At 42.7% G+C, this 288358-nt stretch overlaps 1 protein-coding gene and 2 long non-coding RNA genes across 17 annotated transcripts; 1 reads left to right on the top strand and 2 right to left on the bottom strand.

Moving 5' to 3' along the window:
- The first annotated feature begins 56336 nt into the window (after window positions 1-56336).
- On the top strand, window positions 56337-191902 carry LRATD2 (LRAT domain containing 2). 15 transcript variants are annotated; one of them, XM_047842450.1, is made up of 11 exons: window positions 56338-56702; window positions 57296-58530; window positions 81140-81267; window positions 87894-88004; window positions 102243-102385; window positions 126546-126963; window positions 127362-127371; window positions 145678-145762; window positions 183873-183998; window positions 186629-186805; window positions 190223-191902. In XM_047842450.1, exon 2 carries the CDS (start codon window positions 57392-57394, stop codon window positions 58331-58333), a length of 942 nt encoding a protein of 313 aa, XP_047698406.1. In that variant the 5' UTR covers window positions 56338-56702; window positions 57296-57391; the 3' UTR covers window positions 58334-58530; window positions 81140-81267; window positions 87894-88004; window positions 102243-102385; window positions 126546-126963; window positions 127362-127371; window positions 145678-145762; window positions 183873-183998; window positions 186629-186805; window positions 190223-191902. The 15 variants fall into 15 exon arrangements, with proteins under 15 accessions (XP_047698411.1, XP_047698406.1, XP_047698413.1 ...); XM_047842457.1 differs by lacking the exon at window positions 183873-183998 and having other exon boundaries at window positions 126546-127371; window positions 190223-190354; window positions 191386-191902; XM_047842449.1 differs by lacking the exon at window positions 183873-183998 and having other exon boundaries at window positions 126546-127371; window positions 190223-190354; window positions 190600-191902.
- Window positions 77291-85935, bottom strand: LOC125156431 (uncharacterized). The gene is made up of 3 exons (XR_007148608.1): window positions 85608-85935; window positions 79461-79539; window positions 77291-77540 (listed from the first exon to the last, which is right to left on the bottom strand). It is a non-coding gene; the product is annotated as an uncharacterized LOC125156431 (long non-coding RNA).
- On the bottom strand, window positions 99384-101495 carry LOC125156430 (uncharacterized). Its single transcript, XR_007148607.1, has 3 exons — window positions 101426-101495; window positions 99829-100085; window positions 99384-99511 (listed from the first exon to the last, which is right to left on the bottom strand). It is a non-coding gene; the product is annotated as an uncharacterized LOC125156430 (long non-coding RNA).
- Window positions 191903-288358: the final 96456 nt, after the last annotated feature.

Here is a 288358-nt window from a genome sequence, read left to right as displayed (position 1 = left end):
GGGAAAAAAAATTCAATTAGCAACAGAATCATGTAGAGCCACCCGTGGTTATGGAGATTTAGTGACTCATTGCAATCGAAAATTGCCTGTAGTGGTTGGTGGTGATATTTCCCTTTTATTCTAGCTTTGCCAGCCCCCAGCAACCATGCCTGGTTTCCACCCATCACAAAGCAAAATGAAACAAAAATCACCAGGGGTTAAAAGACCTAAATTGGATTACAGTCACACCATTTAGAAAACAAGGTTTTACTGGTAATTGCATTCAGCTGAATAAATATCCTTGCATTAGCTTATGGCCCATTAGTATTCTGATGGTGATTATTTTTGCTTAAATGTGTCTGCCTCTGAATAAATGGGGAATGGGTGGAATGATATGAGGTTTTGAGATGAAATGGATATTCCGTTCAGTAAACTAGAGTTTTTGGCATGGAGCTGGGACTGTGGGTGAGACTGAAATGACACAGACATTGGTTTAACATCAGTTCTTTGCAAAGTTATCTACTGGAAGCATGAACTTATGGTTTCCAAACTCTGCTGCATGCATCAGAGCCAGGGCCTAGAAATCCTGAGGCTGAGGCTCTTCCCCAGACATTCTGCATTAGAATCTCTAAGAGTGAAACTCAAGAACCTGTATTTCTAACACAGCTCCCAAGTATTCCAGCGAACAATCACTTTGAAGAATACTGGTTCCAAATATTTCCCAGTCTTATTCCAAGTTATCAGTAACGATTCAAGTACAGATTGATCTAAAAGGACAAAATCCACCACTGGAGATAGACCAAGGATCAGCAAACTATGGCCCCTGGGCTACATCTGGCCCAACACTTGTTTTTGTATATAAAGTTTTATTGGAACACAGCCACACCCATTTGTTTACAAATTTTCTATGCCAACTTTCTTGCTAAAATGGCAGAGAGAGCAGTTGTGACAAAGACCATATGGCCTGCAAAGCCTAAAATATTTACTACCTGGCCCTTTATAGAAAAAGTTTGCCAACTTCTGGTGTCAATAGATGGGGACTATTGGGGGTCTCAAGGGACTGAGAGACGAAGAACGTGGGCATGCTAAGAGATAGGCTAGCAGAGTAGCTGGCTTCTAGCAAATTGTCCTCTCCCTTCCCTGGACTTTTTTCTAAGTGATCCAGGGTGGGTGAACTCTATTTTTTCCAGCTTTACTGATATATAATTGATGTGTGTGTGTGTGTGTGTGTGTATACACAAAACATTGTATAAGTTTAAGGTATACAACACCTAGATTTGATACATTTATATACTGTGAAATGATTCTCTCAGTAGCATTAGTTAATTCCTCCATCACCTCACATAATTGCCGTGTGTGTGTGTGTGTGTGTGTGTGTGTGTGTGTGTGTGTTGAAAACACTTAACGTCTACTCTTTTAGCAACTTTCAACTATATAAGTATTTAATACAGTACTGTTAACTTAGTCACCCGGCTGTATATTGGATCCCAGAACTTTTTCATCGTATAAGCTTGTGCCCTTTGACCAACATCTCTCCATTTCCCCCTCACCCCAGCCGCTGGCAAACACTATTCCTGCTTCCAGGAGTTTGGCTTTTTTCCATATGTAAAGTAGGATTCCACATATAAATGAGATCAAACAATATTTGTCTTTCTCTATCTGACTCATTTCAGATGAAATGGGCACAACAGCCTTAAGTGTCATCCATGTGGCTGCAAATAGCAGGATTTCCTTCTTTCTCATGGCCAAATAAGATTCCATCATAAATATATATATGGTGGCTCTTCATCAGACATTTTTCATCAGAATCTTTAGGGGTGAGGCTCAGGAGCCTACGTTTCTAACACAGTCCTCCATTCTTAGCTACTGTGAATAATGCTACAAAGCACATGGGGGTGCAGCTAGCCCTTGAAGATAGCGATCTAATTTCCTTTGGACATTTACCCAGAAATAGAAATGCTGGATCATATGGTAGTCCTATTTTTAGTTTAGTTTTTTTTTTTTCCAGTAACCTCCATACTGTTTTTCCATAGTAGCTTCAGTAACCTCCATACTGTTTTCCATTTCCGTGGATTCTAACCTCAGCTCTGCCCCATACTAGAAGAACTTAACCTCCCTGAACTTTAGTTTTCTTTATCTGTAAAACTCAGAAGGTTTAGACTAAATAAAACAACATTTAAAGGACAGGCACTATTGCAGTCTTTGTACTAGATATAAAGAAGAAAGATGAATAAATCATAGTTTGTCTCCTCAGGTTGCTCAAACATGATCTCTGGGTTCTATTTTATCTTTAGCTTAAAAAGCTGAATGGTATAGTTATTTAAGAGTGTGGGTTCAGAGGTCAGATCTAGGATACTGTTTAAAATCTGGTTCTGCCACTTAGTAGCAATGTGACCTTGAGAGAGTTCTTTATGCTCTTTAAGCTGTGCAGAAAAATGGAGACAGTATTTACTGCAAAGTGCCAAGGTGAAGTTAAACTAGACAATGCAGGTAAAGTGCCTTACACAATGCAGGTCTATAATACCTTGTTAGTACTAGCTTTATTCACATTCTAACATTGGTTAATCAAGGGAGACCCCACTGGTTGGGACCAGACAATTCTTCTTTGTGCAAACCTCTCCAGAACATTTAGCAACCCCGATCCCTAAATACTAATAATGTCCTTCAAGTCAATGGGATAACCAAACTGCCCCCAACATGTTCAAACGTGGAGAGAGAAGTGTTGTTGCCTCCTGGTTAAGAACGACTTAGGCAGTGAACTCCTTGAGGACTTGTTTATTTTTGTGTTCTCTATCCAACACTGTGCCTAGCACATAGACAGCTCAATAAACACTCCTAAAAGAAATGAATGGAGGTGAATGAATAAAACAGTATGACTTTGTAAATACGCTTCACATGCCACTATTATATATTTATACCTTTTGTTGTACATGATTCTATTAGGTTTCTAGAATCCCTCATTAAATTGCAAATCATTCTGAGGGAAAGTACTTTCAGCAGTTATTAACTAACATCAAGGTGGCTGAATGCCAGCTGTGACAAAAGCCCTACAAGAGTAGTTTACAGAACAGAAAGGAGATGGACCGGTGTTCAAGTACATGGTCAAAATGGAAAGCTTTGTATGATCTCTAATGATGCCTCTGCATGGGTCCGTGCATAAAAATAAGAAAGTATATGTAATGGGGGCTCCCTGGGAGATACATCTCTTACCCACCTCCCCCTGTATTGTTAAAGAAATTGAAACCAAAGGTCCTTTGTCATTTACCATCATTTTTCTCCTTTTTTTTTTTTTAAAGAAGTGATCAAAATATCCAATAATAAGGATTTTGGAATCATTATGGTATGTCCATATGAAGTAATATTTTAAGACCATTACAAATCATGTTTGCATGAGGTAGTTAATGACATGGGAGAATGCTCATGATATAATCTAAATGCACAGAAAGAGGAAAAGAGAGAAAAACTCAGGGGGAAATATACCAAAATATTAACAATTATAAATCTCTTTGTGTTGGGATTACAAATTATTTTAACATTGTTTTTACCTTATCTTTTATCTTCTAAAATTTCAAGGACCTCAGTCAGTTGAACAACACAGATAAAGAATATAATATTCCTGACTGTATTTTCTCATTACGAGGACCAAACATCTAGGTTATGGCTGGTATATTCATATTGCCTTTTTCTTTCAGTCTTGTTTTCAACTATTATTTTCTAATTAAAAAAATTTTTATTACATTTATTTATTTTTGAAAGACAGAGAGAGACAAAACATGAATGGGGGAGGGGCAGAGAGAGAGGGAGACACAGAATCTGAAGCAGGCTCCAGGCTCCAAGCCATCAGCACAGAGCCCGACGTGGGGCTGGAACCCACGAACCGTGAGATCATGACCTGAGCTGAAGTCAGATGCTTAACCGACTGAGCCACCCAGGTGCCCCTATTTTCCAATTTTAAATTTATACTTTCCTCCAGGATCCCCCAATGGGGTTCAATACCCTGTGGAAAGAAACAAGGGACTAAACGCACTGGCAAATGAGAAAACTGTGATATGTAGGTCACGAGTGACTCCCCTACTCGGTTCTCTTCACTTTGAGTCCAGGTCATGTCCCGAACGTGGCATGGAGCCTCCCTCTCTGACGCTGGACTTGTTCTTAGATGTGTGATGAGCACAGGATGCTCGGGGGCCAGTGACTGGTCAAACTCAGAGCTCCTGGGAGCTGAAGCTCTTCTCATCCGTAGGTCAGCGCTGGGTAAACAGCAGTGGCATTTAAGAGAGAAGGCACAGGGGCTTTTACTACATCTCACTCTCCACTTCCCATGCCTACAGCTGTGCCTGGAATCTTCAAATATACCCAATGTCCTCTTTCTTTCTTAGGAGCATCTATACCCCATATGCCTCTTTCCTCAATAACCAGTCTGCCTGAGATAACGAATCTGAATTCTCTTCTCTCCTGTTTATTTTTTTTTAATTAGCCAAACGATTTTCATACTTCCCTGAAAGCTCCTGGCCCAGCAACTATTTTTCTCCTCAATCCTCTAAAAGTCACTGTTTTCATGACCACCTTGGTTTTCTTTCCAGCTCAAAGTGCTTCCTCTGAAGAAGATATCCATTTTTGTGGCTTTAACAACAACACATTATCTTTACTTGAATGTATAACCTCAGAATCACTGAGGTTTTTTTTTTATATTTGGTCAATATAAAAATATTTACCCAAGAACTGACAATTTATAAAAATTCGTCTCAGGGCGCCTGGGTTGGTCAGTCCGTTTAGCATCCAGCTTTAGCTCAGGTCATGATCTCGTGGTTCATAGGTTCCAGTCCTGCATCGGGGTCTGTGCTGATAGCTCAGAGCCTGGAGCCTGCTTCGGATTCTGTGTCTCCCTCCCTCTCTCTCTGCCCCTCCCCCTGTTCACGCTCTGGCTCTCTCTCTCTCAAAAATGAATAAACTTAAAAAAATGTTTTAAAAATTCGTCTCCACTCAAGCATCCTTCCCTATTTAAAGCAAAAGTCTCCTAGTCCATCAAGACAAGTAAGGCGGTCATTCACTGATTATCACATGTAAACATCTACTAGCACCATGAAATATACAAGAGCAATTCTATTTCACGGTAAAATCGCACATCTTGTAAAAGACGCAGGATTTCAGGGCACCTGGGTGGCACAGTCAGTTAGGCCTCTGACTTTAGCTCAGGTCACAATTTCACTGTTCTTGAGTTCAAGCCCCACAATGGGCTCTGGGCTGACAGTGCAAAGCCTGCTTGGGATTCTCTCTCCCTCTCTCTCTCCGCCCCTCCTCCACCTGTGCTCTCTCTCTCTCTCTCTAAGTGAATAAATAACCTTAAAAATTAAAAAAAAAAAGATGCAGGATTTCATGAGGTCAGAGTATAACTGAAACACTTCCAAAGGCACTCATATAAGAGAACTTGGGAGAGGTACTTCAGTTAATAAATGAAAATCAATGTGTAAGGATGATGACAGAATAGTGACTTCAAAGTCTTCACAGAAAATTATCTGAATATCAAAACATTAAGAGAGTTTCTTAGAAAAAAAACTGGTGAACCCTCAAATATTTTTGCAATCTTGTCCTCTTTATAATGATGCCGTAAATGTAAAACAGAGTACTTGAAGAGCTAAAACGATCTTGAAAAAGAACAAAGTTGAAGGTCTCACACGTCATAATTTCAAGCTTATTACAGAGCTACTATACTCAAAACAGTACGTTACTGGTATAAAGACAGACACAGAGACCAGTGGAATATAGTAGTCCAAAAATAAACCCTCACATATACAGTCAGGTAATTTTTTTTTTAAGTTTATTTATTTTTGAGAGAGAGAGAGTACAAGCAGTGAAGGGGCAGAGACAGAGAGGGAAACAGAGAACCTGAAGCAGGCTCCGTGCTGTCAGCACAAAGCCTGAAATGGGGCTTGAACCCATGAACCATAAGATCATGACCTGAGCTGAAGTCGGACCGCGCAACTGACTGAGCCACCCAGGCGTGCCGTCAAGTAATTTTTGATAAGGATGTCAAGACTATTCAACGGTGAAAGGACAGTCTTTTCGGTAAATAATTTTGGGAAAATTGGATATTCACATGCAAAAGAATGAGGTTGTACCCTTATCTTCTATCACATACAAAAATAAACTCAAAATGGATCAAAGACCTAAATGTAAGATCTAAAATTGTAAAGTTCCCAGAAAAAAAAAAAAAAACCACAGGGGAAAAGCTTCATGACACTGGGTTTGTCAGTAATTTCTCGGACATGTATGACAAGAAAAAACAAATTGCCTCGACCCTCTTGGGATCCCTGGCTGAGGTTGAAAATTAAACTGATAAAGACAGATTTAACAAGAAATGGCTAAACCTGAGTATCATTATGCTGGGTCTGATGAAGAATGGACAGTTGTGGAGAAATATGACAGGGCAGAGAGTGCAGGGTAAGTGTAACAAACCGGGGGAAATTTAGCAAGGCCTGTTTGTAAGAATTCTTCTTTCATTCTTTTCTCTTCACAGGTAAGAATCTCCTTTCCTCCAGTTCCTCCAGTGTGAGAGGACTTCTCACACAGGGTTTTGTGACTGCCATTTTCTCAAACTCCTTCAGCTTAAAATACTGAATATGCCAAGGTGCCATACTTTGGGGGAGCGTCCTCTGATCTACATCAGATATGACATGAAAAGCATAGTCAACAAAGGGAAATGCATATAAGTTGGGACACATAGAAATTGAAATTCTGTGCATGAAAGGACACAACTGACAGAGTAAAAAGGCAAAAGCACACTATGAAATGGGAGAAAATATTTGCAGACCACATATCTGATAAAATGTTAACATCCAGATTATGTAGAGAACCCTGAAGAATCAACAGCAACAAAAACCAAACAACCCAATTCAAAAATGGGCAAAAAACTTGAATAGACATTTCCCTCGGTATAGATGAAATGGACATTTCTCCAAGATATATGGATGACCAATGAGCACATTAAAGGTGTTCATTGGGAAATGCAAATCAAAACCACAATGAGACATCCCTTCACAACAACTGAAACAGCTACAATTTCCTCAAAAAACTGAAAACTGAATTTCTGTATATATTTTACCACAATTAAAAAAAACTATTTTAAAAGTTTAGGGGAAACCATTATAAAAATCTAAAAGGATACTGCATTCAGATTGCTTCCCAAAAGAGTTTAAATTTTCACTCCATGTTGAGGAAGCAAGATTGGCTTCTTTACTAGTGTGAGATCTGTGCATGAGAGACCAGTCAAAACTCTAACCAATATGCCAATGATTTATTTTTAAAAAAAGATTTAAAAATAAAAATGCATTTGCTGGTGGGAATGCAAGCTGGTGCAGCCACTCTGGAAAACAATATGGAGGTTCCTCAAAAAACTAAAAATAGAACTACCCTACGACCCAGCAATTGCGCTACTAGGCATTTATCCAAGGGATACAGGTGTGCCGTTTCAAAGGGACACCCCCTTGTTTATAGCAGCACCATCAACAATAGCCAAAGTATGGAAAGAGCCCAAATGTCCACCGATGGATGAATGGATAAAGAAGATGTGGTGTATACACACACACACACACACACACACACACACACACACACACACACATGGAGTATTACTCGGCAATCAAAAAGAATGAAATCTCGCCATTTGCAACTACGTGGATGCAACTGGAGGGTATTATGCTAAAGTGAAATTAGAGAAAGACAAAAATCATTACGACTTCACTCATATGAGGATGAGAGACAAAACAGATGAACAAAAGGGAAGGGAAACAAAAATACAAACAGGGAGGGAGGCAAAACAGAAGAGACTCATAAATATGGAGAACAAACTGAGGGTTACTGGAGGGGTTGTGGGAGAGGGGATGGGCTAAATGGGTAAGGGGCACTAAGGAATCTACTCCTGAAATCATTGTTGCACTATATGCTAATTTGGATGTAAATTTTAAAGAATAAAAAATAAAATTAAAAAAATAAAAATAAAAATAAACATGCATTTATATGTTTTTTTAAAGTAAAACAGAGTGAAGATTCTCCTAACTAGCGAGTGCACAAGTTTACTGGATGTATGGTAATAACAACAACAAATAAGCAATTAATTATTTGTTCATTCTAAGAATTAGTAACCAGTTGGAATTATAAATCATTTTAAATATAAGATACAGGGGCGCCTGGGTGGCGCAGTCGGTTAAGCGTCCGACTTCAGCCAGGTCACGATCTCGCGGTCCGTGAGTTCGAGCCCCGCGTCGGGCTCTGGGCTGATGGCTCAGAGCCTGGAGCCTGCTTCGGATTCTGTGTCTCCCTCTCTCTCTGCCCCTCCCCCGTTCATGCTCTGTCTCTCTCTGTCTCAAAAATAAATAAAACGTTAAAAAAAAATTTTTTTTTAAATAAAAAAATAAATAAATATAAGATACAAATAATTATTTGTAATTATCTGTTTCTTTTTGAGGTCCCAATTTAACCAGTTTTTCACTATTTATTGTTAAATATCAGTCTTGTCCCATGTGGATTCATTTAAATGATCTCTTTGCAATATAAATCTTCGTTGGATAACAGAGACCTCCTTCAGTTATGTCCTCTGCGCAGATGACTCCCCACTCTATCTGTGGACCTGAGCAATCTTTTCCAAATGCCCCAGGACATTTTTACTTAAAGTGCCTCTCCATTAATTCAAATTCAAAGTAAAAAGTCAAAGCTATCATTGCCCCTCTAAATACCACTTTCCTATTTCACAATGTCATTATATACACCCAACCAAGTGAAATGAGAACACCAGTGTCAGTCTGTCTACTTACGTCCATCTACTCATCATCATTTAATCAGTTTCCAAACCTTGCTGACTTTTCTTTGCGAGGGCATCTGTCCCCGTCCTCTCTTCCATTCCTTCAGTGGTTCCCTAGTTCTCTGGTCCTTTGTACTCATGTTTGGATGACCACAATACACTTCTCTTTTGTCTTCTCACTTCTTGGGTCTTTTCCTATTCTAGTTCTACCTAAATAGCCTGCCCAGGTTAATCTTTCAAAAAGGTAGCTCTGATCTAATCAAAACATTTTACTCACTCTCCCTTGAACACATCTTTCTCTTCCTGTTTCTTGCCATGTGCATCACCCCTTCTCCCTCGAATTCCCTCTTCTGAGTCTCCTGCCTCTCCAAAGCCTACTCAGATCCCAGCGCTCTCTCCTGATGAGCTCAGGCTAAGTGTTTTCTCCCCAAGAACACATTCTGCCTACATCTTTCAGAAGAGAATTAGCCAAGCAGGTAAACTGTAGCTGTTTACAGCATAGAATCCAGAAGTAGGAGACCTGGGTACTTCCCAATTGTATAATCTTGAAGGAATTCTCAATGGGTACGATTACAAACATTTGTTATTTGTTGACCACCTAGTGTAGGTCAAGCACTTTATATTTATTAGAACAGCCATTATTTACTGAGTACTCATTGGGTACCAGATCCTAAATAACATTACATAAATCGCTCCACATAAAAAGCTCTATAAGATAGGTATTATTAGCCCCATTTTTCAGATGAAGAAACTAAGGCAGAGAGAAACTTTATAACTTAACAGAGAAAGCTGCTTCTACTAAGTGGCAGAGCAAGGATTCAAACCCAGAGAGCCCAGCTCCCAAATCTGTATTCTTAACCACTACCCTACAGTACATTAGAACATGCCATTTAATCCTACAGTTATCCTACAAGACATATATTAGTTTGCCCACTTTGAAAATGAGAAAAACTAAATTCAAGAAAGTTAGGAAATACTCTAAGATGTGGTGAGTTGATAATGCTAGACTCTATATCCAAGTCTGTCAGACTCCATTAAATATTATTTTTTGTGTTCTTGAGATTAACATCACTACTTCAAAGGTTATTATGGGAATTAAACAGGATCATGAATGTGCTTTACAAATGCTAATAAACCACACTGAATGTTGGGTTGAGTTCCCTGTGAGCACATTCTTATGGAGCCACCATGCCAATTAGTTTTAGATAGTCTCTGAACTTTACTCCCACGCTTCTGTTGGCCTTTTTATTGGTTTAGAGTTGTAGTAATTTATGCATAAGTTTAATATATGTATTACTATACTAATAAATCTTGATTCTATCTCTTATTAGTTAGTCAGTCTTATGCTAGTTTCTTATCTATGCCTCAGGTTCCTGACCCTTTAAATAAAGGATCCTTGGGGCGCCTGGGTGGCGCAGTCGGTTAAGCGTCCGACTTCAGCCAGGTCACGATCTCACGGTCCGTGAGTTCGAGCCCCGCGTCAGGCTCTGGGCTGATGGCTCGGAGCCTGGAGCCTGTTTCCGATTCTGTGTCTCCCTCTCTCTCTGCCCCTCCCCCGTTCATGCTCTGTCTCTCTCTGTCCCAAAAATAAATAAAAAACATTGAAAAAAAAATTTTTTTAAATAAATAAATAAAGGATCCTTACAACACCCAAATATATCTTAGTATCCTCCCTCTCTCTCTGCCCCTCCCACATTCATGCTCTAGCTCTCTCTCCATCAAAAATAAATAAACATTAAATTTTTTAAAATTAATATATGTAAAGCATTTTAAACAATATCTGGTAGGGTGCCTGGGTGGTTTAGTCAGTTGAGCGTCTGACTTCAGCTCAGGTCATGATCTTTTGGTTTGTGGGTTTGAGCCCCGTGTTGGGGTCTGTGCTGACAGCTCAGAGCCTGGAGCCTGCTTCGGATTCTGCATCTCCCTCTCTCTCTTCCCCTCCCCCCACTCAGGCTCTGTCTCTCTCTCTCTCTCTCTCTCTCTCAAAAATAAATAAACATTAAAAAAAATTTAAAAAAAAACAAAAAACAAAAACAAAAAACAGTACCTGGTACACAGTAGAATGTATAAAATGCCAGATATAATAATTATTATGATTGTACTTCTTGTAAAATACAAAAAAATGAAATGTAAGGAAAATCAAAAATAATAAATTTTACTTTAGTTTACTGATTAACGACATAATCTTCTGTGCTGAAATATTACTGATATTTATTTTACTGAAATATATTACTGAAATATTACTGAAAATATTACTAATTATTGAAAATATTACTGATATTACTAATTACTGAAAATATTACTGAAAATTATTACTGAAAATATTACTGAAAAATATTACTAATATTAATTTTACCAAGAGAAATATGATTAAATATGCTCAGTTGCTTTTGAGAGTCTGGACACCACATTTCATGATGCAGCAATTTCATGGCCTGGTTCAAAATGTATTTTGTTTCCTGAAATTACTAACTGCCTAGTTGCAAAAATATACTTCACAAAGAAACCACACAAGTCCCCATGGAAAAAGCATATTCATATACAAGTAATCATATCAGCTCAAATTATTAAGTCTTGGTCCCTACTTTTGGTCCCATTTATTAATAATTCTAAGTTTAATGTTGATATGTGACCAATAAATTTCCATCTTATATTATGTCAGTCTCTTTGGTTGAAAATTAATGAAAAGTATTTAACATTTATATTTTTACAATTGGTCTTAAAACCTACCAAGAGTCTTCATTGGAAGATTTTCTTTTAAAGCTTATTTATTTTGAGAGAGAGAGAGAGAGAGAGAGCAAGTGAGCATGAGCAGACGAGGGGCAGAGAGAGAGGGAGAGAAAAAGTCCCAAACAGGCTCCACACTGTCAGTTACAGATCCTCATGCGGGACTTGAACCCACAAACCATGAGATCATGACCTGAGCCAAAACCAAGAGCCTGACACTCAACCGACTAAGCCACCGAGGTGCCCCTGGAAGATTTTTGAACAGACTAGAAAATTCAGCTTGAAAGCCTTATTAATATCAAAATACAAGAGTTTTACAGGTAAAATATATCCATATTCATCTCAGGAACAAAAATCACATAATGATGGAAATATTTTTAAACATATATTTTCAAAACTCTTTCTCCAAAGCATGAATTTCTTTCAAAAAGCTGTCATTTCCTCATTTATTGCCAAAAAATTACTTTTACCTCGAAGGGATCAATTAAGTTGACATTATTTTGTCATAAGGTCATTGTCAGATTATCTATCACCAATAGCCATTGTTTTCAATCCCATGGTATGTCTGGAAAAGAGTCCAAAATAGAAGAACGAGGCTTGCTATTCCTTCATTTTCTTGTTGTTATCTCGGGCTTGAATTGTTGGTATCATTTTTTTTTTAAGTACAGCTCTATGCCCAATGTGGGGCTTGAACTCATAACCCTGAGATCAAGAGCCCCGTGCTATCCTGACTGAGCCAGCCAGGTGCCCCTGTTAGTGTCATTTCGACCTGCAGTTTCTTTACAGGAAATAGTTTAAGTCACCTGTATATTTTAAGAGGGTTAGTATATTAAAATCAGTAATACAGGGACGCCTGGGTGGCTCAGTCGGTTGGGCGTCTGACTTCGGCTCAGGTCACGATCTCGCGGTCCGTGAGTTCGAGCCCCGCGTCGGGCTCTGGGCTGACGGCTCAGAGCCTGGAGCCTGCTTCTGATTCTGTGTCTCCCTCTCTCTCTGCCCCTCCCCCGTTCATGCTCTGTCTCTCTCTATCTCAAAAATAAATAAACGTTAAAAAAAAATTTTTTTTTAAATTGGTAATACAGTGTATAAACACATTTCATCAAGAATATGCAAACTGTAATATGTCACCATACCTTCAGAGCAAATTAATGAATGGTGGCTGGCCACCACCAACCTCTAACTTACAGAGTCCCCGTTCTTAGAGTGTCCTTGCAGACTGTGTGACACAGAATCATCTAACTTACTGATTCGGTGATGGAACCAGTACGAGTCCATATATCAAACATTAGTAAAGTTTAGTAGATTTCCATTTTCTGAAGAGAAAATCTAGACAGAAATTGAAGTTGTAATATTTTCTTCAGGGATATTCTTGCACATCCCTAGAATGTATACACCCCTCTTTGGAGAGGACAGCACTAAGCTGTCTCATGCCAACAGCGCCACCACGTGGTCACCAAAGAAAACCAAGATGCCTGCTTTTCCTCCTACCTCTATTCCCATTAAAGGGAGCCAAGCACTCACCCCTTCTTCTGTCCTTCCCCGTCTTTACTGGGAAACTCAATCAAATTAAGACAAACATATCGGGGCGCCTGGGTGGCGCAGTCGGTTAAGCGTCCGACTTCAGCCAGGTCACGATCTCGCGGTCCGTGAGTTCGAGCCCCGCGTCAGGGTCTGGGCTGATGGCTCGGAGCCTGGAGCCTGTTTCCAATTCTGTGTCTCCCTCTCTCTCTCTGCCCCTCCCCCGTTCATGCTCTGTCTCTCTCTGTCCCAAAAATAAATAAATGTTGAAAAAAAAAAAAACTTTAAAAAAAAAAAAAGACAAACATATCATTTTAAACGACATCTCTCTCTTGTTTCATATATATTCCCCGTAAATGTTCCCTCTTCTCACTCTTTTTTTCCTGTGAGCTGAAAACTTATCATCGCTTATAAGCATAAAGATAGTATTAGCTGTATGTCAGCATTCAAGAAAATAGAAACCATCCATTTTTATCTAAAATGAAACAGTAAGTTCCAGTATTCTCAATTTCAAAAGCCTTCACTGATTTTTAGACATCTCCTTCAGAACTCCTATTCTTCACTTAAACTACCCATCTCTTCATCTTCCCCTAATTACATCTGTTTGCCTTAAGCATTAGCATCCTGTCTTTTTCTTACTCAAGTTTAATATTGTTCTGTTTCAGGAGTTTCCAGTTCCTAGGAAGATGAGTGAGCACAATCCGCTCCTTCTCTTTCCCTGGGCACAGCTACAAACGGGCAGAATACACAAAAGAGCTACTCGGAGGCTCTAAGAAGTGAATAGTAGCAGGACGACCGGGAAACAAGGTCAGAATTTGAACTACCACCCATCCATGTTGAGTTTTTTCATTTGTTTTCCCTTAGGTATCCCTCCACCTGGGTACGGTGGAGCCTGAAACCAGGAAGTGAGTATCAGTACAGAGAGCTCCAGAAGAAGCCCTCAATTTGGTGTCGAGACGTGAAAAGAGAACTCTAGTGCCGGAATAAGAGCGTATATAAAGCTCTCACATTTCTTTCCCCTTCTGTTTCGCATCCCGGTCCCCAAGCAACACACCATGGTAGTGGTGGCAGAGACCCTCCACGGGAGCCCACTGAATGGGGAGGGCCTTGGGGTGCCCTACTCCTCTGGTGGAGGTGGAATTCCAACAAGTTCCAACAAGGTTGGAATGCCAACAATTCCATTCTCCCCCTCTCTCTGTCCTCCCAGAAGTTGGCCCAGGCCACGGGCATAGTCACAGAAATGTGTGGCGGGGGGATTAACAAAAACCTCACTTTCCAGCTAAAAGAGCAAAGGGAACAAATAAACACCAGTAGATTGCAAAAAGGAAACACATGAAGAAAATCACCCCCATGAAGTTACTTATAAACTTGTATGCATTCCCTCGACCTGCACATGCATGGAGGTGATCCTGACCTGCATATCAAAGAATTTGAGAACTGAACACACAGGACTCCGCCCACATCTCAGCCTGATCCCTGAATGCCACACACATGGGACTGATCTAATTAGACCTGCAAAAGCTTTTCTTTTTTTTTTTTTTAATTTTTTTAAATGTTTCTTTAATTTATTTTTGAGAGAGGGAGAGAGGAGGGGCAGAGAGAGAGGGAGACACAGAATCCGAAGCTGGTTCCAGGCTCTGAGCCATCAGCACAGAGCCCGACGCGGGACTCAAGACCACAAACCGTGAGATCATGACCTGAGCTGAAGTCGGATGCTCAACTGACTGAGCCCCCCAGGGGCCCCGGACCTGAAAAAAAACTTTAAAAACTGAACTGACACTGGAAAGATAGCCCACAGAATAAAGGTTAGAACCTGTAGCCTGAACCTAACCGGACAATTACCTGATTTAAAAAACAGACAAACAAAAAAAAACAACTCTCAATCCACATAGCAGAACATAATCAACAGACAGCAACCTCAAGATGACACAGTGTTATGGGATGAACTGTGTCCCCACAAAATTCTTATATGGAAGCCTTGACCCCTAGTATCTCAGAATGTGACTGTATTGGGAGATAGGGCCTTTTACATGTGATTAAATTAAAATGAGGCCCTTAGGGTGGGCTCTGATCCAATCTGACTGGTCCTTATAGGAAGAAGAAACGACACACAGAGACACAGGGATACATGTGCACAGAAGAAAGAGTGCCTGAGCTACCATAAGAACACAGCCACATGCAAGCCAGGGAGAGAGGCCTTGGAAGATCCTAAACCTGCCGGCACCTTAGTCTTGGACTTCCAGCTTCCAAAACTGTGACAAAAGTGCGCTGTCCAAGCCCCTAGTCCGTGGTGATTGTTATGGCAGCCTCAGTAGACTAATACACACAGATAGTATAATTTTCTGACTAGAGGCACCTGCGTGGCTCAGTCAGCTGAACGACCGACTTCGGCTCAGGTCATGATCTCGCGGTCCGTGAGTTCGAGCCCCGCGTCGGGCTCTGTGCTGATGGCCCAGAGCCTGGAGCCTGTTTCAGATTCTGTGTCTCCCTCTCTCTGACCCTCCCCCATTCATGTTCTGTCTCTCTCTGTCTCAAAAATAAATAAACGTTAAAAAAAAATTAAAAAAATAAATAAATGCCACAAGCAATAGCAAACATTCTTGAAACAATTGAAAACTAGAAAATCTCAGCCAAGAAATAAAATATCACAAGAATCAAATGGAAATTTTAGGAATAAAAAGTACAATAGCCAAAAACTGTATCAATAAGCTCACTGGATGGGCTCTGAGACGACAGACAAAATATTCGGTGAACCTGATGACAGATCCATAAAAATCACCCAATCTGAACAACAAAGAGAAAGGAGATTGAGCAAAACAGAGTCATAGGGACCTGCAGGGCCATAAAAAACAGGTCACTGGAGTCCCAAGACAGCATGGTGCCGAAAAAATATTTCAGGAAATAATGACTGACTATTTCCTCAATCTGGCAAGAGACTAAAACCTACAGATTTAAGAAAACTAAGCAAAACCCATACAGGATAAGCCCTCAAAAATCCAGGTACTTCGTGGGGGACCTGAGTGGCTCAGTGGTTGAGCATTCCACTTCGGCTCAGGTCATGATCTCGTGGTTTTGGGAGTTCGAGCCCTGAGTCAGGCCCTCTGCTGTCAGCACAGAGCCTGCTTCGGATCCTCTGTCCCTCAATCTCTGCCCCTCCCCCAACTGTTCTCTCTCTCTTTCTGTCTCTCTCTCTCTCAAAAATAAATAAAAATTAAAAAAAAAAACTATAAAAAAAATCCAGGCACATCATCATCGAACTTTGAGAAACTAACATAAAGAAAAAAATATTTAAAGCAGCCAGAGAGAAATAATGCCTTACCTACGGGGGAACAATTTGAATGACAGATTTCTCATCAGAAACCGAAGAAGAGAGAAGAACTGGAGCTCTCAGAAACGAGACCCAAAGCACAACTCATAAAAAAAATTATAAACCAAACTTCATTAAAATTAAAAACTTCTGTTCCACAAAAGACATTGTTAAGTGATTGAAGAGACAAGCTACAGACTAGAAGAAACTAATTAGATATCTGACAAGGGACATGTATATGTAGGTATAGAAAGAACTCTCTCAACACAACAGAAAGAAAACAGAAACCCAATTTTAAAAATGGGCAAAAGGACAGAGGATAGCGGGATGGCAGATACGCATATAAAAAGATGTTCCACATAACTAGCCAGCAGAGAAATATAAATTAACAGCATCAGAAAGATGCCACTACATGTCTATTAGAATGGCTTAAAAAACAATGGTAATTATTTTGAATTATTTTGAATTAATTTTAATTATGTGGAATAACTGAAACGCTCGTTTGGTGCTTGTGGAAGTGTTAAAATGGTACAGCCACTCCGGAAGACAGTTTGGCAGTTTCTTACACACATACGTGCGTCATACGACTCAACAGCAATTTCACTCCTGGGCATTTTCCCTTGAGAAATGAGACCTTGTAATTCCGGCAAAAACCCTGTACCTGAATGTTTACATCAGCTCTATTTCAAATTGCTAAAAACTGGGAAGAAACCAAATGTCCTTCAGTGGTCATGCAGATAAATAGACTGTTGTATGTTCATATAATGGGATATGATGCAACATTCAAAAGAAATAAACCGGGGGTGCCTGGGTGGCTCAGTCGGTTAAGCGGCCGACTTCGGCTCAGGTCATGATCTCGCGGTCCGTGAGTTCGAGCCCCGCGTCGGGCTCTGTGCTGACAGCTCGGAGCCTGGAGCCTGTTTCAGATTCTGTGTCTCCCTCTCTCTGACCCTCCCCCATTCATGCTCTGTCTCTCTCTGTCTCAAAAATAAATAAACGTTTAAAAAAAAAAAGGAATAAACCGTTGAGATACTTAATAACATGGATAGACCTCAGCAGGATTATGCTGAACGGAAAAAAACCAACCTCAAAAGATTCCATTTACACAATATTCTTGAGGTGACAAAATGATGGTAATGCAGTGATTGGTCCTTTGCCAGGATTAGGGGTGGGGGAAGCTATTTGAAAGGAGGGCACAAGATAGTTTTGGGGGCACCATAACTGTTGGGTAACCTGACTGTGGAGATGGCTACATCAATCATACATGTGTTCAAATTCAAAGAACTATGTACCCCCAAACAGTCCATTTTCCTCTGTGATAATTTAAGAAATAAAATTAATACATGAAAAAATATATTCTTCTGTTTTATGTAGTTATTCGTTTGGTAACATCACCACTTTTCCAAAAATGCCCATTGTCAGATAAGACTTACAGTGTTGGAGAAATGAGCCTTTGGCAACTGGCCTGGAAATGTAGATACAACTTACCACAATATTTTCAGCAAATAATAATAATAATAATAATAATAATAATACATTTTGGGTTTCCACCTTTACTTGACAAAGAAGGACGACTTCAATTCAAAGTCAAAGAAGCAAGATGGGGCCAAATTAAGACTAACATGGCAGGGTGGGGCCGAAAAGAAAGCTGTGGGCAGAAAACACGTTCAGCGCCAGTGAGTGGGGGGTGGGTCCTCAGGGAGACAGGAAAGGACAGATGTCCTAAGAGGGAAAACATCGGGCCTGCAGGGAGGTTGAGCTCTTAATCAGTGGCTTATTTACCTTAAAGAGTCTGAAGAAACTGTTTCAAAAAGAAAGAGATTGATATTTTCAGTCACCAAATGTCCGTATGGCTACTCTAGGCCAGCTGTCTCCCTCTGCTGGGGCTGTCTTAACAGACCACCACAGACTGGGGGACTTAGAAACGATGGAAACCCATTTCTCATAGTTCTGGAGGCTGGGAGGTCCAAGATCAAGGCCCCAGCAGATCCCGTGTCTGGGGAGAACCACTTCCTGGTTCATGGACGGCATCTTCTCGCCTGGACTTCACATGGCAGACGGGGCGAGGGGGCTCTCTGGGGTCTGTTTTATAAGGGCACTAATCCATTCCTGATGGTACTACCCTCATGACCGAATCGCCTCCCCAAAGCCCCACCTCCTCCTACCATCACATTGAGGGTTAGGATACGAACACAGGAATTTGGGGGACAACATAAGCATTCAGTCCATTGCACCACCCCTCAGTAGTTAAGGGCTTACCAGAGCAAGATGCAGTAAATTCCAGGTGTAACATCTTTTTATTTTTCTTTTTACCCCAAATACTGACACAGTATGTGTGCCCAGTGGATGAGGACTCCAGGGAAGTACCCAAGCAGCTGCTACCACTGAGGCTTGGTTATGAGCAGAATGTGTCAAGGACAAGGGCAGCCTACCTGTTGTGGTGATCCTTCTGCAGAGACTGTTTCAAGGTGCTTCCTGTCCACAAGGTCAGAGCCAGGCTTGGGAAAACCAGCTGATCTTTCCTGGCAAGAAGTTTCCGCGTGGGGGCCGGGCGCGGAGGTTGGCTTTGTCCAGCTCCGTGAACCCGGAGGCCCTGGAGGGCCTGAGCCAGATTCCGCCAAAAGACTGCACTTTGTGCCGGGGTTAGCCCTGTCCACGAGAGAGCAGCCTGGAGCCAGAGCTGGAGGCCAGAGGGAAAGCCCTGGAGGAAATGAAGCTAATCCTGCAGGCTGCTGGCTTCCCACGCAGGCGCAGGCGTTGTCGGAAGAGGTCATCCGGAGGACACGACTTCCGGTTGACCCTCGAGCAATCAGAGGTTCTTACCCCCTCCTCTGTCCTTGAAATATACACTCAGCCCACCATTGCCACACTAGGAGCCACTCAAGGATGCAGCTGGAGGGAGGGAGGTGCTGGCGGGTACCATGACTGAACCCCGTTAAGGCCTCCGTGTAAACCGCTAAGATTCTGGCTGGCAGGTGCAGAGATCTACGGCTCTTGGCACCTAGGATGGTCCCCTGCCTGCCTCCTAAGTTCCTCTGCTATTTAAACCCGTCACCTACTGATCTGGAGTGGCCTGCCTCTTTCTTCCTTCCCCGTGCCCTCCCTGTGCAGAGTCTAGTTTCGAATTTTACCTGGAGATCTCCTGAAGTTTCAAACCACCCCAAAATCAACACACATTAGAAGAGATGTTTGGCCTGGGGCACCTGGCTGGCTCAGTCAGTTAAGCGTCCAACTTCAGCTCAGGTCATGATCTCACGGCTTGTGGGTTTGAATCCCCAGCTGGGCTCTGTGCGGATAGCTCAGAGCCTGGAGCCTGCTTCGGATTCTGTGTCTCCCTCTCTCTCCGCTGCTCCCCCCGCTCACGCTGTCTCTCTCTCCTTCAAAAATAAATAAACATTAAAAAAATTTAGAAGAGGTGTTTGGCCTGCTGTGGTGTCCTGGTGCTTTGGCCAGGAGCAGGTGGGGACCAAGCGGGCCAACAAGGCACCTGCCTGTGAACTGTTTTCCTCCAGCAGCAGCAGGTGCTGAGGGCAGAGGGGCCAGGGAGAGCCCAGGCCTGGCCCCGACAGAGGAGCTGCTGCCCAGACCGGGACTCTGTCCAGACTATTTGACTCAGTGCAGACACCCACGGACCAGGGTGAGCTTCTGCAGACCCCATGGACACATTTAATTCTGTAAGTGGCCTGGACACTCCTCCATTGAAATAGTAGAGTTTAAATCCCTTCATGTGGGGGCACTGAGTGGCTCAGTCGGTTAAGCCTCTGATTCTTGGTTTTGGATCAGGTCATGATCTCACAGTTTGTATGTTCAAACCCTGTGTTGGGCTGCACGCTGATAGCACAGAGCCTTCTGGGGATTCTCTCTCTCTCTCTGTCTCTGTCCCTCCCTGCCCATCTCTCTCTCAAAAATAAATAAATAAACTGAAAAAATAATAATAATAAATCCCTTAGTCTTGAATGTGAGCTGAAGTTAGTAACTTCGTGACTCCTTTTCAACAAATAGATGTGGTATAGGTGATGGTATATGACTTAAGATCCTAGGTCATAAAAAACATACACCCCTGTGCCTCTCTCTGCTCCCCCCACATCGTTCTGGGGAGGAGACAGCCACCGTGCCATAAGGCTTTTCAAAAGCCCTACAGAGAGGCTTACACAGACACGCATCGAGGCTTTCCATCAACAACCAGCGCCACTGTGAGTGGACTGGACAACGTGGAAGGGCCACTCTCCAAGTGGATTCTCCAGCTACAGCCAAGCCTTCAAATGACCACAGGTCCAGCTAATATCTTATTGCACCCTCATGAGAAACCCCAAGCCAGTGGGGCACCTGGGTGGCTCAGTTAATCATCTGACTCCTGATCTCGGCTCAGGTCACGATCTTACAGTTCATGGGTTCGAGCCCCGCATTGGGGTCTGTGCTGACAGCGTGGAGCCTGCTTAGGATTCTGTCTCTCCCCCTCTCTCTGCCCCTCCCCCCCCAAGGTAAATAAACCTTTTAAAAAAACAAAGGAAAAACAACAACAAAAAAGAAACCCCCAGCCAGAACAACCCAGCCAAGCTGCTGCTGAATTTCTGAGCCACAGAAATGGTGAGGGATAATAAATGAGTATTGCTGCTTTAAGTTCGTAAGTTACACAGCATTAGATAACCAGAGCCTGTCTGCATCAGCCTGCCTATGTGCTACCTTAGTTAACTCTCTTAAAGCGCAACATCTCATTTTACAGATCAGCAACCTGCTGCCTGGAATTATTGAAGAACTTATCACATGGTCGTGGAGCTAATTTACAGCCACGCTGGATTTCACACTCAAGGCGTACCGTACAGGTCATACGACTGAGTGCCAGGCACAGGACAGAAATACAGACACGAAAACAGGTAAGTGGGGCGTCGATCAGAGAAAGAGGGTATGGAACAGGGGGAGAAGGGTCATCGAGCTCAGCTGGAAGAAATGGAAGTGTTAAATGAGCAAATCCAGTAGGGTGAGGAATAAGATCTCAGGAGATCTCAAGAGAAAACCACAGCAAGAGGAGAAAAAGGAGAACAAGGGAATGGTTTGTTTTCTTTTAATGGCAAATGAGGGGACAGCAGAGACCACAGCAGGAACCAAAGTGGAGAAAGAGGCTCTGGCAAAGCTAGCCTGCTTATTTTCTGTTACTCATTTTCTGTCACCCCTGGCAATAGGACCTCCCCCCTGTAGTAATGGCATTTAAATGAGAAAAGTGTATGCAAACGAAGTAACTTGTTATTTTATTGGTGCTAATGTTCACATTCCTCAAGTTAGCTCTACCTTATCCAGAGACAGGAGTAGGAATCTGAGAGTTTTGTCCCAGAAAAAGAATGAAACCAAAAAAGGGAACGTGGAGAATATGACAAGGGCCTCCCAGGAAGGTCTCCATAAGCCACGGATCTGATTCTTTCCCCCATAACCCTGGTAAGGAATCAGGGTTAAGTAATAAATTTTGCAGTTGTCCATGCGTGATCCATTCTGGCGTTAATGCTGAGGGAAATCCTAGAACTCAAGGCCCCGGGCTGGCAGCCAGTCACTCCCAGCGCTCTGTGTAAGGGGTCAGAATCTTGTAGGTGCCCTGCCTGCTTTGGCCATTTCTACAGAGAATTAGGCTGCCCACGAAGAATGTATTAGTTTCCTAGGGCTGCCTTGCCAAGTACCACAAACTGAATGGCTTAAAAGAACAGAAATGTATTATCTTAGTTCTGGAGCCCTGACATCTGAGATCAAGGGGTGATCAGGGCCATGCTGTCTCTGAAGGCTCATGTGGGAGGATCCTTCCTTGACTCTCCCTCGATTCTGGTGGTCCGCTGGAAATACTGGCTTGCAGTTATAGTCCCCTCAGCCTCCATTATCACGTGGCCATCTTCTCCATGTGTGTCTCTGTGTCATCTTATTAGGACGTCAATCGTGTTAGATTTGAGACCACCCTAGTGACCTCACCTGCAGAGATTACATCTGCAGAGATCTTTGTGCATCGTAAAGGTCACATTCGGAGGCGTTGTGGGTTAGGATTTCAATATAAGAATTGGCTGGGGGCTGGGGCGCCTGGGTGGCGCAGTCGGTTAAGCGTCCGACTTCAGCCAGGTCACGATCTCGCGGTCTGTGAGTTCGAGCCCCGCGTCGGGCTCTGGGCTGATGGCTCGGAGCCTGGAGCCTGCTTCCCATTCTGTGTCTCCCTCTCTCTCTGCCCCTCCCCCGTTCATGCTCTGTCTCTCTCTGTCCCAAAAATAAATAAATGTTGAAAAAAAAAATTAAAAAAAAAAAAGAATTGGCTGGGGGGAAGCATTCAACCCATGACAGAAAGGGAGCAGAATCCAGAGTCAATGAAAATAGACCAATGGAGAAATGACCCCAAATGAATAGCCCAAGTTGACTCACACCTTATATGTACCCAACTGCACTCCCGTGACAGTCCTTCCTGTGTCTCTTCACATCACTTGCAGTCCCCACAATATCACAGTTAATCCGCGAGATAAGGTGCCAGGCATCGAATGAAAAGATTTGGCTCAGCATGACTCCGCTGCTGACTGTGTGACTTTTCCAAGCTGCCCACCTGATCAGTGACCTTCAAGTGAGTGTCCCTCAAACACGCAGCAGCTCATGGGTCACTTGAGCTTTGGTGAGGCATTCACACTGGGCAGGAATTTCAACATGGGAGACACCTACTCCTTAAACGGGTGCTGGTTCCAAGATGTATCTCTTAGCTCCCATCATGGCATCTGCCACTCAACCTTACAGAAAAGAACGGGCAAAGGGAGCACCCATCCACAAATAGTTACAGGACAATCTAGAAATGGCACACACCCCTCCTGGGAACATCCCATTGTCCAGAACCCAGCTATATGGTCACACTTGGAAACCAGGAAGGCTGAGAAATGAGGTTTCTAGCTGGGTGGCCATGTATTCAGCTAAAAATCAAGAGCTTTGGGGCACCTGAATGGCTAGGTCAGTTAAGCATCTGACTCTTAATTTTGGTTCAGGTCATGATTTCATGGTTCATGGGAGCCTTCACATAAGGCTCTGTGTTGACAGTGTGGAGCCCGCTTGGGATTCTCTCTCTTTCCCGCACTGTCTTCCAATCCCCCATTCTTGCTCACATGCTCTCTCTCTCTCTCTCTCTCAAAATAAATAAATAAACTCCAAATAAAATTTTTTAATAATAAGGATAAAAATCAGAAGTTTATTATTCAAAGTAAAAAGGCCGAATGGATATTAGTGGAAAACTGTCACATACTTTATATATATTTTTTATATTGTGAACATTTTTTGTGTCGTGATCTTTAAAAATATTATTTTAGGGGTGCCTGGGTGGCTCAGTCGGTTAAGCGTCCAACTTCAACTCAGGTCACGATCTTGCGGTCTGTGAGTTCGAGCCCTGCGTCGGGCTCTGGGCTGATGGCTCAGAGCCTGGAACTTGCTTCTGATTCTATGTCTCCCTCTCTCTCTGCCCCTCCCCCGTTCATGCTCTGTCTCTCTCTGTCTCAAAAATAAATAAACATTAAAAAAAATTAAAAAAAAATAAAAATATTATTTTAATATTTTCATAGTTTCAACCACTGTTACATAGTCGTATAAAAATTTACATCATTATTTCCTTCTTGTTGGACATTTATAATGTTAACTTTTTCACAGTAAAAATACTGTCGGAAAGAACAAACTCACGTATCTTTTTTTAAATTTTTTTAATGTTTATTTATTTTTGAGAGAGAGAGAGAGAGAGAGACTGAGTGCAAATGGGGGATGGGCAGAGACAGAGGGAGACACAGAATCCCAAGAAGGCTGTGCTGCGTCAGCAGTGCTGACCGCTCAGAGCCTGACACAGGGCTCGAACCCACAAACTGGGAGATCATGGCCTGAGCCAAAGCCGGACACTTAACCAACTGAGCCACCCAGGCACCCCCAAATTCACTAATCTTTGTGCAATTGTTTGATCATCTCCTTAGGATGAGCTTCTAAAAGGCTTCCTTGAGGCCCCACGACCCAAGTATTTGTTACAGGGACCAAATTAGCCTGAAAAACTGCTGATCCAAGTTCTAAGAGAAATGAATCTTCCACGTTCTTGGTACACCTCACGCCTCCCCCATGCCGCCTAGCTGTGGCCAGTTCTTCTAGGCCCAGAGCTGGTTAGGAGCACCAAGGTACTTGGGAGATCATTTGTTTGTAGCTGGAGGTGCCATTGCTGGATGTATTGAAGGAGTCTGATGTGAAGGACTTGCTTTGAAATTGTGTGCCAGGCACGTCTAGGCCGTTGGTGTGTGTTCTTTTACTCATCAACTCTATTTGATTTTGTTTAACATTTATTTATTTTTGAGAGACAGAGAGAGACAGAGCGTGAGCGGGGGACAGGCAGAGAGAGAAGGAGACACAGAATCCGCAGCAGGCTCCAGGCTCCAAGCTGTCAGCACAGAGCCCGACGCAGGGCTCGAACCCACAAACCATGAGATCATGACCTGAGCCGAAGTTGGCAGTTAACCAACCGAACCACCCAGGCGCCGCCCCCCCCCACCCCCCACCCCCCCACCCCCCCGTCAACTATATTTGTATACTGCTCTACAATTTGCAAATACTTAACCACACATGATCGTGTTGGCTGGCTCCAACAGTGTTTTTCCTGAGACACAAATCTGATAACTACCACTTCCGTGGCTCACACACTTTGAACTAACCATGGCACTCTCAGATTCAAGTCCAAATTCCTTAACATGATTTATACATCCCTATGACTGCTGTATCAGTTTTTACTAAAGAAAAAAAAAACACTCAAAATTTAGCTGATTAAAATAATAGCCATTTATTTAGCTCATGATTTTATGAGGCAGCCACTCGGGCTGGGCTCAGCTGGGCAATTCTTCTCATGAGCTTTGCTGGGCTCACTCGTGCATCTGTGGGCAACTGTAGGAAGCTTATATGCAGGCATTTTTCAAGCCTCTTCTTTGCATCATATTTATTAATTTCTCATTGGTCAAAGCAAGTCCCATAGGTGATTCAGATTCAAGGGATGAGATGGGAAAGTCGATGACCCCTGTTGATAAGAGGAAAAGAACATGTGGCCATTTTGCCCTCTACCACGACTTCCTTTTCTTTCTTTCTTTTTTTTTAATTTTTTTTTTTAACGTTTATTTATCATTGAGAGACAGAGTATGAGCAGGGGAGGGGAAGAGAGAGAAGGAGACACAAAATCTGAAGCAGGTTCCAGGCTCTGAGCTGGCAGCACAGAGCCCAATGCGGGGCTCGAACTCACAAACCGAGATCATGACCTGAGCCGAAGTCTGACGCTTAACTGACTGAGCCACGCAGGCGCCCCAACTTCCTTTTCTAGTCTCCTCTCTTTGGGTCCCTTTTTTCATCTCCACAGACTGCTCCAGCCAAGCTGACCGGCTTATAGCTCCCCATCCTGCCTTGTTCTTCTAGGCTTCCAGGCTATGGTTCAGGCTAATGCCTTGCCTACTATGCTCCTGCATTATTCACCTAGCTTAGTCCAGCCTGGCCCCATCCCAGATGTCCCTTCCTCCAGGACGCCTTCTCTCATCTCTAGATAAGAGTAGGTCTTCTTTTTTGGCATTCTGTGTGCTTCCTCTTCCAACCCTTACCAGGCTCTGTTACAAACGTCTGTTTTCTTGTCCCTTCCTCCCACAAGACAGTAAGGGACTTGAGAGCAAGGTTTGTTTACTGTTGCATACTTGATACTTAGTACCAGATAGCAGGAGCACAGTAGCTATCCATTGGTCTACTGACTAACTGCATATGAATGAGCAGAAGAAAAACAGATACAGGAAAGCCTTTTGCACATCTGTAAGCACCAGATGTATCATGAGGATAGAATCTTTGAGTTGGAGGGGACCTTAGTTACCTTCTTGTTTCTGCATAAATCCTTGGCACAACATGGTTAAAAACTGCTCCTCAGTCCATTAGACAGCCATAGGGAGGAGAAAGTCTCCTGTTCATCAGAGCTCATTCTATTGCTGAGCTGCTTTCAGGCTTAAAACTCCCTCTTTCGGGTTGAACCCAAATCTAGTGCCTCCTGCCTGTTGCACGAGAGGAGCCTCATGGTAAAGATGAGGCTTCTGTCTGAAGCCTCAAAGGTAAAGATTAATCCATCTCCCACACATCAGGCCTCTTCATCTGAGATCTAGCAACTGTTGCTCTTAGCCCGTTCTTACAGCCCTCACCGTCCTGCCGGCCCCCGCTCTGGACATGCCCAAAGTGTCTCTGCTTCTCTTGGAAAGTGACATCCAGGGCTGGTCAAGATCTTCCCCGGGGATTCAGAGACGCATCTCTCTGTGAAGCAGTCATCAAGACCGTGATGGCAGCAGTGAAGTCTAGGAGTGCTGGGAATTGCAGCTCCCATAGAAACGGAACTCAGGCGCAAATCAAAATATTAAGATGACATTTCTAAAAAGCACGGTTTCATCTGGCACCGGCATGAGGACAACCTGAGTCTTTTTTTTTCCCCCTTTTTTCATGAGTTCTTACCATTTGTATCCAGGTCAACCCCCACCCCCCCACCCCCCAAAACTCAAACTTGCCAGATTTCGAATATGTGTTTCTGGTAGAAAGTGGCAAGGGATATTGAGGTACATTTCATTATGAACAGATTGTAAGCTTTGGAATGAAGCAAACAGGGGATCGGACAACTAGGTCCAAAATGTAGTAGGTGTGTGCATTAAGGAAGGGACTGAAATTTCCTAAGGCTATGCCTTTCCTCATCAACCCCCATAATTGTTAGGACCGCGCGCATATTTAGAGCTCGTCAAGGGTCACGCTGAGTACACTCATGCATTTTATGCATTTTAACATGTACCCCACTCTAGGAAGAAGGCTCCAGTATTCGTAGAATACTCGTAGAATACTCGTAGAATACTCGTAGAATGCTCGATTCGTAGAAGAGGAAATGGAGACTCAGAATGTTCGTAGAAAGTCATTTGCTAGACTCCGCAGAGCTCGTAAGGGCCAGTCCTGGGCCGTAATCCCCCGCGTCTCCAGCTCCAGATCCCCTGCAGCCGTGGAATACTCTAGCAGCCTTCGCACCTGCATCCCCACCTTGAAAGTCAGAGCCGTGGGTGGTTCCTGCCAGTGACGGTGACGGAGAGGAGCTGCCATGGCTCCGTGACCACGGGGCTCCCACGGCAGCTTTGCGCCACCCTCAGTGGTGAAGGCCTGGCAAAGGCTCCGCTCTGCGTAATACTCCGTCCGTCTCTTCAGGGTTTTGCAGCAGTGACCAGCTTTGTTGCTATATTGGCACACTTTCCCAGAAATAGATTAGAAAGCAGGGAAAATTTTAAAAACGGGGGTGGGCGGGGGAGAAAACCCACTCTGATGTGTTAGTTTGCTAACGGCCTTAACTCCGTAATAAATAAAGACTGCAAATGGGAAGCAAATGCATGAACTGAAAATAAGCTGGGTGAATCATGGCGTGCAGTTTGTACAGTGTATAAATATTCATGTTAAATTACCTTTTACTCCGACACCATGGTTCTCCTGTGTGCACTTAGGGCTGAGTGGTTTCCGTAGGCCTTAGTTACTGACACAAATGCGTGTGACTTTTGTGAGAGCTCAAGGAGTAACTAAGGACTATTCGCACAGGCCTGAAGAATGTAGGATCCCGGTGTAAGCCCCAAAGCTCAAGCACCCTCTCTGCTTTTGGCAAGAGAACAGTAATCCATCTCTTGGTCTTTCCTAGTCAACGGAAACTGAGCTGGGGGGAAAAATCCTTAATCTTAGCAACAGCAGGATCTGGTATTTGAGCTGCAGAGCTTAAAGAAAAAAAAAAAAAAAGCCTTGTTGAAAAGTTCAAATCTAGGTAACTAGTTTCTGAAAGAGTCTTTTGTACGAATTGGAGACAGGGTGCATGGGGAAGGAGGAGTGAGGGCCATGCAGGGAGGTCCCCACGCTTTCCTGGCTGCTGGGCCTGTTCCCTTCCTGCGAGGAGAAGCATGGCGACCCCAGGAAGGGCTGGTACCGACTGTCACAGCACTCCGTGGAAAAGCCAACAGGGGGAGTGAGAGTGCCAGAGGTTCGGCTGGCTCAGAGGCCCACATTCCTTCCCTTGTTCTCCTCTGGCCTCCCAGTGACCTTGGGGTTAAACTCCAGTCAAGTCCAATGGCCATGATAACACTTATCTCACTCTGTGCAGCGTGAGCGGCTTCCCACCAAAGGCCACACTCTCCGTGTGAGCTGTTGGAATTTCCTTACAAGGACACAGAGAGATGTGTTGCAGTCTTACCCCCCCCCCCCCCAGCCATCCCCAAGCGTCCCTACCTAGGAAAGGGAAGTGTGCGGCATACGTAGTTCGTGAGTGATGTGTACGTTTATATCATGCTGGGTAAGTGTCTTCGTGGAAAAAGATTCTACACAGATTGTGTTATACGGACCGGCAGGGTGACTTTCACGTGTTAAACCTGCCTTTCTCCTTTGCCTCATGGGTGCAAGTTCATTACATCGGCATTTCCTTCAAATAAGGGTATAGAGTCCATGAAGTTAAAACTTTCTAAGTATAGCTTTGGATGTTTGTTCCAGTTAATTCAACAAGCACTTCCTGAATACCTAGGATGAGGCAGGGATTACATTCAGAGCCAGGAGTGCGAGCATATCTGGTGCGGAGAAGAGAGGAGACTCTCGAGTCAGACCTGATTCACATTCGGGCTCTGCTACTTGGACCTTGGAGACCTGAGGTAAAAATGCTGAAACTTGTGGTGTCTAAAGTTTCTTCACCCATAAAGTGTGTTCACAATGCCCCAGAAGGCAGATGGGAGGATACAACGAGAGAGCGCATCTGGAACCGAAGAGACTTTCTGCGTGTTTGCTGGTATTAAGTCCCAGGTGCTACCTGCACAGAGGGCACAGCCTAACAGGGGGCCTTTTGGGCAGATCGGAGCATCTCAGGGTGCGAGTCTTGAATAGAGCGTGACTGCAGTTCTAGGGAAGGACAGACACAGGGAAACTAAAGAGAGAGACGCTGGTGTGGGGCAGAAGGGCAGCCTTCCAAAGACAGAACCGGCAGGAACAAGCGGAAGGAGGTGGGAACCTGAAGGCTATGTTCAGAGAAGTCGTGTCAATCCGTGACACTTGGATATAGGAGGATTGGGAAATATTTCTATTTCCTGTTGGTGTTAGAGAACCTTCGTGGAGTATCTCTTGCTCCCTATGACTGGAGCATTTATGGATGTTTATAATAAAATATATAATTAATTAATAAAAGTAAATAAGGGGCGCCTGGGTGGCGCAGTCGGTTAAGCGTCCGACTTCAGCCAGGTCACGATCTCGCGGTCCGTGAGTTCGAGCCCCGCGTCAGGCTCTGGGCTGATGGCTCAGAGCCTGGAGCCTGTTTCCCATTCTGTGTCTCCCTCTCTCTCTGCCCTTCCCCCGTTCATGCTCTGTCTCTCTCTGTCCCAAAAATAAATAAATGTTGAAAAAAAAAATTAAAAAAAAAATAAATAAAATAAAAGTAAATAAAACATAAAATAAAATAGATTTCAAGAGACAGAGTCATATATTGAGTACCCACGGGTCTTTTGCATACATGATTTCCTTTCATTCACTCCAAATAACGCATGAGAAAAATATTGTTATCTCACCTTAAAAAATGAGGAAACTGAGGCTCAGAGAGGTGACACAGCTCACCCAAGTTCACACCATCAGTGAGAGGTGGAACTGGGGTGCCAAACCACCTTGACTAATGAACTCTGGCTGTAGGCAGAAGCAGGGTGGGCAACCTTCTCCGTGCAAAAAAAGACTCACCTGTTTTCTGTATGTTTGTTAATCTATAGAATATTCCTGGGAGGTAAGACACAGAATTCACAGAAGTCTAGGCACCACGACTTGTTCATGCTCACACAGAAAGTTAAGGCAGAAGAAGGACCATATGTAGGGTGCCTGGGTGGCTCAGTCATTAAGGGTCCAACATCGGTTGAGGTCATGATATCATGGCTTGTGGGTCTGATCCCCACATCAGGCTCTCTGCAGTCAGCACAGAGCCTGCTTAGGATCCTCTGCCCTCTCTCTCTCTGTCCTTCCCCTGCTTGTGCTCTCTCTCAATCTCTCTCAAGAATAAATAAACACTTAAAAAAAAAAAAAAAAGGACCATGTGGAAGGTCTGTGAATACCCAGACCGGAGATGGATGTATCTCTATGAGTCAGCCTCTTTGATGATAAGAGCTCGTATCATCCTCATACGTTACATTCCACACATTCTGCACCTTGGCAAGTGAAGTCCCCATGTTCTGCCCCTCCAATAACCCAAATAACCCTTATTCTCTTGAGAACCATTGCTTTAGTGATTAGTAGCTTAAATCACATTTTCTCTGCAACAGCACGTTTCCACACAACCTGAAACGGCAGAGAAAAAGACGAGAGAAGCACAGAAAGTGGGGTGGGTTCAAAGAAGTGTTTGAGCATCTCTCAGCACAGGAGACACAACAGTTAAATTTTCCTTTTAGACCCACAGAAGCACAAACTCATCATTCCTTGGGCTTGGGGAGGGACCACATGCCTAACCCCGATTATTCCAGTTGGGCCCTGCTTCGTGCACTTAGCCCTAAAACGTCACCAACTCTTGAACCTTTGATAGAGAAAACAGAAATACTAACAGTCATGGTTAACTGTCCGTAAATACTCAGTGCCAGGAACGGTGCCGAAGGCCTGAAGGTCATTGCATGATGTAATCAGCTCAGCCATGCTGTGAATTGCTTTGTGCTGGACATCTTCCCTTCACCCACCACGGCCACCCTCCCCACCCCCCGCCTCCACTTTGCTCTCCGCCCCGGGAGGCTGGTGGGTACAGCTAGTATCACCTGCCCTCAATGCCCTCAGCTTCTCCTTGGGTTTGGCCAACAGGCAGCCTCAGGAGAACAGGGTTTTGGAGAAAGGAAGGTAAGAAAGGTCAGGTTCTCTTCCTGTGAGGCCATTTCTGGTAGACTAAGGTCTTGGCTTTTCTCAAAGAGGCCTTTTCTAAGCACCTCTTCCTCCTTCTGATTCCTGTCACTTGTCTCTTCCCTCTTTCCTACTAGCTTATGTGTAGCCACAGCTTTATGCAACTAACCTGAGTTACCTCACTAGCTTGTGTGGCTTCCACGTATTTATAGCTTCTCTTTTTGTAAATAAGCCCTGTTTGAATGACCCTAACTTGAGGGTGGCGCCTATTTCCCATCAGGATCCTGATAAAGTTACTATTATTATACCCATTTTATAGACAGGTCTCAGAGGAGTAAAGCAACTTGTCCAAGACCTCACAGAACTGGGTATCAAAACCAGATCTGCCTAAGTCCAGAGCCCACGTTCTTAACTGCTCTACTGGAACAGCAATAAGTGGTTCTGGACAACGCAGGCCAGCTGGGAACCCTGGGGGATGTGGCCTCGAGCACCTCCTCATGGGAAAGTGCGGTGGGCAGAATGGCACAGGGCAGACAGTGCGTACTCGCCAGCCTCCTTACCAGGCAGGGAGAAAAAGAAAGTGGGCAAAAGACAGACATCCTCACTGGGCCTGCTGCCCCCGGAATCCCGGACTCACTCTACGATGCCGGGACAGACCACATCTGCTGGTGCAGAGAGGCTATGAGGGGACAGCAGACACATTTAAATCCTGGTTGGGAATCGTATTCCAGACCCCCATCAGCCTTTCTCTAAGGGTCCTGGCTGAACCAAGAGAGGCTCCCACTGGGGCCCTTGGACGAGGACAGGCTATGGTTGATTCTTTATTCCAAAAGGAAAATCAAGGGCTACATTTGATCCCCAACATCTAATTCATTCACTAGTCCCTGGGAGAATTCATAGCCAGAACTAACTAAAGATGCTGCTTGCATCTGAGCAGGTCTGACCTCAGCGTGCTGGTTTCTGTCTTCCACCCCAGGAAGCCAAATGATCTTTATTTAATTCTGCAACATTGAGCCTCCCTCTGCAGAGTGAGGAATTTATCATCTCAGGCCTCAGATTAAGTGAAAAGAATGTTTTAGCCAAAATAGTTACATATATGCATTTCCATAAATTACTTTACCATAACTTAGGAAGAAGTCTACTTCCTCTGACTAAAGCCAAAAAGATTTTAAGTGAGGATTCTCAACAGTGCCTTCTTCCAAGTAGTTCTGTTACCTCTGACACCTATCTTGGCAGCCGCTGCCCTCAATTACATTGATAGGTCATCTCCTGCGCTAGAAAGTGAGGTACAAATCATGTACCTCCTTCTTCTCTCCATCCCTCGCCCAACACAACGCCTGGCATACAGCAGGCACTCAATACATATTACAGGAGGAACACACACAGATGCCTCAGAACACCCTGCGAGAGCTGCCGTTGGAGTGCGTTCTGCGATTATATGTTGACTCATCAGCCTCATCGACGAAGGGAGACACCATATTCTATTTATTTTTATAACTTCCCTGTTTGGAATACCATGACTGCTCAAAATACATTTTGCAGGAAAAATGGAGACGGAAGACGCAGCACGTAAGAAATAAAGCCTTGTTGTCTTTGACCCTCTTGCATTGCGTGGAGATACTTAGACAGCCCTTGGGGTTGGGGTCAGAGAGTCATATCCACCGTATGCCCCCATCATTCCAAAAAGGGCTACATTTCCATCACGGAGTTGCCTTATAGGGAGGACAGTGGAAAAGAAGAGTCTGATAAGCAGGATTCGAGTGGAGCTGGTCACAAGAGTAGCAGTTTTTTCCCTCACCCAAGTCTACTCCGACTTATTCCTGAGATCTCGGGTCAAGTGCCCCTTCCTATAAGAAACTATCCCTGGCTCTCCAATAGCAGTCGTGTTGCCCTCCTGCAGAACACATCATTCTGTAGGTAACTGTATATTCCCTGGCATGACCTGTTTGGTGAGCGCCTGACTCTCCTGAAAGTTCCATCAGTTGCAACTGTTTTGTTCATTATTCTAGTCCCAGTGTGAAGCGTGACATCTTCCAACAAGGTGTCTAGTAAATAAGTGCTGAATGGATGAATATATGAATGAATGAATGAATGAATGAATGAACAAATTGTCACTCTGTGCTCAACTCCTATTGGACCACATTTTCTCATTCCTGTCCAATGTTCTTCCTCTTAATACCAGCCATTTTAAATATTGTCTTTTATGTGCGTGTAGGAATTGAGGTTTTCTGTGAACCAATCATTCTTGCCCACCCTCACATCTGTTTACATGGGTGGCCTCCCCAACATCTTGGCTGCCTCATAAAACAAAACCATAAAAATCAACAAATCAGGAGACTACAGATGCTGGCAAGGATGTGGAGAAATGGGAACCCTCTTGCACTGTTGGTGGGAATGCAAACTGGTGCAGCCGCTCTGGAAAACTGTGGAGGTTCTTCAAAAAGTTAAAAATAGATCTACCCTATGACCCAGGAATAGCCCTGCTAGGAATTTACCCAAGGGATACAGGAGTGCTGATGCACAGGGGCACTTGTACCCCAATGTTTATAGCAGCACTCTCAACAATAGCCAAATTATGGAAAGAACCTAAATGTCCATTAACTGATGAATGGATAAAGAAGTTGTGGTTTATAGGTACACTGGAATACTACTTGGCAATGAGAAAGAATGAAATATGGCCTTTTGTAGCAACGTGGATGGAACTGGAGAGTGTTATGCTAAGTGAAATAAGTCATACAGAGAAAGACAGATACTATATGTTTTCACTCCTATGCGGATCCTGAGAAACTTAACAGAAGACCATGGGGGAGGGGAAAGGGGGAAAAAATGTTACAGAGAGGGAAGGAGGCAAACCGTAAGAGACCCTTAAATACTGAGAACAAACTGAGGGTTGATGGGGGGTGGGAGGGAGGGGAAAGTGGGTGATGGGCATTGAGGAGGGCACCTGTTGGGGATGAGCACTGGCTGTTGTATGGAAAACAATTTGACCATAAATTATATAAAAAGAAATAAAAAGAAGAAAAGAAAAAATTACAAAATAACAATAAAGAAATAAAAATTCTTATCCTTTAGGGAAAATAAATAAATGAATAAATGGGGGGGGGGGAGGCATAAACTCTAAACTAGTGTTGTTGTTGTTTTCTAAAGCAGTGGTTTTTAAACACGCTTTCCCTAGAAGACCTCTTTTAAAGTCTGCACCCAACAAACTGTGCTATATCCATTCAATGGAATATTATCCAGTGATAACAAGAAATGAGCTATCAAGCCACAAAAAGACATGGCAAAAAACTTAAGTGCATAGTGCTCAGTAAAAGAAGCCGATCGGAAAAGTCTACATGTTGTGTGATTGCCACGGTATGACACAGGGAACGCTATGGGGACAGCAAAAAAGGCGGGGTTTCCAGGAGTTCGGGGAGGGCTGACTAGATGGAGCACAGGGCACTTGCAGGACGGTGAAACTCTTCCCTATGACACTATAATGTGGATACATGACATTATGAGTTTGTCAACACTCATAGAATGTACAATGAGTGAACCCTAATTTAAACCATGGGCTTTAATAATAATGTATCAGTATTAGTTCATCAGTTGTAACCAATGTACCACACTAATGCCGGATGTTAACAATAGAGGAAACTGGGGAGTGGAGAGGAAAGGGATTATGGGAACTCCGATTTCTGCTCAGTGTTTGCGTAAATCTAAAACTGCTCTAAAAAAGTCTACTAATTTTTAAAAATCTGCATCCTGGCTGGTCACTCAATACATAAAATATAAGAACAGGCAGATCCTGGCTGAGGTAGGAGTGCAGTCCTGCCTACTTTCTATCCACAGGCACACCTCAGATCTTACTCTCCTCCTTGTGGGTCCCTGAGATACCACTGTGGAAAAATCCCCAATGTACTAGGCAGTTACGTGAACTCTTCCCTGGCTTTGCCTACCCCCCCCCCCCCCCCGGCTGCCATCCCCATCCCCAGCACCACAAGTGTGCCCTAAATAGTCTGAACTGGCTCCTTGCTCCGTAGCCCAGCCTGGAAACCCAGCTCAGGCCCACGGGGCTGTTTCAGAAAGGCACGTGGTTCTCCTGTGGCTTCTCACAGGCCATAGCACAATTTGCCTGTTTGAAACTCTGTTCTTCTCATTTTGGCTCTTCCATTGCATTGGCTGAGAAATCCCAGTCTGGGCCCAGCCATCTCCCAGAAAAGGTCTATCCAGGACCCGTGGGTATGGGAGACCACGGAGGAGTGTGGAGAGAGGATACGTGGATTGTAAACTGGGTGTGCGTGAAGCCAGATGGTTTTCATGTTCCAAAGTCACCGCCAAGACTCCTCAGCAGTCCTACTTATAAACACACTCTAACTGCTAACAAAGAGTCCAAAAGACTTGAACTCAACAACCCCTTGAAGGCAAACCGGAGCCTGTTAACTAGAAGCGGTGACACCACAATTATTGGCAAATGTTTGCTGGGCAGAAGGGGAGGCCGTGAGATGCCGCAGGGCACCGAGACCGTTAGGGCCCGGTTCCACCCATTAATGGAGTGCTTCTGAGTAGTGGTTGTGTCTGGGAGAGTCTCTGAGATGAGCCCCCGGCTGCACCGGCTAAGGCCCCTGGAAAGAGGAGAGCAAGCTCATGCCGTTCTGCAGCAGGGAAGCAGGCGACACAGCATCTCTATGGCTACCCAGCAGAGCCTGCCACAAAGCCTTTCAGGAATCTCCGCTATTTCTGGAAACTGGATCGCATTCCCCAAAGGCCAGCATTCCTACACTGCATGTGCCCTCAGTGGTTGCTTCTCTTGATTGTCCCTCACTCCAATTAAAAAGGCCAGAGTGGGCCCTGACACTCCGCTCCTGCTGGGGCCCCTCAGTGACACTCACCTGGAAAGCCATGCAAAGCAGAGGCAATCCCAGCAATGTTCATGCCCATATACTCACAGATCATAATGTGAAACGTCATTAGCATACTCTCGAATTCTTGACGGGAATGGAGGGGGAAAAAAATAGACCCTCATTGATATGACCAATGGGCCACTTAAGGACTCAGGTCTTTCTTCCTTTGCTCTTCTGGGTTCTGTTATCCCAACACAATCTCAGGGGCAGGTGAGTGACAAGACAATGTACTTGCTATTGTATATTTGCCACAAAGAACACCCAGTTAGAAAGAAACCTTTCCACTGGGACCAGCAGTGGATGTTGGTCTGCATTTTTTCAAAGAAAATAGGGGATATGTGTAGATTGGTTTAGTGTTTTTGGAAAACGATAGAAACTGCATTTATTACAACCAACCCCCCCTCCTGACCGGCTAACAAAACAAACAAAAAAATATCCACAGAAGAGTCCGTGAGGCTTTCTGTTCAAATGGCCCCTAAAATTGTCTGTGCAACTATAGCGGTCTTTTCTGGACAGCAGACCTCTATTATTCCGGAAGAGACACCACTTTGTTTCTAGGGTAGCGTCTCCAAAATTGCTCTATCGGCACCCCCTGTCCAAATATGCCATTTAGAGGCAACTGCCAGAAATGGTACCCTTATTGCGTAGCCAGAGGAAGGGCATTTCACCGAAAGTAGATCAATCAGAGTTCTTCCCAGTGGCATTCAGAATGGCGCTGAAAGGGGAAAGACCCTTTTCCCTTTGCTGGGAAATTGAGAAAAGTGATTCCTGGAGCTGAGGGCAGGTGTGGCTCCAGGCTGAGGGGAAGGCTTTTGCCTAAAGGAATGAGGAAGACAAGTAGAGAAGAGCAAGAACGTGATAGAGAGAACCCTGTGGATATCCAAGTCTTCGGCTTAAGGTACACGTGGGAGACTTAAATCCTGTCTCCTCGTATACACACCCTGCACAGTCCCCTCCCATGCTGATTCGCATCTTGGCCACAGGACTCGCTGAGGCTGGTGGGACACCAGCAAATGTGATACGATAGAGGCTTGGAACGCATTTACATGTTGGGACCTACTCTCTCCCTTGCTGCTTTTAGAACTTGGTCAGCATGTGAAGAAGCCCGGGCTAGCCTAAGGAGACAAGTGGCTCAGCCAATAGACAGCACCATTTGCTGGACATAAAAGGAAGACCCTCGTGGATCATCTGGCCCCAGTTTTGTCACAGGAGCGATACCAGAGATCAGCAGAAGAAGTTTCAAGTTGAGCCCAGACCAAAATGATGGTTCACGGAGCTATGAGCAAATGAAAGGGTGGTTGTGTATTTCTCCGTGTTTTAGAGCAGTTGTGTTGCTCAACAATAAATAACTTGTGACTCTCTGGGACCTTCCTGCCACCATGTGAAGAAGGTGACAGTAGGACCAGAAACCATGTAGACAAAAGATCGACACCATATGGAGCACAGGTGAGTCTCTCAGATGAGTTGCCAATCTACAGATTCATAAACAAGTAGATGCTTACTTAAACTTTATAGGACAGCAAATTTTGGAGTGGCTTGGTTTTCAGCAAAAGCTAACTCGTATAACTTTCTCGAAGCCACCCATTTTTGCCTTTCTCCTAAAGCTACTGTCTTCTCCATTTTGCCCAATCTGCTGTGCAAGACTGTTCAGTGCATTCTTCATATCCAATCACTCCTCCTCCTTTGTCTGAAAAATTGATTTTGTGTAGGGGAGGCAATGTATCGCCTCTAAATACTCTGTCCATTTCCCTTGCAGCTAGAAGTAGTTATATGACACACAGTTGAAGCCTTTAAGAGGGATATACCAATTGAGGAGGTAGACCATATCCCTTCCACTTTCCCACTTCCTTACTAGAATATAGATGTGATGACTGGAGCCACAGCAGCTCTTTTAAGACCAGGTGTTTTGGGGGCGCCTGGGTGGCGCAGTCGGTTAAGCGTCCGACTTCAGCCAGCTCACGATCTCGCGGTCCGTGAGTTCGAGCCCCGCGTCAGGCTCTGGGCTGATGGCTCAGAGCCTGGAGCCTGTTTCCAATTCTGTGTCTCCCTCTCTCTCTGCCCCTCCCCTGTTCATGCTCTGTCTCTCTCTGTCCCAAAAATAAATAAACGTTGAAAAAAAAAATTAAAAAAAAAAAAAAGACCAGGTGTTTTTACAAAAAGGGAAAAAAATCCCAAAGATACCAGACCTGATATTGTTGAGCCGCTAAAGCAATGACAGTGACCATCTACCTCCAGAATTGTCCGAGAAAAACAGAAAATTGGTTTCAAGACACTGTTCAAAGTGAGCTGCTGTTTCACACAGCCAAATCTGATTGTAAGAGAAAGGAGTTAGATTTCTGTCACTTGTGACCTGACCAGTCCTGATCAGTGATCTGGTCTTTCCCCTACGGAGTCCTGTGGTCGGCTCTCCAGGTACCTTTAAGGTACATTGCTCCCCCTTCTCTCTGGCTCACGTGCCAACACACTCATTTCCCTCTTTCACCTTAAAACAGGAAAAATAGGCAAATATTTTCAGAAAGTACTTCATTAAAACCCAAAGAAAAACACAAATAATTGCAACAAATATAAACAGCATGAAATTGCCCTGTTCCTATCACATCTGATCCTCAACTCAACAGTTAAGCTTTATGAGCCCCCTACTCTAGTCTCTTTATGGCAGTGGTTCTCAAAGAGGAGTCACCAAACTAGAAGCATCAGCATCACCTGAGAACTTGTTAGAGATGCAGATTCCCAGGCCCTACCCCAAACCAACCGAACCCAAAGCTCTGGGGATGGGGCTAGCAACAAGTGTTCAAACAATGCTTGCGGGTGATTGTGATGTAGCCAGGGTTGAGAGCCACGACCTCATGATAAATATTTGCAAATATAATAAGACAATAGCCCGAGCTCCTTTTTTTTCTCTTTTTTAAATTTTTTCAATGTTTATTTACTTTTTGAGAGAGAGAGAGAGGGAGCACAAGCGGGGGAGGGACAGAGGGAGAGGGAGACAGAATCCGAAGCAGGCTCCAGGCTCTGAGCTGTCAGCACAGATCCTAATGTGGGGCCTGGACCCATACAACATCATGACCTGAACGGAAGTCAGACGCTCAACCGACTGAGCCACCCAGGCGCCCCCCCCACCCCCACCCCAAGCTCCTTTTCTTTAGACAGTATCGAATAAAGCCTAGGGTTTGGAATCAAAGAGAATCTGGTGTCAGATTGTGAGTCTGCCATATTAGCTGTGACATCCGGGGCCAGCTGATTAACCCCTAACTTCATTATGGTCTCAAGTTCATCCGCAGGTAAAATTCACTACTTGTTAGGATTGTTTAAGACCTGCAAAATGCCTACCCACCATCCGGCCCAGGGCAGGTATTAAATACAGTCAGGTAACTCTGCCTTTAAAGCCTGCACCTTGGTTCTGTGGCCACAGGTCAGTCCAGCAACAAATGTTCGGTACCTGCAGCCAAATTACTTTCGAAACTAAAAAATAAGTTCCATAAGTCCAGTTCAAATCTCCCAATGCTCCTACTAAATACTCCCCTTCCAGCCACGTGCCAAGACGGAGAGTCCACCTCATTTCTTAACTGATTTTCTGGAATTACCGGCACTCATCACGCCCCAGTGGTCTGGTCTTTCCTGGCTGAGGTTGGAGAAACAGCCCCCCTCTAGGGCATTTCCATCCTCCACACCTCAGGGGCCTTCCTTTAGTCTACTTCTTTCTGATGAACCCTAAACAGCCTTTAACTGTATTATAAATACTTTGCGAATTAATCACATTCAGAAACAATCATCTGCTCGGAGGAACCAATTCAGGAACAGTGGAGTGTAAGAGAGACACTTGACCACAGTTTATTTTTTTTAATTTATTTTTTCTTTAAGTTTACTGTTTTGAATAAGGAATCCATACCCATGATTAAAAGATTCAAAAAATATAAAAGAGGATATTATGCAAAATTATCCTCTTTCGTACCTCTGGCACTCAGATCCCTACCCAGAGGCAACTATGCTTCCCAGCTTTGTGAATGAACTTTCAGAATAGTCTACGTAAGGAAAAATCATGGGGAAAAAATATATAGTGATATATATATATATATATATATATATATGTATATATATATGCGCATATATATATACGTATATATACACACACATATACATTACTCTGTTTTCCAAAAAAGTAATATATTATACATACCGTCTGCACCAAGAATATGGAAAGCATGGACAGAGGAAGACTGAGTAACAGAAGACAGTCGTAATCTTCAAAGTCCTCTATGGGGATGCCGGAGAGTTTGGATGATATCATCTGCAACGTAAAAGAACCTTATCCTATGTCTCTTGTGTCTCTGGCTACACACACTCTCTTGATGATTGTATCTGTGTGTGCATGACTGTGCACGTATGTGTGCCTTACTCTGCAAACCCACAAACACGACCACGCCATCTTTAGGATCAGCGTGGTCAATGACGCCGGCCTGGTCACTCATCCGTCGCAGGTTAGACTTCTAGGCTCCGGGATGAATTGCCTCTTGAAGGCCCTGTGCTACTGACTGGCTCCCTATTCACTTTGCTCACACCCAAGGCTGTGTACTGGGGACTCGCATGTGACGTTGCTCAAGCCTTAAAGCCCAGTCTGCCTGACTGCACACCTCCTCCTCCTGCACCTCTGACGCCACTGAGGAGCAGCTGATGGGATCTTAATCTGTCTCTCCCCATGTTTTACAGTTGGGGAAAATGACAGGCAGGCCCAGGCCCAGGGAAATGCCCAAAGGCACACGGATAGCAATATACCCTGGCTCAGGACACTGGGATCAGCTTGGGCTTTGCTACACAAGAGCTGGGTTTTCTTGGTTCTGGGGCCTCAGTCTGAGTATCTGGGAAGGGGATGATAATAATTACATACAGAATAATTAAGATTATAAAAAATATATATGCAAAACACTAAAGAATGTACACTCTAGAATAATAAGCTTTCCAAATTTTAAGTTGCACCCCGATATTTTTTAAAGAGGTTCAAAAACAAACAGAAAAAAATGGGGTGCTTCGGTGGCTCAATCAATCAGTTAAGCATCAGACTCTTGATTTTGGCTCAGGTCATGACCTCCCGGTCGTGAGATGGAGCCCCGCGTTGGGCTCCATGCCGGACATGGAAGCTGCTTAAGATTCTCTTTCTCCCTCTCCCCAACTCGTGCATCTGAGTGGCTCAGTCGGTTGTGCATCCGACTTCGGCTCGGGTCATGATCTCGCAGTCCATGAGTTCAAGCCCTGCATCGGGCTCTGTGCTGACAGCTCAGAGCCTGGAGCCTGCTTCGGATTCTGTGTCTCCCTCTCTCTCTGCCACTCCCCCGCTCACACTCTGTCTCTCAAAAATAAACTTAAAAAAAAAAAAAAAGAAGAAGTGGAAGGTATGGGAGAGACAGCCAACTAGTTCCTGGAGCCCAGTGAAGGCTTCCTTCCCTGGAGGTGTGATGAGCAACTAGGAACACTGGACACTTACCTACTTGCCGTTGACGGTGTAAAGGGAGAGCCAGGGCGTACGTGACTGCTGCCCCAAGGCCAAGCACGAGGTGAAACAGAAACTCACATTTCCAGGCATGTCTCCTCAATCATGCCCAGGGATCCCACGGAGCTACTCAATGCCACCGCAGCGCTGTGGTCACTTTCATTTCTGGGCTTCCAGATGCACAGGAACACAAGAGTCCCCCTCCTCTGCACCCAGGCCGGTCCTTCCACCTTTCATACTCAGGCCCGGGCATGACCGCTAGATGAAGTCTCCAGAGAAATAAGCCTCTGAGGACAATTTGTCAAGCACGCGATTCGGCGGCAGGGCAGGGAATCTTTCCTGACTTCTGCAGATAGGGGCTTACATCACAGCATGAAATTTGTTTACCCTTATCTTAGCACACAAGAACAAATTATCTCACCCTTGTTATAAATCCAGCAGCACTGCCTCTGTGAGGAGGTTTCCACGTAAATCTCCAGCAAACTCTACTTGGCTGGCTGTTCCCTTTGTCTGCTGCCTTTTCCTGGCCCCAGCTCACAGGAACATTAGCCTCACCAGTGGACACGCTGGTTTTCATCTGTAGAGATAACAGAAGAAAAGAAGGCAATCCAGCCGTGACTCTGAAACCCGACAGAAACCCCACCAGGCAGAGCAGAGCGTGTGTCCTCTCTCCCAGCTGAACTGCCATGGGTCCCTGACCCAGAGAGTCCCAGTGAGATCTGCCCTCAACCTCCTGGGAAACCAGAATTTCCCAGTTTGCAGGGCCCCTTGTAGTCTTACTTGTTCAGGACGGGGGCTAGTATGAACAGATGGTCCTGAGTGGGGTGAAGAACCTGTCCAAGTGGGTTTTAAATGGCCTCAGCGGCCATTTAAATAATGTGGATCAAACAGGGGAAGGGGGCCATACAGCTAAAAAAAAAATGTGACCGGGGGCGCCTGGGTGGCGCAGTCGGTTAAGCGTCCGACTTCAGCCAGCTCACGATCTCGCGGTCCGTGAGTTCGAGCCCCGCGTCAGGCTCTGGGCTGATGGCTCAGAGCCTGGAGCCTGTTTCCGATTCTGTGTCTCCCTCTCTCTCTGCCCCTCCCCTGTTCATGCTCTGTCTCTCTCTGTCCCCAAAATAAAATAAACGTTGAAAAAAAAAAATTTTTTTTAAATTAAAAAAAAAAATGTGACCGTTGACGGGGTTTTGGGGTGATGGTGGGATTCGGGGCCGATGGTCAAGAAAGAATGCTTGAAGATGTCTTTGGTGCAAAAGGTGACTTTATTAAAGCATGGGGACAGGACCTGTGGACAGAAAGAGCTGCTTTCTTTCTTCTATACAGCTTCAGGTCCAGAGGGGGTTAGGGACAGTGTAAGTCTCTAAGGAATTTTGGAAGCAAGGTTTCTAGCACCTTGAGAAGCTAGCTGTTGGTAGGAAAACGTCATTTATTACTGTTTAGTAAAACCTCAGTCATGAGACCCTTCAGATGTATATCAGGGGCCATATGCATGGAGTATAATTGCCAGGATATACTTGGGAGTTAAAGATAAAGGAGGTTTGCAAAGGAATTTTTATGTGTTTGAGGAGACTCACAGGATCCTGGGAGGGGTCAGGATAATGTTAAGCTAAAATTCCCTTTTGCCCCTAGCAAAGTGTCATCATCGAGGCAGCTGAGCTCCTAGAGGAAGGTCACTCTGCCTGTTTCAAGGACTTGTCAATGGGCTGTAGGCAGTAAGGAAATTTAATTTTTCATTTGCCTTTGTTTCTGCATCACCATGGCCAGCACTCAAACCCCCTTACATCTTGATGAGGGTGTTATTAGGGCTCCAGGAAACGGAGTCTATAGGTTGCGGGAGATTAGGCTATGGATAAGATTGCCTTTTTCTTGCCCTTTACTCAATTATCTGTAAACTGAAAGAGACTCCTATCAGTTTAACCATTTATTTTCTGTCCTTTCCTTTGTTCTTAGGCAGCGGGAGTGCCTGAGGAATATCACATATATTTCACCCTCGGGGGGTTGGCGGGGGAGGCGGGTAGGCAGCGGTGCTGGCTTGTGCTTTGCCCTCTGCTTCCCATATGCTCCCTTATCAACCATCAAAGTAAACGTCCTTGGCCTGGACGCTTAGGCCTCAAAGACAATAGGCTGGCTTAGAAAAAAAAATTTTTTTTAATCATTAACAATAACAATAGCTCCAGAGTCATTACCTTACAATGCAGGGCTCAATAGGACTCAGCTCATCTGGCTTTAACTCTCCACGTGTATTACCTGGCAGGGCTCAACAGTAGCCCAGAGAGGGGTGCACTGTTCACACTAGGGAACTGAAGCACAGAGAGGTTAAGTGAGATGCCCAGGGTCACACAGAAGTAAGAGATAAGAGCTTGATGAAAGCAGGTGGTCAGACTTCAGAGCCTATGTTTTGAGACAGTGCTTCCTACATGCTAACGTGCACAACAATCGCCTGGTGACCTTGCTAAACTGCAGGTTCTGATTCAGTAGGTTGACTAGGAAGTGGGGGCCTGGGGGCCTGAGAGCCTGCATTTCCAATGAGCTCAGCTCCCAGGTGAGGACCATGCTGCCAGGTGAAAGACCACACACTGGGAGGAGGGGCAGTCTGACCCAGCACTGATGAGGGAGCAGAGGCAAGCTAGGGGCGAAGCACAAGCTAATAACACCCCACACCCAGGTGTGGTATATGTGATATTCCTCTGGCACTCCTGCTGCCCAAGAACAAAGGAAAGGGGAAAAAACCCAAATGATTAACTGATCCAGATCACAGTCTTGCAAGACAGGAGTCTCCATCAGTTTATAAATATCTTAGTGAATTACAAGAAAAAGACAATCTTATCACTAGCCTAATCTCTAGACACCTGTAGACTCAGTTTCTGGAGCCCCAACACCACCTTCCCCTCCCTAGTGATATGGGGAAAAAGGCAAGAAGGAAGGGTCAGGTAAAATTAAATTTCCTTATAACTGCAGCCCATTGACAAATACTCAAGGCAAGTACAGAGTATAACATTTCTCTGGGAACTCCCTACCGTCATAATGTTAAAGCCTTACTAGAGGAAAAACACACTTAGCTTCACAATAGCTAGGCCTCTGATGTCTTATGAGTCTCCTGTAGCATAAGAAAGTCCCCCTAGGGGCTCCTGGGTGCCTCAGTCGGTTGAGCGTCCGACTTTGGCTCAGGTCATGATCTCACGGTTTGTGAGTTCGAGCCCCACATCGGGCTCTGTGCTGACAGCTCAGAGCCTGGAGCCTCCTTCAGATTCTGTGTCTCCCTCTCCCTCTGCCCCTAACCCGTTCGTACTCTGTCCCCATCTCTCTCAAAAAATTAAATAAACATTAAAAAAACAAAGTCCCTCTGGAGGCCTCCCTTTTGACCTCACCTCCCCCAACTCCATAAGATATAAACAGTGCAGCCCTTCCTGCCCACAGGTCCTGTCCCCTGCTCTAATAAAATCACCTTTTTTGCACCAAAGACGTCTCAAGAATTCTTTCTTGGCCATCAGGTCCGGACCCGCATCACTCCAAAACCCCATCGGCACTCTAAAGTGGAATGGGAGTAGGTCCACCAACTGTTACCTGTCCACAGGGAAAGAACAAAAACTGGGAGTGAACCACTCGAAATTCTCTAACTATTTGACAACTATTGCATATCTATAAATCTAATAATCACTTTTTAAAAATTAGGGCTTGTACTCCTGTTATTATTTTTACTTCATTCTTCTGGTAATTGGTATCTATGTTCTTTTGCAAAGGTACCACGCACAAGAAGTTAGAAATTATAAACAAAGCAAGCCAACAAAACAAACAGCCTGGTCCTTCCCCACAGATAATGGGAAAATTCCTTCTCGCAATTACAAAACTGTACTGACTCCCCAATCGACGGGAAGTCTAGGACCATGGGATAAGTGTCTGTCTTCCCCACCTCAATTTCGCTTCTCATACGTTCCATTTTCTTGTGGTTTTTGGAGCAGTTCCGGCATATCTAGCCTCTCATGCGGAGGAAAACTGCCATCCATAAATAAAACCCCTCATGTAATGTGAATTCTGTTTTGTGCCTTCCTACTAGTTTTAGAACATATGCCCAGTCACTCAACCTCTCTGAGGCTCCTTTTCCTCATCTGTAGAAGAAAGCCCACCCGCCGTGTGGCAAAACGGGGTGAAATGCTGTAAAGCACGCACAGGGCTTAGTGCAACACCTGGAACTACCATTAGCAATCAATAAAGACCAGATACAATTATTATTGGGGGGAGGGGAATCTGCAAGAAATAAATTCATAGCAGGTAGTCAATGACTCCACCAGCATTTTTGAGAAAAATACCCCTGACACTCTGCTAGGCACCGGGAAGGCAAGATGCTGTGTTTCTCTTAATAAAACTAAATTAATTTCTTTTCAACTAAGGAGAGTTGGCACCCAATTTCTCACAAAAGTCTACAACTACATGGAGATTTTAACCCTAACCACGAGGCAAGAAGAGTGCCCCGAGGCACTGCAAGATGTGCAATCACCAAGCAAAAATGTAATTATTTGTATTCTACTCCAGAAACTTAGGCAGATAGGTGAACTAACACAGTTTAGGAAGATTTTCAATAACAAGGAAGGAAACAAAGCAGATTTTATTTAACCTTCGGTTAAGCAGAAATCCAGCTAACTAGAGATGGTCAAGGTGGAGTGTTCCTAGTTAAAGGCTGTCATATTCTGCCAGTAACTCATTTACATAATGACCCAGGAGGGAAGAGCCCCTGGGGCTTGTGGACAATGGAAGGAAAGAGGCTGAGCACAGTATTGGTAAATGTTGATCCAGTCCCTGACCATTTGGGCAGGAATTTGTAAATCACGAGGTGAGGGAAATTTGCAGGCTGGGAATGGGAATCTTTTCGACCTTGCCAAAATGGCAAACTTCTTCACGCTCAGGTTTGGTGTTGTGTTGAAGTGCCTACGGGGATGTAGCGATTCGGTACGGCACACTGAAATCCAATTTATTTATCATAGTTGGCATGTCCCCAAAGCTCTAATGACTCAGACCCTCCCACAGTAATACGTTCATTTGTCAAATTAGTCAGGGTCCCCAGGTTGTTTCTTTTTGCCTCTCCCTGGGCTATCCTGATCTAGAAAGTTCAGGTTCCTTTTCCCAGTGGGGCCATCTTCGATCAGGCTGCTACTGAAATCCGTATGGGTGTGCTAAGTCCTAAGAAACCAGTCTGAAAACCTTGAGCTAGCTGCTCTGGGTAAAGCATGCCCCACTTAGAGGAGGAGGAAGAGGAGAAAGAAACACTTAATGGCTGCATTTTGCCTTACCAAGAAGCTCCTTTCTGTTGTTGTCACATCAGTGGGGCAAATAGTGGTTGGAGCACCGGGGTTCCCGGTCCAGTGAGACTTGTATTCAGACCCGTCTCGGTCCATATTCTGTTGGTTGGCTGCTTTGCCAGCTCTGTGATAGGGACAGGTCCCTTTAGATGGTGCACTTTCCTCAGCTATAAAGTGAGTATTAGACTCCTGATAGAACCTGCCCTGGGAGGTTGTGAGAAGGGTTAACCAGATAATGATTACAAAATTACCACAGTCCCTGGCACAGAATGAATTCTCCTGCTATCTCAGAGACAGGATCTCATCGTTTTGCTAGTTCATAGTAAAGAGCAGTATAACACACCGTCCCAAAAGATGTCACTTTGGCACAAGGATTGAGTTGAAAGCAACTGAGAAGGAGCAGATATAAGAAAAGTTCTCTGCCCTCTACCTCTCTGCCTGAAAACAGAACATAAATCCCCCTTGTTAAGGTGTCCCCTTTCCCCACTTCCTGTACCACTGGAGTTAAGATGGCACTGAGGAAATTTCCATTAGTTTCCCCATATATTTGCCTTCCCACAATTTGCTTTCCCTAGAAGCTCAAAGTCCTTTTTCTTTGTCAAGTCACTTCTCTACAAAATTACTATACTTTGCTAAGATGTTATATAAGCCCAGGTTCCAACCACCCTTTTGATCTACTCATCACAGAGCACTCCTGTGTAGATGCGTGAAGCACACGTTAATAAGCTTTTATTTGTTTTTCTCTTGTTAATCTGTCATTTGCCAGTCTAATTTGAGGACCCCAGCCAATGAACCTAAGACAGGTAGAGCAAAATCGGTTGCTTCCTCCCCTAAAATAGCTATGTACGGAGTGATTATAGCTTCCCCAGTTTGCAAACACTAGGTAAACGTAGCTATATAAGCTTATATAACTTACCCTTTGGGCTCAGTCTCTAAATATACTTCGTCTGGCATCCCCAACTGCGTTTAGGACTCTTAAGACAAAGGCTTAATTCTATGCATTCATTAATCCGTTACTTAAAAAAAAAAAATGTTTACTAAATACCTCCTGAGCTGTTCAGTCGATGCTAGTTGGTGTGATGGAGCCGTGAGCATCCGAAGGGCAAATATTAGATTTTGTTCCCTCTGCATAGCAAGGGAGAACAACGGATGGCATAAAGTAGGCATTCAATATGGATTCCTGGAGCTGCACTGCCAGGCACAGGGGCTCACTGCCATGTGGAGCAGTGCACATTCAGCCCCTGCCACAGGGCCCAGGGCAGAGCTAGCCCGCAGGCAGGTCCTCACCATGTAGAGGGAGAACTCCATCCCATCTTTCGCTCCCATAGTCTAGTCCGAGAACTCAGCCACCAAACTGGCAATCAACCCCAACGCCGTGAACTTTAGCAAAACCCTTTCTTGATATTTGTTCTCCTTCATAGGTCCTTATTGTATTCCTTTCTTTTTTTTTTCTTTTCTTTTCTATTTCTCCTACTTCACCCATTTTACTCCATCTACTTCTTCCTGGTTCCCCTTCATACCTGGGTTTTACGAACTAAGCACACACTTGAAACTCAAAATCATTTTTTGGAAGAAATGCTTCTCCTGAGTCACATCAAATGAGAATAGCAGGCTAATCCAAAGAAGGGTGTGTTTACTCAGCACATATTTGTTAAGCATCTACTGTGTGTAGGACACTATACTGGACCACGAGGGTTCAATAGTGACACATCAGTCTAGATTCCTTGAGACACAGGCAATGATGAAATAAGCAAATATAATCACTACTGTAATAAGTGTTATGTAGGAAACAAACAAGCTGAGGAAGGGTGAGGTGTGTAACAAGCTAGTTAGCAAAACCCCCTCTAAGGACTTGACTTAATTGGAGGCATAAAGAAGACAAAGGATTTAGCTTTGTTTAGAGTGGAATTCTAGAACATTCCAGGCCCAGGGAATGGATCTGTCAAGGCCTGAGGTAATCACAAGCCTGGTGTCGACAGGAAACCAAGGACTGACGTGGCTGGGACATACGTAGTGGGCAAGTGGGAAACTGAGAGGACATGATGTCGGAAGGGTGACCAAGAGTCAGATTCATGAATGAATGCAAAGGTAACAGGTGAGGGCCTCATCACCCACAGGTGGGACCAGGGGGAACGTGGAGTATGAAGACAAAGGAACTCTGCCATACTGGTTACTATCTGGGCCTGCTGGGCAGCTAGCTCGAGGTTACCCCTACTCTGTGGCACTGTTTTATGTCTGACTCTTGACTCCGCAAGGCACTAGCTGTGTTGCCATGGGCAAGATCCTTGAGGATAATGATAACAATGCCTACCTCGTAGGTGAAGGTCTTAGAATGGTGCTGTGCATAGTAAGCATCTCACAGACGTTAGCTGCTATGATCTTATTTATTTGTTTGTTTATTACCACCTCCGTGAATTCTCCATCATTTGAGGTGTATGTAATCATCAAGCTCAAAGGCTCAGAAACCAACTCTGACAACTCACGGAAAGTGGAGGGACTTAGCCCACAGAGTCAGAGGCATAAAGCCAGCCCCTCACCTCTCAGCTCACTGATTGACAAAAGGAAATATAATTATTAAGTCAATTTGTATTCTTTGTAAGCATGCCTTATGTGAGTCCCCAGATGCCTCTCAGAAGGTTGCTTAGCTGGCAGGTAGTAGCACATGCTCAGTATGTTAATGGCTGGTGTCCAGGCTCTGTAAAAAATATCTTTTGTTTAACCCAGGAGATCTAAGATATCACAATTTCAACATGTAATCACTCAGAAAAAAAAAAAAAAAGTAAGATATTTAAATTTTTTGTGTCATAGTGTAAGATTGGTGTGCATTTTACATTTACAACCCATTTCAGTTCAGACCAGTTACATTTCAGGTGCTCAATAGCCACATAGGACAGGTGGCTACCATGTTGAACAGGACAGAGCTGTAATTTCTTGGTGAAATTAGCTGCATTACCTGTGCTTAACTTCTTAATCCCTCTGAAATTCAACTGTCTCGTAGAGTGCCTGGCACACGTAGGTGTTTAGTAAATTTTATAAGTAATTGCTTATCTCTAAATTAAGAACAATCCTTTCCATGTGTCAAACACAGTTCTGGAAGCTGGGGATACCTCAGTGAACAAAACAAGGATCCCTGACTTCATAGAGCTTATGCTCTAATTAGGAGAGATAATAAACAAAAATAATTAATAGAGAAATTAAAGTAGAATCCTAAAAGGTGATAAATGAGTTGAGTGATCAAGAAATTGATCCGGAAAGAATAAGGGGTATGTATGGGAAGACATCTGGAATTTTAAATAGAGTTGCCAGGGAAGGCATACGAAGAAGCTATCATCTGAGTTAAGACCTAGCACACCATGAAGATATCTGGGGGAAAATGTTCCAGGTCGAAGGAACAGCAAATGTTAAGGCTGTGAGAGAGGAGCATGCCCTTCACAGGAGAGGAATAGTAAGGTGCCTGTGTGTCTGGAGGTGTGCGTGAAGAGGTGCCAGAGAGGTAATGGGGAAGGCGGGCCAGGGCTTTGGGGACTATTTTAGGGACTTTGGCCCTTCTCCAAAGGAGATAGGGAGCCACAGGAGGGTTTTGAGCAAAGGAGTGATCTGGTTTGGCTCATAGTCATGGGATTGCTGGGGGCTGCTGGGTTGTGAACAGATTATAGTGGGGTGAGTTCCCCATGGGGTTCCCTTGGTCCCAGGCCTAGAAGTGGCTTGGGGAAAGCAGACAGAAATTGACCAACCAGATCTGTTGAGCCCTATGCCCCAAATCCTGGGTGGGTGGTCCCCCTAATCTGTCCTGAAAAAAGCCAAGCTGAACAAATGCTGCCTTCCTCTCATGTCATATCCCTTTTCCCTGGAAGCATGAAGAATGCCCAAGGAAAGAAAAGGGGGTTGGGTTCGCTGTGCTAAAGCTTTTCTCATTATTGACAGCCTTGTCTCCTCTCTAAATATCTCATCCTCCCCATTTTGCACAAGAAGTGCAAAATAAGATTCTTAGAATTTAGACTTTTTTTGAAATCTCTACATTTGGATTTGCAGAGATGCCAATATTTGGATTTATGGAGCTGTAATTTAAGCCAGTCTCTCCCCTGGAACCGCCTGGTGAAATGCATCTTTCATGAGGCTTCTGCAGGAGCCCAGCTACAAGCTCAGACTCCCGAGCACAAATCAAACTCTCCGGTTCAACATCAACAGTATGTTGTCAGGGGCCTCCCAAAACAGCAAGGATCTGGGGGGGACAGGCCTCCGTGTTTTCCCACTGGTGAGCCCTCTTCTGGAAAAAGGATTCAAAGCTTCCTCGCAGTTTGGCCACAGGATGAATGAATGCACGGAGAGCTGATGGTTTGGGGTGGGTGGGGTGGGTAGCCGCCCCAGAGGCCTTCTCAGGGCATCTGGTCTTCATACCTACCCACAGGGCAGACTAGCTGTGGCCCAGCCTGCTGGGGAGACCCCGCTCTGATTGTCTGGGGGCGGCGTGGGGGGAGGGGACGCAAATAAAATATGGGAGCCGAGGAAAAGGATGCCACTCCCACTAGGCGGCCTCTGTGATTCCTTCCTTAATCTGAAGGTCAAGGAATAATTCAGTTAAAGTGCAAAACTCCTGCAGGTTTTAAAGCCCAAGAGAGCCAGCCTAGGAGGGTGGGAAGAGCAGCTCACAGGGGAAGAGAGACCTAGCCCTTGCCTCCTGCGGGGGAGCCCATTACAAAAAGAGAAAAAAAGAATGAATGCCAAAGCAGGTTATCTGTGTTGTCTTTTTCATGGGCTGGCCCTGCTCATGCAGTTGCTGCTGTGTGTATACAACCTCACCTCTGTGAGGTAGGTCTGGACTAAAACACCTGACTCACCTTGCTCCTGTCCCATCCCTGCTCCACTCCCGGCAACACCCCACGAAAGCCCTTGATTCAGGGAGGGCAATGACATCCATGTAGGGCAGCCAACTGTCCCAGTTTGCCTAGGATACGGGACTTCCCGTGCTAACATAGGGATCGTCTCAGGCACACCTGGACAAGGTGGTCACTCTACATCCAGAGGACATACCAGCCCACACCCTGGCCAATGTCTGAATGAACATATATGCTGGTGTTCCTCAGGCAGCTTGATGCAGCATGAAAAGTAGACTTGGAACCAGCCGGATTTGGATTTGAATCCAGCTTCTCTCACTTACAGTCAGCAAGATTCAGATCCCTGGGCCTTTGAGTGCTCATCTGGGAAATGTGAAAACACAGGATTAGTATGGAAATTTAGGAAGACCATTCCCACGACAAATGGTTATCCTTTTCCTCCCCGTGTTAAAATCATCATCTGGCTCTTACATGATGTGTGGATAATGCCTGGCATCTCCACAGTCTTTAGGGTTTACAAGGTACTTCCACATAAACGGCCTCACTGGAGGATTCATAAGACAAGGAGTAGCATCAGCCCCATTTTAGAGACTGGGAAAGGAGGCCAAATGGAGAACAGAGGCTCCAAGGTCATATACCTGGCAAACAGGACGCCAGCCCAGGTCACCTGTTTCCATTCTGCTACCGCTCACTTCTTACGATCTCAACAAAACCTCAGCAGTGGGTAACAGGTGCAGGTAAGTCTGGGAGTTTCCCCAAATAAGAAGGTGTGGAAGAACCTGTTTTCCAGCAAATTCTCTCAGCTATCTGCTGCCACTGTAAGCCTGGGGCCCAGCCCGGGGGAACAGGCCGAGTTCCAGACTGCCTAATCAGATAATTCTGCCCTCGTGCTCCTGTTTTCTACATTCTTGGAGTGAGCCATTCAAACCACTACACCTGAAGAGTCTGTGCCCATGCCTTGTCAGGTAGAAATGTCAGCTCTCGATTATTCCCTGCTGCTCTGGAAAGGGATACTGTGAGAGTGACTAACTGGCATTCAACACAGCTTGTTTTTATTGAGCGCCTCCTCCAAGAAGGTGTGTGGGATGTGACATTTTGGGTCACTGCCGGGCTGGGGGGATGAAGCTATGGTGTGTCTGAGAATCCAAATCCAACGAACATGTCTTCAGTGAGTGGCTGCTCTTTGGGAAGATGCCTTCACGGGGCTTCATCCTTTGCCTGCCAGGCTCCATTTGCATGGAGTGCCTTTTCTCACGCAGCCTGGCCCCTCTACTGGACGTGCGTCCTCTCCCATACTTTTCCGGTCCATTTTCCAAGGGCCTTCAAACTTCAAAGCCTCCCACCTCTCTGACTGTACCTCCCAACCCAGCCCCTTGCTCACTGGCTCCTTTCTTTCTCCTGAACATCCCAATTCCTTCCCACCTTGGTTAGGAATGTGAAGGGAATGCCAAGGCCAGCTTAAGTTCCCCTTCCGTAGGAGTCCATCTCTGACCATCTTATCCAAAGTAGGTCACCACCCCAACAGCCTCTCTGTAGCCACAGTTAATCCCATTACCCTATTTTAGTTTCTTCATGGCCCTTATCTCTCAGAAATCCTAATTCATTGACTTACTTGCTACCCCTCCCCCTGTCAGTGTATAAACACCATCAGAGAAAGGACTTTGTCTACTGCGTTTTATCTCTGGTGCCCAGTAAAATCAGCAAAACTCAAGAATTTGTCAAATCTTTAAACAAAGTGGTTATGAGCACAAGCCTCGAAGTCAATGGGACCTGTGAAACTGTCCCGCTTGCTGGGAGAAGTCATCTAGCCTATCTAAATTTAGTAGAATAATAGAGTCAAGAGCTCGCCGGTCATTGTCATGATTAATCTAGCGTTGTGTCACCCCCATGAGTCCAACACCCTTGATGGCAGGCATTTTGACACTCATTTTTATACCCACATGCCTTGAAACTTCTCAGCACCCTCTACTTCCTCTTCCTTCAGGACATGTCATACTGTCCTAAGAAGTCTACTTATTTCTCTGTCTCCTCCACTACATTGAGTTCCATGGGGACATGAATATGTATAAAACCTGGTTTGGTGCCTGGTGAACTTGTAGAATGAATATGTGGTGTGTAAGACAAGGAGGTACCTAGTAGGTCTTCAAGAAATATGTTTTCAATCAAGCTCTCCCTAAAAAAGACATTTTAAGTACATGAATTAAAGAATAATACCAGGTGGTAGATGATCCACTGCTGAATTATATATAATGAAGTGATCAAAGGGATAGTGGTAGAATTTGAATGGCAGAGATGGCCAACACAGAGATTCTCGGGGCCGATCAAGGAACCAGGTAGGTGAGGTGGTAGGACAGGATTGGGGCCAACTGGAGTCTACATCTCATCTCCAAGGCAACCATCACTTAGTTCTAGCTCTTTGATGTTATCCTGGAACGTGGGCCTTATGGGCTCATATAGTTCGTTTTTTCAAGTGAAGTTGGAAATCTAAACATGAGATTTCCCAAGTGTAATTAATTAAATGATTATTGGAGATGAGCAAAGTATGTGTGGGAGCCCTATACAACCTCTGACCAAGATGATCAGATGGCAGTTGGGGCCCCCAAACAGGAATTAACAGAAGCTACCCAGGAGGCAGGTGATGGCCAAGGTTCCAGCAATGCATCCATCAAGCATTTATTGAGCACTTACTAAGTACCAAGCATTGGGATATAAAAATGACTCAGCACAAGTTTTCTCTGAGACTTTATAGTTGGTCAGTTGAAGAAACATTGCTGAGCCACTATCACATACCTGAACAGAACTCAAGACAAGGGGACAGACATCTAGACAACGAGGTGTGGTTTCCTAATTATTAGATCTTTGTCCCAAAGTGCTGGCAGCAAACTGTCATACTACTGCATCCTTCTATGGATTCTCCCATCCCTAGCCAACGTACCCAGTAGCAGCTAAGAGCAAAGTGGCCTTATCACTGCTGGTGCCTGTTGAACTTGTAGAATGAACTTGTGGTGTATAAGACAAGTCTCCCAGTCTAATAGACATAGGATGAGTCACCATTGCCTCTAGAAGCCTAACTCCACCCTATAAAATGGGTACCTACATTGACACAAAGCTTTCAGGTAACAGCAACACCTCAGAACATGTGCCTCAGGCTGTTCAGAAAATATTTAAATTTAATCTTCACAGCAGGCACACAGAAGTCTCTTTTTGGTCTAACTTGTACTGTGATTTTAGACTTGCTGAAGGACTAACTTCCATCACAGCCCCACCAATATTGATCGTTCGGGCTCAAAAGGACCTAAGTAGATTGATTTTTTTTTTCCTCTCTCTCTCAAACTAAAAAGGATCGCAGTAGCGTTAGTATATGCCTGTTTCCACTGGTTGGTATGCACACTGAATAAATAATAGTGTTACCTGGAAAAATTTAGTTAAAAGAAACAGTGATGGAAAACAGGGTAGAAGAGGTCTTAAATTGCATTCTTAATTCCACCACGCATTAGTCTGGTGTTCCAGTGACTGCCTGAGCTTGTCTATTAACAATGCCCCACCCCCACTCCAATCTAGACCTATTATTTTTTAAAAGACAAAGAACATTTTGGTAACCTGCATCTTAGGTACAAACAAAACAAAACACAAAACACACATACACAAAGAAACAAAAAGCAAAATCAGCATGGAGGAAGTGTCCCCTTGTAGTGAAGGTTAATAGGCAATGCTCCTCTCCTGTCACTTCCTTCTGTAAACCAGCAAATAGGAAATACATCTAGAAGGGGCCTCTGCTAATTTGTTTTTAATTTAAGGACAATTAGACAATCCCTATGTCCCCTAGCCCCAAGAAAAACAAGGAGAGCTGAATGCTTTCTCTCACTACCGGATGACCTGGTAACATTCGAAACAAAGAGATTATGAAATCAACTTTGTGCTAACTTCCAGGGACATCTAATAAATGGAGCGCAGGGCTTGAAAGCAAGCCAGCAACTTAGTCTTTGTTCTGTTTTATTCTGTTTCCTTTCTGTGAACTTTTTTTTCCCGTTCTAGGAACACCTCTAAACTGAGCTGTCCTAGCAAAACATTCTTTTCTGTGACCTCTGGCAAGAAATACAATCTAGAGAAGAGAAGAGAAGAGAAGAGAAGAGAAGAGAAGAGAAGAGAAGAGAAGAGAAGAGAAGAGAAGAGAAGAGAAGGAAAGAAAAGAAGCAAACGTCTGTCTACTACCTAATGACGATTCCTCCCTCTCCAGGTACTCTAGGAAAGAAGAGAAGAAACACAACAAACACCAAACTCTTATTTCCTCTCTCATCTCTGCACTGGCAGGTGGCGTATGCCTTCCAATTTCTTTTTAAAGCCATCAGCTGGGAAAAATACAAACTGAGCAAGCAGCAGACCCCCACTGCAAGCCTTTGCTCTAAGAAGGCAAGTAGGATTCCCAGTGGCCAGCGCAGACGGCGGCGATCAGTGTCAACCAGGCCGCCCGCCCGCCGGTTGATTGCTTACCAGTTGGATTTAAACCCGCTCCGACGTGGGGGCGTGGTCTAGGCGGAGTCTCGCGGCCCGGGTGGGCGGGGAGGGGGCGGGGATCCCGGAGGCTCTGCGCCGTGTGGGAAAGACCTGGGCTCCGGGAGCAAGCTTCTGTCTCTTTAAATGCCAGGGGCTGCGCTCCCGCCCGGGGAGCCCGGAGCCGGATCTACAATCCCGTCCCTCCCGCTCCGGCGCTTGTTGCTCGCCGGGTCCGGAGCTGCCGCCGCCGGGCAGCCTGGCTGCTTCCTTCTCCGCCTTCCCGCGTCCCACCTACCCCCGAGAGCAGGTTGAGGGGGAACAGCAGTCCCTGCAGGAGGGAGGGGGTCGGTGTAAACAGGTATTGCCCCCCACCTTCATATCTTGGGGCGCTACGTACCCGCGGGGGCAAGACATGCGTCGCTTCCCGCTGCCCAGCCTCGCTGCCACCCGCGCCTGGAGAGGAGGGATTGCGGATCCCACACCTGCAAACTCACCCTAGAAGTCTCAAGGTGCGGTTGGGGGGGAGGGAGGGGTAAACTCCCCAAGGCCTCCACCTCTCTGCGGGTGAGTTTTCACAGGTAACCCGAAGCCCTAGGGCAGGCGCGCGGGGGAGGGGCGGGCGAGACGGGTGGAGAGAGCGCCGCAGGTGAGCCAGGTAGGGTGGCTCACCTGCCCCGGCCGATCTGCGGGATCCTCGCCGGTTTCCCCGAGGATGGAGGCCTGGGGGGCGTCTCAGGGGCTAAGTTAGGGCCCAGGGGTGAAAGGAGGATGAAGAAAAGGGGGATTGGAGTAAAGTTTCTCGTCTTTACTCCCTCCTGCCTGGGCTCGGCAGGTAGGGCGCCGGCGGAAGCTGTTGGAGCTGCTGATGCAATGGGCTTTTGCCCGGGCGAGGTGAAGTGCTGGGGGCGGGGTAGAGCTAGAGTTGCCCGGCCTCCTGTGACCGTGACCCTAGAGGTGGAGAAATGAGGGAAGGCTCGCCGCAACCGAGCCTCCCCGTAAAATGGCTCCAGCTGCTGGGCCCCCAGCCATTCTTCCTTCTCTTAAGAAATCGTCCCTTTCACGGAGGGTCCTACATGGCTTCCTTGCTTTCCTCTTCCAACAGGTGGCCTCAGCCCCTGTCCGGGGACCCGTGCCAATGACCCTAGTGGTGGTTTCGCTTTCTACCCTCTCGGCTGTGTGAACGTGTATCCGCAGCGTGATGGGCAACCAGGTGGAGAAACTGACCCACCTAAGTTATAAGGAAGTTCCCACGGCCGACCCGACTGGCGTGGACCGTGACGACGGGCCTCGCATCGGGGTCTCCTACATTTTCTCCAACGACGATGAGGACGTGGAGCCGCAGCCGCCGCCCCAGGGGCCGGATGGCGGCGGCGGCGACGGCTTCCCCGACGGCGGCGACGGACCACCACTGCCGCCGCCGCAGCCGTACGACCCGCGGCTGCACGAAGTGGAGTGTTCCGTGTTCTACCGCGACGAGTGCATCTACCAGAAGAGCTTCTCGCCGGGCTCCGCGGCGCTGAGCACCTACACGCCCGAGAACCTGCTCAACAAGTGCAGGCCTGGCGACCTGGTGGAGTTCGTGTCGCAGGCGCAGTACCCGCACTGGGCTGTATACGTGGGCAACTTCCAGGTGGTGCACTTGCACCGGCTGGAAGTGAGCAACAGCTTCCTGACCGACGCGAGCCAGGGCCGGCGCGGCCGCGTGGTGAACGACCTGTACCGCTACAAGCCACTAAGCCCGGGCGCCGTGGTGCGCAACGCGCTGGCACACGTGGGCGCCAAGGAGCGCGAGCTGAGCTGGCGCAACTCCGAGAGCTTCGCCGCCTGGTGCCGCTACGGCAAACGCGAGTTCAAGATTGGCGGCGAGCTGCGCATCGGCAAGCAGCCCTACCGGCTGCAGATCCAGCTCTCCGCGCAGCGCAGCCACACTCTCGAGTTCCAGAGCCTGGAGGACCTGATCATGGAGAAACGGCGCAACGACCAGATCGGGCGCGCGGCGGTGCTGCAGGAGCTCGCCATGCACCTACATCCGGCCGAGCCGGACGAGGGCGACAGCGATGCGGCGCGGACTACGCCGCCTCCCGGGCGCCCCCCTGCGCCCGGACGGGAGGAAGAGGCCCGAGAGGCGGCGGTGCACTGAGGCTCGAGCCGAGTGCTAAGCCTTGAGAGGGAGCCGTTCGCCGCGGCCGCCACCCCCTCCCTCCTCTCACTCCCTCCTCCAGCACCTTCGGGGCCCCATCTGGGCTCCTGGGCCCTTTGGGAAAAGGAGAGGTGGCGAATTGCGCAGCCAGCTGTGGCTTGAGCTTTTATCTTGGACGGAGGAGGAAGAGGGAGCAGGTAGGAGCACTTTGCCCGGGGCGGGGGGAGGGGGGCACGTCCTGCCTGCCCGCTGGCTCTTTCTTTCTTTCTGAGGTGGGCCAAAAGGTGGACTTGCCTGACACTTCATCCCTGCTGGCCCGGGCTCCAAAATCGACCCTTAAGCACTCGCCCTCGGGGGTGGAGGGAAGTTCGGAGTACTAGGGCCGGCCGTTGCCTACCCCCCCCCCCCCAGCCCTACTTCCTCCCCTCCTCTGAAGGCCTGAAGGGTGCCCTGTACTGCGGCCCGGGTGGCGGCGCCCCGCCAGCTCGGAGAGCTACAGATCTGCTACCGCCACTCCCCAGGGGTGTGTGTGGTACCTGGGAAGCTGGGGATTCCTGGGGTGTAAGGCCGGAGACCAGGCCCAGGTCAGGGAGCAGCAGACTACAGCAGGGCAGGCCCCGCCCGTGAAGGGTGATAAATAGTTGGGTAAACTTGGGCTACAAAACAAAGACTTTGCTACCTCCCCCCTCACACCCCCGCCCGCAAGTAATTCATCATCTGGCGCTGGCTTCTAGCAGAGTCTCCTGCTCCTTCCTGCTCCAGCCACCACTTCCCAGGTTCCAAGTAAATCATTGTCACCGACCAGCTAGGGGAAGGATTCAATTATGGTTCTGTTTTGCCGCCTTTGTTTCTCACCTGCTATCGTGGGCACTTGCAGCCTCCTTGTTATCAAAGGAAGGAATAGCCCTTTGTGTCTCAGATCTAATTAAACCTGCTTGGCTGTGTTCCTCGGCAGGTCACCCAGGGGCTTGGCTGGTGCCACCCCATAAAGTATCCACTACAGAAGCCGCCAAATGGGGTTGCCCTGGCAGGGATTAGTTAATCTCCCACCCATCACCCTAACCCCCTTCCTGAACAGTGAAGGTAACCTTTTTTAAAATGTAAGGCTTTGGTGGTGGGCCTGTAATTTTTTTTTTTTCCTCCTCACTGTTCCTCCCCCCTCACTTTCGCTTTTATTCTGCCCCGGATAAAATCTTAGGCTTGAAGTGGGTTCAAGGACAAGGTGTTTGTTTCGCTAGCCACACCTGATGCAATTTAATTCAAGATGCAAAGTTTTGTTCTGTTGCAGCAGTGTCTTTGATCCTTGGAGAACACCCCTTCAGAGCGCTTTTGCAATTCAGAGGGGTGACAGCCATCACAAATTAAATGCCACCTGGTGTAGTCAGCACCAAATCTGGTGACAGTCCTAAGGCACGGGTTAGGGTTGTGAGATCTGTCAGCCACAGGCTGGCCTATACCGTTTGGATCTGCTGCTGATCCTGTGTGCTTTACTGTGGGACTTTTAGAGCATTTTTACAACCCATCTCTTATATTCCTGTGAGCTCTTTGGTAGTGTATGCCCTTGATTTCACAGTTCTTCTCTGCTGCACATTGGCATTGCTAATGCCGTCTCAAAAGTTGAGTGAAGTTTTTCTTTCTCTTGGGAATCCTTATAGATGACACTAAACAAGTCCTTTTGTGAATGAATTCTCACAGTTGGATTGGAATTCTGTGTGAACATCCTATAGTGGTCCTTGGGCCTTCTCCCCCGGGGATTTCTAACTCATGGCAACAAGACTTGAAGGATGTCCTGGTATACTTTTTTCAAACTTGGAAGCTGAGGCCATAATTTTTAAAAGCCTAGACCGTCGTAGCACCTCAATATGAAATCATTTAATTTCAGGGACATTAGCTGTGTTCCCTGTTCTCACAAGGATCACCAAACAGGTCCTGTCACTTTGCTAAAGATGAACCACACTCAGCCCTGGTCTGGAACTTTGGAGAGCTACCAGTCACCTGTGGAGATGTAGATCTAGTTTTCCATGCTTAATAATGTCACAGTTTCATGTCTACATTCTTTTGCTCATGGAAAAGCTGAGCAAGGTAAGAGACCTTTAGGAGAGCCTAACATACCTAACAGATCTGGATTTTCTTTTATGCTTAACGCAGTAGTCGAAAGACCAATGTGCGGACAGCCAGAAGGAGAACAGCAGAACAGCACTTCCTAGCAGTTTTGGGCTGGCTAGCCAGCTAGCTCTTTCACTCCCCCATCTCTGTGTCCCTCCTTTGCCCTCAGTTGGAAAGTGAATGTCATTGGTCACATGGAGGTAACAGCAGTGACAGTCTGTTAAAAAGGAACTGCTTTTTTGTTTGTTTTTAAGTTTTTATTTATTTATTTTGAGAGAGCGAGCACGAGCGGGGAGGGGCCGAAAGTGAGGGAGAAAGAATCCCAAGCAGCCTCCGCACTGTCAGCGCGGAGCCTGACACAGGGCTTGAACCCTCGAAGCCATGAAATCATGACCTGAAGTGAAACCAAGAGCCCCCCGGGCGCCCCAAAGGAACTGCTTTCTGTGAGAAGTCTCAACTTGAAGGAAGAACTTGTGAAATCCGCGCCCATTGTATCATTCTGCCTCCAGAGAAGAGGTTTTTGTGAAAATGAACCGGACGAGAAAATCTATCTGTTCCGGATACGGCTTTCCCATGTAACGCATGTGTCTTTACTGGCTACCCGTGAAGTGAGGTGTGTAAATACAAAGAAGGATTTCACTGGAAGTTTTGTTAGGGTTCTCATGCTTTAAAGGAACAACCAACCAACGAAGGCTCCAAGAAAGGGGGACTCCATCGACTCCGCTCTCTCCTCAAGGTGGCAGTGTTGTGGATAAGTGAGTTCTTCATGTCCAGGCTATGGCTACATCTGGCACTTTAAAAAAAAAATAGATATATTTAATAATTTCTGTTTCTCCCTTGTAATAAGACTTCAGAACTATCTGGCGCTGTGAAGTATGTATGTTCTCTGAAAGAAAGAAATATTGATTCTGACGTTCTTGAGAAGCTGTGGCAGGGATGAACAGGGCCGCGGACCGGACCGAATACTAAAAAGTAATGAAACAAATTCTATTTTCTTATTTGAGCAAATATTTTATTGAGACTGCTTCTGTATGTCAGAGAAGCCCACAACTTCAGCTACACGACTTTTTGTATTGAAAGACCTACTTTTTGTAGCTTTTATTCCACATGTGATTTCAAATGACTTTATAGCACTAAAATGCCTAGCAGAAGACTTTACACCAGACCTTTAAGAAAGTTTTTAGTTTTTATGAAAAAAATGACACTTCGGTGGTTAACACTTCTCGTGTCTTTGGTGCTTCTGGCCCTAAGAGCACCACTAGACAACACGACAACCACATGGAAACATATTTTTGGAAGCAAAACTTTAATTTTATATGACATATGCTATGGAGAGTGAAGAAAATTTAATGCTACTTGTTTTCTATTTTTTTTTCTTAAGATGGAATTCACTGTGTCGAAGACTCTTGATATTATGTGATTGTCTAACCATTTTTAAAAATATAAATGAGAATAAAATCTCTTGTGATCATGGTCCTTGAATGGTTTTGTTTGAAAAGTTATGTTTTATTTGTGAATTTTTTTTTTTTCAAATCGTGGTAGCTATGAACTTGACTGGTTTATTCAGATTTTCACTATGTTCTCTTCTTAGCTCTAATTCCTGTGACCCATGGGGAATTCCTTTGACTAATGCGGTAAATTCTCTGTGTGTTTTATTTCCTGGTGAATTGTGTAAACTGTATTTTTGTTGAAGATTGTACGTTAAATCAATGTTACATTCTCATACCACTTCTTGAGAAGGAGGTTCCGATTTGAAAGTGTATCATTTCCTTCAAAATGAAGGGCAGTGTTTAGTTAAATAAAAGACTGATGACCTCTTTTGAACTACTTCCTCTTCACTATCTTATTAAAATAAAATCTGTCAAGTCCTTTTGAAAAGCGCTCTGAGGGTTTCCAATAAACCATCCATTAGTGTTAACTGAATTTATATTTTTTTCCCACTTGTGTACCTTCTTCTGCCATATGCGGTCCAAAATCAAGCTGCAATTTTTCTGAGAATGTTACTGTGTTTCATCGTTACGTTGTTCGGTAAACATTTTGATGAATTCATTTAGTGACAAAGCCCTCCCATTGCTTCTAGGTTATCAGTGTTCATGAAAAATGTCTCATAAACATAAATTTTCTGAGCGCATTGATTTTCAGAATCAATGGGAACATTGCTGATCACTACGCTCCCTTGTTGGAGTCTACACTGGGGCATTTTGGTATTAAGATCAGTTGCATCTTAAGTAGTTTCAGAGTCTCAGACAAAGGGAGTGGCTCATTGGGTAGCTGAATTACAGAAAATGGGCAAATGTGACCATATGGCCCTGTTGGCATAGTAAGGAGGCAGGTGCCAGCAGTTGGTAGAGGAGCAGATGTGGCATCTGGGACTGGTGTGTGGGAGGTGGCCAGCACCTGAAACCATTGCCACAGACCTGTGAGATTCAAAAGCCTGGGCTTTGTCAACAGGCTCCTATGAAAAATGTAAATAGGAAGAAAGGTGAATGCAGAAGGGAGTAGGAAGCTCCATGGCGGGGAGCCCATTTATCCCCAGAGTGGGAGTCCTTAATTTATCATGGTTCTCACTGCACAAAGTAAAGGGAGGGGACCCTAATACAGGATGTGCATTTATACTTGGGTGATCTTGGTGTAGGCTGCTGTTCTCATTTCCTCTAAGTGGACTGAGCCTGCCTAATGTAGGAAAATGACATGTTTGGAGGCATTTAAAAGGACCTCCAAAATGAACAGGCCCAGAATATGTGCAGAAGGGCTTTTATTTCCTTTTACTGAATTAACTGGGAAAACTGCTTATTGAACGAATGTAGCAATTTTATCTGCAGAGTAGATGCAAGAGTGATTAGGGTATATTTGCGAGCACAACAAGATACTACTAGCTATTTATGAAGGGCTGGAGGATGTTGAGCTCTAGTCTAGGTACTAGAACACAGGTTACAAGCAACACCTTGAGAGATAGTCCCTGCCCTGGAGTTTGTTTCTCAGGGCAAATCAATTTCACACCTATGTTTAGGACAGATTCTAATCAAAGATAGCCCTGGAAAGTGCTGATGGTTGGTAGGTCTTCAAAGAAAGCAGATGGGTGTAGGGTTTGGTTTTTTTTTGTTTTTTTTTTTTAATTTTATTTTTTTTAATTTACATCCAAATTAGTTAGCATTTAGTGCAACAATGATTTCAGGAGTAGATTCCTTAGGGCCCCTTACCCATTTAGCCCATCCACCTTCCCACAACCCCTCCAATAACCCTCAGTTTGTTCTTCATATTTATGAGTCTCTTCTGTTTTGTCCCCCTCCCTGTTTTTGTATTATTTTTGTTTCCCTTCCCTTATGTTCATCTGTTTTGTCTCTTAAAGTCCTCATATGAGTGAAGTCATGATTTTTGTCTTTCTCTGAGTAATTTCACTTAGCATAATACCCTCCAGTTCCATCCACATAGTTACAAATGGCAAGATTTTCATTCTTTTTGATTGCCGGGTAATACTCCATTGTATATATATACCACATCTTCTTTATCCATTCATCCATCGATGGACTCTTTCCATTAATTTCTACTTGGGCTCTTTGCATGCTTTGGCTATTGTTGATAGTGCTGCTATAAACATGGGGGTGCATGTGTCCCTTCGAAACAGCACACCTGTATCCCGTGGATAAATGCCTACTAGTGCAATTGCTGGGTCCTAGGGTAGTTCTATTTTTAGTTTTTTGAGGAACCTCCATATTGTTTTCCAGAGTGGCTGCACCAGCTGGCATTCCCATGGGTGTAGGTTTAGTTGAAGTACTCCCTTCGGAGAATTCAGACCAAAATTGTACAAATGATGGCAAAAAGGAGGTAACTAATAAAATACTCTCAAAGTACTTAACCGGGAGGCTTCTAAATTCCCAGTGCCTAACCTACAAAGATAAACCAGATCCATAGTTTCTGTCCTCAATGTAACTTACATTCTGACAGGTAAGGCAGGTAACTACTTGCCAAAAAGGAATTCACAGTAAGGAATTTCATTTCAGTCAATGGGAATGTACAGGGTATATAAAAGAGGATCTCTCCATCAATGAGTCAGTGGAGGCTTCCATGAAGAAGCATTTATGCTGAACTCTGGAAGAGGTGCAGGAGAGAGCCAGGGGCTTCAGAGTGTGCACAGGTTACATTAATTCGGTGGGGGGTGGGGAAGTCTGGGGAGTGAACAAAAGAATGTTGAGTGCTCTCAGAATGGCTTTGCTTCATACTCCAGTAGGACAAAGCAGAGAGAGTTTGAGTGAGTGAATGAATTTGGGGATTGGGTTTGCTAGAGTAGAAAGCCTTCCTATCATCTAAAGGTACTGTCATAGCTCTGGTTTGAATAGGGTCAGGCAGCAGTGGGTTTAGGATGGAATGAAAAGTGGGAGCAAGTGAGTGATACTGTCTTTCCCTCTCCCAGAACTCAATTGCCAGCCAGGTTATGAAGTAGAGTGAATTTCGGTCTTTTCCCTGATGCTATAATAAGTCTTTGATGCCTTGCTTGTGAAGTGTGGCCATAAATGACTCAGAAGATGAGCTCTGCTACTTTTGGGGAGAAACTTGTACAATAATGTAATTAACCCCCAAGATTTGATTGTCTTGATAGGTGCATTTTTTTTTTTTAAACCTCATAACTGAGGATTCTCAGTAGTTGGGCTAAACTGGAGGTAGAGGGGCGCCTGGGTGGCTCAGTCGGTTGAGCATCCGACTTCAGCTCAGGTCATGATCTCACAGTTCGTGAGTTCGAGCCCCGCATCGGCCTCTGTGCTGACAGCTCAGAGCCTGGAGCCTGCTTCAGATTCTGTGTCTCCCTCTCTCTCTGCCCCTTCCCTGCTCATGCTCTGTCTCTCTCTGTCTCAAAAATAAATAAACATTAAAAAAAAATTTTAAATAAAAAATAAACTGGAGGTAGAGAGTCTGACCTAGGTAACAAAGAACTGAATAGTGGTTAAGGCCTGACTGTCAAACTACCTGGGTTTCTCTCCTCTGCGCTCTGCTTACTATGAAGCTCGTAATCTTAAGCTTCGTGGGAGAAGTTACATACTTGCTTGGAAGCTTTAGTTTATCTTCTGTACAGTGTGGCTTACAACGGTGGTCAATTCATTTCAGTCATTCTTGGAAAATAAATATATAGTGTGTATAATAACATAATCGGACTAAAATAATAGTATCTACTTCAAATGGCTGTAAGCACAAAATGAAACATGCACATAAAAGTGCAGATCAATAGCTATTATGATTGACTGGAGAAAATCTAGGATATTGTATGTGTTGAAAACCTTATTCAGAATGAAGTGACTCTCTGGGAGAGAGATCTTCCCTTTAGTTCTGGAGAATTTCTCAGCTAGATACAAGAAATTGGTAAGGTAAAGAGATAACTAATTAATACTTTAGTTGTCTCACTACTGCTATAGCATTTGAAATGTTTTCTTGAGCTTTGATTTTTAGTAGATGAACCGTTTAACTTGTTAATACGTTTTATTACGTTTACTCATTAATTCAACAAATATTTCCAAAGAACTTTTAAGGTACTAAGGTGTTGGAGAGCTGAGGAGGAATTAGAAGTGATTGTGTGGTGAGAATATTAACACTGATGAGGTCACCTTGTCCACAATGTCCAGTTTGAATCATCACAACAGCCTTTCTGGACAGATGCTCAGATCTCCATTTTATAGTTGAGGAAACAGGTTTAGAGAAATGAGGCGATTTATCCGTGGTCACATAGCTAATAAGCTACAGCTTCTGGCCTGGAACAGGAATGCTGGTCTCCAAAGCCCCAGGCTAGGACTCCCCCACTAGAAGATCATCTGGTCACTCCCCACTTTTGGCTGCCCCTCCCTCCTTACCCAAAAAGAATACATAGAACATTCTTCTGCTCCCACATTTGGCTTGTTGCGTTATCTGAGTAGCAGGTAGATTTTCATCCTGTTGTAGCAACTCTGAGGGCAGTGTGACCCTGGAAGCCAGAAGAGTCAGGAAGAGGGGAAGCAGCTCTCACAAGAGAGATTTTAAATCCTTATAGTGAGTAACGATCACCAGCCCTGGGTGAATGTTGACCATCCCCTAATTACCTCCACACTCCCTGTGGCTGAGCATTGTGACAGTCCTACTGAAACTGTCCCTCTCTGTGCTTCTGTGACTCCCTTTCCCCCTTAAGGCCAAAGTCAGGTCACACAGGCCGACTTCATATCATGGCTCCAGCCCCTGGCTTGCTATGTGGCCAGTGGGCAAGTGAATAACTTCTTGAAGCCACTTTGACGGACCTAAAAATTGGAGCTAGTAGGACGCTGTACTCCATAGGTCTGTTTACCGGCTTACATGAGATAACGTAAATCAAGTGAGTGCATCATGGAGCATGTAGGTATGGAGTGGTGGCCATATTGGCTCTGCCACAAATGGTGTGGCTACAAGCATGATATATGACCTTGAACAAGTCCCTTTACCACACCAGGACCCTGAATTTAGGACTCCCAACAGCAGTCCATGACAAGATTCCAAGTACAACTTTATCCTTTGAGATGGTTCTAGAAGTTGCTAGTTGCTTTAATTGATTATAATTAATGAATACTTATTCCTTGGCCATAGCCCTAAACCTCATTCATGTAAAAAATTAATATGTAAAAAAATTACTATGTAAATGTAAAAAAGTAATACTAGGATGACTGAACTTCAGGGAGTACTTTTATTATGAAAAGTAGAGACTATATAATGTTTTTATGAACCAGCAAATTTTGTTACAATATTTAATGTTAGAAACCAAATCTGGGCCATTGATGAGGTAAAAGGCAATGATAAGAGTAAATCTGTATCTCCTTTAGAAATAGTATTTCCTAGAGTAAGTTTTTTGTTGCTGTTCCATTTTTAATTTTTTTTAATTTTGCTCTTTGAACACTGATTTTTTTTTTCTTTTTTTTTTGCACGCTAGGGTACACTTCGCTATCTGGCTCTACTGTTGGTGGATACATCAAAGCCCACGGAGAGAGAATTCTCTTGTATCTCGATGGATACACATGATTTATTCTACTTTATTCTAATGGGGTCTATTTCTTTTTATATTTCAGTAAGAGCAAGGTTGTTCATAAAGCCATAAAGCATCAAACGGTGGCAGTTCTTTGTGCTGACATCTCTTTTAGTACTTTAAAAAAAAAACTTAATAGACTTTATTTTTTAGAGCAAAATTTATTTTTTAGGTTCACAGCGAAATTGGGTGGAAAGCACAGAGTTCCCGTATCCCTCCTCTCCCAACCACAAAGCCTCCCCCAGGGTCAGCATGACTATCAGTTTCGCACATTGTTCCACTGGATGAGCCAACGTTGACACATCATTAGCAACCATAGTTATGTTAGGTCTCACTCTTTGTGTTGTGCATTCTATGGTTTTGAAAAGTATATCCACCATTCTAGTATCTGGGAATAGTTTTATGCAAGACATGTCTCCTTCCTTTCTTTCTGTCCCAAGCTAAGAATTGGACTATTTTCAGCTCTTTATCAAGCCTTAAGGGACACTTCTCTGCAGGACCCTTCTGTTTTCTTTGCCATTCCGAATGATGCCTCTGGCTAGCATTGTGTTCATTCATTCTTTACGTATTGAGGCTGACCAGGCAACCTGCTACCCACTGGGGCTAGAAAGAGGAATACCACGAGGTCCCCGTGTCCAGGTGCCTACCCGCATTCCGCTGAGCAAGACAGGCACATAGTAAATAGGACGGAGAACGGGCAGGCTCCAGGCATTATAGCAGCACTGGCAAGGGGTGGGGGTGTTAGCAGCTAACCCCATGTGGTGGGGGTAGGGAAGGGGGGCCAGAATGAGCTTCCTAGGCAAAGTTAAGTAGATAGGAGGAAGTCTTATCAGAGGAAGGTTCTGACATAATCCTGCTCCCATCTCATCAACCCTTTATTTTGGGAGCAAAACACACATCTGTCTCTGTACGAGGTTGGGGGAGTGGGGGGACATGAGAACAAATACTATAAATTGCTTAGTAATTCCTTTTTTTCTTTTTTGTAGCGCGGATACAGATTTCAGCCAACCAGGGCACATTATTGAAAGCATAATTGCACGGCGTTAAAAGTGTTCTGTTCTCTTTAGCCCCATCCTCCAGCTACCTTTAGGCATAACCAAGCAGTTCCAACACAGTTGAGGTTGAGGCTGCTTTCTCTGTGTTTCAAGGGAGCTGAGAGGCTCTCATTGGAAAGGGAGTGGAGAGCATTGCCCGGCGCTGGAGTCAGGCCTGGGTTGTCAGCCCAGCACCTCCCTTTTCTGTGCCACTTGGGCAGATGGCCTCGCCTGGCTTGGGAGACCGGGGTGTATTCATTTGTAAAGGGGGAATGATGTGTTACCCACCACGCGGGGTTATGGAGTACCTGGTAATAGACAGAAATCACTGGGAAGTAGTCCTGGGAGAAAGCTTGATGATCAGGGATTGGTGGCTGTCATTACCCATTTTCCCCTTTTCCCTTTTGCCCTGTGTGCACGACTCACCCGAAACCCACAGATGAATTTAGGATTGGAGCAAGTTGAGCCAAAGAAACTTAACCAGAGTTAAGATGGTCAGAGATGATGTGACATTTAGTTTTGTAATGGTTAAAACTCTCTGGCTCCAGGTGTTTGAAGAAAATCATAAATAGATGTGCACATACATGTATGCTCACATGCACACACACCCCAACGAGCCAAGGCATCATTTCATCGGAATCTTTAGTTTCTCCCCAACCCGACAACGTAGGAGGTGAAGCTCAGGCTTTGACATCATCATATCCTCATAAAGCTGTAACTGTTTTATTACCTCCCGGGTTAGTGCCTCTCTCTGCCTGCCCTTTAAGCCTATGAATATTTTTTTATTAATATAATTTTATTACTTTTTTTTTACAGTTCAAAAATAATATGTGCTTAAAAGAAGTTCAAATAGCAAAGTCTATAAAGTAAAAGAAAGGACATCTTCCATTGCCTTTTTTCACCTTGTTCCACGTGTGACCAGGGGTTATCAATATTACATGTGTTGTGTATTCCTTCTAGAATTTTTTCTATGAATATTCAGATATGCTTAGCTGCCCAGTTTTTTTAATTAGCTCATGCTACCCATATTACTGTGATAGTTCTATTTTTCACTCGTTAATAAATCCAAACCTTCATATTAGTACATAAAGTTTCTAGAATGTTCTTTTTAAATAGCTCTTTAATATTTCATAGTAAAAAGTTTCTGTTTCTTATTTATGCGTTTTTTCCTTAATGTGCATTTCAACTATATCCATTTTTTCTTAATTATAAATGATACAAACATTTTTGCTATACATGTTCTTGGCATGTATGGGAGTGTTTCTTTAAGGAATTTTTTTAAGTGTTTATTTTTTGAGAGAGAGAGAGAGAGAGAGAGAGTGAGCGGGGTAGGGGCAGAGAGCGACCCAGAATCCAAAGCAGGCTTCAGGCTCTGAGCTGTCAGCACAGAGCCTGATGTGGGGCTTGAACCCACAAGCTATGAGATCATGACCTGAGCCAAAGTCAGACGCTTAACTGACTGAGCCACCCAGGCACCCCCGTATGGGAGTATTTCTGAAGGACATAATCATTGAAGTGAAATTTCTGGATTAAAGGTTATGCAAAATGTAAATTTTGATAGGAATGACCACGTGACCCTCTAAAAAAGATTGTGCCAATTACAGTAAAGCTGTTTGAAAAATGTTCGCTTACTTACAGGTGAAAAATAGTACATTGTTGTTTGAGTTTCTATGGGAGTTTTATTTTTTACCGCCCCAGCTAATCTCATTGGTATCTCCAAGAATTCAAATCAGCGGTTTACAGTGTTATTCCATTACAGTGTTATTCTCTCCAAAGCACTTGGTTATTGAGTGGGCCTGACAAATTCCAGAGTTTACTATGTGAACTTGAGCAAACCAAAACTGTGCTTTTAAAAATGTTAATCGGAGTGTGCAACATGCTGCTTTACACACTTTAGTGGCTTCCAGTGGTGCTTAGAATAAAATCTAAGTTCTTTACCGTGACCTGTTGGCCTGCACAATCCGGCCTCTGCTTAGCTGCCAACTTCACTTCTTATCACTCCTTCTTGCAACTGTATTCCAGCCTCACAGTCCTATATTTTTTTCCCTAAACACACCAAGGTCTTTCTAACTTGCTTTAGAACAGTATTTTCAGACACTCTATCGACCTGCAATAAGAAATGAACTGTGTCATAACTAAATGCCTACATATATGTATGTGTGTGCCTGTGTGTGTATATATGTGTGTGTGTGTACATATCTGAAACTAAATTTGACCAAACAATTCCTAACTGCACTGTGATACCATGTCGCAAGAGGGTGCAGAATCATGGCTCCCCAAAGCTGTCTGCACCCTAATGTTTTCTGACTCATTGAAATCCTGAAATTGAAGATTCACTCGTAAGGGGAAAAAATATCCAGAGCCTCATAGTTTCACCTCTTTACAGATCACTTTAGACAAACGTTTCATTTGAATGCCTGTCACCTCCTTAGCCTTTCCTTCAGAAGTGCACGTGTTCACTACACGTTTGGAGCTTACAGACCTGGGCGAGGCATGATAGGGAGATGTGAATTGTGTTATGAGGCATGTATAATGCTTCAATAGTCATGTTGGAAGAATCAGATTAAAGAGTTGAAAGACACTTGAAAGTAATAAGGATAAAATGAGACATTCAACTGTGAGATGTAGCTAGGGACAAGAGGACATTTGAGCCACCTTCATCATCTCCCTCTAGCAATGAAAACACTAATTTAATGTGTTGATAATGTTATGCATTGCTAAAGCATGTTTCACAGGTTATTGAATTAAATCTCTGCACCCTCTCTTTAAGATACGATTACCATCCTCCTTGAATAGGTGTAGAAATTGAGCTTCTGAGAAAAGGAAATAAAATGCTCACTGAGCACATACTATGCTCCAGACCCCATGGTTGCAGCCTTACAAGTGGTATTTCATTTAATCTCCAGTATAACCTGGGAGGTTGCCACGGTGATTCTTATTTTAATATGAAGTCATGATTTGTCCAAGATGGCTGACCTGTGAAATGGGCCAAACAAGATTCAGCCCACAGTTATCTGACTGGAAATGCAAGCATTTCCAGGTCACACAATCACAAAAGCTTGTCTTCAGATTTCCTCGGTGCTGCTGAAAGTTGGCGAGGTGGAACATTCCACCTATACCTTCTTCAGTGGCCCCTGGTACTCTGAAAACGGAGTCAATGAAGGCAAGAAACTGAACAATCCAACTGACAGATGACCAAGAGCTGAGAGAGGACAAAGCCCTCTGTACAAAGGGCTATGATTTTTTTTTTTTTACTTGAACTTATTATTTGGGCAGAATTTCAAAGTTGCTTCAATACGCATAATGCAAAAGAAACTCTTATCTACCCTTGATGCAGATTCATCTTTTGTCAGCATTTTGTTCCATTTGCAAAATGGGAGTGGGATACATGTTTTTAATGTCATTCTTGCCAAGGACTCCGTGAGTCTAGCAGCTCTGTTATTCCTCATAAGAAGTGTCCTGCCGCCCATCTCTCTTACTCGTCCTTTCCCACCCATGTTCTCAGCTTCAGTTTTGCACTATTGCCCAGGATTTCCTGCTCTCACCCATCGGAGGTGCATGGCTGGCTCTGGCATGGGCCAGCAAGAATCCAGATCGCTGGTCTACCACTTACTACTATTGTAAGTTTCAGAGAGGCAGTTTCCTCGTCGAAAGAAGGGGCCTGAGGTGGCCCCTTCCAGAGTGTTTGTGAAGATTATGTGGAATCATGTGAGAGAAACAAAGTTTCGCCACAGCACCAAGCAGAGTAAATTCCCCTATAAATGCAAAACTCACATTGCCAAGGACCCCTATTTCATCCTGTAGCCATTTGAACAGCCTAGCAGATGTTAAAATCTTAAAACACTTCCATAGCAGTTGATAAATATCTGCTTCCCCAAAACCTGCCCCTCATCCCCTCAGCACTCCCACCTTCCTGGCTACCTTGCCGCTGCCCTGGGACCCCCCCCCCCCCCACCACAACATCCCCAAAGACTAACAGGTACACGCCTGCAGAGTTGGGGCCTCCAGCACTCGGCTGAAGTTCTATGTGCACCACTTTGATTGGTTGATGACTGCTGAAAAATGTTAATATCACTGCAGAATATTAGCTTAAGTACCTATAAATACTACCACCCCCATTTACAAATGACGAAGGAAGTTGAGGGAAGGAGGGAGTAACTTTGCCCAATGTCACACAACTGATAATGACTTCAGCCTGAGACTATTTAATTTCCAAAACCTTATCCAGTCCCCACAGAGTAGAGTCCCAGCCTCCAGGCTGGGTTCAGCACCTGTGACCTTGAGCAGGGGACTTCATCTCCTAGAGGGGCAACAGAGTGAGAATGATTCTCTGGCTTCCCTACTTCTCCAGGCATGGAAAAAGTGCTGATCTAGGGAAATTTTCCTTGTCTTTTTGTTCATGGCAAATATTAAGTTCAGTGGTCAGTTTTAGTCCAGAGATCAAACTCAACTTGTTAATTATTCACAGAGTTGATGATAATTCTGCTCTTCTCTTGAAACTGTTGAACCAGTTGGAACAAGCCAGAACTACAAAGCTGGTAAAACTAACTTTTTAAAAATAACTCGTTGAGGCAGAACATAGGAATATTTTTAGAGACAGAATGTGAGCCAATGAAAGCAAAGACACAATGAGAGGAGCATGTCCTTGGGAGCCAGAGAGACACTTATTAGTGGTGTGCTATTGGGCCAGTTATATAATAAGTAATCTGTATTTCATCACTGGGAAAGTAAGAATAAGTCCCTTGAAGACTTATTTAGAGTCGAATACAATGGGTGCAAAGCCCTGAGCTCAATGCCTAGCACCAAGAGTGAGTCAAAATATTTACTAACTTGGATTACAGGCACCTAAAGAAACCAGTCATGGTGAATCAGCATCCCAGAGGCTCTCAGGGGCCCCCCAGCAGGCAAGGGGTTAATGCTTCCTTACTGGATAATGGGGGCAAGGAGGCCATGTACCAAGTAGAACGGAGATCTTTTAGCTACTGTACTCATGTGTCCTGACTGAACAACAGCCTTGGCTGGCAGTAAAAGAAAGTGCTCACCTACCATTCAGTCTAGCCTTCATTATGTGAGAAAGAGGGAAGGGGTAGAGCTAATGATTCGGGGGTGGTTTTTCCCAATGGCACCCGAGGGGTAAAGGGAAGGTTGAAGCCCTTCTCTCTTTCACTTCCCACTCTTACTTCCCACTCTCACTCCCCAGAAACAACAGCTAATAGCAGATTCTTATATCTTTTCCCAGAAATTAATCAATTAGCCTTCTTCCTTCCACACAAATCGAATTATAATATAATAATGGATAATATTTATCACATACTTGCTATGTGCCTGGAAAGATTTTAAGCATCTTGTATGGACTATATGCCATGTAACCCTCATGACAACTCGGTGAAAAAGGTCCTGCTTTTATTTTCATATTTTAGATAGGAAAACAGACCCAGAGGGGTTAAATCACTTGCCTAAAGTCACACAACACTTAGGGATGGGAAGAGAACCCAGGAGGTTAAAAAAAAATCTATCTTATTCTGTTTTGTGCCTGAATAGTATCCATGGGAATGAACCGGAGTTTGTGTGACTTATTGTTGGATATGGAAGTCGTCCAAATCTGTTCTAACAATCACACGGGCATCAAACAAGTTTGTATATGTATCTTTGATGTCTGAACTCTTAATTGATGTCTGCTTTGTGCCATGCACTCTGGGACACTCTTTATTTGTCATTTAGTGCCCACAACTACTCCATGAAATTAGGAATTCTCCCCTTTGCAGGTAACGGACATTGAGACTCCGAACAGTTAAGTAACTTCTCCAAGACCCCAAAGTTCATGATTGGCAGAAAGTGGAATTGAACTCAGGCTCTGAGTTCAGGACCTGTAACATGACTGTTACTATGGAATATACATGGTTGTATATGTATGGATGGCTGTGTATGAAAGTGCCCATGAGGAATTCACGTGTCTACAAGAATATTCTCCTCTTAATACCATTGTCCTTTTATAGTTTTTCATGTACTAATTTCACTGAGACTCCATTTTCATGGAGTTAATAATACCTACTGCTATGGACTGAATTGTGCTCCCCAAAATTCATATGTTGAAGCCCTAACCCCCAGTGTGATGGTGTCTGGAGGTTGGGCGTTTAAGAGGTAATTAGGTTTATGGGGTGCCCAGGTGGCTCCGTCGATTAAGCGTATGACTCTTGATTTCTGCTCAGGTCATGGTCTCACAGTTTGTGAGTTCAAGCCCCACGTTGGGTCCTGTGCTGACAGCATGGAGCCTGCTTGGGATTCTCTGTCTCTCCCTCTCTCTCTCTCTCTCTCTGCCCCTCCCTGCTGTGCTCTCTCTCTCTCTCAAAATAAACATTAAAAAAAAAGAGGCAATTAAGTTTAGATGAGGTCATGATGAGATGAGTGTCCTTATAAAAAGAGACACCAGAGACCCTGCTTCCTGTCTCCACCACGTGAGCACACAGCAAGAAGTCCTTGCAGAGACCCGACCACACTGGCACCCTGATCTTGGACTTCCAGCTTTCAGAACTGTAAGAAGTTTCTGTTGTTTAAGCCACCCAGTCTGCGGTATTTTGATATGGTAGCCAGAATAGACTAATTACCTAACTTATGAAATTGTTTTAAAATTAATACAAACAACTATGGAGTTATCCTATGCCTGGCATTGTTCTCAGAGCATCGCACGTACATTAGTTTCCTAGGGCTTCCATAACAAAATGCCACAAACTAGGTGGATTAAAACAATGGAAATTCATCGTTTCACAGTTTTGAAGGTTAGAAGGTCCAAAGTGTTGACAGGAGCAAACTCCTTTTGAAAGTCTCTGAGGGATGTTCTTCCTTGCCTTTTCCTAGTTTCTGGAAGCCACAGGCATCCCTTGGCTTACGGTAGCATAACTCCAATCTCCATCTCTGTTGTGACATGGCATTCTCCCCCATGTGTCTGTGTCATCACTTAGTTACCTTTTTATAAGGACACTGGTCATATTAGGGGAAGAGCCTACCTTACTCACGTCTTACTGTCATCTTAACTAATCACATCTACGATGTCTCCATTTCCAAATAAAGTCCCATTCTGGGATATTGAGGGTTAGGACTTCAGCATATCTTTTTTGGAGACAACAATTCAACCTATCGTAATACATATTTTCTCATTCAATCTTCATAACAACCCAATGAAGCAGATATTAGTATTATTCCCATTTTATAGATGAGGACATTGAGGCTCAGAGAGGTCACATAACTTGTCCAAAGTCACATAGCAATTAAACAAGTGCATGTGCTTATGCTTCGTGGACAGAATAGACACTCGGGAAAAACTGTGGGTTTGCTTTATTTTGAAATGCCTCCCAAATAGCAAAAACCTTTAGACTGATATTCCTCATCAAGATAAATGCAAAAATTCTTCACAAAACATAAGCAAATCAAATGCAGGCATATATAAAAAAGGATAACACATCATGACCAAGTGGAATGGAATATATCAGTGATAATTGATTTAAGTCTTTGCCTAGTGAGTCCAGTGTCTTGGGCTTTCTCAGGGACAGTTTCTGTAAACTATTTTTTTTCCCTGTGTGTGGGCCATACTTTCCTATTTCATTTCATGTCTTGTATTTGTTGCTATTGTTACTGAAAACTGGACATTTAAAATAATATGGCGTGTCAGTTCTGAAACTCAGATTCCTTCTCTTCTCTGAGCTTTGTTATTGTTGCCACTGTTTGCTAATTTAGTGACATTCCTGGACTATTTGTGTAAAATATGTATTCTATGTCATGTGTAACTTACTGAAGTTTCTATTCATTTAGCCTAGTGGTTAACTGATGACTGGACAAGAGGTTTCCATAAAATTACTCAAACTAATAATCTTCCAGCCTTGTTAAGGGGTGTGTGTGTGTGTGTGTGTGTGTGTGTAATGTTTTCAGTGCTCTGGCAGGCAATTTACAACTCTAGTTTGTACTCAACTCCTTGCTCACACAGAGACTCAAGATAACCAGAGGTGAGAGTAGGACATTCTCAAGGCTTTCCTGGGCATACTCAACAGTCCAGAATATGCACATGGGCTTCTAGACTCCCGGGAATATGCTGGAGCTTTTCAAAGATGCCTATGATATCTCATTACCCAGTTTTGCTTTTCTTTTTAATGCTTTTGGTTTGCCACTTGTTAGCTCCAACTGTTAACACATCCTCAGGCAGCTGTGATATTAAACAATTGCCACTGATTATATTTGACAAATACTCTGTGGGTGGGGCTCCTCAGAAAGCACGCTCTGATTAGATCAGATAAAGGCATCCTTGAAAGTGGAGCTTTTCCGCGAACTGCCAGACAGATCACACGGCGACAGTTTCTAGGAATGGGACTTCCTAGAAGCTCCAAAGCCATTTTGCTTTCTTCAGGAGCTGCTAATCCGCTATTTTTCACAGCTACTGTAATTGTGAGGCTATTGGCTTTCGGTGCTACTGAAGTGCTGGGGAGAGGGTGATGGGCTTAAGTCCCGTTAAAATGCCACGATACTCCCTGTCCTTGTTGAGATTCGGCCATTTTTCTTGAGTAAATGCTGCTGGTGTTGTTGCAAGCCACTGGTGATTTTTCAGTTATGAAACAGTTAATTTTGACAGTTTTCACTAGGGTTCTCATTGCCGTTATGGAGAAGCGGGTTTCAGAGGTCCTCCATCAACCATTTCAGAACAACCAGTTGTATATCCACTTTCTATAGTTACGTAACAAATTAGCACAAACTTGGAGGCTAAACCAACACCCATTTATTATGTCATAGTTTTCATAGGTCAGAAGTTTTGGCACAGAACAACTGGATTTTCCGCTCAGGGTCTTATGAGGCTAAAATCAACGTGTTGGCTGGACCGAGTTCTTTCTGAGTCTGGGCTGTCCTTTCATCCTCCTTGAGGTTGTTGGTAGATTTTGAGTTTTGGTTGCGGTACTGAGGTCCCTGTTTCTTCGCTGGCTGACAGTCCATGCATCTCCTCAAGGCCACCCTCAGGTCCTAACATGGCCTAGAAACTTACTTTCTTTGAAGCCAGCAGGAAAAGCCTCTCCTCGGTCTGTTAAGATAGAGACTTAAGCTACATAGTCTAATCATGGGAGTGACTAGCCTATCATATTCACAGGACATATTCACACTCAAGGAGGAGGGATAATATAAGGTACATACACCAGGGGATGGGATTCTTGGGGGCTGTCTTAGAATTTTGCCTACCACAGTCTTAATTGTAGGGTTTTGTGTAGCACTGTTTTATATAAATCATACCTATAAATTAACCTAATGTAATCATCACAACAGTTCTTTGAGATAGCAAAGAAGGTGTCCCAAAATGCATTTCAGAGATGGGAACTTAAAGGCTCAGAGAGACCATATGACTTTCTCATGGGTGTACAACTAATGAGAGGCAGATTAAATCCTCTGATTCCTGTAGAACACCCGCTGTCCTGCACACCTGTCCGCCATGTTAAAGCTCAGACCTTTCTAAGTTTTGTTTGTTACACGGCAGTAAGGATGTTAGTATCTGAGGCTCCTTAAAGGAACTTTGTTCCCGGCACAGTCTCCCCCGGGCTCCTGCATCTCCTGCCTGTGTATCTGGGGAGAATACTTGAGCATGGAAAATAGTATTAACCAGGAGTTTTGATAAAATGGAGTTTTCAGGGGTGAATTGCAATTTAAATAGCTGAGAAATTCCATTTACTCCCAGCAATGTATTCTGAATGCTCCCTCCGGCCCAGCTCTAAAGGAGCAGTCATCTCCCGCAGAAAGTAATGGAATTTTTATTTTTGTCTTAGAAGTGCCTTGAAATCAGCAATCTCAAGGCTGGCAACGGGGCCTTCCGTGAAGGCCTCATCACAAAGAATAGCAGAAGGTTCTGAAGGTAGTCAGCCATGGACCAAACTCATTCTCACTTCACTTCAGTTGAATGGTTTTGCAAGTGGTAGAGGAAATTAACCATTTAGGGCCAGCTTTCCCACCTCCCTCTACTTAATCTCCTTATTCAGCGTGTCCAATCATCTAAAAGGTAGCAGGTTTTCTTTAGTTCCAATTCGATCTTTTTAATGATGCTGCGGCTTTCCATTGTAATGCAAATGGACACTTGTGGCCCTCATCAATCAGTCCTTCAAATGTTAGAGGACAGTGGAGCTAGGATGTTGGTTCCCTTTCCAGATTCCCTTTACTTGGTCCCCACACAAATTCCCCTACAGCTGTGAGAAGGTATCTCTCGTCTTTCCACACTGCCTCAAAGCAGCAATGACTAAGCAGGTGTGTTTCATGCTCCAGAGCTCCCTTTTTGATCAGGTGAAGGCTGGATCCTGCCGAGACCAGAGACCACATCCTTGCTTAGAATCCTCCTCTGCCCACCCTGCTCCCTGCATTTCTTCTCTCTCCAGGGCCTTCTGCAGGCATTGAATCTACATTCACCCAAATCACCGTTGCAAGGGCTGCTTTGATGTCACTGACCTAAGGCAGATAGTAACGAAATTCTGCTGGATCTTTCCTCTAAGTCCAAAATAATATCATAGCCAGGAATTAAAGGTCTTGCTATAAAAAACCATCGGCTGGTCCCCCTTGTCCTTACGAACGTGGAGGTCATTTACCTTTCAGCGTCGATTACCTTGAATGTAGCCACACACCTAGAAAAGGCTTATGAGTAACAGATCTAGATATTGTAAGATAAAAGGCAACCTGTACCTTCGTCATTAAAAACAAAGTGCAGGTGTTGGGGCGCCTGGATGGCTCAGTCGGTTGAGTGTCCTACTTCTGCTCAGGTCACGATCTCATGGTTGGTGAGTTCGAGCCCCACTTTGGGCTCTCTGTTGTCAGCTCGAAGCCTGCTTCTGGGTCCTCTTTACCCCCCTCCCTCTGCCCCTCCCCTGCTGGTGCTCTCTCTTTCTCTCAAAATAAATAAACATAAGAAAGAAAGAAAGAAAGAAAGAAAGTGCAGGCTTTGATGCCTGACAGATATACATTTGTATACCTGGGTAAGCTGGTGACCTTTCCCGTTCTCTGGGTCCCGTCTGTCATGCAGGGCTCACCCCATCCATCTCACAGTGTTGCTGGAAAGACAAATGGAACAATTCGTTAAATGAGTTAGTACAAATCAGCTTCAAAAACCAAGAGTTTTGTGTTTTTTTTTTTTTTTTTTTTAACATTAAGGTCTTTGTGTGACAGGAAGCATGCTATTTTAGGCCAGGTACAGGCCAGCTTCTGTTTCAAAGCTGAGGCTCAGAGAAGATCCTTTTGCTTACACATGAAAACAAAAACTCACCAGCTCCAAGAGAAACAAAAATGAACTTTGATGTTCTGCCTCACCACACTGAGTTCCATTTGGAGAGGAAGGGGGTGGATTGCTAGAACCGGAGGAGAACACGGGCTGCAGTTGTCCAGGCATGGTGCGGTGGGCGTGGGCAGTAAGATGGGGTAGGCATTGTCCCAGAAGTCTGCTGAACCCAAGGAGCTGGGGCGGCCGTGTTTAAACACAGGAGGGGTGGCCAACGTGGAAGGTGACATATATCCTCATTGGTTAAACCTGGGGAGCGGGAGCTCTGTCGATGTCTATACTCTCTGTCATCTTACGTAAGTTGGAAATATTTAAAAATAAAATGTAAAATTGGGGCACCTGGGTGGCTCAGTCGGTTGAGCGTCCGACTTTGGCTCAGGTCATGATCTCGTGGTTCGTGAGTTCGAGGCCCACGTCGGGCTCTGTGCTGACAGCTCAGAGCCTGGAACCTGCTTCGGATTCTGTGTCTCTCTCTCTGCCCCTCCCCTGCTTGTGCTCTTTCTTTCTCAAAAATAAATAAATAAACATTTAAAAAATTAGATGAGTAAAATGTAAAATAAGAGTACAGGTAACAACGGGCTGAATGAGAATGATTAAACCCACGTTGTGAAATGAACCGGGCATGGTATAATTTACAGTACCCTAAACTCAAATTAATGCTTACCCACCATATGTTTGCATCAGTGAATTTATATACATGTGTGTGTTTATCTCTATGTATTTTTCACATAACACATATAACCACACATGAGTTTAACTGAATCTTCTTACCTGGCATCGGCCCCGGGGTAGTAAATGAGCAAAATTGTTGGATCCCGTGTCTCCTTTACAAATGCCTGCTTCTCCCAGATTCCAGGACAGCCCTGTGCCCTCCCCTCTTCTCCCTCTTTGTCCTTTCCGGTTCTCTACATCTCTGAGCTGACACCAGAAGTCTTTTCATTAAACCTGTGAATCTAAAACTGTGTCCTGGCTTAGAAAGCATTCTTCATTTCTTTAAAACCATTATTGCTATTTAATTTCCTTTCTTCGGTTACCAGTGAAGTTGAACATCTGTTCTGCTCTTCGTCAGTCGTTCCCAGCCCCGCCCTGCCCCAGAGCCAGTGTGGTCCCAGATCTGCTCTCAGGAGTCCTGGGGGGTGGCAGGGGAGGGAGCCTGGAGGTGCTAGACAGGGAGGAAGATGTGGTAGGGGGATTTGGGGAGGTATGAGAACTGAGGTAGGTGGTTCCTGATTCCGTTTGTCAGCTCTTCCCTTAGGATTTGTTCATCTCTAGGGCTAAAATCTCCTTGCAACATTTCCCTTTATTCCTTCAGGACCTATCGTCCCCAGGGTAATTTATTTTAACTAGTACTTTGTTCTCAATTATCCTACCAACAGAAATTCCAACCAGAAGACAAGAACTTCAAAGCTGGACTCCGGCCCTCTTTTGGAGCAAGCAGCAGCATCTCAGGCAAAGTGAAGGGAGTGGCTTCAGTCTTGTTCCTGAGAGCAGACATGCCCTTCAGGTTAGTCACAGTCAAGGCGAGTTTCATGGAGAGACTCCTGATGTCACATGTGGGTATAAGGAAACCCTGAGGGCCAGTACCAGGGCTGATAAGAACAAGGTTCCTTTGGGGCGCCTGGGTGGCGCAGTCGGTTAAGCGTCCGACTTCAGCCAGGTCACGATCTTGCGGTCCGTGAGTTCAAGCCCCGCGTCAGGCTCTGGGCTGATGGCTGGGAGCCTGGAGCCTGTTTCCGATTCTGTGTCTCCCTCTCTCTCTGCCCCTACCCCGTTCATGCTCTGTCTCTCTCTGTCCCAAAATAAAAAAAAAAAAAAAGTTGAAAAAAAAAAAAAAGAACAAGGTTCCTTTGCATCTCCAGGTCCAAGGGAAAGAGGGGCAGAGTGGCATATCGAACAGAAACAGAGAGGGCCTGACCAGTATGGAGAAAGCTGCCTGACATGAGACAGACCCAAAGAGGAAGGAGATGGCCGTCTCCAGGTGTGACTCAGAATAAACACCCCACCTCACATTCCTCCCTCTTCTGACTGGTGTTGATAATTAGCCAAAGCCTACAAGAAGCCGAATGGCAAGAGGACCCATTAATGGGTTCCTCCAGGCGGCCTCCTGGGGCACAGAGAAGAATGGAGAGTGGATCTGGGCCAGTCACTTGCACATGCCCAGCACAAAGGCCACGGGGACCACATGTCATCGAGTGTTCATACGGCAATCTAAGACTTTTTCAATTAAATGGCAAAGTACCGTACAACGATAATTACTTTGCTCTGATAATTCAGTCACTACTTTGAGTCACCCTGTAAGGGATTTATTATTATTAACTCCCCAGAAACCAAGGCAGACAGCGATTAATTACTGCTCCAATATAGCTAGAAAGACTTCTGAGAAAAAGTTTGTAAGGCGCCCCTGTTCAGTCCTTGCTTATAACCACTACATTCTACAAACTTATTCTACCCTCTCCTTGGGCACTTCCTCAGAGCCAGAGGCTTCTTCAGCACCCTAAGGAGCCTTTATGACCTGGTTCCTTGACTTCCCCTCCTCTCCAAAAGTTGTCTGAATCACTGGTCACAAGATTCAGAAATCGGGTCCAGGCGCTAACAGGCAAGACCGGACCCGGTGAAGGCCCGCGGCTGAGCAGCTCGTGGTGGACAGACAGGGCCACAGAACAGTGACCAGGGAACCAGCAGAAAGGAACATAGAGACCAGATGCAGACTTTCACCTGGAGCCTGGAGGTCGGGCCCAGAGGAAAAGCGATAAGGAACATAAAGGTTATACATGAGGTTGGCACCATTCCTCAAGAAATGGGTGAAAGAGGAGAGTGACACATTGCTTTAGTGCAACCACGGCAGCCACGATTTGTATAGTGCTTTAGTGGTTAAGACAGATTCCCAAATATTTCAGCAGCCGATAGTTTCCTTTACTAGACTGGGGGCTTCCTGAGGATGGTGGCTTGTCATTTTGGTGTCCCTACAACCCAGCAAGGCATCTGACACTTAGTAGCTACCATCCGCAAATCCATTTGTTAAATCAGTCTTTGGAAACAGAGCAAATAATGGAACCCTGAGGGTTTTGGTAGCCAATGACATCAGGAACATCATTCTGGTGCTATTGATCTTTGAGTGAAGTGAGAGTCCCTGGGGAGGCCATCGAGTCTTTGGACGCCTGAGTGTGCTCACACATGAAAGGACAACTAAACGTCTCTACATTTGCAGGATTTCTGGGAAGTTGTACACACACACACACACACACACGCACACGCGCACTCTCAATACTGTTTTTGCATCTGGCAAGGTAACCATGATGATATGATGACAGTGACCGTGATAACGAGGACGCAACCTCCCTTGGGGAAACGTTTCGCTACCTCCATTATTTGAACGAATTTGCTTCCAGACAGTCCCGTCTAAACAACAAACAGGTCTTAAGCTTCCCACTTGAGAAAAAAGCCGACGAAGAAAGCTGTGCAGGTAGCAAGGTGACCTCTGTTATTAAATCAACACAACGGAGCAGGCTTCTCACCCCACGTGTAAGGGTTACGAAGGAAGGCTTAAAAGCCACCCCTCCTCGTCCTCTCTGAGGTAAAAGCTCTTGCTGCAGGGGTTTGCTGAGCCTTCCTAAGCCCGGGGTGACACCAGGTCACGAGATGGTGCTTAAGTAGTTCGTCTCTGGGTTAGTTGTGATTTTTTTTTTATCTTTTTGTTTTGTTTTGTTTTTCCAGTCAGCTTTCTCAGCCTGTAAAAGTTCGAGTCTTTTTGCCTCCATCATTCTCACCACGAGAGTCTCATGCCTTGCTCTCGTTCCCATGCTTCCCGCCCCTCATTCCACCAAAAGCAGTGTGTTTAGTGGTAATATCGGTGAAGACAGCATTTAACAGACAAAATGGCGGACCGACTCCCCCTGGCTCTCTGTATCAGCTCCCTCGCGGACACCCACCTGAGGTCTGACAAGGAGGGACTCTCTCTACAGGGACTCTCCCTACTCTGTGTTCACTGTGTTTCTAACATGAGCTCATCAGTCTCCTCTGCAACCTGGGTGCTGGAGGAGGAGAGAGGAGGCAGGAATGAGGGGCCACAAAATATGAGGCATTTGGCAGCTTTCTTTCAAGGTGTTATTAGCTAAACATTAAAGCAAAATGTTCTCATTAAATTCAGCAGCTGAGGATGGTACTTGGTTCCTGTGCATTATGGCGATCCATATAACATGAATCACAGTCAGGAATGCAAGCTGGACTTGAAGCAAACTTCCCTGAAATGTGTAGCACTGGTAAACATTGCTGTTTGCTGCATGAAAGTGCCTGGGGAAGGCTCAGCCGAGGACTTCCCGTAGGGCACATTTCAGTAGCATTGATCCAAGTGACCTTGTCCTCTCTTCTCCTGCACTACTTGGAAGGGGAACCATGTTGGATTCATCGATCCTCTGGTTCTCTCCCACTTGAATGAGCGCAGGAATCTCAGCCTGGAGTTCACTGATGTGCAAAGATCTATACATAGTGTTCATGAACCTTCTGATACTTAGACCAATTTTGTATCTCTGTCTTCCATGGGCTTCTCTTTCTGAGAAAAATTTCCAAGTCTTTCAGGAGAATCCCATGGTTGTGCACATCCTCCAAAACATTAAGAACCACTAACGTGGAGGGTTAGTTGAAACATTCTGTAAACTGTACAAAGTATATTTTAGGCAAAAAAGAGAGGGGAAGAAACTCCCTTTTTCCTTGGCTTACAGGAGTCTTACTCTCGTCGAAAGACCCATGCACAGGGACAGTGGTGGGCGTGGCAAAGGAGTAGTGGGAGTTGAAGCTCAGTTGTAGCCCCCACTCGGATACCAGCTGGCTTTCTGAATCTGTGTGGTCTCCAAAATACTAGCCATGAAGTGGTTAAAGATGGGCACTCACCCTCCGTGCCTGCCACACGGGTACAGCCAGGAAGGGATATGTTGATTACACAGAAGCTTTGATGGCTTTTGTGTATTGCCACAGATGTGCTCTTACAAGAACAGCCACTCGACATTCGCTGAGTGTGCAAAACCACGGAGTGAGTCTTCTCAAAGTCTCAAGGTCTGTGTCCTACATGTGAATTTTGACGAATTTCTTAATGCCCCAGCCTGCGTTCCGTCACCTGTTCAATCCAGGCAAGCCTGCTCACCTAACTTGCCTTTAAAGGATGTAATAGTTAAATGATAGAGTTAGTGAATTACTAAAGGGAGGTGAAAAAGAAGCCGAAAAGAACATAGACACCTAGGTATTCTATTCTTAACGGAAAGAATTTGAGTGTTCTGAAAGGGCAACCAGGTCTAAAAAGCAGGACAGGCCGCTTCCAGGAGGAAACTGGGATCCCCTAAAAACAGATCCCTGGAGCAAAGCTCACTGTGGGCAACCAGTCTTCTACATTAACTGTTGGGATGTGACTACTTCGTGTGTTGTTCACTCGCACTGTAACATATCCACTGGAATCTTAATACTGTTGCTTTTCACAAGGATGCACTGTTCCAGGCACGACTTCATGTCATTTCATTTATTTTTGACAAATACTCTGCACGGTAAATACAATAGGTTTGTTGGAAATAGGTTGGACCTGGTTGATAGTGTCAGGAAATAGCTTTTTTTTTCTCCCTATGGCCTTCACACTCATTTGCCTCTTCCTTCCCCTGATGGCATATTGGGGACAGTCTATAGCTTCCTGGTCACTTGTAAGTATTAAAATGTCCAGTCCAATCGAAATCAAAATAGAATCTCATATCCAGTTCAGAGCTTCTCCCTTCTGCCCGGCTCAGGTGTATCCAGATGCTCAGGTACCAGAAAAGACATAGAGCCTTTGATCTGTTCTTCAACAATCTTTGCTCCACCTCTTACCTGACTCGCCTAATTGCCAATGGATATTCCAAGGTTAGAGTAGTGAGAAGGATGGGAGATCTCGTGGCAGATGCTGTTCTTGGTGTCCTTTTAGCTGTTGAAGGCCCTACAAATAGTAGGATCCAAATGGTGGCTTTCATTAGAGACCCTGACTTGGCAAGGCACTCTACTAACCTCTTGTGACTTCTCTCAGTGTCTGTACCTCGTGGTACCCCAGTCCATTTGAGCAGATAAGTTAAGCTGGCTGCTTTCCATGGCATTCGCCTGGCCCTAGTAAAATGCTTACATACCTGCTTTGCCATCGTGGGCAGCTTTCACGAGCCCCAGCCCCAGCCTTCTCCAGGCAAGCACTAGGCACCAGTCTCTTAGCAACCAATGCCAACAGAACATATTTGAAGATCTCCCAAGAATTCCACTATGCTCCAAGACTGGACAGCTTGGGACCAGTCCCTGCATCTCCATGTCCTACAAGCATCCAGCCTGCCCTCTTCCAACGAATCCTCTCTCCAAGATCAATTATCCTAGATGTCCTCATCTTGTTGTGGGTGAATGGAAGCAATGCCATACCCAATACTACTAGGCTCCTTGGAAGAATTCCTTTTCTCTAAGGAAGCTTCTAGCCTTCCTATAAACAAGCTATTGGGAATGTTGATTTGGATACAGACCAGGCATTCTTGTGGAGAGGGGTCGAGGTCCTGTCTTTAGGACACACGGCTACTTAGCTTTGCCCCCATCTTTGAGGTTTCAGCCAAAACTTTGTCTTAGTAAACACTGGCTATTATCCTTTTACCCACAAGGAACTGAACTGCAAAGAAATTTGTTGCCAAATGCCAGTAGTCACTCAACTTGTGAGAGCAGAAATCAGATCTGAACCCTGATCTGTCCTTCTCCCTGCTCAGTCTTCCCTGTAGTCCAAATCCTTCTCCTAACCGAAGTGGCCTAGGACCAAGAAGAAGAGATTACACTTAATCCTATTTTACAGATGAGCCAACAAAGTCTCCAGAAGTTTAAGAGTCCACCTTGTAGACTAGTCAAAGTCCATCTTGTGGTCGAGTCCAAGTTCCAGCAGGAAACAGGTGGCTCACACAAAGGAAGCAGCTCGAAAACAGTTTAATAGAGAATCATTTAGAAAGATGTGGGCAGCATTAGGAAGCCACAGGGGATAGTGCAGTTTTTCGGGACTAGTTAGCAGCAGGGCTATTACCCCAGGACGAGAAGGAGGAGGGAAGGAGAAAACGGTCTTGAGGGCCACTTTGAGAGGAGCAGAGAGCTCAGGTTGTAGGAGACAACAGGTCCTAAGTCATGGCTCAGGAAGGAAGCCAGCCTGCCTGCCTCTACTCTCTGTCTCCAAGCTCCTCTGGGAGTCAAACCCAGTAAGGAGCCAGCAGGCACTACCTGTGCCTGTTAAAACTGTCCCTATATATGGGTCTCCCAGAGCCATGAGCAAGGGGATTTGGGGTGGAGAGTGGATCTGACCCACTCAGCCAGTAATGGCGGAGCTGAGGTTTGAAACCGTGTCTGCCTACCCCAACCCCTATGTCACATTTGGTTGCCTCTGCCTTTATTTCATGATGCACCTGTGACAGTTTGACTGCAGTGGAAATCCTCTCGGGGCAGGGACTTTTTCTTACTGTGTTTATAATTGCTGCCATCCTGAGCACACACAGATATTCAGTAAGAGTTTGTTGACAGCATTAATGGGTGGAGGGGCAGGTTACAGATAAGCTTGAAACACATGAGGACAGTATGAGCAAACGGAGAGAAATGATAAGCATTGCAGGAACTTAGTGTATAGGCATTTATGTGAGACAGGGTAAACAAAGTTATGTATACATACGATCTCACATGACTTAGTTCGTAGACATTGTCTCTTTTGAAGCTCACCTCAGCTCTTAGATTATCATCCCTTGACGAATCACACAAGCTTATTTGTGTAATTACTATAGCTGATAGGGATACGTGCTCAGGTCACCTCATAAAATCAGCACTCTTTCCAGTACCTCCCAAATGAGTATAACATGGTGAGATAACAGCATAATCACGGTTTGTTCTCAGTCTCTGTCTCTGTCGGTATGTTTGTCTTTCTTTTTTTTCCTCCTGCCATTGACTCCTTGAAGAAATCAAGTTATCTGTCTTTTACGATGCCCCACATTCTGCATGTGTGTTTGTTTCCTTAGAGTTTTACGTAACTTGTTATTCTTTCTCATGCCCCTTTCCTATAAATGAGCCCTTGAGGATTGATTTGATTCAGATTCAGAATCGGATTTTTGTTTTGTTTTTGGCAAGAATACTTCATGAGTGGCGCTTCGTGTGTGTCTCATACTACAGCACATCAAGCTAGACGCAAAGTCCGACTACTCCACCTTTCCTGTGGCTGAGATGAATTGGTGGATTCAGGTGATTTACACAGTTTTATCATTATCAATGACTGGTATTGTAAAGTTAAGTATCAGCAATGTAGCAGGCACTAAGCTTGGCATCACATGTATGTTATCTTATTGAACCCACACAAAAACTGCATAAAAAGGTCTCCTTGTGCTCCTCTATTAACGAAGCGAAACAGGCTCAGAGGTTAAGTGGGTTGCCTGAAGTCATACAACTAGTGAGTGACAGAGGCAGGGTATGGAGTAAGGTCTGATGGACTCTGGAGTCTATGTTCTGAACAATTAGCTGACATTATGTGTAGTTTATTTCTTTTCAGTGCATTCTCACAGACTTGCTCCTAGAGATTTCGATTCTTGTCCCTTTAGTGGATGGTCCGTGTCAGAGTAATTTAGACTTTTAACGTTAGAGCCAGTTTTGGGCAAAGGGCCAAAGAGGGAGGCCACTTCGGTACCAACCAGTCCACAGGAGGGGGAAAGGAAAGATAACAGGTTATAGGGCAAGGTGCTTAGAACAGGTGGCATAGGCAGCGAAGTTCAGAAAAGCAATCTATTCAGATGCTTTTAATTTGCACTTTATAAAATCGCAATCCAAAAATAACTTAAGAAAAAAGGATCTTTGATTTAATCAGGTCACCAAACTATGGAAAGGCCAGAGATAGGCTGTCCTCAGGAATCTCCGGAGCCAAGTACTAGAGTTCCATTGAATGCTCTCTCCAACTCTCAGCTCAGCTTCTTCATGCATGCTGGTTTCCTGCCGTCAGGCTGGCTGTCTCCACACGGCAGTAAGCAAAGCTACAAGCAGCTTATCCTTACAGCTAACTGCATGAACAGAGAGGAAAGAGAACTTTTTCTTCTTAACTCTAGTGGAAAAAATTCCAGGGAAAAACTCTGATTGCCTGAGCTTGGACCAATCACTATGGCCAGGGAAGGGGAGCCCTACCATTGGGTGACTTGGATCACATGTCCCTTCTATGACCAGTAAGGCAGGTCCATTACTGTAAGAAAGGAATTAATCACACAGGTAATGGCACTACGAGGGGGATTGTGAGCTGGATTGTCACTCCAGTCTCCATTTTCCTCCTTCCTTCTTTTCTTTTCTTTTCTTTTCTTTTCTCTTTTTTCTTTTTTATTCTCTATTCTTTTCTTTCTTTCTTTCTTTCTTTCTTTCTTTCTTTCTTTCTTTTCCTTTCTTCCTTTCTTCCTTGCTTTCTTCCTTTCATCCTTTCTCTCTTTCAGGTGTAATCAACATATAACATTATATTAGTTTCAGGTGTATGACACGATGATTTAATATTTGTGTACAATGCAAAATGATCACCAATGTCTAGTTGTCATCTGTCCCCATTCAAAGCTAGAATTTTTTTCCTTGTGATAAGCTCATTTTCCATATATTCTTATTAAGAAACAAATGACAACAGATGATACTTAGAGGCAGGCTCTTTTGACTAAAAAGAACAAATGTAAGGGGGAGATAACAGAAGTTAATTAAATACCCACATGTGCTACGTAATATTCCAAATGCTACATTGTAGCTCGTTTAATCTTAAGCAACACTACCAGAAACTCAGCATTTGATTCTCTCTCTTTCTCTTTTGTTTTTAAAGACTAAACTGAGGCTCACACAAGTTAAGCGACTTGCCCAAGATCAAAGTTAGTAAATGTGAAGTCAAGATTTAAATCCAAGTTTTTATGATCCTAATGCCTATGCTCTTTCCTCTGGGTCAGACATCTTTCAGTGCCAGAGGCACTGAGGACAGAGGGATAATACTTAGCTACAGAAATTCTGCATGTAAAAGAGATGCTTCTTCCCCAAAATGAGTCAGGGCCCTATTAATGTTATAGGTCATCTGGCCAAAGCAAAATCAAACTCATGGCAGATATGTCATAGAATAAAAACCGTTTTTCATCACTTAAACCCAAATTGAGGGACATTCTACAAAATATCTGATCCATATTCCTCAAAGCTGGTTAAGGTCATCAAAAACTAGGAAAGGCTGAGATGCTGTCACAGACCAGTGGAGATTAAAGAGGCATGGCAGCTAAATTCAATCCCAGATTGAGTCTTGGAACAGAAAAAGAAAAAGACATTAATGGAAAAATTGGTGAAATCCAAATAAAGTCTGGAGTTTCACTAAAAATAATGTACCTGTGTCAGTTTCTTAGCTTTGACAAATATTACCATGATAATGTAAGATGTTAATGATAGCGGACGCTGGGCGAAGGACATACAGGTGCTCTTCGCACTATCTTTACAGTTATTCTGTGAATTTAAAGTTATTCCAAAATTAAGTGTTTGTTAAAACAAAATTGTGTGTGTGTGTGTATGTGTGTGTTCATTTTCCCCTGACTAAATACATGATCAATTGTAGAGCCTGGGGCAAACCTGTAGGTGGGGGGAGCTCCTGACACAAGGTGTTATAGACTGAATGTTGTATCCCCCCCAGATCCATATGTTGAAGACTTATTCCTCAATGTGCTGGTATCTGGAGGTAGTGCCTTGGGGAGGTAATTAGGTTTAGACAAGGTCATGAGGATGAGGCCCCTGTGATGAGATTAGTGTCCTGATAAAAAGAGGAAGAGATCCAGAGCTCACTCACCCCCCAGCATGTGAGGACACAGAGAAAAGGCAGCCATCTGCAAGCTAGGAAGAGAGCTCTCACCAAGAACCGAATCCACCGGCACCTTGATCTTGGACTTCACAGCCTCTGGACCTGTAAGAAATCAGTGTTTGTTGTTTAAGCTACACAGTCTGTGGTATGTTGTTATAGCAGCCCGGGAAAGACCAAGACAGAGGATGACATCCTTTGTTAAGGGTGGCAAGCTAAAGAAACGATACTTTAAAATGAAATTGCAGTAACGTGGGGGAATTGGTAATGGTTAATTTTGACTCGCATCTCACATTCCACCCAGGCAAACTTCTCTTCTGTGGTTGCTCGCAGTGCAGACTAGGATGTCGCTAAAGCTCACTTACTTCTGTGCCATGTTTGAGTCACCAATCCAGGGTTGGACCCCAAACGGTGTTGAAACATGTGCCGCCCCTATCGAAGTTGTGCCAGCACCCCCCCTTCCCCAGTGCTCCATGTCTCAGCTTCTGTCCATGGCTTCATTAATTTTCCGGGTTTGCAAACAGCACAGACCAAAGAGAGACTTGCTAATTTCTAATGGTGCCTGATCTCAAATGTACCATTTGGATGGCTTACTAAAAATGAAGAATGTTCTCCCCATTAGAGTCTTCGCAGATGATAAAACTGCATGATCCACTGAGAATATTATGGCTCCTCATTCCTTGTAATGGTGTCTCATTTTTCACATGTTTTCCTTAACCAGCTATAGGAGGTGGGTTAAAAAGAGAAAACAGTGTGGGTGACTTGGCTCTTGAGAGAAGAGTTAGGGTTCTAAGCATGCGCCCAGGTGACCCTCTTCTTTTCGGGGTAGGACAAAAGGTCTTGTGTAAAGTTTATAAATACACAGATTTCAGAGTTGAAAGTAGGGTGACTGACATTCCTGGTTTGTCCATGACGGAGGAGTTTCCAGGCATGTAAGACTTTCAGAGTGAAATTGGGACAGTTCCAGGCAAGCTGGGATGGTTGATCATCCAGATGGAAGGGACCATAAAGCAATCTTCTCAGACATAAGGCTCCAAAATATATTCTCTCCTCTGGGGGTTCTGACTAGATAAATATTCAAAGGGGTCTGTACATGGTAGATGTGTTGTCAGGAAGCAATGGGTGTCATTGACAGAGATGGATTTGGGCTGGTCATGGGGGTGGTAGGAAGCTAGTCTGGCAGAGTCACAGTCAGAACACCTGGGTGCAGGTACCAGCCCTGTTGCAAAACAGCTGAGGAAAGTTGTATACGTGATTCGTCTGTGCTACTCCAGCTTCTTCATCTGCAAAGTGGGAATATAGTACCTCCCTCATATGTTTGCCTTGAGATTAAAATTCAATAACTCAGGTAAAGTTCTTAAAATTCCGCTTCGCGTATACGATGTGCTAGCCAAATCCCCACCTTTTATTATTGCTGTTGATACCATTAGCAGTCTGGATTTTTATTCCTAGCTCTGCCGGTTACCAGTCACGTGGCCCTGGTGATCGCAGCTTCCTCATCTGTAAATGGAGAAAATGACACCACCTGACGAGGGATCAGGTGGATTTAGTGATAAAGCAAATGCACAGTCCTCGTATAGATCGTGGAGGCTGCTTTCTCAGTTCCCGAGTGGTCCAAGGCTCACGTCTTCTTGTCTCATATTTAGCTCCGTTAGTGGAGTAGAGAGACAACAGGATTTGTAGACTGGGGCTTAGTCTTGGCTATGCCATGACTAAAGTGTTCATTTAGTGACTTTTCCTTAAAACAAAAAACCAAACAAAATGCTCTGCTTTTCTTGAAAGCCTGGAAATTGGCTGTGGAGGCAGTTACCCAAAAAGAGTGTCAGTCATGCTTTGATAGAGGGAATCATCATGGGAAGAAGCATGTAATCTCTGTAATTATTCATGCTATAACCCACATGTTACCTTTGGCCTCGTTCTTCAGGTCTCGTCCCTTTCCAGATATATCCACTCAGGCACAATCATGACTAAGCAGTGTCATACACTGATGATTCTTTTTTAAGGGACGGTGGAGTTGAGGCTGTAACTGTAACTATAACACAATTCACCACGATCTCCTTCTAGTTCTCCTTTGCCATTTCCTTCTTCTCTCCTTTCCTTTTCCGTTTTCCTTCTTCATTGCCCCCATCTGCCCTTTCTCTGCCTTCTGTCTTGCCAGAACACTTCCTCATTCTTGATCCTCTCCATCTCTCAGCCCTCGAAGGTGGTTTTCTCTTGCGCTTGGACCCATGGTGAGAGTGCATTTCCCAGGGTCCTTTGCAGTGAGGTGTAACCATATGACGGAGTTGATCCACTGACATATGAGTAAAAATGGGGAGCACCGCTTCCTGATGACCTGGCCCGTAAAAACCTCGCATGGACGGTCCACTCTCTCTTCCCGGCACTACCGGCTCAGTGTTGAAATCCAGGGACTGTTGATGGTGTTGAAGCCTCCAGCAACCTGTCTACATGTGGGGCTGAACTACTTCTAACTCTGGTCTACACCTCTACCCCTTGCCATCACAATCATCTCTTACGTAAGTGAGAAAGTTCTTGTAAATGAAAATTAAACTTTATGTCTAAATAGCCCGAGAAGACTCCTTTCCCACTGTTTCGGATCTTGTGCTTTTCCAAGTCACTCTCTTTTTCTTTTTGCCATTGGTCAATTTTATTAGGAAGTGGATATTACAGCAATATGAAAAGGGCTGTTACACAGGAAAAAAAGCCACAAAGGGCAAAATTCAATCTCTTGGAGGTTGGCGGGGGGGGGGGGGGGACAAAAATGGAAGGGACAACACTATTGCTTTACTTTAGTGACACTTTATGAGCTAACCTCCCCGAGACCCGGGACCACAGCACTTTTGCTCTCTCTTTCATCTTTACTGCCTGGCACAGAGTAGGTGTTCAATAAAAATGTGTTCAGTGGGGGTGCCTGAGCGGCTCAGTCAGTTGAGTGTCTGATTCTTGATTTTAGCTCAGGTCATGAACCCAGGGTCATGGGATGGAGCCTCACATCTGGCTTTGTGCTAAGGGTGGAACCTGCTTAACATTCTCTCTCTCTCTCTCTCTCTCTCTCTCTCTCTCTTTCTCTCTCTCTGCCTCCTCCCCTTCTCGTGTGTGCTCTCTTTCTCTCTAAAATTATTTAAAAAATGTGTTCAGTTGATGTGCATGTATGGCCTCAGATCCTCTAGGTACCTGCTGGAAGAACATTTCTTCTTCTTTTCTTTTTTTTAAAGTTTTATTTAAATTCCATTTATTTAACATACAGTGTAATATTAGTTTCAGGTGTGCAATACAAGGATTCAACACTTCCATACATCACCCAATGCTCATCACAAGTGCACTCCTTAATCCTCATCACCTATTTAACCCATCCTCTCACCCACCTCCTTCTTTCTTTTTTTAAATCATTTTATTTTATTTCACTTTTTTCTTCATGGTTAAGTATACTCTTTAACCCCCATCCCCTATTTTCCCATCCCCTCACCCACCTTTGCTCTGGCAACCATCAATCTGTTCTTTATAGTTAAGAGTCTGTCTCTTCATTTGTCTCTCTCTGTTTTGTTTTCCTTTGCTTGTCTGTTTTGTTTCTTAAATTCCATATATGAGTGAAATCATGTGGTATTTGTCCTTCTCTGACTGACTTATTTTGCTTGGGATTGTCTTCTCTAGCTCTGTCCATGTCCTTGCAAATGGCAAGATTTCATTCTTTTTTATGGCTGAATAATACTCCAGTATGTACATATGTATATATATACACACCACATCTTCTTTATCCATTTATCTATCAGTGGGCACTTGAGCTAATTCCATAGCCTGGCTATTGTAAATAATGCTGCTATAAACATAGGGGTATATGTATCCCTTTGAATTAGTGTTTTCATATTTTTTGATCAGAGTAGTTTTATTTTTAATTTTTTGAGAAACCTCCATACGATTTCCCACAATGGCTGCACCAATCTGCATTCCTACTAACATTGCAAGAGGGTTCCTTTCTCTCCACATCCTCACCAACACCTGTTGTTTCTTGTGTGTGTGTGTGTGTGTGTGTGTGTGTGTGTGTGGTGTATGTGTGTGTGTGTGTGTGGTGTGCGTGTGTGTGTGTGTGTAACCATTCTGACAGGAGTAAAGTGACATCTCACTGTAGTTTTGATTTGTGTTTCCCTGATAAAGAGTGATGTCGAACATCTTTTCATGTGTCTGTTGGCCATCTGGATGTCTTCTTTGGAGGAATGTCTCTTCATGTCTTCTGCCTATTTTTTAATTATATTATTTGTTTTTTAGGTATTGCATTGTATCTGCTCTTTATATATTTTGGATACTAACCCTTTATCAGATATATCATTTGCAAATATCTTCTCCCACTCAATAGGTTACCTTTTAGTTTTGTTGATTGGTTCCTTCACTGCACAGAAACTTTTCATTTTGATATAGTCCCAAAGGTTTATTTTTGCTTTTATTTCTATTGATTCAGGAGACCTATCTAGAAAAATGTTGCTACAGTTGATGTCAGAGAGATTACTACCTGCACTCTTTTCAAGAATTTTTATGGTTTCAGGTCTCACATTTAGGGCTTTAATCTATTTTGAGTTTATTTTTGTGTATGGTGAAAAAAAGTGGTCCAGTTTCATTCTGTTGCATGTGGCCGTTCAGTTTTTCCAACACTATTTGTTGAATAGACTGTATTTTTCCCATTGTATATTCATTCCTCCTTTGTCAAAGTTAACTGACCATATAACTGTGGCTTATTTATGAGTCTACTATTCTATTCTACATATCTATGTGTCCATTTTTATGCCAGCACCACACTGTTTTAAAAGCTACCACATTGTAATATAACTTGAACTCTGTAATGTATCTTGAAAACCTCCAGTTTTGTTTTTATTTTTCAAGATTGCTTTGGCTATATGAAGTCTCTCATGGTTCTGTGCAATTTTTTTAGGATTGTTTATTCTACTTCTGTGAAAAATGCTGTTGGTATTTTGACAGAGATTGAATTAAGTCTATCGATTGCTTTGGGTAGTATGGACATTTTAACAATATTTGTTCTTCTCCAAGTCTCTCTTTTCTTGATTATGTAGATCTCAGGCAGCTGTTTCCATGCTGGCACCCTCACAATCCGTGCAGTGCTCAGCAAAGAAGCCTTCAATTACAAAGGAAGAGTACATTCAATAATATTTATTTTTGGTGATATACTATCTTACATTCAACATATAATCACAATACACTATGTTCTCTCCCATTCTCTAGAAATGAGATAGAGCAAGGAAAGTCAACAGCTGCCTTCAGTGTTCTAAAATGGATAATACAATATAGTTTGGAAGTCAGAGAGCCTTATGGAAGTCAAAGCAGGGATAACTAATTCAAAGTGGACCTGGGGTGCCTAGGTGACTCAGTTGGTTGGGTGTCTGCCTTTGACCCAGATCATGATCTCATGGTTTGTGAACTGAAGCCCCACATCGGGCTTTCTGCTGTCCACACAGAGCCCTCTTTGTAACCTCCGTGTCCCCCTCTCTCTGCCCCTCCCCTGCTTGCATCTCTCCCCCTCTCTCTCTCTCTCAAAAAAAAAAAATTTTTTAAAGCAACACAAAACAAACACAAAAACAAAGTGGACCTAAGTCAGGCAAGTCTTCCTAAGGAAGGACCTGACTTGAATCTTAAAGAATGAGTAAGAACCAAGCAAAGGGTGAAGGAAGGGCGAGCTCACATGAGAATTATAAACAAGACGGCAGTGAGATGGCATGACTTCCCCAGAAACTTCATTTTACGTCAGGCCAGAATGAAAGGTATAGACGACTTGGGTTTGGATGATAAACCTGGAGATCCCAGCTGGGACCGGATCCTGAAGGACATCACATTGAAGGTTAATGTGCATTTGACACCATCTGTTCTTGTCTCCTTATTAATATACCATGTCATGATTCCCCAGTCACCACATCGAGAATAATCCCTGTTCCCCATACATGGCTGCCCCTGTGTGCTAAGCACAGTCCCTGAGGTGGGAGAGATACCAGTGCAATGACCGAGCTTTTCCACAGTCACTCAGAAATGTCACTGTCTTGGGTGTTCTTAGGGTCGGCCTCACTCTGTGTGAATTTGCTGAGGAGCTCTCATGAAGAAAAAACCATGTGGCGTGGGAGAACGTGACACAATACCTTAAAACTCTTCTTTGTGTGTGGGTCGTGAGCCTTTTCATCTTCGACCACAATATCATCACCGTTGCTGCCTTTTTTCCTTTTTGCTTATACAGCCCTTTACTGATTATAATGGTTTTACTTAAATTTGATCTTCCCTACTCTCCTCTACAATGTGCAAAATGGATTCTGTGATCTCATCGTGTAGGCCTGAGGTCTAGAGATTTGAGATATTTTGCCTCTCATCATTTGTAGGTGGTTGAGCCAGGATCAGAATTTCGATTCAACAAGTGTTTTCTAACGCTTCATCTCCTTGAGACCAACCATCACATCTCTTAAAATATTGGCACCTTACCAGTGCTTTAAATAGCCACTTAACCTCGATTTGAGATTTAACTTAAAATAGTGATTCAGCACATGAGCTTTGAAACAGAGGCTAACCTGGATTCAGAACCTGGTTCTCGGCATATTTGGGTGAAACCTAACCCTAGCAGAGCAGCGGGTTCTTATGTGTAAGTGGGACTGTGAATGTTTTCCTCATAGGGCTGTTGTGAGAGTCAGATGAGGCATTTAGCATACTGCCTGGCACACAGAATTGCTTAGTTTATGCTATTGTCTCTTGGTCCCTGGGTCTCTATTTGCAGTCATTATCTTTACCTTACACGAAATTTTAAATGTATTCGAGTGTAGGCAGAATTGCACAGTGACCACCCCATACCAAACACACAGCATCTACGGGGCTCAGCTCATGGCCAGTTTGACCCCCGTCCCCATCTTCTTTTCCCCGTTATTACTTTGAAGGAGATGTCAAGCATCCTATCCTTTCATCTGTAAGTTATGCAACATGTACCCTTGAAAGATAAAGATTAAAAAGTAGTAATAACCATGGGGCACCTGGGTGGCTCAGTTGGTTAAGCATCCGACTCTTGATTTCAGCTCAGGTCACAATCTCATGGTTCGTGGGTTTGAGCCCTGCGTGGAGCTCTGTGCTGACAGTGCAGAGCCTGCTTGGGATTTTCTCTGTTTTTCTCTCTCTCTGCCCCTCCCCTGCTCACACTTGCACTCTCTCTCTCTCAAAATAAATACATAAACTTAAAAAAATAGTCATAACTACAGTACAATTATCACTTGGCCCTGAAAAACACAAAACCAAAGAAAACCAATAGTCGTAGCAGACTGAATAGTAACTCCCCAGAGATGTTCATGTCCTGATCCCTGAACCTGTGAATAAGTTATATGGCAGAGGAGAATTAAGGTTACATATGGGTTTACGATTGCTAATTGGCTGACCTTAAAATAGGGAGATTATCCTGGATTATCCAGGTGGGCCCAAGGAAATCGTAAGTCCTTAAAGGGAAGAGGAAAGCAGGGAGGGAGAACCCTAGAGATGGCAGCAGAGGAAGAACATAGTTGTTTTTTTTTTTAATTTTTTAATGTTTATTTATTTTTGAGAGACAGAGTGTGAGCAGGGGAGGGACAGAGAGAGAGGGAGACACAGAATCTGATGCAGGCTCCAGGCTCTGAGCTGTCAGCACAGAACCTGATGCGGGGCTTGAACTCACAAACTATGAGATCATGACCTGAGTCGAAGTTGGACACTTAACTGACTGAGCCACCCGGGCACCCCAAAAAGGACATAGTTTGGTACTGCTAGCCTTGAAGGTAGAGGAAGGGGGCCAAGGAATGGGGGTGACCTATAGAAGTTGGAAAAGGTAAGGAAACAGTTTTTCCCTCAAAGCCTCTAGAAAGAATGACACCTTTTATTAACTCAGTGAGACCCATTTCAGATTCCAGAACTATAAGATAATAACTTTGTGTTGTGTGAAAACCCCTAAATTTGTAGTAATTTGTTATAGGGCCGTAGGAAACGAATATAACAATAATTACTTAATATCATCAAATATTCAGTCAGTTTAGCTCAGCGTTTGAACTCATAGCTGAGAATTCTGGCCATTGTACTTCTCTGTTTGGACTAAAGGTCTAAAATATTGCTCTCATAAAAATATTTCAGAAGGCTTTAAGTCTATTTTTGACCAGAGAATCCAAATGAAGTATGTTGCTTCTAAAATGAAAGATAATTCTTGATGAAGAATATTTTATTTTATGTTACTCATTTTTTTTCATTCTTCTTCTACTATGAGTTATCTATTTTGCTAACCCTTGGGAGGGTAGATATACTATGACCCACTCTTTCTCCTTCAAGGCTGTGGCAGCAAGGATAGCACAGAGATTAAAAACATAACTTCTGGGACCATACTTTCTGGTTAATTTCAGTTCTGCCACCGGCCAGCTGCATGATCTAAAGCAAGTTAACTACTTTCTCTGATCATTGGTTTCTTCATAGATAAAATGGGGTTAATAGTGGTACCTACGTCCTAGGAATGCTATGAAAATCAAATGAGTTCGTTGTTATGTGTGGAATCCACAGGATGCTGCCTGAAACCTATTAAGCATTCCATAATTTTTTTTTTGTTTATTATTATATTGTTCTTGGGTCAGACAGATCTTGTTCAAGTTCTGAATCCTTACCTTCAGGTCGACACAATGGGATTCATAATGAAAACTTACTGTATTTAACAAAATAACTGAAATATTTAGTATACAGCTCATAGAACACAGTGAGTAGTAGATGCATGTGATAACCATTTTTATTGTTCATTTAGTTGCTCACTTTACCTAGGAAATTCCGGGCTCAGTGATGTTCTATGAAATATTTACTGAAGTAAGGAAAGAAAAGCCAGGCAGTGCTCTTGATTCTGTTAGTTTCTTCCAGGTTGGTCATCCACTTTTGCTACTGTGCTCTGGTGGGAGGAAGCAGAAGAACAAGGCCGGGAAGGGGTTCAAAATTATTACAAGCATCATAGAAACACCCTAAACTAACTCCCAGTGAGGTATCCCTTGTATAATCCCCTCCTCTGCAGTGTGGACAGGACCTGTGACTAGCTTCTAACCAACAGAATATGGCAAAGAATGTCAGTCCCTCTATTCGGTTACGCTATATGGCAGAGTATCCCTGCTGTCTAAGACGTAAGCATAGAAGCGTTTTCTAGGAAACTTCTAAGTTAGCTGGAAAGTCATTATCTGCTCTTACTATGTCACAGTAATTTTCTGGCATTACCTGACTCTTCAGTGAAAAACTTCCAGTATCGTTGCAGTCTGCTGCATTTGACTGATGGGGCCGATCAGGAAGGGGGCCAGGAGAGACCAATTTCTCTATCCAATTTCATTCCAAGTTCTGGCACAAAATTTCTCTAGAGCGAGGATATCAGTCATAGCACAGAGACTCCCAACCCGTGGGGCTGTAGAGAAGCTCCAAGTACTAAGTAAAGTGTCACCAAGTCATACTCTCCACAATAGTAGAAATTAAAAGGCAGCCTGGAGAGAATAGGAAGGATTACTGAAGCACCTGCTTTTCAAAGCTTAATGACCACCCCCCAAAAGACTGAGAACCTGCTTGAGACACCAGGGAAACTGAGGCTGAGGCACCTCCTGTGTGATGTAGGTGCATGCATGTGCACACACACACACACACACACACACACACAAACACACACACACCCCTCCATAATCATAGAAGCTTGAACAAATAATCCAAGATTTGCAGTCAGAAAATCTTTTATTTTTTTTAATGGTTTATTTATTTATGAGGGAGAGAATGCAAGCGGGGGAGGGACAGAGAGCGAGAAGGACAGAGGGTCTGAAGCAGGCTCCCAAATGACAGCAGCGAGCCTGATGTGGGGCTCGAACTGATGAACCGCGAGATCATGACTTGAGCTGTATTCAGCTGTTCAACTGACTGAGCCACCCAGGAGCCCAGAAAATCTTTTTTTGTTTGTTTGGTTTTTGTTTTTGTTGTTTGTTTATTTTTCAGAGAAAGACAGAGAGACAGAGCTCGAGCAGGGGAGGGGCAGAGAGAGAGAGGGAGACACAGAATCTGAAGCAGGCTCCAGGCTCTGAGATGTCAGCACAGGACCCGACGCGGGGCTCGAACTCATGAACTGTGAGATCATGACCTGAGCCGAAGTTGGTTGCTTAACCAACTGAGCCACCCAGGCGCCCCCAGAAAATCTTTTATTTTCAGCATACGTGTAACTTTTGTATTTTATCATTTACTAACGAGAATAAGGAACAGCCACTATGAACTTTTGTTTAGGTCCTTGAAGATCTATAAAGACCCTCCTTAGGGTACATACACCTATCAACACTTGGAGATGCTCACCTTCTGTGGCTGCCTGCCCTTCTCTGGCAATGGCAAAGGTACAGATTAAGACTCACTTCCTGCACTGCCAGCCGTAGCTGATCTCAACCTGGCTCCCCCTGGTCTCTATAGATACTCAGACCTGCTGATACTCTCAGCAGGAGGAATCTTGGGAACACCCGGGTCGTCTCTACCATTGACAGCAGAGATCACCAAGCCTCAGAAGAATGAAGCCACGTATTCAAGGTCACACAGCCACTCTGGTGCAGGGACAGGACCAGCAGCCAAAGCCTGGTCTTCTTTCCAGCTCTGCCCTATTGCTATTCTGCGTCTGCTGGAAGAAGGAGGCAGTGGATGTTCAGGGAATGCAAAGTCATGCTAGTGTTTGGATTTTAAAATTTAATATTGCAATTTTAGCCTAAAATAAAACCAAATTAAAAAGGTACATCTGCTGCAAAAAAAAAAAAATTAAATAATGCACTTTGGGCGCTAATACACACAATTGTGAATAATTTACCTTGTAGATTTATTCCTAGTAGTAGGGCGGGCAAAGGCCCCAGGAGCAGGAAGGCAGCAGGGCTTTGTGGGACGTCTTTCCTCCTGGGGATTGCCCCCTCTTCCCTATTCCCTTCCTCAAAGCCATATAGTGGCCTCAAACTTCCCTGTGTTCTTAGGGGTACCCCTTCCCGCATCACAATTGACATTTCTTATGTTCACCAGGCGGCCAGCTGTATTCGTTTGCTAGGGCTACTGTAACCAAGTATCACAGCCTGGGTGGCTTAACCAACAGAAATTTCTTGTCTCATCTCCTGGAGGCTGGAAGTCCCAAATCCAGGTGTTGGTTGGGACGGCTGGTTCTTTCTGAGGGCTCTGAGGGAGGGCTCTGTTCCAGGCCTCTCCCCTTGGCTTGGTTGTCTTCATGTTCAATGGCATTCCCCCAGTATCTTCACCTGGTCACATCGTCTTCCATCTGTACACGTCTGTGTCCAACTTTCCCCTTCTTCGAAGAAGCACAACAGTCATATTTGATTAGAGCCCACCAGAATGACCTTGCTTTATCTTGGTTGCCTCTGTAAGCACCCGGTCTCCAAATCAAGTTATATTCTGAGGTACTGAGAGGTTTAGGATTTCAACACGTGCATTTGAGCCAGGGATACGATTCAACCCTTAATGCCAACTGCACTGGTAGACCACGTGGCTGTGAGTTGGCCGGAAGATAGGACTTGTTTCTCCCGGCTCTGAGTTCCTTTCTCAGTCTCACCATCGTCTGCCTGAGAGAACATGAATAGGTCACTGCTTCTTTCTAAGCTTCTACTCCTGTGTTTTCAAATTAGACGAAATCACACCTGCTTCTCAGAGCCGTGACGACAAACAGGACAGCATCCACAAAAAGCTCTAGGACAACACCTGATACATCGGACCCTTTCAGTACCTGTTTATGTTCCTACTTTTGTCCACACCAAGAAAATACCCATACGTAAGTACTTACTCTGATCATTATTAAAGGAAACTGAGCAAAATACATCTACATATCTGACCTTGGGAGCTTTCGTTCAAAGAGAACGTCATATATAAAAACAAACAAAACCAGTATATAAAATAAAGCACGGTAGTGGGAAGGATGGGACCAACTACCAAGGATCCTTCTTCTCCCCAATATTTACATATTCCCTGAGAACACTCAGGAGTAATTTCTTCCTTGTTTTTCGAGGTGTGCAGGGCAACGGCTTGGGTAGTTTTACTTTATATTTAAAAATAACAAGGGGCACCTGGGTGGCTCAGTTGGTTAAGCGTCCGACTTCGGACAGGTCACGATCTCACAGCTTGTGAGTTCAAGCCCTACGTTCGGCTCTGTGCTGACAGCTCAGAGCCTGGAGCCTCCTTTGGATTCTGTGTCTCCGTCTCTCTCTCTGTCTCTCCCCTGCTCATCCTCAGGCTCTCTCTCTCTCTCTCTCTCTCTCTCTCTCTCTCTCAAAAATAAATAAACATAAAAAAATAACAAATGGGATCTATGTATGGTTATGAAATGCAATAGAAAAGTTGAAAATATCATTACATACTTTTTTCATAAAAATCTGTTTATTTGTTTTTGGTAAAAAATAGGACCATATAATAAGTGTCGTTCGATAAATCTTCACATTCCCTATGTTAACAACGCCCCTTGAACATTGTTCTATGTTAATGCATGTCCTTCCCTAAATCATTTTCAATGGCTAAATAGCTTTTTGTTATATCGGTGAACCAAAAGTTGATGGGCATATAACTTTTGGCAAATTTTGAATTATTCTGACAATGAATATCATTTTTAGACCTTGTATATAGCTAATATTATCCAGTATTATTATTAGTAGTATTATTATTGACCAATGCTTTGATGAGATCCTTAATCTTTCTACATCTCCTTGCTCTCTCCACTGGTATGATCATTAATCTTTGCATATATAGACCCAAACCGAATAGCTGGGATTGCGGAAGATGAAAAGGACATGTTATACACAGAGCTCTATTCACAAGAGTTTTACAAATCCGACACAAGGATTTGTAAATGTATCTGGAGAGACTTATTATGCTTGTGCTTCAAATAAATTAGTTACCAAACTGCTGCTGAAAAAAAAAAAAAAAAACCTCTTCCAGCAGGACATTTGAAAATAGTAGGGAGAGAGGATATAATAATTAGAATTCAGAAGAAGGTACTAATGAGTCATAGAGGAATCTGGAGAAAGGGTTTTGATTGGGAAGAAAAATGGCTGAGGGAGCATTCAGAAAGGAGCCTGGAAAGGAAGTAGACCTTGTCCATAATGTAGGCATAAAGGGGGAATCCCACCCAGAAAGTGGTGCAAAAAATCAAAGATCTCGCCTGAAGTGAGGAACCCCTTTATGATTGCTGGGGCTTTTGTCTTCATGGAATTTTGTGAGAAAGTGCTGGGAGGATGTGGGTTCTGGAGTTGAAGCTCATTGTGTTGTGCAGACTTAAGCAAGTCAGTTACTATCGCTGGGCCCAGCTTTCTCAATCTGTAAACTAAGGACACTGGGTTAGAAAATGAATAAGGTCCCTTTTAGATTCTATTTTTAAAAATCCTTAGTCTTTTAAGATTGCACGGATAGAAAACTAACAACTTAATGAGTAAAGAGGCTAGGAGGTTAAAAGTGCAAAGTCAGGGCTTCACCAAATGTTATTAAGCCTCGGGTCCCACCTCTGCTAAAGCCCCATCACTCCTGCCCTCTCTTCTGGCTCCTGTCAATTCACTATTCAGATCAACTAATTCTGTCTGAAAAGAGAATGGAAAATCTCCGTGTCATCCGATACACTTTCGCTTTGATGGATGAGGCTTAAGTTCCAAAGAGAGTGTTAGGCAGGAAAATCCGGCTCTTTCAAACTAATTACTGCATATCTGATTTATTTTCCTCCTTAATGCTGTTTATTTTGTTTTTATTCAAAATATAAAATTGCTCCCAGAGTTGGGAGATTAATGGCTTTCTTCTCCTTTAGCAACAGATCATTTGTGGATCCAGGTTATAAATAGGAGGTTAGAATCCATGACTCATTGTTTTGTTTTGTTTTGTTTTGTTTTTTCCTTGTTCATACAGGATGTCCCTTGAGATTAACTGTGGCTTTTTTTTTTCCTGTCAAGTTAGAAACATTAACATCTAATTATTTGTGGGCTGCTGTGTGCAAGGTTTTTGTTTTTAGGAAAATGTAATGCTTTTTTTGTGTGTGCCATTCTCCTGGAAAATTTCATATTTTGATAAACTAGAATTTCAAACATCATTGAGCCACGGCTTGATTGATCACATTTTTGCTTGATTGATTTGTCCATCCATTTAACAAATGTGTATTTATCGTACACTGACTCCATATAAGGAATGTGCATGTTCACTGTCTCAAATACAGCAGGCTCTGATACTGAGGCTGGAAAGAACAGAGGTAGGGAATTGCTTCTTGGGTCAATTTGTTCTATGCTTGGAGTTTATTCATTTGTTTATTACGTGTTTCCTACTCATCCATCAAACATCTGCTACAGTTACCCATCCTGCTGGGGTTTTTGCACAAGTATGGTGCATTTGCCATTCGTCCATTCATTTATTCAGCAGCAAAAGCAAAAACAAAATACAATCCCCTACCGGGTGTCACTCCCCAACTGGACTGTGAGATATCAGGAAAACTGTTTTGAAGGGCTTTGGATGACATATTTAAAGAACTTCGACTTAATTTAGTATCTGTTGTTGTTGTTGTTGTTGTTGTTGTTGTTGTTTTCCCCTGCTTTATCCATGCTCTGCTGTACTCCCTGGCTGTTGAACTTGAGACAAGTTACTTAACCTCTCTGTGCCTCAGTTTCTCATACATTAAGTGGTGTACCCATCAGTATGCAGTCAAGAAAATAGAATGCACTGCAGATATTTCCAGCAGAGAAGGCTTCAATGCAGGTGATTAGTTATAAGCCTTGGGAAGAGATCGAAGAATAAAGGGGAGAAGAGAACGACCAAGAGGGGAGTAGGCACTTGCTTACCAGACTTGGCGGGAGCGCAGCCTGCGCGTGCTGTTCATCCGCTAGAGGCATGGTCGCTGCCGTTGCTCTCAGGCAGTCCCCGCAGCTGTGAGGACCAGAAGCGGCACCCCCACTAACACCGCTACTACTGGGGGCGGGGGAAGGAACACCCGCGGCAGCAGAGAGCAAGCAAAACAAGACAAAGGCAAACTTCTCCCTTCCTCCAGCGTTCCAGTCTCTCCCAGTGCCTCCCACTGGTGAAGCCCAACCAGGAGGCAGCTGACCAGGGGGCCTGGGAACTGTAGTGTGCAGGCTCCCACGCGGTGTAAAGGAGAACAGCAGAGGGCAGGAATGGAGCTGGGAGCTGACAGGCAACCAGCACAAATGGGCACAAGGACCTTGTCTGCTTGCTGTGAGTTAATGAGTTCAAGTACGCAAGGCCCTTTAAAACAATACCTGGTGTTAGTAAGCAGTTGCTTTTAAGAATTACCGCTATTATCTAGTGACTCAGGGAGTCAGGGAGGGCGTGTCAACAGAGGGGTAACAGAAGCAGATTTACATCTGAGAAAGTGCAGCTGGGGGCCATGGAAAAGGAAGAACATTAATGGGTCACATGAAAGGCAGGGACCACTTAGGAGCGGGTTGGAATATCTGTGCAATGATGGGGATGGAAAAGAGGGAACTGATTATAGGGTTATTGAGGCAATAGAATTATCCAGACACAGTGATTGGTAGGAGGATGTAAAAGGGTCCTGTTCCAAGATGGTTCCAAACTTTGGGTATGAATGACTGTGTGGAGAGGGGATGGTCTCATTACCCATCATTATGTCCTCCAGACGAGGGTGGAGTGTGTCTTATTTTTTTAAGTCTTTATTTATTTATTTTTCAGAGAGAGAGAGAGAGAGAGAGAGAGGGAACGAGTGGGGGAGGGGCAGAGAGAGGAGGACTGAGAATCCAAAGCGGGCTCTGCACTGACAGCAGCGAGCCAGATGCTGGGCTCAGACTCAAGAACTGTGAGATCGTGATCTCAGCCAAAGTCACATTCAACCAACTGAGCCACCTGGGCGCCCCTGGAGTGTGTCTTATTGATCAATAACTCGTTGCAACGAGGAGAGTGCACAGTAGCCTTTGTGTTTGTGCCTGATTATTATTTATTGAGTGAAGGAACCAATGAGTAAATTACTTAATGCCTTCACTTTATTAAAGATGAAATTGAAATATGGAGACAGTAGTTCACTTTCCCAGAGTTCTGTAACTAGTAACTAGCTAAGTCACAATTGTGAGTTTTCTTATGTCCATTGCCCTTTGTAGTGACCACACAGGGGACATAACACCACAAGCACATGAAACCATTGGTCCCTGTGCCAACTGTGGTTCTAGAATAACTAGAGACCAGATTCCTACTTTTAAGAGAGAAATTAGGATAGGCAGCCTATACCCACACAAATAACCATGATGGCTGCTGACATTTGGACACTCTTCAGGAAAGAAATGGAGATCAGTTCCATTTATTTAAACAAGCATATGTAATCTGCCCAGGCTGTTTCTGTGTTAGGAGCTGGGGTATACCTTCAAATAGGATGCATCCCTTCTCTCAAGGGTCTTGCGACAAGGGATAGAATCTGAAAAATTATGTTGCAGGAGCTTTTCTGGATTTAGAAAGGTAGAACACTGGAAAAGAATATGAAAACTTACCCTGCGCACCATACCCATCTCGCAGTGGGTGCTGCCCACCCTGGGATTTCTTTGCAAATAGCACAGACCAGAGTCAGAGCACCTGTGGGGCCAGCCTGGGTACCGAGACATCTCTACCATACCTCCCAAGGAAGACCTGGGAGATGATGTCCCATATCTGTGTAACCTAGAATATTCATTAGAAGTGTAGGTTCTTGGGCCCCAACCAGACCTGCTGAATCAGAATCTTGTGGGCTAGGAGCTTCTGGCAAAAGTTCATGCCTGAGAAATGCTTCCTCTGGCCTCAAGCCAGGACTCTGCCCTGTTCATCTGTCACTGACTTGCTCCTTTCCTGAAAGGCAAAAGTAGTGTCTACTTCATTCAATCGCTTCTCTTTCACCAGAGCCCTCCTCATGTATTATGCATGCCTCTACATCTGTGTGCCTTCCCAGTAGCCTTTCTTTGCTCTGTGATGACAAAAGTCACTGTCTAATTGCAATCCCCCAACTCCCCACAGTGCATGGGACTAGGTTCAAGTTCCCGGACGTACTTTGCTTCCTCTTGACCTTAAGCATCTGCACAGCTAGTCCTCACTTGACCATCATCTCCATTTCTTTGTTTTGTTGTCTCTTAGTCAACCACCCGAACAGCTCAAACATGTTCTCCACCAGGAACCCATTCTATACTTCTCAGATTGCCACAGGTTCTTGGTGCTCCCCTTATCGGAGTCATTCTTTTTATTATTGTAGCTTTCTCTTTGCTTACCTGACACTTCTGTCTCTCATGCTTGACCGTGCACTTCTGTGAAGGGAGGGAATTGGGTCAGATTCTTGGGACCCCCAGATTCTGGTCTGTAAGGTTAGTCTCCGCTGAGTTAAAGGACAGCAGAGTTGATGAGCTAACTACACATCCTAGCCTCTGGCACACGAGCTCTACCCTGGGTTCTGGGGAAAGAGAAAGAGAAAGTTTCCCTCCAGACCACGGTGTCAGCTTAACATCTGCCACTTCTGGACAGTGTCCTACGGCTGGGTGAGCCTTGTATCTTTGTACCTTTGGGTGATTATCCCTGTTTGAAGAAGGTCTTGAGGGTAAAGGGGAAGTCCCCACCAGGGGTCAAAGCCCTCTGCACATTCTGAGAAACTTGACCCGAAGAAGAGGTAACACCGCTTTTCCCTTCCCCCAGTCATTGCAGAGGGCAAGCTTCTCCACCCTTCAATCTCAGAAACAGAAGCCTGTCCCCAACACACCCAGTCATTTGTTTTCCAGGATTTGAAGCAGAATTAATTAGCTTGGAAAAGCATGGGGAGAATGGTAAGTATTATTAATGGCACAATTAACAGTTCCTTCCTACAGGGGCTGGGTGGCTCCGGTCTCCCTTGGACAGCTCTTAAGGATGGACCCTGTTCTCCTCATTTTCACTCTAATAAACTCTGCTGAGTGCCCTGGGACTCTGTTCCCAGCCACTCCCTGGCAAAGTTGTTACCAAGGACCCACCTGTACCAGGATGAGGTTGAGTCCCAGGCTGCTGCTCACTCTGTGGCAGAGGAAGTGGATGGACACCAGGCATAAGTTCTCAGCAAAGGAGGGAAAACCTAAGGGATGCAAAAGGGAAGCAGACAGAATGTGAATCAGCACTGTGTCCCAGGATCTATGCTTGATGCTTTATTCGCTCAATATAATCCTCATCACAGCCCCATAAGGTAGACACATTGCTATCTCCATTGTACAGGCACAGAAAGGAAGGCTCACAAAGGATACATGCATTGTCCAAGGACACTTTTCTAGTAATTATCAGAGGATTTACCAAAAACCTCTTTTGGTTTGGCTTTGAAATAACAAGTGTTCAACCAACATGTAGTATTGATAGATTCTCTACAAGGACCTAACACTTTACTACAGGTCCTGTGCATGGGGGTTTGTCCCCATCCCCCACCCAGATGCCACCCCCCTCAATAAATCTCTCTGGGCTTAGCACTTGCCTTCACCACGGATCTATCCCATTTCCTTTCTTTCTTCTATTTGTCCACTAATATTGCCGCCTTTTCTGGATTCCTATGGCAAATGAGAGATGATTCAAGTTAATGATTAAAGAGACCTGCCTTGGAGTCAGTGTGCATTACAACCAAATATCAGCTCTGTTAATTGATAACTTTGCACTTTGGGAGATGTATTTAACCATTCTATGCCTTTATTTCCTCATCTCTAAACTGGAGATAATGATAGTTAATTCGATTATTGCTGACCCCTAGAATCCCCACTCTTTCCATATTTTCAGCTGAGTCAAGCCTCAGCTCCTCCAGGGAGCTTTATGTGGCCCATTACATTGAGTTAAGGACCCCGCTCTGTCCTCTGATACTATCCTATATGCTTTCTTGGATGACTACCCCCACCACATTATTTTATAAATGCCTACTGCACTTGACTAGTACTATGTGCTGTACCATGAAATACCATGTGTTGTTCATCTTTGGATTCCCCAATAAACCAGGATGGGTCCTAGCATATGATGGGTCCTAGCTAGGATGGGTCCTAGCATATGATGAATCTCCAACTAACATTTGTTGAAAAAGTGAATGAATAAATGAATGAATGAGTAAAGTGATTGTGAAGTTGACTTTTGAAAGATGAGTAGAGAGGCAGGCGGACAGGGAGGCAAGAGGTAGAAAGAAGGACAGCTTAAATAGAAGGAGCTATGTGAGCAGAGGCTCGGAGACATGGAGCCTTTGGGGATCTGTATGGGAACTGAGAGTAGCTGAGGACAACAGGGTTACAGGCTCCAAGTTAGGGGGACAGAGTGGCATTAAGTCCAGGGTCCTTTTGCTTCTGGGATCAACACTTCCGAAGCCTTAAGTCTCAGGATCCATCGAGGCTTGAAAGGAACAAAATATTGGTTCAGCATGAAGGATGTTTTTGTTGTTTTGGTTTTTTCCAGTTGAATCACCAGATAATGCATTGATTTGGTCACACTTTGAAACCATCCAGTAGGCATATTTGTAGAAAAAACAAACAAAAAAGTACTTTTCATTCAAGTCACAGTTCAAGACAACAAAACAAAACAAAACATGTTTCTTTAATTAAAAGAAGCACTTAAACCATTTTGGCATTTCTGAAATTGTCACCCATCAGTCAAACTACCGTGTCTGCGTTGCCAGGGCAGGGGTCCTAGAATGGGCATTTTATCCCTGTACAAAGTATCAGAAAGGTGAGACCGGTTTTTCTCTCCAGCCCCGTCACCAAATCCTCCATAAGGAAGGAAGAGTCATTTTTCTGATTGATGGGAGAAGATTTCTTCCACTAGTTCAGAATATTTTCAGACTGGAGTGGTGACTGATTAAAGGTTGAAATCAATAAAAGGTTTAGATTTACATCACATAAATATGGAGGATGTTGTAAATATAGTTTCCGCGAGATTTATTTCGGGTTGGGTGTGCGCACACACATGTGTGGGATCATAACATAAAACATATCTTTATTTATGTATTTATGTATGTATGTATTATTGTATTGTATTTTAATTCCAGTTAGTTAACATACAATGTGAGGTTAGTTTCTGGTGTACAATTTAGTGATTCAACACTTCCTTACATCACCCGGTGCTCATGACAAGTGCATTCCTTAATTCCCATCCACAATTTCACCCACCCCCCTGCCCACCTCCCCTCTGGTAACCATCAGTTTGTTTTCTATAGTTAAGAGTCTGTTTCTTGGTTTGTCTGTCTGTCTGTCTGTCTCTCTTTTTATTTTTGTTTTGCTTTGCTCATTTGTTTTGTTTCTTAAACTACACACGAGTGAAATCATATGGTATTTGTCTTCCTCTGACTTATTCAGCTTAGCATTGTACTTTCTAGCTCCCTCCGTGTTGTTGTAAGTGGCCAGGTTTCGTTCTTTTTTTTATGGCCGAGTACTGTCCCATTGTGTATATATACTATATCTTCTTTATCCATTTATCTATTGATGGACACTTGGGCTGCTTCCATAATTTGGCTATTGTAAATAACACTGGGTGCACAAACATAAGGGTACACAGGATGTGAGGGTGATCTGGCTGTGACACCCGTCACCCCATTGATCACTAGCGTTGAGTTGGCCGATCTGGCTGGCGGGGCTGAGGTCCCCTTCCTCCATCACTGCTCCTTGTGCATCCCTCCCGAAACTGCTCGATCGGTCTGTCGAAGAGGATGACCTTCCCCGATCGAGGAGGATCGTTCTTTGGGCGAGGCCGTAGGAGTAGTTGCACTTGCCTCTAGCGTCTCCAAATAAGCTCTCAAGGTCCTTTCTCAGGAGAACGCAGGGTAGTCAAGTTTCCAAGACTCTGGACACATCCAAAGGAGGTGCTGCGTGACGCAGCCTGCCTTTCTTTTAAAACAACAACAACAGGGGCACCTGGGTGGCGCAGTCGGTTAAGCGTCCGACTTCAGCCAGGTCACGATCTCGCGGTCCGGGAGTTCGAGCCCCGCGTGGGGCTCTGGACTGATGGCTCGGAGCCTGGAGCCTGTTTCCGATTCTGTGTCTCCCTCTCTCTCTGCCCCTCCCCCGTTCATGCTCTGTCTCTCTCTGTCCCAAAAATAAATAAACGTTGAAAAAAAAATTTTTTTAATAAAAAAATAAAACAACAACAACAAAAAACAACAACAAAAAACCCACAGAGGGGTGCATATATCTTTTTGAATTAGTATGTTCATATTCTTTGGGTAAATAGCCAGTAGTAAAATTACTTGATTGTATCGTTATTCTATTTTTAATTTTTTAATTAATTTATTTATTTTGAGAGAGAGAGAGAGCACATGAGCAGGGAAGGGGCAGAGAGAGAGAGAGAATTCCACGTTGACAGTGCAGAGCCTGATGTGGGGTTCGATCTCACAAACCGTGAGATCATGACTTGAGCTGGAATCACGAGTTGCATGCTTAACTGACTGAGCTACCCAGGTGCTCCCGTTTTTAACTTTTTGAAGAACATCCACACTGATTCCACAGTGGCTGCACCAGTTGGCACTCCCACCAGCGAAAACATATCTCTTCTTGTAGGTCTTGGTCAAAACCTTTTATGCTTCTTTACTAGTTGGTGTCCCTGGACTGAGATGGCTCATCACAGGCCATTACTCCTGCAGGGTCTGCCTGTCTTCACTTCCTCAGGTCACTTGGCCTGCTTCATGAGCACGATGTTTCCTTTGTTTGCTTCATGTCCAATGTAGTAAGGACATCTGGATCCAGGGCCTCTTCTGGAGGCAGGTTTAGAGGCCCACGGTTTCACTGGTGGTCGGTTAGGGTCAGGAAGTTAGAGCCAGGCTGAGTTTCTCGGTGCTGCGGACTGAGCACGTCCTTCCTTGGCAGAACAGCTGTAAGGAATGGAGTGGTCAGTGTACGAACAAAAGCGTGGCCAGCCATGAGGACCAGCGGGGGCTAAGAGGCAGCCCTCTCTCTGTGTGCCAGGCCGTGTGCCCATGGGGCTGCTGTCGCCAGAAAGGGCCCCTTTTTCTGTCTCATCTGAAAGCTCCCCTGCCGGCCCTACGGCTTTGCAGACTCCACCCAGGAAAATGTACAACCCTTCCTCTTGGCAGCATATCCAAGCTGTAGTTGTCCAATCCAGTTTCGTCCATGACGAAGTTGAGATTTTTATTTCCGGACACCGGTATCTATCGTCAATGGGCTCCCAACTCAGAAGATGAAGGCTTGTAATTGTTACCTCCGAGAAACCACAACATCTATGTGCCCAGCTAATGAAGGGTTGGTTCCCTGCTCCCCACCCCTTCCGGAAGTCTGTTATTAAGTCAATGTGTATCTAACAGCCAGAAATGTAAGCCATGGCATTTGGGCTTGGCTCAGTCCCATGCATTGTTGGGGGGTTTTCCATTTTGGACTTGCTTTTTCCTCCTGTTCTCAGTTGGTGCCTCAACTGAGAGCTGGAGCCTCTGAGTTTGTGAGGGACTTTGTTCTATCCTGTTCCTTTTTCCTTCCTTCCTTTAATGCCGTTCTTTTCTTCTTCCTCTCCATTCCTTCCGCAGCTCCTTCAGATCTGTCTCTCCCATGCTCTAGTGTTTTCTGAGTACCAACTTTGGTTAACCACTGCCGTTATTCCGTGCAGGTCACACCCTCCCTTGTGATACACACACAGAAACAACAAAAATTGAATGCGAAGAAGGGCATGACCCTGGTCTTTTGATTCTACTCCACACCTCTTTCTATTTTGCTTATATTACATAGGGCATTTATTCTGATTACGGCAGGGAGACATGCTTAGAACCAGATACACATGCATTAAAATTTATTTTCTCCTATTAATTTCTCAGAAAGGCTTACCTTTCTGAGCCTCAGTTCTTTAATCCTTATGTTGGGAATAAGTTGGAAAGACTCACTGAAGACTGATTGGTTTTCTTCTCTCTTTCAAATGATGCTGCTCCCAAACAGTTAGCTGGTACTTTCAGGGTAGGCAGAGATACAATGTCACGTTCATGCTGATCTTTAGGGCGTTATGTTAGGCATGGGGGCAGATGTCAGATTGTCGCGGGATTTTTTACCTCAATACCCGGGGTTCGTCGTCTCACTGCTTTGAAGATTGAAGAGGTGGACACAAAATGAGCAGCAGGCAGAAGTTTATTAGAGTATAAGATCAGAAAGGAAGAAGAGTAGAAAAGCTCTCTTTACAGAGAGGGGGTGTTCGAAAGTGAATGCCCACTACAATAGGCAAGGGACTTTGTTTTATAAGGTTCTGATTGACTCTCCCCTGTTCTCTCCCCCCGCGTTCCTTCTCAGGTCCTACCCTTACAGGCTTGTTAGTTCTAGGTGCTGGGTTGTCCATTCCTGATTGGCTCAGTTCCATTGTATGAGGGGTGGCCTAAGGCCATATCATTCCCAGTGGGTCATACATTTTATGGTCCACTATTTGTTTTTAGTTAGGTCTTTTGTCAGATTCCTGAGGGAAACCTGAGGGGGAGCAGGTGGTATCTGTTACTTTCCTAAGAGGAACCTTAAGCCTAAGGGGGTTTGCTGTGGTCAGACACTCCCAGCATTGTTCCAAAATCTGTCCCCCCCCCCCCTCAGTCCTAATTTTTCCCTCCCTGCCGACTGAATCCTATCTTTTCCTCTCATAAGATGGTCCCACCCTAGGAGAGGGTGAATCCAAAATTGTATTTCTGCTTAATTCCATTCCCTTTAGACAGCAGCCAACAGTCCATGACCTCCTTACCTCTGCTCCTTGTGGCCTGCAGAGCTCTGGGGAGTGGTGGGCCATTTTGTTTAAGGGACCCAGATGATATTCTGAGGAAGAAAGGACTGGTACCAAAGACTCCAAGTGGAAAGAGCTACTCAGAGGACAATGGGAACATGACCTGCTCAGAGGTGGACAAAGGCAGCAGGGCCACCAAGTTCATGTTGGTATTATTTTCCCAGGGCTGCTGTTACCCTGGAAAATAAAGGGAGTTTTCGACCCACCCCAATCCCCCAACCCACACCCCAGGAGGCTGCAGGGTGGAAGACATAGGAGGGCAGGGCTGAAGGGAGGACCAACGCCCAGAGGTGATGCCACGCTGAGACCTAAGGAGAACTAGGCCGACAATGTTCATCCTTGGGGCTGGCCAAGGAAGTGTTGGGAGAGTGATAGCCGATACTCGCTTTAAGGGGTGCCTTTTGTTCTTCATGGTAGTCACTTGACATTATTTTAATTAATTAATTTTTAAAAGTTTTTATTCATTGAATAAAGTATTTATTCATTTATTTTGAGAGAGAGAGAGAGAAAGAAAGACAGCAGAGCAGGGGCAGAGAGGGAGGGAGAGACAGAATCCCAAGCAGGCTCTGTGCTGTCCGCATGGAACCCGATGCAGGGCTCGATCTCATGAACACTGAGATCATGACCTGAGCCAAAATCAAGAGTTGGACACTTAACTGACTCAGCCACCCAGGTGCCCTGACATTATTTTTAAAAACTAACTCATTAAAAACAAGAACGGCTTTATTATGTGGTACTTTGCAGAATCGTGAGAATCTTCAGACCTCTTGGGAACATTTCGGACTTCTCTCAGTCTCGTAGAATGGGGACTTGAGATGATCTATTTAGGGATTCAAGGAAAGAGAGACATGAGAGAAGGCAGGGGAACTCAGGGACGTTAAAACATTGTCTCTTCTAATCATCAAGAAGATAGGAAGTGATGTGTGTGTGTGTGTGTGTGTGTGTGTGTGTGTGTGTGTGTGTTTAACTGCAGTGTCCATCTTTGCCACCTGAGTTGTACAGGATGTCTTCAAATCACTTCTCAGAGCATACAGTGGTATAGAAGGGAGTCCAGGGGCGCCTGGGTGGCGCAGTCGGTTAAGCGTCCGACTTCAGCCAGGTCACGATCTCACGGTCCGTGAGTTCGAGCCCCGCATCGGGCTCTGGGCTGATGGCTCAGAGCCTGGAGCCTGTTTCCGATTCTGTGTCTCCCTCTCTCTCTGCCCCTCCCCCGTTCATGCTCTGTCTCTCTCTGTCCCAAAAATAAATAAACGTTGAAAAAAAAAATTTTAGAAGGGAGTCCAAACATCTGGTCCTTCTCCTTCTAAGGAATCTCCACGTGCCTCATGTGGAGGGGAAGCTTGGCTCAAAAAGGTTATCTATTTCACGGAAGGTTAGGGAGTTTTCACATCTGGTAAATTCTTGAGTTGGTAGTAACTTCTGGAAAAAGTTTGAAGGTCAGTGAGAAAGGGTGAGCGAAATGCAGAATAAGGAGCAGGAAACTACATAAGAAGAAAATGTCATGTTCTTGTTATCACAGAAACAGAGTAAGCCAAGAACACGTAATCCGATTAAGTGGAGATGAAGTCTCCATAAAGACTGTGTGTATGCATCATTCCTGGTTACCTTGGTAACTCCTTCTTGGGGATCAGGATGTTATAATGAGAAAAAAAAAACAAAAACAAAAAGAAAAAAAAATTGTACCTGTGACCTAGCAAGAGCTCCCTGGAGGAAGGTCTGGGGAGAAGTGAGTTTGGCACAGTTTGGCCAAGAGGAAAATCTTGGGTACGGCAGACCACTGTGCCCTCTGCTGACTTGGATGCAGTCAGTGTAAATGACAAACTAAATGCATGGGGATCCACAGTGCTTCCCCCGCCCCACTCCAGGCCCCCTGGCTGGCTGGTGGGGGACTTTGCAAACACTGAACAGGGGTGGTAGAAACCGAGGCTCAGATGGCTATACCTCCCTTTATTATCTGCACAGCAGGATGGGCCTGCGGGAGTCCAGGCCAACAGCCTTTCATCTCTAACTGAAAGGTGGGCATGTCACCAGCCGCTATCTCGAAGGGGTTTATGAAGATTAAATGAGTTAATACACAGAAAACACTTTGAACAATGCTTGGCATGTAGTAAGTTTTCTTAATATGGTAGCTGTTAATATTGTAGTTGTTCATAGTATGTGACAGACAAAGTTGGAAGAGAACCCAGAGTCAGCACTTCAGTCTCGATCTGAGCATGATGTCTGGGATGGCAAAGAACAGAAAGGGAGGAAAATGTTGGTTGCTAAATAGAAGATGGTCTGGGGCCAGGTCAAGTCCAAAATGCAGAGCTGGGTCAGAGTCCCTGGCTCCCAGAGAAGATGGTTCTTACACCAAGGACAGTGATTCCTGGGTCCACTTCCCAGGGTTATACTCTGTGACAGGGACCCCACACCCCAATGGGCTCAAACCTCAGGCATGATTGCTTCATTACTGGTTTGTTCAGCTCAGGCCCAGAAAAAAAAAGCTGTTCTCAAGTATAAGCCAGATTCAGGAGGCACTGACCCCAGCATCTGTGACCTTACAGACCTGCCAACGTCACGCATCTTCTCATCTTCTGACTCGGTTGTCAGGGCCAGCCTGACTACCATGAAGAACAAAAGGCACCTCTTAAAGCGAGTATCGGCTATCACTCTCCCAACACTTCCTTGGCCAGCCCCAAGGATGAACATTGTCGGCCTAGTTCTCCTTAGGTCTCAGCCTGGTATCACCTCTTGGTGTTGGTCCTCCCTTCAGCCCTGCCCTCCTATGTCTTCTACCCTGCAGCCTCCTGGGGTGTGGGTTGGGGGATTGGGGTGGGTTGAAAACTCCCTTTATTTTCCAGGGTACTTTATCCCCCCTTTGGTTTCAACCTTCTCCTTGTAAATCACAGCTGCGTCTTGTCTTTCCTAACCCCAAAGGACATAGGAATGTTTTCCTAAGTTAGTGAGCTATTCATCACGTATCGTTAATCTTAGCAAGGCAGAAACTTTGAAAAAAACCTTTTTTTTTAATTCTCTCATCCCCTGTTCTTTTTTTTTAACGTTTTATTTATTTTTTTGAGAGAGACAGAGAAGAGTGTGAGTGGGGGAGGGGCAGAGAGAGAGGGAGACACAGAATCCGAAGCAGGCTCCAGGCTCTGAGCTGTCAGTACAGAGCCCGACACAGGGCTTGAACCTATGAACCATGAGATCATGACCTGAGCTGAAGTCATACTTAACTGACGGAACCATCCAGGGGCCCCTCTCACCCCCGTTCTTTTTTTTTTCAACGTTTATTTATTTTTGGGACAGAGAGAGACAGAGCATGAATGGGGGAGGGGCAGAGAGAGAGGGAGACACAGAGTCAGAAACAGGCTCCAGGCTCTGAGCCATCAGCCCAGAGCCCGACGCGGGGCTCGAACTCACAGACCGCGAGATCGTGACCTGGCTGAAGTCGACGCTTAACCGACTGCGCCACCCAGGCGCCCCTCACCCCCGTTCTTAAAGAAAGTCCAAGATACTCTCTCCGTTTTAGCAGCATCTGCTGGTGGAAGGAGAGAGAGGCCATGAAAGAATGTCTTCACTGTTGTCCAGAGCAACTTCTAGTGGCTATGGGCTTTTAGCTTTCTTTTTTTTTTTTTTTCTTGCTATTTCAGGGACAGCACACAGTAGATGATTGCAGTGAGTCCATAAACATTGGTCCTCCCCATGGCCTCCTCTTTACCCTTCTTCTTCTCCCTGAAAACAAGGGGAAGGCAGAATCAGACAGCCCTGGTGCTAAGGCTCTGTCCAATCATGACATTTACCAAACCTAGTGCGTTTCTGAGGATGGAACCCAGTTGTCTTGCCAGGAAATTTCACGGGAAACTTGGGCACTTTTAGAACTGTCTGTGGTATCTGGCATCATGCTGACACTCACTGCAGAAGTCAGAAATCTCACCCACAATCTTTGGTGTCAGCATTTCTGTGAAGCTGGTGGTGGGAAATTTATGCTTCTCTCTGGCTACTGTGCCTTCTCAACCCCCAGCGCATCTTCTCGGTTTTTTTGTTTTTGTTTTTTTGAGACCATCGTTTCACTGCAAGAGTCTGGGTCATTTATCACCATCTTCCAGATTCAGCAGGTTTTAAGGAGACTGGGAACCCAGTACACAGCCAAGGAAGGAGAGGATGTGGGAAGCCAACCCGAATTCACCTTAATATGGGTGGCCACCGAGTTGGTTGTGCTCTTCCAAAGAATAAACCTCCAGGCTTTTTGCTGCAGTAAAGCAACTGACTCCTGACTGTGATTCATAGAGAAATCAATGTGGGGTTTCACTGCTTCTTAAGCCTATTTTAAAGGAATCCTTTTGTTGTTAGCCTCCAAGGTCCCCCTCTCCAGAGATACACAGCGCCACCAATTTCTGGTTCTCTGGGGACACAGCATAAACCAGCTTGTACAACTGGCTTTCCCACTGCAGGCTTTGGATCAGCCCTTTGCATTCACTGTCATATCAATCATCCATCTGCTTTGTAGCTTCTCAGATTATGCCGCTATTATGTCCTCTCCTGTTTTCTTTGTCCTTGAGGGTTTGTACTTAGAATAATCCTTTCACTCTCTTTCGACTGGACTGTGTTTGGGTAGCTGAAGAGAAAAATGAGTGCGTGTTTCCGTCTTTAACTTTATTTTGTTTTTCAAGACAAATGGTATGTAATTTCTCTCCCCATCTAATTGCAGAAATTCCTCAGCACAAATTAGAGAAGCAGCGTGGAATTGGAAAAGTAGCGAGGGTTGATCACGGCAGTAGCCCTTTTAGCCGCTAAGCACAATCTTTAGCCATGTGGGTTTCATGTAACTGTCAAATGGGGACTAGAGTCGCTCCCTCAAAGTTCAATGAGATCAGGTATATACGGTATCTGGATTGCAGGATATATATATGAAATTTAGTTCTTGGTTCCCTTTGAACCCACAAAGGAATGTGGTTTATAATTAAACGTGAAGAGGTCAAATAAAACACTTGAAGTAAGACTGTGGGTGGCATGCATATTATCTCCCTTTGTGGCTGCCGTCTCTTCTTTCTTTGGACACCAGCCAAGGGGAGATCAGCCTGCCAGAATGATCCCGGAGCCCCAGGTCCCCACCTTTGTTACCAGTGGAGCCCTGGTTTCTTGGCATTTCCTGCTTCCTTTTGTCTCTCGAAGCTCATTTGTTTTCATTCCTATTCTTGGCCTGGATTTCAGGCTAATAAGAGCCATAGCACACACATAAATCCACTATTGTCATAAACCCTGGTAGCTTTGCTTCTGTGATTTAACAGTGACTGTAGGAAGTGAGGAATAAATTACAGCTGGGTGGCTAAGTGGTATGCATTACTCGTTTATGACTTTACATTTAAGTTTGAGAGTGTGACATTCCTTGTGCTGTGCTTAACAAACTTTCTCAAGAAGACTTGCGTATTAGGCCCAGCTGACTTTGCCGTCTCATTTTTGTGCGCCGTTGCTCTGTAACACTACGTTTCACCCCCAATTCCTCTGCATTAGGGATACACACGTACGCACACACATTCACACACACATATACACACGCATTCATATATACACATACACACACATGCACACCCACGTATACACACACATTCACATACACACATACACACATACGCACGCACACACATTCACATACACACGTACACACCCACCCACATATACACACGCATTCACACATACACAAACACACACACACACACATACACACACATATATACATGCATTCACATACACGCACACATAGATACCCACATATACACACGCATTCACATATACACGTACACAAACATACACATACGCATTCACATACACACACATGCATACCCACATATACACATGCATTCACACATACACGTACACACACATACACACATATTCATACACACACTCACTCCGACCTCCTACCCCCTCCCCCACAACCACACAGACACATATACACATACACACATAACCTACACCAGCAACTCTCAAAGTTTGGTCTCTAGACCGTTAGCATCAGAAATACCAGGTTTACATATTAAAAATGGAGATTTTTGGAACTTACCCTGTAAGAAGTAATGGCACTTTTTGTGCTCAGACCCCTCCCTTGGACTCCCTTCTCACAATGCACACAATTAAATACGTGGGACCTACAAGGGGAAATAATTATATAGTTTTCTATCTCTATAACTATATATCAATTTTCTGATGTGGTAATATATATGTTTATTTATTAACACATTAAATAAGATTTAACATCAAGTTTAATAGCTTCAGTTGTTTCAGCATAAACATTATTTTGCAGTATCTACAACAATAATAACGTGACTTCAAAATATTTGGGGTGTCTGTTGGTGGCATCACAGATACTGATACTTCCCGAGTTTGTGGCCTACTTTCAAAATGCTAAACTTCTCTTAAAGGTTAGTGAAAAGAGGCACCTGGGTGGCTCAGTCGGTTAAGCGTCCAACTTCGGCTCAGGTCGCTAACTCAGTTTGTGAGTTTGAGCCCCGTACCTGGCTCACTGCTGTCAGCACAGAGCCTGCTTCAGATCTTCTGTCCCCCTCTCTCTGTCCCTCCCCAACTTGCACGCTCTGTCTCTCTCTCTCTATCAAAAATAAATAAACATTAAAAATCATGTTACGAAAAATAAGGGTTAGTGAAAATAAAGATGTGAAATGTTTTCCATCCAAGGTCAGGGACCTCCTGAATTAGAGTTAGGTACACCAAGTTTTAAAAAAACAACAACCCTCCTCTAAACCTCAGAGAGTCAAGTCTCAGAGAGAAGGTCTAAGAATCCGTATTTCAGCAAGTTTCCAGAACAGGAGACCCTCTGCCTGAGGATTGTGTTCCAAACAGCTATACTTTCAAGGCTCCTTCTGCTTGCAGGGCTTGCCCCAACATTGCCACATTTTCCCTGATAATTGTCTTCATCCTACACCCTATCCTCAGGCAGATTTCGTTTCTCTTTTATCTGGGCTCCATAGCACTTCTGGAATGTGCTCATTGTTCTGTTCCCTGTTCCACCCCACCATGGAAGACAAGGATAGAACAGTCTGTCAGAAAATGTTAAGATCAGCAGAAAACACATAAAGAGCACATGAAATCCTGGATAAGATATTTCGCTTTTCTGTTGAGTGAGAATCTATGAAATAACGGGCATTTGGGAATGGCCTTTTTAGATCATCTGCCTTTCCCTGAGCTCCATATCATCATGGGTTTGGGGTTTTGTCCTTGGATTTCCAAGCAGGCTCCTGGGCCACCTTCGTCACCTGCAGGGTGTGACCCTTGGGACCCTTCCCACTTACCTTCTTTCCTCCCAAATCAACACCCTGAGCCCTTTTAACCCTGTCACCCACTCTGTCCTATCTTCAAAGTCCACTCTTCCACGTTAAGTATCCTTTTATGTTTGTTTCTGCAGCTGCTAGAGGCCTAGCAGGGGTTTGGGGTTTGGGGATAGAAGTGGGAAAGAGAAGCAGTGGGTTTCACAGTTCACTGGTCTGCCAGAGAGTGACTAGATGAAGAAAAAAAAATCCACAAAGGCCTTATTCCACAAAACCCAGCTCCTCTAGACACATCTTCTATACCTTATTATATCCTGTATCTTATGCTGAAGAGGGTCTGTCTCCTGCCCCAGTTTGAGTGATGTTGTCAAAGTCACCAGCTCCAGGAAAGATAGGGGTGGGAGGAGTGTTGGGGGAGAAAACTGGATCAAACCGCATAGAGGTGTTTCTGAGCTCTGTTGTTAGACTGAATTCCCCCCGCCCCCAGCAGGACCCACTATTTAAAAACCACTGATTTATTTATTTTTATTTTTATTTTTTTACTGTTGAGCAAGTTAACCTCTTTAGGCTGACATTCTCTGAGTCAGTTATAATAATACGTTCCAGGGTTGTGTTATATAAAGCACTTCACTACGTATCGCATACATACTAAGTGTTTGATAAAGGAGCTTTATTACTATTTGTCTTTTATTTCCAACACCCAGCAGAGTGCTGGCACATAATAGGTGCTCAGTAAACTCTTAAGCACTTGAAGTGCAAGAAAGAGCTTTAAGAGCTGAGAATCAGGAAACGTAGGTCCAAGTCTTGCCTCTGCCACTGACTTGCTTTTGACCTTGGTTGCCCAAGGTCCCTTATTCTTTCTAGCCAATGACCTAATCCATCAACTGCAAGGATTAGATGATCTAATTTCAAAAGCAGGGGTTCCAGTGTTTCAGGATTAAGTAGAGATCTAGCTACCAATTCCACTACGACAAAACAGTAGCATTTCAGACCCCCATCCTAGAATTTCACAAGGAAATCGATATTTTCACTTTTGAGTGTGATTTTGATCACTAATCAGGTTGAGAGCTACTATTCCAAGGCTCTTTTATCTTGAGGCCTCAAAGATTATAGTTTAGGACAGTACAAGGAATTACACAAATAGCCTTTGCAGGAAAATAGAACCTGGAATCTTTCCAATACACAGAGTTTTTATATGATGAGAGCATTTTTTATTCCTATGGGCCCTACCCCCTCATTTATTCAATAAATAACTGAGCCGTTATGTACCAGGAGCTGTGGAAAGACTTGGGGTCCCATAGGGAACAGCACATCGTCCTTTCTTTGGAGGAGCTCAAAAGCTGGGGGAGGAGGAGAGACCAGAAAACCAGGGATCTCAATACAACCGCCCCTGTGAGGGTACAGGGAGACGGGAGGCAATGGCCCCAGGAGGAGCTCAAGACTCAGTCTTGGGTGTTTAGAAGTGACCTTCTGAAGGGAGTCACATTGAGCTGCCTTCTCTCTTCCTTTTCCAAACACAAAGGGAAGCCTTCCTTGATGAATCAAGGCTTCTTCACAGCCAACACAGCATGCTGAGGCACAACCCACAGATTGATTAAATGCCCCAAACTCTCCTCTGTGAAATGGCAAAACAATTAAAACGTCCACGCTATTAAATTAGAGGGGGGAAAAAGATGGCTGCTTCATTCTTCTTCCCCTTCCTTCCTTCCCTCCTTCGTCCCTTCCTCCCTCCCTCCCTCCCCCCAGCTCTTTCTCTTTCTTCTAAGTAGCAGCTGAATTGAATTCTTAAGCATCCACTAAGTGCTCATTACATACTCAAGCCAAACTCTGCTTTGCCTTCCAGAGGAATGGGAGTTTGCTTTGGACTGGGCAGCTTGGAATAGGCTAGGGGTCTTTTTCCTAGCCGCATCATTAAAATTTCCCTAGTGTGGACAGAGCAGTTACTAACTGGCCAATGAAAAATACTTAAATATCATTAAAAAGTTTCGACTCTTCGTAATTCTCCTTAATGGTGCAAAAATCAGCTCCAGACTCCAGTTCTGAGATTGCATTTTCAAAAGACCTTGCGCTAAAGTCTCAAATTACCTAATTACCATATTTATTGCCAGATTCTGTTTTCTAATCCCTGGTGACTCCGTCAGTTAAATTTATGTGCTGATCCTTTTTTTCTTTGACCATGGGTACTGAGTGGGGCTTGTTGTGGCCTGAATGGGAAAGCCTTTTGGTTATGGACAATGGAAAGAAGCCTGGGCAGGAGGGGCTCTGAAAGGCACACCCGGCCAGAGCCTGACGGAGGGAAAGGGAAACCTTGGCTGGCTTCCAAGCCATCATTACCGGCATCAGACTCACCATATTGTAATTGTAATGGATATAAATTAAGCTACGCAAATAATCTGGCTCCTCTCCCATTTAGAAGACCCAAGCCAGGAGCCCCCTTGAATTCTGCTTAGATCCAGAGAGGCGTGGTTTCTCTTAATTCTTCCTTAATTGGAACTTTGTTGCAACAAAGTTTATCATCACCAAGAGGGAGAAAACAAATTAAATGGTAATTATATTTAGGTATCCTGTGGTTCTATCCAAGGGAGAGAATGGCTATGACTCTGAAGGTTTTTAAAAGAACCATGGCTTGGTTCATGGATGCCAAATTTCAGTTTTATACAGGTCAGTGGGCAGAGTGGTTTTGTTTTTGTTTTTGTTTTTGTTTTTGTTTTTGTTTTTGTTTTTGTTTTTGTTTTTGTTTTTAAGGAGGTTGGGCATGAGTAAGAAAAACAAAATCCCATTTTAGTTTATTTTGAATATTCTGGAGGTACCCTGATTCTCTGAAAAACAAAAAACAAAACAAACCTCTGATGGGCTAAAATGAACATAACTTGACTTAGCAATTCCTACTCTATTTTCTTTTGCTTCTTCTCATTAAGTAAAGATAAAAGGAAGTACTATACACACACAGCTAAACAGAATAAAATAGAAAATCAAACCTGGAAAGTGCTTTCTCTTTTAATGAGCAAATACATCTGGAAAGGCTTTGTGTTTATACACTGTTTGTGGCTGAGTAGTTTTAGTATCTGCTTTTGAATTATGATATTCCTAGCAATTTTTTTTTCTGCATACTATTTTATCTGCACACTAGAGAGATACCCCCTCTCCCCCCTTTTAAAGGTTAAAAAATTTTCTTCCTTTAATGGCTGAGTGGGTTTCATATATCACTTAAAATTAAGATATTCTTACCCACTTTCTCCCTAAATTATTGCAATATGCTGATGTTTCCCCCTTCTAGGTTAAAGACTATCTTCTTCTATATACACCCTGTATTTTTTCAAGGACCCCACTTGTCATCCCAAATAGATGCTGCACTTAACACTCAACCATCCTTGGCAAGGAGGCTCTTTGCTTATAACATGAGAATAGAGATTTGCTCCCTGGAATACATTGCAATACCGCGATAAAATGAGACACATAACAGCTAAAAGCACAGACAAAAACTGAGCTGAGGACTTCTTAAAAGTGTCCAATTACTACAGTAAAGCAACATATAAATGATAATGACGTCATAAACCCCAGAGGCAAAATGGGAGCCTTTGTATTTAGCAAATGAACGGAGGAAACTTAACGTTTACTCAACAGGGACACAGACTAGGAACTGTGCTCCCTCTTCCCTCCAGTTTCCTTCCTTATTTGCAAGAATCCTGAAAGGTCGGCCTTATTAGCCTAACTAGCTATTTATTTGTGTATTCATTCATGCCTTATTTATACATATAGACTCCCACAAACTCATCCACTTACTCACTGGATGCCTGCTATAGGCCAGACACTCTACCGGGTTCTGCTGTGCAAGGTGAGTCGACCCTGCCTTTGAGGTGCATCCAGTTTAATAGGGTAGGAGAAGGCGAGGGGGAGAAAGCAGCAAAAAGATAAATCCTGCAATGTTGAGTACCACTACAGAGATATGAATAAAATGTTGATGAAGCTAAGAGCAAAACCTGGAGTCATCGAGAGATCAAGAGCTTTCTCTCGCCTTCTTTCCTTAGATAGAAACTACAGAGAACAAGGGCCTTTGGCTAAGAATTTAATTGAATCCTTGCTAGGACAGCGATTGCACTGATTTTCTTCCAGTAATGAAGGAAGCAGCTCTTGCCATGGGGTCTGTTCTTTTTCCCTGCAAGCTCCAAGTGGCCCAATTTAGAAGGGGGGAAGGTTAAATAAAAAGGGCTTCACTCTACTCTGCAGGATAATGTGATTTACAGATGCTATGGGTAGAGATGAACTTTTCAAATTATGAAGCACTTCCAAATTAGTTTTTTCGTTCTTGTGGTTCAGAAGATTCTTTCCCCAGATTTGTCCTGGGGAGGTTGTACCTTGGGAGGGTTTTGCCTAACAAGTGTGTCCGCACTCCCATTAGTGGGTGCTTGGGAAGGAATGAGAACTGGAGAACCCGGGAATGCTTGGACCATGCTGGGGAAATCTCTTCCCCTGTTCTATGAACTGTCACCGGCAGTCATGAAGGGTGTTGTGTGGTGTTTTCTGACCCCACTTCGGATATCAAATGTGTGTCATTTTCCCATCCCAGCTCTCTAATTCCCCAATCCCAACTGGGTATCCAGCAATGCAATGCAATTCTGACACTATCCACCCGGAGGTAACACAGACCCCAGAAGACTGCCCCTACCTCAGATGCCAGCTATGGATGGAATGGCCAGGCCACCCACACTCCTGGCCAGCTCACTCCAGATTTGGAGGCTCCCATGACTCCCTTCATCAGGTTCTATAATCTACTAAAATGACTCACAGAATTCGGAAAAACACTTATTTTCATTTATGGTAAAACCCTGAGTTATGAGTAACTTGATCTGCGAGTGTTCTGCAAGATGAGCAAACATTTCTAATAAATTTTAATTTGATAAATGAGTGACGTCTTGCAATATGAGTAGTACGTGACACTGAATGTCACATGATCACAACTGAGCCAATGGTTTTCTCTCTCTCTGTCTCCAGGATTGTGGGTGATCCTCTCCCATGCTTGGATGGTCCGTCTCAGATGGCAGAGTTTGGCAGAAATCAGTGATTTTTCAGAATGTTGGAAGGCGCCTACAGCTGGCACTAGTGTATTTTGTCTCTTCAAAGCGCCTATGAACACTCCTTTGCTTTTCCAGACAAGAGTAAGCTTAGGAATGCCTTGCTTCACTCTAGGTCAGGCTGCCTGCAGATATAGACCCTTTCCTCTGCTGCCTTGTGGCCAGTTACATTAAACACAGTACATGACAAGAGTTTATTAATACTGTACTATAGTCAACATCCGTGCGAGCACATAAAATGGCTCCCATGCAGAAAAAGATTGAAAAGAAACGCAGTAAGAAAAAGGAGATGATTACAGTGGAAGTTAAGAAGGAAATCATCGAGAAGTATGAACGAGGTATGCGAGCGGTCGAAATTGCAAGATTTCACAAGAAGTCTACATCTACCTCTCGCCTGTAGAGGAGGAGGAGAGAAAGGTGGAGGAATCCCTCACTTCAAATGAGATTAGGGAGATGTGTAAAATTTGGGAAACTGCAAAATTTTGTGGAAAAGCACCACCCGAATAAGGCTGTAGCAGGGCAAGCGATGAATCTGTTTAACGACAACGTGATGTCACATTTGCACAAAGTCCTCAAAAGGAGGCAAAAGCAAGTGTCACTGGACAGTTTCCTTGTTAAAGTTGAACGAAGAGAAAAGGATTCCATCAAGCCAACAGCAGCGATTCCGTTAGTGATAGTGAAAATTGTCCTACACAATAACCCTCCTCTCTCTTGTCTCCTTCACACCCACACAAAGGTTTTCAAAGGTAAGTGCAAGTTAATTTGTTTACTTTTCTATTTTCTTTACATTTTTCTTTATTATTTTGTAGAGTATTACAGTGTCGTCATCCTTTTTTAAATGAATATTTTTAGATCGTGGAACAAATCATCTGAGTTTCCATTATTTCTTATGGGGAAATTTACTTTGATATGTAAGTGCTTTGGATTACAAGTATGCTTCCAGAATGACTTATGCTCGCAAACCAAGGTTTTCCTGTACCAGTTCTGCATAAAGCCTAGAACTCAGAAACAGACAAATGGAAGAGATGTATAAGGCAAGGTATATGGTGCATGGAGTGGGGGAATGTGAGGAGCCCGTTGGGGTGCACCACTCTCCAAGCACATCGATGTGTTCTTCAACTCAGAAGCTCTCTAAATTTCGTCGTTCAAGAGTTTTTGTAACTGAATCTACAGCCCCCCCCCCTCCTTCCCTCCCTTGACATTAGGGTAGGGTGGATGGCTGGAGGGGCTGAAAGTTCTTACCTACTGATCACAGGTTTGGTTTTTCCCATCCTGATGCTATCTGGGACCTCTACCCTGTAACGCTTCATTAGCATAAACTCAAATATAATCAAAAGGGGCCTTGTTATGAGTAATAAAAGACACACCGATCACTCAGGAAACCCCAGGGTTTTTAGGAGCCCTGTGCCAGGAACTGGGGACAAAGACCAAATAAATGTTTTATTGTACTTTGCTCTACAACGGGTAGTAGAGGAGATGGACTTTAACCTAGTTATCTGATTCCTGAGTCCTTCTTAGTGTTGTTCCTTTATTTTTATGGCTTGTTACTTCATTAGTATCTCCCCTACCTATCGTTGGCGTTACATCTATCATACCTTTAAAGATTCAGAACTCAGTAGTGTAAAAACACAGGTGAAGTAAAAGCCCCAAAGGGTCACAACTGGCATCCTGTGATTCATAGTCTAAGACTCCAGGATAGAGATGTGAACAGATACGCAGCTGGCCAAAGCTGCCATGCACAGTGCTTTAGATCGTTCACTGTACAAGGCCATCCAACCAAGGGCAAGTAGAGACCAGTAAAGACTGAAATCTAGTCTGTGCTCTGCTTATCCAACAGTGGGACTGCCTTGGCTTGGGAAAAGGACAGTTTAGTTCCCTCAAAGTTACCATTTGGGTTAGCTGTGTCCGGCCTACAACTAACCAATGGTTACGAAGGCTATAAAATAACACAGAAAAATGTTTTCACCAAGCAGGTGAAAATTGCGGAGTGTGACTTTGTTGAATGATACGAATATACCTAAAAAATGAGTACAATTCTGAAAAAGCATATGCTCAGGAAAAGTAACGTCTGAAGTGGGATATTGGCTTTTTTTCTCTTTTATTTCCTTGTTTCCCCAAATTTCAATGATATGGTAACATGGCATTTATAATGAAAATAAATATTTAAAAACAAAACAATACAATGCCATTTTTATATATATCAGGCTTTCGTAAAGACAAATTAAAGTATGTGTGTAGGTGATGTAAATGTGTATTGGGCTGGAGGAGGCAGAGGGAGGGTTATTGAATCATCCTAAATGGGAGTAGTGAGAAGTATGTAAGGTGACATTGACAGGGACTAAGGGCGGACTGGTTCCTGTGCACAAAAATTAGGTAGGTATTCTTTTTCTACCATCATTGACCAATTTCCCTTCTCCATCATCTACTTATTTCAACAACTAAAGATTTATTTGGTGAAATAAGTAACTCTGTTAATACAAAAATGCCTCCTCTGTGAGGGCTAAGCCTTGTAGACTCTCTAATGTGCATAAACTTAATTAGATCAGCATCTCAGTGAGAGCCCAGTATACAGGTTCCCTGTTATCAGAACTTCGGACTGAGGAGCCTGAAAGGGAGTTTTACATGCTTTCCTGTTATCAGCTTCTCCCCGTAATCACTGTTTCAGTAGAGGACCCACTTTAGAGAGATTTCGAGTTTCTGAACTGAACTTCAGAAGAATCACTTTAATAATAAATGACAAAGATAACAGGGATGATGATGTAGACACTGATAATAACCAACACTTACTGAGTGCTCGTTATGTGCCAGGCACATGCTTAAGTGCCTTACGTGTATCTTCCCTTTTAATCCTCATTGATATTCTTACAGGGCAAGTGCTATTTTCTCCCATTTAATTGACAAGCAAATTTGCGAGGGGTATGTAACTTGCCCCCAAATCACCCAGCTTTGAAGCCCCACAGATGGGGATTCCATCCAAGTCAGCTTACTAAGACATGAGTTTCTAACTATGACATTACAGTTTTTCTCCATAACAGGGGAAAACAAATCTTTAATGTAAAGAGCTAGGTAGTAAATATTTTAGGCTTTGTAGGCCAAGAGGCAAAATTGAGACGATTATATAGGTACTTATATAAAAAAACAAAAACTAATTTTTACAAATTTTTAATCAATGAAATTCAAAACTTTATGCATGTTGAAATTTGAATTTCATGTGCATGTGCTTTTCATATGTCAAGAGATACTATTATCCTTTTGATTTATTTTCAACCATTCAAGAATGCAAAAACCATTCTTAGCTTGGAGGCCATACAAAAAAATCTGAGTAGGGGCTCCAGTGGTCTGATGGCCACTGTTGCAGCTGGGGTGTCCTTGGGTTGGCAGCTGTGGATGGGAATGGACAGGATGGTTAACCAACAGTTAGGGGGAATCGGTGATCTGAGAGTTTGTGCTGGAAAACAACAATGATGCAGAATGCCAGGAAAGAAGACTCTACCCATGTTGTCAGTCAGCTGGAGCTTCTCTGGCACAGCTACAAGGACTGCCCACCTTTCCTAGGAGTGGTGAGGTTCCCATTTTGAGTGTAGCATTGTGAGAAATTCTTCAGGGAGAGTGAACAGAATCGTTGAAATTGGAACTCATCTAGAAAATCTAGCATATGTTTGTTTAGCTGTAGGTTAAGTTTAGATGTTATAATTAGTTTGGCACTGTGCCCACTTCCCTCTCTCTTACTGTAACCCACTTGTCAAGCAGAAGGAGGGGGAGGGAAGAGGAAAGAGCAAAGGAGGACAAAGAAGGGGTGAGAGAAGGGCTGTACATATGGCCCAGGTTTTCTTCATTCTGTCTTCAGCAACTCCAATATTTTATCATACTCCGTGGAGAATGTATGTACTACCTAGTGTTCTGGAAGTCAGCCAATTCTAGTGGAGCCCAAGTGATGGGGAGGAAGGGCATGGTGAGGAGCTTCAGGACATGGTCTCATCCCCTTCTGGCTGGTTGGCCATCAGCACATAAATCACTTCTCTGGATCTCTGCATCATCCCGTATAAAGCAAAGGATGAGCTCCAAATGTAGTGATCTTTATGAACAGACATCCTTGATTGTAATCCAAATTAGGACTAGCAATTGCTTCCAAATATATATATATATATATATATATATATATATATATATATATATCTCACAAACTGAGAGTGCAAATAATGTGAATGATCACATTTGGGCCTCCAACATTAGGTACGCTCTTAAATTCACTTTCAAAGAGACAAACCTTGAAGTCCCTTGGGCACCCTGCATCAAATTTTAGGAGAGAACATGAAGCTCTTACAATTAAGGTTCAACTACATTACATTAAAACACTTTAATCAAGACCCAAATAGTAGCCGCTGAACCTAGAAGAAGAGGCAAGACAGCACAAAAACCACCTCTAGCTATTAAGGAATTTGCACACATCACCAGGTCATTTCAAATTCTTGAGATATTAGCACTGAAGTTGACATGAAGGACACAGTCCTTACTTACTTCCTAACTTCGAGGAAGTTATCTAATATCTCCAAACCTCAGTTTCCCCATCTTAAAAATGAAAATAATATCCACTGGACAATGTTGTAAGGCTCTGGTTTATTCATTCTCTCACCTATTCAGTGAGCATTTCTCAACTTTCCTCTATGCGCTCTTATGCCCTAAGGATGAGAATATATAATACATGGCCATGTTATTCAAGAAGCTCACAGATGAGAGGGAGGTGGTAGAGAGTAAGCACATATAAATCAGCATGCCAAATGGTGCAAACTGGGCACTGTGGGAACAAACGTAGGGATACCCTGCCCTGCCTCTCTAGGCAATGAGGGTCCCAGAAAAAGTAATGTAAGTATCAGCAAGACTGAATATGGACAGATGAGCAGGGATTAGCCAAGGCAGAAGGAGAGTGAGTTCTAGGCAGAGACAGCAGCATGAACAAAGAACTATCAGGATGAAGAATGCGATACGCTTTGCAAACTGCCTGTCTTCTGTACTCCCGGGAAGTGTAGTGAGAGAAGTTTTGGCAACAGAAGTGATTTACACGTGGTTAAAAAGTTTTGCTGTTTTGATTTAGTCCATGTCTCAGCCAGGTGATCAGGGTTATCATCAGCAATAAGTCATGTTGATCACAAGGACCTTCGAAATATGACGGGAATGGCATGGTAGCTCTGCAGGCTTCCTCTCCAAAACCTATGACCCCAGTCTAACTGTGAAAAAGATAAGAGACAAGCGCAGAGTGAAGGCCAATGTATGGACTCTCCGACCAGGAGTCCTCAAAACTGTCAAGGTCATCAAAAACAAAAGCAATCTGAAGGAATCGTTATAGATCAAAGAAGTATAGGAGACGGGATGACTTAATGGAACATGGTTTCCTGCATGGGACTCCGGAACAAAAAAAGGGCATTAGGGCAAAATTAGTGAAATCCAAATGAAGTGTAGAGTTCAGTTGGTTATAATGACCAGCCTTGGTTCCTTAGCGGTGACAAATGTCCCACGGTATTGTAAGGTGTAGGTGATAGAGGATACTGGGTGAGGGATATGTGGGAGCTTTTTGTATTATCTTTGCAACCAAAATTAAGCCCCAAAATATTCTAAAATAAATACTTAAATAATATTCAATATTGCATCTCTTTGACTATTGATTAAGAAATGTAAAATGCAAAGAACTCTCCAAGTCATATTACTATCCCCGAGCACACTTCACAACCTTACCATTCTAAATCTCTTCCCAATATAATCTGTGCTGAGAAAAAGTGGCTATTTCTGAGATCAGCTCCCATTGAGCTTTATTTAAAGTGCAGGAGTTCAAAGAGAAAGAGAGTGAGATGGGAAGGAGCTCTTGGATTGAAGATTCCCTGGAGCTCTTTTCATCCGACACTTAATTTGATGTGACAGTGTTGCAATCTTTCCTCTGATATCTTGGAATCTGGGAGAAGGCCAATAGAATTTCACGCTTTCCAGTTATCTCCATAAATCTCAATCCTATAATTGGGAGGAATGTTCTCTCACAAAATTAAAGAAGAAAACTAATCTGCAACGAGCAAAAGATAAGGCAGTATGGTGGGAGGCAAGTGCCCCAACATGAAAGGGACAGGACAGGTTCTGGGCACAGCCTGGGCAAGCAAGTACCCTGCCTCCTTCTCTATATGATCAGATGAGGACTTTGGGGCAGTTTCTCTTTTTCTTCTACCTCTAATATTTTAGAGAACCATACTGTAGACAGTTGAAAATATTTTCAGGGGCATGGCATCTCTTTTCACAAGACTGAATATTTGCAGAGCCAAGAGGAATTTCTAAACACTGATGTAACACAACAGTATTTTGAAAGGCAATTTAGTTTCCAAACTAATGAGTCTGGATGGTTCAGCCTAATGGGGCACATTTTTCACAGAATTAAGCAATCTACTCACCTCTTCTTTTGGTTTTGCTTATATCAGCTGGGCTAGTTCTAGGGAAAGTTTGTTTCTTTTTTTCCTTTCCGGAGTTTCCCTTTCAAAGTGTACATGTCTTGGAGTCCCCCTGTTGCCTGGATGAAGACCATAGAAAAGGTCTCCCCTGCTTCTCCCTTCTCTTTGGGATGTAAATACAGGTCTAATGGAAAGATGAGTCTCTAGATCTGGATCTCTCAAGAAACCGGGAATTTGGCCCTTACTCCCACTAATTTCCAGTGAGACCCTTGGAAGTGACTCTTCTTCTGTATCCACTTCCTTATCCGTATAGTCAAGGATGGACTATATCCTGCCCATTGTTCCTTCTAGGTATAGGTACCTGCTTCACTCTAGAGGATCCTAAGACAGGAAAAGCATTATTCATTTATTCATTCTGTCAATCATTTCCTTAGTTGCTTATTGATTTCTTTCTTCACACATTTAAATATGTAGAGGGGACTAATCTGGTAATGAATGAATGCTCAGTGAGATCTGAAAGCTTTCTGGAGGAGATAGGTGGTTAATTCCATTGTACAATTGAAAGCATTGAACAGGAGTAACCAAGGCAGAAGCACAGTAAGAACAGGAATGCTAGGTAGAAGAAATAGACGAGCAGAACCCTGTAAGGATGGGGGAGCTTGGATTGTTCCCCAAACAGCAACTGCACTGGTGTTGCTGAAGCTTAGGCAGGATGGCAACAGGAGTTGTTAAAAGATAAACTGAGGCACATGAAAACTTTCAAGAGTTTATTTGAGCATACATTGATTTGAGTTAGGTGCTGCTAAACCAAAGGTGGTTGGGAACCACGCCCCCCCCCCCCCACCATAAACAGGAGCTTAGGGTTAAGTCCTTATAGAGATGTGGAAGCAAAGCAAGGAAATTTTTGGGTTGGCTATAGCCGTAAGCAGTTGACTTATTTGGGGAAGTCTGGTTGGCTGTCTCGGATAATTGTTTTTCCAGTTTCATTTTCTCAAATTTCAATGCATTGAGCCTGGCTTGGGTTTTGGTTTGCTCACAGGCTATCAAGGCATTAGAGTCACCCCAGCCTCATGGCCTCCTTGTTTCATTACTTCGACGGAGTGGTCAGCCATGAGGCTGGGGATGTCACAGGCTCTATCTCACATGGCTGCGTGTGCTCAGCAAGGAAGGGGGTTGCTGGGAAATGACGAGGAGGAGCCTTTGAAAGAACCCAGTGAGGGAAGAAGTAGGATTCACTCATCTTCTCAAACCTTATTACAGCTCTTTCTTCAAATCCCCAACCACTGCGACACCCTTCTGTTGACATGGTCTGCACTGTGGTCTTTCAAACCTTTTTGACTATGACTCACAGTCAGAAGTAGGTTAAACGTGAAGTCTCAGTTCATAGATAGACACATGATTGACTGATTGATAGATGATAGATGGATAGATAGATAGATAGATAGATAGATCATCCTGACCACATGCAATACGCTTTCTAATCTATTCTATAATTATTTCATTCCATTTCATCCCCTTCTATTCTAATTAATTTTTAAAAATTTTGGTTGTACTCACTAAACTGATTTCTCTACCCACTGTTTCCAAACACACTTGCGGCTGGGTCACGACATAAATATCTTTTTTACTGAAGATTGCATTTTAAAAAGTCTGAGCAATCCTGCTTTACAAGCCAAGGCCCAGGCCCAGACATTCTGCATCAGAGAGCATACCCCAGGCAAATGGCCTTTGACTTGAGATCACTCAGATCCCACGCTGGGGAAATTCTGTGATGAAGAGCCGGGAGGCTAGTTAATGGCCCTTGCCGTCAGCAGCTAGGGCTCCAGGAGTGGGCTGCCTTCGGACAGTGCCATTCTGAGCCAATAGCAGTTGCCTTTCAAAGCATAGTTGTATTAAATGAGTTCTTAAAATGACCTGATTCCAGGCAGGGAGCCCCAGGGGATGTATGTGATGCGTGTGTGTGTGTGTGTGTGTGTGTGTGTGTGTAGATCATCATTGTTGATATCAGTTGTCTCAGCAAAAGGCATTTAGCAGACTTGCGTTTGTCTGGCGTGGTTGCAGTCTGCCTGGTTTATGGATTGTTGATTACAACTTGCAAGAGGGAAGGCAGGTATTTGAAATAAATCCTGGCCTAAAGCAACCTTCCAGGTCACCTTTAGGGAGGGAGAAGGCAGTGTACTGATGGGAAAGAGCCTAGCATTAGGGGTTTGAAGTTGTGGAATTAAGTATAAAACTGTCTCCCTGCTTGTCATCAAATCTCTTTAGACTCAATTTCCTTACAAATCAAACAGGTGTAACAATACCCTCCCTTGGCTTCGCAGAGGCATTTTAGGGATAAAAACAATAGCGTATGTAAAAGTGCTTTACAATGTCTCAAACTCTTATACAAATGATGACAGTTTCTATTGAATTTGAAGGATAGTAATTAATAAGTGCCTTCCAAACAGTAATAAAACTTAGAAGATGAGGGAACGCAGGCCCCAGAGAGATTACAAGCTAGATAAATGAAACAGAGCAGTAAGTGATGAAGCCAGTATTGAAACCCAAGGCATTCTTGTTTTAAAGTCCTTGCTGTGAAGCAGTATGTTGTAAAGCAGGCTTTTCAGAGAACGTGAGATGAGCTCCAAGGCCGTGTGCTCCTTGATGAAAGAGGCTGGTACGGAGAACAGAGAACATGCTCCGTCTGTGTTCGTTGAAAATAAATATCCTCTCTTGTCCTCCTCTTCCTGTTTCTTTTTGGGGCTCTTAAATTATTGTTGTGATTTTTTTGGGTAGAAAATTACTCTGTCACCCCGCATAGCTCACTGTCGCATTTGGAGTAGCGAAAAACAAGCTGGGCTGGATTCAGGAATAAAATTTGTTCAGATTTAAAAATATGTAATTAACCAAATGCCTGTTTTGTTCATTTTCAAATATGGGCACGAACAAGGCACAAATGCCATTAGGAAATCATACAGAAAAGGCTCACACTACAATCGCTCCAGGGCTGCTAAAGTGAACTTGAAGGCTGAGACCAGTGTCCAGCATGGTTGAGTCACGTCTGACTCCATTTGGGACAAGCTCATTTGGAGTTTCTTGCCCTTTCTGTGAGGGCTGTGACTTGGCTCAAGCAAAGCGGAGATCATAGCTTCCTAATGCAGGGTTTTCCCTGTATTTATTATGTACCCACTGCCCAGAAAGTCACTATTTGAGTCTTGTAAGGGCTTCCATAATGAAGGGCCACACGCTGAAGGCCAGAAGTTTATTTTCTCATGATTTTAGACCAAGATCAAAGCGTCTGCAGTCTGTAGGGGTTTTTTTCTTTTTTCTATCTTTTTTTTTTAATGTGTTTTTTTTTTCTTTATTCTTGGGAGACAGAGAGAGACAGAGAGCAAGTGAGAGAGGGACAGAGAGAGAGAAGGAGACACAGAATCCGAAGCAGGCTCCAGGTTCCTGCTGTCAGCATAGAGCTGGATGCAGGCCTCAAACCCATGAACCTTGATTGAGATCATGACCTGAGCCGAAGTTGAACGCTTAACCGACGAAGCCACCCTGGTGCCCCATGTTGTTTTTTTTCTTAAACACCTTTCTTATTGGCTTGCAGGCCATTTTCTCTTTGTGTCTTCACAAAGTTTTATCTCCGTGTGTGTCTGTGTCCAAATCTCCTCTACTAATAAGGACATGGGTCAGATTTGAATAGGGCCCACACTAATGACCTCATTCAACCCTAGTCATCTCTTCAAAGACCCTATCTCCAATAATAGTCACATCCTGAGGTAGCAGGGGTCAGGACTTCAACATACACATTTGTAGGGGATACAGTTCAGCCCGTAACAAAGTAGTAAAAAATAAAACAAAAATGATGACAGTTGAGTCTACAAGTGACACTTCTGAGCTTTAATAAAATCTTAGGTCCTAGAAGTAAAAGGGAGACAAAATTCTTTAGTTTTGTGTATTTTTTACTTTGAGCGAAGAAATTTATTTTAATTCCTTTTCAGGCCTCTGTCGTTCACCTAAAAAATGTCTCTTTCGCATTCGAGAAGAGCAGGTTATTTCCCAAGGAAAGCAGCTATAACCACTCCATGTACTTGTACATGTACTTTCTCACAGGAGCCATGGAGAAGGAAGAGAAATGTTTCTTCATCAAAGGGAAAGCTACTAGAGGTCAGATTGATTCTGTGTTCTTCTAGAGCCTGCCGGATGGAGAGTGAGGACAGGACTTCGTGGTGGTTTTAGATGTGGCTTGTGCTTTCATTAGGGCCTCTACCCAACTTGATGTAAAACCCGTAACTCTGTCTAGACTTCATTGTCTGAGAACCTTCTTTGGGCTTGTCATCTGAGCACTCTCTATGTTGAATTTTGCTGTTTCAGACTCTGCCTGGATTTTGGTTCCCAAATAGTGGCCACTTTTCATTTTTTCTTCATCTTTCTTTCTTCAGGTTTTTTTTTTTTTAATGTTTATTTATTCTTGAGAGTGAGAGAGAGACAGAGAGACAGAGAGACAGAGAGACAGAGCATGAGCAGGGGAGGGCCAGAGAGAGAGGGAGACACAGAATCCAAAGCAGGCTCCAGGCTCCAGCTGTCAGCAGAGAGCACGAAGCAGGACTCGAACTCACGGACTGGGAGATCATGATCTGAGCCAAAGTCAGACACTCAAATGACTGAGCCACTGAGGCACCCCTCTTTATTCAGGTTTTTAAAGATATAATTTACATGTGGTAAAATTCACCCCTTATTTTAGGTGTATAGTTTGAAGAGTTTTAAAAGATGTACACATTATGGAACTTGTACTGTAACTAAGATTACAGATTATTTCTGCTCAAGCCCCCAAAGATCTCTACTACTCCTTTGCATTTTTTCTTACATGTTAAATCTAGAGCTCAAAAATGAGAGCATTAGAATCAATTTGGAAGGATGTAACTTGAAGTTCAACTTTTTAGACAGGTATAAGACTATTCAAATTATCTAATTCTTCTTTAGTCAGCTTTGGTAGTTTGTGTCTTTCAAAGAATGTGTCCATGTATCATCAAATTTATTGGCATAAAGTTGTTTAAAATACTTCCTTACTCCCTCTTTCATTTCTGTTATGGATCATTTATGTCTTCTCTTTTTTTAACTTGATCTGTCTGGTTAGTGGTTTACCGGTTTTGTTGATAAAGTCTGCACTGAACAAATAAGATATTACATGTGGGAGCAGACATGACCATTTTTAACAGTTTACCTCCCAATCCCAGGATGCTCTTCAACTAAACTGTTACTGAAGTGTGAAAAAACACTGGTAAGAAATTTGACTTCAAAGATGAACCACCAGCCATGACAATGATGATGCTTATTATTATTATAAAAATAAATAAGACTTTGTGTGTAGTATAGTTAGTCCCTGTGATTAGTGGCTTCATGGGTTATATAACAACTACTTTAATTTGATACTGTAAATATAAAAATGAGACAAGAAGTACCCCAAATTTACACTAAGTACGAAAGCTACCTAAATGTTGTATATGCTTTTACTCACTATCATTCTTTTGACATGTGAGGTACAAGCAGGGAGCACGGATTGGGTGGGGTGCATTACAGTGGTATTGCTGTACCCCTAGGTAACATCCTACTGAGGCCTCAAAAAAATAACAAGTGAGCAGAAAACCAGTTACTGGTCCACAATCCATCTTCTGAAACTGTGTGGTCACATGTGTTTTGAAAATCAGAATTTTCATAAGGCAATAAGGCACGTGTCTTCTCCTTTGTAACCCCTTCAGCAGGGTCTGGGGCAGCATCTCATAATCAAACACACGGGGAAACCAATGACCGTGAATAACCTCACAGAATTTGCTGCCATATGAGTTACTCCCAAATGCTATTTTTCAAAGACTTTTTGCATTTTGAGACTGTAGATAAAAAAAGAACTATAAACATACATGGTCAAATTTGGCCATGAAAAATACCCTAAATCTCCCATAAAAGATGGTATATCAGTTTTGTGTAGAGTGTCCCATTTTTCCGCTAAGTCTAATACAGCCAATTGTTCCTCCAGGGTGGAACAGATTGCTGTTGCTTAGTTGAGCACCAGATGAAGTAATTGGCTTGCATTTAGGGGCCCATGTTGAATGAAAATTATGCTTTTTCTCTTTATTTTTTTGGCCAAGCTTGTAGAGTTGAATTTGGGCAGATTAAATCAATGTATGTTTGATAGAACGCTACCATGGAATACTTGCTTGAACAGTTTTACATGAGCCGACAGGAATAGACAAGAATAAAAATAAACACCAGTGCCAAACTATAGCCTTCCGAATCAGTAACACATTTATAAGAAGTTAAAATATATGCAGAGATGGCAGAAGATGATGTATTCTGAGGTCTGCACAAAACAATTTAACGTGGCAACACAAGTTAATGAATTGGTGGTAACCAATGTGTTAATGCTTCTCAGTGTGAGGCTTTGTACTGCAGTTTTTAAAATAATTCACATATATTTAAAAAACGAAGTCTGTACCAAGTCCTAGGGCTCCACATAATACACTTTGGTTGCCTCCATAGTTTATTCTAGATGTAGACAGCAAGGCAATAATAATAATAAAAATAACACATTCATCAAATGTAACATTTTTTGAGTTCTTACTACGTGCCAAACGGTGTTCTATGTACTTAAGACATTAACTCATTTACCATTGATTTATTCTTTCAATAAACATGTATTGAGCATTTGCTTTGTATTAGGCATTGCTTTAGATCAGTGATACTCAACTGGAAGATATTTTGCTTTCCAGGGGGTGTTTGGCAATATTTGGAGACTAGTTGTAACTGGGGAAATGCACTGATGAGCAGAGGCCAGGGACAATGCTAAATAGCCTTCAATACACAAGATAGCCCTCTGCCATAAAGGATTATCCTGCCCAAAATGTCAGTAGTGCTGAGGTTGAGAAACCCTATTCTGGGCAACAGAGGTACAACAGTGAACAAAACAGACAAAATTTCTGCCCTCCTGAAATTTATATTTTAGGGAGGGGAGACAAACCACTTAAAAAATAAATATTTGCCAATTATATTGTAAGGCAATAAAAGTTTTATACTGTGAAGGGAAAAATAAAACCAGGGAGGAAGGACAAGAAGTACATTTGTGTGCTCGGATGGAGGGTTGGTGGTTGGAAATTTAAACAGAATGTTCAAGAAAGACCTAGCTGAAGAGGTGACTTTGGAAGAAAGCCTTAAAGGAGTGGGGGGCATGTATGTGGATACCAAGGGGAAGAGTTACTTCCAGCCAGAGGGAAAAGCAAAAGGAAAGGACCCAGAGAAGAGCATGAATAGCAAGGGTTTTTCAAGGAATATAGCAAGAAGGTCTTCTTGTGACCTAAGGAGAATGTGAGAGGGGACACAAACTCAGAGGGAAATGGGGGAGGGACAGTGTGTAGGGTTTGTAGACCAGGGTTTGAATTTATTCTGTGTGAGAGAGAAAGCCATTGCAGGGTTCTGGGCTGAGTGTCATAAGCTGATTTATATTTTTAAAGGATTCTTCTGGTCACTGCTTTGAGAATTGACTATTGAGGGCCAAGGATGGAAATAAGGAGACCATTAAGTAGTCATGGCAACAATCCAGTGACAGATTATAGTGATGGAACAAGGGTTCTAGCAGGTAAATATGTAAGAGGTGGTTGGATTCTGGGTAATTTTCAAGGTTGACATGACAGACTTCTGTTAATGCATATGGCAGGGGTTGTGGGGGAGAGAATCCAGAAAATTTATTTTTTGTTGGCTTGTTTTTAGACTGAGACCCTTGAAAAACAGAATTGCCATTTATTGAAATGGAGAAGGCTGGGTAGGAGTAGTTTGGGGATGAAAATCAGAATCATCATATTTAATTTGGGTATGTTTGGATGTATCTCATTCAAACATTCAAATGGTGCTGTCTCAACACTTGTAACAACTCTGTGAAATAGGACTCCTCTTAGCCCCATTTTGCAGATGAGGAACAGGGAAGAAAGACATTATTTAACTTGTCTAAAATCACCCCAGGAGGATTCTGACAACAGAAAGTGACATCTTACTAAGAGTTCATCAGCCCTTCACCTGAGATGGCACGTTCTGATCCCCATTTCTATGGATGACCTTGACCAGCTCAGGAAGAAGTCATGTCTTGAGATAGAGTCTTTTATGCAGTTGGTACCTGAAAGTCAAGTTGCTATCTCTGCCCACTTTTTCTTTTATCAGTTGTGCTAAAGCCAGCCATAATGTAAAGCCTAGAAGAAGAGGAAGATTCTCCAGCTGCAAGCAGCTTAGAAAATGATCATTTATTGAACATCTCCATTAGAATAACCACTGATTTGGGGGTCCCACAGACCTGAAAAACACAGCCGCCATCACTCACTAGACACAGTATCCTGAGGCCAAAACTTAACTTTTCTGAGTCTTTGTTGGCTAAATAATGTGAGACATTTTCTCTATGATATGTCTAGATGTCCCAGGGGCTTCTTCGCCTCAAGGGTCAGGTTTGTATCTGATCAGCCCAGTGAGGAGGTCCACTCTCCGCTGCTTTAGCACCTATAGAATCTGTATAGTTCTGCTGCATTTTTGTTTATTGTCTAGTCCTCACTTTAGAAGGTAAGTTTTCTGAGGGCAGGAGCTTGTCCATTCCTCTTATTGTTCAGGACAGTGCCTGGCACAGAGCAGATGCTCAGTGAATATCTTTCGAATGGAGAAATGAATAATCCTCACATTAATTATCCCTTGGAGGTTGCCTCTATTTTTACCCTTATTTTACAGATGTGGGAACTGGGGCTTAGAGAAATGGAGCCAAGAACTGGGAGCCAACCAGCAGCAGGAGGCAGCACCTGGTCACATGGTAACAAAGTGGTTGTGAAGTCTGGACAGCCCACCACTGAGTATACTAGCGGTAGCAGAGTCTAATAATTAAGTCTTCTTGAATTTGATACCCAGCTCTTCTGTCTGCCCTCCCTGGCTCAGAGGTCCATCTGTAAGTGGGAGTTGATACAAGTAATACACCCACGTCATAGAGTTTCTGTGAGGATGAAATGAATTAATACAAATTCAGTGCTTAGAATAGTGTAGCAGGTGCTATCATAAATATTAGATAATAGTAATGTATTTTGTTCTTGAACTTGTGACATATATATATACTTTACTCCCATCTTCCCCTTCCACCACAGTGTAAATATTTTGCATTTTCCAAGTGTATCCAAACCTTAGCAAGGTATTTGTTTACACATATATTTAGCTAATTTGTGTGCCTCTGTGTGTGTGTGTGTCTGTGTGTGTGTGTGTGTTAAATTACCTATTATGTAAATGGTTTGGTTTAGGAAGCAGAATATGCTGGGATACGGTTTAGTGGAAAATTGTTTTGTGCAACTTGGAAAGCAGAAGAATCATAAAAGAATTCTCCAGAGAGACGGTCTGATGAAGGTGTAGCCAATACATTTGCGAGTTTTTATTTTTAAGTAATAACCAGCCACTAATGCAGTAATGGCTCAGAGCAGAACATTGATTTATCCACAGCGAAGTGGGTTGTGTTTCCCCGCTACGCTGCCAGCTGTCGTTTCTTGATATTAAGCTGCGTTGCTTCAATCCAATATCTGTCAATCCAGCTTTCAAAGAGGAAGCTTTGCACAGTGTGGAGGCTTTGTTATTTTCGTGGATGGGTAATGGAAGTATTTTTGTGCCTTGTTTGGTAGGAGCCATTCACTCTAGCTGAGCTAGAATCTAGTTTGTTATGATGCTCCGTGAAGTCAAATTCCTTAGCAAAATGGTAAGGCTCTCAAATTCTTTCTGAGAAGGCTCTTGGAGTTGGTCCTTGTTCAGGTGCTGTCCGATGCCTCAGGCAGAACTCTCCTTTGATCTATGTAAATCTCCTTCTTGTCTGGAAATACTGTTCTCTGTGCGGACGGGGAACAGTATTATTCTGTGCAAGTAGGTCATAGTGGAACAAATCCCTGAAGAAACTTTTATAAAAAGTGTCTAAAAAGTCAAAACAAAATCGGGGCACCTGTGTGGCTCAGTGGGTTAAGCATGCATCTCTTGATCTCCGCTCAGGTCATGATCTCGCGGTTTGTGGGTTTGAGCCCCGTGTCCGGCTCTGGCTTGCAGTTCTCTCTCTCCCTCTGTCTCAGCCTCTTTCTCTCTCTCTCTCTCAGAATAAATAAGTCAATAAATAAACATGTATAAAAAATTTAAAAAGGCAAAATAAAATCTTACTGTTGGGGCGCCTGGGTGGCGCAGTCGGTTAAGCGTCCGACTTCAGCCAGGTCACGATCTCGCGGTCCGTGACTTCGAGCCCCGCGTCGGGCTCTGGGCTGATGGCTCAGAGCCTGGAGCCTGTTTCCGATTCTGTGGCTCCCTCTCTCTCTGCCCCTCCCCCGTTCATGCTCTGTCTCTCTCTGTCCCAAAAATAAATAAACGTTGAAAAAAAAATCTTACTGTTGAGGTTTCCCCAATCTCTTCTTTTCCAAAAAAAATTAGAAAAAATAAAAACAAGACTAAAAAACTTAGCTTAATATGCAGATATCAAAAGAGATCATCAGTTGAGCCTAAGTGGAAAATTCTTCCATTCATTCATTCACTTATTCATTCAGCATGATTTATTGTGGGCTCACTATATGTTGGGTATTTTGCTAGGTGGCAGAGGGGTGAGGGGGGTACAGTACAATTATTAGCAAGATGTACAATAATTAGCAATTGTTAGCACTTTCTTTCCTTATTTTCTATAAGAAAGCAGAGATTTCAAGGAAGATGTCCCTAAAAAAGCCTCATGTCTCTGTTTAATAAACTCACATTAGGGGCACTGAGGTGGCTCAGTTAAGCCACCGACTTTGGCTCAGGTCATGATCTCACGGTCCATGGGTTCAGGCCCTGCATCGGGCTCTGTGCTGACAGCCGGAGCCTGGAGCCTGCATTGTATTCTGGGTCTCTCTCTCTCTCTGACTCTCCCCTGCTCATGCTCTCTCTCTCTCTCAAAAATAAACATAAAAAAAATTTTTTTTAAAGTGAACAAAAATAAAAAAAATAACAAACTCACACTAAATACTTGCTGTGTATAAGTAAGTATACAGGCACCAAGAGTATATGAATGGGATCTTGTACAGATTCAAAGCTATCCTCCAAGGGGTTCCTAATCTGTGGTGGGCAGAATTTTAAGATATCCCCTTCCCCAGATATCCAACCCTAATCCCCAGGAGTGTAAATGCGATGAGATATTGTACTCATGATTACATTACATTTCCTGGCAAAAGGGATTTTTTAGGTGTAGTTAAGGTTTCTAATCAGTTGACTTTAAGTTAATCAAAATAATGACTGTTTCTGGCAGACCTAATCTAATCACTGTAGAAGCAGAGTTTTCTTGAGCACTTGGGTGTCTCAGCCGGTTAAGCAACCACTTCAGCTCAGGTCATGATCTCATGGGTCATGAGTTCAAGCCCCATGTCAGGCTGTGTGCTGACAGCTCAGAGCCTGGAGCCTGTTTTAGATTCTGTGTCTCCCTCTCTCTCTGCCCCCTCCCCCCCCACCCGCTTGTGCTCTGTCTCTATCTCTCCCTCAAAAATAAAATAAACATTTAAAAATATTTTTAAAGCAGAGTTTTCTTTGGGGCACATGGGTGGCTCAGTCAGTTAAGTGTCAGACTCTTGGTCTCAGCTCAGGTCATGATCTCATGGTTCGTGGGTTCCAGCCCTGTGTCAGGCAATGCACTGACAGCACAGAGCCCATTTGGGATTCTCTCTCTCCCTCTCTCTCTGCCCCTTCCCCACTTAAGCTCTATCTCCTTCTCTCTCAAAGTAAATAAATAAACATTAAAAAAAAAAGAGTTTTTATGGGGCACCTGGGTGGCCTAGGCAGTTAAGCGTCCAACTTAGGCTCAGGTCATGATCTCACAGTTCGTGAGTTCAAGCCCCACGTCGGGTTCTGTGCTGACAGCTCAGAGCCTGGAGCCTGCTTCAGATGCTGTGTCTCCCTCTCTCTGCCCCTTCCCTGCTCATGCTCTGTCTCTATCTCTCAAAAATGAATAAACGTTAAAAAAAAATTAAAAACAATAAAAAGCATTAAAAAAAAAGAGTTTTATCTCGCTTGCTGTAGAACAGGAGGTCAGAGGGAGAGAATATGATGCAAGGAAGGCTGTTGAGATGGAGGAGGCCACAGGGCAAGGTCCTAAGAGCAGCCTCAAGATGCTGAGTGTGGTATCTTACTGATAGTAAGCAAGAAAATAGGGACCTCAGTCCTATAACCCAAGGAATTGAACTTGAGCAACCACATGAATGAGCTCTGGAGCTGTTCTTCCTAAGAGTTACCAGATAAGAACCCAATCCAATTGTTACCTTTGACTTCAAATTTGTGAGGCCCCAAGCAAAAACCCAGGTGAGCCTGCCTGGACTTCAGACCTCCAGTACTGTAATATTATACATGGGTGTCGTGTTAAGTAGCTAAGTTTGTGCTCATTCATTACACAGCAACAACAACAAAAAAGAATGTATCATTCCTGGTAATTCTGCATTTTTATAGATAGACTGTAGTTATGATGTTTTAACACTTGAGCAGATGCTGAGTGACTTATGTAGATCTTTTATGATTGTAAATCAGATTACCTCCTTATGTTTGTACAAACCCTTTTCCGGAATGCTTTCACATATAGTTTTCTCTCTTGATTTTTCACAGTTTGCGAAGAATCATCACCTCCCTGTTAAAGGTGAAGAAAGTGACATGGGACATGATGTGACTGGCCAACTAATCATCCTAAGTGGTAAGAGCGGGCTTTGAGTCCCTGGTGCTCCCATCTTCCTTACACTTACTCATCAGATAATTGGTAGGTTACCCCACATAGGTTATTAGCCCATCTTGTTTTTCTCTTCTTTACTCCACGGTCAGCATCATTGCTGTCATTCTCCTCCTGCTGCTTGTTCACTCAATGCTCATGAACTAAATAATGACTGTTAAAACATTTTTTTTAAAAGCCAAAACATTTATTGAGTATCTTTTATGTATCATGGCACTTCCTGTCTAGCGTGGCAAACGAAATGACAAGTGTCCTCTTGTTTATATACGTGGTATTGAGTATGGGAAATAGAGTCACCAAGAGGACATGCTCCCGTTGTGTGTGAAATATCTAAAAGGTAGAAACAGACTTCTTTTTCTAGAGCTAGCTCACAAAATAAATAAACCCAGGAATATTTTCTGTCCCTCTGTAAAATTTTGTCCAGTTTTATTGAGCTATCGTTGACATGTAAAATTGCATTAGCTTAAGGTGTACAAAATAATGATTGGATATGGATCTATTGGGAAACGATTGCCACAATAAGTTTGGTCAACATTCATAGCATATATATAACAATTGCGGCCTAGTTCAAATTTTTTCTTGTGATGAGAGATTATGATTTTTTATGATGAGAAACTGTAACATTTTGTGATGAGAATTATAACAGTGATTTTTTTTTCTTGTGATGAGAACTTTTGAGATCTTAGGAACTTTCTAATATGCAATGCAGTATTGTGATCTATAGTCAACATGCTCTACATTAGACCCCAGAATGTATTAGTTTCATAACTGGAAGTTTGGATATTTTCATCACCTTCACCTATGTCCTCCACTCCCCATCTGGGAATCACCAACCTGTTCTCTGTTTCTGAGTTTGGTTTGTGTGTGTGTGTGTGGGGGGGGGGGGTTGTTTGTTTTGTTTTGGTTTGGTTTTTAGATTCTGCATATAAGAGAGATCCTACAGTGTTTGTCATTCTCTGACTTCTCTAAGCATGATACTCTGAAGGTCCATCTATGTTGTCCCAAACGGCAGGATTTCCTTCTCTATGGCTGAATAATGTATACCACAATATGTATATTTCATTTTTCTTTATCTTTTCATCCACCAGTGGATGCTTAGGTTGTTTCCGAGTCTTGGCTATTGTGGATAATGATGCAGTGAACATGAGGGTGCAGATATCTCTTGAAGATCATGATTTTGGGTTTTTACTGTTGCTGTTGTTAACAAAATATTGCTGTATGATCTTGTTTTTTTCCTCTGCAAACAATGGTTTTTGGAGAGATGTTCCTATTTCCATATATTTCTTTCAGAAAAATGGTTAGGGCAATTTAATTTGTGCTGGGGAGACTGGCATCTGGGTGTTAAGACTGACTGGAGAGACTGACTGCAGGCTATAAGATGGGACTCCAGGCTGCCATCCTCCCAGTTTCATAAACGTAAACCTTTCCAGCCCTCCTGCCACCCCAACAGCCCCTTGAGAATGGTGGGACAGTGAGCAGGGCTTGGGAAAATCAACAAAACCTGCACACCCACTCGCACACAAGACGCCTTTGTTTCTTTGAATCAATCCAACAACCCCGGGGAGCTGTCTAATTGAGACTAACGGCCAGACTACTCTCGGCATTGGGTGGAACATCCATGACCCCAGACTACCCCAAGTGGCAGTCTCTTGTGTGTTCTCCCCTCTCTCTTGTAACGTTTTTCTTTCTTGAACGATGTGTTTGGGTGAGAAGAAATTAAAACCCAAGAGCAAGTTAGGTTTGAAATGTGGCTTAAGCAGCTATCCAGTTGTACCTGTTATCATCTAATCAAACAGTCTAGAGTTAATATAGTGGGGCCTAACCTGTCTCACAGTGTCTACTGCACTCTGCCCCTGTAACAGCTGTTGTTATGGGAATGGAATCATGGGGGAGTGGACATCCCTGCACCAAAGAACATTCCACACTTAGATCATGCTCAAAGGATCTGTTGGCAGTCATTGGGAGGGCTTGAAGAAGACATTTTGTAACCAGGGTCGGCTCTGGAAGACCTGTTTGGGACGGGCTAATGGGCTGCAGTCTGTTGAGACTTGTCTTGAAGCCAATTTCTCATGGCTTGCCCACAGGTTTGCTTGGATTGGAGCAATATCTGGGGTAGGTGAGGCTAACTGCCCCTCATGTTCCCTGTTCAGCCATCACTTTGTAGATCATTAATGACAAGCCACTATCTCACTGCCTGTAAGTCTGAGGACGCTCTGGGTGTGCAGCTCCCACAACTTCTCTGTTGAGCCAGATGGAAGGGACACGGGGGCCAGTAACCTTCATCTTGGCTGGTTGATGAGAAAAGAAAGGCCCGGTCCACCAGAGACTCCCTGTTATAGAAGGGATCAATGACAAACAAGGAGAAAGAACCAAAGGACTCTCAGTCTCAGATATGCATGTGAGGAAGAAAAAAAAAAGGAAAGAAAAACCCTCCAAATCAAGAAAAAAAATCCATTGTGCTTATTTCTCTTCTATCGAGAACAGATTTAAAAAAAAATCAAAGTCCCATCTGTTCTGTGTCAACATTAGAGATCGTACATTGTGTTTCATCAAAGGCAGGTTTGCCACGGCGGTGGGGGTTATATTTTTGGAACGTGCTTAGAAACCCAGAAACCCAGAGTAACTGAACAGAACCTGGCCCTCCGGGCCCTCTCCTGCTGCCTGCGTTTGTGTTCCTCCAGCAGATGATGCTTTTAATTGATTTATCTGAGCAGGAGGACCCCGGAAGAAGGCAAGCAGGTGAAGGCCACCGCCTGGGCCTCTGGAACAAAGACAGGGAAGGCAAACGGCTCCCGGCACAACAACACACTTTGCCTACACGAAGTTGTCCTCTGAATTCACAGCAGCAGCCTCGCCAGCCCTGGCGAACCTCAAGGGTTCACATTTGAGGACCACGGGCTCGATCGGGCCATGACGTAGAAACTCCATCCTGGAGCCTTTCTTTGGCCGGCTGTCGTCTCCTCCCTGGGGTCACCCTCTGCGGGTCAGCCGCTCACACAAGCAAGCTGTGCTCTAACTGCCGGGCTTCCAGGCCAGAGGAGAAAAAGTGGACGAGGCCACCTACAATCGCTCTGCTGTTGCAGCTTTGCCTCCCTGCCCCGACCAGTTTGTCCAAAGTGGAGTCCATGCCCCTTGGGTTTCGCTGAGGGTGGAGCACGTCGCTGTGTTCTGGTGAAACGCAAACAGCTGCCACCCCACTCATGCCCTCTGGCATGTGTACGTGCTGCCTCCAGGGTGGAGATGATGAGGGAGATCCTGAGAAAGAGGCCAGACTCTTCTTGAACTGGATTCAGTGGTGAAAGTCCTGAAGGAGATCTCCGTTCAAAGGAGAGGCTTTAATGACTCTTTGGGTGGCACAGACTCGGAATGAATAGGCGTCCGTGAGGAGGAGGGGTAACCGAAGGCACTCCCTTGATGAAGGTGTCCATCGCTGAGACCCCTGGTATGCAAAACTGATCCCAAGGAGGAAGAGGGGGACCAGCTTGCATTAATTGTCCAAGGACAGAAAGAAGCCAGGAAAATGTGAAGCTAGGAAGATGGGCCATGAGGGACCAGGGTGGTCCAACTGAAGCCCAATGAAGAAGATCAAAAACGTCTCCAACAGAGGTAGCCTAGGTAGGCGGCCCAGGTTCATGGAAGCACTCCGCGTGGAGAGGGATAAGGGGCAGCTGGGTTTGGCCAAGTAGTGGCTGAAACTGGACCCGGGCACCCTGGTTAAGCCCTGGGGTCAAGTGGCCAGACTTGTGGTCCAGCCTGGGGATTCTCTGTGCTCTGGTCGATGACCTGGGTCAACAAGGTCATGGGCCAGTCTGATAGTGGCACAGTGTGGCAGCAAGAAGTTGGCAGACTGGATATGTGTTCTCTCTGCTCTCGCTACTTAGAAACAGAATCAACCCCCACCCCTTCCTTGCCCTTTAGATGGCGTGAATATGGCGATGGACTCCTCCAGCAATTGCTAGGGAAGGCTCAAGGTTTGGCCTTTCTGCTAATAGGCGGGGTGGGTATTCTGGTGATTACTTGGAAACATGAAAGAACTATGACCATATTTGGAAGTCACGTTGTTGAAGCAGGCATATTTTATAGTTTTACCTCACACACTCTGAGCTACATAGTGGAATTTATAGCTGAATTTTAAGAGTTATTTTAAGAATAAAACGCCATCGTTAGCATTTTCTAATTGTAATCTCATGGGTTCTATCCTCCAAACATTGGAGAACGGGTCTTCTGAGATGAGTCTGAGGGACTCAGAGGGAGTAGGTGTGTGTGGAACGTTTGACTACATCCCTCCTTCATCAACGTTACTGTGAGGACTGGCTGAAAACCTCTAGCCAATACTGAAGAGTGTGCTGACCGCTGCTGGGCTCCGAGAGGGCTGAGAGACTCCTGCTGGAGACCTGGCATCAGAGAGCACAGTTCTCATGGCAGAGGCACCACCCAGTCTACTGAGAAGAAACCTCTAAGGGGTCCCACTTGACCCTACATTTAGTGGAAGCAGGGGGGGGGGTGAGGTTATATTAAATCAGGCCACCAAAACAGATGAACTTCAGGAAAGGGAAGGAAAAATACGATAAAAACAGAGAGGGAAGCAAACCGTAAGAGACCCTTGAACACGGAAAACAAACTCAGGGTTGCCAGAGGTGGGGGTGGGTGCGGGGATGGGCTAAATGGGTGATGGGCATTAAGGGGGGCCCTTGTTGGGATGAGCCCTGGGTGTTACGTGTAAGAGGTGAATCACTGGGTTCTGCTCTTGAAACCAATGCTACAGGGTACATTAACTAACTTGCATTTAAATACATAAAGTAAAAAAGAAAAGGCTGTAATGTAAATCAGTCAATCAGTCAATCCGGGGACGACTGCCAGTGGGACTGGAATGGAATGGCCCTCTTCACGGGTGGGGGGCAGAGGAGGTGGGAGGGGCCCTGGAGAGCGAAAGAGTCCTCGCTTCAGCTGGTACCTGGAGGGCTCTTGGTGCGTTCATATTGGAACAAAGGCTGGGGGCTTGAAGCAGGTTGGAAGGTGTTTTCTCTGGACTGTAACTGGTTCTTGAGGAGAACAACAATGTCTTTGTATTATTATCGTTATTATTTCCAATCTCTAACACTTAATGTTAAGTGTTTATTGAATAAAGAAAAGAATGAATATTGATTATACGGTCAGGAGGCTCGGGTTTTAATCCAATCTCCACCATATTGATTTTTAGTCACCCGATGCGATCGCTCTGATCAAGTGCACCTTATACTTTTTATCTTCCTAAATGTTAATGATCTAATTTACATGTCAGTTTCCTCAAACTAGCCTGAGAGCTCTTTAAGGAGAAGGGGGCATGTGTGTCTCACAAGCTCATTCTTTAGCAGGAGGTTGTGTTTATTAGAGCTTACTAGTAAGAACATGGGGCTCTGGAGCCAGACTGCTTGCGTTCACATCCTGACTCCTCCACTTCCTAGCTGTGCTGCCCCGGGCAAATTGCTTAATGTCTCTGTGGCTTAGAATACAACTGGGTAACAATTATCAACAACTTCACAGAGTTGTGTGAAAATTGAATGACAAATATTCTTAAAATGCTTGGGACTGTGATAGATGCTCAGCAAATATGAACAGCTACCACCTTCCTTATTTTCATTGTTGACAATATATATTTGTCAATAAAAACAATACCACTCTATCTCACTGAAACTGCTTTCTTATCTATATTATAGGGACTGTAACCTAGTAATAACAATAATAATTTGAAGGTTCTCGAGAGGGACAAGTGAGACAATGGCCAAGAGCCAAAACGTCTTTTTGAAAACCATGAAGTATTTTGAAACTCTCCGGCCCCATTATTTCCAATATTAACTGCAACACAGCTAGATGAAATGATTTGCTCAAAATTCCACAGTATGAGTGAGGCAGACAGAGCTGGGCTGAAACTTTCCTGGTGCTTCCCTGAGTTGCCAAAATACTGCTGAGCTGTGATGCATGCTGCTGAAGCCTCTGGGATTACTGTGCCTTTCTAGTATTTACGCTAAGATATAGCCACAGGTCTTTCAGCAAAGCACCATGTTTTAATCAAAGCTGTCCTGGCTCTGCTGTCTTCATCCTTTGTGCCCTTGCTCAAAGGTCTGGTAACTCTCAGAGCTGCCCTTGATTTCTGAGACGCCACATATCAACAGTCAACTCTTTAAGTGCACACTGGATGCCCTACGCATAGATTTTGCTAGGAGCTATCGAGAATCCAGAAGAGGGAGGAAAACAAGCTTACACTAGGAGTTGGAACACATGAGATGGAGGTGTAATATTTACCCCTAACAAACTGTGGGGCCCCGGACAAGCCCGTGTGATTGTTTGCATTCAGCTTCCATATCTACAAAATAAAAGCAATTAGATTATTCCCGAGACCCTTGCGGAGGAAACGCCGTTGGAGTCACACATCCTATGTTCTACTTGTTACTGCTGTGATTCACTTGCACAGCGACATTGGTCAAGTTACGGTCTCTCTTCAGTCTGTAGTGTCCTCACTTATAGGCTTTTTTCTTGAAACATACAATTTTTGTGCTTCCAATGTCGGTCGCTGCACCAGGCAATGAAAATGCACATATACACACTCACACAGGTATATACACGTGCTAATAAGTGCCAGTGCTTATTGTGTGTAAGGAATTATGGTTTAGTGATTCACGTGCATTGTTTACTGTAGACTTTGTAGCAAATCTATGAGGAAGGTATTCTTGTCCTCATTTTATGGGTGGGTGAACTGAATCTAAGAGTAACCAACTTACCCAACGGCACACTGCTAGTTAGTGGTACAAGCTAACATTTGAACCCTGTGAGTATAACTCCACCTAATCATGATGTTACAAGGTCACCTATAAAAGATAAGGAAAACATCATATCTTTCCTGGACTAACCTCATTTACTTTTTAGTAAGATTAGTCAACTAGTGGACATGTGGGGATGTTGATTCATCGGGTGCCTAGGTTTTCAACTGAGATATAACACATGAGTTAGCTGGATTCATAGACAAAGAGAACTCCTGTTCAGTGGGGATACTGTCTCTGAATCCAACAGAAGCCTGAAGGGTTCTGTCCTTTTCTTTCTTTTTAAAAAAAATTTTTTTATGTGTATTTATTTTTGAGAGAGACAGAGACAGAGACAGAGACAGAGCTCAAGCCAGGGAGGGGCAGAGAGAGAGAGAGAGGGAGACACAGAATCCTAAGCAGGGTCCAGGCTCTGAGCTGCCAGCACAGAGCCCGACACACGGCTCGAACTCAAGAACTGTGAGATCATGACCTGAACCGAAATCAGACCCTTAGCCGACTGAGCCACCCAGGCTCGGTCCTTTTCTTTGTTAAGATTTTAAATTAATGGTATGGATGAGGGCATGAGCTGGGCAAATTCACTGTGACATGCATTTGGGAGGACTGGCAAATCAACTAAGTGACAGATTCATAATGAGAAATGATGTGCCTTGCTAAACTTTATACGCATTATCGTGTTTGTTTATTATTATTATTTTAATTAAAAAAATTTTTAACATCTATTCATTTTTGAGAGACAGAGAGAGACAGAGTATGAGTGGGAAAGGGGCAGAGAGAGAGGGAGACACAGAATCTGAGGCAAGCTCCAGGCTCCAAGCTGTCAGCACAGAGCCCGACGTGGGCTCAAAAATAAATAAATAAACCCTCAATAGGGCTGTTCTTATCTCCATTTTATTGACGAGGAGACCCAAGCTTAGGGAGTTGATAGTCCAAAGACGATACAGCCTGCGAGTCGACTTTTTTCCCCAAACTAAACTTGCTATTTTGGAATAATTATATATTTATGGAAAATGTGCAAAGATAGTGCAGAGAATTCTGGTATATACCTTATTGTCGATCTCTTATGGCAGTGCACTTGCCAGATTAAGAAACCAATGTCAGTACTTTATTATTACACTAAAATCCAGCCTATATCTTGATCCCACCATTACTTTTTCCAATAATGTTCTTACATTAGTTTTCTAGGGCTACCATAACATATGAACTAGGTGGCTTACACGATAGAAATGTATTCTCTCACAGTTCTGGAAACTAGAAGTTCAAAAGCATTGTGTCTAGAGTATGATGCTCTCTCTAAAGACTCTAGAGAGGAAACCTTCTAGCATCTGATGGTTGCGGGCAATCCTGAGCTCCCTGGTGCTGTGGTCTGAATGTTTGTATTTCCACTAAGTTGGTAAGTCGAAATGTTAATGTGGAATGTGATGGTATTCGGAAGTGGGGTCCTAGGAAAGGAAATGAATGTCCTTATCAAAAGAGGCCCATGAGACTTCTCCTGCCCCTTCTGTCATGTGAGACTATGGCAAGAAGTCTGTGACCCAATTAAGGAGTTCACTTGTTGGGATGAGCATTGGGTGTTATATGTAAGTGATGAGTCACTAAATTCGATTCCTGAAATCATTATTATACTATATGTTAACGAATGGATTTACATTAAAAAAGAAAGAAAGAGAGAAAGAAAGAAATCTGTGATCCAGAAGGGGGCCTTCATCTGCCAGTGCTGGCACCCTGATCTTGACTTCCAGCTTCCAGAACTGTGAAAACTAAACTTCTTTTGCTTAAAAGCCACTCGGTCTGTTGTATTTTGTTATAGCAGCCCAAATAGACTAAGACACTTGGCTTGTAGACATATCGCTTCAGTCTCTGCCTCTGTTTTCACATGGCCTTCTCCCCTTTGGTCTATGTCTCTGTGTACAACCTTTCCTCCTTTCCCAAGGACACCAATCATACTGACTTTATGGCCATCCTAATCAAGTATGACCTCCTCTTAGCTTGATTACATCTGCAAAAAACCTATTCCCACATGAGGTCCAATTCTCAGGTACTGGGTAAACATAAACTTTGGAGGAAATGGGTGCACTATTCAATCCAGTATTGTTCTCTTTCTATTTCAGCATCCAATTAGGGTACCACATCGCAGTTAGCTGTTATGTCCCCTCATCCTCTTCTGGTCTCTTGCAGTTTCTGTCTTTCCTTGTTTTTCATGACCTTGACAGTCTTCTTGAGGAGTACTGGCCAGGTATCCTGCAGAATGTCTGGGTTTGTCTGATCTTTTTCTTATAATTAGCATGATGGTTGTGGAGAAGAATACCGTGGACATGACATGCCCTTGTGAGTTGGCCTTTAAATTCATTCCAGAGATGAAGTTTGTGTTACAAAACCTGTAACTAGAAAGACAAAACATTGCTGAGAATCTGCTGTTGGCTTACTCTCTGGCCTCTCTTTTGAGGGGCTTGCATAGCACTGGACTTATAATTGGGGGCTCGTTAAGTACCCAATCAATTGACTGATGCAGGATCTGCTGTTCCCCCACCCCCACCCCTTCTCAAGTACCTTTCCCCAAATATGGAACTCAGCATTCCTGCTCACATATACATGACAAACCTATCCACGTTGCTTAATGTTAATTTATGTTTTTTTTGCGATCCACCAATATATCAAGTGCTACAGCAAACACGGAGGTGGACATGACCCCTGCCTGGTAGCCTTAATAATCCAAATGGCAGGGAAGCAGAGGTCACCTACAAGCGTTGAGCTGTGAACAAAGATTCCTTAGCTTGTCGTGGCCCAGATGAATTGATAGGAGAGAAAACGAGAACTTGTTCTCCTCTTGCAAAAGGTGCATTGTGTGGATTCAGATCCTCTCTTGAATATTAATGATAACCAAACAAAAAAAGCTCTCTTATTAAGCATACCTCAGCCTTCACTTCAATTTAGTAGTGAAGAGAGAGTTTATATTTATTAGTGGATTAAAATTCCAGAAGTCTTGCTTTGTCATGTACCTGTTTGCTTACTTATTTATTTATGTATTTACTCGTATATTCATTTGCTGACCCTGGAACTGGGCAACCTGATGCACTATGGGGTAGCTAGAAAGAGCACGTCATTTAGAATTAGCAGAACTTCTTATAAATCCCGGGTCTCTTAAATCACCAGCTGCACCTAAAGCTAAGACTCAGTTTCCCCAACTATAACATGACAATGAGGCCTTCCATTGTGGTGCTGTTTCTGCCTATTCAGCATTTACTCCCCCTCCCCTGGTGACAGCCTCTTGATCTGTCTCCAAGGCACTACCCACCCACCCCTACTTGATGCAGCCTTATTCCAGGCATCCTGGACCCCTTAAGCTCTAAGGAATTTAGATACGTGCCTCAAGCTAGCTTCATTGTATTCCATCTTGGAAATCTGAGTCTCAAAGGGAGTGCTATAAGGGAAGAAGTGACTAGAGTGAATTCGTTTTGGAAGGGACATTTGGAAGGGGCTCTCCATGGGTTTCTGCCACCCAGACCCCTTGGAATGTTTTTATTTTATTTTATTTTATTTTATTTTATTTTATTTTATTTTTTATTTATTTATTTTATTTTATTATTTATTTTATTTTTATTTTATTTTTTATGCTTTTCGCACACCAACTTCATCCTTTTCTTGCATTCTGTAAATCTTCTATTCTTCCCACTATATATATTTTATTAATCTGCTTGTGGAAGCCAGAGTTGGTCTCTGTTGGCCATGGCCAAGAGCCCTGAGGGGCATTCCTTTATCTTCTTCACAGCCCTGCCCCATTCCAGGAGCTGGAGGTAATTCCTTCCTCTTTTCAACTCCCACATTAATTTGTTTATCCATTCCTGAGAGCTTACATAGCTTCTTCCCTCACATTCCCATTATTTTTGTATCAATCTTGTCTAGCCATGAAAGAGACAGTCTTAGCTGCTGGATGTGGAGGGGCTGAATTGTGTTCTCCAAAAATTCACATGTTGAAGTCTGAATCCCCATTACCTCAGAATGTGAAGGTATTAAAAGGTAAGGTCTTTAAAGAGATCGTTAAGGTAAAATGAGGCCATTCAGATGGGCCTTAGTCCAATATCTCTGATGTCCTTATAAGAAGAGGAGATTAGGACACAGACACACACAGAGGGAAAACCATGTGAGGACAGGGGGAGAAGATGGTCATCTATAGGCCAAGGAGAGAGGCCTTAGAAGAAACCAACCCTGCTGACATCTTGATCTCAGACTTACAGCTTCTAGAACTGTGAGGAAATATATTTCTATTCTTTAAGCCAACCGGTCTTTGGCGTTTCATTATGGCAGCCCTCACAAACCAACGCAGTGGTCAAGGATAGAGACTCCGGGGTGAACCCACCTGGCTTCAAACCTATAGGTAGCCATGGACGCATTACTTAGCCATGTGGTGGCAATGCTCTTAGTGGTGATGTGTGGGCAAGGGAGGCCATGGAGGAGGACAGCAGGTGTGCTTTGAGACTAGGTCAAGTCTCAGGAGGCAGGGAAAGAAAAGGACTAGGTGTGCAGTTTCTCCTTTCAAACTGCTAGTCACCTTGAGTCACTCTTCTGTGTCTAGAAGGAGTAGAGAGGTTGGTCATGTTTTGTTCCTTGAGTTCCCTACACAGGAAGGATATATCAGGAATGGGGAAGAGGTTCCCGTCCTGACAAGGTGATGATTAAAGAATAAGAGAAAAGATGTTGAGGACAAAAGAGGAATCCTATTTGTGTGCTTGGACAAGTCACCTCAGCTCCCAAAACCCATTTCCTAATCTCTAGAATGGGGATAACGATACCCTGCATCTCATAGCATTGTTGGGAGCAACACACAGGAGAAATGCATCCAGTCTATAGAAAGTTCTCTGTCAGTCTAAAAATTCCTTGAGGGTAGGCACTATAGTTATATTATTCACCCTTTTATTCTCACCTTACACTTCGGAGTAGATATGTGGTAGGCATTCTGCTTCTATTTTCGGATGACTAAGTGACAGCTGTTACTAAGGGGGAGAGTAAACAGATGGACAGCTACTCCAAGCTGGAGGTGCTGTCTGTGGGTTTTATGTGCTAGCCCCAGGCCAGTGTGGGGGATGGCAGAGGATGATTTAAGGGTCAGGATGGAGAAAAATAATGACAAAGAGAAAAGATATCTGGTTTTCTAAATCTGGACTTCTTGCTTAGATGTTCAACTCTAGAGTGGGTGGGAATTTGTAAACTCATTACAATGAACGAGCCGTGAACAGTGGAGTGTGTCTATGGGATTGCAGTTGGGGGAGCACGAATGAAATCACCTCCCTACCTGGCCTCCCCCAACCCCCCAACACACGCACACACAGCAAGCAGCCCGTCTGCCACACCATAGTAGATGTGAAGGTATAGCTCTGTGTGAGTAGTTCCTACTGTGCCCCTACTTCCTATGGGGAAAAAGTAAAGTCCTTATGCCTGCACACAAAACCTTATGTCAGGCTCCCTGCCCATTTGTTTGTCTTACCTCCTCCCCTGCCTCTTGCCCCCAGAAATAGTACTATTTTCTCAGTCTCCTCCCCCGTTGCAGGATTCATATTCTGCCCGCCTTTCTCTTTTCCCATGTGTCCATCTGGCAAATGCCTGTTCAGCTCTAGCGTCACCTGCTTAGATGCGGCGGGGCCGTTGCAGACCATGTCGGCCCCCTCGGGCGAAGCCCCACTGCTCCAGAGTATCATTGGCGGTGTCTACACTGGCCTCCCACACTGAGCCTTGAGCTTTTCCAGAGCAGAGTCTGTTCTCTTCATCTCGATGCCCCTAAGTTTCAGCAAATCTGATGCAAGAGTGAATGACTGTTTCTCAGCTTCCATTAACTGAGGTCTTACTATGTGCCAGGCACCCTGCCTGACAATTTATGCTCATATCCCATTCGGCCTCCTGATATGAGGAGAGGAAAACCAAGAGAGACTAAGTAACTCCCCTCAAAGCTCCCAGCAAAGCAGCAGGAGGCGGGCACTCGGGTTCAAGACTCTGCCCCTGACTTGGTCATGTGTTTACTGAGCATTTAACTAATGAGCATCTACTGTGTAATAAGTGTCTACTGTTTTCAGGATTAGTCACTGTAAACTTTGTTGGTTCTATCACAATTTTTTTCAAGTTTATTTATTTATTTTGAGAGAGAGAGAGAGAGAGAGAGCACAAGCGGGTAAGGGGCAGAAAGGAGAGACAGAATCCCCAGCAGGCTGTGGCATCAGCACAGATGCCTGGTGTGGGGCTCGAAGTCACAAACAGTGAGATCATGACCTGAGCTGAGATCCAGAGCAGACACTTAGCTGACTGAGCCACCCATGCAACCCCTAGCACAAAAATTTTTTAAACATCTTTTAAATAGCAGGACCTGTGGAGGAGGGGTGATATCTTTTATTCAGAAAAGTCAGAAGCCCAAGTCAAAGGCAGCAAAGAGGAAGGAGAGAGAGAGAGACTCTCCTGATAGGCACTCCTGATAAGAAGGCTTCTCTGCATTCATTCCCATAGATGGGAAAGAAGTGGACTTAACATTCTCAGAATGGCTCTGAGTACTTAAAAAAGGAAGTACTTTGATCCGGAAGTCTGGAATGTGTCCATGAGGTGAGCTGCTGTGTGTATCTGATGCTAAGTGTCCACTTTTCCAGGTTCCAGAACCCAGATTTTATCAGCCAGTGGGAAATTTTGTTCTTTTTTTTTTTTTGTCAAAAGAATTTATTTAAATACTGAACCATAATTTTAAAAATTAAAAAAGAGAGAGAAATTTTCCATGTCAATAATGTTAGAAAGCAGACATTATAATGTAGTCAAAAATACGAATTGGGTATTCTTTTTTAAAATAATAATTTCAGGAATAGAATTTAGTGATTCATCACTTATGCAAAACACCCAGTGCGCATCCCAGCGAGTGTCCTCCTTAATGCCCCTCACCCCTTCAGCCCTTCCCCCCACCTGGGAATTTTGTCTTAACACTCTTCCCACCTACAAATACATTTTTGACCGTAGCAACCAATGCATAGTAGTGCTGTTATCCCAAATTCACTCCCACCCGACTCTTTACTAACAGAGCACGGCCCTTGTCTGGCCCCCTCCCCCATCCCCCTAACTAACTGCTTGAGTCTCTGAACCGTGTTGTGTTTTGCAACTAACACTGTTTCATTGCTGATGAAGCATCTTCGCATCCTTGGTATTTAGGGCATCTTTTGGTAGCACCTTCTTTTTTTACTGGCAAAAACTAACGGTGTATCTTACAGTCCAGGTTCAGTCCGGCGGATATCCAGGTCCTGTAGGGAAAGTGAAGGAAACATCTGGAATCCCCACCTCTCCGCAAGTCACATTCCCGCGGCTAACAGAGCCGTGGGAATGGAAGTCGGTGTCACAACCCGGCAAGAGGCAACGTGCCAGGCCACCGCCTGGCTGTTTCGTGTACCAGAGATGAGATGTCCCTCTCGGACCCTTCCCTGGCCTGTTCTGTATAGATTTAGGAATGACTCCTAGGTGCCCTGAGGAAAGATCACCAAGAAAAGATCTCAAGAAAAGATCATCTTGAGGCATCAAGAAAAGGTTACCTGTTTTGTATTCTCGGTTTAAAACCTAAAGGAAGAATGCTTCTGGTTTGTTTTTTGGGTTTTGTTTGTTTGTTTGTTTTTTGTTTTTTTGTGTGTGGGTTTTTTTTTGTTTTTGTTTTTTGTTTTTTGTTTTTTGTTTTTTTTTTGGTGGCCCGTATGGGGAGAATGCTTCTGTTTTTGAAAAATATCCTCAGAATTAGCATTTCCAACAGATAGGTCTGTCTGTAAGGTGGGGCAGTTTTCATTTATTTATGGATGCCGCCCCACACTTCAAAAACTGCTGACTAGGAGTTAAGTCATGGTGTGTACATCATTGGTTTCTTCTTTCAAGGAATTTCTCTCTCTTTTTTTTAAATGTTTATTTATTTTTGAGAGAGACAGAGACAGAATGTGAGTGGGCTAGGGGCAGAGAGAGAGGGAGACACAGAATGCAAAGCAGGCTCCAGGTTCTGAGCTGTCAGCACAGAGCTTGGCGTGGGGCTCGAACTCACCAACCGTGAGATCATGACCTGAGCTAAAGTCCGACGCGACGCTCAACAGACGGAGCCACCCAGACGCCCCTCAAGGAATTTCTTAAATCTTTGGAGGAAAACATGCAGGACAGTTGCCCACTCGCTGAAACCTCTCATTCCCGACGGTCCCTGATCACTTTCGCCTCTGGGAGCGCAGGAACCTGTGTGCGCATGCCCTCGCCATTTGTCCGGGGCTACGCGTCAATGAGTCGATGCTTACGTGTACTTCAAGGCTTCTCCATCCAGTCCTTTAACCTATAAACAAGGGACTATGCTGGACACAGAGTCTCCTGTTTTTACATCTGTGAAATCTGGAGGATACCTTGCACTCTTGCCAATGCAGGGCTATCACCAGGACTAGATGTAGAAACCTTGTGAAGATGATAAAGAATGTCAGACGCAAGGCATTTTAACAAAGAACAAAGCTTTAAACACACATAAAAACTCTGTTTCACAACATCAAAAACTAAACTGTGCTGCACGACCAGTTAACAACACTGGACCAATTCTGACAGGTGATGCAATTATCCCTCCCCCCGCCCCCCCATTTGTCCATTTTGCTGTCATTAGAATCATTTCCCTTTTAAGGCAAAAGCCTGTAATGGACTCCGCTTTGCCTATTTGAGTCAATTCTCACAATGACAAAAACTGCCCCTGATCGTGAATGAGACCCTCCTTTGTACCTGGCACTGTGCTGGGCTCCTTAGCTCAAAGCATAGTGACAATCTCAACCAAGTTACTTAATCTCTGTGAGCCTCAGTTTTCTCATCTGTCCAATGGGGATAGCAATCATATCTGCAGGCTTGCTTCATGCAGATATGCAAGCTGTGCGGTGCACAAAGGCACCAGATCTAAGGGGACCCCAGTCACCTCATCAACATGAGAGGCTGGTATATTTCTTGCTGGAGTTTCCCAGCAGATGCCAACAGAATGTCCTATTCTGACAATCGTTTACTATGACAATTTTCCAAAAGATGGGAATAAAATAAAGGGAGGCTTTTACTGCTTTATACATAAGCTCCAGAGAGGCAAGGAGCAACCCCGAGTACCTAACTCGAGGGTTGTTATGAGCATTGCTTGCATAAATAGATAAAAAGCACAGAGAACGGTGCTAGGAAAACATAAGAATCCATAAGTGGCAGTAATTATAATTCTTCTGTGTCCTCTAGAGTAATCGCCTTTATTCCTTATCACAACCTCAGAAGGAAATACTATTTTAAACGCTGTTTGACAGAGAGAATTAGTGAAGGGTGGAGAGATCAAATAATATCTTAAATTTCAGCAAGGGAGTGAGCAGTCGAGCTTGAGCCACTAACTACAGCATGGACTTATTCCATGTGTGCTAGGGTGAATCTGCCCCCCACTATCTGCCTGAGCTGTGGCCCCTCCCATGGTGTCCTCATCTGTAAACATCACGTGGAAGACAGTGCAGCCAGGGTCATCCTCACTGCCCCGAGCTTCAGCCTAATTTGTCCTCCCCCACAGTGACCCAGCCTGGGTGTTAAGGCTTATTATTAAACTGCCTCATTAACCTGTATTAAGGTTACTGCTCTGCTCAAAATCCTGCCATGGCTCCCCGTTTCACAGAATTAAATTCAAAGTTTGATCATGGCTTTCAAGTCTTTACAGGGTCTGACATCTCACTACCTTGTTAATCCAATCGCTTCTCTGTTTCTTTTCCTTGCTGTTTTTCTCGTCTTCATGCTAATTAGGCTATGATACTTATTGTATTTGTTTATTGTCCGTCTCCTTCCCATCAGCGTGTATGTTCTATGAGTGTGGAGACCTCATCTGTTTGCTCGCTGCCCTCTTGCTCATGCTTGGAATAGTGTGCCTGCCTGTAGAGTCTGCTAGAGTGTCCATAGCAAAATATCACCGACTGGGTGGCTTAAACAATAGAAATTCATTTTCTCACAGTTCTGTAGGCTAGACGTCCAAGACCAAGGGGCTGGCAGTTCAGGATTGATGTCTGGTAGAGCCGCTCTTTCTGATTTGTAGACATCGCTTTTTGGATATGTCCTCACCTGTCTTCACGGACAGAGGAAGAGATTGGGAGATCTCTGGTGTCTCCTCTTCTTGGAAAGACACCAGCCCTAGTGGATTAAGACTCCACCCTTACGATCTCACTTAACCTTGATTACCTCATTATACGCCCTATTTCCAAATAGAGTCACACTGAAGGTTAGGGCTTCAGTATCCGAATTTGGGGGGAAGAAACAATTCAGCCCATAACACTGGCACGTAGGGGGTTCTCAATAATTGTGGAGCTGGATTGCATTCTTTTCAGCCTCTTCCTTGTTCCACCTTCTGTACCATTTTTTTTTTAATTTTTTTTCCACGTTTTTATTTATTTTTGGGACAGAGAGAGACAGAGCATTAACAGGGGAGGGGCAGAGAGAGAGGGAGACACAGAATCGGAAACAGGCTCCAGGCTCCGAGCCATCAGCCCAGAGCCTGACGCGGGGCTCGAACTCCCGGACCGCGAGATCGTGACCTGGCTGAAGTCGGACGCTTAACCGACTGCACCACCCAGGCGCCCCCACCTTCTGTACCATTTTTAAACACTTTGCTGTCATTCAGAAATCTCTACAGATTGATTTAAGGGTTTCTTCTGCTCTATAGTACAATGGAATTATTGAAATACTGAGGCGTCTTCATTCCAGGTATCTTTTCATCAGCAGCCATAGGCTTCTGAGGCACTGGAGGAGGAAGGTCACCTTTCCAAAGTATATGCTGAGACATTAATGTGCAACTCGCTACTAGAAATGTGTACTGTCACCAGAAATGTTGAGCATGAGGGAGATGAAAACACCATGCAATTCATCTACATAATACTTCGTAGAAGGGGCAGTTGGGAGGTTTTGTGTTGGCCAAGAGAGCGTGCATTTGGGAATAGGTGTGTATTTTTGGGCAGAAGTGGGAGAATACATAGGTTGAATATACATGATATCAAATTACTTTTTTGGAGGTTAAAAAAAAACCATCTAATATTGGCAATTTCATATGGCTCAACCTGATGTGTAAGGTTGGACACATGTGTAGGCGGTATAAGTGTGGGTATGTGGATTTCTGTGTGGAGGAGTGGGCACGTGCTGGGGAGTGTGGGTTGTATGGATGGAATGTATATTTAACATGTGCGGGGAAGAGGGTGTGCATGTGAATGGTAGGGTAGAGGTGTATGTGGTAGGAGAATCAAGGAGGGCTTCCTGGAAGAGTTGACGTCGATACTTGAACTGAAAGGACAAATGGAGTTAGCCAGGCACACTGGTAGAAAGGGTGGAGAGGGTGAGCCCACCAAGAGAACTGGGACCCCACCGATGGCCAGGGATAGATGCATACATTATCATGACTAGATTAGAAAGAGATGGGAAGCTGACCTCAGAGGAGAAAATTAGCAGAAGATGGAGTGTCCTGTGAACCACAGCAAGGAGCTTTGTCCAAAAGGAGAGAAGACCAGGAGTCATTCGCAGGTTTTGCAGGAAGTCTACTTTTAGCAGTTTTGTTTGATGCAGAATAAAGACTATAAAATGGGAGCAGGAAAAGGTTGTGAAATTGTATCGAGTTTCAAGAGAATGTTTGCCCTGGGCTACCAGTAGCCTTCATCTTCCCTTGATAGTGTCCCTGGAGCCCTTGATCCAAAGCAGGAACTGTCCAAGTGGAGAGAAGCAGGGGCCAGCGATTACTGTCGAATCTGATGATCCTGAGGGGGTTCTTTTGAGGTGTGGAGGAACAGAGCCCCCCATTTGAGGGGTCTGCACAATCCCCACGGTGAGGTCTGTGGGTTTTGTACTCAAAGCTCCTCTTTCCCACCAAACCACTGTGTTAAGTGCATGTCCTGTGCTTACAGAGGGAGTGGAAAGAGTTTCCCATTCTGTTTCTGATAATCATTGTCCATTTGTTCCTTGTTAGTAACAGAAAAATGAGTTGAACGGAGTCCCAGCAGCTGGAGCACATCAAAGAGGCAGAATGAGATGGGGAAAGGAGAAAAAGGTGGGTGGGGGCTGGAGAAGGATGAAGGGAAGAAGCAGTGAGAGTGAGGGCGATAGATGGAGGATCAGAGGTGGAGGGAGAGTGGAGGGAGAGAAGGGCTGCGTGCCAGAAATCAGGTGAATTCATGCAACCAGAGGACAGAGGAGACCTGGGAAGAAGTCAAGAGGGAGGGTCTATGTGAGGGAAGTCATGTCGATTGGGTTTGTCTACTCAGACCAGTCAGGACAGTCCCTAAGAAACTTATACTCAAACCAGTTCAAAGGGAGTTGATTTTCCTTCCATTTTGTCCTGAGCGATAGCCCTAGGGCATCACCTGCCCCCCATGGGAACAGCAGCCTGATTCACAGCCCCTGGGCCTGCAGTGTGGTGGCTTTGGTACTTTTTTCATGGACTTTCCATGTGCTCCAACCATCACAAATCCAATTTCATATTCGGCATAAAGTAAATCAATTTCAAGAAATACCTTGTCATCATCCAAATCAAAATGACACATGTAAAGTGTTCAGTGCCAACTACAAATTGTCAGAAGGGGTTGAAGAAATAGGAAAAGAGTTGTGCTCTAGACAGGAGGGGTGAAGAGTCCATATACTAATGTGACACAGTGGCTCTGCCGTGTCTCAATCATTCACATCAAGCTGGAAATTTGTTGTTGTTGTTGTGGTTTAAAGCTTGGCCAATCTGTTCTGCTACTAACAGTTTTCCCCCAGCGCCCACCCCCTCTGTTCTGGAAGCTTCGAACAGCAGGGACTACTTCTGAGTGTGAGCAAGTCCATTGATTTTGAGTATCTGAAAAAGTGAACCCTGTTTGGCCACAATTACTTGGCCTGTTCCAGGAGCTCTGCTAGGATCTCGGGAGACAGGATGCCCTCTCTATAACCTTGGAGCTTTCCATCATCAGTTCTTTGTGAAGTAAGCCCACAGCTCTCTGTGGAGGCAGCCTTACCACTCATAAAAGAAGGTCTAGAAGTGGGAACTGGTGGTCGTCAGCACCCAGTCTCTTCACACACATCTATGCTTCCTCCTGAGCTGCCTTAAATGCCCTTAGTTTCATTTATGGAATTATGTAAAGCTTTAGAGACACGATTGTCTGGGTGAGAGTCTATATTAGCAAGTTACCAAATAAAGCACTTGTCCTTTTCTGTGGTGTACCACTGGAAGAGGAACTGGCAAGTTTTGAAAATAAATGAAAGGGTTAAAAAGAAGGAAGATAAATACAATGGAGAGCTCTGAGGACATTTGACTCCATTCCTTTATGGTGGCCACTACTATTGCCTTTGAATTGCTTCCCTCTTGATCACTTAGTGAATTCACTCAAGCTCTAGAATATTCAAAGCCATATTCCCAGAAAGTCCAGACTGTGGTTGGTGCTTGGTCGGTGCTCGATAAAAGCCTGCTGAAAGAATGAACGTACGAAGCAAACATTTCTTGTTTGTCTTACTTTTGCCAACTCTCCGCAGCACCACCCTAAGGTTAAGATTATCACTTCGCATTGATTCACTTTTGTATATCTCACCCTCCTTTATTATGATAAAACAATCCTTTATCATGTGAATTCCTTAAATGTAAAAATTCTGTTTTGTTTATTTTTGTTTATTTATTTATTTATTTATTTTGGTCTGAGCATTGTGAGAAGTAAGGGAGATGATTCAGTTTCAGAAATACCAAATAAGAGCTGGGCTGTCTGGTTAACAATAGGTTTATGACCTACTGGAAATATGTACCAGCCCCCACCGCGCAATGGAGTCCCAAACCCTCAGACACTTCACTTCCTGGTTCTTCCCTTCTCCATTTCACAGACTTATTTTCCGCAAGCTTTGCAAGGAGCGTGCCCCCAAAGACCTGAAGTCTCTGCCTCACCTCAAAGAACATACATTTGTTCCAATGAGACTACTGTTTGCCTTACATGGGCATAGGCTACCACTGGGGAAGACTGTAACCCCTGTAATGAGCCAATGAGGAATCAGGGGAGGGACTTGCACGCTAGGAGATAAATTGCCTGCTGTAACTGCCCTGAGTGTGCCTGTCCATCGGACACCCTCTCTTGCAGGAACGTTGACGTAAGCCTCATTTCACTGTGCTCCGAGTCTCCGCGTCCCTCCTTTGTTTGGGTCAGGGGGGTTATTTCTCACAGCGCTTGGCGCAGCGTCAGCATCCGGCAGATGTTCAACAGATGTTGGGTCAATTGTGAGCGAATGAATGAATAATATTTGAGCAATTAGGTGTAGTATGAGGAGGCCAGATCTCAGTGATAAGGGATTAGATCAGTCTAAGAAACTGGAAGTTCTCCACAATTCCTCTCTCTCCCCCGCATACCCAAAGAACTGGAAATGAGGTGCAGAGTAACCCCCAAGCAAGCCTTGGCAGGACCAGTGAGCACTACTGGGGGTTTCTTGACCTTCTCACTCACCGGAGCTCTGGAGCTACCAGGCTCTAGGCATAGACAGTTGGAGGTTTCATGCTGGGTATGCGGACAAATTTCTTAGGTGATCTGACGGAGGGACACCGAAGTCTGCTCCTGTTCAAAAATCCTTCCCCACTCAGCACTTGCAGGAGGAAAATGCCCACGGAGCCTCTCTCATGTGGGAGAAACAGTTTCACATTTTGGTGCTTTTAGCAGCTACCCTCATGACCACTGGCGTTATTGATTAGGCTCTCAGCAGCCAGTAGGGTGGCCATTTCCAATGAAGGGAGGGACCAAAGCCCTAGAACTCAGAGTTCATTTGAACCATTGATTCATTAAATGACTCATTTAAAAGCTCGCTGAGTGTCCTCTGAGTGCCAAACACTGTACGAAGGGCTTGGAATATGTTTGTAATCAAAACAAATATGGTCCCACTCCTCTAGGATTACAGGCGAGAAGCTTAGGGTGAAAACCACAGATTTTAGTGGGTATAAATCACTTGGAGAGTTTGTTAAAATAAAGATACCAAAGTCTCACGCCTCTCCTCTAAATTTTTTTTTCTCACCATATAAACCTGGGCATCTGCATTTCTAACAAGCGTCCCAGCTGATTGTGATTGGGTGGTCCAGGATCACATGCTTAAAAATACTGATACAGAGGGGAAGACTTTTTGTAAAATGGAAGCTGGGGAAAGAAAAACAAAGGAGAACGTAGCCCCAAGGCTTGCGTAGAAATGAAGTTTAGTCTGAGCATTTCTGCAGTTACTTATTGAAACCCCATCATTATGTAGATGTGAGATCTTAAGATGGGGCATTGTTTTCCCAAAGCCACAAAGATGAGGGAGTGAGGGGCAGACCTTTAGCCTTCGGCTCTTTCTGTTATACTTTCCTCCTCCCCTTCCCCTGTTTCTTAAGTGTGTTCACAACAAGCACTAAGGAAAGTTGTTGGAGAGACCATTGTGATGTGTGGATAGATACACAAATTTCTATGGAGCTTACGAAGGACATAGAACCAGACATAAAGGGTTTCACTAGAGGCTACTTTAGGAAAAATATGAAAAAGATACGATCTCTCAAAATTTCAGTCAACGTAGCTCAGCGTTTCACTTGATTCTTACAACCTCCGGCCATGAAGTGTCCCTTTAATGATGAGGAGAGAGATTGCTTAATGTTAGATGGTGGGTAGGTCATAGAGATGGTCCTCGGGTCTTAGTCTTCTCATTCCAAGGCCAGTGCTTACCTCAGAAGTCCAGAAGACTTCAGGATCTTAAGGAAGAGGGGTCGTTGGCAGTCTGCCTGTAGGCATCAGCATGCCAGGCTATTGGTAAGTAACGTTACCAGGCCAAGCTGGGGGAAATAGGGTTATGGGGTGTCCACTGCCCATGAGGGGACACAGAGAGAAGCAAAAACACTTGTGAAAGATCCTCCTCAGGGTGTGGGATTTTGTCTGGATCAAGCCCTTTCTTTTGACTTTCCTTTGAGCACTGAAAAATAAAACGTTAGGATTTGAAAATGACAGAGACGATCCTCCCAATGTGTATTCTTGCGGGTCTATTGAGCCTAGAGTGTTAAAACACAGCCGTTCTCATCCACTCAAGTGTTGTCTATGACTACGTTCACACTCTAAGCCCCAAACTGAGTCAGTGCAACAGATACCGTATGGCTCTTGAAGCCTAAAGTATTTGCTGTCTGGGCCCTTACAGAAAAGTTTTCCTGACTCCTGTGCTAGAGAGTTCCAGGTAGCGTATCAATTTGTCTTTTTTTTTTTTTTTTTTTAACGTTTATTTATATTTGAGACAGAGAGAGACAGAGCCTGAACGGGGGAGGGACAGAGAGAGAGGGAGACACAGAATCCGGAGCAGGCTCCAAGTTCTGAGCTGTCAGCACAGGGCCCGACGCAGGGCTCTAACTCACGGACCACGAGATCATGACCTGAGCTGATGACCGACGATAAACTGACTGAGCCACTCAGGCACCCCTGGCTGTTAATTTTTTTCAATAAAAAGTGTTTAATACTGTTATCTTTTTAGTGCTGCTCCGTGATAATTATTCTAACCAAGAATGCAGTGAAAGGGAGGCAAGAATTTATCTTTCCAGCTCATGATAGATTGGAATATTACAAGAATTTAGTCTAGTACTGCTTATCTCTGCAGGAACTATCCAGGCTGGCAAGGCCTTTCTGTAAGCAGAGAGCTCTTAGTGCCTTTCTTACCATGTCTTTCTCTCCATTTCACTGTTGTAGCTTATTTTTTTTAAGTTTATTTATTAATTTTAGAGAGAGAGAGAAAGAGAGAGAGATGGAGGGGCAGAGAGAGAGAGAATCCCAAGCAGCCTCCTCACTGTCAGCACAGAGCCCATTACAGAGCTGGAACTCAGGAACCATGAGATCATGACCTGAGCCGAAGTCTAGAGTCGGACACTTAACCGACCGAGCCACCCAGGCACCCCTGTTGTACCTTCATTTAAACCATCGCCCTCTCTCACTTAGACCATACAGTAGCTTCCCATTTCACTCATCAGCTTTGGCCTCTACTTTTCATTTTCACACCGATGCCAGAATGATCTATCCAGAGGACAAATCTGATTGTAACAGTCTCTTGCTCGAACATCCTGATTAGATGCTAACTGGCCTGAGAATCTGGCTACAGTTTTTAGTGGGGCACACAGGTTTTCCACACTTTGTTGCTGTCCCCCTCTGTAACCTCGTCTCCTCCCTCTGTTCCTCTACCCACCCCCACCCCCCACCTTTCCTTTCCTCTTTATTTATGTAGCACTGGAATATTCTCAGCCCTATTGTAGTTATTTCTGCTATGGAAAGGAGAGAGTGTTTTTCCTGCCTTATCCGACATGATAACTCTTAGCGTTTATATGTCAAATTAGCAATAATGATAGTGGAAAAAAAATAATAGCATCTATTGAGTCTTTTTGAAATGACAGTACACCTTGAAGAATACCTAGGATATTTAGATTGTCACCATATCACAATAAAATAATCTTGACAGATACTCTCCCATTTTATAGATGGGAAATGTGAGTTTCAGAGAAGTTGTATGATGTGCCCAAAGCCACAGAGTTGGTAAATGACAGAGCCGGAAGAGAACTTAAGTTTCTCTGACTTTGAAATTCAAGCCTTTGCCATAAATCCCTATCCTCTCCACCAAATGAGATGTCCTGCTTGCCTTGGAGGGCTGGCAAATGTTCAACAATGGCTGTCGCTTTAGCAGGGTAGACTGTACGTGTGGGGTGGGGGTGGGGAAGCCCTGATCTGTCGTGGTTTCCAATTTTGTGGAAAGAAATACTACCATGGCAAATTCCAACCTACAAATGTCATGTCACTAAACGCAAAGCTGGGGAAAGATGCAGGTTCTCCATCACACAGAGGCAGTCGATGCAAATAAACCCAAGAACACAGAGAGTAACTAAATATAGTACAATAATTAGGAAGTGATGTTTGGAAAATTTATTAAACCTTTATGTTTTAATATAATTGATTAAATTTTAGGCTTATGTAATTCAAAATGGCTGTATTTATCAGTCGGCTCACAAAATTCCTGAAGGTTTAGCCATCAGCTTTCCTGAGCTGGTACAAGCCATCTCCAGCTTCCATGGGAGGGAAAATTGCAGACATGTAAAATGACTTCTGCTATTACAATTACAAAATGAAAAGTGAATATTCTCTGACAAGTCTGGAGATTAGGAACAAAAGAAGACCGAGTTACATTTTCAATAGCTTCTGCCCATATAAAACGAGTTTAGGGTCAGTTCAACCATGGGATTCTTTGGTATTTTTAAGAGGGTTTGAAAAAGTCTCTAAAGCTCTCGCTCTCTCTCTCTCTCTCTCTTTTTTTTTTTTTTTTTTGAGATATAGCTGACATACAGCACTGTATAACTTTAAGGTGTACAACATAATAATGTGACTTACATATATTGTGAAATGATTACCACAATGAGTGCAGTTAGCATCCATCACCTCATATAGATACAGAAAAGGAAGAAGAGGAAAAAAAAAATGCTTTCTTTTTCCCCTGTGATGAGAACTCTTAGGATCTACTCTCTCAACAACTTTCAAATACACCACACAGACGTGTTAACCATAGCTATTATGTTGTATGTTATGTCTCTGGTGGTTCTTTATCTTATAATTGGAAGTTTGTACCTTTGGACCACGCATCCTATTCCCCCTTTCCCTCTAAATTTTAACACAACCTTAAATAAGTCCCTGGACTTTTCCTTGTCTCCATCTCCTTTCTTGGGAACTCAGGAATAGTGATTCCAACGTAGACCTGGGAGGAAAATGAGACTTTCCAGCTCAAAAGGAGCTGGCCAGACATTGGAGGGGTTCAGTGAGTCCAAGTTCTTAGGTAACCATGAATATGAATAGATGTTACCATTGCATTTCCTGTCTTACACTTTCAAAACCAGGAGAAAACCTAATCTTTTTAGGCTAGACCCTCTTTTTTTCCCCCATTAGAATTCTACCTGGAGTTCTAAGAAATGGAAATTTCCATCTTTTCAAACCACATCACCAAAGCTTTTTACCCGTAAACCCCTCAAATCCACCATATTATAATAGTGCCTAATTGAAACCAGGCATTAACAAGGAAATGAGAAGTCATTTACAATAAAATACTGCAATATTTTTTTCTTCAGATGTAATTTTCACTTAAGTATTATTCCTTTATTTTTCTCCATTTAGATATGTAACCACTAAAGTTTGGGTCTCAGTTTGGGGGGAATTGTCAAAACGTTGTGATACTATCTCCAGAGCACTAATCATTGACTTACTTACATGGTGAGTTTTGTTTGTTTGTTTGTTTTGTTTTGGAAATTCCAAGACAGTAGATAGCAGAAAACATTACTTTATGTTAAAAAATACCCATGACTTTCATCAAGTGAAACAAAACGTAAGTCACTCTGATTTTAGTCAAATGACAAATGAAAGAAGTTCAACCTTACTAGCTTTCAAAAATGCAAACACCACTGATCATCAGGGAAACATAAATCAAAACTACAATGATATATCATCTCATATCTGTCAGAATCAGATCAAAATCAACCATTGATTGGCAAGACAAGAAACAATAGGTATTGGCCAGGATGTGGAGAAAAGGGAACCCACTTGCGCTGTTGGAGGGAATGCAAACTGGTGTAGTTGCTCTGGAAAACACTATGAAGTTTCCTCCAAAAAGTTAAAAATAGAACTACTTTACGATCCAGCAATTATACTACTGTTCTTTATGGAAAGAATGTGAAAATACTAATTCAAAGGGACACACGCACACCAATATTTATAGCAGTATTATCTACAATAGCCAAAGTACGGGAAAAGTCCAAGTATCCATTCATTGGTGAATGGATAAAGAAGATATTTTATATCTTTCCATTATACGTATACATACATATGTAATATATATATTTATACATATATATTTATGCAGACATATTTATACATGTTATATAAACAGTTTATTATTATATGTGTATAATTTATATATACATAAACAAATATTACACATATATACATATATAATGGAACATTACACAGCCATAAAAAAGAAAAATCTTGCCATTTGCAATGATGTGGATGGACCTAGAGAGTATTCTGCTAAGCAAAATACGTCCGAGAAAGACAAATACCGTATGATTTCATTCATATGTGGAATTTATGAAACAAAAATGAGCAAAGGAAAAAGAGAGAGAGGCAACCAAGAAATACACTCTTAACTATAGAAAACAAACTGATGGTTACCAGAGTGGAGGTGCGGGGAGGCGGTTTTAATAGGTGATGGGGATTAAGGAGGGCACGTGTGGTGATGAACACTGAGTGTTGCATGGAAGTGTTGAATCACCACACTGTATACCCGAAACTAATATTACACTGTATGCTACCTGGAGTTTAAGTAAAAACTTTAAAAAATGCAAACAAATATGAACTACTATTTTTTTTTTTAATGATTAGATTGGTAAACATTGAAACAGTGGCAGCCATGCTATGGTGGGGAAAGACAGGGTGAAATAAGCACAGAGGCAAAGGTGAGCACTTGAGGTCCTGGGTAGGGAAAACTCGGATTTGAAAACAATGCTGGGAGCATCTAAGCAAAGGCCCTCAAGGCATGAGGTTTCTCCCAAGAACGTAACAGTCACCATCCACTCCCCCCTCAGGTTTTCCTTGGGAATTTGACAAAAGACCTGACTAAAAATAAGTAGTGGACCATAAAATGTATGACCCAGAAGGAACAGTATGGCCATAGACCACACCTCATACAATGGAAAACAAGCCAATTACAAAGGAATGACTAAGCATGTAGAGTTACCCAGCTAATAAGGGTAAAACCTGAGAAGAGCAAGGGGGAAGGAATGGGGTGAGGGGTGAGGGACTGGGGGTAGGAGCCTCCGACCAGAACCTTCTAAAACAAAGTCCCTTGTCTATTGTTGAGGGCATTCACTTTTGAATGCCCCCTCTCTGCAAAGAGAGCTTTCATACTGTTCTTACTTTCTGATCTGATACTCTAATAAACTTTTGCCTGCTGCTCACTTTATTCTGTGTCTACCTCTTCATTCTTGGACGTGGCGAGACAAAGAGCCTTGAGGTATTGAGGTAAAAAAATCTTGCAGCAATACGAGGAGAGAGGCTGTGCAAGAAAAGTTTGATAGCAGAGGAGAAAGAGCAAACTGTGACCTTTTGAGAAACTGACTTGTCCATTTGCATTAAGAATCTAAAACACACAGATATTTATCCCAGGGTTATTTATATTAGCAAGCAATGAAAACAACCAACATACACAATAATAAGAGTGTGTACAGATTATTTCATATATTTGTATGCTATTCTTCATATATGTTATATGTTATCTATGCTTATGTTTCAAGTATTTGTATATTTATATGTTTTATATATTTTATATAAAATAGAACATCATGCTGATATTAGAGTACTTTAACAGAACTTTAAAAATATAGGTAAATGCTTTCCATGTAATGGAAATGAGGATTCAAAGTTGTATGTGTCACGTAATCTGAATTATATTGCTAAATCTGAAAGGACTTGAAGGAAACAAGCCCAAACATTATTAATAGGACTCATCTCTGGATGATAGAATTACAAATGATTTTTCTTTTTCTTCTTTTACCTTTTCTATTTTTCCCCAAGAATTCTATTATCAACATGTATTACTTTTATAATAAAAACATAAGTAGTGCAGTTCCTGTCCCTGGCCCTCTAGAATCCCTAAGGCCATCAGTATACTAGAAATAGAACAAATATCCCACCAATCCATACATTAACAAAAGAAACAGTAAAATAAATCATGTCACCATTCAAGTGAGCTCAGGTGCAGGGCTGGCTCGGAGACAGGCATTGGATGAAAGGAGGAGAGGGTGGAACGAATAGCTTGGGGATGTTGCCTGCTGGAGGAATTGAAACTTACTTAATTATTAGTTCAGAGAAAGGAGGAAGAGAGGATTCCCTGGGGGTAGGGTGGGGAGGAAATCAGGCTTAAGGGGCAGCAGAGCTAGGAGTTAATCCTTGAGATGAATCAGCTCCTAGTTGCTCTGGGGACTTAGGTCTCTCATCTATATTTCTCCACACACCTTCTCATTCTCCTCTCAGCGGATGACTACCTTCCTCTGTGCATTTATGGTTTCTGCTTCTTGATAACTTCAGCATGCTTTTGGCTATAGTTGGCTCAGCTAACTTTAACAACTATGGTTTTTCATCCCAGATTCCCAGAGCAGATTCATTTTCTCGGTGTTTGAGATTCCTGGGGGAGAAATCTGACTGACCAGCTCAGTTTAGGTGTGTAATCATACTGTCCCCGTGGCTAGGAGAGAGGGTAAGGTAGGACAAACGTGACTGCCCAGGACCAACTCTTCAGCAAAGAAAGTGGGGTGGGGGCCCCGTAAGAACTCCCCAGAATATATCTGGACTGAGGCGAAGGTTGCTTGGGGGTATTGGTTCAAAATGATGAGTGTTGGGGGAAGCCTGGGACTAATGTCAACTCCCGACTGGATCTAGCGGGGCAGGGCCGAAAAACCACACCAAAGTCAACAAGGTGTAAATTCAATTTTACACTTCAAAATGCATGCAGGTGACATTCACTAGCAGGCCACCTACCTTTGGCTCACCTAGGTTCTTGGTAATTTCTGGTCTTCCGATAAATTCTCTCCCCAGCCCCTCATCCCTACATCTCTCCTCCACCATACACTCTCCTGTGTCTCTTACTTGAGTGGGCGTTATTTTACTGAAATAACATTGAATCAGCACTAATTCACTTTTCCCCAAATATTAAATTTGAAGTTTTAAACCTATAGGAAGTTGGAAGAATAGTACAACATGCACCCGTATTTCTTTCATCGAGAGTCACAAATTAACATTGTGCCACATCTGATTTATCTTGCGCCTCTATTTTTGAACCGTGTAAAAAGAAGGAGCATATATAAATGATTCTCAAACCCAAGACCCCTCAGCATGCATATCCTAAGAACAAGGACTTATTCTACACAGTTATAATACAATGGTCGCACTCAATTAATTTAACACCAATACAGTTCTATTACTTAACGATACAGACAGTCCCTACTCAGAGATCCTCAGCTGTGTCCATAACCACTTTCATAGATATCTCCACCACCATTCACCCCTTTCAAGATTCAGTCAGGGGTTACACAGGCTATTGGGTTGTTGGCACGTCTGCTTAGTCTCCTGTAATCCGTAACAATTTCTCTGGGTTTGTCACTCATCTGATTTGATCCAGGTTAAACCCTGTTTGGCAAGCATGTACTATGTCCGTGTGTCATAGCAGGAGGCCAAGCGATGTCCATTGGCACTATTATTATTGACACAGCCTGATCACTGTGCTTAATTTACTTATTAATTAATCCAGAGACATTTAATTACTGAGTAATAAATTTAATTTAATTAGTGTTTAATTAGTAATAATCGCCTTCTGCAGAACTGGTAACTGATGGAAGGTTGCACTTGGGCATAGTGAGGCCCTTGTTGAAAACTATAATGCTAGCTAACCTCCATGAAGCACAATGCTCCATCAAACTTTTCTGAGTGTTTCCTTGTTGGGGCTGGACAGGCGGCATAGCGCACTAATCGATTCAAAGTTGGAAGAATTAGTATCACACTGTCTTGTCTGTGTTCCAATCCTAGAACCACCCCTTACCAGCTAAGTGACTTTGAACACGTTCATTGAGCTCTATGAACAACAGTTCCTACTCTCCAAAATGAGGATAATGACTGGGCGCCTGTTAGAACTGTTAGAAGAATTAAATAAAATAATAAATGCAAAGTGCTGAATACTGTGCCTGGGATAGAGTTAGTGTTCAATACATGTTATGTTATTATATAACGTGTTCCTTGTAAAAGACTTTAAAATCTTTATAAATCACAACACTCCAGAAGCCTCGATTTGTGGGTGTCCATGGCTTTGGGAACAATCTATATTATGCCTTGGTGCCCTGAACCAATACTTCTCAGACTTTTAATGCAAATTAAGAGTCTGATCCAGTAGCCCTAGGGCAAAGCTTGAAATGCTTAGAAGCTCTCAGGTGAATGTCAATGCCAGGGGTCCATGGGCCCTCCTTTGAGTAGCAAGACCCTAAATGACTCTTGGAAGGAAATGCCCTGCCAAACTTCATACCTCATACTCTGAGGTATAGTGCTATCCTCTTATATTGAATCATCACAGGAAACGGCCACCAGTTTTATTTTGTTTGGGGGATATTAAACCACTATGACCATGACTGTTTATCACTTTATGTTTCTGCAAATATGCCCATATCCAATACATGCCCAAGAAGGATGAAACGCTGGAAAATTCTTTAGAGTCAGGCTGATCAGAGTTTAAGCGCTGACTCTTCCATTTTTCAGCTGGTTATCAAGGTCAAGTTATGTAATCTCTTTGAACTTCAATCACTTCATCTTAAAATGGTTATAATAATGCTAACCCCAGGGCTCTTGGTGTGAAATTAGATCTATATCTATCTATGTTGAGAGAGGTAGGGAGAACAGAGACAGAAAAAGAGAGCTCTGTTTAATATTTCTTGGCATATGGTAGGTGCTTATAACAAATAGCTTGAGTAACTTCCATTACTAGTGTTTGTGAACCTATTGAGGCGAATTTCTACTTTCATCAAGTAATTTTTAGGGATCACAGGGTCATAGACCCATAGTCACACCATTTTAGAGCTGGAAGCAAGCTCTCGGATTTCTTGAAGACCTATCCTGCCCTGAAGATGAATGCATTATTCCTCTCTCTCTTGAGTATTTGGCAATAGAAAGACCTGGGTCCCAAGAAGCTCACAGTCACTCATTTGCCTGCATGCAGGTCTTCAAATTAGATTAGCCACCTTCATTCCTTGCGGTCAAGATTCCAATTTGCTTCAAGCTCAGTAAGTACAGATTTGTGCTTAAAATTCATTTCCACACACACTCCAAATGAGGATAAGTCCCTAAAGTCTCTGAAAAGTGAGGTTGTCTTTGCTTTTATTTCCCAGTGGACCATCGAGAGCCTTTGGTGAGCAATTCAGGTCTGTATAACGGGGCAGGTAAACCACCTCGTTGTAGGGGGAGGATGCCATTCTGAGGTGTGTAGGTCATCTTTCCGTTAAAACTGGATTTCTCTCCGGGGTAATTTTTTTCCCTTAGGGAAGACCTATGTGTTTAGCCACATTTTGCTGAGAAGACAGAGTGCCAAATTGTGTGACAGAAAAAAATTGATTCCTTGAGTGCTTTGGGCTAATTGCTAGGTTTGGTGTAGGGAGATTTTCCTCCGTTCTAGATATAAGATGACTGGGGGTGGGAGGGGGTGCAGCTTTCCCCTGGACACTCAGGTACATCCCAAGAACCTTGGACTCAGATTCCCAATGCCTCAGATAGGACAACCAAAGTTACTACCAAATTCAACTACTTGACCTCCTGGATGCGGATTCTCCAACGAAGTCCACCACTGATTTTATAGATGAACGTCCAACCGGCAAAGCCTGGTTTGAGATCCACGGCACCACAGGGAGGGCAGAGCTGGGTCTAGGAACTGGACTCCTGATTCCCAGCAAGGCACTCCGTGATAAAATTCTGCCCTTCCCACAGATAGAACCTTGCACACTTTCTTGTTTGCTGCAAGGATGAGCAGTTTGTAAATCCATGTGTAGCCGCTGTTTCCCATGGCACACCAGCTGGAAGCATCAAAGGGTCACGACAAACAAGCCACAGTTTCTGACTTCATCCTAAATAACGGAATGTATGGGCCCTCGCTCCTTCCTAATCTTCCCTTTATGGTCCATGGATCTCTTGGATTGTCTTTTGTGGACCCACAGATGGCTTTGACCCTCCTGAGGAAGCATTTCTGATGCTTCTGTCATTTTGCCTTGTGACTCTCTGATCCTTTGTGTCTGGGAGCAGCTGCATCTCAGATCCCATCTATGAAAGAGTTCCCCCTCTACCCTCCCTCCAGCCTTACAAAGTGTGGCCACCACCTTGAGAGGAGGAGGAAAGTCTCCTCTCTCATTGGTATTCAACTCTGACTTGGAGCAAAACAGTTGCCTCGGTGTCAGCATCTTACAGCCCTTCGTTATCAGAACATTTTTACTTAATGAACTTCTTGCACTGAATACAATCCTCCTCTCTAGTTCGTCGTACATCCTAGCGAAGCTGCACCAGAAACGAATCCCCTGTGAAATAAGAATTATTCTACCCATCTTTTTAGAATAAAACAATGAGGCTTAGAGATGGTAAGGGTCCCCCATCTACTACAGGGAGGAGTCAGTATTTGATTCCACATGCACTTGCCTTCTTTGTCCATGGCCTATGCCTTAATCCACGTGGTTTTTCTAACTTACTCTGGCAGGCCAGTTGGAGTGGAGAGGATATTTGTTGACACGTGAGTCTTCGATTTCTATAAAATCACAGCCCATGCTCTTTAAGGGAAAGACAGGCAGGGAAGCATATTTTCGATTTGCACAACCCCCTCCATAGCCTTTTAGATCTTTGAACTAAGTCTTTGTGAATGCTGCTATTACCCACTCAGTCTTGGAAAGTCTATGAGGACCTAAACCTCTGGGGAACTTCTCACTTTTCTCTAGAAATAAGAGACTGAGAAAAGTTCTCTCCTCCTGCCAAAGCATCCCATGGAAAGAATAACCTAGAATCCTCTTTGCCACAAACGAAGAAGAGTTTAGCACATATCCACCAAAGCCGTTCATCGCCCTACGAAGAATGACGGTGGCAGTCATGATGGTGATGGTGATGACAGTGATGAGGACGGGGAGGAAGAGAATGATGATGATAGGCGGGACTTCCCATGAACTAGGCATTATGTCAAGCACTTGCCACAGAAATTTCTAAAGTTGTTGATGTCTTTCTGAAAAAAAATATGATGGCCCTCATTTTACACGCAAAGAAACTGAGTCTCAGGGGCGCCTGGGTGGCGCAGTCGGTTAAGCGTCCGACTTCAGCCAGGTCACGATCTCTCGGTCCGGGAGTTCGAGCCCCGCGTCGGGCTCTGGGCTGATGGCTCAGAGCCTGGAGCCTGTTTCCGATTCTGTGTCTCCCTCTCTCTCTGCCCCTCGCCCGTTCATGCTCTGTCTCTCTCTGTCCCAAAAATAAAATAAAAGCGTTGAAAAAAAAAAATTAAAAAAAAAAAAAAAAGAAACTGAGTCTCAGAGGAGGTCACATTACAAAGCAAGTAAGAGGCAGGGCTGGGACTATTTCAGAGGAGGGGGTCATTCTCTTCTTCCTTCCACACTCCTCCCATACCCATTTGGCACACTAATGGTCCATTACTCTGGACTTGTAAGTGCCTGCGGCAATGGAAGCTCATGTCACCTCTCACGCGTGGGTTCCAACAATTGCGGAAATGTGGGCTGCTTCAGAAGATTCGGTCGTTAATGACTCAACTGGGCCCAAGGATTCTGAATCATGCCCCTCGCCCAGGCAACTCTTTTGTGCCCCTTTCTCCAGGGCACGTGAGGATTTTGACTACTTCTAGCATAATTATTCAATAACCTTAACACAAGAAGAAAATGTCAGTCAGACTTGTTCTCTTCACATTACACGCCTGTCCAAGTTACCTCAGCCTAGCTGCCTATCCACCCTCCATTCTCCGGGGCATTAGGGGGACAGCCATGGAGGGGAACAGGCTAGCTGGCTGATTGACATGGAGCTTGTGTGCAGAAAGCGGCAGAGGCTTTTCAGCAGAATTACTGAAGTCCGCTTGCTTCACTGATGAAGAATCTGAATGAAAATTGCCTTTAAAGAATTCTAAAAAGGGAGGGATAACAATAGATCAAAGCCAGCCCCCAAAAGAGAGAGCACTTTATTTATAGTTTCCACATTAATTCAAAACAATCTGATGAGCAGAGATTTGCCCATGCACACACTTTCCACAAAAACAAATGCCTCTCAGGTTGCTTTTATTCTAATATAATATCAGTGCCCAAGGCGAAAAACATTCTGTACTTCACTCAGCAGAGCCTGTCCAAATTTACAATTAAATAGAACTGACACAGCTGATCATACTGAAGCTTGTTTCCTTTTCAGCTGGGGCCTCTCTTTTGGAAGCTTGGATATTATGCTGGCTATGTCCCAAACTGATGGAGCTTTACTGTACCATTTTCCTCACAGGCACTGGGATGCTGTGTGTACTTAAAACAGTGGGTCTCCATTCCACATGGGATGCTGGGAAATGTGGGAGGGATTGCTGCTGGCATCTAGCGGGTAGGAGTCAGAAATGCTGCTAACCATCCTACCATGCCTAGGACAGCTCCCCCACAAAAGAATGATCTGGCCCCAAATGTCAATAATGCTGAGGCTGAGAAACCCTGAGTTAGGAGATGGCTGGTTGGGAGACTCTCCAGGGTTGGGGGATTGGAGAGGCTCTCCTCCCTGAAGCTGTATGCTTTCATGAGAGAGAATGAAATTGTGAGCTTCTGCTCAAAATTCCATGTGGGAAGGCGGTATGGTAAGCCCAGGAGGGAAACCAGAATGGTACAGAACCCAGAGAACAGTAAGCAGATATTGGACTGAAGATTATGGAACCAGATCTGTAGAACCATGGAAATGCACGAAGGAAAAGGAGGTTGAGTAGGTTTGGAGCAGCATTTGGCAGTAGGTCCTATTGTCTATGTCTCAATTTTATTGTCTACTGCAGTGTGGAATGACTTTATTGTCTACTGCAGGTCTAATAATGAGGCAGATGTCTTTGTAATATTTTCATTATTTTTTTCCCTAATGTATCAGGATGTCTTGAACAGGGGTCTTAAACAGGTGACCCATAGATGAGGTGAGCACACAGATTAGTCTCTCATTCTGCCAACATGATATTTAAGAAAGAAAGGAAGGAAGGGAAGAAAGTAGAAAAGTAGGGAAGGAAGGAAGGAAAGAAGAAAAGAAGGAAAGAAGGAAGGAAGGTAGGAAGAAAGGAGGGAAGGGACAGAGGGAAGGAAGGGAAGGAGGGAAGGAGGGGAGAGTGGGAAGGAGAAAAGGAGTTTGTTTAAATGCCTATAGGCAAGGCACATGTTTTTTAGTTCCACAAACCCACCCCTGTCTATTGTTATGCCTGGTTTCAGTCACACATTTATGTTCCTTGCCTGACCCGAAAAGCCCCCCATTTGATTTCTTCACTCCTTGGGTCTTAGATTTCATCATTACCTGTCAGATGTGTAGCAGTAGAAAAGTTCCTAAAACCACGCTATGACTTGGTCAGTCCCAAATCCACAGGCTGGCCTGGATTCCTTCAACTATACAAAGAGAAAGATTGGCATTCAGGTGGCTTTTCATGAGAGGTATGGGAAGCCATCCCACTGTTTTATGGCCACCCTTGAAACAAAAGATCATAAAAGGAATATTAGAGGTGGAAATAACAAGCGTCGTGTAGCCCGGTGGGAGCTTCCTATCAGAATGACCTTGGTAGCTTGTGGAAAACACCCGTACCCTGCCCGCCCCCCCCCGCCACTTCAGACATTCCAGTTTAATTGGTGAGCAGAGGGCCTGGGCATCTGTATTTTTTAAAAGCTCCCAGATGATCCTAGATGCAGCAAGGTTAAGACACCACTGATCTAGTCTGTCTTCCTCATTCTCAGAAGAGGAAAATGAAGGTCAGAGAGGCATAAAGTTTGCCTAAAATATATTTGCTAAATATGCGTGTTTCTACTGTTTTGCATTCTCGCTCCCATCAGGTCTAAATATGCAGTGGTAAAGATAAGAAGGAAACCCAAGAACTGTGCGCTAGGAGTGTTTTAAGCTCTTGTTGGCAGAAGGACCAGCTGGCAGTTCCTGATGGAAACGGGCTCTCTTGAGTTTCACAGCTGGGTGGATAGCCTATGGGCCCTCCGGTTCCCAGAAACATCCTATGGCCTTGAAGGGTGGCTTGCAATGCTACCTTCACTTGAGGAATACCTTCATCTACTTGCTTTATTTAAATCCAGTATTTTCCACGCGTTGAATTTCAGGCATACCTGTATTGTCCAAGGCGTGGATGGAGATGTACTTTGAAAGGATGTGGATATGTCTATCCTCATGGAAAAACATACACTTCAATCTGTCATCAGAGTGACGTTAATAGGGAAGGAAACACAGCCAAATTCCCTTTCAGGGATGCGTGATGGGAGAGACAGCGAGCAACGTTCATGCTGGGAATGGACACAGCATCCCAGAGCCAGTGCTGGTGGCCGCTGGACTCACCTGTGAGAGGCAGTCGAGGAACCAGGTCTCCTGGGCCCAAATCGCAGCTTCCCCAACTACACGTTCGGCAAACTTGCGCGAACGTTCACTCCCACCAACAGAGGAAAGACCATAAAAACACGCAACCCCACAGAGTCCCTCCTCCTCCAAATATTTCACAAAACTCCAAAGAGGGTGAAAGAGGGTGGGTGACCAATAGGAGAAGGGTTCTATTGCTGAGCCCTCCAAAGCGAGTAGGCCCTTTAATGTGTCTTCTCTCGTTCTTTCCCACAATGAGCCGTGTGTGAGGTTTGACATTCAAGACCACATTTTAGGACAACAGAAATGAAGGCTCAGAGATTAAGAACCCTCTGCCAAAACTGCATGGCTAAAAAAGCAAAGCTGGAATTCAAAGCCACTGGTCTTCGAACTACAGATGAACGTGCTTACCTGTAGGCCCTGTGTGGTTTTAGGGAGCACTTGGCTCACGTTTAGAAAGTGGGTTTTGGTACTACTGGATGGTCTGGACTTGGTAAAATCCAATGGGGAAATAGGTTTATTCTTCTCCCATATTGTCCTCAGATATACACTCTGGACCTTCATTCCCATCCTTGACAACATTTCAAGAAGATCACATGGCTTTTCTAACCTCTTCCTAGTTATTTACGGTTATTTTTGATATTAGAAATAGCAAAACTTAATTTCTAGTTCAGTTTTTCCTCCCAAACTCCCCCTTGCCCGCTCCCCCCCCCCCCCACTCCGGCCTCCTGCCAACTCTCCTTCCCGCCCAGCTCAGGTCAGACTCTGCAAAGTGGGAGGGGGTGTACACTTTTCATCTGGCTCCCTCTTCTGCGTCTGGTTGTTTTTTTTTTTTTTTTTTTTCATTTGCTCTTTCTCCCCTCCTCCCACATGCCCCCCGTGGCCTCTGCTCTCCCCAGGATCTGCTCAAGGAGAAAACCGAGCAATTAAAATCTAAAAATGGTTTTCCATGATCGATGTTATCGCGTCTGACATCTGTGCCCCTATATCTGGCCGACACCCAAATGCTGGCATTGCTTCTCTTGGGGGCTATGTGAGTTCTTTGGCAACACCGTCAGATTTGGGGAATCACGAGGAAGATGCAGAGACTCAGCACAGAGTAGCCCTCACAGCTATAATTCATTACAGGGCAAGGGTGAAGAGCAAGACCAGCAAAGGGAAAAGACACGTGGGGCCTCAGTCGGGGAAACCGGATGCAAGCTTCCAAAGGTCCTCCCTGGTGGGGTCACCCGGGACACGCTTAACTCTCCAGCGGTGAGTTGTGACAACAAGCTCATTAGAGACCATTCACCAGAGTCTTCCCTGGAGGCCAGTACGTACGTCCCTCTTCCCGGCACAGCCCCCAATTCCAGACTCCTGGAAGGGAAGCACGTGTTTGGCATAAACCATGCCGTTTGTGCGATCAGTTTATGCCTAGACAGCCAGAACGGCGGTCAGTCCTGGGGATGCTGGAAAGGGTCTGATTTCCCAGTCACCAGCCGACACCAGTTAAGGGCTACCCTTGTAAGCAAGGCTTTCATCAGAGAGCGGTCAGGCCTGCCGTGGTGACTCATCGCCCCTTCCAAGGCGCTCTCATCCTGTACCTCTAAGCAGCCCTCTCCAACCGCCTCTCAGCAGCTGCCAGCAGCACAATGCAGCCTCTTCCTGCGGGGAAGCAGCAACCCAGGCAGGCCGTCTCTTAACCATCTGATGCCTTTGCTATGAACTCAGAAGCTCCTCGTGTCTCCTGCTGTGGCATTCTGGCTCTGCTGGTGGGTCCCACTAGCCCTCCCCCCGAGTAACAGTCAGTCACCTCATTCTGTCCCACCCAACTCGAGAAGACTCTCATGTGCATCCAAGAATTTCCCCACTACTCTGGTGTCCCGTTGATCCTGGGGGCCACTGAGTTCCCTCTCTTGGCTTGAGAGGGGAGAGCATTCCTCCCTTATATTGCCAACAATGTTCCGTGAAGAAATGTCTCCCAGAGAAATCTCCAGGCAGCTCTTATCTGGGGAGTGGAGGTGGTGGGGGGTGGGCTGAAGGGTTCAGAACGGGGTCCGGTCACTTCTCAGCTTCTTTGTCGGCGTGTCCAGCACCGGTCTCAGAACTCGCAGTACTTGCTCTTTATTGTTCAGAGCTTTGGGCTTCTGCCAACACTCTGAGAAATGGAAGTTCCGATCATCATCATGTCCCTTGATTCCTATTTCTGTATCTTTCATTCTATTCCTACTTCCATGGTTCTTGTCCAGACGTGATCACCTCCCAGCTTTACCTGGACACGCACAGCCCTTCTATTTCTCCCACTTGCAGTCTGTCTTCCATGCAGTTTTCAGAGTTGTCTTTCTAATATGATGTGATCTTGTCATTCACCTGCTGAGGCTCTGCGGGCTGTCCCGAGGCCATGGCACGTCCACACTGTTCCACTCGGCACATGAAAGCCCTTCATAGCCCTGTCTCACCTGCCTTTCCAGTTCCAGGTCCAGCTGTTCCAAAACTCTTGCTTCCTGCGTGTTGAGCTCTTTCTTTTTCTGGACCGCTGTTCACGCCCTTGTCTACGTGGGAAACTTTGCTTATCTACATGGGGAACTTCCACTCACTCCTCAGTGGCCCCAGATAGAATGATCCGCTTCCTTTGCTGTGTCTTCGTAGCAATTTGTGCACATCAGCCCCAACCATTTACTAGCTGTGTCACCTTGGGCAAAAACACTTAGCCTCTCTGTGCCTCAGCTTTCTCATTCGTAAAATGGGGAAGATCATCTTACCTACCCCCCTGGGGACTTTGGAGGACTACGTTTAAATAAATTGATATTGTAAAGCCCTGAGAACTGTGCCTGGCATTAATCACACGCTACAACATTTGTTTCATAAATGCCTCAACTTTGCATGTTTCACCAGATCCATGTTTCCCTCCAAGCTTTGTGAGGGCCAGAGTCTTCCCCATCTGTTTTTGCCTGGCCAGGGTAAGCCTATCTAGAAGGTGCTCAGTATACAGCTGGGATGAAATATTATGGAGTAAATGATATGATGTCTGAGATCTTCCTCAAAAATCGTACAGGAGGAGGGAAAGTGAGTGTAGGTAGAGGTAGAACAAGATTGAATAATTGTTGAAAACGGTTGATAGACTCACTGGGTTATTCCTTTTTTTTTTTTTAATGTGTATTTATTTATTTTGAAAGACACAGAGAGAGAAAGAGAGAGACATAGAGAGCAGGGGAGGGGAAGAGAGAGAGGGAGAGAGAATCCCAAGCAGTCTCCACACTGTCAGCACAGAGTCTGACACGGGGGCTCCATCCCGTGAACCGTGAGACCATGACCTGAGCCAAAATCAAGAGTCGGTAGCTCAACCGACTGAGCCAATTAGGCACCCCTCATTGGGTTATTCTATTTGTACACACGTTAGAAATGTTCCAGATTACAAAATTAATTAGCAAAAAGCAGGAAAACAGTCTGTTGAAGGAATTAGGGAATGAAAGATAATACTCTCTGTTGTTTTGATTCCTCTATTTCTGTCCTTCCTTTTTAAAATCTAGCTTCAAGCTCTGATTTTAGAAGGGAGGAGGAAAGTGGAGGGAAAGAGTAGTCAGGAACCGTCTCTTCTCCGTGTAGGGAATGTTCTTTCCTCCCCTCTGTCTTGGAGCCACTTGCACTGCCACACACGTTTGGGAATTTTCTTTTTTTATGCAACAGGTTGCTATCTTACTTGAAATGAGGTAGCTGTCGTTCTTGAGTCATTTATGAAACTTTTCTTGGGAATTTGTGAGTTTTTCCTTTTTTCGTATTTGCTCAGTTACTAGCTGTCTTGGAGCAACCCTAATCTGACAATTGATAAAGTGATTTCAAAAGCCACATATTTCCTGATTTGCATTTTTTTTCTTTTTTTTTTCTTTTTTTGCTGTCTGCTAAAGATGTGGCCTCTGGAAGGGGCAGTTCTGTCAGACGGCAGTCTGTCCCCGATGTTGGCAGAAGGCTGACAGGTCTGGCTGCAGGAGACCCTGAGTACTTACTGCTGTCCATCAAGCAAGGGAAAGGACCACCTCACATGTCCAAACGGGGCTGGATGTTGTCAAATTCCTCGCGGCTGTGTAAGTAAGACACTTTCTTTACGCGCTTGGAAAATAATAATGAACTACCGTGCACGCGTAAGGGGGGTGTTTAGCAGGGAGGGAAGTGAATTCATCGAGCCCCCAAGTGAACTGTTCTAAATGCTCTGCATACTTTCCCTTATTTCTTCTTCACATCTGTCAGGAAGGATTCGTTCATCCCTAAATTGCAGATGAGGACTGAAACTCAGAGAAGTTCAGGAACTTTCCTTTTTTCTAAGTCATGAATCTGAGATTGGAACCCAGGTCTGATTTCCACACTTGAGTCCTTTCTATGGTGATTCTCACTGCTTTCTGCAGATTTCTAATACCCAAAGGGAGCACAGGGGCTCTCTCCAGCACCATGGGACGAGGCAGGGAGGTAGAACAGATGGGGCTGTGTATCCCCCAACTTGATTCAACCACACCGGCTTTATTTTAATTACTTCTTCTTTTTACGTAGCAACGATTGCTAATATTTAGCGTGTACCTATAAGTGCCAGCCACTGTAATTAGCTATTTCTATACACTGTGTCATTCAGTGCTCGTGACGGCCCTAAGAAAGGGATGCTATCACAATTCGCCATTTATCCCCAAGAAGACTGAGGCACAGAGAGTATGAGAAACTTGCCAAAGGTCATACAGCTAGCTAGCTTGGCCAGGAATTGACACTGTGTGGTCTGAATCGAGAACCCAGAATACCTGATCCCACCAGATTTGACTTAAAGAAAGAGATGTGTGCAGTATCCCATGCCGCCTCGTGCAGCAGACTTTTCCTTCCCTCTTCCTTTTTCCCTCCCTTCTCCCCTCCCTTCCTTTCTTCCATCCAGTCTATACCAAGTAGGCTCTGGGGGTAAGAAATTGAGACTGAGTAAAACAAAGTTCTTACCTAAGGAGAATCTCAGGGTTTGGAAGAAGGAATCGTATATACAAAGCAGAATGTGAAAGTGGAGCCATATTACCCAGGCCCCGAAGAGAGAGGATGCTTCACAATCTGGCAAACAAGGTGTTGGGAGACTTTCTGAGACCACTCCCGAGGGGCAGGTCCGAGACTTGCCCACTAAACTTCTGATTCACGGTCACTTCTCTTTCCTGTCTCCCCAGAGGTGCATTTGAGTGGCAGCTCCCTGAGTTCTCAGGGTGACCCTGGCAGAGGGAACTGGAGGTGTGATAGGCCACTCTCATTCACCCATCCTCCTTCTCATTCCCTATTTTGTGTTTGTTTGTTTGGTTGGTTGGTTTTTGTCTTTTTTTTTTTTATATATTCCAATAAGCTAACATACAATGTAATATTGGTTTCAGAGGTAGAATTCAGTGATTCATCACTTATGTACAACACCCAGTGCTCATCACAACAGGAGTCCTCCTTAGTAGCCATCACCCATCTAGACCATTCCCCACCCACCTCCCTCCATCAATCCTCAGCGTGTTCTCTATCTTTAAGAGCCTCTCATCGTTTGTTTCTCTTTCTTCTCTTTCCTCCTCCGCCCCTTCCCATATGTTCATCTGTTTTGTTTCTTAAAGTCCACATAGAGTGAAATCATATGGTACTTGTTTTTCTCTGATTGACTTATTTTGCTTAGCATGATACACTCTAGCTCCATCCACGTCATTGCAAATGGCAAGATTTCGTTCTTTTTGATGGCTGAGTAATATTCCATGCTATATATATATATATATATATACACACACACACACACACGTGTGTATACGTATATGTATATATACACATACGTATATATGTATATGTATATATACACATATATGTGTATATATTTATATGTATATACACACACATATATGTGTATATATGTATATGTGTGTGTATATATATATATGCATACACATATATATTATATATATATGCATACACATATATATTATATATATACATATATATGGGCATTTGGATTCTTCCCATAGCTTGCTGTTGCTGATGATGCTGCTATAAACATTGGGGTGCATGTACTACTTCAAATTTGTATTTTGGTATCCTTTGAGTAAATACCTAATAGTGCAATTGCTGGGTCATAAGGTAGTTCTATTTTCAGCTTTTTTGAGGAACCTCGATGCTCTTCTCCAGAGTGGCTGCACCACTTTGCATTCCCATTTTGGATTTGTGCTTGGTTTGTGCAGAAATGGCTGCATTTCCTCCCCATCTTTTTAATGACACAGTCCCCAGGATGCTCGGTGAGCACTTCTGTCTCCCATTCATCTGCATAAATGCCACTGTTTGTCACCAAGTATTATTCAGGTTAGGGCAGTTTTGCAGCTAACCGAGGCTTGCGTCCTTGTTTAAATGACTTGTTTTGTTTTGAATCAGAGCTTCCAGAGATATCTTCTCTCTGTCTCTCTCATCTTCTCTGACTTTAATGCCCATGTGTACACCCGGGTATCTTTCCTACCAAGGGAAAAATGGTTAGCAGTAAGGAAGGTAGCGAGGACCACTGAGCTCTCTCCATCTGTAACATGCTTAGGAAGCAAGCCCACCGTATTGCACTGTGAGTGCAAATTTGCAGCTTACTGAGTACCAGAAGCAGCTGCCACCCAGTTCCCTGGGGGCAGATGGAGTCTCCTGGGAGGAGAGAGCCCTAGGGGATCCCAATTCCTGGGGTGGAGGTTGGAAAGCACCTCCTCTGTCCCACCACCCAGGGCTCTGCTTTGCAAGCTTGAGGCCTACTTTGTGGTGTTAGCCACCTGCTCTCCGGGCTGTCCATGCCATCTAGTCCTGTCAACTGAAGGTGTCAGGATTGGGCGCCGCAGTTGAGTCCCCTCTCTACAGCAAGAGGGGGTCTGGAAGACTTCTGCTTACCTGAGTCTAACGTCTGGGAGGAACTTACTATTTCCAGAGGAGTCTGCCTGGGGTTATGTGTTCTACCTCACTGCCAGACCGGCTCCTCCCTGACTTCTCTGCTCACACCGCACCCCCCCCCCCACCTTGCCCCTGGCCCTGCCCCTGCTGACCCCTCCTCCATCACAGCCCCCTGGGTGTCTCTGGAAACTCCCCCCACCTCCGCCGACCCCTCACAAGAGTGATAGCCACTCTCCGCTCCAGGATACCTCCTTTCTTAGAGAAGAAACACATTCCTTTCGTCTTCCCAAATCTTAGTCTACCTGAGGGAGGCATGGCTAAGTCAGCATGAACTCATGCACCCTCTCTCCTTTCATTACATGAAAACTGGGCCTATCGGGGTAGGGGAGATGTGTTTTGTCACGATCCTCCTGAAACCATGTGCTGGCCCTGCTGACTTTCAGCTGTGGCTCCCAGTTCTCAGGCGGGGCAGAGCCTTCTCTGAAATGGGAAGTCAATGAGGTAGGGGCAGGGCATGTTCTAGATGGTGTTAAGCTGTTGTCGGTTCCACGTGGACTCCTAGGGAGGCCCGTCTTACTGAACACAGCCTTGTCTTGTTTCCTTTCCAGCAGTCTCCTTTTCTCCAGCCTGGCGACAGGTGTCCCGACAGAGCCCAGTTACCAAAGGCAGTCACCGACTGCTTGCGCGCCTTCCAGAGGAGCTCGTGTTCCAGCATCAAAAACTGAAGCTTGTGCATTGAGGTAACGAGCTGCTCCCAGGCAGGGACTGACTCACTTATTTACCAGACTTTCTCCTTTTCCTCGACAATAGTGCCAGCCCTTAAGAGCTGCTCAGTAAATGTCTTTTGAATGGACTAAGGCACAAGCATCTGGTGCTTCCAATGCTATCAGCTTTAATAAACACCATTGAGTGGCATCTTGTGAAGATTAGCTAAAACAACCTGGCAGCGTCAGCGGGTAGTTATTTTGGTCCCCATTTTATTTAGGAGGAATCTGCAAGAAGTTAAGTAATTTGCTCAAGAGGCACAAAGCTTGTTAATGGCAGAGTCGGGATCTGAACTCTGGTCTGTCCATTTCCACACCGTGGGGAGTTTGGTGCACGTCACTGAGAAGCACTGTGGCACTGATACCGTGCAAAGAGCCGTGGAAACACAGAAGTCACTGCTTACGACAGTCTTCACAGAGGAAATACTGCAAGTTTTGTGAGCTGAATATTGAGATGCGTTCTGCAATGTGGAGAAGGGCCGGGGGGCATTCAAGTCAGCGCTGCATTTGCAAAAGGCAGAGCATGGGTAGGAAGAAGCGAGACTGTGCGGCTGCACACAGGGAACGGGTTCTAAGTCAGGCAGGTAAGAGGATGGGGGATGATGTGCTCAGGCAAGTTAGAGTCAGAGTATAGGTGAGGCACGATTCTACCCAACTTGGACAGCTTCCAGAGAATTCTATAATAAGCCAGCTGCATGGCCGGAATGTGCACTTGTCTTTGCAGAGTTTGGCAGTGGAGAAAAATCTTCTGGGGAATAGTTCTCCTGGAAGGGAGACCCCTCCCTTCCCCCCACCTTCTTTGCCACCAGTACAGCAAACGTGTGACCTCCAGCAGTGTACCTTCCAGAAGAAATACTAGTTAAATTCTCTTAAGGAACTTAGGCAACCAATTGGACCCTTAAGGTCTTTGGGTTTCCTGATTATAAAGGTTCTGTCTTTGATGCCCTCATTGCTAGTAGCAGCTGCATGGTTTGTGGAAGTTAATGTCCCTTTTCTCATCTCTGCAGATTGAGGACACCACAAAAGAATGCTGCGGGGCGTACGGCCACAAACTTGACATTTCTAGCTCCAGATCTGCACAGGCAATGGCTGTGCTGCAGGGACTGTCCCCTGTGCCTACTCCCTGGTCATCTGAGTGGATCTGTATTGCTGTTTGGAAATATCAGCCTCTGTTGCACATCTTCCAACCAGCTGGCCAGAGTGGGAGGTGGAGCCCCTTGCTATGAAACAGAGCTTTACTTTGCTGATAACGTGTGTCCGTAATGTATTGAAGGTAACTTAGAAATGCTGTGAGCCCAAACTTCATTTTATGGAGGAAAATAACTGAGGCTCAGAGACGTGGAGTGTCACGCTCGGGGTCACCCAGCAGCCCTGCCTTGTCCTATGTAGTAGCCACTCCCCTCCTGTGCCCACGAAGCCCTTGAAATGGGGCCAGTCTGACCGGAGTGTGCTTTCAGTGTAAATACACACAGGATTTCATTGACTCCGTAGGAACATAAGTATTGTTGAAATGATGACATTTTGGAAACTTTTGGCTAAATTAAATGTATTATCAAAAATAAGATCACCTGTGTCTTCTTTTGCCTTGTTCACGTGGCTGTTAGAAACTATAACATAACAGACGTGGCTTGCATTATGTTTCTACCTGACGGCATTCTTCTAAAGCTTGGATTAGAACACAGGTTTCTTGCCATTCATGCTAACCCAGAGCAGCGTGGGGAGTACTGGCTGGATCCGCGAGAAGCCAGAGGCATGGACACTGGTTAGGAGGCCCCTGCAGCAGGCATGCCCACCCCACTGTGGGGGCTGCGATGCTCCCTGCTAGTCAGGAGAACAAACTCCTATTACTGTGCCTGCTGGCCCTCTCATGCCTCCCCTCCCCCGCTCCCTTTCTAATCTTCCCTGTCTGCAAGCTTGCTTCGTCTTTCTGTCCCACCCCAGGTGTCTGAGATGTGAGGCAGCCCAGTCTCCTTCATTGATCTGTTTCTGCCTCCTTCCGACCTGGTTCGATCTGTGGCCGTTCCTCCAGCCGTCTCTGCAGCCTTGCAACTGCCTTAAACAACCATTCACTCTTCTTCCCCACAGAGCTCTCACTTAGGAATGATCTCAAAACAGCTCTGTACTTAAAAAAAAAAAAGTGTAGCAAGTCCATTTACTAAAGGAACAAGAGCCTGCTTTTTGCTCCTTTCCTTGGCGTATCTTAACCGCAGCTGCCCAAGTCTGGGCTCTGCAAAAACTGTTAGGGGAGCTTGTGGAACCAGAGATCAGGCTGGTCACGGAAAACGGTTTTGAGGATTAAATGGCGCGTATTAAGCGATCTGTCCCTCTGCTGGCTCCATTCTCGTCTGTAGCTCTTCTAGGTTTAGTTAGCTTCTACAAATATGAAATAGGAATTCTTCATTCATTCTTTAGTTCATTCCACAAGGGCTGAACCAGCATCAGTCTCCCAGGCACCGTGCTGGGCTCTGGAGATACAGTGCTCATGGCAGATACGGTCTTACAGCAAACAGAAGAAAAAGATGAAAATGGATGGGGGGCGGGACTGGTGCCTGTCAGGTCCCACAGATACTGTGGATTCCGCATGAGCTGGTAGCTCACCCCCCCCCCCCCCCCCGACTAGGATGGAGTTGCTGGTAGAAATGGGACCCAGCAGAACCCTGTGTGCTGGGTCAGTTTGGACATTGAATAACTGTTACTGAGTTCCATTCAGAAGTTTGAGGTCTGTTGCTTAGACTCAGCTCCCTCTGTCCCATCCTTCCTAATGCCCTAGACAAAAACCCCTTTGGTCCTTCTGGAGTAAGGTCACTTCCTCTGGATTCACGTGCCTTATTTCACAGAATGTCCCCACCTGCTCTTCTGTGGGACACTGCTAACACCATCACTCTGTGGCCCTCTGCAAGAGACGCTGCCCTCCTCCTTTGCCTCTGTCTGCCCAGAATCTGATGACTAGCTTAAGCCTAATCCCAGGGGAGACTGAGTCTTCCTCCTTCCATGATGCTGCTCACAGATCATTGTGCTTTTTTTCCCTTAAACCTCTTTTTATATATGCTATGGTTTAAAAGGTGCAGAAGATAGACATACAGTTTAAATAATTACTATACAGTGAATACACAGGAAATACCACATAGCCCAAGAATGAGATGGTTGCCAGAACCCAAGAAGACCTCTGTCCCTCCAACCACTCATGGACCCCACCCCCCTTATGGAGAGAACCTAGGATTCTGACATTTGGTATAATCCTATCCCTTGCTTAAAAAAAAAAAAAAAAAAACTCATTTTATCAAAACTAAATAAATCAAAAAATCATTTTACCATTTTTATATGCATTCCAAAAGAATATAGACTACTTCTGCCTTTTTTGAGCTCTACATAAATGAAATCACATTGTATGTCTCATTTGGTGTCTGGCTCAATATCCTGTATGGGAGGGTCATTTATGCTGTTAACCGTTTCTATACTCTGCACATTTTTATTTTTATTCATTGATTCAGTGATTAGTTACTTTTTATTTTTTCATTCATTGTGATTAATGAATTAATTTTTATTTATTTTTTCATTCACTGCTTTTCACTTGTATTACTGTATTGAATCACCATTACTTTTCAACTGTTTTGAAAATCTGCCCTCCTGCTTTGAGCCCAATGATTTTGAGTAGCTTGTCTCATAGTCCTCAAACACAGTACAGACACTACCCTCATCCTGGATGATACTTTAAAAACTCTTTTATTTTTTATTTTTTAAATTATTTTTAAAAATTTTTGAATGTTTTATTTATTTTTGAGAGAGAGAGAGAGAGAGAGAGGGCAGGGGAAAGGCAGAGAGAGGGAAACACGGAATCTGAAGCAGGCTCTAGGCTCTGAACTGTCAGCACAGAGCCTTGACGTGGGGCTCGAACTCACAGACCACGAGATCGTGACCTGAGCCCAAGTCGGACACTTAACCAACTGAGCCACCCAGGTGTCCCTATTTTTTATTTGTTTTAATTTTATTTATTTTTATTTTTTATTATTTTTTTAAATTTACATCCAAGTTAGTTAGCATATAGTGTAACAATGATCCCAGGAGTAGATTCCTTAATGTCCCTTACCCATTTAGCCCATCCCTTCTCCCACAACCCCTCCAAAGTAACCCTCTGTTTGTTCTCCATATTTAAGAGTCTCTATGTTTTGTCCCCCCTCCCTGTTTTTATATTATTTTTGCTTCCCTTCCCTTGTGTTCATCTATTCTGTGTCTTAAAGTCCTCATATGAGTAAAGTCGTATGATATTTGTCTTTCTCTAACTAATTTCACTTAGCATAATACCCTCTAGTTCCATCCACATAATTGCAAATGGCAAGATTTCATTCTTTTTGATTGCCATGCAAGACTCCATTGTATATATGTACCACATCTTCTTTATCCATTCATCCATCGATGGACATCTGGGCTCTTTCCATACTTTGGCTATTGTTGATATTGCTGCTATAAACATTGGGGTGCATTTGCCCCATCAAAACAGCATCCTTGTATCCCTTTGGGTAAATACCTAGTAGTGCAACTGCTGGGTCATAAGGTAGTTCTATTTTTAATTTTTGAGGAACCTCCATGCTGTTTTCCAGAGTGGCTGCACCAGTTTGCATTCCCACCAACAATGCAAAAGAGATCCTCTTTCTCGGCACCCTTGCCAACATCTGTTGTTGCCTGAGTTGTTTAATGTTAGCCATTCTGACAGGTGTGTGGTGATATCTCATTGTGGTTTTGATTTGTATTTCCCTGATTATGAGAGATGTTGAGCATTTTCCCATGTGTCGGTTGGCCATCTGGATGTCTTCTTTGGAGAAGTGTCTATTCATGTCTTTTGCCCATTTCTTCACCAGATTCTTTGTTTTTTGGGTGTTGAGTTTGATAAGTTCTTTATAGATTTTGGATACTAACCCTTTATCTGATATGTCATTTGCAAATATCTTCTCCCATTCTGTTGGTTGCCTTTTAGTTTTGCTGCTTGTTTCCTTCGCTGTGCAGAAGTTTTGTTTTGTTTTGTTTTGTTTTGTTTTGTTTTGTTTTGATGAGGTCCCATAGTTCATTTTTGCTTTTGTTTCCCTTGCCTCTGGAGACGTGTTGAGTTAAGAAGTTGCTGTGGCCAAGACAAAAAGGTTTTTGCCTGCTTTCTCTTTGAGGATTGGGCTGTGGTGTTATCATTTTCATTGGCTTCCATGTACTTTTAAATTTACTCTTTAACTTCTTGGTTAGCCCATTCATTCTTCAGTAGGATGTTCTTTAGTCTCCAAGTATTTGGTACTTTTCCAAATTTTTTCTTGTGGTTTCTTTCGAGTTTCATAGCATTGTGGTCTGAAAATATGCACAGTATGATCTCGATCTTTTTATACTTGTTGAAGGCTGATTTGTGTCCCAGGATGTGGTCTATTCTGGAGAATGTTCCATGTGCAATGAAGAAGAATGTATATTTCACTGCTTTAGGATGAAATGTTCTGAATATATCTGTTAAGTTCATCTGGTCCAGTGTATCACTCAAAGTCATTGTTTCCTTATTGATTTTCTGATTAGATGATCTGTTTATTGTAAGTGGGGTGTTGAAGTCCCCTACTATTATGGTATTATTATCAACAAGTTTCTTTTATGTTTGTGATTAATTGATTTATATATTTGGGTTCCTCCACATATGGAGCATAAATATTTACAATTGTTAGGTCTTCTTGGTGGATAGACCCCCTAGTTATGATATAATGCCTTTCTTCATCTCTTGTTACAGTCTTTATTTTAAAGTCTAGATTGTCTGATATAAGTATGGCTACTCTGTCTTTCTTTTGGTGACCATTAACATGATAGATGGTTCTCCATCCCCTTACTTTCAATCTGAAGGTGTCTTTAGGTCTAAAGTGGGTCTTTTGTAAACAGCATATAGATGGATCTTGTTTTCTTATCCAATCTGTTACCTTATGTCTTTTGATTGGAGCATTTAGTCCATTGACATTTAGAATGAGTATTGAAAGATATGAATTTATTGCCATTATGTTGCTTGTAGAGTTCGAGTTTCTGGTGGTGTTCTCTGGTCCTTTCTAGTCTTTGTTGCTTTTGGTATGTATGTATGTATGCATGTATTTTCATCTTTTCTCCCCTCAGAGAGTCCCCCTTAAAGTTTCTTGCAGGACTGGTTTAATGATCATGAACTCCTTTAATTTTTGTTTGTCTGGGAAACTTTTAATCTCTCCTTCTATTTTGAATGACAGCCTTGCTGGATAAAGAATTCTTGGCTGCGTATTTTTCTGATTCAGCCCACTGAATATATTCTGCCACTCCTTTCTGGCCTGCCACGTTTCTGTGGATAGGTCTGCTGCAAACCTGATCTGTCTTCCCTTGTAGGTTAAGGACTTTTTTTCCCCTTGTTCCTTTCATGATTCTTTCCTTGCTTGGGTATTTTGTGAATTTGACTATGATGTGCCTTGTTGATGGTCAGTTTTTGTTGAATCTAATGGGAGTCCCCCATGCTTCCTGGATTTTGATGTCTGAGTCTCTCCCCAGGTTAGGAAAGTTTTCTGCTATGATTTGCTCACATAACCATTCTACCCCTTTTTGTCTCCCTTCATCTTCTGGGACCCCTGATTCTGATGTTGTTCCTTTTTAATGAATCACTGATTTCTTGAATTCTTAAATAGTGCTCTTTTGCCTTAGCCTCTCTCTTCTTTTCTTCTTCATTATTCTCCAGAAGTTTGTCCTCTATATTGCTCTTCCTGCACGACCTCATCCATCCGTGCCGCCATGGCATCCATTTGAGATTGCAGCTCAGTTATAGCATTTTTTATCTCATCCTGACTAGCTTTTACTTCCTTTATCTCTGCAGAAAGGGATTCTAATCTATTTTCGACTCCTTAATAAGTATTTTCGATAATAAGTATTCTTATTATAATGATTCTAAATTCTGGTTCAGACATCTTGCTTGTATTTGTGTTGCTTAAGTTCCTGGCTGCCATTTCTTCCTGCCCTTTCTTTCGGGGCGAATTCCTTTCTTTCATCATTTTGAAGGGAGAAAAGGAGTTAATGAGGTAAAAAGAAATTAAAGATAAAAAAATTAAAATTAAAAAATTAAAAATTAAAATTAAAAAATTAAAAACAACACACACCCACACAGAAGTCAAATAAACAATGCTAGATCCTAGGTGTGTTTTGGTCTGGGTGTTGAAAGGGGCTTGATAGATAGAGAAAAGGGGGGAAAGAAAGAGGAAAAAAAGAAATCATTTGAAAATTTGAAAAAATGAATACATTGAAATAGAATAAAATGAAATAAATGGAAGTAAAATAGAATTTGAAAAAATTCACACAAAATTAAAAAATATAGTAGAAAAAATTAAAGAAAAATAGTTTTAATAAAAATTGAAAATAAAAATCATTTTGTTCTCTTTCTGTATCAAGAAAAAGAAAGGAAATGAAAAAGGGGAAAAAAAGAAAATTAAGTAGATGGACCAGCGAGCAGACTGAAATACGATGGAAATTACTTCGTTTTCCCCTAGAAGTCAAACTATGAACTGCTTTACAGTCCGTAAACTAAGCGGGCGGAGAGATGTGTGTTCCTGAAGAGCGAGGTTAGCCCATTTGGGCGGGGCTTAGTGTAATGGCTCCATTCTCCACTAGATGGCGCTGCTAGCCTACTGGGGTGGAGTGCCGTGGCACTCGTGGGTGCGTATGCGCATGCGTGGGAGTGGTAAAAAAAATGGCATCACCCGGCTACCCGGCCTCTAGTGTCAGAATTCTGTTCTTCCCGATCAGCAATCGCGCACCCGTCCTTTATCTTCAGCTTCCGTCCACTCCCCACTTTTACACTGTCTGTGATCAAGCCCCAGGCAGCACCTCCCTTCTGAGTTTTATCTCAGGTGCGGCTGTGTTTCCTGACCCCTGACTTCCGAGAGACTGCGGCTTTGACCCGCTCAGCCCCTCTGCGGGAGGGTCTCACCAGTACCTGCCGGGTGCCTGCCGCACCCAGGAACATTCGCGGGACTGTGCTGCTGCCAGTGCCCAGAGACTGCGGCCGGGTGCCAGCCCGCCCCAGAAAACGTTCACGCAATCGTGTAGCGGCAGCGTTTCAGGGATTATGGAAAATCACAACACGCATCTGGCACCGGGCTTCACCCCCAACGACCTTGTTCCAGCACCAGCGAACGTGGCTGTTCTCCCGGCTCCACTGGGACCTTTGCCTGTGTGGGGGGCCACACAGCCTCTACCAGATGGCCTCCCAGCAGAGGAACCGCATCTCGCGTGTGGCCCCAAGACCCCTGGACTTCCCTCTGCTCCTGGGGATTCGCCCTTCCAACCAGAGCACCGCCAGGTATCAGCTGCTGAGTTTCAAACTCTATGCTCCCCCTGTAGAGTCTTAATGGGATTTAAACCCTGTCCTTTCTTCTTTCTCCTTTTTTAGTTCAGTCCCTGCGGCTGTTTCCACTTTTCCACTTTCTCTCCAGCTGCTTTGAGGGGAGGTGCTTTTCCGGTTCTCCACCCTCACCCCCACCTGTCTCTGTCCTCTCTCCACCTGCAAAAGCACCTCCTTTCTCGCTCTCCAAGTTCACCTCTCTGTGCCATGGACCTGCTGAATTCTGTGGTTCAGGTTGTGCAGATTGTTGTGTTAATCCTCAGATCAGTTTTCTAGGTGTGCAGGATGGTTTAGTGTTGATCTGGCTGTATTTCATGGACGTGAGACACAAAAAACTTCCATGCTGTTCCGCCATCTTGGCTCCTCCCCCCTACAAACTCTTTTATTATGAAAACTTTCAAACATACACAAATTTGGGAGAGCAGTTTAATCAACCCCCTTATACCTAGCATCTAATTCCACCAATCATTCATTTACAACCCAACCTGTGGTACCTGTATGTTCCCTCCCCTTATTTTGAGATGAATCCCAATTATCATATTATTTGCTTCATAAATACTTCAATTTCTTCCTCAAAAGTTAAAGACTCTTTTTAAAAATATAATCCTATATCATTATCATACATACATACTTTAAGACCAGTGGAATTTTCTTAGTATAAAAAACAAGCTGATGTTCAAATTTTATTATTTAAAAAAGTTTTAATACTCTTTGGGTCAGAATTAAAATAAGATTTATAAATTACAACACAGTAGTTTGTATTTCTCTTAAAATGCTTCAAACCAGAGCTCGTTCATTCTGCTTGGTCATTTGTACAGGTTACCTCCCTCTTCTCTCTCTCCCTCTCCCTCTCTCTCAATCACTATCTCCTGATTTTGATCTCTCCTTATCCTTACAGTTTATTTATTTCTTAAAGAAACCAGATTATTCATCTCTAGACTTCCTCACAGTTAGGAATTTTCTGTTATTTAACATGTTCTCTGTCTCCTCTGTTTTCTTTAAATTGGTGGTTGGCCACAGAGCTTTGTTCCAGATTTAGTTTTATTTTTGGCGAGAAGTCCCCATAGGTGGTGTTTTGTGCTTCCGTCAGCAGATGATCTGAGATGTCGGCATCTGTCACGACAGCCTATCTTCATGGGTTGGAGATGGCAACATTCCTTCATTTGTCAGCTAAAATGCTTCTAGAGACAAACTTTTCATTGTCAACTACTTGATTTCCCTGAGATAAGTTCTTATAGGAAAGAAAGAATAAATGTTTGATGCTTTTCCTTTATTATTTTTCTTTTTTTTTTTAATTTTTTTTTTCAACGTTTATTTATTTTTGGGACAGAGAGAGATAGAGCATGAACGGGGGAGGGGCAGAGAGAGAGGGAGACACAGAATCGGAAACAGGCTCCAGGCTCCGAGCCATCAGCCCAGAGCCTGATGCGGGGCTCGAACTCACGGACCGCGAGATCATGACCTGGCTGAAGTCGGACGCTTAACCGACTGCGCCACCCAGGCGCCCCCCTTTATTATTTTTCAAACTATATGAGATTATTTTATCACAAGATCCAGAGAAGAACGAGGACATTTTTCTTTTTTAGTAACTGTGAATTCATGGATACAACCATGTCTGAAATGGTTTCATCCATTGTGACTATTCTTGTGATGCCCAAATTATCCTGTTTTTGACCAGGAGTCTTTTAATGGACTCCTGAGGTCCTAAAACCTTTCAATATGATGTTTGTAGACATTATAGCTTCTTTGTTTTCTGGCATCATATCATCATATCATCTCATCCATAAATATTTCAGAGTCTCCTGAGTTCTTCTAAAAGTGGAAGACCATGGTCTGGGTACTAAGGGTACTCCTTGGCTATTATTTCTAAGCCCTTTCAATGGACAGAGCCGGGAAATAAAGACAAATTGTCATGAGTTGATGTGGATACTTATCAATCAAATTAGGACTACATAGTTTTTACCTAATATGTTTAAGCGTACATATCCTTTTCTGTTATGCCAAGCATTGCATTTCTCAACACTGATGTAATTACTCACTTTCTTTCTCACATAGTTCACACACGACAGACTCAGAAAAACAATATAAATGCTACCATTAGCAATATGATTATTAAAATCAATTTAAGATTTTTTGTACTTTTTTTTATATTTTCGGCCTTAAGATGCATCCCACTAAAGATGTTTAGTAAATTATTATGTCATAAAGTCATCTGAAATATTTTCTCTCATGTGGTTATGACACCAACTCAGTATTCTTATTAAGTCATTTTACTTTATTTTTTATTTAGAGAGATTACTTATGTATTTATATAATTATGCAAAATATTAGTGTATTCCAAAATCATATCACATGATAGAGTATATTCAGAGAAATTTAACTTCTAACCTCATTCCCCTCTCCTGTTTCCTCCATTTGAACCATTTATTTGGGTTCTTTGAGGAACTGGTTTTTTTTTTTTTTTTTAAGTCTATTTATTTATTTTGAGAGAGAGACAGATCATGAGAAGGGGAGGAGAGAGAGGGACACAGAGGATCTGAGGCAGGCTCCGTGATGACAGCAGAGAGCCAGATGCAGGGCTTGAACCCACAAACCTCAAGATCATGACTGGAGCTGAAATCAAGAGTCAGACACTCAACTGAGTCACCCACGTGCCCTGTACCTGTTTCTTTTCAAGTTTTTGTTCTACTTTTTCTTTTATCTTAAAAATAAAAAAAAGGAAAAAATATATATGTATGCCTCCCCTCCTCCTTTCTTAGCTAATTGACAGTGTACTACCCATAGTTTTCTCCATTTAGGTTTTCCACCCTATCAAGTATCACTTTAATAATATATAAGTGGGTTAGATGGTGTGCAACTTTATGGGGTTTGTTTTTCCCAGTGAGCATATTTCTCTGGAGATTGGCCCAGGTTGTTGAGTATAAAACGAGTGTGTTCATTTTTATTGTGGAATAAGATTCTGTGGTGTGGACGTACCCTAGCTTGTTAAACCATTCAGCCATTCAAGGACATCTGGGTCATTTCTAGGTTTGGGCTATTACAAATAAAGCTGCTCTACATGTATGTAGGGGTTTGTGTTTGAACGAGAGTCATCATTTCTCTGGGATAAAGGGCCAAAAATGTAATTGTTGGATTTATGGTAGTTGTGTGTTTCGTTTCTAAGGAAAGTTCCCAACTGTTTTCCAGAGGGATCGTACCATTTTACATTTGGACCAGGAATGTATTAATGATTCAGTCTGGCATCCTCACCAACATTTGATGTTGTCACACATTTTATTTTAGACATTCTGATAGGTGTGTGGTCATATTTCATCATAGTTTTAGTTTGCAGTTCCCTAAGGGCTAATGATGTTAAATATCTCTTAGGTGCTTTTTTGTCACCTGTATGTCTTTGGTGAAATATGTCTTCCGGTCTTTTATCTTATTTTATTATTTCTTGGCTATTGAATTTTGAAAGCTCTTTATAGAGTCTAGATACTAGTCTTTTGTCAGATGCGTGGCTTGCAAAAAATTTCTTTCACTCTGTAGCTTGTCTGTCCATCTTCTTGACAGAGTCCTTCATAGAGAAAAACACTTCTAATTTTGATCAAGTTTTATTGGCCAATTTTCCTTTTATGAATCAAACTTACACTCAAAACTGTGAACTCTTTGTCTGGCTCTGGATCCTGAAGATTTCCTCTATTTTGTTTTCTGTAAGTTTTATAGTTTCTAGCCGGCCCGCCTTGTTCCTTCCACTTTTCGGAGTAGTAAGATGCTTATTTTCATGTTTTTGTTTTTTTTTTTTTGACCTAAATGTAAAAGTTTTATTTTTTTTATTTTTTTTTATAGTTTCATTAGGTTTATTATTTTTTTTTATGAAATTTATTGACAAATTGGTTTCCATACAACACCCAGTGCTCATCCCAAAAGGTGCCCTCCTCAATACCCATCACCCACCCTCTCCTCCCTCCCACCCCCCATCAACCCTCAGTTTGTTCTCAGTTTTTAAGTCTCTTATGCTTTGGCTCTCTTCCATTCTAACCTCTTTTTTTTTTTTTCCTTCCCCTCCCCCATGGGTTCCTGTTAAGTTTCTCAGGATCCACATAAGAGTGAAACCATATGGTATCTGTCTTTCTCTGTATGGCTTATTTCACTTAGAAGATGCTTATTTTCCATACACTGTCTGGGGCACTCAATTGTACCACTTTCTCTGGCTCCATAGTTTATGATGAGAGTCCTGGGGTCATTTGAATTGGGTTTTTCCCTGGAGAGGAAATACCATTTCTGTCTCATTGCTTTCAAGATTTTTTTCTTTGTCTTTAGATTTCGAAGTTACACTGTAATGTGGCTTGTGGATTTGGGGAGCAGGTTATTCAGTAAAGGGTTCACTCAGCTTCTTAAATCCATAGGCTTCTGTCTTTGGGGAAGTTTGGGAAGTTTCTCAGCCGTACTCTCTTCCTTTTCTCCTCGGTGATGTTGATGACAGAAATGTCGGGTCTGTTATGACGGTCCACAGGTCCCTGAGGTTCTGTTCCTCTTTTTGTTCTGTTTTGTTCTCTCTCTGTTCAGATTTAGTGATTTCTATTTTTCTATCTTCAAATCCACTGGTTCTTTCCTCTGTCTCCCTGCCTCTGCACTTTGCTCTGGGACCCATCCAGTGAGGTTTTTAAATTGCAGGTATTGTGTTTTTGTTTAGTTCTAAAATTCCAATTTGTTTGCTGAGACTTTCTGTTTCTTTGTGGAGACTCTATTTCTTGATTTGTCTTGTTTGTTTGTAGCTCTCCTTGTATCTCTAGGAGGAGTGCTTTAAATCTTTGTCAGGTTATTTCAGTATTTCTGTCACCTTGGGATTGGCATCTGTTAATTGTCTTTTTCGTTCAGCTGGAGATTTTCCTAGTTCTCGGGATGATGTGTGATGTGCAGTTGAAACTTGGACACTTTCATATTGCGCTATGAGACTTCGGGCCTTATTTAAACCATCTGTTTCATCTAGGCCCCCTGATACCACTCTGGCAAAGGAAAGGCAGGGGCATTGTCCTGTGACTGCCAGCTGGGGCTAGAAGTCCAGATTCTCCACTCAGCCTCCTTTGACACCCAAGGGGGGAATGCAGTGTTTAATTTTAGGTGTCAACGTGAGTGGGCTTGGGGGTGCCCAGATTAAAGATTATTTCTGGGTGTGATGGTGAGGGTGTTTCTGGATGAGGTTAGCATTTGAATCAGGAGACTCAGTAGATTACCCTCCCCCATGTGGGTGGGCAGTCTGTTGAGGGCCTGAATAGCAAAAGGCCTCTGCCTTGGCCAGTTGCCATTTTTTCCTGCCTCACTGTATGAGCTGGGACACATCATCTCATATCATTTAATTTTCTTGTGCCCTCGGACTGGGATTTATCCCATCAGCTCTCCTGGTTCTTAGACCTTTTAGACTCAAGACTGAATAATACCTCTGGCTTTCCTGGGTCTCTAGCCTGTAGATGGCAGATTGTGGGACTTCTCAGCATCCATAATGGCATAAGCCAGTTCTTCATCATAAATTGATATAGATTGGGATGCTTGGGTGGCTCCATTGGTCAAGCTTTTGATTCTTGGTTTTGGCTCAGGTCATGGTCTCGCAGTTTGTGGGTTTGAGCCCCACATCGGGCTCTGTGCTGGCAGCGTGGAACCTGCTTGGGATCCTCTTTCTCCCTCTCTCTCTCTCTCTCTCTCTGTCCCTCCCCTGCTTGCACTCTCTCTTGTTGTCTCTCTAAATAAATAAATAAATAAACTTTAAAAACTAAATAAAAAATAAATTGATATGGATAGATACAGATACAAACACAGATACAGATATAGAGATATAAATATCTCTTGTTGGTTCTGTTTCCCTGGAGAACTCTAATACAGGGACTTCTTGTGACTTTGGGTGGGTTGTAAGTTAGACCTACTCTTTCACTTTATCCAAAAACAAATAGAGGCCTATATATACCTGGTTTTACTTCCTGTTATGGGCACATATAATTAGATATTTCAAGATGGATGCTAATGTCCACTTGGTAATTTTGGTTAAATTAGTGGATTAGATCAACACTAAAGGAAAAGACATCAGGCAACTCAATAGGTAATAAATCTCTGGCTATGCCATCTGTTTCACATTTCCAAATACCTTTGCCCCTTTGAAGGCAGAGGCCGATTCTTTGGTCCCCAAACCAGACAGAACCAAGTGAGCCCTTGGTAATATTTGCCTCGGCAACGTAGAAAGAATGTGTGTAAAGTAACTCCACATTTCTAGGACTCAAGAAATGGCAATTCCATCTGTCATTCTTCTATCCCTTCTTTCCTTAATGTGATGTATAGAATACATCCAAATTTGAGACGCTTTTTTAGAGAAATGGTAGGATCCTCTGGCTAGCCCACACAACCTGTTTTACTCCTTATAGCTTTTAATAATATTGTTTATGGGTATAGTCACAATTTTCCTCATCACTACTGGCATGTTGTTTCTAACAATAAAATTGACTTAGAAATAAACTAGCCAACTAGTGTCAGGGCTGTGTTTCAAAGTCGTCAGAAAAAAGCCAAGAGGTTTAACAGTTGGCATCCTCCCTTCCACTTTGAGCACTAAACTCATCGTCTCCCTTTAAGTTTGGATAAAGCCTTCTTCTGGCTTCTTCAGGTGACAGCCTGGTGGGATTCAACCCTTCCTATGTGGATCTTCCTTGGATAGGGGCGTATTTTAATAGTTGAGATATGGAGAAAATGTTGTTTTTGTCGTTGCTGCTGCTACTGCTGTTTTAACATTAGAGAAACCTCCCCTCCTTCCCCACCAAAAAATTGTTTTTGTTTTGTGACTTCCTTAATTAGAAACGTATGGTAGAGAACCCTAAAAGACATACTCACTAAGGATAGGTTACTAGACCTCATCCTAAGGAGGGTAGGTTTGGTTAATCCCAGGAGATATGCACAGAGCCTAGTGGTGGCTGGGTGCCTAGTCACTGGGTGCAAATAGGTCCTGAAATCCATCCCAGCCCTGCTAGATCAGGATCTATGTCCTCTGGAGGTGGTGTCTCGTCTAATTTGCACTGGTGCTAGAAGCTTGGAGTCAGGGCGTGGGTGCTGAGAACAATGGCATCCTTCCTGTGATGGAGAAGGGAAAGTGAAGAAGCCTCCTGAGACAGCTAGTCACCAGAAAGGGCCATTATGGATGAAGAACCAGGTGTCATTTTTTTGCTTTTCATTATTACTAATTTTTCACATGGTAAATGATGTAAATGCTACCTATTGATTGTTCTGAATTTGGATGAGGGGACCGGGGTACACGGATGCAACAAAGAAGTATTGAGTCTTAGTGCTAAGTGCACTTGAGCCAAGATGAGAGGTTGCCCACTTGGCTGGAGTGGGCGGCAAGACTATCTAGAAACACAATGACCAGATATTGGATATTTTTCGGATCTATTTCATTCAGCAAAATGAATGTTCATTCAAGGACACAACAATAGGCAGCCCTTATGTTGATCTAACTTCTGTAACATACTGTAAATCTCTTGATGGTAAGAGGTGTTGGTGGCTAGTGAAGGTTTATCAACCTTTTCATACACATGCAAAACACTTGTGCCAATACAAGTGAATTATTTATAGGCACTGACAAACTAGGTCTACTAGAGGTCACATTTTATATTAACACTGAATTTTGATAAACGGTCACTGGAGTCTCTGGTTAAATCCTAGCTGTTCCTTATTCCTTGAAGTTCCACATTAGCTGGTATTTGGCAAAATATAAAATTACTATTGGAGTTGAAACAAAACTCCTATTTTCTCTATTTGTTTCTGAAAGCATGTTAGACATAAGTTACCTGTGTTATGCAAATTGATGTCAAGCAAAAAGGAAGATTTAGTGATCATGAATGTCTCTTCTTTTTAAAGTCTGTTCTTTATTTAAAATAAGGCCAACTTCATCTTGCAAATGGAAATATCCCCCCACAAAGTCATAGATCATGTCAGGAACAGACTTCTGTCCACAGAAGCAACATCCTATCTTACTCCCCCTATGACGATAGATGAAGGAGGGGGCCAAATCTTGAGCGAATTCAATGTTCAGACTCTATGCAGCTATGAATGTTATTCAAGGTTTCATCAGCTGTTTCTTTAAATCATGACAGTGCTATAATCAACTCCAGAGTTGAAATAGAAGATTAAAATTCTACTCCTAATTATATATTATCTTTTCTTGTAACTTTTTGTAAGAGCCAAAAGAATTGAGATACTAAATAGAAAACTTAAGGAGTCATTACAAAAATACTATTTATTTAAAAAAAAAACATTTTGTAGTTGCTGTGTGGAAAAAGAATTGCTATGCAATCATAAAGATATGGGTTCAAATCTCAGCTGTGCTACTTGCTGGACAATGCAGGGTCTGCACTTTAAAGTTGATTTGTGCTTCGGCTTCATCACAGTATTTGTTTGAAAACAGGGCTAAAAAATTTTTTTTGTAAACCTATAAGACGACCTCATGCTGCCCCCATGTGTCTATGGAAAGAGCAGAGTGCTGACCCCAGTTTGCACATTAAAATAATCTGGAGAGATGAAAAATTACCAGGCTCTGTTAGTTTCTTGCTTGCGTGTTTCTTGCTTCTTTCCTCCCCAGGTGATTCTCCTTGTGCAACCGCGTTAGAGAAGCACAGAAATAGATTATAAACTCCAGAAGGGCAGGAATTTTGTGCAATTTGTGATTGCATTGTTTGTGTGGACAAAAGTATCCAGCTGACAGTAGGGCTCAAGTAATATTTATTGAGCAGATAAATTGATAAATGAATGTGTACTTGACTTTATTAAAGAAGTGATAGAATCAACCCTCAAGTCAGATCCTGCTGTAACAATTATAGTTACCATCAAGCGGGTCCTAACAATGTTTCTGGAGTGGCTCTTAAAACCTCCTAATGGAGTCCTATTGAGTTTAGTAAAAATCTGAACTTTTTACCGCAGCATCTAAGGTGCTGGATGATCTGGCCGCTTCCTTCTTTTTCAGCCTGATTTCTTGGCATCCTCCCTTTTCAGTCACATAGGCTCTATTTATTCTGACCCATCAGGCTAGTTCTCACCTCAGGACCTTTGCTCTTACTGTTCCTTCCACGTAGATGATTCATCTCCAGATCTTCATGTGCCTGATTCTTTCTCGTCATCAGAATATCATCCCACACACATCATCTCCTCAGATCCACCTTCCGTGGCTACCCTGTCTAATGTGCCTCCACCCTGCTGTCACTCTGTCCTGTTACCTTGTTTCAATGTCCTCTCTATGGGGAATTAGCTTTTTATTAATATGCTAATATTAATGTTATGTTAATATGTTAACGATTTGATCGTCTATGGTTCTTCAATCCCCACTAAAACTGAGGTACCATTAGGACAAAACTCTAAGCCTTTAATTTTTTTTTTTTTCAGGCAGTATATTCAGCACTCAGAGCAGTGCCCAGCATCAACACAAACTTCCTAAATATTTGATGAATCCATACAATGATTTTTTAATGTCTTTTATTTATTTCTGAAAGAGAGAGAGAGAGAGAGAGAGAGAGAGGCAGAGAGAGAGGGAGACACAGAATCTGAAGGAGGCTCCAGGCTCTGAGCTGTCACCACGGAGCCAGATGCAAGGCTTTAACTCGTGAACCCTGAGATCATGACCTGAGCTGAGGTTGGATACTTAACAACTGAGCCACCCAGGAGCCCACAATGAGTTTTAAAAGCCTTATCTGTTATCTATTAACCTGTCTTGCCTTTGGGAAAATCATATATTTCCTGTAATATTTATAACTTGCTTTGCACAACGGCTGGCATATAGCAAGTGCTCAGATAATGTCGGCTTCTCTTGACTGTGCTTGCTTTTTTTTTTTAAGTTTTTAAATTTATTTTGAGAGAGAGAGGGAGCACATTGGGGGAGGGTCAGAGAGAATCCTAAGCAGGCTCCGAGCTGTCATTGCAGAGCCCAATGCACAGGCTTGATCCCAGAAATCATGGCTCAGCTGAGCCACCCGGGTGCCCCTTGACTATGTTGCTTCTGTTCTACCCTAAAGGAAAGTTCTTCAAGGCATCCTGTATAAAGTCATCTAAAAACAATAGTGGAACTTAGGTTTTCCTTTTTCTTGTGTAAATACCTAGGGATGGAATTTCTCAGTAGTTATACATGATTAGTTTTCAAGAAATTGTCGCACAATTTGCCAAAGTGACAGTATCGTCTCACACCTCCATCCCTTCCACGTTCTCCAGCATTTAATATTGTCAGTATTTTTAATTTTAGCATTCATGTGAGTATAAAATGGTATATCATTGTTCTTTGATTTGTCTTCCCTCATGACTAATGATGTTGAGCATTTTTCGTGTATTTATTGGTCATTCACATGCCTTCTATTGTCAGGTGTCTTTTCCAATCATCTGCCGAGTTTTTACTAGTGTGTCTTCTTGTTCTTGATATGTAGACCTCTTTATTTATTCTGGACACAATTCCTCTGTCAAATATATTGCCAATACATTTCAATGCCTCTAATACATTGACAATAATTTCCCAGTTTTTAAATGGCTTGTTTTGATGAGCTTTTATTTTCATGAGGTATAATTTATCAACTTTTATTTTATGTTGAGTGCTTTTTTTTTTTTCAACGTTTTTTATTTATTTTTGGGACAGAGAGAGACAGAGCATGAACGGGGGAAGGGCAGAGAGAGAGGGAGACAAAGAATCGGAAACAGGCTCCAGGCTCTGAGCCATCAGCCCAGAGCCCGACCCGGGGCTCGAACTCATGGACCGCGAGATCGTGACCTGGCTGAAGTCGGACGCTTAACCGACTGCACCACCCAGGCGCCCCTGTTGAGTGCTTTTTAAGTTATACCTAAGAAATTTTTCCCTGCTTCAAGGTCATGAAGATATTTTATGTTTCTTTTTTTTCCCCCTAGAATCTTTATGGTTTTAGCTTTTACATTTAATTTTATAATCAATCACAGACTAATTTTTGCATGTGATTTGATGTAAGGTCCCAAGTTTGTTTTCCATATGTATATCCAGATTTTATAAAAAATGTCTAGTACAGCCTTGTTCATAATGGGGAAAAGGGAAATAATCCAAATATCCATCAATAAGAGAAATGGAAGAACATATTGCAATTATTCTAACAATGGCATACTAATCAGCAATACAGAAAGTTACTATAGATATATGCAACAGCATGGATGAATCCTGAAAATGTTATATTGAGTGAAAGAAGCCAGACATAAAGGGCTACATACTGTTGATTCTATTTATATGAAATTCAAGAGTAGGCAAAGTTAATGTGTGGATTGAAAATCAGCACAGCGGTTGCCGATGGAGGAAGTGAGGCTTCACTAGAAGTGAACATGTGGGGACTCTGTGCGGATAGAAACATCCTATGTCTTGATTGGGGTGCTAACACAGGTGTAACACTTAACAGAACTCATTGAATTTCACACTTAAGGTCTGTGTATTTCATTGTGTGTAAATTTTACCTTTTTTCAATTTTTTTTTAGAGACAGAGAGAGAGAGAAAGAGAGTGTGAGGGGGCAGAGGGAGAAAGAGAGGGAGAATCTCAAGCAGGCTCCACATTCAGCATGGACTGGAACTTGATCCCATGACCCTAGAATCATGACCCGAGCCAAAATCAAGAGTCAGTCGCTCAACCAACTGAGCCACCCAGGTGCCCTGTAAATTTTATCTTTAAAGCATCACACAGCTGACAGTGACAAAGAGATTATAAGCATGGACATGCCATTATGTGTAAGGGCAGGTGTCTATAAATATTTCAATCACCCACATTCATCCCAGAGTCATCTATGTTTATGATGATAAAGTTCAGGAATGGTTAATTTTTTCTTCAGAATCTTCTTTTAATAATTCAGAGAATCTGCCTAGAAAGTTTTTTAAATGTAAAACCTTTGATATTTAAGACGTTTTGATATTTAAAGAGGGACACTTTACATAGGACGATTCATGAGTCAGAAACCTCTGGTAGCTGACGTTGTGTGATATGCTTATATAAATATATAAATTCACAGAACAAATATATATGTGTGTATGTATCCACTTTAGAGTCCTAGAACAAAGCCACAGAAGACTATATAATTATACTATAAAGGATTGATGTGCTTTTGGCTTCATAGTCTTTTTTTTTCAAATTGAATTGAAATACTCAATTCTAAAACCCCGCTAGAATTGCACATTCACAACAGAATACTTGCAACCATAAATTTATAACTGCTTCGGGACTTTCCAGAACAATCCCTTTGAGCCGCTCAGGCTCTGACAGAAAGAGTGTACAACCCGCCTGCACCACTTCTCCCTCAGACCAGTCAGCAGAATCCTAAGCAGCTTTATTTCATGCTCCCGGATTCTTTTTGTGCCTTGCTATCCAAGCTCAGACCTACTTATGTATTTATTAATGATGACTGTCTTTGCATTTCTATCAGCATTCACTGGGGCCACCAGGAGCGGGGGAATACGGTGTTGGAGTGTGTGGCTTCCATGGAACTTGTCAAACCGAGCCTTCTACTGGGTCATGAAAAAGATTCAGGGGCGAGCACACTCTGCATTGTTTTATGGGGAATGGGGTATCAGACTGCAAACAGAATCGGGGAATCCCACTTTGTTGGTGGGCAATGCTTATGTAGTATTTCTCCCATTTCTGGGTGAGAAGTTTCCATTGGCGTAGCTCTCTTGGTCTTTCTCACCCTATCGCTGCTCCCTTGCAAAGAGGGTCTTTTCTGATTGGTAATTTCGGAGGATGCTCCTTGATCGTGTTTCAGCTCCTTCTCATCATGCCTTCACCATGCCACAGGCACAAGAGAGCTGGTTCGGTCCTTGTGGAGATGAACTGCACTCTGGGGGAAATTTTCAATTCAGCAAAATAGTAGCCAGCCGATTTGTCCGAGCACTTAAGTCATCATTTTTATCTGACTTTTGTGCTTATCTTTCAACTGGATCTATACTCAAGTGGGAAGGAAGAGGTTGACATTTTTGGAACTGAGCACTCCCGCCTAGGGGTGGAGAAGAAAACACTTTTGATCTCTCTTGTTTTATAAAAATGTGCATCTTCTTGAATTTCAGCACATGAACATAGCTGACTCTTGGGTGTCTAAGAAAAGGGGTAAATTTCATACTCCTGCTGGCCACAGCTTTTAGCATGGTCATTATACATGTATTCTGAAAGCCTCCCAATTTACATGTAATTTAAGGGTTCACTCAACTAGCTTCTTATTGAAATCTTGGAATGATCCCCACTATAATTTTTTATTATGTAGCTGGATAGTCATTAATAACTCATATTAAATAGAAGTAGTTTCACATTTCATCAATACCTTAAAATTGTTTTCCTCATTACTTTTCTAATGTTTATGTCCATATTTTTTTTCTTATTATTGACCATCTTCTATAGACCAAAGACTTTAGCTGATTAATAAGACCTAGCGGCTCAGTCGGTTAAGCGTCCAGCTTTGGCTCAGGTCACGATCTCACGGTTCGTGAGTTCAAGCCTCACATCGAGCTCTGTGCTGACAGCTTGGAACCTTGAGCCTGCTTCAGATTCTGTGTCTCCCTCTCTCTCTGCCCTTCCTCTGTTCATGCTCTGTTTCTCCATCTCTCTCAAAAATGAATAAACATTAAAAAAAAAAAAAAAGATCTATGAGGAATTTTTCAAATACTAGAGAGAATATATTCAAGTAGCACTCTCTCACTGATGGCAGATTATATGAAGTTTCAAAAAAGAGGTATAAACAAAGTTCCCCAGGAGCACACACTAAGGGAATATCACCTTTATGACTATGGGATTGGCCTCCCATAAACTGAATATCACCTTTAGATGATCATTTTTTTTTTTTAAATCTTGATCTCAGATATGTGTCCCACAATAGCAAAGAAATTTGTTTGAAAATAAACAGATAATAAGTGAGCACCTGCAAGTTTCGATGAAAGTTCCATATGTTCCAAGACATTCCCTATCAGGCTTGTGGCATGACCATCCATTGGGTTAAGACTTTGAAAGGCCATTACCTATTCCCAGAAAAGCAGTCCAGATGACAACACAGTACAGATTACCTTGGGTTGTTCAGCCCTGTCCTGGCAGAAAATAGGGTCTGAGGGAGTACATGATGGACAGTCAGGCCCATAGAGAAGACCCAGAATACTCTTCACTGAAAATATTCTAACAGGGGCTGGATGATCACCTGCCAAAGATTCTGGGGCAGATTTCTGTCCTTGGTAAAAAGCTGGTAAGAGTGCATGACCTTGCAGATGCTTCCCATTCAGAAATTTCATGGTTCTTTTATAATAAGGTGTATGTTAGGACCCATAGTAGTGGGGAACTCTGGTTAGCCAAAGAGAAGCATGAAAGAATTAGGTGTTTGGACTGTCCTGCCTCTCTCCAGTAGAAATATTAGTGCTTATCTTCACTCCTTTCCAGAATCAATCTTGATTCAAAGATCAACCCAGCGTAAATAGGGATCTGCCCTGTGCACTTACATAGTTCTAAATTGCAAAATCCCTACTCCTTTTCCAGGATCACAGACTAGAATTCTGATTCACTTCTCTTGAATATTCAATACACAAGAACTGTTTTTATCCCAGTCCCCTTGGTTAGAGCCCCTGCATTCTGTCTAATTACTTTCCTAAGCTTCTTACTGTCTTATGACATACTTCAGAAAAAAAAAACATAAATTTTTGAAGAAAAATGTTATAAAATATAATAAAAACTTATATATGCATCCCAGCTTAAGAAATAAAACACAACAGTGTAGATGAAACCTTTCATTTCTTCTCTCCTGAATACACTTCATATTCAATCCAGTGGCGATCACAATGAAACCTACTCAAAAATTCCGCTCCCCCGTTTTTTTCTTCTTTGACATGTAGGTATTACTATATGTGCCAACTTCCCTTGCTGTAGGTCAGAGCATGTGATAGAATTCTGGCTAAAAGAATGTGAATGGAATGGAAGTACACCACTTCCAAATCTAGCTCATAATCCTGAGTATTCTCCAAGCTCTTTCCTTAACTGGCTGCATAGAGAAGTTTCCAAAGTTCCCAAAGGAGGATGGGGGACAACAAGAAACAGAACTGGGTCTCTGAGTGACTGCAGGAAGCAGTTTTTCACTACCAATTTCACTGGACTGAAACACGAATGAAGAGTGGACTTGCTTTGAGTTAGCCTCCTCTCACCAATAGACTAGTCATTTCCATGCAGTTATATAAACTTTTACCCCCTGAAGAGGAGTCCCCAATCAGCACATAATTTTCATGCTTTCCAACTTACAAAAATGGAACTAAATCGCATGTGTTTCTTCAGCATCTTATTTTTTTACTCACCATTGCTTGTGAGATCCTCCCATGCTACTGTTCTCTCAGTTTATTTTCACTGCTGTAAATTTCTCCATTGCATCATTTGTGTATCTATATCCCTATTGCTGGCTATTTAAATAGTCTCATATTTCTTGCTATTATAAATATTTTTTAATGTGTATTTATTTTTGAGAGAGAGAGAGAGAGAGAGAGAGAGAGAAAGTGTGAGTGGGGGAGGAGCAGAGAGAGAGGGAGACACAGAATGTGAAGTAGCCTCCAGACTCTGAACTGTCAGCACAGAGCCCAACATGGTTCTTGAACCCCATGGACCCTGAGATCACAACCTGAGCTGAAGTTGGATGCTTAACCAACTGAGCCACCCAGGTGCCTCATATTTCTTGCTGTTATAAACAATTTTGCTATGAACATTCTTATACCTACTTCTTTATATGTGTGCGTGTGTGTGTGTGTGTGTGTGCGTGTGTGTGTGTGTACATACACACAGCTAGTGAAGATAGATAGATAGATAGATACCCCTAAGACACTTAATGAATTGGCTTTTGCTGCACGAAATCCCTTCAGAAGTTAGTGACAACACAACAGTCATTTATTTAGCTCACAATTCTGTGGGCTGTCATTTTAGGTTGTGCTCAGGCTCTGTTGTTTTGAGGTGGGCTTTTTATGTTTTTATGATCAGCTTGTAAGATGTCTATTGCCTGGTGATCTCAAATGGTTAAGCTGGGATTATTCATCTCTGCCCTACATGGTCTTTCTCTCCTCCTCCAGCAGTCTGGTTCAGCCTAGGCTGTCAAAGTTTTAAGAGCAGCAAGAACAAAAATTGTAAGGTCTCTTGAAGCCCAGGCTCAAAACTGGCCCAACATCACTTTTAACTTACTTTCTTGGACAAAACAAATCTCAAGACCAGGCTAGAATCACAGAGTGGGAGAATAAACTCTACCTCTTGATAGAGGATATGAAAAATATTGCACTGATTTTTGTAATCTATCACACCTAAGAGTACAATTTCTGGGGGTTCTTGGCTAGCTAATCGGTAGAGCATGTGACTCTTGATCTTGGGATTGTGAGTTCAAGCCCCATATTGGGGGTGGAGCTTATTTAAAAAAAATAAAAATAAAAGAGTGCAATTTCTGGGTTGTAGAATATACATATGTTCAACCTTACTAGATTTTTCAGAAACTTTTTCCAAAAGGGGCTATATACCTTATTGCAAAACTAGCAGTGTTGAGTACTGGTTAAGAGCATGGACTCTGGGAGCCCTATAGATTTGCTTGGATCACAACAGTGCTGCCTGCAACTGTGACTTTTGCCAAGTTTTTCAAACATCTCTATCTCTTAGTTTTTTCATCTGTGAATGTTCTTGGTTGCAAGACTCTAGCCAGTTTAGGCATACAAAGACTTCATTGGAAAGCTATTGCTTGGCTCTCTTAATCAATTGGAAGGCTGCACGACCAGGCTTAGCATATGGGCAGAAACCAAGGCAAGTGTTGGGGGATATTGTTAGCAAAGAACTCAGCCAAGGCCAGTTTTTATTAGAGAGAAGAGAAACTCCCAGGCACTGGTCAATACTATGAGGTTCAGATGGACACATGACTTTGCTTCACCCCTAGTAACCCCTTTTGAAACAGCCTATAAAGAGGTCACTTCTCCACTTCTGTCTTACCATCCCACACCCAACTCTGAATTCTGTTTTCTACAGAGGCTCACACACCAGTGCGAAATCAGCTTAGCAGAGATCCACTAACCTGTCTCTTATGTTTTAGTGGATATTTTACCCTCTTTCTCTACCTTTCTCCTGAAAACTTGGCTGTTCTGTGTCTGTCTCCCATTAGGTTAAAATTCAGAGTAGAAAGAATCCCTAGAAACAAATATAAACCACAAGCAAACTTATGGCAGAAAGGGAAAGCTATACACTAATGGATAAATAACTTGCCAATGGCAGAGTTAACATAGAAATGGAAAAAAAATAAAAAGCTAGGTAAAAAAAAAAACAATGAAAAGGTTAACTGACTGACTTTTCTTATTCCTAGTTTATGAGTTGGCCATCCTGGAATTGAGTGTGTGTACATATAAATATATATGTATATGTATACAGATTACATATGTGTATAAATGTATACATATTATATACATATATACATTATATACACATGCATATACACAGATTATATATTATATTTCATATTGTGTGTGTATATATATGTATGTATGTATATGTATGTGTACGTATATATATTTAGTCTGTTTATTGACTGGGTTCCCCAGTTTTTGTAAAAGAAATTGTTACAAAATTATTAGAAATCATACATGAAGATTGCTGGAGATCAGTTTGGGAAATCAATGCATCCAACAAGCATTTATTGAGGATCAGTTATGTGCCAAATAGGACTAAAACTTCACAGGGGTTCACTGAGCTGACGATGTGATGGAGTATTCAAGGGGCTCATAGTTTGGGGTGGACTTGAGGAGAGAGAGTGAAATTAGAAAATATAATATACTTATGGATGAAACAAATAGGCTAACAGCAGTAATCAGAACTGACTGTTGAGATTTTTCAAGCTATAAAAGACCACTGATAATACCTAACTGATCGCATCAATTTCAAAAGATATTCTATAGATATTTTCTTTATTACATTACCTGCCAGGGACTCATTTGCATGCGAATATCTGCACTACACAAGGAGTCTGAAATGAAGAACATTCTCTATATTTAAACGTTAAGCAAATTTAACCCCAGAATGGTCCATATTACTTTAGATATTCTATTTCACTCTGCAAATATGGCTTTAACGAAAGGCTAGGAAACATCAGTGTGTGCCCTGGGCAGATGCCAGAGTCATCCCTCTGTCCCTCTGAAGGAGCCAGTACTGGTCCAGTCACTTTGCTGTAATTATTTCCTACCATTACCTCTTCCAAGAACTGTTCATTTTCTCCTCTGATGATTCTTCATCCACTATGGGGTGTTTGAAAAGAACTAAATGACATTAATTGTGTTTCTCACAAACAAATGCCTTTTCAGAGGACCATAAAACAGCAGGTGCAGCATCATTGGAGCGATTCCTTCAGATGGCCATTCTGAGTTTGGATCAGTTCTGAGTTTGGATCAGTTCTGAGTTTGGATTAGTAATGCAACCAGGCAAATTGCATCAGAATCCACTCTTGAAACTGCTCCTTAAAAAGACAATAACTGGGAAAACGTTCTCTTCTAGAGCTGTCAAAATTTGGGGTTATCAGTAAGGTATGTGTTACTGGCACATTAGGTGTGGGAGATGGGGGAGAGAGAGAGAGAGAGAGGGAGGGAGCCTTGCTGCTCCTCCGGGATCTTACAGGTGCTGCTGTGGACCCTCTAATGCTGAGAGATCTGTTACAAATGTGGCCACAGCCAAAAGCTGTGAGACTTTGCTGGAAAAGCAGGCATGAAGTCAGATACCTAATTCTCCAAAAAGAGTTCTAGTGTAACTCCATTCACTGAAGCAGGCTATTAAAACTAGCTCCTTCAGTGGCCAGAGACTTCTTCCTCTTATAACTTAGCTGATGACTGGGGTTCCCCAGGTGGCTCAGTTGGTCAAGCGTCTGACTTCAGCTCAGGTCATGATCTTGCAGTTTGTGAGTTCAAGCCCTCATCACGTTCTGTGCTGACAGCTCAGCGCCGGGAGCCTGCTTGGGATTCTGTGTCTCCCTCTCTCTTTGCCCCTCCCCATTCATGTTCTGTCTGTCTCTCTCTCTCCAAAATAAATAAACATTAACAGAAACATTTAAAAAAAACAACTAAGCTGATGACCAAGAACACTAAAACTTTGATGGGTATAAAAGGCAAATAGTCAATTAAAATCACATTGAGTTTTTACAGAATTGTGAATGGTGTCAAACTGTCTTTGAAGTCAGAGAAACCTCATTTTCAGTAAAGACTTTAACCACACTTGGGTCTTGTGACCTTGAGAAACCGACCTGGGCTCAGTCTTTGTTTACTTATTTGTAAAATGGAGATAGCAATGTCTTCTCATTTATTGTGAGCATTCAATAAGACATCACGTGTAAAGTGCCCAGTATTTGGCAAATGCTCAAATTACATTTATGTACTCATTTACATGTGAATATCTACATCAAAGATGGAGTCTGACAATGACTCCCTTTCTATCCAATCCTTGCCTCTCCTTCCTGTGTCGAATTATTTCTACACTGTTCTCGGTGTTTGAATATTCCTTCCCTACACGCCTCTTTTCTCAGTCATATGCACCTCATTATAAATGAAGTGGGATCAACTCTTTCTCCCAAAGCTACATCATACGTATATTGCCAAAGAATAAAACAAAACCAGAGGTGGTTTTGTTTGTTTTCATTTGTTTTAAGGAGCTCAATCAATATACTTGCCAGATAAACACTGACATCGATGACGAAGCTCCCCAAATCGTTCTTCAATGAGTGAAGGTGATGGTGGCACTTGTGATGTGCTAGAAAAGCCAGAGTGGGGGTTGGGGGATGTTCATGGTGTTTGTGCTAATTCAAAACTGAAAACTTAAACTCTAGATAGGACAGTATGATTCATAAGTCTCTCCATGGTTGCTTGAAATGAGTCTTATAATTCATAGGTCAGGAAATGTCTTCATCTGGGTCCAGGAAGGGTTTGGTTTCCTGATTCTAATTCAAAATTCAAAATTATTTAGCAGCGCTAGCTGGTTAGTGCCAGCTGTGGTGAACACAGCATTTGGTTTCCATCCATTCTAGACAAGGTCTGCTATACAAGGAACATATTAGGGTTGAGACTACAGTGATCAAGGTTGGTGCTTAGGGAGCAAAATTTAAGGAGGAACTTGCTCTTGGAGTTGTGCTGTGTGGCTTGGCACAAGGAGCCACTGACTCCTTGTGTGCTCTGTCTTAGGCTTTCCACTTGCCTCATCCGGGTCTTGACTCTGCTTTGAATACAATTGCAGGGACTTTAGACTTTACCAAGTACCAAGAGGGGGCATTTCAGGAAATGAGGCATAGAGTATTTCTGAGCTGAAAGAAACCTTAGATACCATCTCTATGCTATTTTTCTCGTTGGAAAATGACAACAACTGAGGCCCAGCACAGACACGTAAATTATTCAAGTCACAAAGATGACACAAGTCTTCTTGGGCTAGCTGGGAGCTCCTGCCTTCCTCAGCATGGAGTCTGATAGTGGTCATGGGATACTTCAACATCAGGCTTTTCATGGGTGCATTTTTTTCCTGATTTTATCAATTCTGGGAAAGCAGCCAGTGTGCAGAACTTTACCCTGGTTGGGTTGGGACATGCTTCCTTAGCGAAGGACAGTGGGTACATCGATCCCTGCCTTGGGGACAGACACTGGGCAGAGAAGCTTGAGTCCATCATCTCATTTCATCTTTACAATATCCCTGTCAGGGGGATATTTCATCTTTGAAAGCTGAAGAAACTGAACTTTAAAAACAGAACTAACAAAAAGCAGAATTGGGATTTGAATCCAGGTTTCTCAGGGACTGCATCCTCTCGAGATCTTTTGGGTGCACGTGACAGAAAATCCAACCAAACTATCGTAAAGCAAAAGAGATTTGTTATCTTACATTGCCACTGAGGCCAGAAAGATCCATGGCTTCAAGGTCGGCTACGTTGGTCATCTGGTCTCAGCCCCCCTCCCTCTCCCAGTTCTCTCTTCCCTGTCACCTTTGTTCTCAGGCTCAGGTTTGACAATAAGAGGCTGACAGCAGTTCCTGGCCAAGATCCTCTCAAGTTCAAGTTCAGAAGAAAGACGGCAAACAGCCTCTGCCTGCTGCTAGAGCCGCGGGTGGTAATATACCACCTGAGGCTCGTGATCTGACGATGCAGGGGCTAGTTTCTTCCTTCTGCTAACAGAAGATGAGTGAATGACTAAAGAGAAAAACCTGCCACTGACACTTCAGCCTCCTAAACCTGATGCCATTAATGCCATCCAAAAAGAGCACATAAAAACGGACCACTGGGGAACTGTACTTGAGGCTTAAGACTTGTAGCAAAATCTCCCTAATATTGCAGGCTTGTGCACAGTTGGGGCAGAGAAGAGGCAATGTAATGTAACCTCCTAAGTGTGGCATGGTGATGTAATTGAATCAGACTTCGAGACAAAAATAAATTGCTGTCACGTTTCATCAGTCACCAGAGAGCTAGGATGTAATATAAATGTTGACCTACAGATAAAATATGCATCTGATGTAAAGTCATCTCAGTTTCATTTCAGGATCATGTTAAAAATAAATTCACCAGGTGGCCCATTGGATTTGAGTCATCAGGTAGAAATGCCACAAACGTTCCATGAGTACTCCGGTGTGAGCTCTACCCAGTGGCAGGTGGGGAGGGAAGCTTCAGTTGGAGGAGAACCCAAAACAGGAGACTGAATCAGCAAGGTCGGATGCTAGGAAGATCGGGCTGAGGGTGGTATTGGGAGCCAGCAAAGAGGAAGGAGGTTTGGCCCTGGGTTCCGTGGGGCATGTGGCAGACACCTCACAGCCCCCCTACCTCACCAGCTCAGTGTGCACCCAGCTGCCAGGTCCTGCGTGTCTTTGCCTGAGGGCTTTCTTTCGCTGGAGACTCACTTCCATGCATGGCAGAGCAGAAGCATCCCATGCCAGAGGGATAACTCCTGTGCCACCCGCAGCCCTCACCAGTGATGAGGGAAATGGACGTCGGAGCACCGCCAGCTTCCTTGCCCTCTGTGTAGTACCGTAGGGACATATATTTCACACTGGCTCCCCAGGTTTCCTCTGTGGGATGAAGTTCCAGGCACCCATAGCAGCAACTGGCTTGATAATCCTCCCTGTGTTGTCTGTCCTCCCTTCCCCTTCTCACTTCTCCACTCTCCTGCTGGTCTTCACATCCCAGATAAACTACTTGCTCTCAAGCCCTTGCTCCAGGGTCTGTTCTTGGAGAAACGCAAAGATTGAAGATGGAAATGGCCACTACTGAAGATGAGAGTATGCGAGTTATAGGTTAGGCGATGCTCAGGGACCAACAGGTAACCTCATGTGCTTCATGAGCTCAGGGTTTGCCCCAGGAGGCAAGACGTGATTGTCCAGAATTCCAAAGGAGGCTCTGTCAAGTGAAGGGATTGAAGGAGGGTGTCCTGGCTTGGAGCCCTTGATAGATGTCAGAGAATCTCAACAGTGAAAGTCAAAGCAACTTCAGCTTCCACTCTGACACTCTTCACCTTGCCCTTTGTATCACCTGCAGTGCTATTTCTTCCTTACTTGCTGTGTTGCTGCTGGTGATTTTTTTTTTTTCCTCCTGTCTGAAGAATATTCATTCCCTTCTCGGCCACATAAAATCCTCCTTTAAAACTCAGCTTCCCAGCCTTTCCGCAGCAGCGCATGCTTTCTCTGTAGGAGCACCTCCATATTGTACTGACTGGCTGTGTTGCACCCTACTCTCTCCAAATGCTCCCAGCCAGCCTGTGAAAGTCAGGAAGGCAGGAGCTGTGTTCATCCCAGAATCCTCACCCTCAGCCCAGGCATTTAGTATGCTTCACTAAATATTCAAAAGAAAGAAAGAGCGAAGAAGAAGAAGGAGAAGAAGGAGAAGGAGAAGAAGGAGACAGACTTAAAGTGTTCCAAGAGCCTGCAAAAGTATCAGCAAGTACCATTAGGGGAAGAAGGAATTGCAGACATACCCTTGAAATGAGGTTGGCAGCATGGCAGAATAGAAAACGTGTTTTTCTTCTTACTGCTACACATTGGGAATCATAGGGACCTTTTAGGGGTGGGGGTCAGAAGAAGCAGACCACAACATCTGGTAGGAAAGAGCAAGGGGTTAGGAAAGAGCATCACCTAGGAGTTTGTGAGAAATGCAGAATTCAGACCCACCCAAACAGAGTCTGCTTTGTAACAAGATTCCCAGGTGGCTCCAATCTGCCAAATCGCATTAGCTTTTGAGATGCACTAGGGAGTCCCTGCAGATTTTCGAAGCAGGATGAGCTCAGACAGAGTAAACAAGGTCTTCTCCATCATCTGGGCAAACAGCACCTTTGAAATTCCTGACAGCCCTAAGATCTGCTTTCCATTTCTCTTCCTAATAAGGCCAGAGATGAACTTGACTGCATACTGTCAACAACTTGCTTTGTCACCTCCCTTTACAGATGGCTTTTGTGTGGGAAGCTGTTTGACAGAAGGGAATGGAGCAGCACAGCAGAGTGTCTTTTGAGTGTAAGGAGAGGTGTGTCTATTCTCATTAAGTCCTCCCTCTTCTATGTTGTCCTCCCCACCCCCATCCTCCCCCCTTCCCCCACCCCCTGGCCCAGTCCTCCTCCTTTCCTCATCAAATGCATGGAGATGACTCCTGGCATTCCAGGGGTCTGGAGAGGCCAAGGCTCAGATGAAATTAATGAAAGTATATTAAAAGAAAAAGGAATCCAGATTGAATTGTCATTTCATTTAACTTCAAATGTATAACTTTGTGCTCTCGTTTCAGAGACTAGACTAGACTAGGCTGGCTACCACAATAAAAGTTCTAACGTTGCATTTTTAGAGTAACAGTGATTTCAAAGCATTGTTTTAACATTTTAACATTTTAACGTTCAAAACATTATTTAACATCTAAACCTTTTCTTGGCTTCCCCTCATTCCTGAAATTACTACTTTTCCATCATTGTTTTATACATGGGCAAGGAAATGCCTCAGAAAATGTACCAGAGGCAATATATCAGACAGTATTATGGCAATATCTTGACATATTTTTTACACTGTTGTATTAATCAGAGGGTTCACGTAGCATCTCGAGGTGACCCAATAGTAATCCTAATTTGGTTGTTTTGGTGGCTACCTGCATAATGTCAAGCATGTCTGCAAAGATCTTCTTCTCAGCAGCATTAAAAAAAACATTACTTCATTCTGTCTTTGTCAAAATAGCTTTGGGCTATATCTGTACGAAGCCAGCTATAAGTCAATTATCCACCTACCAGGAAACAGATATACCCACTTGGATCTGAGTAATTGAATTCTTCAATTTGCATCCAGATGTTTCTGTGTGGAAGCTGCCTATGACCAGGAAATATATACAATGTAGATCAATAACTTGATAGGATAGCATTATTTTAAATGCATAGTTTCCTCTGTACCACACCCATAAGAAGTGAAACTCATTGCTTAATATCTTGCATATAGTAGGTACTCGGTGGCATTATTGGGATGTGAGCATAAAGAGAGCAAGCGTGAAAATGGTACATCTATCAGCCAGTCTTTATATCCATTCAGTGCTTTTCTTTGAATAGCCTGCATTGATTTGAGTACATATAACCATTGTGTGACTTGATTTTAAGTGCCTTTAAACTTAAATAATGATGCTCTACGGGAATATGCAAATGAGATTCAGTTGAAGAGCATGAATGCTGATAATAGAAGAATTAATTAAGTCATGGGAGCTATCTTTGCCTCTATTTCAATGTGATAGACTTGGGCTGATCACCCTATTTGAACATATTGCCGGAATTTCTTTTTTAATGCCAGGAGAGTTCTGTATTCTGAAATAGAGGACCTCTTTCCAATTCAAACTAGACCAGGGAAGTTTGTGCTTGCGAAGGGGATTAGATTCGTAAAGGAGATGCTGTGTGAGTCCTCCCAAGAGGGGGAGTTTTTCTGGATGGAACCCTGGACAACTGAAGAGGTGTCGATGTCTGGACAACCAAAGATGAGAAGTGTTGAGAGGTCAGTAAAATGCAGTAGAAGGAAATTAAAATTCATTAGATCCCTTCTCTGGTGGGTTGGGGTTTGTTGATCTACAAATGAAGCCCTTTTTTTTTTCTGTGTACACATAATATTAATTAATCAAAACCTTTAATTAAGCTTTTATTTATATCTAAGAGGGAAAAAGGCACACACAAGCTTTGAGTGAGACAGACCAGGGTTCTACCCACATCCAGGCAACTAACATAATTTCGCTGAGCCTCTGTTTGCTTGTTTGTAAACTGGGGTTGTTGTGAAGCTTAAATGAGATCATGTACACAAACATCTGTCATGACAAGTGCCTCGTACATGGTCATAACAATGCTGATATTTGTTCCCAAACAGGAAACTTCTGTGATCTGTGTGGTATTATAATGTACAAGAAATACATATTTTGTTATTTAGACTACCAAACTATAGTCCTCTTACGTATTTAGTCTTCCTCCAGGGTTCCTGGCTCCTAAAACCCTTGGAATTTCCTGTAATCAAAGCAATAAAGACGTCTTTTGTTATGTTAATGACAGTAGTTTTTGGACTCCACCCAAGGATAGGGGCTGGTTGCCTGGAGTGCCTTGGTGATTGGAGTCCCACCCCCTACCCCATTTCTGGGGAAGAGAGAGGGACTGGAGACTGAACCGGCCAAGGCCAATATCTTAGTCAATCATGACTATGCAGTGAAGCCCCCATAAAAACCGAAACTACTAGATTCAGAGTGCTTCTGGGGTGATGAGCAAGTGGAGATGTGGAGAAAATGGCACATCTTCTCCACACTCTTTCCCTGTACTATGATAGGGAAATACAGGATAAAATAGGCAGAGAGGGAAAGGCCAGGACTCGAGGTCCCTGGGTGGGAAAAACACAGATTTGAAAACGATGCTGGGAGCATCTGACCCTAAGCAAACTCCCTCAGGCATAAGCTTCCTCTTAAGAATGTAATAGACACCACTTACTTTCCCTCAGGTTTCCCTCTGGAATTTGACCAAAGACCTGAGTAAAAATAAGCAGACCATAAAACTATGACCCACAAGGAACAGTATGGCTACAGACCACCCGTCATACAGTGGAACCGACTCGATCCAAAGGGAATGACTACAGTTGTCAAGCCAGTAAGGGTAGAACGTGAGAAGGAACACGGGGGAAGGGAAGGGGTCACCCCAAACCCTATAAAGCAAAGTCCCTTGCCTATAGTCCGCAGGTATTCACTTTCGAACGCCCCCTCTCTGTAAAGACAGGTTTCATACTATTCTCACTTTCTGATCTTATACCCTAACAAACTTTGGCCTGCTGCTCATTTTGTTCCGTGTCCACCTCTTGATTCTTCAAAGCGGCGAGGCAATGAACCCTGGGTGTTGAGGTAAAAAATCCTGCAACAATACCTCACCCTGTGTATCTCTTCATCTGGCTGTTGATTTGTTTCCTTTAATAAACTGGTCAATGTAAATAACTGTTTCCTTGAGTTCTGTGAGCCGCTCTGGCAAATTAATTGAATTTAAGGAGGAGGTTGTTGGAACCTCCACTCTGTAGGCTGTCAGTCGGAAGTATAGGTAGTAACATTCTGGGGCTTGCAACTGGCCTCCGAAGTCAGGGGTTGGAGACTGTCTTATAGGATTGAACCCTTAACTTGTGGAATCTGATGTTTTCTTGAAGTAGGTGGTGTCAGAATTGAGTCGAATCCTCAGCCTGCTGGTGTTTGAGAGAATTGCTTGTTGTGGTGTTTGGGAACCACCCTTGCCTTCATCATTGGAAATTGAGTCTGGAAACCCTAAGAGAATCTGCACTAAGATTACATAAATCCTTAACACTTTCCTAGGAAAGCTATGTGGTATCCTTCTGTTTTTGTTTCATTATCTATAAAACGTGGAAAATGGAAACACCTATTTTATGCAATTATTTTTGGAAATAGCTGAGAAAATACATGTAAAGAAATGATAACAATGTCAGGAACACAGTAAATCATTGATAATATTGGGTGTTTTAATTACTTTTACATATTTTTGACGGCCTCAGCCATATGAAAATCGATATGACTACTCAGCAATTGTAATAGCAGTAGTTGCCTTTAATTTAGTGTCTGCCGTGTTTGACCCCGTTAAACACTGTAAATATATTTCAATTTAATCTTTACCACCACACAACAAGAGAGGTGTTATTCCCACTTTACACGAAAGGAAACTGGGGCTCAGAGTAGTTATGTAATTTATCTGAAGCTATGGGGCTGGCTAAGTTAAAGTGATATAGTTGAGATTTCTAATTGCAGAGCCAGTGTTCTTTATACCATGGCAGAAAGTGCTATATCAAGACATAGTGTGGGGGCGTCTGGGTGGCTGAATCGGTTAAGCCTCTGACTCCTGATTTCAGTTCAGTTCTTGATCTCACGGGTCATGGGTTGGAGCCCCAAGTTGGGCTCTGTGTAGAGCCCCCTCGGGCCTCTCTTTCTCCCTTTCTCTCTGCCCTTCTCCTGCTTGCTCTCTCTCTCTCTCTCTCTCTCTCTCTCTCTCTCTCTCAAAATACATAAATAAACTTTAAAAAAAGATGTAAGTGTGACTCTGGATAAGGAAGCACCATGACTTATACATACTCTATTGTAAGTGAAGAGTAGCAGATAACTTCTGGAAAAAAATATTTTATTTTATTTGTAATTAAAAAAATTTTAATGTTTATTTATTTTTGAGAGAGAGACAGCATGAGTGGGGAAGGGGCAGAGAGAAAGGGAGACACAGAATGTGAGGCAGGTTCCAGGCTCTGAGCTGTCAGCACAGGGCCTGACACAGGGCTGGAACTCATGAACTGTGAGATCATGACCTGAGCCGAAGTCAGACGTTCAACCATCTGAGCCACCCAGGCACCACTGGAAAAAATGTATTGAATAGGACAGAGAAGAAAAGTTGTTATCCCTGTACACGTGGAAGGTACATATGAGGCTGGGGCTGGTGAGTGCAAGAACAAGGGAAGGCAAAGGAAGAGCTGAGAATTCTGAAAATGAACTTGGCTTGTATATAATAATATTGGATTGAATATACCATGGTGTTTCTATGCCTTTCAAATGACAGCATAACTTAGTGATTAAGAGGAAGCTCTGAAACCCCGTGGGACTTTGTCTGGGTTCAAATCCTAGCTTTGCCTCTCATCAGTGGTGTATTCTTGGACATGTTATTTTTTTTTTTAATTTTTTAATGTTTATTTATTTTTGAGAGAGAGAGACAGAGCATGAGCAAGGGAGGGGCAGAAAGAGAGGGAGACACAGAATTTGAAGCAGGCTGCAGGCTCTGAGCTGTCAGCACAGAGCCTGATGCGGGGCTTAAACCAACGAACTGTGAGATTATGACCTGAGCTGAAGTCGGACACTTAACCCACTGAGCCACCCAGGCGCCCCATTGAACATGTTATTTAACCCCACCTTCCTTTTCGTAAGATGGGAATAGAACCCTAACCATCATTATTATCACCTCAGTAAACATTGCCTACCTCATGTCTAAGAAATTCTTATTTGACTCATCTGGTATGGAACCCAGGCATTGCCATATTTAAAAACATCCTGGGGGTGGCCTGGGTGGCTCAGTCAGTCAGTTGAGTGTCCAACTTCAGCTCAGGTCATGATCTCACAGTTCAGTTTGTGAGTTCGAGCCCCTTGTTGGGCTCTGTGCTGTCAGCTCAGAGTCTGGAGCCTGCTTTGGATTCTGTGTCTCCCTCTCTGCCCCTCCTCCCCTGCTCGTGCTCTGTCTCTCTGTCTCTAAAAAATAAATAAACCTTAAAAAAATAAAAATAAAACATCCTGAACTGATTCAAATATGTAGTCAGGGTTGACACCCATCAACTGAGCATTAGAATATAAGTTATTGGCAGGTAAGGCTGTCTTTTTTTCTGGCGTTATGGCCTCAGTGTAGTTCATTGCACAGGACACAAGAAGTACTCAATAAAAGTTTGATGCATGACTAATAGATGAGTGCATGATTGGGCTTAGATTCAACTCTGAGGTTTGATTCTATGTCCAGTGCTCACTCTACACTCTATAATGATACTTGGATATTGTTAGATGACTGTTACTCTCCTTGGACAATATGGCTTACCCTCAGTTCTTCAGAGAACCCAAGCCAAAAATATAAATTTGTTGACTCACTAAATTGAGGAATCCAAGGATGACCTACCTTCAGGCATGGTAAGATTCCAGAGCACAGATAACCTCATCATGGCTCTGGTTTATTTCCCTTCTTCTCTTGGCTTCTTTTCTCCCTTTGACTTCTTCAGATATACTGTTCTTTTGAGGTGTCATGATGGCATCCCCTGTGTCTGCTTAGCTCAGGGCTCTGTGTTAGCTGTTTCATCCTTGGAGTCAGAGGTAGGGGCTTAAAGTCCATGGACTGATGCCCAAGAGAGAATCAGAGTTTCACTATCAAAGAAGAATGATGGCCTCTTGACTACTAAATCCAACAAAATAGATGGAAATGTCTAGAACTCGGCTATCTGTACATTTTCTAGGAGAAATGTGATCATTTTAAGAAGAATCTACCTGTCTTCTTTTGAGGAGACCTACTTCCATATTGTGTACCAGTCATGCTGCACAATAACAAATGGCTGTTCCCTGTGGTAAATCACTTTTGTTAGTGTCCTTGGTATCTGACCCATTCATCCTAAAAACCATCACCTATGATTATATCATATTATCTATCACCTGGATCCGTCATACTCAAAATAACTGAGGGTGATTTTGTCCTGCAGGAGATAGTAGGCAATGTCTAGAGATATTCTTGACTGTCACACCTTAGGGGATAGGTGCTACTGGAATCTAGTGGGTAGAGCCCAAGAGTGCTGCTACACATCCTACAATGCACTAAATAGCCACCCACAATAAAGAATTACCAGCCCCAAATGCTAATAGTGCCGAGGTTGAGAAATCATGAACTAGATAATTATAGTAGCTTAAACGTTCTCTGTACCTTTATTCTCTTTTCTTTCTCCAGTCTTCTGGTCCACCGAAGTGGTTTTTGTAAAGTACACATCTAATATCACTACCCTCCTATTTAAGTAACATGTAGCTCTTCTTGGTGATAGAAACTACAAATTCTTCATTATGATTCAAGTCCTTTGAAAATCTGACTCCAGCTTTCAAACCTTCTTTTTCCTATGTTTCCCATATACAATATGCACTTAACTGCCTAGATGTTTTCTTTCTCTTATGGAACAATGTATCTGTGTTGACCACACCAGGCTTTCTTTCCTTTTATGTCTTCATGGTATTTCTCCATACCTGAATTGCTATTCCCACTTTTAGTTCTTATTTTTCTGTCACTCATTCATTCATGCAGTGGGTATTTATTGAATGTCTGCCTTTTGCCAGGCACTCTACTAAACCATGCAGATGCATTGGTGGATAAGTCACCGTCAGTTCCTTTTCCTGTGAGCTTAGAATTTAGCAAGATAGACAAATAAATTATGTGATAATGGAGAAAGGACAATGGGAGCATGTAACTTGGTTGAAGGATGGGATTAGAGAAAACTTCCAGGAGGAAGTGATTATTAAGCTGAACTATAAAGATAGTTAGGGTTAGCGAAGGGTTGGCCAGGTAAACAGGGTTGAAAGTGTCTTTACCAACCTACCCAGACTTCAAGGCCTTATTCATATGTTAACTTGTACTTGGGGCCTTCCCAGATCTCCCCAGTGGAGATTAATTCCTTCTGTTTGGTTCTCATAGCACCTTCGAGGTCTGTTATAATATTTATTACCATCTGCCTTGCATTATGGATTCATGGTAAATATGACAAGTGAACCCACGGTAAATATTTAAATTGAAAATTGCCAAACTGTGCAAAGGATTCACAAGCAATGTTCTCTTATTTCAGAAAGACAGTTTGAATGCTGTGAAGTAAAATTTTCATGCTCACCAGCAAAACAGCTCCACCAAATATCATAAATATATTTTTAGAAGGAAGTTATTCTGGTGCATGGTATTGGAACTGGACGCTGAGAGATGTAGGAGACAGCTTGCCCACCAGAGTTCAGGCTTTGCTATAATCAGGGTAAAGCCTAACCTACATACTCATTTACTCAGGGATATTGGTTGAGCACCCTGCTGGGTACCAACTGGCGGTAATTGGTATGAAGAATATACTGCTGAGCCAAACTTACATGATTCTTATCCTGTGTCTAGTAGAAGACAGACACTTAGCAAAGAGTCATGCAAGCAGATGTATGCTTACTAATTGTAATGGGTCCAATGAAGGACCCCTTCAATTATAGACTCTGATGGGTCCAATGAAGGTACTATCAAGGGGTCTGACTAAGAGATTGACTTGGTGTATGTGTGGGGGGAGGAGTACAAAAGAAGGTGACACTGGAACTGAGGTCCAATCGTGAACAAATTTGGCCAGTGAAGGGGCAGGAGGGAAAGAAAATATCGGAGAGAGAAAACATACGAGCTAAAGGAGCACTCACAGAAAGGAGCACCATGAATTAGGGAAACTGAAAGAGCTCTATTCTATGTAAGAAAGTCAAGGAGGAGTGGATCCTGAGATGAGGCTGGGGAGATGAGGGAGAACAGTACACAGGGCCTTTTAAGCCATGAAAATTTTGGGGTTTTATTCTAAGTAATGGGACCGCTTTGGATAATTTTAAACAGCGTGACAGGGTCTGATTTGCATTGTAAAAGACCACTCTGGCTACAGTGTGTGGGGAACCAGAAATTGTACTTGTAACGCACCCTGGAAACTTGCTCCTTTAATGACCCTCAGCGGCTATAAACGTCAGAGCATGACATGTTTCATAAAATAGCTGAGTCATTTAATACAGTCATAGCAATAACAAGCCCTAACCCTTTCTACTGAAGAAAGAGAAAAGGAGTCTAGAAGGAAGGCAGTGTGATTTTTCAACTCTCTGACTCACTTTTCTCTAGTAGTAGTAGTAGATTCAGCAAGAAAATCTAAGCCCATATCCTGCAAGCAAAAGAGAGAAAAAGTTCTCAAATCTGAAACTGTGGGTTTTTAAACATTTTTTTTTAAATGTTTATTTTTGAGAGAGAGAGACAGACAGAGTGTGAGTGGCAGGGGGGCAGAGAGAGAGAGGGAGACACAGAATCCAAAGCAGGCTCCAAGGCTCTGAGCTGTCAGCACAGAACCCAACATGGGGCTTGAACTCATGAACTTCGAGATCATCACTTGAGCTGAAGTTGGACACTTAACCGACTTAGCCACCCAGGTGCCCCTGAGACTCTGGTTTTAATGCATATTTACTGCATCCTGAGAGGGTCCCCAGTGGCTGTGTACTTTAAGAGTGTTGTCAACACAGGTATTGACCATGGAGTTAAGGCCAGTATAGGTATGTCTGGACTTCAGGATAACACAGCCTCGCTTGAAGGCTTCCCAAGAGTTTCAGACCACATTAATGGAGAAATCTTGACAACAGCTGGAAATTTGTCACTTAAGAGAGTCCATTAGAAGGAAATAAAGAAGACCTCTTAGGGAGAGAAGGGAGAGGAACGTGCTTCTCTGGACGTTGAGTATTATACCAGGAGACCGAAAGATTGCACTTGCCAAATGGTTTTACTGAATTCTTTGTCAGGAAAAAAAGCTGGGGCCCAGAAAACAGGCAGAGTCCTAGTAAAGGGTAATGGGAAGAGACCCAAACTCCTGGCCTGGGGAGCAGGAAGGATGAATTACCAGGCTCCATTTGTGGCCCAGCTGGGAGTGGAGATGGAATCGGCAGTCATCTTGCCCTGATCTCATGCTCCATTTCAGTTCATTTACATTAACATCAAATGGAGAACTGCAGGATGTCCAAGGGAAACCAAAGTCACTTAAATATCATGGCTCTTTCTTGATACTTAGGCAAAAGTGAGGCCACAGGTATTAGTGGCTCATAGGCTGCATCTCACATGCACACCATACCATATAGTTAAATGTACAAAAGTTAGGAAATGATGAGCAGAACATATGCATAAATATGCATTTGTAAATATCAAAATATACACTGAGCTGCACTGAACCTAACCATGCTTTTTCGTAGACTACATGCATGTGCACACTTGCACAGGTGTGAATGTATAAATATATATATAGCGGTGGATGTGTAGAAGAGTACACATATTGGAACACAGAAAATTTGTACATACACAGCTGACCCTTGGGACAGCACAGTTTTCAACTGTGTGGGTCCACTTATAGGAGAAGTTTGGTAAATACAGTACAGTACTACAAATACATTTTCTCTTATGATTTTCTCAACATTTTCCTTTCTTTAGCTTACTTTATTGTAAGAATACAGTATATAATACATATAACATATAATACATGTATTAACTGACACATTATCAGTAAGGCTTCTAGTCAACAGCAGGCCATTAGTAGCCTTTTGGGGAGTCAAAGGTTACACTGGATTTTTGACTGTGCAGGAGGTTACTCACTGCCGCTAAGCCCCCAGTTGTTTAGAGATCAGCTGAATACATGTAGATAGATGTATAGATAGAGACACATATTCACATATGACATGTCCTTATACTGAACCTGTGGAACTCATGGTAGTTTTTTTTTCCTTTTTTTTTTCAATATATGAAATTTGTTGTCAAATTGGTTTCCATACAACACCCAGTGCTCATCCCAAAAGGTGCCCTCCTCAATACCCATCACCCACCCACCCCGCCCTCCCACCCCCCATCAACCCTCAGTTTGTTCTCCGTTTTTAAGAGTCTCTTGTGCTTTGGCTCTCTCCCAGTCTAACCTCTCTTTTTTTTTTTTCCTTCCCCTTCCCCATGGGTTTCTGTTAAGTTTCTCAGGATCCACATAAGAGTGAAAACATAAGGTATCTGTCCTTCTCTGTATGGCTTATTTCACTTACCATCACACTCTCCAGTTCCATCCACGTTGCTACAAAGGGCCATATTTCATTCTTTCTCATTGCCACGTAGTACTCCATTGTGTATATAAACCATAATTTCTTTATCCATTCATCAGTTGATGGACATTTAGGCTCTTTCCATAATTTGGCTATTGTTGAGAGTGCTGCTATAAACATTGGGGTACAAGTGCCCCTATGCATCAGTACTCCTGTATCTCTTGGGTAAATTCCTAGCAGTGCTATTGCTGGGTCATAGGGTAGGTCTATTTTTAATTTTCTGAGGAACCTCCACACTGTTTTCCAGAGTGGCTGCACCAATTTTCATTCCCACCAATAGTGCAAGAGGGTTCCCATTTCTCCACATCCTCGCCAGCATCTATAGTCTCCTGATTTGTTCATTTTGGCCACTCTGACTGGCGTGAGGTGATATCTGAGTGTGGTTTTGATTTGTATTTCCCTGATAAGGAGCGACGTTGAACATCTTTTCATGTGTCTGTTGGCCATCCGGATGTCTTCTTTAGAGAAGTGTCTATTCATGTTTTCTGCCCATTTCTTCACTGGGTTATTTGTTTTTCAGGTGTGGAGTTTGGTGAGCTCTTTATAGATTTTGGATACTAGCCCTTTGTCTGATATGTCATTTGCAAATATCTTTTCCCATTCCGTTGGTTGCCTTTTGGTTTTGTTGGTTGTTTCCTTTGCTGTGCAGAAGATTTTTATCTTCATAAGGTCCCAGTAATTCATTTTTGCTTTTATTTCCCTTGCCTTTGGGGATGTGTCGAGTAAGAGATTGCTACGGCTGAGGTCAGAGAGGTCTTTTCCTGCTTTCTCCTCTAGGGTTTTGATGGTTTCCTGTCTCACATTCAGGTCCTTTATCCATTTTGAGTTTATTTTTGTGAATGGTGTGAGAAAGTGGTCTAGTTTTAATCTTATGCATGTTGCTGTCCAGTTCTCCCAGCACCATTTGTTAAAGAGACTGTCTTTTTTCCATTGGGTGTTCTTTCCTGCTTTGTCAAAGATGAGTTGGCCATACGTTTGTGGGTCTAGTTCTGGGGTTTCTATTCTATTCCATTGGTCTATGTGTCTGTTTTGGTGCCAATACCATGCTGTCTTGATGACTACAGCTTTGTAGTAGAGGCTAAAGTCTGGGATTGTGATGCCTCCTGCTTTGGTCTTCTTCTTCAAAATTACTTTGGCTATTCGGGGCCTTTTGTGGTTTCATATGAATTTTAGGATTGCTTGTTCTAGTTTCGAGAATGCTGGTGCAATTTTGATTGGGATTGCATTGAATGTGTAGATAGCTTTGGGTAGTACTGACATTTTGACAATATTTATTCTTCCAATTCATGAGCAGGGAATGTCTTTCCATTTCTTTATATCTTCTTCAATTACCTTCATAAGCTTTCTATAGTTTTCAGCATACAGATCTTTTACATCTTTGGTTAGATTTATTCCTAGGTATTTTATGCTTCTTGGTGCAATTGTGAATGGGATCAGTTTCTTTATTTGTCTTTCTGTTGCTTCATTGTTAGTGTATAAGAATGCAACTGATTTCTGTACATTGATTTTGTATCCTGCAACTTTGCTGAATTCATGTATCAGTTCTAGCAGACTTTTGGTGGAGTCTATCGGATTTTCCATGTATAGTATCATGTCATCTGCAAAAAGCAAAAGCTTGACTTCATCTTTGCCAATTTTGATGCCTTTGATTTCCTTTTGTTGTCTGATTGCTGATGCTAGAACTTCCCACACTATGTTAAACAACAGCGGTGAGAGTGGGCATCCCTGTCGTGTTCCTGATCTCAGGGAAAAAGCTCTCAGTTTTTCCCCATTGAGTATGATGTTAGCTGTGGGCTTTTCATAAATGGCTTTTATGATCTTTAACTACGTTCCTTCTATCCCGGCTTTCTCAAGTGTTTTTATTAAGAAAGGGTGCTGAATTTTGTCAAATGCTTTTTCTGCATCGATTGACAGGATCATATGGTTCTTCTCTCTTTTTTTGTTAATGTGATGTATCACGTTGATTGATTTGCGAATGTTGAACCAGCCCTGCATCCCAGGAATGAATCCCAGTTGATTATGGTGAATAATTCTTTTTATATGCTGTTGAATTCGATTTGCTAGTATCTTATTGAGAATTTTTGTATCCATATTCATCAGGGATATTGGCCTGTAGTTCTCTTTTTTTACTGGGTCTCTGTCTGGTTTAGGAATCAAAGTAATACTGGCTTCATAGAATGAGTCTGGGAGTTTTCCTTCCCTTTCTATTTCTTGGAATAACTTGAGAAGGATAGGTATCTCTGCTTTAAGTGTCTGGTAGAACTCCCCTGGGAAGCCATCTGGTCCTGGACTCTTATTTGTTGGGAGATTTTTGATAACACATTCAATTTCTTCACTGGTTATGGGTCTGTTCAAGCTTTCTATTTCCTCCTGATTGAGTTTTGGAAGAGTGTGGGTGTTCAGGAATTTGTCCATTTCTTCCAGGTTGTCCAATTTGTTGCCATATAATTTTTCATAGTATTCCCTGATAATTGTTTGTATCTCTGAGGGATTGGTTGTAATAATTCCATTTTCATTCATGATTTTATCTATTTGGGTCATCTCCCTTTTCTTTTTGAGAAGCCTGGCTAGAGGTTTGTCAATTTTGTTTATTTTTTCAAAAAACCAACTCTTGGTTTCGTTGATCTGCTCTAGTTTTTTTAGATTCTATATTGTTTATTTCTGCTCTGATCTTTATTATTTCTCTTCTTCTGCTGGGTTTAGGCTGCCTTTGCTGTTCTGCTTCTAGTTCCTTTAGGTGTGCTGTTAGATTTTGTATTTGGGATTTTTCTTGTTTCTTGAGATAGGCCTGGATTGCAATGTATTTTCCTCTCAGGACTGCCTTCGCTGCATCCCAAAGCGTTTGGATTGTTGTATTTTCATTTTCGTTTGTTTCCATATATTTTTTAATTTCTTCTCTAATTGCCTGGTTGACCCACTCATTCGTTAGTAGGGTGTTCTTTAACCTCCATGCTTTTGGAGGTTTTCCAGACTTTTTCCTGTGGTTGTTCAAGCTTCATAGCATTGTGGTCTGAAAGTATGCATGGTATGATTTCAATTCTTGTATACTTATGAGGGGCTGTTTTGTGACCAGTATATGATCTATCTTGGAGAATGTTCCATGTGCACTCGAGAAGAAAGTATATTCTGTTGCTTTGAGATGCAGAGTTCTAAATATATCTGTCAAGTCCATTTGATCCAATGTATCATTAAGGGCCCTTGTTTCTTTATTGACCGTGTGTCTAGATGATCTATCCATTACTGTAAGCGGAGTGTTAAAGTCCCCTGCAATTACCACATTCTTATCAATAAGGTTGCTTATGTTTGTGAGTAATTGTTTTATATATTTGGGGGCTCCTGTATTCGGCACATAGATGTTTATAATTGTTAGCTCTTCCTGATGGATAGACCCTGTAATTATTATATAATGCCCTTCTTCATCTCTTGTTACAGCCTTTAATTTAAAGTCTAGTTTGTCTGATATAAGTATGGCTACTCCAGCTTTCTTTTGGCTTCCAGTAGCATGATAAATAGTTCTCCATCCCCTCACTCTCAATCTGAAGGTGTCCTCAGGTCTAAAATGAGTCTCTTGTAGACAGCAAATAGATGGGTTGTTTTTTTATCCATTCTGATACCCTATGTCTTTTGGTTGGCGCATTTAGTCCATTTACATTCAGTGTTATTATAGAAAGATCCAGGTTTAGAGTCATTGTGATGTCTGTATGTTTTATGCTTGTAGCGATGTCTCTGGTACTTTGTCTCACAGGATCCCCCTTAGGATCTCTTGTAGGGCTGGTTTAGTGGTGACGAATTCCTTCAGTTTTTGTTTGTTTAGGAAGACCTTTATCTCTCCTTCTATTCTAAATGACAGACTTGCTGGATAAAGGATTCTCTGCTGCATATTTTTTTCTGTTCATCACATTGAAGATATCCTGCCAATCCTTTCTGGTCTGCCAAGTTTCAGAAGAGAGATCAGTCACGAGTCTTATAGGTCTCCCTTTATATGTTAGGGCACGTTTATCCCTTGCTGCTTTCAGAATTTTCTCTTTATCCTTGTATTTTGCCAGTTTCACTATGATATGTCGTGCAGAAGATCGATTCAAGTTACGTCTGAAGGCACGTCTGTGCCTCTTGGATTTCAATGCCTTTTTCCTTCCCCAGTTCAGGGAGGTTCTCAGCTATTATTTCTTCAAGTACCCCTTCAGCACCTTTCCCTGTCTCTTCCTCCTCTGGGATACCAATTATGCGTATATTATTTCTTTTTAGTGTATCACTTAGTTCTCTAATTTTCCCCTCATACTCCTGGATTTTTTTATCTCTCTTTCTCTCAGCTTCCTCTTTTTCCATAACTTTATCTTCTAGTTCACCTATTCTCTCCTCTGCCTCTTCAGTCCGACTGTGGTCGTTTCAATTTTATTTTGCATCTCGTTTATAGTGTTTTTCAGCTCCTCCTGACTATTCCTTAGTCCCTTGATCTCTGTAGCAAGAGATTCTCTGCTGTCCTCTATACTGTTTTCAAGCCCAGCGATTAATTTTATGACTATTATTCTAAATTCACTTTCTGTTATATCATTTAAATCCTTTTTGATCAGTTCATTAGCTGTTATTTCCTGGAGATTCTTTTGAGGGGAATTCTTCTGTTTGGTCATTTTGGATAGTCCCTGGAGTGGTGAGGACCTGCAGGGCACTTCCCCTGTGCTATGGTGTATAACTGGAGTTGGTGGGTGGGGCCGCAGTGAGACCTGATGTCTGCCCCCAGCCCACCGCTGGGGCCACAGTCAGACTGGTGTGTGCCTTCTCTTCCCCTCTCCTAGGGGCGGGATTCACTGTGGGGTGGCGTGGCCCATCTGGGCTACTTGCACACTGCCAGTCTTGTGGTGCTGGGATCTGGCGTATTAGCTGGGGTGGGTAGGCAAGGTGCACGGGGGCAGGAGGGGCAGGCTTAGCTTGCTTCTCCTTCGGTGATCCACTTCAGGAGGGGCCCTGTGGCAGCGGGAGGGAGTCAGACCCGCCGGAGGGATGGATCCACAGAAGCACAGCATTGGTTGTTTGCGAGGAGCGAGCAAGTTCCCTGGCAGGATCTGGTTCCCTTTGGGCTTTTGGCTGGGGGATGGGCAAGGGAGATGGCGCTGGCAAGCGCCTTTGTTCCCAGCCAAACTGAGCTCTGTCATCGGGGGCTCAACAACTCTCCCTCCTGTTGTCCTCCAGCCCTCCTGTTCTCTGAGCAGAGCTGTTAGCTTATAACCTTCCGGATGTCAAGTCCCGCTTGCTGTTGGAACACGCTCCGTCCGGCCCCTCTGCTTTTGCCAGACTCGGGGGCTCTGCTTGGCTGGCAGGCCACCCCTCCGCCCCGGCTCCCTCCCGCCAGTCCGTGGAGTGCGCACCACCTCTCCGACCTTCCTACCCTCTTCAGTGGGCCTCTCGTCTGCGCTTGGCTCTGGAGACTCCATTCTGCTAGTCTTCTGGTGGTTTTCTGGGTTATTTAGGCAGGTGTAGGTGGAATCTAAGTGATCAGCAGGACGCGTGGTGAGCCCAGCATCCTCCTACGCCGCCATCTTCCCTAGAATCTGGTAGTTTGTTTTTTAAGGCCATAGGGAAAAATCTCTCTTACTTATTTTTTTTTAAGTTTATTTCTTTATTTTGAGAGAGAGAGAGAATCCCAAGCAGGCTCCATGCTGTCAGCTCAGAGCCTGATGCAGGGCTTGAACTCCTGAACCATGAGATCATGATCTGAGCTGAAACCAAGAGTCAGGCACTTACCCCAGTGAGCCACCCAGGCGCCCCTCCCTTACTTTTTCCATTTCTAATCTCCAGACCTTCTTTTAAAGGGCTCATGTGATTAGTGATTAGCAAAGGCCCACTCCTGATAATCTCCCTTTAGATTAATTTCAAATAAATTGATTAGGGACCTTAATTACATCTGCAAAATCCCTTCATCTTTATCATACTGCAAAACACAGTCATGGGAGTGAAATCCCATCATCTTTGCTACATTCTACTGGGTAGAAGTAAGTCACAGGTTTCACCCACACTCAAAGAGAGGGGATTACACAAAGGTGTGGATCACTGAAGACCATCTCAGAATTCTCCCTCCTGTATAGGAGATGGACAGGTTCGATTTTATTACAGGGAAGTCTTAGCTGGTACAAATAAATGAATTCGCCACTGAAGTTGCATACAGAGCATTCCCCTTGAGTTCTGAGCATAGTTCCAGCTATGTTATTTTGCTACATTTTGGCTATTCATGCCCACTACAATTTTCATGATATCTCTAGTTAGTTAAAATTAAGATAATTAATTTTCATATCAATAGGGTAATTAGTCCTTGAAAGAACAAATATCACTAAGATTGGTCTAGCCAAATTGCTTGGTGAAAGACAGTTCTACTTCCTGAGTTGGTTTTTGAAGATTTATTCGTATTGATGCTTAGTGTTTTGTCAGATACCTGAAACAATAAAATCCATCCTATCTTAAGTTGCAAATTTCTCAGGTTTGCTTTGCAACTTTGTCAATGTTGCTATATTTCAAGTCCAGTATCGTGTTTTGGAGGGGGAGAGGGAAAATGATGAAATGTGATGGCCAAAATAGCAGACTGGACACTGATGTGACACACAGATCGCCCCCCCCAGGAATGAAGCACTTATTAATTCACCTATTGGGAGTGTTACTGAAAGATGACCCACATCTGTCAGCCCTGCTTGAGGATTGTCACAGGTTGAAGAAAATTCCCTTCTTCAATGTCACATCTCTTTCCAAGGACAGCCCACATCTAGTGGGCTGATAGAGGCAGGGGCCTGAAAGTATGAGAGTTCATTCCAGTTCTGGAGCTAACTGTGGGGTGATCTGATCCAGTCACTGGGATCGTGTGTAAATTCAACTTCTGTTCAATCCTGTTTCCTTTTCCTCTCTTCTACAGCTATCAATCCCAAGAGTACTCCCTAATAAGTGGCCCACATGTTAATATCTTATTCAGTCTGCTTTCTCGGGAGCCTACATTCTAACAGCCAACTGAAAGAATTGGGGGAGCATAAGGATTTGGGTCCTCTTCTCTGCCCAGACACTCCATACTACTCACTGTTCCCTAAACATGCAGCTCTCTATTTCCTTGGCTTTGCACAGGCTGCTTTCTCTGCCCCCGCTTCACTCTGTGATTGAACTTCCATTCATTCTTAGAGACCTATGTGAAATGTGAACTTTGTGTATCCTCTTCGTATCTGCTGGATGAAATTAATTCCCCCTTTCTGATTTCCTAGGTTTTTGTACATGCCTGTGCTACATACATAGTACCCATTGGATTTTATCCCACTTGTTTGCCCATGTGTTATTGTTCCCCTCTCGATTATATATTTCTTGGAGATCTAGATTATGTAAGGGGAGTTGGTTAAGAGGTATCACAACATTTTACAGAAAACATTGGCTTTCAAAAGGACTGGGTTAGTAGAATTCAGCGAGGTGGAAGGATTCCTCATTCCACCTTGGAGGTAGGGCATGTCCAAAGGTCAACACCAAGAATGACCATGGTATATACAGCAGGGGCAGTGAGATGGTTAATCTGGCTGTAACAGACATACAAGAAATGGGAGATGACAGATGTGGAAGGACCAGCAGGTTAAGGTGAGCTTGGGAAAATATTTTAATGCCATGTTAAGGTGCAAGCCAAGCACTGCCAACTTCTAGGGCTCAGGAATCAAGCACGTAATAGGAATGAATAAAGATGTTTCGGGGTATAAAAATCTTTGACACTGGAAATTATATTTGAGTATCATTCCTCTTTTTCTTTGTCACTAGAAAAACAGTAATGCAATTGTGATGATAAATGACACCCACCATTCATCCTTAATGTTGGGAAATAGAATCAGTAAGATTTATTAGAGTGACATTTTTATTCCCATTGTACACATGAAGAAACTGAGGCCCAGAGAGGTTTTTACTGGTTTTCTTTACTATCTTCTGTTTTCTATTGCTTTGACTTTTGCTCTAATCTTTTTTTAATTTTTCAAAAAAATTTTTCTTGATGTTTATTTATCTGAGAGAGAGAGAGAGGGAGAGAGAGCACCACACGTGTGCACGCAAGACGGGGAAGGGCAGAAAAAGAGAGGAAGACACAGAATCTGAAGCAGGCTCCAGATTCTGAGTTGTCAGCACAGAGCCTGGTGCAGGGCTCGAACTCAGGAGCAGGGAGATCATGACCTGAGCTGAAGTCAGATGCCTAACTGATGAGCCACCCAGGCACCCCTACTTTGCTTTAATCTTAATTATTCCCCTTCTTCTGCTTACTTTGGGTATAATTTCTCTTCTAGCTTATTAAAGGTGAAATGCTGACTTTTTTCTCTGGGATTTTTCTCCCACTTCTCATTTGTTTTAAGAAATTTGATCATGATATGCCTTGATATCGTTTTCTTCATTTTTCTTTTGATTGATTGTTTGTGTGTTTTTGATACTCTTGGATCTGTGACTTTATTGGCTTCTTTTTTCCACATCTGGAAAAATTTTTAGCCATTATCTTCAAATATTTCTATGTGCTTTTTGGGGGGGGGGCTCCTTGAATTTGTCCCACAATTTATTGATGCTTCATTCTCTTCTGTTTTCAATCTTTTCCTTTCTGTATTTCATTTTGTAGAGTTTCTTTGCTATGTTTTAAACTTTTCTAATCTTTTTTTCTGCATTGTCTCATCAACTAATGTTAGTCCTATTTAGTGTATTATTCATCTCAGACATTATAATTTTTATTTCTTGAAGTTCAATGTTGTCATTTTATATCTTTCATTTATTTCCTTAACATACTTAACCTTCTACTTTTGTGTACATTATCCTGGTATAAAAGCTGTTCTAACATCTCCATCTTTTAATATTGTCACCTCTGCCAATTTTAGGTCTGTTTTCATTAATTGCTCTTGTTATTTATTATGTGTAGCATTTTGCTGTCCCTTTGCATGTCTGGGAATTTTTTACTGAATTCCAGACTATTCATGTATGTATGTATGTATGTATGTATGTATGTATGTATTTTTAATATCTATTTTTGACAGAAAGAGAGACAGAGCATGAGCGAGGGAGGGGCAGAGAAAGAGGGAGACACAGAATCCAAAGCAGGCTCTGAGCTGTCAGCACAGAGCCCAACACAGGGCTCCAACTCACAGACCATGAGATCATGACCTGAGCCAAAGTCGGATGCTCAACCGACTGAGCCACCCAGGCGCCTCAGATTCCAGACAGTTTAAATTTTACCTTGTTGCATGCTGGATATTTTTGTGTTTCTATAAGTATTGTCCTGGAATGTGAGTAAGTTACTTGGAAACAGTTTTACCCTTTTAAAGCACTGTTGGGTGGGATCAGGAAGGTATTTAGTCTAGGGCTAATTTTCCCTGCAGTTCTAAGACAGTCTTTCTATACTAGTTCATTCATGATGCACATGATATGATATGATAGGTGTTCCTCTTCTCTAATTGGTGAACAGACCCTGTGTGAGCTTTGCACATGTTCCTTCTGATCTTTTTGGGTGGCTCTTCCACTGGCTTTGAGGAATCTCCTCATTAAGCATGCACTGAGTAGCATTTAGCTGAATATTTGAGAGGGACCTTCAAAGTTCTCTCTTACATACATATCTCTTATCTCCAATACCCTGCCAAACTTTTGGTTGCCATGGTTTCTCAGGAGTCTCAGCTCTGTCACCTCAGCTCAGGAAGTCCACTGGACTCTGCTTGGGCTTCCAGTCCACGTGCTACAGCATGGAGACCTTCTATAAGTAGTAATAGGAGGCATTGGTGGGGATCGCCTAATTTGTTTCCTGTCTCTTAGGGAATCACTGACCTTTGTTAATTGAAGTCCAATAGTTTGAGAGTGATTATTTCATATATTTGGTCTGGGCTTTTAGTAGTTCCAGGCAGTTGGGTATAGTCCCTGTTACTCCAAATTGGCTGGAAGTGGAATTTCCGCACCTGAGAATTTCTCCATATTTAAAAATTAATTTTTAAAAAGCAGGGGAGCTAACTGGCTCAGTCCATTTCACAGATTTGAATTACTTTGTTATTATTTTATTATTTTTTGTTGTCATGGCTCTTCTTCTGCAGAGCCCACATTTCCTCTGTTGTTCCAGCACCTGCAGGCCGATGGGGTCTGTAATACTGTAACATCATCTTCCTTTGCCTCTCTAGTACTGAGGTGGGTGGTGGCTTCCTCCTGTTGCGAATCTCTGGGTGTCCTCAGTGTGGTCACTATGGAGAAGTGCTGCTTAGATGTTCCCTTTCACTACAAGGGGACTATGGTTGACTGACAGGCCCAGCTGCCCCACCACTCGGTGGATCCATCTGCTGTGAGACAAGATCGTGTTTTTCCCTACGCTTCTCCCAGCCAATGGCTGCAGATGGCAGGGCAACTAGATGCAGGTCGTCCTTGTTCAATGCAGGATTCCTTTCATGATTAACTGTTGTGTGGAGACCCCTATTCACCTGTTTGGCACTTTGTCAGAACCTTATCTGCAGCCTGAAGCTCTTGCTACCCAGTCCTTCCATCCCTTCTTGTTTCATGAATGTTAGATCCGCCTGACTCTGAAGGCTCTAACTGCTTGTCTGTGCTCCCTCTTACTTTGTACTTGACAGAGATTTTTCCCAACAAATCTTTAGTATACCTAATCCCACCTTGATGTATGCTTCTTGTAGGACCTTTTCGTGTTTGGTTTTTCAGTTACCGTAGTACTGTCATAACTAAGTCCCCCATATTAAATTCCCTCTGTTGAAGCACCTGCCATGGCATCTTCATTGGCTGACTAGACCTTGATTAATATGAAATCCCATCTGCTCAGTGGCAGCTGGGTGGCTCAGTCAGTTAAGCAGCATCTGATTTTGGCTCAGGTCATGATCTCATGGTTCATGAGTTCAAGCCCTGCATCAGGCTTGCTGCTGTCAGTGACGAGCCTGCTTCAGATCCTGTCTCCCTCTTTCTCTCTGTTCCTCCCTGGCTTGCTCTCTCTCTCTCTCTCTCAAAATAAATAAACTTAAAAAAATTAAAGTCCTGTCTGCTTATAGAAAGCACTTTAGTAATAATACATGGGTATTTTGTTACACAGAACTTGTGCCCCTCATCTCTACTTCAGCCAGATGAGGACCACATTTCAGTGTTGCTCCTGGTCTATGACAATGAAGTTCTGATTATAAGTGGGTAGCTTTCCCTCTCACACATTTATTATGCTCACTGGCCACCCACATCCCTCATTTATAGCCCGGGTCTGCCATTTGTCCAGAATGCCCTAATGAAATCTTCATCCCACCGTTAGAAGGCTTGAGGAAAATGCTCAGGGAATTTCTGGAAACCTCAAGTACAGGCTCTAGGCTTGAAGCTTGTCCTGCTTTACCTCAAATGGTGTACAAATAGCAGAGGGTTTATTTGGCATCCTGGGGTTTAGAACTATTTATAAACAGCACACACTGAGTTTGAGTCATGAATAATGTGTCCCACTGGCTGGACAGGGGTAGGGGGTTGACTTGATTGTCTTTTTATTCCCCTTTCTCTCTGGAAGTCCAATCGATTGGGACTAATTTGCAAGCTGCCTGTTTTAGACAGGTGCAGGCTCTCAGACACTACTGCTAATGTAGTTCTTTATTCTACTCTGAACTCTTGCCTCCTTGGGAAATAAAAAGATATTTGCCAAGGAAAGCAAGCTGTATCAGTGGTAGTGAGCCTGTTTACACATATGACCACAGTTCTAGGTAGCATCACCCTAGAACTTCAAGATAGTGCCCTCCCAAAGAGGGGCTTGCACATTTTATCAACGTTTGTGGAATGAGAGAATTATTAATAAAGTTTCTGTCCTTGCCCATATAGATACTTCATTACACACAGTACCTTCTTCTTCCCCAACCAAACCTCCCAACCACAGTGTTTATGACTTTCTTGTGTCACATACTTTGTATCTGAGCCTCTGTTTAAATACTAAAATAAGAATTATGATGATATCTGTCCATCCTAATTTCATAAGACTCTTATAAGCATCAGACTCAAAGCAAAGTAACATAGGTAAATGGACTGTTAGTATAATGTGCTGCCCAAGTTAAAATAGCTTTAGACCTCAAATGATACAGTAGAAAAATAGATGAAGTGTGAGATGTGGAATCAGGCAGATTGGTATGCCAGTTCCAACTGCATTCATCTATCAGTTGTGTGGCTTTGAGCAAGATCCCTAACTTCTCAGAAGCTGGTCCCATCTGAATATAAAGATAATTTAATCTACTTTAAAGGATTGGCTGACACAGCAGTCTTCATTGTGCCTTCTCGTGTGATCTTTGTTAACTTACATAAATTGTTATCTTCATCTATGCAATAGAAATAATAATATCTAATCTGCCACCTAACTGGTATTGCTGTAAGATTAAACGAGGAAAAAAAATCTAAATCTAAGATTTTAGAAGAGTGCAACTATAAAGTAATATGATTATATTATGAACAATAAGTACTATCTTTATCAATTAAAAGACAATGATAGTAATAAACGAATGAAGTCTACAATAAATGATGAATGAATTCCACTGGGACGGAACAAAAGGAAATAGAGTCTTGACAAAAATAGATTTTAAGACAAAATTTTACCTAATTGCATAAACATTAAAATGAATCTGTGTATAAATACCACATGTGTGTCTACAATACAGAATATATGATTGGTGATTTAATTCTTCAGGAAGTTTTTACCATTCTTAAAAAGTTTCAGCTACTCATAAGACCTGAAATTTCTAACACTTAAAAGTCATCCTTTACAGGAAGGGAAGTGGGAAAAGTAATATTAATGGAATGTCCCCTATGTGGTAGATACTTCTTAAGTGTTATGTAATTTAATCTGGAAAAGTGTTTTATGATACAAGTCTTATTATCACCAATTTAAAGATGGGGAAATGAAGACAAAGTGTGTTAAGTCATTTGCCCAAGGACAGTAACAGTGCATAAGTGATGGATTCTTGTACTTAAAACCAAATATATCTAAGTTGAAAAGGGGTGCTCTTTTTCTTTTTTACAGCCTTCCATTTTGAGGTTAAGACTGAAACACCAGGAGTCCTTTGTTATAATGGAAATACAAACATTTGTTGACTTACTAACATTCACTTTATAATCATAGCACACAACAAGTCCTGGAAACCCACATATTTCTTAGAGTCTCAGGGTCCTTTCTTTTAGCCTATGGATGGTGATGTCACCTTTGTGGACAGGACAAGACATCGGCAAAAGCAGTATTTCTTCTCTAGCTCATCTTTCCTCCCTCCCTCATGGCATTTTTGCTCCCCTCACCCCCGACTTGAGTTTCATTGATTATAGTAGTTAGTTTCCAATAAGCAACCTTTATCACAGTAAGGAATTTGAGATCCTTATAACAGGGAAGGTATTTTTGAAATAGACTTAAAATGACAAGGTGAGGACCAGCGTGGCTATTAGCCTAAGGAAGCTCTTTAAGGAAAGTCAGATTTTGCATGGATTCCTCTGTCAACTTCCGAAAATCTAAAGGCAAGAGTATGATGTTCAAGCCATGGTTATCCTCTCAGGATAATGGTATAAGGGAGTATCTTAGTCTGTTCAGGCTGCTATAACAAAATACCATGGACTTGGTGGCTTATAAACAACAGATTCTTTTTCTCATGGTTCTGGGGGCTGGAAGTTCAAGATCTCGGTGCCAGAAGGATCAAATTCTGGTGAAGGCCCTCCTTCTGGCTCAGAGTCTAGACCTTCTCACTGTGCCTCCCATGGTGGAAAGAGCTAGGGAGCTCTGTGGGATCTTTTATATAAGGTACTCATCTCATTCATGACTTTATGACTCCAGCATTTCCCAAAGGCAGCACTTCCTAATATCATCATCTTTGAGGGTTAAGATTTCAACATATGAATTTGAGGGAGGGAAACAAGCATTCAGACCATAGCAGATAGGACAGATAGTGTGACTGTGAACTGACGTTGTTAGATAAATGGCTCAGCTGTCACATGGGATAAAAGCAAAGATGGGTTCTTTGCTCTAATGATCTCTATTTATGATCATGTGTCAGCAAAAGAACAAGTATTAGTTACTGATGGGAAGTTATCCAATGACACACAAATGGCACTTAGAAGATAGAAGGGAACACGATTACTATTGTTATCATCTGTGTCTAATCAGGACCTAGGGTGATTAGATCATTAGTCTTAGAGCACAAGAACAGCATGTGGTACTTCGTGAAGATCAGGATTTTCTCATGAGACACCAGCAGATTTGCATCTGTCACGTAAAGAAGCACATGGACGAGAGGTCAGACTAGAGCTTTGAAACTCAAATTGTAGGTTATGTACCTGCAGCACCAGCATCACCTGGGACCTTTTAAAATGCAGTGTCACTGGCCTAGCCCAGACTCACTGAACCAGCATATTCATTTTAACAAGATCCTTGGATGGTTTTTATGCTCATAAATGTGGGAACTGGTTTAGTGGAAATCATATCTCTCTATCATCTCTCTCTCTCTCTCTCTCTCTCTCTCTCTCTCTCTCTCTCTCTCTCATCTCTCTCTCTCATCTCTCTGGGCAGGCCTTCTTGGGGGGAATATCTACCTGCAGGAGAATGATTACCTCCAAAATGACTCACCATGCACCTTACAGAAACTGTATGTCTACTAGCAACTAAAGTCCCCTAGGAAAACTCTTTCCTACCGGGTCACAAATAGAGACGATCTTAGCTCTGGATTCCAGGAGAGGGAACTTCTTCACACCTGGATGATTCCTTTCTTAGCCTGATTCTTACACAACACCCATCATTTTAACACCAGCCTTTTTTTAAAAAAAAACTTAAATTTCTCTTACATTCTTTCTTCCTCTTTTTCTTTACTCTCTCCTCACTCTCTTTCCCAGTGGTGTCCTGGAGCTGGCTAGTCAGGCTCCTATCACTTGCAAGAGCCAAATGGACACTTTTCTTTGCAAGTCTATATTCAGGGCATTGTTCCGGTAGCTTGGAATCAGCGACATCAAGAATATTTACACTGCGGAAATTGCAAACCACGCAAGTCATGCTTCCGCCTCACCTCAGCCAGTTTGCCAGTATAATATTGCTTCCTCTCGCCTCTGCCTCAGAAGCTCTGCTTGCCTTTTTTCTTTCTTTATTATTAACCTCTCTTTCTCCTCTCCTACTTTTACTTTCTTCTCTCTCTTTCTTGTTTTTCTTCACAGAAAACACCACCGACAACATGACAAGAAAATAAAGAACAGCCAACATTCTGTTAACCCAAACAGCATTTAAAGCCACAGAAAGCAAACACACACACACACACACACACACACACACACACACACACACACACACAGTGGAAATTGTGCTAGGGATAATGCCTTAGTTAAGGAAACACAAAGCACTGAACTTTTTATTTGAGAGAGAGAGTGTGCGAGTGGGGGAGAAGGGCTGAGGGGGGAGGGGAGAGAGAGAGACACAGAAAGAGAGAGAGAGAGAGAGAGAGAGAGAGAGAGAAAGAGAGAGAGAGAGAATCTTAAGCAGGCTCCACACTCAGCTCAGAATCTGACACGGGGCTCAATCCCATGATCCTGGGATCATGACCTGAACCCAAATCAGGAGTCAGACACTGACTGAGCCACCCAGGCTCCCCAAAGCAATGAATTTTGAAATGAAATTAGATGTAGTCAAGTATCAGGCTTCTCTAGACAAACACATGTCAAAGTGCTCAGAAATACTCTGTTATTCATCTAATACATCATTCTACTCTACTAAAGTCTCCTTTGTCCTCAAATAGGTGTATTCAAAATGATGGAGGAGTGATATGCTAGTCAATTAAATTATCTTCTTTAAATCCTAAATGTTAGAAAGAGTATACTAGGTCGTCAGGACACTATGCTGAGTATCTCTTGAATCTGTGATCTTCTTCTACTTTATTGCATATATATGCTCTCAAATATGTCACAGGATAAAGAGATTTGAGGGGACTGAACTTGGAGACTAAACCCTTTGCATCTTATTGTTAGTCTGGGGAAATCTGCCTGGAGTTCTAATCAACCAGTTGGCAAATTAACTTTGAGACAAAAACATATTTATGAGTTTGGATATTGTGTTTATTCTTTTTCCTTGGTCATAATGTTTTTTTGGTGTCCACTGCCAATTTTTATGCCAATAATCACAGATAGATTTTTTTTTCATTTATTCATGTTCAGCTTCCCATGTAGAGGGTCTATGAGAATGATCTAATTGATCAAAATGTGTATACAGAGGATTAAGTCTATGATTCTGCTGGTGAGATTGTAATTGCCTGTTCATTCCATCATCCAATGATTCATTCACTCCACAAACACGGGATAGAGACTGGTGATGCACCAGGTTCTAATCAAGTGATGTGTATGCAAAAATAAATAAGAAATGCTCTCTAGGAGGTTACTGTTTGTATTTGACAAAAGAGATGGGCACACAGGTAGTAAGTATGTGCAGTGTGATGAGTGCTATTCTAGCAGTGCTGGCCAGGTGCTGAGGGAGCGCAGAAGAAGGAATATTTACCTTGACCTTGGGCATTTAGGGCGATGGTCACAGAAGTAACTTTTAAAAAATGTTTTACTTATTTATTTATGAGAGAGAGAGAGAGAGAGAGAGCGTGCATGCAAGCGGGGTGGGGGGGGGCAGAAAGAGTGAGAGAGACACAGAATCCCAAGCATGCTTCAGGCTCTGAGCTATCAGCACAGAGCCCAACGCGGGGCTTGAACTCACGAACCATGAGATCATGACCTGAGCTGAAGTCGGATGCTCAAGCAACGGAGCCACTCAGATGCCCCAGAAGTAACTTTTTAAAATGAATGTTAATAAATGAGCAAAAAATTAACGGTATGAAGAAGTGAAAACAGTTTGTATCGTATACCACACAAACAGAATAAATGGCAACATTGAGACAGAAATGTGCAGGATGTGCTCAGTGAATATATATTCATTCAGAAGGATTGGAGGTGTGTGCACCTGTGTGGAAATGGACAGTGCTATTGTCTGAATGTTTGTATTCCTCCCAAATATATATGTTGGAAGTCTGATGTCCAGTGTGATGGTATTAGGAGGTGGGGGCCTCTGGGAGGTGATTGGGTCTTGAGGGTGGAGCCTTCATGAATAGGATTAGTGTTCTGATAAAAAAGACACCCCACAGAGCTCCCTCACCCTTTCCACCTTGTAAAAGACACAGCAAGAAAGTACCATCTGTGAGCCAAAAAGCAGACCTTCACCAGAACTTGACAATGCTGGCATATTGATCTTGGATATCAAGCCTCCAGAACCGTGAGAAGTACACTTCTGTTTTTTGTAAACTACTCATTCTGTGGCATTTTGTGAGAGCAGCCCAAAGGTGATAAGACAGAGGCTATTGGGGAATGAGGAGATATTGATAGATGTTGAGGCTGGTTAGGAAGTTCGTTACCTACTTTAAAGTATCTTGAAAGTTGTTAAACAGTATTTTTTTTAAAAACAGTTTTAAAACCAGTTTTGGCATTCATACAAATTAACACATGTCAGAGATTTTATTGAACTCATTAACTGAGGGGATAGGGAAGATGTTTATAGTTGGTTCAGAAGGAGAATTCAAAGAACCACACCTATGAGCAGTAAATGGTGCCAAAATGAATTTACAAATATATGTAAAGCTAGATTGTGTCTGGGATGAGGCTGAAGGAACAGGAGAAAAGAGAGTGTGAGAATCAATTGTATTGCTTGCTGTCTATCACATATCTGCAAATTACAGAGTTGTAAAATGGCCGGAAGACAATACAAAGCTTAGAGATACCACAGAGTGAAAGAACCCTAAAAAGTAGGCTTAGACTAAGCCTGGCTTTCCACCAAAGAACCCCAAAATCTTGTTCTTTGTTTCAAAGCATTTCACAAATGTTCTCCTGTGAGAACCGTACCTGCATTAAAGAAGAGCAGTAACACAAATGGAAGAATATTTTGTGGGAATGTGCGCTTTCCATTGACTGAAGTTCCTTAAGAGAGAATCGATCTTGCATCATCAGAGCCTGGCACATAGTAGGCTCCCCCTAAATGTTGTGTGAATGAGAGTGGAGAGGGTTGATTTAGAGGGGAGGGGTGACCCACTTAGAGAGTAATGATACTGAAAGTGGTCATCATGCTGATAATGTGGTGTTGCGAGTGGAAAAATGTGCACATATCAAAAAGCATGCACTGTTTAATAATACTAATATCTGTAAATACCCTGTAAGAGTAACAATATAAAACAAACTCTTAGTAACTGAAATTTTATTCTAACATGCAATAAAGCATGTGTCCAATCTGACATATGCACAGGAAGGGCCCAGAAAAGTAACAGCGACTTAGTTTGGGCTAATATAAAATTCCGATTCATGTACATCAAACTGTCAGACTTGTTTGACCTTTATTTTCCCTCTGGTGTTAGCTTTTGTTCTTGCCCCTCATAGGTCTCTTGAGTAGAACTGATTGGCAGGTGTGGCAAATCCCATTGTGGCAGCTCTTTTTAAGGAGGATTGATGACCACGTAAGAACAGACATTAACCTTAAACATGGTTTATTAACCTGGAAGCCTGAGGCTATGTGCTGAGGTGCCAAAGCTTCCTTCAGGCTCAGCGTGTTGGGCCCCTGGGCATTCACATTTTCAGTAGAGCCCTGGTTCTACCAAGAAAAAAAACAAAGTTTCTTTTCCTTGAACATGAAATTCTTGTTACTGAGTTTGAAAAGGAAGGAACAATTGCCAATGCTCAGTGTTTGCAGCAAAAGTATTTGAGCAAGTGGCCAACATCTCTTCTTAAATAAAAGCTTTTTAAAAAAATGTGTGCAAAAACAGCAGTAGATATTTTAACATGGTTTGGGATTGAGATTAAAGATCTGGGATTTACAATCTAAACTCCTCGTCTCCTTTTTCGAAATGCCTAAATCCAGTTTGTCCCTGCCAAGTAGTTTAGTTTGCTATTCTAATAAGAGTTATCTACACTTCTAGTATTTGGACAGAATTATCAAAACTCCTGTTTAGACATCTTCAAATGTTTCTTAAGTTTAGATAGCTCTGAACTGTAACTTTCATACACCAGGGATTCTTATAATGAGGAATATTTTATTTATTATAATATGTAACATCAGTATTATATAGTATATATAATGAGAATAAGTATGTTTTTATATAATATATAATGAATACTTAGACACTACATCATATATATCATATGATGTAAATGTTATATATTTATTTGATTATAAATATTAGATATAATTGCAAAAATATGTATTATACCTAACATAAATATTATATTATAAGCAAGCCAATAGTAAAATAGGGATGAAGACTCAAAAAAGCCAGTTGTTTGCTTCCTCTAATTGGCCCTGAGGAGGACATGGAAGGGAAGTATCTGAATTCCCTATTTGAAAGAAAGTGATAGGAATTCTGCATTTAAATAAAGAAATGACTCTCAAATAGCCTTCGGAGAGCCAGAGAAAGCACAGCCGAGGGTGCCAGATGTCTAATGCCGGCCCAGAGTGGTCCCAGGGGTCAGTTTTCTGGTGAAATTGTAGGAATACGCTTTGAAATTGGTCATACTCTTTAACATGATGGACACATAAAGTCAGGGTTGGGAGCTTATTCAAATGAAAAACATAACACTGTGACCTCTGAAAAATCTGTAGTGCAAATTCCAATGGGAAAAATAGCATAATGAAGCAAAGCCAACTCCATACTTACTATTTAGAATATTCTTCAGATTGGTGATGATGGCTTACCAGCCTGACATGACTAAGGAGGGCCAGGATAATATTTTTTCTCCAAATAAATACTGGACAATTCTGCACACCATTAAAGACCATTGTTTCTCAGCTGTCAGAGAGAGCCCTATGCTCTAGGCATGAATTCAAATATAAATTTTAAATTTTGAAATGATTCTATTACATGCCTGACTTACAGAGGGTCCTTGTGATGAAGATGGCAGCTTAAGAATTATTTGACCCTGGTCAAGGTGGTAAGTCGGCATGGCTTTCTCATCCAAAATCAAGTCTAGAGGAGCTGTAGAAGCAATAGAGAAGCATGTGCCAGAAGAAAAAATGAACAGTTGCCAGATACAGAAGTTCCTGGGAGACTGAGGGCTTTCTGGCTTCCACAGTTGGGATGGAGGTGGCCTCACTACAAGGGGAAGTAGGGTTGGAGGGAAGCCTTTACCTTGTTTCTGCCCAAGTGGTCTCAGAGCAGTAGTTGATCCCCTCTTCTCCAGATATTGTGGGGAACATTCCAGGCCACTGAAGCCAGTAGAGGTGATGTTAGGGGCACAGCATGGCCCTAAGGGGGTGAAGAATTGCTAAAAATGACAGGAATTGACGAGTTACCTTAGGATTGTTTCTTGTTCACCTTCTTTCTCTTCAAACTCTTAAGACAAGTGGACTGAAATGTCAAGGTTGCCCCATTCCAGTAATGCTTCTCTCTCTCTTTTTTAACATTTATTTATTTATTTATTTATTTATTTATTTATTTATTTATTTTGAAAGCGGTAGAGACAGTGCAAGCAGGGGAGGGGCAGAGAGAGAGGGAGAGGGAGAGAATCCCAAGCGGGCTCCACACTGTCAGCACAGAGCCCAATGCGGGGCTCGATCTCAGGAACCCTGAGTTCATGACCTGAGCCAAAACCAAGAGTCAGATGCTTAACCTACTGAGCCACCCAGGCACTGCCAGTAATGCTTATTTCTAAGAACTTACATGTGTGTCCTGAACAGATGAGTTCTACAGTGGTAGCAAGAGTAAGGGACCAACTCTGCAGAACCCAGAGCTCCCTTGGTCCCTCTTCGTACTTACTAAACTCAGATGGGGGGATACAGACCAGGACCTACCTTTTGGGTCTTCCCCAAGACGTTTTACAAGATGGAGTAGCTAATTGATGCCTCTAGGGGAACATGAGCTCATGGGCCAAAATAATCAGACCCTGGGTCGATATAACCATCACAGAACATACGTATGGAAAACATTTACAGCTGAAGAATTATTGGAACCGAAGCCTCAAGAATTTTTTTTTATACTTTTTTTTTTCAACGTTTTTATTTATTTTTGGGACAGAGAGAGACAGAGCATGAATGGGGGAGGGGCAGAGAGAGAGGGAGACACAGAATCTGAAACAGGCTCCAGGCTCCGAGCCATCCGCCCAGAGCCTGACACGGACCTCGAGATCATGACCTGGCTGAAGTCGGACGCTTAACCGACTGCTCCACCCAGGCGCCCCTAAAGCCTCAAGAATTTAAAAGAGGTAAAATACACACATATATATATATATATATATATATATATATATATATATATATATGTATATATATATATGTGTGTATATATATATACATATATATATATATAAAGGGGTAACGGATGACATAAAGCCATAGTTAAAGTTATGAGAAAGACCAATGTGAAATATTAGGTATGAAAATTGTAAATTTGATAGCAAAAACACAATACATAGAATAAGTAGCCGAAGAATGAAATAATTTGGTGGGAATCAGGTTGAAGAATTTCCTCAGAAGCCAGCAGAAAAGAGGAGCATTATACCCTGGTGAAAGGAACAGAAGAACGAGAAGGGATAGGCATCATGACAAATATATATTCAACAATATGAAAGCTCAAACTGACAGAACTGAAGGGAGGGAGAGAAGTCAATAACTGTATATGGAGATATTAAAACACTCCTCTCAGGAACTGATAGATTAACAAAATAAAAAAGCAGGCAGGGAAACAAAACCAGAAATGACATAGATCTAAATATATCTCTATATACAGACACAGATTTATCTCTATATCAATATCTGTATCACCTATATTTATCTAAATTTATATAAACTCTTTACTCAGCAAATAAAAACTATATTTTGCTAGGGAGCAAGTATGAAATTTGTTTTCAAAATATAGGTTATAGGGGTGCTTGGGCGGCTCAGTCGGTTAAGCATCTGACTTTGGCTCAGGTCATGATCTCACAGTTTGTGGGTTTGAGCCCCTCATTGGGCTCTGTGCTGACAGTTCAGAGCCTGAAGCTGCCTCAGATTCTGTGTCTCCCTCTCTCTCTCTGCCCCTCCTCCACTTGTGCTCTGTCTGTCTCTCTCTCAAAAATAAATTAACATTAAAAACAAACAAACAAAAATAAAGATTATATGTTAGATCAAAAATGAAGTCTCACTTTTAAACATCAAAGATCAGTTTCATATAGACTCTATTCTTAAAGATAGTCCAGTAAATTTAGGGATGTACAATAAAAATAGCTAAAATTTCCACAGGTTATGAACTGAAATAAAATAATCGTCTTACTTAAAAAAGAAATCATGAAGGAAATTATGAAATACTTAGAATTGAGAGGCAATGAAATGTAAGATATTGATGTTTGCAGGAGGCTGATACAGCTGCAGAGAGAGATAAAAGTATTTCAAATGCATCTGCCAGAATACATATCAAATTTAAAACAAACAAGCTAAACATTCAGCTCAAGAAGAGAGAAAAAGAAAAAAAAAACAAACTCAAAGAAACTAGAAGGAAGGAAATATAAAGAAAAAAGAAAAAAATGAGACTTTTTTGGCTCACATCATGATCTCATGGTTTGTGAGTTCAAGCCCCACGTCAGGCTCTGTGCTGACAGCATGGACCCTGCTTGGGATTTTCTCTCTCTCTCTCTCTCTCTCTCTCTCTCTCTCTGCCCCTCCCTGCTCACACTCATGCTCTCTCTCTCTCTTTCTCTGAAAATAAATAAATAAACTTTAAAAATAAATAAATAAAAGGAAGGATTCATAAAACTAACAGCTGGTTGTTTGTAAAGATTAATAAAATAGATTTTAGCCAGTACTGTCAAGGAAAGAAAAAAGTGTGATGCCAATAAATAAAATACTAAATAGCAAGAGAAGAATGCAGAAACAAAATAGATTTTTAAGTACTATAAAATATTTTAAATAAATATATACATATGAATTTGAAATACAAGATGAAAGGGACAAACTCCTAGAAATGTGTAAATGCCAAACTTGGTACAAGAAGAAAGAGAGAGAGTGAAGCTAAAGTCAGTACTAAATGATGCAAGGCAGTCATCAGAGACCTTCGCTCCCAGTAAGTTCCAATTCCAGATGATTCTTCTGAATGTTGGTGCAGTTCATGCTTCTCTTAGGTAAATCATTCCAGAGACAGGAAAAGTAAATGCTGCTCAGCTTGCCTTATGAAACTAGTTTCATGTGGTTTCCAAATCAGAAAAAAAAATAGGAAAAGAAAAGGAGGAAGGAAGAAAAAGGAAGGAAGGAAGGAAGGAAGGAAGGAAGGAAGGAAGGGGAGAAGGGAAGGGAAGGAAAGGGAAGGGAAGGGAAGGGAGGAAGGAAGGAAAGAAGGGAGGGAGGAAGGAAGGGAAGAAGGAGAAGGGAAGGGAAGGGAGGAAGGAAGGAAGGAAGGGAGGGAGGAAGGGAAAAAGGAAGAAAGAAAATAATGTCTCTTTCCTATAATATACAAATACAGGAAATAAAACTTCAGCTAATTGAAACCAAAAGTGTATTTTGAAATAATACAACATGATTAAGCATTCAATATTAGAAACTTCTATTAGTGTGATTAGCTACAAAAGTATACTGAAGAAAAGGAAAGAAAAGGAAAAATAGCACCTTTTCAAATTCCCTTTCTTCATCTCCTGCTGCTGCTTGCAAATAAATGCAAACACTCTATGATGTACCCTTTTGTTTATTAACTCTCCTCCTTTGGTGATCTGTCATATAGTTTATTCCATCAATGGGGAAAGATCTCAAAGTCAGTCACTTTAGTCTTGAATTCTCTGAATTCTCAATTTCTTGACTACTTCATTTACTCATACAGAAAGTATTGATTGAGCATTCATTATGTGCCTGGCACTGTTCTAGGCACAGAAGATACAGTAGTGAATCCAACAGACACATCCCACTGTCTTGTGGAATTTACATTCTAATACAGGGATACAGACAGTAGATCATAACAAAATGTAAGAAAGTGAAAATGTCTAGGGAGAGAAACAAACACATCAGAACAGAAGGGGAGTGGTTGTGTTGTCAAAGGACTGCATGAACCATCAAGGAAGGTTTCTCTGAGAAAATGGGTGAAGGTCTCAAGGAAGAGAGGGAGAAAACCATATGGTTATCTGAAAAAGGAGCTTTCTAAGTTACAGCAAGTATGAAGGTACTAAGACATGATTATAGCTAGTGCATTCCAGGAAGATCAAGGAGGTCAGTGTGGTTGGAATGGAGAGTTGAAGGGCAGAGTAGCACAGAGTAAGGCTGGGGAGAGAGTGGAGTGAGGCAAGATTATGTTCTTACGGGCCATTGCAGGTCTCTGGCTTTTCCTCTGTATCAAACTGTAGTGATTTGAGTGGGAAAAAAAATTAAGAGTAACTCTAACTGCTGTGTTGAGACTGCAGAAAACTGTAATTACCCATTAAAAAGCTATTATAATAATCCAGGTAAAAGATGATGGCAGTCAAGGCCACAGGTTAACAAAGAGGTGATGGAAAATGGGTTGAATTCAAAATATTCATTGAAGGGTGAGCCAAGAAGATTGGCTGGTGGATTGCAATGCAGAGTGTGAATGAAGTAGATATGTCAAGGACGGCTGCCAAGTTTTTGGCCTGAGCATTTGGACAAAAGGCCCAACTAACCAAGATAGCTAATATGTCCAAAACATTGTTATCTCCTTCAACTTATTCCTTAACTTTCTTAGTTTTCCTTAACAGCACCAGCATTTCCTATAACTCTAAAACTTGCGAGTTATCTTTGTTTGCTCCTGACTTGCTTCCTTCTGTGCCTTTCTTCATGTTACTCTGCACTCAGTGAATGCCATTCTTGATGTCATCTTTGCATATGGAAGCATATCCATTCTTTAATTTCTCTGATGCTCCTGCCCTGATCGTGTCAACTAGATTTCATTTTTCTCATCATAGTATAGGAATGAAATGTGTTTTGAACATTTATTTTCTGAGATAGGGCTTTGGTAATAGATGGATAGCATAATGGAGAACTCAGCAGTCTTTGCTATGTTCAAGAACTTCATGGTCTTGGAGAAAAATACAGGACCTTCATCAAGCCAGATTTCCAATCCAGTAGATTGTAGCCAGCACCTGTATCCAATTGGTAGGTGTGTCTGAGGGTGGTGGCAAAGAGACAATTGAGTGTAAGACTATGAAAAGAGGGAACTTGTGTTCTGGGCTCTCTCAGTGGTGGCCCTGGTATTTGAGACATCATGGACCTTGGTAGCAGACAGATACATAAGCAAATGTACCTTTGCTATTTGTGTTTGTGCCCTTGAGAATGTTATGCTATCTCTCTATCCTCCATTTTCTTATCTGTAAGCTGTGGGTACTAACATCTATTTCTAGATTGTAGTAAAAATTAAATAAGACAATGCACATAAGGGTATAATTCATAGTGCTGGAACCATAGTAGGTGCTCAGTGCATATAAATTCTACCTTCCCTCGGTGAGTCATAGGTCAACTCCTCCCAGTAAATTAAGCTCTCAGAAAGATGAATGAACTAAGTCTCTGTGGGGTACTTTAGTGCTTGGCAACAATAATACATTTTTTCTGATGGCCTGAATGTGTTAGTGTTGCTTCCTGCAACACTACCCAGAAATGATTTGGACCCTGGAGAGAATCTGCCTCTTTGAGTTGCAATCTCCTTCTTGTTTCCTTCAATGAGATCATTGTGACATACTTTCTGATTGAAAGTGATCATCCTTGTGGAAATTTCATGGCTAAAGAGTTTCTCCTTAAGAGAGCTGAATTTTCCGTGTAGTTGACATTGCCCTTGCTGCTACAGAATTTAGCAAGAACCATTTCCAGTTCTTTTGACATTCTAAGGGTGCAAGATCAGCAGTTACTTTCGTTAATGAAAAGCCTACACCTCATTGACCAGCTATAGGTCACCGACTTTTGAATGATGGAATGAAATATACATGCAATCTGATTGAGTCATGATGGATACTATGTGGGAGATATTCATAAATTAAACCGTCTTGACACACCAGGGAATCTGTAATGTTATACCTTCTCCCAGGGAGACAAGAGATTGAGAATGATCTTTTTTCTTTACTTCTCTTTACAAAGTGTATTCTTCCAGTAACACAGAGGCTGATGGCACTTACTGACGAATACATTATATTCATCATACTTTTAATTTTCAAATAAGAGAAGAGTGTATTGAAAATCATAAAATGATAATAACATAATGATATCTTTAAATGTTATGGTATATTTACCCATAGGAATTCAGAGATTTTCACATAAATTCTCTCCTTTATTACTTTTGTCAATTTTGAGGTCTTGGTAAAAAATGCAAATTAAAAAATGAAAAGCATTTTATGGGGATTCTATTGATATATTTATGACTTCCAAGCATCTAAAATTTTTCCAAGTTCAAAATAGTACAATTTAGAAGTCTAATTTAAAAGATTATTTGGTGAAATAAGTGATATAAGTCAGACAAAGAAAGACAAATGCCATATGATTTCACTAACATATGGAACTTAAGAAACAAAACAAACAGGGGCGCCTGGGTGGCTCAGTCGGTTAAGCGTCTGATTTTGGCTCAGGTCATGATCTCATGGTTCGTGAGTTCGAGCCCCACGCTGGGCTCTGTGCTGACAGCTCAGAGCCTGGAGCCTGCTTCGGATTCTGTGCCTCCCTCTCCCTCTGCCCTCCCCTGCTCATGCTTTGTCTCTCTCTCTCTCTCAAAAATAAACAAACATTAAAAAAAGTTTTTTAAAAAGAAAACAAAGTGAAACACACACACACACACACACACACACACACACACACACAGACTCTTAAGTACAGAGAACAAACAGGTGGCTACCAAAAGGGAGTTGGGGGGGGGATGGGTGACATAGATAAAGGGGATTAAGAGGTACAAACTTAGTTACAAAATAAGTAAGTCATAGAGATGAAAATTGAAAAAACCTCGGTGACAGATGAGGACTATGTTTATCGTGAGCACTGAGGAATGTAAAGAATTATTAAACCATTCTCTTGCCCATCTGGAACTAATATAATTCTGTATGTTAATTGTACTTCAATTTTAAAAAAAAAGGTTATTTGGGCAAATGATTTTATTCTCTCTGCTTCTTTTCTTAGCTTTCATGATAGAGTAGCTATCACTCACATACATCTACACTTCAGTATTTGCAAAGACGTTTTACAACTATAGTATTTCGGTTGAACATTATAGTCAGGGCAGACATATTTCTCAGTTTTATAGGTGAGAACTTGTGGAATGATAATGTTCAATAATTTGCTCGAGTTCATAGAAACAGGTCATCTCACTCCGAAATTCCAAGATTTGAATGAATCTATCCCCATTTTACAAAAGGCAATACCAAAGTTCGGAAATAAAGTTAAATGCTCAAGATCACAAAGTTATCAATCCTAACGTTTAAAATAGGAAGACAGAGGAGGAAGAAAGAAACCAAAGTTGTTGTACTTCTATTATTTATAAACGCATTCCAAGAATTGTCCTTTCATCCCAGGATACCATTATGTTGCTTCAAATCCTTTTGAAAGTATGGTAAGGTCTAATAAATACATGAACAAATGAAAAATAATGAAGAAAAATACAATTACCCCAGAAAGTTTGGTATTATTATCTTTTTTTGTCGTTACCATTTCATTTCAGATGATGAAACCATGACTGAGGGGAACCAAGCAATTTTTCTAGGGACCAGCATCCAGAAAGGACAATCATGAAATCAAAATTTATTCCACATCACACTTACTCCAGAACCCCGGGCTCTGTCTTTGGTAACTCCTAAATGTGTTAAGAACAAGTAAACCAAATTTTAATCTTCCTGTCCAAGAGGATGTTTGATGATAGAATAAAAATAAGCTCTTCTGTATCACCATCTAAAGTTTTTTTTCCCATTTGAATTCATTTTATTTTGTCTACAGAATGCTAAAAAAAAAAAAAATGTAGAACCCATAATCATTCTACATTCTAAATAGCCTCTAAACTAACCAAATACAATGCCTCATCCACATATGAATTCCCAATTCACACATTTATGGAAATAGTCTTGTGCTTAATGACATAGAAATTCATTTTAAATCATTTCTTGAATTCATGGGTGCATTTGTCATTATGTATTTTTTTAAATCAATAGATACTAGAAACTGACAATGACAATATTAGTAACTTTTTTCACATTAAAAAGACATCTTTTACTTGAGAAGACTTGAGACTCCTTGATGCAGGGTAAGTCTGACATGGAGACCAAATGGAGGTTATTATGTACAAATAGTTGATTGACGTGTACCTCCTGCATTAAATCAATCTGTCCATGCATCTGTCTCTCTCATATCTGTCTCTAAGTATATTAGCATCACTGATTCATATATTTTTATAGCAACGTATTTAATATGTATTGTTTTTTACACTCGTTTTTATAAGCATTGTTTTATTCTAAAAACAGTGTTTTACCTTTTTCCTTAACTTTTTTTGTACTAAAAGTTGCAAATCTGTTTTAAAAATTCATAGTTCAGGGGCGCCTGGGTGGCGCAGTCGGTTAAGCGTCCGACTTCAGCCAGGTCACGATCTCGCAGTCCGTGAGTTCGAGCCCCGCGTCGGGCTCTGTGCTGACAGCTCAGAGCCTGGAGCCTGTTTCACATTCTGTGTCTCCCTCTCTCTGACCCTCCCCCGTTCATGCTCTGTCTCTCTCTGTCTCAAAAATAAATAAACATTAAAAAAAAAATTTAAAAATTCATAGTTCAGTGGACATGAAACTATGAAAATAGTTTAAGAAAGATTTATGTACTTGTCAACTAGATTCACCAATTAGTTAACATTTTGATCAATTTGTTCTCTGTATGTGCATTATTATCTTTTTCTTGGAAACATTTGAAGTATGCGGGACATGGTTACATGTCAATCCTGATACTTGAGCATCTACAGCCTGATGTGGAAAATGTTGGTGTTGGCAGCCAGCGATGGAGGAATTCTTGAGATGTGTTCGGTGCAAAAAAATGTGTATATCAAAGCATGGGAATATGTCCCATGGGCAGAAAGACCTGCATTGGGTTGTGAGGAGTGACTGATTATATACTTGGGAGCTGGTGGAAGTAAAGCCAAGGGGAAGTCTCCCAAAAGGACTTTCAGATGCTAAGGAAGACTCACAGGGTCCTGGAGACCTAACTCTAGCCAAACTAAGGTTGTTTTTCCCTCTAGTAAAACATCAACATTAAGACAGTTGGGAGTTCCTGGAGGAATGCTTTACTCTGCTGGACTCAAGTATTTGTCAATGGGCTGCAGGTTATAAAGAAGTTTAATTTTATCTACATTTCGTTTTTGCCTTTGTTCCTCACACCACAACCTAAGACTGGAGAATTTTACCTATATAACCACAAAACCACTATGAGTTAAGAAAATTGACACTGATTCAATAACATCAACTAGTTTGAAGTCCATATATTATTTTTCTTGAGTATCCTCCCAAATATATTCTGTATTTTTTGTTGAATCCAGATCCAGTCAAGGTTTATCCACCATATATAGTTATTATGCTTCTTATTCCGCTACAGTCAAGAACATTCTCCCTACGGTTTTGTAGTTTTTCATGACCTCAACTGTTTGAATTGGGTTGAGGCTAGATATTGTATAGAATGTGCTATATTCTAGTTTTGTCTGACCAAATTCAGATGAAATGTTTTTGGCAAAAATGTTCCATTATTAATATTGTACATTTCTTACTAAAACGTTGGGCTTCAATTGAAAACCATGCACTGTCTAAAGGAATCCCTCTGGGCCATCTGATTCTGATTCTATGGAAGCTATCTAAACAGTGTGTAAATTACAGATAACATAACAATGTACCCTAATTCTTGACTATAGATGTGCAAATTATGGTCCCAGCCAAGAGGTTCAATTGTCTTTCCCTTCCTTCCACTCTCAATCTCCCAGCAGGAAAACCAGCATTCCCAACATTTGCACATCAGTTTCCATAATCATGATCTATAAATGCATCTGTTCCTTGAATTCTCTTTTTAAAAAATTTTTCTTAATGTTTTATTTTATTTTTGAGAGACAGCGAGAGAGAGAGAGAGAGAGAGAGAGAGAGAGAGAGAGAGGGAGGGAGGATGGGGCAGACATATAGGGAGGCTCATAATCCAAAGCAGGCTCCAGGCTCCAAGCTGTCAGCACAGGGCGGGACGGGAGGCTCAAACTTTCAAGGCGAGATCACCACCTGAGCCAGAAGTCCGTCCTTAACTAACTGAGCCACCCAGCACCTCCCTTGAATTCTTTTATGAGTCAATTATAACATCTGCCTGGTTCTCTCACTGATTAATAAGTTAACTAAATTTTTTGATGAATTTGTTTTATATCTGAGTGAGTCATAATCTGATTTTTAATATTTAATTGTTTTTAATATTATCTTTTAACCATCACATCAAGAGGCACATGATATTCGTTTATTTTTGTATGTGTTTTCAATATCAGTGATGCTGTTTGATCATGTGATTAAATTGTTCTTGTAATGAGACATTTTCCCTTGTAATTAATAAGTAGCCAATAACATAGCACTTTGATTATCCTGTAAATATCCGGTTCTTCAAAATCTTTTACCCAAGAATCACCACGGATGACTGTTTCCTCAATCACTTGTTACATTGGGGTGGGTGGAAGGGAGAAGTTGCAATTTTTTTTTAATACTACCTTTGTTTCTATTTTTACTTGACATTCTTCTTTAAAAATAACTTTCTTGTTGGGGCACCTGAGGGGCTCAGTCGGTTAAGCTTCCAACTCTTAATTTCGTCTCAGGTTATGATCTCTAAGTTGTGAGATGGAGATTGAGCCCCTCTTCAGGCTCTGTGCTGTGAGTGTGGAGTCCGTTAGGGATTATCTCTCTCTCCCTCTCTCTCTGCCCCTCCCCTGTTTGCACACTCTCCTTCTCTCTCACAAAATAAATAAACATTAAAAGATACCCAACTTTTCCCCTCCTTCCTTCTCCCCTCCTCCCCCATGATTAAGGAATATCAATCACTACATGGCTCTAACACCATGGTGGACTAATGCCACGAAATCCAAAATCTAAGCCTGCCTCAAAGTTAGGAAATTGAAACCTAAAGACAACAAATCACTAACAGCCAACAAAGCTACAAACTACAGCCAGTCAATAATTTCCTTACTTTGCTTCTACCTTTTCTCAGTAAAATCTCCCCCCTCAAGGTCCCATCAGTGGAGTACTTCTAAGCACTTCCAGTCTGATGCTGCCTGACTTGAAAGGACTTTTACTCACACTCTTAAAATTTTAATATGCCTCAGTTTATCTTTTAACACTAGAGAATTTTCAAGAAAAATATTCAATGTGTTATAATCTTTTTTTCTTTCTTTCTTTTTTTTTTAGTGATCAAATTGTCAACCATTTAGCCTTTCAGTGTCCCTGTCTTGACATGTCACTGTTAGTCTTGGAGAACTGCTTTGCTTCAGTCACAACAGAATGTTCTAGACTCGTGTATTTTCCCACTCTCACACTAGAAATAAATCATGTCTCTCAGAATCTGTGACTCCTGTTAGTGGGGCATGATTAATGAGTGCATGTTTGCTGTGGGAAATTTGGTAGATTGTGGTAAGTATGAACTATTGTTTGAAGTAAAAATCTACTAAGAGTAATCAATGTTGTTTGTTTTGATGGAGTACTGGTGTATATATAGTGGCTTCTGATGGCAGTTAGAAGAAAATCTAAACTCCTTACTGTGACCCGCCAGATCTGTCCCCTGACTATTTTCACCTCATTTGGGACTTCTGGTTCACCATGCTGTAGCCATACTGGTCTTCTCTTTGATCTAGTACACTGCCAGCTTCAACAGTCTTACTCAGTTTGCAGTTGTTGCTCCCTCCACCTTGATGTCTTGACCCCAGATTTCTTCACAGATGGCTCTTTCTCCACATTCCTGTGTCAGCTCAAACTTAGCCTTCCCAGAGGAGCTCTCTGGAACAATGTTGCTGGAGCAGTTTCCCTTCTCTGACCTTGGCTCCTCTCCATCATTTCATGTTGTTCTTCTTTTGGGTCACTCTTGGAAATTATTCATTTTTTTTGGTCTTATTTTGCCTTTCCCCATGTTGGGGCTCTTGGGGGCTCAGTCAGTGGAGCGTCCAACCTCGACTCAGGTCACGATCTCATGGTTTGTGAGTTCGAGCCCCGTGTCGGGCTCTGTGCTGACAGCTCGAGGCCTGGAGCCGGCTTCGGATTCTGTGTCTCCTTCTCTCTCTGCCCCTCCCCAACTTGTGCTCTGTCTCTCTATGTCTCTCAAAAAAAAAATAAATGCAAAAAAAATTTTTTTTTAAATCCATAAGAGTAAGAGTTATAGATCTTATCTATCCTGTTTAATGCTGAATGCCTAGCACTTAAAACTCTGTTTGGCATATAAGCAAGCATGTTATAAATAGGTGTTGAATGAATGGGTGTCCTCCCCCAGAAAAGACTGGAGCAGGATTGGGGGCAGGAGGCAGGAATAGAGAGTACTCTTTACCTGGGCTTGAAGGCACTGAGTCAATAAAACTTAGCTTTCAAGGAACAGAGCACGGGCCAATTTTAGGGAGTTCAAGAGCGATAAGCAACATCCCTATTGACATCTTTTGAGAAGTAAAATATAGTAATCTTAATGAAGAGAATAAAGAATCTGTATTTAGAGAACTTGATTGCATTTATGTTTGTAATGATTCACTTACAACTTTTCATTATGTTGTCCCTACTATTGAGTAACATTATTTTGGTTATTTAATACTACTCACCATTGTTAAGGGGAATCAAGGGAAGGGTTTCCTTACTCCACCCCCAAACTAGGCCACAATATTGAAGGCAAAGAAATTGACCCTGAGACCAACAAGGTGGTAGAAATAATGAAATCATAAAAAAGCAAAGGAAATATGAAACTTGGGAGGAAAAATGTCAGGCTGCTGCTTTAAAGATTCTCCTTCTATTTCAATTGTTAGGTCTTCTTGGTGGATAGACCCCTTGATTATGATATAATGCCCTTCTGCATCTCTTGATCCAGGCTTTATTTTAAAGTCTAGATTGTCTGATATAAGTATGGCTACTCCGGCTTTCTTTTGGTGACCATTAGCATGATAGGTGGTTCTCCATCCCCTTATTTTCAATCTGTAGGTGTCTTTAGGTCTAAAGTGGGTCTCTTGTAAACAGCATATAGATGGATCTTGTTTTCGTATCCATTCTGTTACTCTATGTCTTTTGATTGGAGCATTGAGTCCATTGATGTTTAGAGTGAGTACTGAAAGATATGAATTTATGGCCATTATGATGCTTCCAGATTTGGAGTTTCTGGTGGTGTTCTCTGGTCCTTTCTAATCTTTGTTGCTTTTGGTATTTATTTATTTATTTATTTATTTATTTATTTATTTATATTTTTATCTTTTCTCCCCTCAGAGAGTCCCCCTTAAAATTCTTGCAGGGCTGGTTTAGTGGTCACAAACTCCTTTAATTTTTGTTTGTCTGGGAAACTTTTAATCTCTCCTATTTTCAATGAGAGCCTTGCTGGATAAGGAATTCTTGGCTGCATATTTTTCTGATTCAGCCCACTGAATGTATCCTGCCACTCCTTTCTGGCCTGCCAAGTTTCTGTGGATAGTTTTGCTGCAAACCTGATCTGTCTTCCCTGGTAGGTTAGGGACTTTTTTTCCCTTGCTGCTTTCATGATTCTCTCCTTGCCTGAGTATTTTGTGAATTTGACTATGATATGCCTTGCTGATAGTCAGTTTTTGTTGAATCTAATGGGGGTCCTCTGTGCTTCCTGGATTTTGATATCTGTGTCTGTCCCCAGGTTAGGAAACTTTTTCCACTATGATTTGCTCACAGAACCCTTCTACCCCTATTTCTCTCTCTTCATCTTCTGGGACTCCTTTTTAATGAGTCACTGATTTCTCTAATTCTTAAATCGTGTTCTTTTGCCTTAATCTCCCTCTTTTTTTCTGCTTCATTATTCTCTATAAGTTTGTCCTCTATATCGCTGATTCTCTGTTCTGCCTTGTCCATCCTTGCCGCCGCTGCATCCATCCGTGATTGCAGCTCAGTTATAGCGTTTTTTATTTCAATCTGACTAGTTTTCACTTCTTGTATCTCTGCAGAAAGGGATTCTAATCTATTTTCGACTCCAGCTAGTATTCTTATTATCGTGATTCTAAATTCTGGTTCAGACATCTTGCTTGTATCTGTGTTGGTTAAATCCCTGGCTGTCGTTTCTTTGTGCTCTTTTTTTGGGGTGAATTCCTTCGTGTTGTCATTTTTAAGGGAGAAAAGGAATTAATGAGGTAGAAAAAATTAAAATTAAAAAAATATTAAAATTAAAAAATATTAAAATTACAAAATTAAACACACACACATACAAAATTGAATAAATGATGCTAGATCCTAGGTGTGTTTTGGCCTGGGTTTTGAAAGTGGTTTGACAGATTAGAGAAAAAAGGGGGGGAGGAAATCATTTGAGAATTTGAAAAGATAAATACACTGAAGTAGACTAAAATCAGATGATGGGAGTAAAATAGAATTTGAAAAAATTTACACAAAAGTAAAGAACATTGTAGGAAAAAATTAAAGAAAAATATTTTTAATAAAAATTAAAAATAAAAATGAATTTTTTCTCTTTCTGTATTCAAGAATAAGAAAAGAAACAAAAAAGAGAAAAAAGGGAAAAAAAGGAAACCGTTTGAAAATTTGAAAAAGTGAATACACTGAAGTAGTCTAAAATAAAATGATGGAAGTAAAATAGAACTTGAAAAAATTTACACAGAAGTAAAAATTATAGTAAAAAATTAAAGAAAAATATTTTTAACAAAAATTGAAAATAAAAATGATTTTTTTCTCTTTCTGTATTCAAGAAAAAGAAAAGTGAAAAAGAGAAAAAAGAAAGAAAGAAGACTGAATAAATGGATCTGGTAACAGATTGAAATAGGACTGAAATTACTTCATTTTCCTCTAGAAGTCAGACTATGAAGTGCTTTATAGTCCATAAACTAAGCAGGTGGTGAGACTTGTGTTCTTGAAGAGCAAGGTTGGCCCAGTTGGGCAGGGCTCAGTGTAAAGGCTCCGTTCTCCACTAGATGGCGCTACTAGCCTACTAGGGTGGAGTGTTGCGGCGCTTATAGGTGTGTATGCGCATGCGCAGGAGCGGTGAAAATGGCGTTACCCAGCTACCCAGTCTCTAGTATCGGAACTCTGTTCTCCCTGATCAGCAATCAGGCACCTGTCCTCTGTCTTCAGCTTTCGTCCACTCCCCGCTTTTCCACTGTCTGTGACCAAGCCCCAGGCAGTACTTCTCTCCAGAGTTTTGTCTCAGATGCGGCTGTTTTCCCCGGCCCCTTGTTTTGGAAGGACTGCGTCTTTGACCCGTTCTGCCCCTCTGTGGGAGGGTCTCACCGACCGATGGCCAAACGAGCAATGGCTGAATGTCAGCTGCACGCAGGAACGCCCGCTGGACCCTGCTGCTGCTGGTGCCCCAGACTGCAGCCAGGTGCCAGCCCGCCCCAGAAAAAACTTGCGAGATGGTGTAGCAGCAGCGTTTCAGGGATTCTGGAAAATCACCACACGCATCTGGCACCAGGCTTCATCCTTAATGACCTTGTTCCAGCACCAGCGAATGTGGCCGTTTTCTGGGGTCTGCTGGGCCCAGGTGGCCTCACAATCTCTACCAAATGTCCTGCCAGCAGTGGAACCGCTTTTCCCCAAGTGTCCTGAGAACCTCCCAGACCCCACTCTGCTCCTGGGGATTCGCCCCTTCCACCAGAGCACCGCCAGGTAGGGAGCTGCAGAGTTGCAGCCTTTGCGCTCCCCTTGTTTACAGTCTTAATGGAATTTAAACCCTCTCCTTTCTCCTTTCTCCCTTTTTAGTTTAGTCCCTGCGGCTGTTTCCAATTTTCCACTTTCTCTCCAGCTGCTTTTGGGGAGGGATGCTTGTGCTGTATTCTTCCCCCCTCCAGTCTCTTTCCTCTCTCTGTTCACAAAAGCACCTCCCTTCCTGTGCATTCCCGCTCCACAAGTTCACTTCTCTGTGCCGCGTACCTGCTGAATTCTGTGGTTCAGGTTGTGCAGATTGTTGTGTTAATCCTCCAATCGGTTTTCTAGGTGTGTAGGATGGTTTAGTGTTGGTCTGGCTGTATTTCATGGGTGCAAGACACAAAAAACTTCATGCTGTTCTGCCATCTTGACTCCTCCTCTCCTTCTGTTTCAAATAGTGGGTGTTCTGCTTTATTTATGGCAGTAATTTCATAGCATTGAACTAATAGGAAAATTTTGCAGTATGTTTCTATGTTTTCTTCTGCTAAAACCAACTTGTTTATATGACCAAACATTCTACACTGAGTAAGATAATAGATAAAATTAGTCCTATATATATTTTTAAGTGTTTATTTACTTATTTTGAGAGAGAGAAAGAGAGAGAATGCAGGGAGGGGCAGAGAGAGAGGGAGAGAGAGAATCTTAAGCAGGCTCTGTGCTGTCAGCGTGGAGCCTGACACAAGGCTTGAACTCACAAAACATGAGATCATGACCTGAGCTAAAACCAAGAGCTGGATGCTTAACCGATTGAACCGACTAGGCACCCCTTATATATACTTTTAAATTATATTCGAGGAGTGCCTGGGTGGCTCAGTCAGTGAAGTGTCCAACTGTTGGTTTCAGCTCAGGTCCTGATCTCAAGTGTCGTGAGTTCAAGCCATGCATCAGGATCAGCACTGACAGTGCAGAGCCTGCTTGGGATCCTCTCTCTCTCCCTCTCTGCCCTCCCCCACTCATGCTGTCTCTGTGTCTCTAAAAATAAATAAATAAACTTAAATAAAATTATATTTCAAATTTAAAATTGTTCACTGTATTATAGTAGATGAGGGTTCAAGAGTGATATGTAAGCTCTTAAGTTAACATGAAATGTTTTATTAAAACCAATGCATGGATTGCCTTGAACTTAGAAATGTAAGTAGAAACACAATGAATGTGCTCCATTTTCTCCTTTGAGATAGATATGAAACATCAGTTAATTTTATATAAACACATAAATGGTAAGTGTGCGTGAGAGCTATTAATGGTTAATTGAACCTGGGAAATAGATGTGAAGAATTGAATGGTTTATATTTTTGCAGAAAGCTAGGTTAGTAGAACAAAAACCTTTGTTCTTTTGAAACCATACACAAAGTGACGAGACATTCACAAGTTCTAACAAACTTAGAATAGCACCCATCTCCTCAGTTCTAATAAATTTGTTCTAGAATCTTTGTATTTTCCCCCAAAGAAAAATTTTCTAATTTTATTACCAGTATTACCTTAGTGTTTTAGCATGTTAGAAAAATCTCCCGTTTTAGAAGGAAAATGACAAAAGACACAAAGCAATGCTTCTTCCTCAAAGCTATCCAAATAAAGGAACAGACTCTGTGAGGTTTGGCCTCCCTCTCTTCACCCCCCTACCCCTACTCACAAACTTGCTTTATATGAAAAGAAACAAAGGGATATTATTCTCGTTTTGCACTTCTGGCCAATTCCTAACAAGTTGGCACTCTGGTGTTTGATTCAGTCACTAAGGATTCTTTTTAGAAGGTACCCAATGGACGGATAAAAAGACAAAGAAACATCCCACTGAATGCCAGAACTTTTGATAATATTTGTTCAATAATGTTTTTAAAGTCAATGGAATCACTTTCAAAAACTCCCTAATCCCCATGTCTCCAAAGGCCTAAGGCCCATAGCCTGGTAACTCCCTTTGAATGCTAAATAATTATTAGAATATCTCAAAAGTGATAATAAAAAATCCTAAAATGACTTTCCTAGAGAGAATACTAGTAAAAGAGGGATATTTTGTATTCTTACAGACAGTGTACTCATTACTAGTAATACAAAAGGAAGTTTGGGACAAGGGGTTGATTTTATCTTTTAATTATAAGTGATTGGAGAATTGACAAGCCTTAAACATCTAATTCCATCCATGTTCCATAATGTTGGCTTTAAAGTAAATATAGATTTTTGAGAACGTGGAAGCAAATGGGATGGGAATAAGTGTTCTGAATCAGTGGACACCAATCTTTCTGTGTGTGCATAGCAAGTCACAGGATTTGAAATCAGAAGGGCAGTGAAAAGAGTTCCCCAGGGATATGATTCAATGGTATATAGGAATTGAAGGTTGCCACCCCAACATGGTCATGGTTTCTGGCAAAGCATACCAGGCTCTAATTCCTTGATTTTACCATCATTTAGCAGGAACTTGAAAATGTAAGATCTCAATTTATATTTCATTAACAAAGCAGAAGAAGCTGTAAAATCAGTACATGATCCCTGAATCCATTTGGATAACCAGGCATGACAACATCTTTCCTAGTTGGGTTGACCTGTTTGTGTATTTCCTTCTCTATCCCCTTAACATCATTGCCTCATTTGTGTCTTAGGATCTGTAGAGTTATCCATACTATGAAGAATATGAACATATCTGAGCTGATAAGGACAGCAGGGAATGTGAGAGGGTTTCAAAGACATTGGTTTGGCCACCATGTGATCAACTAGTTTGTTGTAGTTGTTAGAAGTTATACCTTTAATTCCAGACTATTTTTTTTCTTTAATTTTTGTTTTTGTTTTTTAGACAATGCATATAATAACTCACTTTGGGGAACGAATCAGTATGTGTGCCTTAAGCCCTTTTTCTTCACAGAATTCTTAGTCTTATTCCTCTGTGCTTCTTTTTTCTCTTACCCGATTTCCAAGTGTTCTTCTCTCTCAAGTTTTTCTTCTGTACCTACTAGAATCACTATCCCATCATGAGTCATCAAACTCCCATTTGATGTTCCCTGTAATTCCTGATCTTAACTGATACCTGGCTGAACTCTGAGGATGCTGACTTCCCTACCCTCTTTTCAAAGAAAGGCTTCTCATTTTCTCTCATACCAGGTGGCAGACAGCCCCTAATATGATCCCCAGGGACTCCTGCCTCCTGGAATACACACTCTTGTGTAATCCTCTCTTTGAGTATAGCCTGGCCTAGTGACTCGTTTCTAACTAATAGAAATAGCAAAAGTGATGGAATGTTATTTTCACGATTAGGTTACAAGATTATGAGTTCCATCTTGCTAACAGACTCTTCTTCCCTTTTGACTCTGATGAAACAAACCGCCATGTAGGAGGGACCCACATGGCAAGAAATTTGCATCCTCCAATTACAGTCATTCAGGAACTGAGGCTCTCAATCCAATAAACATTGAGGAACTAAAATTCTATCAATAGCCATGTGAGCTTGAAAGTACATCCTTCCCCAATTGAGCCTTCAGATGAAACCCCAGCCTTGGCTGACATCTTGATTGCAACTTGGGAGAGATCCTAAAGCTGAGAATTCAGCTAAACCATGGCCAGATATCTGACCCTCAAAAACCACGAGTTAAGTGCTAAATGGGAAGTATATGTGCTGCAGTCACACATTATATACCTCACAAATCTCAAGGTTATAAGTCAGAACTCACATCTTTCTTGTCCAGTCATAAGGCTTCTTAGAAAATTACTCTTCCAGTCTTAGGAGAAAATCCCTAATTCATTAACTTTGTCTCATTCAGCCCTATATATTGTATATCTTCTCTTCACTGTTTTCTACCCTGACTTCTCCTTTAATAAAGATTTTGGAAATAGACTTACCATATCCCCTCCAACTCAATGGCAGCCATTATTCTGGTAACTTGAGCCTCAAAATGGATCACATAGCCAATACCCTTGCTTCCCACTTCTTTTTTCTCCTTTGCAAAAAATGTTTTTATTCAACCCACTTTAATCACAGAATTGGTCACTCTTTTTATTGAAAATTGGACCATTTCTTAAATCCTAAATTTAACCTCTAATTTCTATTTCAGATCTCTATTCCTGTGTGTGTGTGTGTGTGTGTGTGTGTAACTAATGTACTCCTACTAATCTTATCGTTCAACCACACTGAGACCACTTCTCCACAGACCTGTTCACTTTATCGTATTCATTTCCTCCTACCTCTATATAGTAAAGCAGTCAATGTGTGACATTAATATCAGAGAGACCACAGTTAGAATATCAGCCATTACTTACAGCTGTGAGACTACAAGCAAGTTATTTACCCTTGCTGAAACTCAATATCCTTATCTATAAAATAGGAATAATAGTAATTATTACATTCTTGGGGTGCCCGGGTGGCTCAGCCAGTTAAGCGGCAACTCTTGATCTTAGCTCAGGTTGTGATCACATGGTTGGTGAGTTTGAACGCCACTTAGGGGTCTGCGCTAACAGCACGGAGCCTGCTTGGGCTTCTCTGTCTCCCTCAATCTCTCCCCTTGCCCCATTCATGTTCTCTCTCAAAAATTAATATTTTTTAAAAAATAATTATTATATCCGAGAACAATTTTGAGTATTGGAATATGACAATGTACACAAAGCCCTTAACACAGTACTGCCCTATTATAGTCCTGTCATTCTTGCCTAGTGAAACTTCAAATTACTTTAGCAATTCAACTTTCTAAATTTTCTGCACATGGACTTGAGTTGCACATAAATATTGCAGAAAACATCACATGACCCTGAAGACTGGTGTCCCAGTAAATGTTTTGTCTCTAGGCTTCAGTTGGGCCATAAAGGATGCCTACAATTACTTCTATCTTTACCTAGTAAGATCTTGTTCTCATTTACAATAGTGGTGATTTCAAGCTGTAATGACAGGAAAAATCTTTTAAAAAACAGATTTGGAGGATTTTTTGTTTGTTTACTTTCATTTGTTTTATTTACATTTTACATAAATGTAAATGTGTTGTGTGATTTTCAGTGGAAATCTCCTTTGATTTTCTTAGTATTTTGCAGGTTGGTAATGGGAGTGGAAGCCCATGATAAGTTGACATTATGACCAAAAAGTTCTAAAGATTTACATGGAAATTACAAATTATTTGTGTTCAGCTAATCTATTATTTTCTATTTAGTTTCTGCTTTTGAATGTTTATACTATCAAAGAGGATGGTGATGGAGACACAGACGAAAGCTCAGAAGTCATATGAACACGAACCCTGGCACCTCAATAATCTATTTCAGAAATATAGTATTGGAGTTTTAAACAATGCCTTCAGAATCTCAAACAAGATGAGGTGAGAGTTGCTTTCCATTCAACTGCCCATACCAATATGAAAGAACCTGGCTTAGCCTTCACCTGCTGTTAGCCACTGTTGGGAAGCATGATATAAACAAGGGCAAATTATTTAGACCTTCCTAAAGATAATGCAATTTAAAAGAACTTTGAAGGACCCACAGAAACATGTGATTTGGGTTCAAAGGAAAAGTTAAGAGGATGTTTTATCGGTGAGGCTAGATTATGTAATCATGAAATGTGGACAGAATGAAGTATGGAAAGACTCGATGGGGATGAAAATCCCATTGCTAAGAGCAGGCAGGTTCTTCTCTGAACTTCTCACTCCCACAGGAACTTGAGGACGTGTCAGATAGTGAGCTTTGCAATCTGGCTGCCAGGGTATTGGAACATTGGACAGCAGCCTAGGCCTACACTTAAATGCCAAGCAGTATTAAAATGTTTCAGATAAAGATATGAATTGCTATTGCCAGGTGGAGCCTTCCTTGGGACTTCTGATGCCTGAGAAAATGTCTAGAGACCCTTAAGGAAAGCAGTTTAAGTGAGGCTTTTCCTGCTTCCACTACATTTGGAATGAGATAAAGATGTCCTCTTGTGTAGACCGTGTAGGGTCTTGGGCCAAGTAGGAATGTGTCAAGGAAGTACTGTACTGGGAGGAAGAGAAAGAAGAGGTGCAGAAAGAGAAGCCAGTAGAACATTTAGAGAAAAGTTCCTACAGAGGCCATTGCAAGGTAACCAAAGTCCAAAGGTGTCAGTCCCCAGATGTTTGCAATTGGGCGTGTCTGGGAGCTTCTGTAAGTGGGTTTCTGTAAGTCTGTGCCTTTGTGCTTTGTAATGTAATGTAAAGGAATATATTTTGTTGAGCTGTCATCTTGGCCCTTTGGAAAATGGGCTGAAAAAGATGGGAATTACACGTGAGTTGCACATAACCTGTTAGAAGATGTTGCTACCACTCTTCAGTTCTTTCTTCTCCTGGTTTTCAGATTTTGTCAACTTCTTTGAAATAGTGTGTTGGGCATTCTCACTATCCAAAAACATCCTTCATAAGAGATAGTTGTAAATGAGTAGATTTACTGTGACCCATTGGGTCCCATTTAGTTCAGTTTATAGTCTTTGTGTGAAACAGAACCAAAAATCTTTCCTTAGCAATACTAGCAGAAAGTCTTCCTTGTAGAAAGGGGCAGAATTTAAAACACATGTATCTTCAAAACACTCTTGAACTTAAACATATGAATCCGTATGGTATGGTTGGTTATACACTTTATTTCTAATACATTTTGGAAAATAAACAATCCTTTGTTTAGAGAAAAACCAATAATCACCACTCCTTGTCTTTCTGAAAGCTCATAATTGGAACTCCTTTTAATGATAATTTCGTCTTAATAGGTTCATTTTAAAAATCGCTCTTGACAGGTAAGGTCTTAGTTGTTACACAGAGGAGGCAGGAGAGGAAAAGGAAGTTCACCGTAAGTGCACAGTTAAAAAAATTAGCCAAAAAAAAAAAAAAAAGGAATAGATACGTGTTATGTTATTCAAACAAAGAAATTTGTGTTAGGGACTACTACATAATCAATTTTGGTAATTATCCCATTTGCACTTAAAAATCAAATATATTCTGTCCTTGATAAAGGGTCCTATACCCATCAGTTTGATAGAATTTGATAAACATCCTGTTCAAATAGCCTATGCTTTTATTTATTAAAAACAGTTTTATTGAGATACAATTGCTATACAAAACTTGCACCTTTCTAATGTCTGCAATTTTATGAATTTGGACATATGCATACGCCTGTGAAGCCATCGCCACAATCAAAGTAATAAACATATTTTTCACTTGAACTTGACCACATCCCAAACAATACAAGTTCACAATAACACTTGAATTCCACATAACCTCTGGCATGGGTTGGATACTTTTTGTCCTCCAAAGTTCATATGTTGAAGCTCTAACCCACAATGTGATGATACTGGAGGTGGGAACTTCTTATTATTTATTTTATCTTTTATTTTTATTTTTTCGAGAGAGACAGTGTGTGTGCAATCAGGAGAGGGGCAGAGAGAGAGAGGGAGAGAGAGGGAATCCCAAGCAGGCTCCATGTTCAGCATGGAATCTGTCAAAGGACTCAATCCCACAATCTGGGATCACGACTCGATCCAAAATCAAGAGTCAAACACTCAACTGACTGAGCCACCCAAGTGTCCTGGGGCCTTCTGGAGGTAATTAGGTTTAGATGAGGTCATGAGGGTGGAACCCCCATGAATGGGGTTAGTGCCATCCTGAGAAGAACCCAGAGAGCCTGTGTCTTCTCTCTCTCTTTCTCTCTTTCTCTCTTTCTGCCATGTGAGGACACATTAGGAAGGCAGCCTTCTGCAAACCAGGAAGAGTGTTCTCAGCAAGAACTCAGTTTTGCTGGCACCTTGACCTCAGGCTCCTAGGCTCCATGACTTTGAGAAATAAAGGTCTATTGTTCAAACTGCCCAGCCTAGGCTATTTTGTTATAGCAACCCAAGCTGACTAAGACAAACCTTTGTCCATCTTTTTTTCTCTTGTTTTTATGAAATTTAATTTTAAATATACCCCTCACAAGCCACTGCTATAAGTGTTTAATGGAGTAGATGTTCTTTTACATTTTTTATCCACACATTTACTCCTTGAAGCAGATTATATTTCTTTCTGAATTTCTGTTTCTCTCTGGAATCATTTTCCTTCTCCCTAAAGATGATACTTTATGTTTCTTTGAATTTTTTTAAGTTTATTTATTTACTTTGAGAGAGACAGAGACAATGTGAGTGGGGTGAGGGGGGGGCAGGCAGGCAGAGAGAGAAGGAAAGAGAGAGATTCCCAAGCAGGCTCCACGCTGCCAATGCAGAGCCCCATGTGGGGCTTGAACCCATGAAACTGTGAGATCATGATCTGAGCTGAAACCAAGTCAGCTGCTTAACCCACTGAGCCACCCAGGCACCCCATTTTATGTTTCTTTTAACTCAGATTTGCACTCTTTTTTTTTTTTATTAAAGTTTATTTTTGAGAGAGGAGGAGAGAGACAGAGAGAGAACATGAGCAGGAGAGGGGCAGAGAGAGGGGGAGAGAATCCCAAGCAGCCTTGGCCCTGTCAGCTCAGAACCCTACACTGGGCTGGAACTCACCAACTGCGAGATCATGACCTGTTCTGAAATCAAGAGTTGAACACTTAATTGACTGACAAGCGACCCCTAGATTTGTATTCTTATAGATTTTATTTTATCTGAAAACATTTTTATTTTCCCTTCATTTTAATTTTCCCCCTCATTTTTAAAGGGCATTTTCACTAGGTATAGAATGCTAGGTTTACAGTCCTTTAAAGACTGGAAGGATCTGACGTCAATCTTTTATTCCTTTGAAAGTAGGATATCTTTTTTTTTTTTCCTCTAAATGCATTGATGATGTTTTGCTTTTCATTTTTAGGAATTTTACTGTGATGTGATCATACTTGGAGTTTCAAGACTCTGTTGAGTCTGTGTCTTGAGGACATTTTTGAGTTTGGGAATATTCTTGGCCTGGACCCCTTTGAATATTATTGCCCCCACCCATTCTTTATGTCATCTCATTATGGGACTCCAATTATCCACACTTGAGATCTTTCAACTGTGTCCCATATGTCCCTTATTCTCTTTTCTTTGCTATCCTTTTTAGTTTCCACTCTGTGACTTGGTCTAGATCAGGGTTTCTCAACCTCAGCCTTACAAAGACTTTGGGCCAGATCATTTGTGTTCTGTGGGTGACTATTCTGTACATTATAGAATATTTATCAACAATTCTGGCCTTTATGTAGATGGCAGTAGCATCCCCCTAGTCATGGCCAAAATATCTCCAGACATTGTTCAGTATGTATGGGTCCAGTGCACTCTTGAGAACCAAGTGGTGAGAACCATTTAGGCTTTCACAGGTACATTTTAGAGCTAACACCCCACTTATAATTCCAGGCTACATTGCCTTCTCTTGAGAGTCAGGAGGTTGCAGATGAGCTCCAGCTACCAGCTTCTCTGGGGTCTCTGTAGAGGGAATACAGTTCTGGAGAGATCAGACTTTCTGGGAGGAAAATGTTTTAAGTGTGAGACATTATATGATGAGCACTGGGGGTGGAGTCATGGAACTCAACTCCAGGCTCAGCTCTGGTATCAGACAGTGAGGGAATTTTGATGCAATAACTTAACTTTTCTGAGCCTACATCATCTGCTAGAAAACCAAGGGGCTGGTCTAAATACTTTGCACTAATCGACCACGCCGTTCTATAATTCTTTCTTCTTTTTTTTTTTTTTTTTTTAAATTTTTTTTTTCAACGTTTATTTATTTTTGGGACAGAGAGAGACAGAGCATGAACGGGGGAGGGGCAGAGAGAGAGGGAGACACAGAATCGGAAACAGGCTCCAGGCTCTGAGCCATCAGCCCAGAGCCTGACGCGGGGCTCAAACTCATGGACCGCGAGATCATGACCTGGCTGAAGTCGGACGCTTAACCGACTGCGCCACCCAGGCGCCCCTATAATTCTTTCTTCTTTTGCATTCATTCTGCATTCTTAACTATTAAGCTCTGAATTATCAACCGCTTTTTTCAATGCTACAATTTGTATTTGATTCATTTCTCAGGTGATGGTACCTATCTTGTATTCTGTTTTCCTGAACATGTCTGTCACATGATTTTAATCTCCTTGTTTGATAACTCCAATATTTGTATCACCTGAAGTTTTCTTTCATTTATTTCTTCTTTCTATATGCCTGGTGATTTTTATTGTATTCTGGAGTTGTGTGCAAAGAATTGAAAAGACTGTGAATAATATTTTCTTTCTCCAGAGGATGTTTATGTTTCGCTCTGATGGTGACAGAGAAAAGAACAGATCAACTAGATGTAAACAGGTATTGAAATGATTTAAGGCTGAGTGTCAGCCTTGGTGATGATTGGTCTATTTATAGTTTTCCCACAGTCATAGGATAACACCCACAGCGTCTCAACTAAAATTTACATGAATTGATTAAAATGTTTCCAAAAATTGGTAACCATTAAGCTTTCTACAGGTTTTCATTCAGTGTTGTCTATGTTTGTGTTTTTCCATCCAATATCATTCTTGCTTCCAGTAAGAGCATTGGTGATGCAATTTCTAGAGGAATGCTCTACTGCTGTCCCTGAGATTTTCTTCCATACACTGAAACCTGCAACTTTTCATGCACACACATCAGCAATGACAGTTGCATTATGACTACTGCTTGGCCAACAATAGTGAGATACAACCCAATTTAAATAATGTTAAAATGTGGAAAGATAAAAAAAAAGTGCATATTAAAAATTAGGGAATGCCATATGAAAAGCACTTAGAACAATTCCTGGTGAAGCATAAATATGAGTTATTATTATTTTGAGGATAGCAGTAACATGACCTAACCAACATACATTTTATTATTTATTTATTTTTATTTTTTTAAGTTTATTTATTTTTGAGAAAGAGGGGGAGAGAGAGAATGAGCAGGGGAAGGGCAGAGAGAGAGGGAGAAAGAAAGAATCCCAAGCAGGCTCCACACTGTCAGCACAGAGTCAGATGCAGGGCTCAAACTCACAAACCATGAGATCATGTCCTGAGCCAGAATTCAGAGTCAGATGCTTAATCCAGTGAGCCACCCAGGTGCCCCTATTTTTTAATTTAATTTTAATCTAATATACAGTTTAAAAGGCTCTAAAAATTCAATAATAAGAAAATGAACAATCTGATTGAAAATGATCTGAACAGAAATCTCATACAATAAAATGTACAGATGGTGAATAAGTGTCTGAAAAGATGCTCAACATCATATGTCACTAGAGACTTGCAATTTAAAATAATGAGATAACACTCCACATTTATCAGAGTGGTGAAAATCCATACACTAAAAGCTAAAAGCATCAAATACTGAAGGTGCTGAGAAACAGAAATTCTCATCCCCTGCTGGTGGAAATGCAAAATGGTGCATCCACTTTGGAAAATAGTCCGTCACTTTTTACAAAACAAAACATACTCTTGACAATATGATTCAGCAATCAGACTCCTTGGTATTTACCCAAATGAGTTGAAAAAAAAATAAGTTATTCACAGATGTTTATAGGAACTTTATTCACAGTTGCCAAAACTTGGAGGCAACCAAGATGCTCTTCAGTAGGTGAATGGATAAACGAACTGGTATATCTAGACAATGGAATATTTATTTAGTGCTAAAAAAAAAAAATGGCTATCGACCCTTGAAAAGACATGCAGGAAACCCAAATGCATATTGCTAAGAAAAAAAGCCAATCTAAAAAGCCTGCATGGTATATGATTTCAACTCTATTACATTCTGGAAAAGGCAAAACTATGGACAGAGTCAAATGATCAATGATTGCCAGGAATTCGAGGGAGGCAGGGATGAATAGACAGTATACAGAGGATTTTTAGGGCAGTGAAACTATTCTTTATGATACTACCATTGTGGATACATGTTGTTTTACATTTGTCAAAACCCGTGGAAAGTACGGCACCAGGAATGAGCCCCAGGGTAAGCTATAGACTTGGGGTGATTATGATATGTCAATGTAGGTTCATCAACTGCAGCAAACAGACCTCTCTAGTTGGGAGAGGCTGTGTATGTACGGGGAATGGAGAACATGGCAACTTTCTGTACTTCCTGCTCCATTTTCCTGTGCACCTAAAATTGCTCTACAAAATACAGTTTATTAAAAGACAGAAAACAAACAAAAAACAAAAACAACAAACAAACCTCTAGCTGTGATGTAGAGAATAGGTTTAAGGGGCAAGTTTAAGGAGATCAGTTAGGAGGCTTTACAAGAATCCAAAGGAGAAATCCTTAAGTGTTGAAACAAGTGATGGCTGTGGGGTGGTGTTTGAAGGCATATTAAACAGGATTTCTGAAAGACTGGACATCGAGTTATGAAAGAAAGTGGGAATTTTAGATGAATCCAGCGTTTAGGTCTGAGCACCAGGAGAATGGAATTGATATTCCATGATGAAGAAAGCAAAAGAACGTTCATTAGGGTGTTGTGCAGGTAGAGGGGAGGGAAGATCAAGATTTTGAGTTAGAATATGCAAAGTGTTTATTAAACATTAAAATGTAAACATGGAATAGACGATTGCATACATGTGTCTAGAATTCAGGGGACAAGTTCCAAGGTAGAGATTAAATTTGGAAATCATCAGCGATCGGATGGTATTTCATGTCATAAGAATGGTTGAGATTACCTGGGAAGTAAGTTTAGATAGAGGAGAGGTCTGAAGACATAGCCTTGGCAAACTTTAATGCCAAAGATTCAGAAAGTGAAGAGAAAGCAGAAAAGAAGACTGAGAAGGAAGAACTCCTTAATGAAGAGGAAGATCAAGAGAAAGTGGTGTCCTTTAAGTCAAAGGGGGAAAAAAAAGAAAAGAAAACAGAAGAAAAGAAAAAAGGAAGAGGGAAGAAGAGATCAGTAGTATTATAGGTTGCTGCTAAGTTGCATTATGAAACATCTTATACTCTTCTTAAATATTCCTTTTTAAATAATTATTGAGTTTCATCACCTAGTATGTAAGATTTTTATGTTATGGTCATTTATAAGTGAAATGAAATCATCATTTCCTCTCATTGCTCAGTCATTATTTGAAGATTAATGTTAAGAGAGCCTCTTGAAGTCAGCTGGGCAACATTACTTCAGTGAGCAGGGCATGTAGGGGACATAGGTTACCAAAGTTTTCCATGAGTTGAGAACTGGTAAAGCAGGATTATGGATATAAGGGAGTCTCATGTAGTAGTCTTTATTTTTGTCTGTGTTTCAACTATTCTATAACAAAAAGTTAAAAATAACATAGCTCCCCCTCACTCTGTTCCCTGACTCTGGTACTAGCATCTGCCTACCCCACACTGCCAGTTTCCGTCCACATTAAATCATGAATCCTCTTTTGTCCCCCCCGAATGTATTTTTCACAATTTGTTTGTATGTTTGTTTTGTGGTTAGAGTTGTAAGTTCCTCAGATCCATGCTTCTCATTTCATAGATCATCCAGCGTGATGTTTGGAGGAAGGACCCAGAAGCCAGTTTATTTATTTATTTTGAGAGAGAGACAGCATGCAAGCAGGGGAGGGGCAGAGAGAGAGAATCCCAAGCAGGCTCTGTGCCATCAGTGTAGAGGCCGACGTGGGGCTGGATTTCATAAACCCATGAGATCATGATCTGATGATGAGCCGAGATCAAGAGTCAGATGCTGAACAAACTGAGCCACCTGGGAGCCCTGCTGGTGAAATTAAAAAAAAAAAAAAAAAAAAAAAAAAAAAAAAAAAAAAAAATTTTTTGAGATAATTGAAATCTTTAGCATATTAAGGAAAACTCTCCAAGGATGTAGTAATCTTTCCATTTATTCAGGCCTATGTTATGATTTTTAATGGGGTGTTAAAATTTTCTCTTGTCAAAGGTTCAAAATAGCCAGTTAAAATCAGTGAGTCACTGAAGCAGTAATTAATAAAAATTTATTGTGCACCCACCAAAAAGTTTGCACACCAGGGCACTTAAACCAGAACATGGAAGGAGGCTCAAGGGTATATTGTTATAAAGCAGCTAATATAGCTAGAAAGCAGTGACTGTTTATTCTTTGCAGGGATTGGTTACAATATTACAATTTTCAGTGATTACCTTATGTCAACCTTGGGAAACAGTTCAAGTTTTGCTTATCATTTCCAGAGTCATAAGCAAGAAATGATCCAGGTTAGCCTTGCAAAATAGGCTAACTTAAGCTTTGTTTGTATGATTTAACTGGTTTTGTCTGCTCGGGGAATTTTCCAGGTCAGTCTCCATTTGTTTCTGATTTTTTTTTTTATAAATTTTTTTTTTTTCAACGTTTATTTATTTTTGGGACAGGGAGAGACAGAGCATGAACGGGGGAGGGGCAGAGAGAGAGGGAGACACAAAATCGGAAACAGGCTCCAGGCTCTGAGCCATCAGCCCAGAGCCCGACGCGGGGCTCGAACTCACGGACCGCGAGATCGCGACCTGGCTGAAGTCGGACGCTTACCCGACTGCGCCACCCAGGCACCCCTATTTGTTTCTGATTTTTAACAATTCCTATGTTTTGGTCATTCACTCGGCTGGCTAAGAATTTGACCAGCCACAATAGTATTATTTTCCGTTACCACTGTTGATGTAGTCGGGCCGAGGAATCACACTTTTGCTGTTTCCATTAGTTGAGTCATCAGGCCAAGGGCTATGTAGTCGCCGTCTTCATCATTCGTGGGATTATTGTTGATTTCATCCAGTTGTCTGATCCCATTTGCTGTCTGTCAGTTGCCGACAGGCATTTAACACCTTGCAGGGTATAAATGCACTTAGACAGGTCAATATGATGACTGTAAGAAGAACAATAGGCAAGGATTGAAAAATTCCCCAGGATTTGCAGGAGCCAGCATTTAGCCAATCCAATAAACCAAACTGGGTTATAAGCAGATTCGGGTTTTACATTTCTACATCAGTTTACGATTTTCAGTTATTTGCGTGGGCACCCCACGGTGTATTAGCAAATGCATATCTTAGTGAGCAGTTAGGACTGGCTGAACTTGAGGATGTTGTATTTCAGGAGACAGTGTTGCAGGGGGGGCGGGGCTTTTGCCTACATTAGGCCTCTATGTGATGTGAGCAAGCAGGGAATTTACTGAGAGGCATTTCTATGGAAACAAAAGAAAAACAAAGATTAATAGTGTGAGCAAATTATAAATCGAATTTTCTGAGTTTGGAGAGCAGCCAGTTGAGATTTCTAGATGTCAGTTTCTGAGAGTCTTCAGATAGAGCAAGGGCAAGCAAGCGGTGGCATTCAGACAGTCTTCCCGGTTTGCAGTGTGAGTGTCTCTGGTGATCTGAGTGGCTGCTGCATAGCAACAGGCACAAAGGTAGTCCACACATGAGCTGTTGTGGTGATTTCTCTGAAGTTTATACCGAATTATCCATTGTTAGGTTGCATGGCTTCAGGAAAAGGGCAGTTTTAGTTTCACAGTGATTCCTCAATAGAGTGGGAGAAAAATGGAAGTGTTAGTTGGGAGAGTTTTAGCCAAATATTGGAGGAAGCTAGAAAAGTCTGGGACTCCATTCAGCTTACAGGTAGAAAACAAAACCTCAAAGACAATCAACAGCCCAGAATCTAATATCCGCAAGTATATTATCAAAATATAATTTTCTCTCCACAATCATTTCCATTTCCATGAAAGACAAACATAGCAAGACTAATTTGTTTGCAAGTTAAGCTAGTTTATTACTTTTTTCCTATCTTTTTTATGTTTGAGAGAGAGAGAGAGAGAGAGAGAGAGAGAGAGAGAGCATGAGCAGGGGAGAGGCAGAGAGAGGGAGACACAGAATCTGAATCTGAAGCAGGTTCCAGGGGCTTGAACTCATGAGCTTTGAGATCATGACCTGAGCTGAAGTCAGATGCTTAACCGAATGAGCCATCCAGGTGACCCAAGTTAAGTCTAGTTTAAATAAACTTGGCCTGATTATTTACAGAAGTGCAACAAGAATAGTGACCGACCATATAGGTTCTTTTGCATTTGTCTTGCTGGAAGTTTTCGTAAGGAATCTCAGGCTTTTAAAGTCTCTTTAAAGACTTGTCCAACCCAAGCTAAGAACTTGTCCAATTGTGTCCTATTGCAAGGAGAGCAGATTCTTACTGAATTTATGTAAATACAGATATTGTTAACCTTTGTTGTAAAGACACACTTTCCTAAATTGCTGTTAAGTTAAAGACAGTTGAAAAGAGAGAAGAGGGGTCCTTTAAATCTAGAAAACAAAACATTAAAGAACTAACAATGTTTTATTTTATTTTTTTCAACGTTTTTTATTTATTTTTGGGACAGAGAGAGACAGAGCATGAATGGGGGAGGGGCAGAGAGAGCACAGAATCGGAAACAGGCTCCAGGCTCTGGGCCATCAGCCCAGAGCCTGACGCGGGGCTCGAACTCCCGGACCGCGAGATCGTGACCTGGCTGAAGTCGGACGCTTAACCGACTGCGCCACCCAGGCACCCCGAACTAACAATGTTTTAAATGAAGTCATAAAAATCATAATCATCTATCTCCATTAATTCATTAACTTCCTGCAATTAATTCTTGCTGATCTTGTGCTTTTGTTACCGGTTTTATGAATTTGCCAATTCTCCATCAAAGTTTTAGAAATTCTTACCCAGTTCAAGGGTGATGATCTTATTAAAGTTATCAGAAACTTGCATTCTAGAGTACTTATCTGAATCTTTTCTGTGAATCTCCTCGAAGATGAAGCATTTTTGCAGAAACATCAGAGTAAAATAATAACTCTATAAATGTCAAAAGACTTAAAAATTAGCAATGGTTAAATATCAGTTGAGAGTTCATTATAATGTAATTGGCAAGGAGATTTGGTTATTTCTGGGATACACTATTTTATTTTATTTTTTTTTTAATTTTTTTTTCAACGTTTATTTATTTTTGGGACAGAGAGAGACAGAGCATGAACGGGGGAGGGGCAGAGAGAGAGGGAGACACAGAATCGGAAACAGGCTCCAGGCTCTGAGCCATCAGCCCAGAGCCTGATGCGGGGCTCGAACTCCCGGACCTCGAGATCGTGACCTGGCTGAAGTCGGACGCTTAACCGACTGCGCCACCCAGGCGCCCCCGGGATACACTATTTTAAAACAACTGTAGGAATTACGACTGATAACATTGTACTAGGGAACACCAGATTCCCAGGAATTTCACCTACTTTCTGGGACATTTATATTAGTAACTTACATATAAATATTTCCTAAAGAAAATTTAGCATTACTCCTTCTTTGACAATTCTTCCTATGGAATTTAACATACAAAATGTTGCATCGTTGTAAAAAAAAAAACACTTAGCTTTATTAATAGAGAAGACTCAGTTTTCTTAAGTAATCAAAGACCTGCTGTAACATAGTATCTTTGTTTTCTTGGCAGATTATATTAAAGATAAAGAAAATCCTGTATTTTTTTAGTTAAGAGCAGACCAATAGGCTAAGAAAACTTTGTCCTTTTAACAGACAAAAGACCAAATCCTAATTTTGCACCAGTATACTTTTGATATTAAAATTCTTCCTTTTTTTTTTCTTTTCACTTAAAATAAATTCATTCTAATCTTAGCTTGATCACACATAAAATTCCTTCTCAAGATTTCTTTTCCATAAACCTTCTATAACTTTCTATATCCATTTCGGTTTCACACTATCTTTTCCCTTTCTTATTTAGGAGCAATCATTTTTACTTTAGGACAAAATTACTTTCTTTTTTATCCCTTACCAAAAATGCATCTTCATTTCTCATCCCTTCTTTTCTCAAAAACACACACCCTACTTTTCATATATAGTAATTCTCTGTCATCTTTATTATTTCTCATAGTTTTGTTTTTTTAAAGGCTCTCTTTTTTGTTGACAATTTCAGTTTTTATTAGTTCAGACGCTGCTTTCTCAATTTCAAAAGCTTACAAAGCTTGTCTAGAAAAGACATGATGTAAGGCAGTTGCTACAGAATAATTACAGTTTAGCCTCAGAGAATCGCATAATTGCCTATGCACTACATTGAGTGAGTTTAAACTCCCTCCACATAATACAGTTAAAGTAAACCATGCGCCTTTTGTCTTCCATCATGAGATTCACTGGTGTCTCTAGGTTTGTTCTGAGACTGCTCTGCTAGATGGCGAATGACTGTACAGTCGGGGGCCCCAGGATCCCCACATGACTGATGAAGAGGGTTGCTCTAAGTTGGGGAAAAGATAGAGATTTGAAATACGGGACAACTTCTAAACTGATAGTAAAGCTATAAATATCTGGGAAGCCACCACCAGAATTCCCAGCCTTGCAAGCAGAAAGAAGAAAGAACTAAGGCAGTAAAAAATGGAGGAAGTTCTTTTAAACAAAGATTACTGGATGGTTGCAAGTCTGAAAAGCCAAGGCAACAAAGTAGGAGCCTGTCCAAGAGTGATCACAGCCTGGATTTTGAGGAGTTATCACTGTGTGTGTACAGGACAGAAAGGGTTCTTGGATTAGCCTTTGCAGCTGGCTGCATAGACCTTCTTGTTACTCAATTTACCGTGGTAGGAGAGCAGCGGCTTTCAAATATGCTAGGTCATTGCACAGCAAGAAATATAATATATAGGGGCACCAGAGTGGCTCAGTCGGTTAAGCAACTGACTCTTGGTTTAGGCTCAGGCAGTGAACTTAGGGTCTGTGCGATCAAGCCCTGCATCAGGCTCTGTGCTGCCAGTAGGGAGCCTGCTTGGGATTCTCTCTCTCCCTCTGTCTCTGCTCCTCCCCTGCTTGCCCTGTATCTCTTTCAAAATAAATAAACTTTTTTTTAAAAAAAGAAATAAATATAGTGTATATTGTGGCCAGCACTTATGTATGCACATTAAATCATATAAGTAACTGGAATCAAAGCTTAATAAACTGACACATATTTCTTATTTTCTGTATATGCCATGCATGGACTCTATTTTGTACTTTATGAAATTATTCTCTTTATTGACCTATAAATAATAAACAAATCCACCTATAAATTATAGATGAAATTGAAGATATATAATCCATTTATCTATATACATAGATACACACAGATCTAGATACTATGCATCTTTTCTATTTAAATAAATGTTAATCATGACTCCCCAGTGGTGCATGGCCATAGTTTGAAAAACAAGAAGTTATAGCAAATCCTTCCACAGTAGGAGAAAGCTCCCATGAGAGTCCCTTTGCTTCTCACCTTAACAAAATTTTTTTTAATTAAGTTTATTTATTTATTTTGAGAGAGAGAGAGAGAGCAAGGTGAGTAGGGGCAGAGAGAGGGGGATGGAGAGAAAATCCCAAGCAGGCTCTGTGCTATCAGCACAGAGGCTGACATGGGGCTTGATCTCACAAACTGTGATATCACCACCTGAGCCAAGATCAAGAGTCAGACGCTGAAGCAACTAAGCCCCTAAACCAACCAATTTAAATTGGCCTTTATTTATCAAATGACTCCAGATCATGTGAACTTGAAAAACATTTGGGTTAGTTTATATATTTCTGAGAATGTTCTTGATTTATATAAATGCTTACTTTTTAAAGCCAAAAAATAGAGCTCTTTACAAATTAATTTTGTCAGTGCCATCCAAAGCTGGAAAAATAGCACATTTCTATAACATACATATACAGACACACATAGCATACAGATAGACACAAACAGAGATCTTACAGCTTTTGTTTTAAAAGTGTTCACACGTCTGGGGCATGTGGGTGGCCCAGTCGGTCGAGCATCCGACTTTGGCTCAAGTCATGATCTTATGGTTCATGGGTTCGAGCCCTGCATTGGGCTCTGTGCTGACAGCTCAGAGCCTGGAGCCTGCTTTGGATTCTGTGTCCCCTTCATCTCTCTGCCCCTCCCCCCTCAAAAATAGAGAAACCTTAAAAAAAAATGTTAGCCATGTCTCAGATACAAAACTCAAAGGAACAGTTGGATCCAAATTGTATTTCTGGCACATGAGCTAAGATAATGTTACCCACTCAGGTGAACTAGTTTTTGCTAAAGGCTTTTTATTTGCATTGCTGTAAAGATCCTTGTAGATCTGTTTTTTGAAGTCCCTTTGTGCTTTAGAAGTTTCAGCATACCAATGAAAGAATGGATCCCACACTTTCCCACACTGTGTTAAAAAAAATTTTTTTTTAATTTAAAAAATAAAAAGGGGC

Source organism: Prionailurus viverrinus, chromosome F2 (assembly GCF_022837055.1).
Source record: "Prionailurus viverrinus isolate Anna chromosome F2, UM_Priviv_1.0, whole genome shotgun sequence".
NCBI classification, from domain to species: domain Eukaryota; kingdom Metazoa; phylum Chordata; class Mammalia; order Carnivora; family Felidae; genus Prionailurus; species Prionailurus viverrinus.
Note: the sequence above shows the minus strand (reverse complement) of the source record. Positions and strands in the feature narration are given on the sequence as shown.

Coding starts and splice junctions, on each gene's coding strand:
- LRATD2 (XM_047842455.1), top strand. CDS start 57,392: ATGGGCAACCAGGTGGAGAAACTGACCCACCTAAGTTATAAGGAAGTT.